Source organism: Furipterus horrens, unplaced genomic scaffold, assembly GCF_987537825.1.
Source record: "Furipterus horrens unplaced genomic scaffold, mFurHor1.1.pri manual_scaffold_9, whole genome shotgun sequence".
Taxonomy (NCBI): domain Eukaryota; kingdom Metazoa; phylum Chordata; class Mammalia; order Chiroptera; family Furipteridae; genus Furipterus; species Furipterus horrens.
In genome coordinates this window covers 20075958-20364315 of record NW_028327179.1, presented here as the reverse complement: position 1 = coordinate 20364315, position 288358 = coordinate 20075958, and the positions used below count along the sequence as shown (strand labels likewise).

Here is a 288358-nt window from a genome sequence, read left to right as displayed (position 1 = left end):
TATTTGAATGTGTATTTGTATGTGACCAAAGAGACCTTTAAGATATACGCCTTTATACCTAATAAATAAACCTGGAGTTAAGGATTAGAGATTCCCCCTCCCGCTAATGTAATAAGAAAGTAGAATAGTAAAAATTTCTTGAAATTTTTATTTAAATTTTTAAAAAATCAAAGCAGCCAAGTTCTTATATTTCTTTTGATACATGAGATATAAAGATATGGTTGGCATTCAATTCAGTTCAAAAATCACTTATGGAGCACAAAAACATTATATTGTGAACACAAAGATAAATGGGACACAGTCTCATACATCAAGTTGGAAAAATAGAAGAGGAGCCAGGAGTTTAATCATGGTTCATATCAATTATAAGAGAAAGCAAATGTATCATTACAAAATATGCAGAATGAGCACCTAACTCAAACCAGATAATCCCTCATGAGGAGAAAAACCTGTTAAAAAAAAAAAGCAAAATTAAAGAAATCAAAAGAAAAAGGCTTCATATACATGGAAACACTTTCTGATATGAACAGAGACATAAGATATGTTGAATTTAGGAGAGTAACAAATAACTTGATACAAAATCAAGGGATGGAGAAATGGAAGGAGACCCGAGGGAGTGGGCTGAGGCTGATGAAGGTTATAGAGTTTGGAATTTATTAGATGGTCAAGATACATTAAAATTTTTGTGATGAGGAATATCATGAGATAAAAGGGGCATATGCTAAGCACTATCTGCTGTGAACAGCAGCAGAAAACAAAAACATATTGAATTTATTCCAGAAATGAAATAAAAAACATTTCGCATGGGGAAGATAGAGAATAAGCTGTGTCTTGAGTAATTAATTGGCTATTGGTTATTAGATTGTATTACTTGAGATAAGGAATATTGAGAAAAAGACAGGTTTCTCAAGGAAGCAATGAGCTCTGTTTTGAATATGTTAGGTACATTATATGCATGGGGTTTGGGGCAAAGAGCATAAAGGTGTGAAAGTAGGTAAGGAAATAATATTGTGATGGCTTCCAGCATTCAATAGTACCCAAATGTTTCTTTTCCCTGTAACACTCCTACATATAATTTTTTCTTTTTAATTATAGTAGACAGTGGACAATGACTAAAAGCAGGCATCTACTAGAGGTGGATCAACAATTGCATACAGAAAACTATACTTGAATAAGTTTCATAGTTTTTACAATTTATAGTGTAAGGCAGAGGTTGGGTCGGAATCTGATCCGTGCCGTGGGTCACGTGGGACCTGGCAAGGCTTCCTCTCGCTTCTCTGGGCCTTCGTTTCTTCACCTCTAAAATGGGGGTAACCATGCTCCTCACCTTCCGCAGTTACTTATGAGGTTCAGTGAGTTAAAGGTAAGGCACCTCCTGTGCAGCGAGAACTGGGGAACGGCAGTCACCGAGACACGCAGACAGTTCGCGGGGTCCTCGGGGGGCCTGAGCCCTGCAGAGAGCCGTTGGCTGCAGGCAGGCCAGCCTCGGGGAAGGCTGCTTAAGGCCACGTGTGACCGAGAAGGACTTAATGCGGACTCGCACCAGCTGTCGTAGAGATGAGCCTGCTGGGACTGCGGTCTGCTGGTAGTGGGGCATTTCCTCGTGTCTGTCTGGTAGGCGCGCTCCAGGAGTGGCAGTTGGGTTCTCTGGTCTCAGAATTCGTACTGGAGGAAGGTGGAATTCCAGGCGTGAGGGGTGAGATAAGAAACTTGTGCAAATATTTGTTTTCACACAACTAAAAGAAGACAAAAGATTAGCAAGCAAGAGCCCGTGGTCGTGTTTGTATTTTGAATTAGTGACAGGGCACTACACTTTCTATGGCTTGATCATAACTTAACCCTAGAAAATTTCAGTCCCCCCTCCAGTTATAAAAGGTGTATTTGTCAGTGCATTATGTATTATTATGAATAACGTGTGTTCGAGGATGAAGTATTTCTCTCCTGTTATCCTGTAATTATTTCTGTGTCCAAATAGTGCCTCATGTTGCCTATTTGAGCCTAGATACACAGTGTCAGGCCAAGGAACTGGATGTGTGAGGTAGCAAAAATTTTGGACAATATTTATTTACTCCGCTACGCTCTTAGTTCTTGAACCTTCTTTCCAGGGCTTACTTGGGGTTTTGTTAGTTCTTTTCATATAATTTCATGAGAAGTCACATCCTTCTATCCCTCTCATCATGTATCTCCTCTACTCCCACTTCCAGCATGCCTTTGGAGTTGTATAATTCAAGACCCAAGTTTATAATCCTTTATGATTTTGTATCTTGCGCAAGGCTTTCGTGCAAAAATGACTTACCGGAAATTGCTGTTCTTTTTTACCCTCTTTCAGTTTGTCTCTTTAAAAAAATTTTTTTGAGGGAGTTAAGGGAATACATAACAATCTATTATGTGCTGTAATCAAAATTACTCTGCTTCCATTCTCCTAAATTGGAATGCTTTTTATAAATTAATTTACTGCTTAGAAGCTTTATTTCATGTTTGGGATGGTTGAGGTAGAAGTGAGAGTTCAGGGTCTAAAATCAGACTTAGACACACCTAGATTCTTGCATCTTTTATAATTTCCTCATAACCATTCCAGTGAACTTCAGTGAAAGGCATTTTGGTGGTGTTCGAAAATAAGAACTTTAGTGTAGGACCAAAGCTCTGAAGGTGAGATCTTAGGCCAGACCGAGGAGTGTCTTACCCTGTTCTCCGCACCGATGAAACGGGAACAGCGCGGCCTACTTGTGTGGGGCAGTTAGGAGGTGACACGCGTCGGGGTCTGTCATGTGTCTCCGCGCGGCGGTGGGTGCATTGCAATTGTTCAGTAAGTGTTCTTTTCCCTCTAGCTTTACCCGTACTTCGGATTTGATACTACATTCTGAAGTCTTGCTTTTTAATTTATTTATTTTTTTTAAAGGCTGTGATGATTTTCCTAGGGGCTGGGTGGGTGAGCCATAAGTATTCTTGGTTGTTAGAATTTCACTTGAAATACCAAGTTAGTGGAACCACTTTTTATCTGTATGCCATTGATGATCTTTTTGGGAATCAGAGTTTCCTTGTGTGTTGGGCATTGAAACCATGACATTTCTCTTATTTTCTTTTTCCTTTTGGCTCCTTTGCCTATTTTAATTCCAGGAAATTTATTTCTAAAATTATTGTATGGAAAAAGATATTTTCTTATGTTAATTTAGTGATCTGTTAGAGTAAAAGGGCAGAAGTTTATAAGGAAAGTTAGTCACTGAATATAATTGTTAGATAGTCACATTGTAATTTTAATTCATGGAATCAAATTTTAGATCTGTCAGCTAAGCTTTCCTTGATTTTACTTTTGTAGCTTTTTTGGGGGAGATAGATTATTAGTTTTTTTAATTTTTAAAGATTTTCTTTCTTTTTTTATTTTATTTTAGAGAGAGGAGAAGGGAGGGAGAAAGAGAAGGAGAGAAACATCAGTGTGTGTTCGCCTCTTGCACACCCCCAACAGGGGACCTGGCCCACAACCCAGGCCTGTGCCCTGACTGGGAATTGAACCGGCGACCCTTTGGTTTGCAGGCGGGTGCTCAATCCACTGAGCTACACCAGCCAGGGCAGATTATTCTTAGTTGGCATCTTCTAAACTATTTAAATCCCATTGTGCATTATATATTTTTTTTCCTGGGATAAAAGATTAAATTGTGAAATAAACATACAAAATATATATCGTGTAAAATTAAATGATAGCAAAAAATAATTGTGTACTTCTAGCTTGAGAAATATTACAAAACAGTACCTACCAGTACTTCTGAAGCTTGTATCATGCAGTTTTTTTCTCCCGCTGCCTGTAATGCTTCTGTGCTACTGTAGTTATTTTGAAACTATATAGGATATTCAGAGAAGGAAAACTCTGATTACAAAAAACCTCCGCTGCCTTGCGGCATACCTCTTCAGGGGAAGGGCTAAGGGAGTAAACCCCGACAGAAAATCCGGAGCCGGAGTCCCTAAGGCGGTTTGACGTTGTAGTCAACACCGGCAACTCCTGCGGCGCACCTGAAGCCAAGCTGTATTGACTCCGTCTTTCCCTTGGATCCTTCAGCTGCGAAGAGAGGGGGGGTCTGCTGCATGGGCAACAGCAGACCCTCCATATCACCCTGCCCAGGCTCTGTAGCTTCATCGCAAGATGTCGATTCAACACGGGAGGAGACAGATACCGTGTCACTCCCGAGTCGGACTGCACAGCCATTCTCGGCGGTGCAGATAGACTCTTAAGAAGCTACACCATCGTCTCTCAAGACGGACGGCTGCCGACGATAGTGTAAAGCAGACTCTAGTCAGCACCATAGAGGTGGATGAAGCAGTTAGATAAAATTTACAGTTGTATTAGTTTGAAGAGCACAGTGTTTAGAGTAACCACAACAACTGGAAAATGAGAAGGAAGGTACCTGAAGGAAAAAAAGAAACAGAAAGAGGAAGGCCCAAATTTTAAAATAAATTGCACTAAAATATGTAGCTCACCTCTGAATCATGCATACACAGAGCAGATTCCAAGTGATTGACTTAGCCCATATGAATGCCACTGTATTAAGATTTCAGCTGTTTCCCACCAGCAAAGAAACAGCTTACAATTTAAGGTCAGCCAAATTACCTACCATATTAAAAAACAAGAACAAAATTCTTCAGGGGAGCATAACTGAATCCAGACTCTTTACAAATTGAAATTCACAATTCCAGGTAAAACCTAAAATTACTCAACCTACAAAAAAAAAGGAAAAGATTACTTATTTGACCTATACTCAAAAAATATAATTAATTGAGATGAAATTCCCAAGATGATCTGTGCATTAGAATTATCTGACAAGGATTTTAAAGCAACTACTAGCTTTAACAATGCTAAAGCTGTAAAAGGAAATACGTGTGCTATGATTGAAAAAGTGAGGAATCTCAGAAAAGAAAAGGAAAATAAAAGAACAAAATAGAAATTCTGGAAATAAACTTGTAATACAGGAAATTTTTAAAAAACACTGGATATATATATATCTAACAATAGATTGGAAGTGCCAGAAAAAGAGTCAGTAGGCTTGAAGATAAATTCAGAGAAACTTATCCAAATTGAATTAATAGAAAGAAAAGTAGATTTGGAATAAAAATAGTCTTAAGGACCCATGAGGCAACAGCAAAAGGTAAAACTGTGTATAATTGGGATCCAGAAGGAGATATAATAGAAGAGGATATTGAATGTTTGGAGAAACACGGGCTGTAATTTACCCAAATTTGATGAAAGTCTTAAGTTTACAGATTCAGATTTTTAGCAAAGCCCAAGCAAAATAAATACAAAGAAGGGACATCATAAACTGCTTAAAATCAAATGGTCAAAGATAATGTTGAAAGTAGATAGAGAAAAATAAGACATTGCATACAAAGAAACAGTAATTAAATTCTGAATTCTCATTGGTGATAATAGAGCCCAAAGGATGGTGGGAAAGCATCTTTAAATGGTTGGCAAAAGAAAAAGAACAACAAAAAGGAAGACTGCAAAATTGCAGGAAGTTTGCAAAATTACATTGCAGGGTGATAAAAACTCAATGGCAAACTTGAAACAAAAAAAAGCAAAGAAAAAGTCGCCATAAAGGAACCTATAAAAGATAGCATCTGAGACATTAAGGGAGGTACGAAAAGTGTGTCTAAGATGATATAGAAATTAAAGAACTTTAATTTAATTTAAGAGATTAAAGTCAAGAGTTTGAATAGCAGAGGGGTCAAGTAAGATAAAGATTGAAAACAACCCATTAAATTTATAAATAGGCAATTAATTGTGACCCCAGCAAGAGCAATGTAAGTGGGATGCAAATAAGCTATAATTACTTGTAAATTTCTATGGGTTAAGAACTATTTAAATGAGAAGAAAAGGTGTAAGAAAAGTAGCTTAAGGGGAGGCAGATGTATAGGCAAGAGAAGTTGCATTTATATGGGAATGACTTTATTATTTTCATATACTGAACAGAAGGAACCACTAAGAAAAGACAAGGAGACAGGAGAGAAATCCAATACAGTAATGGGATCAAGAATATAAGTGGAAGTTTAAGGCTTAAATTGGAGGTAGGGGATCACATACTCAAACTACAGAGGAGATAAGAAAGAATAAAAATATAAATGAGTTTGTCTAGTCCTCAATTTTCTGTGAAACTAGTTAAAGTTTTAGAATCTGTCAGACAATGTCTATCTAAAGAGTTCTTTTTTAAAGATGATACCTAAGACTGAATTTGAAAGTTGGCCCTCCTAACTCAGAAAATAGCCCATATTCTAAAAAAGAATAAGAACAGTATTTCCCAAGAATTCTAACTACATATTTTTTTAGTTTTATAACATTACATTTGCACCATTATCTGAAATAGGTATTTTCATGTAACATATCAGTTTTGCATTTCACTTAAGTGAAAGCGCTATACTATAAATCTCATTTTTACTGGAAAGTAAATATACATTTTGAGATATTACTTAATATTTAATAGATGAGTCAGCTGGAGATACATATGTAATGAAATAAAATATCCATACACATTTAATAAAAATGCAAGTTAAAATAATAATTTTATATCATTGTTCATCATATTGGCAAAGTTGAAGAGATGCTAAGATGACAGAAAAGAAACTTTTAAATAGTGACTGTAGATATAAGATAAATTGAAAATTATATTAAAACCTTTAAATTTTGCATATCCTTTTTTTGAGCACTTTCATAATAAGTTATGAGTCTATTCAAGGATTGAGCTGCAAATGTATGTCCTCTGTTGTTTATATTTTACCCCCCAAAATGGTAGTTTTTATTACTTTTTAGAAATTTTAAAGAAATTGCATCCAATATTCTAAAACACTAAAACAATTAAGTTTTGCTATTTCTTGAAAGAACTTTTGAATAGGTAGTTCTAGTGTTACACACAGCAGTACTTCCAAAAAAAACCTCTTCTCCTATTTATCTTCCCTAAAATTCTACTCATTACAGTACAGTAGCTGCTCCCAACATCTCTGATTCTTTTTTAAAAGTCTCCAAAACATTTTTTCTAAAATTGAGCTCTGGTTGTTTCTTCAAATCTCTTGCCTCTTTTCTCCACTTTTTTCATCTCAGTTTTCTTTTTTCTTTCTTTCTTTTTTTCCCTTGCATGTCTTTTCCTCACATGAATTCGCTTGTTAGACTTATAAAGTCCTTCATCCATTTCCTGGATCAACACAGCAAACACCCATGGCTGGAACCTGTCTGAACAATAAAGTGGTGAGATCCAAGATGGCAGAGGAGTAAATAGAAGCTACACTAACCTCCTCCCAGGACCAGTCTGGAATTACAACTTAATTGTGGAGAAATCATCTGGAATAGCCAACTGAACACCAGCTGGAGAGAAGTCTTATAACCACGGAGAGACAGAAAAGGCCGCTTCATCACAACACGACTGAACACAACAAGGATGCCAGCCTGTTAAACCAAGCACGCTGCTGTCCAGGGACAGCCAACTGACCTGGAGTCTGCACAGTCCTTCCGCGTGTGGGAAGGCAACCCTCCCCTCCACACTCCCACTCTTATTAGGGATTTCTGGACCCAAGGGTAGGTAGGACGATGGCCATGACCAGCTTGAAGCAGCTAGAGGAGCATGAGACCTTCGCCCATTGTTCTTTATACGATTATAAAGGGTCTTAAGTCTGAGAGGGGGAAATTGTTATGGAGCAGGGATCTGCCCCCCCAAAAAATTAATCAATTAATTAATTTTTAAAAAGGGGGGAGGCTCAAACCAGTTGAAAGAAGGTAAAGAGACTAGACAAATAACATACGTACCACCCATGGAGATGGACAACAATGTGGGGATTGACTGTGGGGAAGGGGGAAAAGGGGAAAAAATTGGGACAACTGTAATAGCACAAACAATAAAAAAATTTAAATAAAGAAAACATTAAAGTATGTAGAGAAAACTTCAGGAGAAGAGAAATAGTCAAGAATATTCATATGTTAATTATATATATATTTATATATATATATATGTGAATCAATTTATCATAGAGAATATTTTAATGTCTAATTACTCAACAAAAGTAGATTGGTTAAATTAAGTATGCTAAGTTTATGCAATAGGACTTGATGCCAAAGTTTTTGAAAATTGCAGTGAGCATGTTTGTGTGTGTGTGTACATATGACATTTATTTAATGAATCAGAAATATCCATATACTAAATTTTAAAACCCAAGAAACAAACTAGTGTATAAATTCTTTAAACTTTTTATTACTCTGTTGATATATCAAAGTGTTCTCAGTAATTATTTTTACATAGTAAAATAAATAATGTTTTACTTTTTTTTCTTGTCCTATGTTTTCTAAATATTTTGTAATAAACATTTATAATAAGATTAAAGTTAAAAGTTTTAAAGGTAAAAATATTTACTGCTTAAATACAAAATAACATGTTGAACTCAAAGACAGGGAAATATATTTAATGCCATCCAAACTGAATTTTTTTAAACATATCTAAATGACATTTTTGCAAAATCATGTACACTAGTAGTTTTAAAAACAAATAGATATTAGCTATTTTTAGCACTAAATTCTAAAAGATAGAACTGTTTCCAACTATATTAATTTGCTAGTGTTGCCATAACAAAATAACACAGTCTGGGTGATTTAAACCACATAAATGTATTCTTCCACAGTTCTGGAGGCTGCAAGTCCCAGATCCGGGTGCAGGTGGGTTTGGTTTCTCCTGAGGCCTCTCTCCTTGCTTTGCACATGGCCTTTTCTCTGTTCACGTGCACCCTGCTGTCTCTTCTTCTCATAAGGACACCAGTCCTATTGGAATAGGGGCCCTTGTGATCTCATTTAAACTTACCTACCTCTGTAAAGGCCCTATGTCCAAATATGACCAACGCATAAATTTTAGAGGGGACACAATTCAGTCCTTAACACCAACTACAATAAACTCTATGAATTAAAATAAAATAAAATTCCATAAGATGGATATCATAATAATGATAGAGATACACAGTTTGCATAATAGTGGTACTATATTATTTATAGTATTCTACTATCTATATATTCAATAATAACTTTATTAACTAAGGAGCTTAGTTAAGATAACTTTTTTAAGGAATGCTGAAAAATAGGATCTGATTGTTTTCATTTTTAATGTAATTGTGCTATGTAAGGTGATACATATACAACTGTGCTAACAGACACGTTCATCCAGACCTATAGCTGTGAAAAAAAAGGGTATACTCCAGCAAATGCCTTAAAAACTAGGAGGTCTACATCATTAGTCTGTTGTTTTGTTTCCTACTTTGCATTACATCAAACTGACCAAAACTCATACTATAATTAATATATTAAAACAAAAGCAACGTTTAGACAGAGACCATTAATCAAGTCATATTTCAATAAGTACATAGGCCAATAAATCATATGACCAGCTGTGTCTTTCTTTAAGGCATTGGTAAATAATCAGTTGGACTGAAATTAATTGCATCTTTTATTCCCGCAATCCCCCACATACATAGAGAGCAGCATAAAAGTATCTGGAGGCAAAGAATAAATTGAGATTTGGTCATAAATAAAATAGCCAATTCGGCATATACATGAAGCAGTACATGGAAGGATCATGGCTCTCTCATGTGCAGCGCCAAAGCAAACCAGTGTGCTAATAAAGTAGATCACACATTTTTCCCAGGGATATAATTTTTTTTAAATGTGTGAAAATTTATCCACATACGAGGACTTTTTAAAATTCCATTGTGGCATCTCCATCAGTAATGATGTAATTTCCTCAACTGTGTTTTTTAAACTTTCATCAAAGAATTTAATTCAGTTATTTCTGATTTTAACACTTGGTTTGAAATGTGGGTTTCTAGGATTAGCTATATGAAATAGGAAGTTACCTCATGCCCTGGGGCCTCAGCTTTGTCCACTTTACAGATCAACATGGCAAAAATCCACAGCCAGAAACATCCTAAAAAATAAAGTGTCTTTCCTCTTTAGAATGTAGGTGAGAGGTGACTGAGAACTCTTATGTTAAGTATAAAAAACAATACCTTACTGCCAATTCTTCTTCTTCCTCCAGGGACCTAATGAAGACTAATTCTATCACATCTTACACTTACCTGATGTCTGAAATATCCCAAAGCAGTAGCTCTAGGACTGCTGAGAGGCAGCTTAGCTGGGCAACAGAAACACAGATCTAGAAACAGGTTGCCATTTACTGTGACCTTGGACAAATCACTTCAGTGTCCAGCCTTAAGGTTTCTCATCTGTAAAAAAATGGGGAAGTAAAGCCTACCTCACAGGTCAGGAGAATTAAATGATAATATTGGTTATGCTTTTAGAACAATGCTATCACACAGTAGATCCAAACAAACAAATAAGTACAGTATATTCCATAATCTGATGAAATGCCCTCTCTCCCTCCTATGACTTGATCTTATACCTGGAAAAGACCAGAAAAGGTAAGGCCTGGCTTCATAGCATGCGACCTGTGTAGTCACAAAGGACCCTGCACTTAGAAGAGCCCACGCTTGAAGGAATGTTTATCTATAGTTGTCTTGAAATTCTTTTTCTTTTTTAAATCATCACCCAAGGACATGTTTGTTTATTACAGAAAGAGAGGAAGGGAGAGAGCAAGAGAGAGAGAAACATGGATGTGACAGAAACATCTATTGGTTGCCTCTCATACACACCTGACCAGAGATGAAACCGCAACCTAGACATGTACCCTGACTGGGACTTGAACCCACAACCTTTTGGTGTACTGGATGATGCTCCAACCAACTGAGCCACCTGGTCAGGGCCATCTTGAAATTCTAATTTTTTAACATAACGTCTGCATTTCTGTTTTGCAGTGTGCAATGTGAATTACGTAGCTAATCCTAACAATAAGCCATCATGAGATTCACATCAAACTTTTCTCTGAATATTCTCCTTAATGCCTTGCCTTAAGTCCCGATGACACCGTTTCCCTTGCAACAATCTGAAGCAGAGGATTTTTTTCCCCCATATCAGACCCCACATACCACAGGATCAGGAGGTAAGGAGTCGAATATGTCTCCTTCCCTCCTGTCTGAAGCCTGCACCATCAGTCAAAACCGCCCACTGCATCTCTTCTCACACTTATGCACCGACCCGGTCACTCCCTCAAGCTGGCTCTTAACTCATCTCTTCCTCTGCTCCATCTCCATGTATGCATTCCCCTCGGTGACTTCAGGATTCGTATGGATCAACCGTTTGAAGCCGAGACCTGTCAGACCCTTCCCCTCCTCACTTCCAATCACCTGTTCTCCCACCCACTCCAGGCCAGAGATGCTGTCATTGCCTCAGCACTAACTCACCAAACCTGAATTCTTAACACCCAGTGCCTCCCTTCTCTGGCTGCCATCTGCTGTTCTTTCGGGGTGCATTCTCAAGTACTCATTTTACAAGAATTCTTCAACTTCAACAAAACATCGGAACCATTGATTTCACTTTTTACTTTCTTTCTACTTACTTCCTTTTCCTGTTTCGCCTTTAACTTGGCTTTTAGTCCATGTTTCCTATTTTAAATAATTCCCTTTTAATTACTTTAATTTGCTTGCCTCCATGTTTCATTAGTGCCTTCGCTTTGCCCTAAAAAATCAAAACACTGGTTGAAACCATTTTAAAACTTTTTTCATGCCAGATCCTGAGAGGCCAAATGTGTTTATAGAAAGTCACCAACGAGGAAGAATACAACCACTGAATTTATGCTAAAAGTTTCATATGGATACTGAACACTTCCTAGCAAACCTAGTGCACTTCTGTGGTAGTGCCACCTCCCAAAGCAGAGTCAAATCCTGTGCAGCCCTTTTATACTCCCTCCAGTTTCTCCAAACTAGTGTCCGTGTCTCTGCTCCCCCGCACTCCAAAGCTTCTGGGATGACTTTTTATCACTTGATAATCCTATTTCCTGTCCTTCACTCTTCAGTTTATGACATTAGAGTTTATTTTCTCCCATCACTCCCAAGAATCTTTTCTTGTTCAAGTTACTTGTGACCTTCATATTGCCTAATGTACTTTTCTATTCTTATTGTCTCTTTCCCTGGTTTCCAGATATTAGATACTTTGTCTTCTTCACTGGCCATCCCTTCTAAGATTCTCTTTCTTCTCGGCATTTGCCTAACAATCCTTGTGTATGATCTCATTGGTTGGTCTTATCCAATCTCATGGTGCAAACACCATCTACATAGGGTAAACTACTTTCTTCTTTTGTCAAAGACTAAGAGGGTTCCCAGGACTTGGGGCCTTTGGTGCTAAAACCAGGACAGTCCTGGGTAAGCTAGGATGGTTAGTTACCCTACATCTATATGTTAACAACTCTTAAAACCACACCCCTAGTCCACACCTCTCTGATGATCTTTAGTTCCCACTTTGGTCTGTAATATATATTTCCCACTTAAGTTTGTCCAAGCCAGAACTAGTAATTTTTGCCTGCAAACTCTTCTCTCATTAGCCTCTATCTCTATAGGTGTCATCATAATGCACAAGTTCCCATGGCAAAAAAAAAAAAAAAGAAGAAAAAGAAGACTAAAAATCATTTATGGCATCTCATAACTTCCTTCCCATCTCCCAGTACACATACCACCATCTGGCCCAAGTCATCTTCTACTTTCACCACCTCAAAAGTCTCATACCTACTCTCCTTGAGTGTTTTCCAGTCAATTCGACTCAGTGAAAACTGGGATAACTCTAGGTTTAAAGGAGAGAATTCTTTTGTAAAACATAAAAAGACTCATTTCTTTGTAAAACATTTCAATGACTTCCCACTGTTCTAAGAATAGCAACAAAATAGCTCTCCAAATCTTACAATAGTGCTTCTCTACCAACCTGTGGAGAGGATGAGTTTGTTTTAGTTTTAATGTTTTTGGTTTGTTTGTTTTTCCCAAATCCACCATGGACCGGAAGCAATTTGCAACAGCAGATACAGCATGCAATTTGAAGTGCCTGAGCTAAGATGGGTCCGTGACCAAGTGCTGGAGTCTGAAAAATGTAAGTTGCTATAAATTTTTTACATTAATGTACTTACCTTGTTTGCTTACCCAAACAATTTGAGCAGTGACCTACAAGGCCTGCCTCTGTGACCTTACCTCACACACCCCGACAGCAGGCACCCTGACTGCCTTTCTGCCCTTCAAACAAGCTATCAGTCCTGTGGACTCAGCTTGGAATGTTCTTTGTCTAGTTCGCCACAATAAAGCTTATTACTATCCTTCAAGTCAGCTCAGGTATTCTCCTCAGAGAGGCTAGTCCTAACCACCCCTCTCCCAAGGGATGGTCTCCAATGAAACTCTGAATTATAATACAGTTTATTCCCTTTATAATACCTTCTAGGGTGTTCATATATTTTTATTTTCATTTTAAATGTTTTAAATTTCAAAATTATTTAGGAATCATATAATAAGTGTATAATACTACCCTTTGCCAGAGAAGGAAAACTCTGATTCCAAAAAACCTCCGCTGCCTTGCGGCATACCTCTTCAGGGGAAAGGCTAAGGGAGTAAACCCCGACAGAAAATCCGGAGCCGGAGTCCCTAAGGCGGTTTGACGTTGTAGTCAACACCGGCAACTCCTGCGGCGCACCTGAAGCCAAGCTGTATTGACTCCGTCTTTCCCTTGGACCCTTCAGCTGCGAAGAGAGGGGGGGTCTGCTGCATGGGCAACAGCAGACCCTCCATATCACCCTGCCCAGGCTCTGTAGCTTCATCTTCACTGGAGAGGACACTCCAGCGTCATCACAAGATGTCGATTCAACACGGGAGGAGACAGATACCGTGTCACTCCCGAGTTGGACTGCACAGCCATTCTCGGCGGTGCAGATAGACTCTTAAGAAGCTACACCATCGTCTCTCGAGACGGACGGCTGCCGACGACTACCCTTTGCCTTCCAATTCTACCCTTTCTAAGAAAATCAATATTAATAGACCAGTGTGTATCCTTTCATCTTGCTGATACAAACACACACACACACACACACACACACACTTGTTTGTTTTTAATGGGATCCTTCTCTACATATTACTATGTAAAATAATTGTTCACCTAACAATATATTTTAGACATTTTTAAAATTGAGTGACCTAGATCAAACTTTTTAATAGTTTTTCTTGAAGCAGGTATGCATAATGCATGTAAGTAGTTTTACATAAAGGAGATTTTTGGATATGTTTTGAATTTGCAACTCTTTTTTGTTTTCTGTTTATTTCTCTAATTCTTCATTCCTGTTCTCCACCTACACCAATTTGCCCTCTTCCACATCCAAAGCCCACAGTGGTTTTTATTAAAAACTTGATGTCTTCAGTCTCTTATAGTGTCTTTTGTGCATCATTGTTTGTTCCTCTGCATCTTGCTTTTCTCACTGAGCAATTCATTGTCAAAATCACTGCAAGACAAATGACATAAAGCCTACTCATTGTTTGTAATTGTCTTTTCATAGCCTATAGTGTGAAGGTATCATTTTTTTTTTCAGCTGAAGACCATTCACTCTTTAAGTCTTTTGCCTCTACAAAAAAAAAAAAAAAAAAAAAATACAATGAGCAGCCTGTTATGTATATTTTTATATAGTGATGCTTTTACTTATAAGGCTGTGGTTATTTTAAATTTTATTGAGATTATTAAATTTTATTTTAAAAAGGTGGGAATAATTTGTAATTCTAGTACCCAAGAATATACCATTTGCTTCACAGTCCACCAGCAGGTATATTGAAATTTTAAATTTTCTCAGTCTGCTTTGGTAAAGTGATACCTCTTTATATCAAGTATAGGAAATTTGAGTTTACTTTTCTGTGAATTCCTCATTCACATCCTTGATGTACTTTTCTACTGCTTTTTTCTTTACAATTTGTAAGAACTCTTTCTATATTATAGATATCATAGAAATTAAACATTTATCTTCATCTGGGTTGCAATCTTTTTAATATTTTCCCCATTTCTATTATTTGTAGGCTGACTTTATTTATGTTAGTGTAGTGGACATTTGCCATGCTTGTGACTGTTCCGGGAACTGTTGGACACCTTTTCTAAATTTGCAAAAAGATGAGTCCATAGAAACTTGCTTTCCCAGGCTCCCTTGCAGCTAGGGCACAAGAATAAGCCCTGCCTCTTCCTATTGGATTCACCTGCACATACTTGGAAATGACCAAGGCAGGACAGGTTGCTGTGTTACCAGAGTCCTGCAAAGGTAGCAGTGGTGTTTTCTCAACATAGTTCCTCAACGTGGTTTAGGCATCTTCTCTTCCCCATGACACATAGCAAGAGGCTCTGCTTACTATAGCACATAGCAGGATTCCCACCCCCACCCCCATGTAATAACTTCAAATAGCAAAAGCTGTTTAAAAGGAATACAGTTGTGCCTCATTTGGAGAGGGACAAATGGCAGTATGTGGGCTGGTGAGTGGGAATGTCTATACAATTTTTAAACTTTGATAATGATGCCATGGAGGCTGATGGTTTGCATAACACTTTTTTTAAAAAAAGAATTGATATTTTCATTACTTTCATATCAATGCAGTGGTAATATGATCTAACAATCCACTTACAGGTGCTTTTCAAGTGTAATCTCTTGTTAAAAGTGTGTGCATACAAAAAAAGAAAAGAAATAAAAAACACCTAAAATAGATGTTTTTGTTTTCAGGAATCCTCACTTATACTGGTATCTATAAAATTATATAAGTTATAATTTTTATATTAATTATGTCTGCTTTTATTTTTTCTGGTTTGCTGGTAATGTTATAAAATTCTTACTTCAACCCTTGCATTATAAATATGTGGCATTGATCATTTTTTCTACATGATTTACACTTAAATTTTAAACTAATTGAGAACAATTAAATGTACATATATATTTATATTCATATATTCTTAGATTATATTTATAACACTATTTCTAAATAATATATGTAAATATTATATATAAAGATCCTGTTGATAATAGAATATTCCTTAAAGCTGGAAAACTTCTATAATCTGCACTACCTAATAAACACTAACCACACTTTAAACATAGCTAATGCAGCTAAAAAACATAATTTTAAAATTTATTTTAACTAATTTAAATTTTAATGTTAATAGCACCTGTGGCTAGTGACCACAGTATTGAACAGCACATATAAGAGAATGAACCCAACGTAGTTTCCTTCTGGATGAACAGGTAAATGTCAGCCTCATTTATTAGATAAGTCATTCTTTTCCCACTGAATAGACATACTAACATTGCTATATATAACACTTTTATATATAGATATCTGTCTTCTACGTTCTCTGTTTCTTATGGATTCATATGGCCAATACCATATAGACTTCATTATAGTGACTTTATAGTCTGATAAATCATGTGTAAAGCAATTTTCCCAGCTTCTCACTCTTCTATATCAAACTTTTCTTGGCAGTTTTCAGGCATACATTTTTTCAAGTGAACTCTTATGTAATTGTATCCAATTCAAAAATCAACTTTAATTAAGTTCTATTTAGAAATTCCACAATTTATAGAATAACTTTGCAGAATCAGCATTTTTACTCTATTAATTTTCCCCATCCAAGATCACAGTGTTATTCCATAGTTCAAATATTATTGTATATCCTTCAATAAGATTCATGGACATTTTTACATATATCCTGTGTTTTCTTTTTAAAGTTATTCATAAGAATATACCTACCTTTCCATTTTTGTTGCCATTTGCTTACAGATAACATAGACAAAAGTTGTCGATCTTTACATATTTATTTGTTTATATCTTAACAAATTCTCTTATTCAAGGCTTTAAATAGATTTTAATTTTTAATTAATATCTTTGGTTTTTAGACATATAATATTGTCATTTTTTAAAAAAGCTCTTATTTTCCAATGTTTATATGAACTTCAAGTTTTTTAATTGACTATTCCAAAGTAATGCTAGCTGAAATCTTCATCTCATTTTTTATATTCATTGCAATGAAAGTTTTGTAATTTAGAATAATAATTTGTTTTAGTTTGCAGTAAATTATATTGTTATATTATGTAGATTAATTTTATTTCTATTAAGTTATATAAATTTTTTCAGATTATACTGATATTACCATATGTTTTGGATTTTTTATAGATTGATGTAAATAATTATACTGGTAACTTTCTGGATATTAAAAATATCTTTATTTTACAAAGATCTTTACATCTGCATTTACATATGATGTTGGGCTATACTTTTGTTTTTTTTATGCTAACTTCATATGTTTTTCTATTAAGGAATTTTTTCCAGTGGATTGTAGTAGCTTAAATAATATGAAAATTATCTGTTTTTTTTTTTTAAATTTCATAGAAAATGTGAAAAATCCATGGTCTTAGTGGCTTTTATTAATGGCATATTTTTAACCTTCTCAATCACTTTCATGGTTATTAGCTTAAGTGTTTTTACCTTCCCTTGGGGTAATTTTAGCAGCTAAAATAGTGTTAGAGAAAAAATAATGTGAACTCTGTCTAAGGTTTTCAGATTTGTTGCTATAGAATTGTCTGTAGAAATATTTTATTATTTCATTACTATTTTATCTTTATTTTAAGACTTTATTTTTTACTTTTAGAGACAGGATAAGAGAGGGAGAAAGAAAGGGAGAGAAACATCGATGTGAGAGAGAAACATCAATCAGTTGCCTCTCACACACCCCCAACTGGGGACCTGGCCCGCAATCCGAGTATGTGCCCTGACTGAGAATCAAACCAGTGAACTTTCAGCTTGCAGAATGACACCCAAACCACTGAGCCACACCAGTCAGGCCATATTTTTTTACTATTTTAATTATATCTCTAGTTATGTGTCATATCTTATTCCCACTCTTGTATATTTTCCTCCTTTTTATCCTCTTAATCAGGCTTCTTTTCCTTGCTTCTCAAATCTCACTCAACTCTCAATATAGTTAGTTATAAAGAGATTGATTTCTAAGATCTGAAGTTATAATTTTGAAAAGTTTTTTATATAATATTTGTAATTTAATTGCTATCATACATCTATCATTTATAAATAATAAAAAATCTATTGTTATCTTGAGTCTCCAAATATAGTTCAATCAGATCTGTTCCCATTCAGTGATCAAAACTCAGTCCCCCCGTGAGGGCATACTGTGGGGAAGGGAGGGCTTACAGGACTGAAACTGTATTTGGTGAGAGGGTTATGCCAACTCTTTGTTGTGGATGGTCGGGAGTGGAAGGATGCAAAGAGAATAGAAAAATCCCTGTCTGGCACTGTTATGAGCTGGACTGGTAATCTTTGAGTTCTGCAGATACAAAGCTGACTCTAATTTTAGAGTACGGTACTTCTTAATTCCTCAGAAACCTTCCATCTATAAAGAAGTGGATTCCATTTGGCTGGTTGATTACTCCTTCCCTGTCATTAAGAATCCTTCCGTATCTGGGCCTCTCAGTATCCCTCCTTTGAAATTGCATTGCCTGCCACCCAGGGAGTCCTGATACTGGCAGAAACTGAGATGACCCCAGGCGGGCTTTCTCTCATGCATGGACCCATGCACGGCGTATGTGGAATCACACAGGTGTCCTTTGCTTTAGTAACTTCTGAGGACAAGTGCTAGTCTCAGCCTCTTCTCTCCTTGGCTCATCTACCAGTTGCCGGGCAGTCACTCATTTGTGACCTTAGATTCATCAAGTTGGAGTCAGACACCAGGTTACTCTGCCCTGCTCAATCTGCCACGGACCTAATTACATTCTCAGTGCTCTCATCAAAGCCCTTCTCTTTCAATCTGAAGTAAAGAATGAAGCAATCCCCATCATTTGACTTAATAGTGTGGACTCACAGCACTGTTATATCCAAATAATTCCTTTCTCTACATTATACAATGGTTCAGTCTCAGAAAATTAAACTTAAGCAATTTTAAGCAGAAAGGGATTAATTTATTTAATTGGTGCATATCAAATTTTGGCAAGGCAGTAGAGCAGCTCCATGTGGGCTGGCTGGATGGACTCCCAGAACACCACTGCGGAAATGACCCATCAGGCATTGGCCACTCTGTCACAGTCAGGAAACTTCAACCAACACTATATACCAGGAGTTCCTGAGGATGCAGCGGGGAAGGAATCAGGCAATAAATTCCTGCAGTGATGAAGTCGTACTTTTTGGGCCATGGTGGGAGGAGAGTCAGAGAGTAAACAAGGTTAATATGTAAAATATATATTATGTTAGATGCTGATTATTGCTATGGAGACACGTAAAGCAAAGGATGTTTACAATTTTAAGTCGGTTAAAGGAGGGAAGGGAGCAAGGGACGTTACTACTGGGAATTCCAGAAGGAAAAGGAAGAATATCTGGCATGTTAAGAACCAAGGAGACCAGTGGGGTTAAAGCAGAGTGAGAAAGAGTTGAGTCATAATAAAGTGAGGTCACAAAGCTATGAACAGTAGGAAAGGTGTGAATGGGAAGTAGGGAGCATATGATATAAGGCCCTAAGGGTCATCACCAGGAATTTGGTTCTTACTGTGAGATGGGGAGCTATTGAAGAGTTTATTCACTGGCATGACATGAACTAACTTATTTTAACAGGATTCCTGTGGCTGTTGGGAAGAAGGAAAGGAAGATTTATTGGTCCACCACTGAAATAACGTGAGAGAGATATGACGGCGATTTTGATCAGGATGCCAGCAGTGGTTGTGTTAGACGTGGTCCAGTTCAGCATAACGATAGCTGAAAAAAAAACGTGTTGATAAATCAGCTATGGAGTGTGAAAGAAAGAGAAGGAAAAGACAACTCAAGATTTTTTACTGGAGCCAAATGAAGGATGAAGTTTCCATTAACCAAGACATTGGAAGGCTACAAAAGGAAATTTGGGTGAGGAAAGATCGGAAGTTCAGTTTTAGACATATGCAGTTGAAGTGATTGTTAGGCATTCAAGCTGAGCGCTCAAGTTATTACATATGTGAGTCTGGAATTCCAAGGACGTTTTCTACCGAGATGTGAAAACAAGGTGCCATCTAGTTTTCCTAGGAAGACCCTTTTTCTTGTGTTCCTCTCACTTTTCCTTGTCTTTGTTTCTCTATATTTTTGCTCTGTGCTTTAAAATATTTCTTCCACTTGACCTTCCACATCTTAACATGAATTATTCTCTCTTACTTCATGTGTTGATATATAATTTAATTTAATGTCTGTAATTCAGGGAAAAATATTATAGGTACGCAGACAATGCATGTGAATGTCCTGAAATGTTGTTCTTATCTTTACTGTGTTAATTCAAGCTGTCCCTGCTCCTCCAGAAGCTCTGTCTTATGAGCAGCCTGTTCTGACTCCTTTGTTTAGTGTCCTCTTTGTGTATTGGCCCCCTGAAAAATGGCATTATCCCCTGTGCTAACTGGGACTGAGGGGCAAATTTGGGCTTTACTTTCTATAGTATTGATACCCCTGAATGGTGAAAAGCTTGGTGATTTGGGCTCTTGGACCAGGAGAGAAGCAGCTGGAAGGTGGTCAAGACATTATCAAGGTACCAGCAAAAGACTGACTACTCCCAGGTGTCTGCTGAGGACTCAGTCCATGGGGCTTGTAAAAACTGAGAACCCTCACTAGGGCCTATATAGGCTGTGCCTGAAGAGATGCACAGGAGATAAGGTAATTTGTTCCCTATTTTTGCTCTGGACTTCTGTACATGTATTCCAGACTACATATCAAAGGCAGAAAGCCTCCCTTTGTTCTTTCTTGACATGAAGAATAAAGGAATGAAAGGATTTCCAGAATGGTCCAGACCATGCTTTATCTGCTCTATATTTTATTGTCAACAGAGAACCCAAATAGCTATGGTAGGCCATAGTGTGAGAAATGGAGGGAATATAAGATAGCATTGATTTAGCACCTAGAATGTGCCAGGCACCATACTAGGCAGTTCATATCTTATCTCGTCTTTGGAACTATTCCACAAGGTAGATTAATATTGACTTCATTTAGATATGAAGAACCCAAGAAACCTGTTGCGGGAAGAAGGTAAGAAACTGCTCATGGTCACTCAGTGTCAACCCAAATCTTTCTGGCCCCAAACCCAATGGCTTAGCCACTGAACTCTTTTACTCTTAGAATATGTGTTGTTTCTTAAAACATTGACACATATAAATATGTTTGGACACTTTTTGAACATTTCTTGATATTTTCTGCATGTACTACCTCTGGATAAGCCCCAAGTGTCTCAGCCAGTCTCTGCCAGCAAATGGCAGAGTGGGTGTTGGATCCCAGGATTCGGCGCTGCCTCCAAAGCACATGCTCTTTCCACAACACATCACTTTTTAAAGTAAAATATAAATGATTTCTATATTAGCCACACCTGTTTCATTTCAATAAAGTATATATGCTTCAGGGTTGATACTGTTTAGAGAAATCACTGAACTTCAGTAAATAAATGCAAATTTCTCTGTGTCTTCCTAGCCATAAGGAAATACCTGGCAAGTTCAGACCACCTGCCTTAAGACATTCCACTTATTGCTCAATCTGAGCTGGGCCTTGGAAGGTGCTAAACAAAGTTGGCAGCAGAGTTGGTGAGATGTGTTTGCCATAATTTATACATTGTCCCAGAACTATCTCAGTCCTTTCAATGGATTATATTGATATTCTCAGGAGTAATCATCATTCTTAACAGACTGGATCTTGTCCAAACTGATATTTTGAGACTTCTCTGAATCTCTTATGATGGTCCCAGAACCAAGCTAAGGACCACCCAGGAGTAGCACTTAAACTGGATACAGCCATTGCAAGTTTCCCAGAGCTCCTTGGTCACCCAGGACCACACAGAGAGAGGACAGGAGATCTAGTGACTAAGTTTTGGTTTGAACTCAACTTCCCAAAGTGTGATGTCTTCTCCAGCATTGAGAAACCCAGCCAGAAAGACTAGAGCCTATTCACTCACAGAAATGGCTTGGATGCCATATATCATCCCACCACTTGGCTTCAGTGATGAGTATGAGCATCAGCTGTCTTCATGTGAGGCTCACAGCCTGGGAATCCTAAACTGCATTTTCCAAGAATGTTGCAAAAGCCATCTCTCCAATACAGCCTAGCTAATAGATTAAAGAAAGCCAACTTCCTTTCTTTTGATTTTGATTCTCGGTAAGTTTAGCATATTTTACTATATAGTGCATTGAGCTTTTTAGGTGAAATGTATCATATACATGAAAGATATTGGACATTTTCATCCAGCTTATTTCTTCCTATGAGTTTTGGCAACAACACAATCAGAAATATCTATGATGTAAAGATAATATCAAAGGGAATTCTGTGAATTGTCAGTGGTAGGTAGCTACTTTTTTGTAAGTGTAATTGTGCAGAGCCATAGTTTTGTGTATTTGTATGTCTTTGTTTTACATGAGCAAAAGTGGAATATGATGAATGAGCATTGTGAAATATCCTCTAGCTTAAAATTTTTGACCTTCTGGGTATACATTAGCACTGTAATATTCCAAACCTTTCTATTAAGTCCCTTGAGCAACCCCAAATTGATAATGTTATTTAAAAGAAATTTTTCTTGTGTAAAGAGATACTAGTATAGTTACACAGCAAGTCACCATATAATCTGACCTAAGCATGGACATGCCTTTAAAAAACCCAGGATGCTGCTTTTCCTTCATCCATCCATCAACCTAATGGCTGAGAATATAAGAAAAGTCTATTATTGATATTCCACTTTCCCCTCAAACCAAGAACAGAAGGTTTCATCAGTTTATGAAATATTTAAAATTTCATCTAAGATAGATAACTTGATGCCCCAGTGATAGTTCCACTGAAAAAAGAGAAAAATTCTGCTAGATTTATTTGTCTATTTCTTGAATAAGAGGAGGGGTTAGCCCAAGAGTCATTTGTCAACCACCATGTGGAATCACTTATGCCAGACTGAGCCATCAATTAAATTGGAAAGCATTTCCCTATACTTTCTAGATTATAGAAAGAAGAAAAAAAATGCTTATACAAATTAAAAAGAGGGAGCAGCAAGACTATACCTGGTTGATCCAATTCCCTGAGTTCCTCCAATTCTATTACCATACATTGTCTTTCATCACCTCCTGGATTTTCACCTACAACTGCACTGCAATACCAGCATCCAGTTACACATCCACACCACTGGTTAGCAGACAGGCTAAGAAATCTCTCCAATTTAGTCATTTATGTGTCAGCAAGCAGGGAGCCCTGCTTCCCTCGTTGCCAGAAAACTTACTTCTGCAGCCCTGGAGGGATGGCCAGACATTTCCAAACCATTTTCTTTGGCTGACAATTTTGTTTTTAAACCTTTAATGGAGCATCTGCAACTACTGTTTTATTGAACTAATTTCAAATGCAGTCATGTTTTCAATAATCTATGGCAGTTTTGGAAGTTTGAAGAGACCAGGAGTTGAAGACAAAAGTAGAGTAAGTAGATGTGCTTCATCAGGTTTTGCTCACATCTTACTAAAGTATGGTATAGATATATCTGAGGAGGCAAACAATAGGTCAAGAAATGACCTGTTCCATGTAAAGTGATAAAATGAGAACACACAAGCCAACAAATTCCTAGTTCCATATACAACTATCACAGACATATATAAAACACAAGGCGAATAATTTTAAAAACCCTGAAAATGCCCCAACAGAGTAATTTTAAAGAAAATATACTCCATTAAAATAAAAAGAATTCATCACCTATTATATGCCAGACACTCTCTTAGATTCATGAGAATCATCACTGACTAAGGTGTCTGAGTTCAAGGAGCTTCCATTCTGGATGGGTTGGGAAAGTTGACCAAAACAAAGATAATAAGTAAATTCCAAATCTTATTAGAATGTGATAAATACAATAAAACGGAGTGAGGTAAGGAAGCTCCTAAGTACAGGAACTGGGGAGGGGTGTCAGGTCACAGAATTTGGGTAGTCAGTGTACTAAGTGACAAAGTGATATTTGTTTGTTCAGATATGAAGGATGTGAGTTAAATTGTAATTTATTAATTAAATATGAAGTCTAAAAATTTAATCTGTTTAATTACACAACAATCTGATAAACAGAGAAGATGACTAACATTAGTGGAGTGCAAGAATGATGGTAAAATATGCTCCTTCTCAAATACTTCCCACTTCGCTCCTCCCAACTGCTCCAAACTCGCTTCTTCCTCATTTTCTACTTTGCTCTTCTAGTCTTTCCCTGACAAATTTACATACTTTGTCTTCCTCTGTACATCTATTAAAAATAATAATATGAATAATTAAAAGAGTTTACAACAATACATTACATTACTATTTTTCCAGGAAACCAACACACCCACTTAGCCTTGCTGAAAACCATCAGAATCATAGTAGAGTCGATAGCTCATTAAATGATTTTAATTTTGTTCCTGAAATCCTTGCCCTAACTTGAAAACACAACCTATTAATTTTAAAGAAAAACGATGAGGCATATTACCCCAATTCAAAAACATCAGTTTTCATAGAACAGAATATATATAGAGAGATAAATATTTATCAACTAAACAATGGTGTGAAAGTAAAATACAGTTTGAACATAAATTGTAATGAAATTTATTACATTCATCAAGAAGGAAGATATTAGATAAGTTGGCAGTTGGTGCTTATCTTAAGATAAGCATTTGATACCAAAATTGGATATGCTGATGTGTTTTCTGGGACTGCCTTAACAAATTATCACAAATTGGGTAGCTTGAAATAAAAAAAATGTATTCTCATAGTTCTGATGCCAGAAGTTCAAAATCAAGTACCAAAGCTTTGGCAAGCTGTCTGAGCACTCTGAAGGAGAATCTGTTCTAAACTTTCTCCTAGCTGCTGGTGAGTGCTGGCAATACTTGGCGTTCTTTGACTTACATGCATCATTCCAATCTGTTTTCACATGGTGTTCTTCCTCTATGTCTCTGGGTCCAAATTTCCCTCTTCATATAAAAAGACCTCAGTTACTAGCTGAGAACCCACCCTCCATTAGGAGCTTATTGTAACTTGATAACATCTGCAAAGACCCTATTTCCAAATAAGGTCATGTTCACAGGTACCAGAGTTTAGAATTTGAACTTACCTTTTTGGTTAACACACTCAACCCACTGGATAAGAATTTGCTTTTTCTTGAGACTATGAAAAAATTCGGGCTAAACTTGAGAGTTGTTCAAAACACATGGGAAGTACTTGTACAAAATAGATCATTCAGAAGTTGGTAGCACTTCCTCCTTTTCACCAGGCAGAGCAAAAGTGTTTTATTTCATCCAAACATTATGCTCAGTTTGGATTTGTTCCACATGACCTTCTTCATTAGAAACTATTATATTAATTAAGTAGGTAAGCATGTCTTTCTCTGAAATTGTATTGTTGATTTAATGTATTGTATTCAATGTGTTTGGGGATGGAAAACAGTTGCTATCCCCCCACAAAAGAGAGTTATTTTTGAGAAAAGTGAGGTGTTATGTTTGAAATAGTTAATTAAAGTAATAATATAAAGTCAATATGTACATCAGATTCAAGGGCAATCCAACTATGATCCAGATGCATCATATATTTTATGATAACATATAGCACTAGTTCCAATGTAGAAATATTGAGTAGGCCCTTAAAAATTCTTAAATACCTTTATAGTCTAGAATTTCCCCAATATGGAGGAAAAGGAAAAGGTCGTTGCAGTATGAATGCTACATGATTTTTTCCTGCATGCAAACAGTTTATAGGTTGAATTATGTCCCCTCAGAAAGATATGTTGAAGTCCTAAACCCCAGCAACTCAGAACGTGATCATATTTCTAAATAGAATCTTTGTAGATTTAGTCAAGTTAAAATAAAGTCATCAGGGTTCTAATTCCATATGACAAAAAAGGGGAAATTAGGGCAGAGATGGATACTGTAAAAAGACAAAAGGCAGAACACCATGTAAAGATGAAGACTGAAGTTGAGGTGATGCATCTGCAAACCAAGCAATATCGAAGATTGCTAGGAAACCCCCAGCAGCTAGGAGAGAGGCGTGGAACAGATTCTCTCTCACAAACAACTCCACTGACACCTTGACCTTGGTCTTCTAGTCTCCAGAGCTGTGAGACAATAAATTTGTATTGTATAAGCCACTCAATGTGTGGTAGTTTTTATGGCAGCCTTAGAAAATATACCAGCTGTGGAATAAAAAGGGTTAAAATTGATGTGACATAGAAATTTGAAGTTATTTATTATATGTCATAAACTTTCAATGTTGGTCTTAAGCAATGGAAACCTCAAATGTTGAATGATCAAACTGCAGTTTTTAGAGATTTCCTAGTTAAAAGAAAGAGCTTATTAAAAGCAATTTCTCCCCTAAAAATTGCATTATTTTATTTAAAAAACTTAGTTCAATTCAATTACTTGAATTACTTGGCATTGTTTCATTGAGGGATCATCTTCCATGTAAAACGACAACAACAACAATAAATTGCCTATGATGAGCAAGTACCAGAGATGCTTCAGGTGGTTTGCTTTTTCTTCATGATGACCACAAGGTGGTCTAGGTTAGTCATCATCCAGTAACAAATACCATGGAAAGTCTGTGGCTTGAGTAGATTGATGGGTGTACAAAGTGTGCTGTTCTATTAATTTCTCTTATACTTAAGGAGAAATCAGTCAGTCTTTTTAATAAATGAAACTACACTCTATCAATATTTCTATTTTATACAGCCTGTGCATTTATCTATCATTCTTGCTTTTGTTATGTGTTTATCTTATTTTAGGTTTTATATGTTATTTGGTGTGATTTCATATGTTATTATTTGGATCTAGGAATGCTCAAAAAGTTTCCATATAAGTTCATGGTGATTGCTTCTTCACTTGATGTCACTCTGGCTTACAAAGGCTTGCATAGGAACACCTACTTTCAGACAGTGCAGAAAACCTATGTGATCAGTAAAAGTTTAAGAAGGTATTAAGGTACAGAAAAACTTCCATTTGAAATAAGAAATTTTTGTTATGTTACACTCCACAATTAGGTCACTTACAAAAACTGTAATATTCAATGCCAATCATTCCAAATCTAACACAAAGCCATTCTTAAATGCTGAACAACTCACAAAAGTTTCCAAGGGTCTCCTTTGCCTGAATGATGTGTTCACTTTAGAGAATTTTATGAAGCCAGGTACAGGATGTCATTACAACATATACTTGAACCAGAGGGGTTTTTTGCTTCTAGATTTACAGGACATTTGGCTTGTATTCCTTATTCCTCTATCTCATCAGCTATTTCTAAGGAGACCTATATTGCCCCAGTCTTGGAAAACAGTCTACATGGTTAGCGAAGGATGAAGGTTGGTGGCAAACATCCAGTTCTTCTCTTCTATTCTTTCAATCCCTACTTAATTTTAGCCCCATCTGTAGCCATGAGAATCAGCCTAGTACAACTACAAAAATAAGGTTGAGTAAGCACACCTGAGCCTAAAGAAATAAAAACAAACTTTGAAGGTGAGAGTATAAGTAGCTGAAAGCTTAAAATTCATGTATACCTATGTTTTCTCTTGAATTTTTTTCTGTTTCTCTTAGAAATTTTATGGGAGACAAGTATTCTGAGTTTATACAAATGTTAAACCTTCTCTTAAACTAAGAAGTAAATTGCTAAATCAATTATCCATTCAATAAATGTTCATTGATTGCTTATTCTGAGAGACACTGTGATAAACCAGGCAAGTTTGCTCTTGCATTCTTAAAGCTTACAGTATGATGAAAATAAAAATTAAGTTAAATGTAATAACTGCTACAACAGTGGAAATATAGAACACTATGAGAGAATTTAGAATAAGACATTCCCATGAGCATATCTAAGATTAAACACAATTCACTGTATGTAAATTTTAACTAAACTTCAACTTTCTCCTTCTCTTAAGTATGTAGGGATAAAAATAAATAACAGAGATATTAGTAGAAGGATAACTTTGATCTTGCTATAATATAGAGAAAAAATGCAGATTATTCTTAAACTTAAATCCATTGATAAATTTTCTATTTTATTAATTACAAGCTGATACATTATCACACTTTATGCTGTCATTTTTCTAAATATGAAGATATTACTTTGAACTTTAGCTTAGACTACTCTTTTATAATAACAATCAAAAGACATATCCTTTCATGGTACTACTTTTTTTTTATAGCAGTGGAACTCTACCTTCCTTGTTCCATGTCTTAAATTGGGTGAATGAAGGGCATATTTCCACGAGAAAATAAAGCAAACTGAAATCTATTAGCATGGTTGAAGAGGGACAGCTACAGCTAATGTCCATCTATATTAAAGTAGTAAAGAAATTATATTATCCTTTATGGTAAGAATGGTCATCTAATAGATACCACATTTTCAAATTGTTCACCTAAGTTATTTGTTAAGAAGCTTTACATAATAATAGCCCAATACTGAGTTTAATACTCAAAAGTAATAATGAAATGGAGCACATTACAAATTACTTTCATAACTCACCAAATATATATAGTGTTTATATGCGAAATAACCAAGAACCCTTGGAAAGATTCCATACTGATTTTACAATGTCATTTTAGAAATAGAACTTCTTGTGGCAGAATCCCTAAATCTCCACTGCAAAAACACTTAGCTTTGAGTTTATATCTTGAAAAACAACAACAATCAAATTGAATGGACAAGAACATTTAATTCTGTTTATGATCTGTACTGCTATCAAATGGTTTAGAAAAATTTTCCACAGGAAATTTACTGTAGTCATTAAGATAGCCAAGAACAGGGACAGATGCTAAAAGATGCTCAAAGACTTGCCAGCTGGACTTGCAAGTTTTTCATAATCTGAGATGCCTTTCGATTTCAACAGAGTCAAGTTCATTGAATTTTAGTCTTGTGTCAAAGCAGAGTTATTGTGGTATAAGTTTAATAAAGAGACACTTTTAAAGACTTTGTTCCTGTCTTTCTAACAGGAAAAAAAAATGTCCACTTGATCAATGATGCAAATTTAACTATAGGGGACCCATGGAGCTGAGAGTAATCACAGTCCCGCAAACAATATAATCTGAGCAAACGTTTGCTAAACTTAGGTTTATATCTGTTCAAAATAAACATCTCCTAATTTTTCCATCTAATTTTATCTCCTAAATGGCTACCAATTCTGACAGCTGCGATAGCTACAACTCTAGCCAAGCCCATTCTAGATAATACCAAAAAAATAAAAGATAGTACCAAATAAATAAAATAATTTTTTTTCTGTTTCTCAATTCCCAAGAGAGTAGTTGTCAAGTGGCCAGGGAATGTGTCTATGTGGGCCAAACCACAGAGAAATATTCTTATCTAGTGTATATTTATTTTACTATTTGGCATATCATAAATATGATCCAAATTTCCCCTTCTTCATGAAATGTTAATATATGTGTTCTGATCTAAGGCCAGAAATCTCTGCCATACCAGTGATTTTAAAAGAATAGCAAAATAAAAAGTTTCATATTATATTCAGATATTTGACTTCATGTATTTAAAAAAATCTTGATTTATATAACTAACCTTAATAATATTTAAACTATGCATAATATTCAAAATAGAATATTCTTATTCTTTAAATACATTTCTAAAGAAAATATTCTAATTCTTAAATTAAGTAATGTACATTCTGTGGATATTTTTGTCTGGCATATGGCATTACAGTGCATACTCAAAAAGGATTGTTGAATTTATTGAAAGATCAAGTTAAGTATATAATTATTTTAAGATGCCTAATCACATTAGCATAATGTTAATGGCAGTAGTAAAAACTTCTATGCCTCCTGTCCAATGTAAAACCCCTTTTTACTAATCTGATAAAAAGTCCACTTTCAAAATAAAAAATATTATATTTGTTTTTAAATTTTTTACTCTGTTCTATTTTGAAAATTAACATTTTCAGAGTAATTAAAATGTGGCTGTAACTTGTAGCTTAAGAAATTTGACTGAGCACACATATTTATTTTTCTTGCCTGTGGCAACCCACTTAAAATGACAGTAACAACAACAAAAATAAAGAATACACTCCTAACAGTGAAAGAAATGAAAGGAGGAACAGAGATTTCCAGAACTGCAAAAAGTAGATGAGAATTCTTTTTCTGGTAGCTGGGTAGCCTAAATACCCTAACATAACCTGCCCTAAAAACAATGGCTGGATACAATATACATAACATCAGTTCAATTTGTGGGTATGCTATAAAAAGGTAAGGATTGTTTGAGGCCAAAAATGAAGTGAGAGCCACTAACAAAAATTTCTTTTTACCTTGAAAAGATATTTGCCAAACCCAGGTAATCTCGCTCAAGGTCTAGTTTTCAAGGTTTCACAGATCACAGGAAACACAAAATAAATCCTACAGCCACGCCAATGTGGAAATTCTTACGGGTGATTTTTCTGCATAAACTTCAAAAGACTGGTGCCATGTTCTTGGTTCATGCACAGTTAGTGTAAATGTCTTTCCCACCCTCACTCCACCCCTACACCTTCCACTACCACCATCTACACTTCTGCTGCTCATGTTAAAAGGGAAATTGCCTGTCATGACTCTTGGTGCTGGTAAAGAAAAAAAATTAACTTTCTTAAGAATTTATAAATACAAATAGGTTCCCAATGAGTTTTACCAACCAATGCTACTGCGCCTGGCATACCTGAAGAATTTTAAGCCATGCATTAATTTTGAAGTGGTGCCAGATTAGTAGTAACTATAGATACTGGCAGAAACAACTTTAGACCTTTCTTGAAGGAAACCAATCTTAAGTCAAAGCCTTAAGGAAATACCAAATAAACTTCCAAGAAATATGAACTCATACTCAAAAATCACAAAACATGTAGAAAATCAAGAACCATGAAGGAGAACATTCAGAATTAACAAATAGCAGAATCAGACCCTCAATGGATCAAACAAATTAACACAAAAATATTTTTTTCTAACAGTAAAGGATTGAATGTATGAGTGAAGAGCAAAAGGCTCTAAAAACAATAAAGCAGAGTGGAAAAATAATCAAATTTAACTTCTTTAATAAAAAATGAATATGCTGACTTTTGCTTTTGGTCATATTATAGTATCATGAACCAGTTTTATTATCCCACCTTAAATACACGAAATGCTATTTTTCAAACACTATATACTAAGCAGTGTGGCTCTTTGATCCTAGAAGGGAGGGAAACTACTAAAGAAAGATCTATGACTATCTTGCCTGTAGGTAATTTCTAGCCCACAATATAGGCATTAGAAACCCAAACAGAGCCCAGTGGTGTCACTGAGTTGAAGACAGGGAGGCTAGAATTTGGGGAGGACAAAAGAGCTAACATTTAAGGGAAAAGGTCTAGTCAAGGAACTAGTATGAATGACCCATGAACATGGACAATGGGGTGGGGATTGATTGTGGGAGAAGGGGTGAGTGGGGCAGGGAGGAAACAGTGGGGGACAACTGTAATAGAAAAAACAATAAATAAATTTAAAAAATAAAATAAAAACAGCTAACATTTATGGGAGAAAATCTTGAACAAGTGCTACATAGAGAAAAAACTTCAGAGAGTGAGTACGTGATGCAATACTGACCTGCGTATACCTCCCTTGAAATTACCTGCGACAGCAGACATAAGAACTGGAAACCACTAGGCCAGATAATTACTGGATCTTACACAAGGCTGGGAATACTGTTCCATCTAGCCAGAGAAAAAACACTACATGAAGCATAGGAAGGAAACCCCAAAATGTTATATATAAAGATATTATAATATATTGTTATGTTGCATATTCGTCGTCGGCAGCCGTCCGTCTCGAGAGACGATGGTGTAGCTTCTTAAGAGTCTATCTGCACCGCCGAGAATGGCTGTGCAGTCCGACTCGGGAGTGACACGGTATCTGTCTCCTCCCGTGTTGAATCGACATCTTGCGATGACGCTGGAGTGTCCTCTCCAGTGAAGCTGAAGCTACAGAGCCTGGGCAGGGTGATATGGAGGGTCTGCTGTTGCCCATGCAGCAGACCCCCCCTCTCTTCGCAGCTGAAGGATCCAAGGGAAAGACGGAGTCAATACAGCTTGGCTTCAGGTGCGCCGCAGGAGTTGCCGGTGTTGACTACAGCGTCAAACCGCCTTAGGGACTCCGGCTCCGGATTTTCTGTCGGGGTTTACTCCCTTAGCCTTTCCCCTGAAGAGGTATGCCGCAAGGCAGCGGAGGTTTTTTGGAGTCAGAGTTTTCCTTCTCTGAGTTGCATATTATATTATATTTATTATATAATATTATATTATGAAAAACCTACAGGATTATCTCCATTGATTATTTATCATGATTCAAAGGAATTGACAAATGTAATACCTGTTCATAGTAAAAACTCTCAGCTAAGAATAAAAAGAAATGTGTTTACCCTAAAAAAAGGCATCTATGTCAAATGTCCAAGTAAAATCATATTGATAATTAAAGACTAGTGCCTACACAGTAAGACTAAGGATGTCCTCTCAGAGAAATTTTATTTAATATGGTACTGGAAGTTCTAGCCAGTACAATAAGGCGTGCATACATATGTACATAGAAAAATGCATATTCATTGAAAAGGAGGAAGTAAAGTTGTCTTTATTTGCAGATTATATGGTCAACTATGTAGAAAATCCTAAGGAATCTACCCCTACTAAAAAATAAAAATAAAAAAAACCTACCAGAATCTACCTCTCTAAAAAAAAAAACCTATCAGTTAATCAGAAAAACAGGAAAATTATAGTATATAAGTTTAATATGCAAAAATATATTGTATTTATACATTAACAACAAATAATTAGGTACTGAAACTTAAAAACCAATAGCATTTACAACATATTGAATAAAATGAAATACTTAAGGATAAATGTAGCAAAATATGTGCAAGACCTGTATATTGAAAACTATAAAATGTTGCATGAAAAAATAAAGAGCTAAATACATGAAAAGATACACCATCAGAAGATTCAATATTGTTAATATGTCAGTTCCTCCCAGTTTGATATTTAAATCTAACCAACAAAAGTAAATTGTAGTAGACCTTTTTAAAATAAATATTAGCAAGGTGGTTATAAAATGTAAATGCAAATGCAAAGAAATATAATAATTTCCATAATCTCCTACTGTACTGGTCTACTATTTTAAAATCAAAAACAAAGTTGAATGACTTAGGGTACATTATTTTAAGACATTTTAATGTAATAATAATCAAGACAATGCAGGATTCTTAAAAGATGGATGGAAGAGTCTAAGAATGGATATAAATTATATATATATGTAATATATAATTAATTGATGTTTAGCAAATATATCAAGGCAATTAAATAGAGAAAGTGCAGTCTAACAAAATGTGCTGGAACTACTGAATATATATAGGGAGACTTAATGATTTGTAAGTTAATGTTCATAAAAACTTTATTTACAGTAACCAAAAATGGAAAATAGCCCAAATGTTCACTTAACATTAATTATATAACAAAATTTGATTTATTTATACAATGGAATGCTACTTAGTAACAAGGAAGAAAGAACTACCCGTATATACAAGACTGTGGTTGAATCTCAAAAACTATTATGCTAAATGAAAGAAGCAGACACAAAAGACTTCATGGTTATAGTTGCACTTATTGGACTTTTTAGAAAAGATAAACTGCACTGCCAGCGGAACAGTGTCTTCCCAGGGCATAGACTGTGAAAGGGCTCATGACAAAGGAGCACACAGGGAGGGACTTTATGGAGTGACTGGAAATTATGTTTTGATGTGGTGGTAGTTATATGACTATGCACATGTTTCCAAACTCATCAATTTTGAATGATAACTTCACTCCATGCAATTATATTTCAATAAAACCATTTTTTAACCAATGGAAAAAAATAACCAGGGTCATGAAACCCTCAATGTGAACCCATTCAAATGACAAAAGTTAAGAACTTGATTAGCACCAACCATTGGAGAATATGTAGATGAATACAATCTTTTGTACATTACTGGAGGAAGCATATTTTGGTTCATGAAACTGTAAAACATGTTGGCATTTTTTTGAAATTGAATAATCACATACCTGATAGCCTATCAATCTCACCATGAATACACTCATATATGGACCATAAAACATTCATTTTTGTACTCTTTGCAATTTGAAACAATTAAACTATTAAATATGTATCACCAAGATGATAAATTCCAGTATATTAACACAAAGGAGAATTATATTGTAGTAAAAATAAGTTAACCATATTCACATGTGCCAACACAGAATGAATCTTAGTAACTTAACATGAAGAAAAACAGCCAGTCTCAAAAGATTACATATAACATGATGTCCTGTTTATAAAACTCAAGACCAAATAAAACTTATTATGAGTCACTTAGTTCTTGATTACTGTTGTGAGAGTTCAGTATAATATAAATACATGCATTAATATGTGGGCCAATGATAATAAACTATAAACAAAGAACTATGATTAATTTAGTTTTGTATTCCTAGAGGTTCATTTCAAATAAATTTGTAAATATATGAATGGAAAGAAAAATGAATAAGCAGATGAAAGGTATTAACAATATTCATTAAAATATATTTTGTCTCTCAACAGGAAAAAGAGAAATATTAATGGAATCCTCAGGGGAAATAAAAAACCAATATGGGAAATAAGGAATTAATGAAACTGGAGTGTTGAACTATTCATTGAGCACAGTTCATGAAAGGATTGATAAGCTGGACTTCACTAAAATTAAAATCTTCGGCTCCTCAAAAGACAATACCAAGAGGATAAGAAAATAAGCAAAAGACTGGGAGAACATATTAGCAAATAACACCTCTGATAAGGGCTGTTATACAAAATATACAAAGAACTTTTGAAAGTCAGCAATAAGAAAAACAACCTGATTTTTAAAATGGACCAAACACTTTAAGAGACACTTCAACAAAGAAGGTATACAGATGGCAAATAATTATATGAAGAGATGCTCCATATCATGTGCCATTAGGGAAATGCAAATTAAAACAATGAGACACCACAACAAATTATTAGAATGGCCAGAATGGTCGAAATGCTGGAAAGGAAATGAAGCAACAGAAACTCTCATGCATTGCTGGTGGGAATGCAAAATAGTACAACCACTTTGGAGGGCAGTTTGCCAGTCTCTTAAAAATTAAATGTATTCTAACATATAATATAGTAATCATCCCCCTTGATATTTACCCAAAGAAAATAAAAACATATCCACACAAAAATCTACACAAATATATGTATAGCAACTTAGTCATAGTTGCAAAAACTTGGAACTAACCAAGATGTCCTTCAGGAGCTGAATTGATACATAAATTGTGGAGCTTCCAGACTATGGAATATTATTCAGCACTAAAGATAAATGAGTTATCAAGCCATGAAAAGATTTGAAGGAATCTTCAATGCATATTACTAAGTCAAATAAGCCAATCTGAAGAGGCTACATACTATACAATTCTAACTATATTACATTATGGAAAAGGCAGAATTATGGATACAGTAAAAATATCAGTGGTTGCAATGGGTTGAGGGTGGAAAGAAGTGAAGAGATAGAGCCCAAAGTATTTTTAGGGTGCTGAAAATATTCTGCACGGTAACATAATGATACATTTGTTTGAACCCATGAAATATACAATGCATCACACAACACCAAGAGCGAACTGTAATGTGAACTATATGACGTGTCAATGTAGGTGTGTCATTTGTAACAAGTGCACCACGCTGGTGGGGGATGTTGATAATGGGGGGGGGGTCTATGCAGGAGTATATCAGAAATCTCTATACTTTCCCATCCATTCTGCTGTGAACCTAAAACCTCTCTAAAAAAAGCTTTTTTTTTTTAGATAAGTCTTAGGGAATTAAATGTTTTAGATTAAGAAAAAACAAGTAGCAGACCACAAAATTAAAAATTACAAGTGGCTGCCGCTTTGGAACAGGACTGTAGGTAGAAAGATGGCTGCGTCAGAGAACTGCTGTTTTTCATTAGAAGTCTTCCTGTACTAGGTGAACTGTTTTTCTATTAAAACAAAGCACTTTCATCTAAGTCAATAAATGGATAAATAAATAACACAAAACCAAAACAAAATGACCCTTGCTTGGAATTTTTACCATTCCTATAAATAGTGGCTGCTACAACCTCACTGTTTTTAATCCTGTGTGGAGATACGCTGTTTCATATCATGAAGTATAATGATCTTTATTTAGTAATTTTCATGAAGAGAACCTAAATAAATCCCAAAGCTGACCTGCAGGACGTTTTTGCCATAGCTTCTAAGGTATTTTATAATAATCCCTGTAAGGGAGCTAAGTCATCAATGTCACTCATGGAGACGGAACACCAGGAAGCAACTGAGAGCCCCTGGAATCATGCACTCATTGATAGCCAGGGCACAGCTGGAACTGAGAGATCCTCAGGGCTCTAGGGATAGTGGCTCAGCCCCCCAAACACACTGCCTCCTACGTGGAACAACCCAAAGAGGGACAGAAGTGCTCTAAGGCTGACATTCACTCCGTGACCTAGGACCCAGGGCCAGCTGGCAGAGAATAGCACTCACCCCGAGCCAGTCTTACTCTGCTTCTAGTTAACCTGGCACAAAGCACATGTGGCTTGTCTTTTTTGTTTTTTCTTCCAGGCTTTATAACTGAAGAATATCTTGGAGGACAAAGCATCTTGTATTTCCCTTTCTTCATGTAGGAACAGGGATGACAAGTTACAAACCTACCCTTTAGCGAGGTGACAAATGCCTCCTGGACGGTTTGCTACAGATCTTTAGATGTTCTCAAAGAGAGGATATAATTTCACCAGGGAGCCAAATGTATTCTCTTCCTTCTACATTAAAAGAGAATAAAGAAAAGTTCCAGTCTTTTCTCCCTATTGCTAGCTGAAATTTAGTCTTTCATGCAATTTTCTTATCAAGAGGTTAATCCCAGTACATGGCACCCCAAGAACACGGAAACCCGAAATTCCTCCTTTCTAGAACTATTCCTCATTGGCAAGCAAGCATACAGTGTAGTCAGGAATTGTACCAAACGGATGATTAAGATTCCGCTGTTTTTCCTATACCTTGTTTACTAATTCACCGCATACTTCAATGTCCTACCTTTACTACATTTTCTCCAACGCTTTACTTGTTCAGAACTGAACGCACTTTGTGTTTTATATCATTTTCAAAGCTATTCAAAGAGGGATGAGGAGGTAATTGCACAGACTAGGTTTTCCAAAAAGAAAGGATTAGTAAAAAATCATTGCCAGTCTCATGATGAAATCTGTTTCTAGTTCAGAGCACTTAATATACTGTAAAACATTAGCATAATGTAATTACTCGGATGATGAAATACCCACAAACACATCAGAATCATCTTTCACCTCGCTATAATTTCTGATCCTTTTCATGCTCACGCAGGGAAAATGTCAAAGAACAATTTACCTAAACCTGAATTGTGAGAAGTACACCTTCATGTTCAGCGACAAAACTATGTTATTGAAATGTGAATTTGCTCCAAATCTCTCAAGTACTTTAAAGCATCTGCATGTATGTAGGTCAGGGATACATTTGCACACATGTGCACATGCAATTAATATACCCACAAACATGCACACCATGAACAGTGGCCTTCTTGCTCTTCCTCCAACACACCACATGTCCCCTTGGCCTGAGGTTGTGCATTCACTCTTGGCCTCTGCCTGCGTGCTGTCCTGAAGATAGCAACATGGTTCGCTCCTTCCACAACTTCATGCTTTGTTCCAATGTCGCTTTCTTGGGTGTCATCGAATCACCAAATTTAAATTTACAACTTCCCCATCCCAGCACTCCGTGTCCTTCTTCCCTGTTTCATTTTTCTCCATAGCACCTAATACCTTCTTCTATGTAACTTACTTGTTTTGTTCTCTAACACTAATATGCCTGGCACATCAAAATGCTCAAAAACATAATTTGAATAAACTTAAAGATGACGCAAATAATGGTAGCTTGGTATTCTGATAAACTTTCTAGATCGGTTCCCCACTCGAAACATGCATTTCTTTTATATCTCAGTAAAATAATATGCTCTTTCCAATATCCAAATGTTTTATTTTTTATTCTCAAGAGATTTCTTAGCTTCCCTCATTTCCACTGGCCTTCTAGGATGTCCTTATCCAGTGTTTATTTCATATTTCCTAGTTCACTGAGGACTACCTTACAAAGGGATTTTCCAAGCAAAAAAATCCCACAAAGAAAAACAAAAAAATCAACCCTGCTACAGGAAAGAAGAGATCATCACAAAGGCAAAGTGAAAAGTGGAGTTATAGGCACTGGTCGACCCAGTAGGAGAAAGAAATTGAATTGCCCAAGGAATCCCTTGCTCCCCTTCCCCAAATGAGATGTCTCTGGCAGGGGTCCCAGCAACCCAAACTCAAAGGACAATAATTTTCCAGTAAAGTAATTTAGACATATGGTTTGCTTTCCAATCACTTGAGAAGTTCTCCCGCAAATGTGTCCTCAGAAGATGTCTACAGTGTAGGTATGATTTCAGAAGATGAATCTGCCTGAGTGATTTCTTGCCTGGACTTGGCTGGGACTTTTTCCATCTATTCTAATTTTTTCAGTCTAGAGTTTTATGAGTATTGAATAATAAGAGTATTTCAGATGTCTCTAGTAGCTGAGATCCAGTCTGAGACAAAGGACCTCTGAGGCTGAAGTATAAATAGAGAAGAGTTCAGAATGACATCATGTTGTATGCACACCAGAAGTGACCACAAATAACCTACAATAACCTTTAAAATTAGTTTTTTCCTGACTTCATAAAACAATATTTTATTTGGCAGGCATGTATTGGCAAGCTCTTTCAAAAGCTCTATTTGTTTTCTGTATCCAGGAAGACACAACCAATGTTTTCACATAGGTTTCCTTCTAGGCTGTGGTTTTGCCATTTCTGCTTCTTTATGAGTGGCTGCTGCAGAATATTTTTCTTTGGGACATTTATTAAGAGTAACAAGGATATGAATGAAAAACCATCCTTATAACAATGCAGGGTGGGTTTCTGCTTCCATATGTAATGCAGACAAATCTGAAGGACAGAAGAAGAATGTATCAGCAGTGATATGGTTGTTTAATCTGAGGTTATATAATAACAAGCAGTTGGATAAAAAATATATTATAGCGCATTGAGGGAAATCAGCCTGTGTCCTATAATGCATTAATTAAATCCAAGGTTTGAAAGAGAATGTAAAATCATAACATGGCTTTGAAAAAGTACAGGATTATCCAAGCCAAATTAAGGTGCAGTAGGAAAACATAATCTCGAAGTTACTGTATAGGTTAGCCAATTGTTCTAGTTTTTTTTTTTTTAAGTTCCCATTATTATAAAATAAAAGTAATCATCTTTCTAAATATTTTAACATATTATAAAATCCTTTCTGAATTTGATTAATCACATATCACTCAGGTTTTCAAACTTCTACTTTTCACTAAAAGACAAAGATGACTAAGTAAATCTTTTCAAATTTAATAAAAACAAAATAAATATTTCTCAGGTAAACAGCCCTTCTAGCATAAGTCACTATATTTCATTTTTCTTTTGGTTACTAGTAATCTTTTACTCTCACAGAGGCAAAATAGGAAGGTTCCAATAATTAACCTTGTGCTGTTGACCTAACCAAAATTAACTGGCTATGCAACAATTTAGTTGTCCATATAAAAACAGGAAGAGAGATTTCCCCAAGTAACCCTTATTCACCATGAGAAAAACAGCTGGTGCTCTCTCCTCCCATGTAAGCCTGTGGGGCACGGATGGAAGGATGTATATTTCTGATATCCTCTCTTGTAAATGGTTGGTTTTCTTTTTTTCCAGTGGAAGTGCGCCAGCACTCAGTTCCTGAGAGGTGGGGACCCAAGAAAGTCTGCTCAAAATATTTAGAATTGTATCTTCATAAGATGAGGTCTGTGAAAATGAACAGAGTTCCCTCACCAGTGTTACAGGAATAATCACTGCAGAATCATAGTGGAAACCTATACCTTTTCCTCCTATGAACGGAAAGATTAAAAAGAAACACTGCCGTGCAGTTCCAACAACAAAAATCAAAGTTTCAGTACCAGACTTCTTTGTGTCCTGTTTTCCAGTAGTTCTGCTACATTTCCCACAGTACACTGCTGGGATTTTTTATTTTTTATTTTCGCTACGCATGCTCACACATCTGTTGCACATGTGTGATCAACCGACGAGATTTTTTTGAGCCAAATGTCCTGTTAAATGGACAGAGTGGGCAGAGCATTCCTTTGAGAGTTAGATTTGGCCTCTGGTGGATTGCCTCTAAATGCAACGGTGTAATAAAGAAAAGAAATCTGCTCATTTGAATTGCATTGAAATGAACTGTGTCCTCTCCTAAAATACCATATGGCAGTGATCCCTGGAGGTATGGCCCATAACACCTAGGCCTGGCAGACTCCACTGGAAGCCTGTAAATGTCCCTGTGTAGTGAGACTGTGAAAGGCAAGATAGTTGACAAGAAGTCTGCAGAGTGAAACAAGAATCCTAACTGATGTCCTTCAATCAACTCAAAATGAAAGAAAGTAGAGTGAACAAAGAAATCCTAGCTAGTCGACTTGGAGAAATCCTTCTTCTCCCATTAAAAAGCAGTTCTTGGATCTCACCTCCAGTAAAGTGAAACCGTATGGAAAGAAAGCTGTTTCACCTGAGCAGTAGCCAGAGTTTCTTTGCCGCAAATTATCTCAATAAGACTCAAGTGCATGTCTGCAAAGCAAAATGCAGTCTTCATAATCAAACCTCCACCAGAGCTGAGAGCAGATGGACCCAGTAACCGGAGACGTGAGTGCCCTGCCTCTGCTTTGGCTAGCACTCCCAGTGAACCTGATCCTACCGCAGGTAGTAGCTTGTGACCTGCATGCCATTCTAGGAAGTCTCCCAAGGGAGAGGCGCGCGCCGCGCACACACTTCTTTTTTGGGGACAAATTCAGGTAACAGTGGTGAATTACTGAAATGGCTGTGTGGCGAACAATACAAAAAGAAATAGCCTATTTTATCTCTTACAGCAGTAAGGCACTACTATAGAAGAATTATATTAAACAACAATAAAACCCCATTAGCCAGTAGTCATTATAAAATTTTCACTTACATCAGCAGCTCAATTCTGGTCTTTTCTTTCATCTTTCTTATAAAGGGACAGATTTTCTCCTAATTTAGCCTATAATCAAATATAGCTATAGAAATAATATGGTAAATTACCTCAAGACATGAAGTTATTCCTACCTGACTTGTTTCTATTTTAATAAGTTCATTATAAATGGTGTATGTCTGTTAACAGGTGAAAGAATTCCTAAAACTATAGTTTCTTCTCAATCTTCACTTTCTTTTTTCTAAAAGCTTTGATAACTAAATAAAAGCCCATCCACATACTCAACTTTAAATATTGGATTTATATACTTATTTTTCTTCACTTTCCTGAAATTTTAAATGTTATTTTTCATGGCAAATGTGACTTCATGCTTTAGTTTCTACAATTGTCTTGTGATAATTTTGAGGAAACATTTATAAAACACAGATATTGTGTAAGGAAATAACAGCAGCTCTCACATGTCAGGCAGTTTTATCTTACATTAGTTAATAGTAACTCATTTAATCTTAACCGCTACATAGTAAAATTGTATTATTATTAGCTCTGTATTATACAGGTGAGGAAATTGAAGTTTATCAGGATTTTGTAATATGCCTCCGAATAAAAGTAGGCAATGAAGCTCAGGTGTAATCCCATCTCGTTTCCAGAGCCAGAGTTCTGAAATGTCTATTACGCCATCATGTAAGAAGAGTTTTTGGTTTTGCTTTGCTTTTGAAATCCAGAGTCTTCACATCTTACCTATTTGAAATATATATCTGATTTTTAAAAAATCACCCTGCTGTCTGCATCAATGGCCACAAAAGATTTTTTTTCCTAACCTCTCAGTTCACTGAAAGCTGTTGCTTTCATTTAACTTAATATTTTTTCTTTTCCATTGCAATTTAAAAAAAGAAAAAACTTTGTAAGTGAGGTGTCAGCATAGAAACAGCTATATTATTTGGCTTTTACGTTACCTTTTAAAGAGAGATGTGGGTGGGGGCGACTTTTTCCTCTGCTCTTAGGTTCCTTTCTCACATCTGCTTCTGCTCGTCCCAGTGATGCTGTCACTGGGTCGGGTCCTCCACTGGCCTATTTGTAAATATAAACCAATCTCCCACCTTCCTCAGAAGCCAGGCTTATGTGTGATAGCTTCATTTTATTTATGTTTAGAAAAGTTTAGGATAACATTAATATTCGTGGTAAACAACCAAAACTAGGTAAATGATCGTTGCAAGCCTGTCTCCTCTACGTTCTACCACCAAAGGAGGAAGTTCTCTTTCCCTCAGTAATTTCACTCTACTTTTAAAAACCATTGTGTAACAATATGTTTCCCCTTCAAATCTGAATATTTGCCCTGACTAAAGTATTCATCCATTGTCTCAAAGTCTGCCTCTCTTAATATTATACAGCTTAACTTTTCTTTAACGTTTTCTTTTCTAGGAAAAAAAAAAGTTTTTTTAATCTTACCTCAGAAATCAACATTTTTTTTTTACTTTCGAAAGCAAGATATTTGACCAAAAATACATACCTCTGAGCAAAAGTAAATATTTTGTTTTGAAATATTTTGAAAGCAATGTGTTTTAACTGAAGTCTTAACATTGATGAGGTCTCTTCCTCTCCTTGTTTGGGTCATTTTTACTTGACGACCCCTGTGAATTTTGCGATCAAAAAATGACTCTTGGAAATCTCACAGCAGGCAGCTGACATTCCCAGCGACATCTGCATTTCAGAATGATCCTCACGGTATTAACACAGATCATTCTTTTTTTCATTAACTCTAAGTTCTTCGAATTTGCTACTGAAACACCAAATAATTGCCAGCCCGCCTTTGTCATTGATAAAGAGGACACTGGAAGCAGTACTCAAATCCATATATCATGACCCCACTTATCATCTGAACAGAGGAATCCTGAGTGCAAAATGTGTGGGAAGAATATTTTTCTTATTTTTACAGATCAGAAAGCTGATGCATAGAGATAGAATGATCGTTTGGAGGTCAGTGAAAAGACCAACAACAGAGCTGTGATGAGCCAAATCTGCATTCCACAAACAGTCTAAGAATAAATTGGATTCCCAAGTCATATATTCCTAGCATTTTATAATATCTTATAAAATTAAAAATTCATATATGTATGGCTTTCATTTCAGCTCTAATTTAGGCCATCAATATTTTATCAGATTCACAGGAAATTCCCAGCACAGTGTGCCAACTGATCTAAAAGCATCAAGTCCAACAGAGTCCCATCCATACAGAGATGCATGTTTTTAATTTACAGGATATGTATTTATAAAGTATACTGTGTTGTGTGTGGTAAGTAAACCAAAAGGATTAAGTTTGCTCTCAGATGGGGACAAGACTGCAGAAATACAAATTCTCACACTTCTCACCTTGTTCCTAACAACTATTTTCTGGCCATTGTAACAATGTAACAGTTGTCTTGAATGTAAAGTTGGGTATTTCTTTTTGGTTGTTTGGTGTCTATCATCTAATCATTTAGAATCTTAATGATTCAAATAGAGGCTTGATTTATTCTTTTGAGCACCCATATCACTAATTTCTATCTCTTTCTGAATTTAAATAGAATTGGTTTTTTTTTAAGTTTTAGTGAAAGCGAATCGCATTCTCTACCCATTAGCATCTCCAAGACTTTGAGAAATAAGATAATGATCAGACATTTAAGCATGGTCTAATAAATACTTCCTGAAGTTTCATATTTGAATTAAATTTTAGAAATTAATATTTATAGCCCCCCTGCCACATACAGTGAAAATAAACAAATATATCACAAATAAGGATTTTGCACGCCAGCCTCAGGCGGATGTCTCAGAAACTTTTCAGTTCAACTGTTTGTTCTCCAGGTAGTGTGCAACACGCTGTGTGTGAAAACTCCCCTATATAATCAGGGATTTGAGCTCAGCAACATTTCTGCTCACTTTCCCTTCCTCCCCTCCCTTCCCAATGTCCTTTTACTTCCTAATCTGCCAAATCAAATACTAAATGAGGAGCAATAGCCAACAATTAGTTTTTTCAATTAAAATATGGAGTTCAAAGTTGACTCCAGAAAGAGTAATTACTTTTGCAAACCACAACCAGCAGGCAGCTGCCAGATTATTACAACAGTTTATTTAACCTCAAAACATCTGATCAATTTTATTATCTCAGCAGAAGGGAGATATCCTGGAGAGTAGGGTTTAAAATATACTACTCATCCTAAATGTCTGAGAGGAACTGAAAGTTCTTCAATTCTATAAATATCCTTTTGCTATTACCTTGCTGAGAGAACAAACTCAAATCACACTTTCTTCACTCGAAAGTCAATGGAAATAAAGAAACTGAATGCGAAAGCATCATGACATCAGCTGGGCAGGAGTGTGGGGAAGGGGCCAGGAACAGACAATTTTTTAAATTACAGGGTTTAGGAGCATTCAAACATCCGGCTCGTGATGTTTGGGGTTTTTATTCATCCAGAAAGGAGTAACAGAGAGGGCTGTAAGCCTCACCAAAACAAAAAATATCACGTTTCCAGAATCCTGATTTGGCCATCTCCACAATGCCGAATTTATTATTCTCAGTTGTGGTCTACAAATGGAGGGGACACAGTGGGTTGGAATCTCATTATACAGATGGGCTGAATGACCCTCAGAGCCCCTGCCCCCCAGCAAGGCCAGGGCTCTCCTCCTGGCCGCCACCAAATGACACCTCTGGGGATTTCTCCCGGGTCCTTCTTCCTGACCCTGTTAGCCCCATTCTGCCAGGCCTCCCCTACAGATCTTTGGATTCAGTCTCCCTCAGTGCTTCTGCAGGCCCTTTGCACCCTCCTGCCTCAAACAGGTTGTGCGGATGGGTTAGTTCACCTCCCCTGCCCTCTTCAAACAGGCAATGGTGGATAAGAACTCAGACTCTCCAGTCGGCCTTGCTGGACTCCGATCCCAGTTCCACTACACACGCACAGAAAAATCTTGGGCAAAGTACTCTTTTTTTTCTCCGTAGCTCAGTGTGCTCACCTCATCTCTTTGTTGTCAGAATTTTGTGTCAAGTGCTGAGAACTGGGCCTGGCCCTTTGGAAGGGCTGTGGAAGTTTTCGGAGTTTGTTTTTATCGTTCACTTAGGATGCAGTCTTCGGTTACCTTTGGCTCTGGATCTTGCCTGTTGGCCAGCCCTACCCACTCTCAGGCCGGCTCCCAGCTCTTGGAACATCTCCTCAAATAGTCTGGAAGGAGATTCAAACAGTGAGCTACCTGGGCTCTTCTTGTGTCCTGAAGTTGAGGTCATGTTATTGTATAAGAAAGCTTTAATGTAATCATGCATCTCTCATCTTTCCAGCAATTTAACCACCTTGAACAATGTCCCAGGTAGATCCAGAATACAGGTAACCCCCAACTATAGTCATCGCCAAAATATACCCTCATTCACAGCCACATAAGTATAGCCATCACTGCATTTGAGGAATATCAGTATTGTATCTTTCAGGCCCATTTCAGCAAGTGTATCTTGAAAGAAAGGGGGAAAAAAATCAAAGGCCAAACCAATTTAGAACAAATTGATTTACAAAAGACACATCAGTATCCCTCCCTCCCAAAAACAAAAATCGTGGAAACACTGTTTAAAAACAATTCTTTCTTTGTGTTTTATTTTGCTTTTTTTTAATGTCTATTCCCGAATCCCATTCCACTCTTCTTTCTAGAACTATGCTAATATATTTGATAGCCTTGAATTCTCAAGATTTCTTGTATAATATATATGTTTTATGTATATTTTAATGTAAAGTGCATTGATTTATAACCTAGTAATCAATAAAGGTTATTGATTTGTAAAGGTTTTGAATAAGTTTGTGTTACTTTTAATCTTTCAACAGCGTTCTTACAATAGTCATGTTATTTTGTGTACACGTTTGTAGCTTTTAATTACTGCAGAGTACTCCAGAGTGTGTGCCCATGACATTTTTACCTGTCACTCAATGCATGCTATTTAATTAACAACAGCAGCATAAATATTAACATCCAATAAATAGTCAATCACATACTTGATCAACCTGATCTAAACTCATGGTGGTTCTGGTAATTCACGAGGGAATTTTTTTCTCCCAGTCTTTTGCTTAAGGGTTTATCACCGGAATTATCAAGACACATGATTCTCTCTTTCACTTTCCAGTAAAGATACACTCAGAGACATTAGCATTCTTTTGTTTTGAAATCCAATTGTTGGCCACCAACATGTTTTGTTGGTGAAAGTAAATATCTTTCAGAGACACAGACCAACATAAAACACAGACATGTTAAAAGCTTTGTGGAAATAGGCCATGAATAAAAAGTAAATAATAAGCCAGCCATGTTCTCAGCATCTATAGCATGTTGATTATAAAAATGTAAGACGTACACAAGATCCCAGAAATGTTTATTCTAATTCCTGCCTTGCAGCACTATTTGACATAATGCAATACTGGAAACAATTCAAATGCCTAACAATAAGAGACTAGAGTCAAAATAAAATATGGGATTTTACGCAGCTACAAAATATGACATAATTCTGTAAGTACTGACACAGAAACATCATAAAAATACATTGTGAGTGGAAAAAGCAAGCCACGAAAGAGTATTTTTCAGATGATTCTATTTTTGTAAAAAAAGGAAAGGAAATATACATGTATAATAATGTGAATATATATAAGAATATACAGAAAATATCCCAGAAGATTCTAATTGCACAGAGGAATAGCAAAGCCTACAAGGAGAAAGAAATTTACTTTTTAGTTTTTGTCTTTTAGTACCATTTACCTATTTTGGGTTGTTTACCACGAATATTAACTTTATACTAAACTTTTCTAAACATAAATAAAATGAAGCTATCACACATAAGCCTGGCTTCTGAGGAAGGTGGGAGATTGGTTTATATTTACAAATAGGCCAGTGGAGGACCCGACCCAGTGACAGCATCACTGGGACGAGCAGAAGCAGATGTGAGAAAGGAACCTAAGAGCAGAGGAAAAAGTCGCCCCCACTCACATCTCTCCTTAAAAGGTAACGTAAAAGCCAAATAATATAGCTGTTTCTATGCTGACGCCTCACTTACAAAGTTTTTTCTTTTTTTTTAATTGCAATGGAACAGAAAAACATTAACTTAAATGAAAGTAACAGCTTTCAGTGAACTGAGAGGTTAGGAAAAAACTTTTTAAATCATTGATACTGACAGCAGGGTGATTTTTAAAAAATCAGAAATGTATTTCAAATAGTTAAGATGCTAAGAAATTAATTTTTATTAAAATATATTTGAAATTATCACATACACTTTTCCTTGATGAAAATTACATAGTTTAAAATATATTTTGTCAATAAAAATATATTATCTCAATTTTTATAAATATTTTACTTATGAACTTTAAAAATGGTGTTTTTAATGTTCAGTGTTTCAATATAGATTATAAATAACTTTTAGTTTTTTCTTCAAATATTCAAACATAAAAAGTTCAATGCAAATGGAATTTAGAGATTAACATCAAAATTTGACAGTATTTCTAATTATTTACACAAACTGGGGAAAGCATAAGAAATGTTTAACAGAAATATAAAAATCAAAAAGAGGTAAATGCAGAACCAGGAAATCCTAGATTAAGTAGTGTTTTTATCCCTGAGAAATATTTATTTAAAATTTTTCTAAGACAGGTAAGCAGTCTTTTTTTCTTTAACTTAAGAATTTAAGATTGATTTTGTTACTATATAATCAAACCAGTTCTCTAGTGATGCAGTTATTTTAAATGTCTGGGAAAGCCATAACGGAAAGTGGCAGGCTAGCAGGTAAATACTGGAATTACACCCATGGCAAATAAAACAAAAATGACAACAGATCGAACAAACGTTGGTGAGATACTCAATGCAAAACCAAGATTTTTACACCGAGACCCACAAATAATTAATCTAGATTCTATTTCCACACAATGATTTTAAATTCTGACTTCACATATAGAAATCAAAGTATTAACTTTACATAGTTCATACTACACTCATTTTTAACCAGTTTTTTGCTTACCAGTATATGTCGTATCTTAATGAGAAAAATATTAGAATATGAAATAAACTCTAGCTAGGTATTTGCAGTCGAATCTTGCTTTCTTGCTAGTTGACCAAGAAGCAAAGCAACTGAAAGGAAATATTTATGATGTTATACTCCCTCTAGTGGCCACTGTTAATATGGAACGTTCCGTAATCTCCCTTCACACTTCACTGTATTTTGAGCCTCAAGATTCTTATGATCCTGCAACGGTCTTTGCAGATTGTCTGGTCAACATTCCTGTGATGGAAGAACCCCAGAGAAAGCCGGCTCACGCTCCTATCTAAGTTTCTCTCCTTCAAGAAAGCTACTGTTTCTACTTTGGGATAACTATTGCTAGCAAGTTACATTTATATTGAATCTAAATTCTACTCTGAGACCACTTTTGGATCTCTTGAAGACACTTTTCTCATTTTGCCCATTTTTAAAGTGTATTTAGAAAAATCTCATCATAGACTAGCCACTAAACAAATGAAAAATAGCATTAAGAAGCCATTTAAAATTTGTATTGTTTCAAGTGGGAGTAACAAAATTAGAATGTACCATTAATAATCCATGAACTTACAAACATAAAATGTTTTTGTTCTTATATAATACCATCACCAAGTGTATCCGAAACTGAGTGTTGTACCTAAGAGCAAATAGTTTATGCAAATATGCCCCTCAAAAATGTTTGTTAATTTACATTCAAAGAAATGGTCCTTCATTTTGTATAAGACTGCATATTAATCGCTATTATGAGGAAGATCTAGGTCGACTGATTATTTTTGCTAGCCCACCGCGGTAGAGGAGCTCTGCATGGAATCTGAAAGACTTCCAGGGACTTACAGCCCAAAGGGTAAAGTAAAAACATCAGTACAAAGTACCGGAACTTAGTCATAGTAAAGAGACTCAAAGTGAACCTCCCCTACATAATAACCTGTTAAGCTCCCCAGTTACATGGCTTCACACTGACATTCCCATCACTGTGTTATACCCCCCTTGAACAGGAAACCCATCCTGCCCCTTGGCACCTCTGAGCTAGCGCAGAACCTGCAACTGGGAGATGTGTAACTCATGCTCACTTGAAGCTGATGAAGATGAAGCTGCAGGCTTGATGCTTGGGTTCACCGATATTTATTCATTCCCACTTAATATCATATGACAGATTAACTTGCCTTTCCGATGCTGCAAATAGAAGTGTTTTTGGAAAGGTACGGAGAGCAATGAGACTGCGGACAGGTGTTAGGGTATGTCATGGTGGGGAAGCCATGGCAAACAGGGCACGTCAATGTAGGAAGAGAAGGAGTTAAAGGATGAGGTAGGAACATCAAAGACATACTTGTCCAGGGCAGCCCAGGTCTACTTTCCCACCGAAAATCAAGTTCAGCCTTTTGAAAAGCAAACTGTCACCTACCCCAGAGGAAAATTAAAATATTTTTAAAATAATAATACTAATTTTATCTACCCTAGGTCTCCTGGGAAGCATGATTTTATAAAATCACTACAGTTGCTGGAGTGAGGGGACAGGTATGAGACAGAGAGTTTGGAATAGCTATAACTAAATGGTACATTTCTTCATAGATTAGATTGCTTGGGCATGCATTGATGTTCGTACAACTAAACAATTTATATGGAGTGAGGGAGGTGGAAGAGAGGAGTGGGGGAGGGTAAGCTCTAAAATATCAACCACCATGGGGAAAATCATACATAACTTTTAGAAATCCCTTAGAAACTGTCATTTGGGGACCAACAAGCCCTCAGTTAGATTTCCTTTCTCTGTGGGAAAAGAATTTGTTTGTCCAGCAGTTTGACGCCATATTGAAAAATATTTATCTTTAAATTCTAGAACTACCTTGAGCTTGGAGAAATTACACTCTGAGAAGCCCTGGGTAAAACTGAGACCAGCTGAAGAATCAGAAGCTTTAAATCTTTCTTTAGGCTAAACCAGAGAAAGTACTAATAAACTGAAAAGACAGGTAGATTGATTTATCAGTTAGTTCATTCACTCATATATTGAGAGGTTACTATATATAAGGTGCTGTGTTTAATAACTTGAATATCAAGACAATGTGTGTGATCCTAACAAAGGAGTTTGTTGTATTTCTAGAAATAACATTGTGAAAAATTACAAATTTAATGTGAAAAGCTTTTCAATGGGTATTTTATGTTTACTTTAATACTGTAAACTGTATTAAGGATTCCAGTTAAGTAAAAAAAAAAAAACATAAGGACAACCAGGTGGAGCTAAAGAGATGACTTTTAATTATTCACAGGTGATAACAGAAGGACAGTAAACATATTTTTCTATAGGAATTAGATCTATTTCAATATTCACTTTCAAGTGTCATAGCTTACTGGTCTATTTAGTTGATGTTGTTATTTAAATGTATTACAGTTGATATCCCCAGCCTCCTCCTTATAAACCTAGTATATGATTATGAGTAGTGTACTAAAAGGTCTTAAATAAATTTCTGCTATGCCCCATGAATATGTGTAACCACATCATTGTTCCATATATACCTGACGGCCAATACCACATGTAACACACCAAGTTCTTCCTGTGCCATATCTCATGGAAAAATTTATAAAGCATCATTCTCTTAGTGGATTGCAAAATGTCAGCAGTTCTGGTTCAAAAGCAACAGAAAAAAAGCTCCCTAACACACATCATGCATCTCGAAAGGAACAGCAATAGTAATGACCAAAGTGATCATAATTAGAAACATACTTTATTCCTAAGGTCAACTGCAGGGGTATGAAGGGCTATGTGAATTGATGCTTTTATTTTCAAAGCACTATTTCAATCACAAATCTAGAAGAGGTTCCTTTTTGCTATAATAAGTGCATTTCCAAATTGGAGAGAATATTTATGTAGAAATATTTGATGTGTGCTTAAATCCATTTCTGTTGATAAATTCTCAATATTCTGATGTCTAAGCTTTCACATTTAACTCCTAATTCCCCACTGAAGATAGACTATACTCCCTTCTCAGCCCCTTTCATTTACTTCATTCTCAAAAATCCATATGCTATGAACTTGAACCAGATTCCTTATATATGTAGTTAACACTGACTGTGGTCTTTCTATACATTAGATAAAATGTGGCAAAATCACCTTCGTTACTGTGAGAATTTCTCCATATGTTATGTTTAAATCTAAATAATCTATACAGAGACTAAAGGAATCTTGGGGAAAATAAAAGAAAGCTTATCTTTTGATACCTTCTATCTCCCTTATGTCTCCTATCTGCCAGCTCCTTTCCCCCTGCTGCACTGTAGGAGCACAGTTCTTTAGTCATGGCCTTGTCTCTCTACTATTTAAGGCTAGGAATAAATTAGAACAATGATCTCAAGACAAGGAAAAGAATGAGAATAGAGGTGTAATAATCTTGCCTTGTTCTAAAAATTGTTTTAGTACTACAACTTTCTCTCTTGAAAATATATTATTTTTTATAACAAAAACTTCAGGGAGCAAACTTGAACTAAAATTCCTTTGCTGGTATAATAATTTTTCATTGTTGTTCTAATAAATTACCACAAATGTGGTAGTTTAAAACAACACAAATTTATCATTTTATAGTTCTATTGGACAGAATTCCAACACGGATCTCACCAAGTCAAAACCAAGGTGTCAACAGGGCTGCATTTCCAGCTTCTGAAGGACACCTGCAAGCCTCGGCTTGTGGCCCCCTTTTCTGCTTCCAAAGCCAGTGACATTGCCTCTCTCTGACCATTCTTCCACAGCCATTCCTCCCTCTCTCCTCCTGATGTCTGCTTTCATTTTTAAGGATTCTTGGGACTATGGGGCTCACCACTTAATCCAGGATAACCTAGTTAAGGTCAGCTGATTAACAACCTTAATTTCATCTTCAATCCCAATTCCCCTCTGCCCTGTAAAATAATGTATCTATACGTTATGCAGATCGGGATGCAGACATCTTTGGGGAACCATCTATTCTGTCTCCTCCAACTAGAAATAATAGTCATATAACATAATAATCATTAATTATAGGAAAAGTGCCCCTTTAAAGCAAGATACAACTACAAATCAGAAAAGTGGTGGAGCATGAGATATTTAAGTTCACCGGAAGGGGACCAAGTTGGGAGAGCTGGGCAGTGCTGGCCTAGCCCTAATATTGGCTGATCAGGAGGTGATTTGATCAGGCAGAGAAACCACATTTATTTACGTGGGAGCTGAGATGTGAGCCTTAAATCTTCAGCTGAAGAGTCAGTGCCCTTATCAAAGTCACTCTGTCTCTTGTCCAGTTTCCTCTGTAAAATGAGCAGTTGGCCCCAACAATTCCTCAAACAACTAAAACGATTTCAAAGTGAAAATAAATAATACAGCCTCAGATAGGTCCCAGCATGGGAATTTGCATATGAAAGACAAGGAGGGTTTTAAAATATGTCGCCTGTAGTTAGAATAGGTGTTCCTTTAACTTAGATATTATACCATTTGAAGTATTCCTATTCCATCACTGGTACAATGTGTAAAATTACAGAGAAAGCAATATTTTTGCAGCCTTTGTTTCGGTTGTTTTCTTAATATTTTTGGTGCTTATTGACCTCTCTCTCTTCACGTTCTTCTTTTATTAGACTCTGAATGTCTCAGGTACGCAGCGTGGATAAGCAACAGTGGCCATAAACACTAATGCCTATACGAGCCAGACCAGAAAGTAAACGGAAGCAGAGTGTGGTACAGCAACGAAGAGCGGGACTTACGGACCACTACAGTGAGTGGCCGCCTTCAAAAGGCACCAACTCCTCAGGCTGAGATCACTGCCTTGCAAGAAAAGGGCCCTTCCTTGCTCTATAGCTGCATTTTTAGAATAAAAGTTCCACTTCCCAATTTTCAAACATAGGCAACTATTTCATATTTTAATACACATATTTAAAATATATATATGTGGGGGGGTAAATCCAGCTGGAGGGTTTCTGGTGTGTAAACTCTGGCTGATTTTCTAGTCCTTATAACACTAAATGCTACAGAATGTCACTCACCATAGGGACACACATAATATGCTCTCACACACTTGTGGGAAAGAACACGCTCATATCCTGAGTAAAGGGCTGGACTATCCAGCATTAAGATATGATTTGCATTAATATTTTCCGACATTTCTCCATTTTATTTTTATGATTTTATATGAATCATAAAAGCCTTTAAATTCTTCTTTTACTACCAAACCATCGATCAAGTCCTTTCAAAAAGCAGTTTTGATGTGAGACAGGGGTGGGAGGAAGGATTTTGTTTGTGATAACACGCTAAGATTTTCCTGGTCATTGCTGAGAGCCCAAACATAATGAAACATTGGTAATAAGCACATGTCTAATGCCGTGTTTTAAATGTCAATGTCGGTAAAATAAATAACATGCGTATTTCACAACTTTTTTGACAGAGAAAAGCCTGCGACACACACAGATATGTATATGTGTGTTTTCATAGAGAGAGAGATGTACACCGATTTTCACTGCTAAATTATCTCCTATACACTGAAGTTCAAACAAGAAAAGTGAATTCTACCACCAGGTGGAGCTTAGCTTCCATTTAAGTAGCAAATATATAAAAAAGATTTCAAGGGATTATTTAAATTCTTTGTGTATCTTAGGAAATGATTGAAGTCAAAGGAAAACAGCAAAGGAACTTGAGTGTTTTGAAAGGCCAGTTATGCAGGACTGGAAGCGTTCTTTATGAGAGTGCTCAACGATCCATGCTCAGGGGCTGCTCATAAATGATTTGACAACTGACTTCCTTTCTGTTCTTTTCCATTTCCTTACCCGAGAATGTTGTTAAATTCCTATACATTTAGGCACTTGCCTTTAAAGTAAAACCACAGAGACTGCTAGGAGAGACCCTAAGAACTAAAATTACCAAAAGAAATAGCTTCCATCATGAAAAGATTGCACTGTTTATGTTGCCCATTAGATGAAGTGAAATTCAGTGCATAAAGTGTCTATGGCAGAGCATGATTATTCAGGTGATAATAAAGATTACTTCTGCCATATTCACAAGGAGACAACAATTTCACACGAATCATGATTCATCGCTACCAAATCAATGTTTCAGGTGTCTACAAAATGCTCACTGTGTGTTCAAAGCATTTCCAGGCCTTGTAGAGAAGACAGTTGTAAATTGAGATTCTGTGTTTGTCCTTAAACTGAAGAGAAAAGAAAATGAGCATGTGAACTAAATCTTAAGGTGTGAATTTACACCTCGTGTTAATACTTACTATACAAATAAAGGAAGGTCAGGGAAGGTGTGTAGTCGAGCAGAAACAGGAATGGCTATTGGAGGAATAATGGGGATTGAACCAACAGAGGACACACAACATATCTTGGGGAGAGCAAGAAAATGAGCCCAAGTACAGAGCAGGTGTGCGGTCAGGAGGCCGACAAGGCTGGTTCCGCTTCGGGGGCATTTCAGCCTCAAGTAAAGCAAAACTGTGAATTAAGATGGTGGGCCATAATGTTAAGCAGATGACAAGTGATAGATTTACTTGCTAGAGAAGTAGGTCACAAGTTATTGGAGATTCTTAGCCAGGAATGCAGAATGAGAAAACCAGTATTTATGTGTCCTAGGAAGGGAAAGAAAATTTGGGAGTCTCATTCAGTAATAAGCATGTCTGTCTGCCTGAATTTTTTTATACCTGTTACCAATATTTAATATTATAGATTCAAAGAAAACAGACATATGTGAAACATGCCCTCTACTATTAAGTTGTAAGACATTTCAGGTTACATAATGGTGAGAGAGTACTACAGACATTTAGATATAGAAGAATAAATAACAGAGTATGTCAGGCAACAACAGCTGTCAAAGGCACAAGGGAAAGAGCACAGTGTGATCAGGAAAGGGTAAGTGACTTCCTGGTGTGCCATATAAGGTACTGTGAGTGGCTTAAAGTGATGAGGTCATAAACCCACGTGAGAGCAGGAGAAATAAAGAAGAAAGCCTGGACTTGGTGAATAGTTCAAGGAAGGATGGGCAGTTGCATAGGAAATAACGTTAAACAAAAGGGTCTGAAACTCCGAAAGAGGAAGAGCAGCGAGCAGTGACGACATTGACAAGACATGAATTTGAGGAACAAGTCAAACTTGGGGAGGAAGTACAACCTCCTTTTTTTGTTTGTTTGTTTTTCCACTTTTTAAAAATGACTTTATTTACTCATTTTAGGGAACGGAGAAAGAGGAAGAGAACCACTGATGTGTGAGAGAGACATCCACCTGTTGGCTCCCCTTTGCATCTTGACCAGAGACAGACCCTACAACCCAAGTATGTGCCCCAACCGGGAATCCTTTGCTTTGCCAGAGGACTCCCCCAACCAACTGAGCCACACCAGTCAGGGCTGTTTATTTACTTTTCAGTAAGTTTAAATCCTTGAGGGGTACAGCATTACACGGATTCTGTGTCCAATGGCCTTAGCAGGAAGATTGCTTCGGAATTTAGCACGAACCATGCCACTGTTTCCGTGAGCACGAGTTACCTTTCCCCAGATGACTCCGGTTTTGTTCGGTTTACCACCAGGAGTCACTGCGTTGTTCTTTGCTTTGTATACATAAGCACAAACCCTGGCTGGTTTGGCTCAGTGGATTGAGCGTCGGCCTGCAAGCTAAGTGTCGCTGGTTCGATCTTCCAGTCAGGGCACATCAGAGAAGGAAAACTCTGACTCCAAAAAACCTCCGCTGCCTTGCGGCATACCTCTTCAGGGGGAAAGGCTAAGGGAGTAAACCCCGACAGAAAATCCGGAGCCGGAGTCCCTAAGGCGGTTTGACGTTGTAGTCAACACCGGCAACTCCTGCGGCGCACCTGAAGCCAAGCTGTATCGACTCCGTCTTTCCCTTGGACCCTTCAGCTGCGAAGAGAGGGGGGGTCTGCTGCATGGGCAACAGCAGACCCTCCATATTACCCTGCCCAGGCTCTGTAGCTTCAGCGTCATCGCAAGATGTCGATTCAACACGGGAGGAGACAGATACCGTGTCACTCCCGAGTCGGACTGCACAGCCATTCTCGGCGGTGCAGATAGACTCTTAAGAAGCTACACCATCATCTCTCGAGACGGACGGCTGCCGACGATACATAAGCACATCTCTTGCCTAGATAGAATTCAGTTTCATCTCGAGCATAAACACCTTCAATTTTAAGAAGAGCTGTGTGCTCCCTTTGGTTTCGGAGACCCCGTTTATAGCCAGCAAAAATGGCTTTGGACCACAGCCTCCCAGACATATTTGTCGCTGTAGAAGTCCTGTTCCCGGCAAGCTCCACAGGCGCCAAGATGGCGAAAAAAGGGCCAACCTCCGTTTTTTTATTAAGTTAACTAAGTTGTAAGATACCCAAGTGTACAAATGTTGTTCAGTAGGCAATTAGAGATAAGATTGAAGTACCTGAGATAGTCATTGGGTTGGGGAGGGCCCTGGGAGAGACCAGAAAAGCGCACTGAGTGACATTCATTGTCTGCGTCCCTCATTTAATATTTAATATATGAAGGCCAGGCTTTCTTGCGTAATTTGTGTTTTGCTCTTTGTACTTTTTCTTCTCCATTATATTTAAAGCCAGTAGCCTGGCTTTATGGTTCCTTGCCACAAGGAGTTTGGAAGGGAGAAAGCAGGAAGAATCTCAAGTTACAGGTGCTGGTGGTTCTGATGTAAAAGCCAAAGTCCCTTAGATTTATTAATGACCCCTGGGAAAGGAAGACAAGATAAGCTACTGAGGCAGGAAGAGAAAAACAGAGCGACCTGGAGATCAGAGGACCCAAGAGTCCAGGGAGGCTGGTTGGTTGCTGCTGATTGCTGACTCATAGCAACGGGGGACTGATGCCCGAGGAGTAAGTAGGGGAGAGTTCTGATGTTTCTTGAGACTGTGTATTCCTAATGCAAGAAGAGTCTGAAGAATGCCTGAGGCTGGTGTTATTGCTACCCATGGGACTGGAGCTTGAAATCGTTGATAAGTTGATTTTTTTAAGAAATAGATTATTTTGGACACATGAGTTTATGAATTGAGATTCCAACCCATTACATATGCATCAATTGATTCTTAGGTATCACTTGATTAACAATCAGTCCTCTGCACCCAAGGGTTCTGTACTTGTGGATTCAAACAAGCATAGTTTGAAAATATTGAAGAAAAAAAGTTATGTTACTGTTCTGGTAGTTTTATGAAGTTAGCCCTGTTGTGTAAATAGTTAGGCCTGTGATGGTTGCTTCAGCATTCACCAAATGCAGACTTTTTCTTTTTTTTTTGGTCATTCTCTGAACATTATGTAACTATTTACATAGCACTTATTATAAGTAATCTAGAGATGATTTAGAGTATATGGGAGGATGTGTGTAGGTTAAATGCTAATACTACACCATTTTATGAGACTGGAGCATCATGGATTTTGGTATCCACAGGAGTCCTGGAAGCACTCCACCATGGATACCAAGGGGCAGCTGTGTAGAGGGGTGGGCAAAAAAGTAGGCTTACTTTGTAATACAATTAAATAATGCGATAATTAATAAATAATATAACTGGGTTTTGTATACTCACCACTGCAAATCTACTTTTGCCATCCCCATATATTCTGTCTTCCTTGCTGTGCAAGTCTGTAAATTTCTCAAGAGTTTATATGCCAACCAATAAAGATTTAATTAAAGAATTGTTGATAACGCTTTTAGATTGAAAATAAACTTTATGCCTGAAAGGGACCTTAGCAGATTACTGTTACATTTATTGACAGTTAAAGTTAACCAGATAGGTAAAGCAATGCTTAGCCTCAAGGAGATTATATCTTAAAAGTAGACAGAGATTTTATAAAGAGAACATTTCAGTTTATTATGTAATCAGTAAGTGATGGTATCTCCTGGTGCTATGTGAATATTGGTAAAAAAAAAAAAAGTGTTATCCTATAGGAAAGTTTAGAGAAAAATATTGGTAGAACCAAAGTGAAATCAAAAGGACATAAGGAGAAAGAATATCCTCTGCCTGAACACCTATCAATACTTAATGATGCCATTTATTTCATTTTTACCATATCGCCTTCGATTGTCATAATTTTTATCTGGGTATTGGCAGTGCCATTTACAAGCTGTGTGATCTGAGGATTCTCATGTGGTCTCTGAGCCTCAGACTCTTCTGTAAAATATGGATAACTGAGTTCTCAAGAAAGTTACATCAGATCTGCGGACACTGTTTGGCAAAGAGTAAAACACAACCTAATGATTATGATTAAATAGCTAATTTGTCTCCAAGATACTTCTTCACCGTAGTAAAGATCACAGAGATTTTATGAAGAAAAAACGCAGAGTCTTTTCTTTTACCTACTTTGTCCATACTTGTGTTACTTTTTAAAACTGCCTTCTTTAATTTATTCCAGTCTCATAAAACATTTCTTCCAGTTAGGTACAAGGTATTTTTTAAAAACATAATTTTTTTTTTTAGTGTTACAAGTTGATCACAGTTAAGATTTTTTGAAAAATTGAGATCTTGGGATATGTATCAATAGTCACACTATTTTGTGTTTAACACAGGAGCATTTATCTTGGATATAATAGGTGATAGTATCATCACCCATTCTGGGGAGTGTCTAATCTTAACATCAGAAATAAGAAAAGCCTTTCGGGTAGGGATGTAGTAAAGAGTAGGCACTACTTGCTCTCTGGTCCAGGCACAGATAGTCCCAAAATCCAGGAATCTAAAGTGCTCCTGAGAGTAAATCACGAGGAAACAGGCCTAATGTGAGTGGCAAACCTACCTTTGCTTCTCACTGTAGTGACAGATAGGTGATGGCAGTTTTGGGGAGAGTGCAGGCTCTACCTCCTTGAGCTGTGTGCAGGAAATTGCTGGGGAGGATGCTGTGAGTCAGGTTAGTTTCTGAGTGTAACATTATTTTTGCATCACAGGCTAGTGAAATCACCAATATTAAAGTTATACAATTAATCTGCATTGCCAATGAGCATTGTTATGTATAATTATTATGTATAAATATGCATTTATTATGTATATATGTACAATATATTTTCTCTATTTTCCCAATTTATTTTAAAATGTACTTTAGTAATCATTGAGGCCTAATCTCTATAAGTTCTTGTAGTTGCATACAAAGCACAAGCTTACAATGCGATTGTTTTAGAATAACTCTTTTAAGAAAATGTTGACATGAAAAATATATATATTTCTCTTTCTCTACATTTTATTTTTTTTACAAACAAAAACATCAAGAGGAAATTAATAAAGGAACCATAATGGTGAAATTAAACTTACGGGTAATCTTTCTTAAGAGGAAGTTTTACATTTAAGTTTTAACTCTGGATCAAAGGCAATAAAAAGACCATAATTTTAAATTCATACACTGAGACAGACAGCTGCAAGAAGAGAAGTGTGTGTATCAAAAAAGCTCTAGAGGAAAAATCCTCAGTCTATCAATGTGGAGGACACATTTATGTAAATCTATCACAAATTTATGTAAATATGCAAAGAGAGACATTAATTTGTTATTAATTACAAGAATAAATAATTGACATATAGTTAATGTACTAAGAGAATATTAAACAGTGGCTTCAGAGTTGAAGAGCTCTTTGATATTAAGCAAAAATTAAAAGTTAATAAAATAAAAACAAATTTCCATTTAGGTAACATACAGAGGTTTGGTAAAAAGTAGTGCTATACATAACCCCATAATTAACCCAAATTCTTAAATATCCATTAAGATTCCCAAACCAGGGCAAAGAATGTTGGGTATACAGTTGCTTCTCCCTGCTATCTTATTATAGCATTTTATATTTATCTTAAATTCCTGATTTATGGTAGAATTTATGGGCATTCCCACTGGGATCCTCAAAACTCTTAATTTGTTTACATATTTTGGCTTCTTTCCAGATTTATGAGAACAGTAACTGATCCAAGAAACAAACAGGCGGAAATCTCTTTGAATAGCATTCTTTTACTATCAGGTCATACACATCCCCATTCAGTAAAACAGGCAACTGAATTCCTGAACTGGGCAGTTCAATAATACATTTTTAAAACTCAGGGGCAGATTAAAGAGAATTATTTTCTATTCAAACAAAAAAAGAAAAAGGAACTATGAACTTAATAGGGTCTTAAAAACACACACAGGATGGGAAAGAAATTCCTCCAAACTATTGAAAAAAAAATTACTAACATACAGATTTTATCATCTATTTCCTCCTGCTCCTCAAAGGGTTGTTTTGTTATCCACTTAGACTGAAGAGCTTGCTTTCAACCAAATTAAGGGCTCAGATGTAAAGAATAGGAGAGGGGGAAAAAAAAACAAAAAAAAACCCTGACATACCAACAAACCAACCAATTTCAATAGTCCATTTCATAATGAGGTAGAACAAAGAACAAAATAGATAGCTCCAAAATGGCAGAGTTCCAGAAACCTCATTCAGTTAATCTACTAGATGCTGTGCCAAACCTCATCCAAATAACCCAATTATTACAGTCTACAGACTAGGGGAAATTCTTACAAAATTGGCCTCTGTGTGGAATCTCAAATCATGTCTCCACTCAGGTCAAAAAGATCACTAGGATTGCCGTGTTGAAGCTTTTGCCTGCGGGCTTAACTGCAATTTTGCAAAATGGAAAATGAAGGAATGCATCCAGGTAAAATTCTGGATGTAGATTTCAAATCAGATTTTTTTTAAACCTTAAGTAAAGAATAGTTCCTCCTTATTGTAATCTAATCTCTAAAAAACTGCCCAAAGTAGAGTCAGAGATTCTGGACTCCCAAACTCCCAAGCTTTGAGCGTACTGGGTGATCATGAGCCCTAAACCTCTGCATCTGCCCTTTTTCAATTGTCATATCACAAAGTTGATACAGACCTACCTCAGGGACACGATGCAAGGATTAATTAAGGTTAAATTGGGAGAAAAAACATTGCATTCGACAAGCCAGGCTTTATTCATGCTGCTAAACAGACCCAGATGTCTTAACAACTGTCCAGATTATTTGGTAGCATCCTCACTAAGCAGAGAATAAATTTGCATAATGCATTTCAGCTGTGAAGACATTTTTAAAAAATCAAAGATTCTAATATTTCAGATGGGAAGAGAAAAACAATCTGGCTCCATTCAGGTCGAACTCATACTGAGCACCATTCACCCCACAGTTTTCCCATTGAGTAAACATTGTGAACATATGTGCTTAGGAACATCTCAAGGCAGGGGAAGACTTCATATTTCCTCATGCCTGGATATTCTCTAGATCGTCCTTTCTCTCATAAATACAATGATGGAGTTCAACTTCACTTTTCACGTCTTCCTGCATTGCTGAGGCACGGGTGGCTATAAGCAACTCCAATTCATCTCATCCACTTTTTCATCTTATTCTTCATTATCCAATTGTCTGATGCTTCATTGCCTGAGGAAATCCCAACAGCTATAGAGCTCACAGATAGCATTGATGATAATTGTAGATGAGTATCAGGCTTTGCAGATTTTCCTGGCACATGCAGATCCAAGGATGTTCCAAAACACGTTTGTGTGTTGGGGGTGATGATAGGCAAAGGAAAGGAAGAGAATAGAAACACTGAAAGTATAGAAACTGTTTTCTTTCTCTTGCTATTAAAGAAAAAAAAAAGATACATGAGATCCCCATTTTTGAGGGTCATTCTTTAAGGAATCTTAAAATAGTATATTTTGTAATATTGTATAGCATCATACTTAGGAATATAAGCTCTAAAGTTAGATAACCAAATTTTAATCTCATTTCTCCCAGTTGCTGTTTGACTGACTTTGAATAAGTTATTCAAAATGCATGTGCCTTGGTTTCCTCATCTTTAAATGGAAATTGGTCTGCTACCTAGCAAATAAAGTTATTATGAAGAAAATAAGTTACATACATGTAAATCACTAAGAAGAGTTTCTGGGACATAGTAATCTTTACTAAATGTTAGTTATTTTTATTATCTATTATTTTAAATGCCCATATTTTAACTCAGCATCATTTTGGAATGAAGAAAGTTTCACCTCTTTTGAAAATCTTTCTAAAACATTCAGGTCTATTTTGTCTTTTATTAAACCTTCTAGTACTTTAGGATTATTTCCCTGACCAACATTTCAATCCTTATAAGCATTTTGCTTTAGCAAAATGTGTGTCTCTACATATATCCTGGACTCGTGAGGGCAAATGTACCGAACACTGCCACAGATCTTTTCTTGCTTACCATTGGTGTGCAATAAAAAGATTCAAAACTCATTACTATTAAAAAACAATGAGCATTTATTTGACTCCCTTGTCTGTGGGAGGTCAACTGAACTGGGCTAGGTGGCTCTGCTAATCTCAGCTGGGCTTGTTCCTTCATGTGTTGATCAGAGATCAGCTGATCTGGGCTCTTGTTTCCCTTTTGGAGGAAGCAAGCCAGGCTGGGCATGTTCATCTCCTGGTGGTGGCAGAAGTGGAAGAGAGCAAGAAGTAACCTGAATGGTCTCTTAGGACCTAGTCTCAGTGGTGAACTGCTATTCTGACTCACTCTATTGGTCAAAGTGGGCCACATGATGAATCTCAAAATCAAGAGCTAGAAATAGATCCCTCCTGTGGAAACTAAGTGGAGGGGAAGAACATTTCTGAACAATAATTCAACCCACCACACTCATGCCATCATTGTTAAGTGATCACAGTATTCTTTCCCATTGTGTCTGAGTATAGGTTTTATATCTTTTGCAGCCACCATTATTGCTCAGAAACCTGCTGAGTATCAGGGAAAGAAGAAAAAAATCTGATTGAGACTTCTGGTTTTGCAAACATTTAACATATTTTATAGAATAATATATCTGGATATTAAATTCTATATGATATAAAACATCACATTGTATATTTTCAGAACAAAGGTTATATTTAGTTATTCGGCTGTAACTGAGTTAGTTTGAAAACATATGTATATGTTACCAAACAGCAAGTAGGGTCTTGCTGCCTGCCACCACCCTGTAAGCAAAATTCTGGAGGCAAAGTTTTAGTGATAAAGGAAAGGAGCATTGATTCAAAAGTTACACAATTTTGGATTAACAGCTTTCCATGTGCATTAGTCACTTATGACTATCAATTAAGGCTACTTACTCTTTAACTCTTTAGTTACAGCTTTAATCACTTAAGCCTCTCGATTAACACGAAACTCTTTAACGCCTGAGTTCTCCTATCAATTCCTATTCGTTTTTATCTTATTTCTATAGGATTAGCTTACAAACTAAAACAACATAAGATACAAAAGCTACACAATTTTAGAAGAATGGCAGGCTTCTGACTCGGAGCCTGTCCCTTCTAGAACACTCAAGGAAAAATATTCCTGCCACCCCCTGCCAGGCCAGCCCGATCCTGGGCTGTGCAAGGAGCTTCTCTCATCCAAAACACCATCTTTTGGGAAATGCCGGCAGCTTCAGCATGATCATCCAGGGTATCCTTGAGGAAGAGAGCCCAAGAGCCAGGTTCTGCCGTCCTTTTATTTTAAATCCTCTGGCCCATAATTCCATGCACTCCAGAGGCATTCAGCTTCTCTTCCAGTCCGGTCCTAAACTGTTTACCACTGCCTTGGGCAACCTACTCCTATGCCCCTTTCCTACTCCTCCCCAGTGATCTGATCAGATTTCTCTGTATCATGTTTACAGTAAATACCAATGAAAACTGCCATTTGATTTTAAAATATCGTTATTTATTTATTTGTTACTTTTGTAAAGAGAATATATTGAGAATCTTTAACAGTAGTTTGTTACTGTTCACTTTTAAAATATCCGTACATTTTCACAATTTTGAAACTAGAATTGTATAAGAACATACATGAATGTTACAATGCCATAACCACCTGCAGTGCCACTTCTGGTCCATTTATTTTAAGCCATACTAATAGATTCTAAAATGATATGCATTTTCATTTATTCTATTTATTTTTTAATTAAACTTTTAAAATAACTTCAGTTTTTCTTCTTTCTTTACATTTTTATTAAAATATTATGATTTTGCTTCCTTAATTAAACATTAAAAGAAAGTAAAATTTGCAGATGCAATATAGAAACTATTCTACCACTTGATTTTATTAAAAAGTCGTGTTACTATATACAAAGGAAAACATGATTATAATTATAATAAAGTAGCATGGGAAAAGAATGTTTTCTTGTTAAACTAATGCAAAGTGCTTAAACTAACCACAGTAAGAATGGCTCTGGGTAGAATACACAAGGTCTGAATTTTATCTGTAAATGAGTACACATACAGCCAGTTCTCTCTCAAATTGAGCACTTTAATGAAAAAGCTACTACCTCCTACGAATATGTCATTAATCAAACTATTGATCACACTGTTAAATTTCTAAAAAGGCTAGCTTTAAATTGCATTTGATTAACTAGCATACGTTTAGGAAAAAGACCATCTATTTTACAAAATTGTCCACAAGTAGAAAGCAATTTCAGCGACCTGAGGCATAATTACTATTAGTTTTAAGGGGTTTTGGAAAAGAAAGTGAAAATCGACGATTCTCCTGAAAGTAAGCCTCTGGATCTCTTAATAGAAACAGCTAATTTATCTTTCTCTCCTGGTCAATAATTCTCTCCACTGTCTTCACCCTTTGCTACGGTTTTCGTATGTTGGAAAGGTGGCTAGAAAGCCAAACGCTCCCAGGCTGCTCCAGCTGGTATGGCTCCGTCGGTTAGGCATCATCCCACAAACCGCAAGGTTCCTGACTGGACTCTGGTCAGAGCACAGGCCTGGGTTGCAGGTTGGGTCCCGGGTCAGAGCCCATACGTAAGGCAACCAATCAACGTTTCTCTCCCTTTCTTTCTCATTCCCTTCCCGTCTTCTTAAAATAAAAAATAAAACTTAAAAACAAAAGCAAAAGCTTCAGGACTTTCCTCTGGTAAATGGGTGGATCTGTCCCTTCTCTCCATTTCTCCAGTGCTCATTAGGAGCCTCTGGCTGACTTCCCACAACCTCTCTGCCAGATGTCCTTTGCCAGCAATCACAGTCATACAGTGGTTATACAGTGGTCCTGACTTTAAGCCCTGCCTTTTGTTACTAAGCAGCCCCATAGCTTTGGGCAAGGTAGTTAAGACTCCTGAGCATCACTTCCCATCTAAACAGTAAAAGATGTAGGGGGATTTCATTAAATTGTTTCCAATGCTGTGAATCACTTGTAAACTATAAAGACAAAATAAAATAAAATTTTATGATGATGGTGATGATGATGGTAGTGATTAGTTTAGACACAATTTAATATTTTATTAGCTAAACCTCATTGCGCTAAATGTTTCCAATTGCCTGGGGTACAGTCATACTGATTACTCCCAGATAAATTCTTGTCTGGTATAACATTCCATTAGTAGGCTGAAGCTAAGGTATTCAGCCAGCCCTCAGTTGATACAGTGATTTTATTGTGCCATAGATATGCCCAGTTCCTGCCTTAAAGTTAAAGACATTCACCCGCTCTTTAAAACCTTGATAACGTCTCCCCAATTGCCCCCGTATTTGCCTTTATATGCAATTTCAAATGTTTAAAAACATTTTCACCTGAAGACTTCAACAAGCAGAAGGCATGAACTTTCACAACACAGCTACCCCCCACCTAAACAACATAGGCCTTCTATCCAAAATTCACACATTTTCCATATATATTCACCCTTAGAATTGAAATTAAATGATTTAGTTTATATTTCTTAACATACCCAGAGAGAGAGAGAGAAAAAAAAAAAGTGGCAAGTCCAGAAATTTAGATACAAATTACATTGAAAAATGCATTTCTGTTAGGGAAATGAATTGTAATATTTACTCCATGTACATTATTTTCTACTCACTATTGCTTAAATGTAAAGTATAAACTTCCCTACTAATAGGTATACTTGAGAAATATAGGGAAAATTACCCAAAATGTTAAGAAGAAATTCCACAAGCTAGATATATTATAGAAAATATTTCATGCAACTATCATTGCTTCCATGTGCAGCCTAAACCCTGGAATAATCTGATCTGCGGTGATTTTAGAAAATAAATGTACATAAGGAATAAAAGACATCTCTAGTGACTGGATGTACATAATTATACAATGCATGTAAGATAGGGGAAATGATTAATATTTAAGATGTATATATCAGTGAAAATTTGAAAGAATAAAAACTTGACGGACAAAGAAGTATCTGTATCAAAGGAATAATGAAAATCTTGGACCTGCAATGACTCCCTGCATTTTAAAAGACTAACTTGAGGTTGACTAAGTTAACTTCACTTTTGTGAAGTTTTCCAGGCTTCTTTTACATTCATTCAGAAAAATCAGAGGCCTCTTAAAATAAGTAAATATTATGTTTCATAAATCAAGGAGTGTATAACATCTCGTTTAGAGATCTTGAGTAACGAGAGGACAAATGGTGAAGATATTTGAACCAGAATTCCCTACTATCTCCTGTCTTGTTTTATTTTATTTTTTTTAAGGCATGGAAAATTAGAACATAAGTCAGTATCTCATGGTGAGAGGACAATTTTAGAATTAAGAATAATTCTGAATCTTATCTATCAATTTCATTATAGTGTGATTTACTAATTAACACAGAGATAATAGTTCAAGATTTCTAACTTCTCATTCCTTGGAGGATTAGCTCACTCAACATTATTTCTATTTGCTCTTTCATGCTTTTATTGAAAAGATTATATGAGGGCTATTATTTTCCACTTACCTACTCTTTTCTGGTTCAGGCCATTTATTTTTGACATTCAAACTAAGTAAATTTTAATTTCACAGATATAGACATTGACCCACTTTTATAACGCAAGCATCATATTCTGCAAACTGTGAAACACAAAAGACAACTTAAACATTCTACCACATATAATATGAAGGGAAGCACGGGGGAGATGTAGTACTTAGATAAATGTTTCTATAAACTCAGTTGGTAATTTTCTCTGTGTTCTTCAGGCTACCAGAAGCTGGCCAATGAATCCAGAATTTCTTTCTTTGATGAAGGTGGTAATAATAGTGGCACCTTGCCGTAAACTGTCCTGTAGCTTCTGCTTGTCCTGAAAAAAAAAAAAAGGGTAAAACAATATTTTAGAAAGAAAAGATGTCACACACTATATTTAGTAAATAGTTTTTAAAAAACATTTATTTAAATGTTTCCCCCCAACTTAAGAGATATAATTGACATATAATATTGTGTAAGTTTAAGGGGTACAATGCATATATATATATATATATATATATATATATATATATATATACACCATCTATCTAGAAAGTATTCAGGCATGTAATGTAGAAAATAGAGAAAGATACAAAAAACATTGTACACAGGACAATGATGCTGTTACAGAAACAGGGGAGTCCAAAAACAAACCCCAGAGTTTATGGCTGGGAGATAGGGAGCAGGAAGCAGCTTTCAGGATGCCCTTGCATGCCTGGAGCTAGTGGCTGGAAACATTGTTGCAAAGATCCGCTTTGCTTCCAACTCAGGAAGATGGGAGGGATCTTGGACTGTGGGCTGGTAGGGAAGAAGCAGACAGAGCCTACGGAGGGTTCTGTGAATGGTCAGGACTCTTTGCAACACCCACTGCGTGAGAGGACGCAGGGGGAGAGAGGAGGCAGGGAGGAAGAGAGAAGGAGCTGCGGACGTTTTGGGCTGGCTCTGGCTCTAGGAGGCTCGCTCTCTCTGGCCCTCACGCCCTCACTCTCTGGCTCTTGTGGGCTCCCTCCATCTGGCTTGGAGAAGGGATCTCCAGGCTGCTTTAAGAAGAGGCTCTTGCCAGGCTGCTTTGAGAAGGAGAGGAGATCCATGCGGTTTGCAGGAAGAAGGCAGTTTACAAGGAGGCTGAGAATCCAGGCGGTCCTGCATTGAGAGCTGGAGGGCACCACAGCACAGAAAGGACCTCCCCAATCAGAACTGAGTGATTGGCAGCTACTGGTAAAGCTGAACTGCGCCTAGGAAGTAGGGAAACTGTGTTTCTGACTTTCCTAAGACTGGCCAGGTCTGGGAGGGGGAGGCAGGACTATGTGCAAATAAACAATTCTTTTTCTTTTCACCAAACTCTGGTATTGAGAGTTATAATTCTGGCGGCGGGCAATCGGGCCCCTAACTAAACAGCCTGTCAGTTCTGTTTCAATCGGAGCAGCCCAGGGGTTCTGTTACAATGCCTCTGTCCCCTTTAAAGTAGGCACCTTGGGACCTCACACAGTTCTCCCAACTGCAGCACAATGTTCCTTCTGCTCTGTTAGCAGAAGCCACAGAACAAATTTTGCTACAACACGTTCCATGCCAAGATCCTGCTTCAAAATCTCAGACATGCTAGTTTTTGGAATCCCTAGATCAGCTTCTGGTTCTCGCACTGTCAGTCACTGATCTTTGTTCGTTGCAGCCCGTACACAGGCAACATTCTCAGGTGTTCTGCTTGTTGCAGGCCTTCCAGAACATGGATCACTCTCAACAGATTCTCGGCCATCTTTGAAGCATTTGTACCACACTTATTTGTGCTGCACTCATTGCTTCGTCCCCAAAAGCCTTCTGAATCATCCAAATAGTTTCCGCGGAGGAATGTTCAAGCTTAATGTAAAAATTGATGCAGATTCGTTGCTCTGTTCACTCAGTCATTTTGAATGTGACAGCCACACAGTACACATGCTCACTCAATGGTGTCTACCGCCCTCACTGACTAGTACAGTGAAGTCATCACTGTTCACGCATGCCCAGTCCAGTCTGCTCCCCTTGGCTGCCAGGTTACATCGATGCTGCACAAACCATTCTCATTATATTAACAATGGGTGGACTTTCTGGACAGGCTTTTAAAATATATATACAACATATATTTACATTTATATTTATATACAATGAAATGATTAAGGAAACAGTTATCACATCTATCACTTCTCAGAGTTACCATTTGGTGGGGGTGGGTGTAAGAGAACATTTAGGAGCCATTCTCTCAGCAGCTTTCAAGCATACAACACAATATCGTTAACTGTACAATATCATTAACAATACCATGCTGTACAATTCCCAGACTTATCCACCTTGGAGCTGGAAGTTTGTGGCCTTCGACCAACATCTCCCCATTTCCTCCACCCCACAGCCCCTGGCAAAGACCGTTCTGCTCTGTTTTTATGAGTTCAAGGAGCCACTTTTCAAAATCTGCTGCTCTCCTGCCTCTGCATTCTGTGGAACTCAGAGTACAGCCACAGGCATGAACTTGGTCCCCCAGATAAAGGAGAAATGCTTTTGCTGAAAATGGCAAGAAAAACACTGAAGCGATTTAAAATGTTAACACTATGAAGCGGAAGATTGTTTTCTTTTAATCCAACAGCTGACTGACTTCGGCTCTGCACTGAAGTGTGACTGTTTTATTGATGAGGCATCCCTTTTCTCCATCCTGTTTCTGAGTACACTCCACAGCAGACTGTCATCAATGGTGAGGACTGGCATGGGGGATGGAGGGACACTGCAGAGGAGACCTGCTTGTTTGTGAAGTAAGGATCAGGCAAATTTGTGAAATGAGTTATCTCACAAGTTGCTAAAATGTGGTTTTGCCTTTGAAGTCATTTTGGCTATTAGAATATGTTTATTTTAATCATTGAGGCTTCTCGAAGCTATGCAGAAATGATACTGTGAAAGGAAAGGGAAAGTGGAAACAGCTAATATTTTTAAGGTCTCTGTTAAAAATTGCACTGTGTTCAAAAGGTGCGATCAGGTAACCAATCTCTAAACGTCGCATCACCCTTAATGCCTTATACCAATACTCAATGAGTTCTAGAACCTACTGCTTCTCAATCCTTCATGTTTCTTGAATTCACATGCTCCACTCAACCAGCCACTGCCAGTGTAATAATTCTGTCCTCAATTAGTGAACAATCTCACAAGCAGTCTCTCAAAGTCTTACACTGTTCTACCCTGTTTCCCACACAGCGGTCAGAACACTTACTTTAAAATATAGACTTGATCTCATCGCTATCCTGCCTAAAATCCTCTGAAGGCTACCTTTAGACTTCAAGATCAAGTCTGAACCCTTACCCGGCAAAGACAAGAGTCTTATTTTTCCAGCCTCTCTTTAAAACCCCTCAAACCTCCAGGGCACACAGATCTGTTCAAGATTGCCCAAGCAAGTCGTTTTTCTAAGCTTCGTAACTTTGCACCAGCTAATCCTTTTGCCAGAAAAACCATTCCACTCCCTTCCCAGCTTAGCTGAGACCCTGGTTACTCCTTGTGGTTCCATCCAGATATCAGTGACTCCCAAAATCTATCCTTTTCTCCCGTCCTCCAGCCTGGTTTGGGTAAGGCAAATCTGTCCCCAAAGCTGTGAATTCCTCCAGTGCACTGAATTCTAAATAGTCTTTTCAGTTGACCATTTATTCCATCACATGATGTTTCTTGATGTAAAGAATTTTTCATTTTATCTTTGAATATGAAACACTTAGCTCAATGCCTAACACATGGTAACACTCCATAAATTAAAACAAATGCAAAGCAAAGGAGGCTCTATGATAGAGATATCATCACCCCTTCAGTTTAACTCATTTGTTAACAATGACCACTATTTGGTTCCTTTGTTTACTCCTATTTGCATATTTAGCCAGAAGCCTTGGCAGTGGTACAAAGGATAGTCTCTAAGCTTCACCACTGCCACCGGCCTCCACTAGGCCAGGCCCTGGCTTTCTCAGCTATGAGGATGGTGGTGAGAGACCACCTCTGCTAAGCTGCTCTTTTCATGCATTTCCCTGATCGACTTCTCAAAGGTGAAGCTGGGGAAGATACACAAGGGGCTGACTGGGGTCTCCTTAGGCTTCTTGCATGTGGGTTCTAATGACATTTCAATATTTGAAGTGCTGTACTGGTTTCCAAATATCCCAAGACCTAAATCACATAAAAACAAATAATTCTAAAACTAAATATATTTGGGCTTAAAATGTGATTCACTTACATGCCACATCATTCATAAACAAAGAAATAAGTATTCTAAAACTGAACACAATACAAACCAATTATAGATAATGTATTTGTCACTCTTAACGATTAATTAATCAGTGTTGCAGGGTTTATAATACACATCTACTCTCAAGTCTCATTTATTAAATTGAGACACACAACATATGATGATAATTAAAATTTCCCCTTCAAAAATAAACACACAAAAAGGCTATCTGTGTAGCCTCTTTGAAACCAGTTTGTACTTGTCAAAATGAAAGCAGAACAGTAACAAATGAAGAAGGGGGAAACATCTATTTAAGATTCTAGGGCTAGAAAAATCACATTTCCATATCTTCAAATAAATTCCTATGCTTATTGTGATAGCCTCTATAACTTATGCATCTTTAGCTAATAAAGAATTTAAGTAAGAATGTTCTTTTAAGGATTCATTTACTTGTGCATATTTTATAGTCATCATTTGGAAAGATTAGAATTCAGTGAAAAGAACCTATGTTATTCCACTGAATGTGTTTTCTCTCTCTGCCTCAGCTTAATTGATCATTTTATCCTTGAAAAATATGGAAATTTATAACTGGTTAAATAAAATAATGAGACATACACAAAAGTCTAGTGTGGACAAAGATCAGATAGTCAATTTATTTATGGATTTCAACTCATCTCACAATTCCATATCACTATAAAAGTATTGATAATATACGTAAAAAAAAAATGCAAACTCAAATGGGTCTTCAAAAAGCATTTCTTGATGCCCACAGATACTCAAAACAGTGTGATTAATTCTTGACAAGGATGGGGAGTGAAAGGGCATTATAGGTGGTTATTCAATCATCATTCACAAATATGTATGTATAAGTATGTATATGCATGCATATTCCTTTGTGTTCTAAATATCATGTCATAAAAAATGTTTAATTGTTAACACTAAGTAAGCAAGGTCAACATGAAAATGAAAAATCATGCTGATGGTACGCACTCTTGGCACCTCTGTGGTTTTTCCCCCACAAACCCGTAACCCCAGTCTAAATCATGAGAGAAACATCAGACAAATTCCAACAGAGGAGCCTCTTACAATATATCTGTCCAGTACTCCTCAAAACTGTCAAGTCATCAGAAACAAAGGAAGTCTGAGAAACTGTCACAGCCAAGAGGAACCTAAGAAAATGTGGCAACTAAAAGTCCTATGGCATCCTGGAATTAAAAAAAAAAAAAATAGATAAAACTAAAAAACTCTGAATAAACTATGTACTTCAGTTGTTAATAGGTGAAATTGCGTGCAGGGCATATGACAATGCTGCACGATCATCTCAATATTTTTGTTAATTTAAAAAATAAAGTGTATTGTTATTCAAAAAAAGCTAAGTATGTGTTTAATTGCAGAGTCCAGAAGGGACAAGAAACACTTGGGGAACAAGAAATCATGACTAATTTTCATTGTGACATGTGAATATGATAAGCTAGACCTTGTAAAAATATTGCAGGAAAAATGGGCACTCAAATTCTCACAATAAAAAATATAGAAAAATTACCAAAATTAATCAGCAGCTTATTTACAATCTTTAACACCAGTGATTTCCAGGCTTCATATTTTCCTTGATTTCTATTCACCAGCAATAAAGAACATAATCTATAAACACAGCACACCAATGTTTACACACCCATGCATAAAAATCATAAATTCAACACTTGTTGAATTTAAAGAAAAACAGGAATACCTTTAATGATATGATGTGTTAAAGTCTGCATTATTGTCATAATTACAATTACTGGCTTTATCTTATACTGTTCACTTAACAATGTCAAATTTTTGAGAAAAAATATTAAAAATTATACATTTTATCCTCTTATAAAACAATAAAAACATAACTTCTGGAATATTATTATATCATATTTAGCTATTTCTCCAGTCCTTATAACTTTAAGATGAAGATAAAAATATATTATCGTTAGGTAAAATATACACAAAAGTTCCAATTGCCATTATCTTTTAAACACATAATTCTAAATGTACTCAATAGTAATTAAGTCTTGTCGATGGAATCCTGGACTGTAGACTTCTTGTATATGGGTAGGTTTTTGTGTTTTTTTGTTTTTTTCTTTTTTGTTTGTTTCTTTTGTTAATGGGTAGGTTTCCCTATGGTGGTTATATGTATCTGTCATCTTCAGTGGAGTAGTGAAATCTTGATGTGGGAACTCTCATGGGACCTCCAAGCCTTTGGTAAGATTTGGGAAATCAGGGAAAGTAGGGGATTTTTTTTTTTCCAAGGAAGACTGAGAATGATAGCAGCACCTCCATAATTCAGAGCAGCTGTCTTTTCCCTCCTCCCCACCATCCACCTCACAATTTGGACAAGTCAAGCCTGCAGTTCTGGAAGTCCATGACTAGGAATTTGCACCTTGCAAGGGTGTACAAATGGTCAATTTCCTATAAGGCCCATGTCTTCCAAATTCCTTACTTACTAAGTGTCTCTTTCAATTTTCTCATAAGACATCTTTTGACAAAACTGTTATCAGTGTATATAAATTTTAAAAACTCTAAGGTGTATTTTAAAACATTAAATCCTATCATTGTCTACACAGCTCTCAGTACTTGAATTAAAGAAGTGTAAACAAATTAAGGTACGCTGTATAATCAAATGTATGGGAATTTTGTAGAATCCTGTCTCAAAGAATAGCAGGAAAAGCTATGATGTCATTGCTGCCCAAATCTTTATAGACAACCTGAAAGGAAATCTTTTAGAGAAATTCATCCTCCATGCATCTCATTCCTAAGAACACAATGAACTCTGTTAAAAGGAAAACTATAAAGTTAAAATATATGTATATATATGTAGGCTTAAGATGTCTCAGGAGATTACACAGCCCTTTTTGAAGGGTAAACATTACCATGTCTCAGCAAATTCCATGCCTAAGGCCTAATTCAATTTCTGTGAGTTACAAAGCTGTCCTGAAATTCAGATGCTTATATTTTGATATAAATACTCTTCTTCTGTCCATCCTTGTTTTGGTGAACTCATGCACAACTTACCTAAATGTCACTCTAAACAAATAAAAGTATATTGTCTATATCTATATGCACATATGTATCTAAAAACCTCTATATATACCCATGCAATATACAATTACAGACATCCTAAGTTGTAGACTTGATAAACATTTTAACAGCTTTGTTACATTTATAAGATAATTAATATCAAATCAAAAATCTATATATTTTGCTGATTTAGAAGAAAAAAGAATCTAATGGTGACACACTGTCCCCTAGTGGAGATGGAAGTAAAGGTTTGGTGTTTGCAAATGACCAAAATTGCAGGAAAAATGCAGTCACCTGATGATAAAATTTGAGAAAAACAAAACAGTCTCCTCCAAATGAAAGCATTGTCTTCTTGCTCATCTGAATGAAACAACCATCGTGAAAATGCACCTGGGTTCACTGATTAACATCATCATCGTCCAGCAATTTTCTTCTGAATTCTCTGCCTAGTACAATGCCTTGCCCATGCTGTCAGGGCTCAGTAAGTGTGTGTGGAACGAGGTAATTAAGAAAAAAATAATTGGTCAATAAAACTCTGGGGGGCAGCACTGGCACTTTGCTAAATAGGAAAGACCTGAACTATGTGGTGCGCCGAGCCAAAGTGCAGGGGGCAAAACACGGGCAGCCAAAAGCACCAGACATCTGGCCTGAGAAACAAGCAGTCCATTATTGTGTCAATTATTTCTAGATCTGGGACTTGTCACACTGTCATACTTTATTTTCTTACAACATCATTCATAATGTAAATTCCACAACTTAATGAAGTTGAAAGAGCGATCTCATACACAATGTCCCTTTTAATTAGCAAAACTGCTTTGATCTCCTACAACTCACCCTTCACCCGTCATGCCCTGACCACTCTGAGTCACACCCATGCCACCCTGTAGCTGGGCTCCTTCCAGGAGGCCCTAAATGACTACTTCTCTTTGCCTTTGGCTACTGCTCTAACCTCCCCAGAATAACCATTTTCACTATATCAAACCCACATTACTTTCAGCACGAACTTAATCTTAGCATTTGAGGCCATCCACAAACAGCCTAATCAACTCTTCTAACCAAGGTTCTCACGCCTTTAACTATACAGAATCCACTATTGTGGCCATACTGATATAATCGCTGTTATTCCTTCTCCAGTTAAATGGTTTTCCAAAAATGTTCTTTCTAGTCACATCGATTTTCAAAGACCTAGCTGTGACAACTTATTTGTGTGAAATCGTCTATTTTACTCAACATCATTAATTTACATTGTCATGGGCTCACCATCCCTTACTAATATTTTCCTTAGGTTTACATATAAGCCTTATTTTCTTAGCTAAATTATAGATAGGAAAGACAACTCTTTCAACTTAAATTCTAACTCAAAATAAAGTACTATCCCCATAATAGGTACTCAATAAATATTTACTAACTGGATTAATTTGCTGACCAATTTTGTCAAGATCTGGCTTTATATACAGGCTATGAAGACATATTTGAAGCATTAAAGTTTTTAGATAAAGAATACTGTATGTCATTATGAAAATAACCTCTAAAAATAAAAATAAGAAAAATGTCTACCTGTTCTTGGAGACTAGACTGATGTCAAAAGCTAGAATTCCATGCTACGTGGTTCCCTTCCTATGAAAGAACGCCTGGTCTGCGAGGTAGGCGCGAGGGGCACTGATAAGTTTACACTAACATATCCACGCCTGGGGGATAGAGGCAGATGATGAGATGCTCTCTTAGATGAAGCATCTGCATACACAGAACAGCTACATGCTACAAGTTGGCGGGTAATGGGTGCTGTTTCTGCAATGCACGAGAAATGATAATGAGGGCAGGAAGATTATCCAGAAGAGTGTCTTCTTGGGTGGATAGCCCAGGTGTTAGGAGAAAACCTTGCTAATTTCTTGGAGCAGAAAGACTGGTTATATTTATCCCATAAAACAGTCACAAATTTTGAATTACAAACTTAATGCAAAGAAAGAATTAAAATGAGCAATTCAAACGTATCTTCCTTGTAGCAGTGTGTGTGTGTGTGTGTGTGTGTGTGTGTGTGTGTGTGGATGCGCATGTGCACACGCGCACACGAGAGAGAAACACTATTAGAATATTTTTGAGCAGTGAAAAAATAAAAAAAGGATGTCAGGTTAATGACCAGTAAATTCTCAAATATTGGTTAAATGAGCAAGTAGTTAGTACCAAAGTCTTAATCTCAGAATCCCACAGAAAAGTGTTTACCATTAAATTAAAAGCTCTACTTCCTTCCAAGAAGGAGGCTTTGAATTATAACCTATAAAAAGAAAAAAAAAAGAAGAATTCTATACTGGCCAGACTGGTGCTGGTCAATCTTAACTAGCAAAAGACTGGCCTGGCAAAACATCCCCCCCAGGACTGAGAGCAGAAAGTATTCTTTTTCATGGAGAAGGTCACAGATAATAAAAGATGACCTACAGTGCTTTCTTCCATCAGCATGCGAAACTATGATAACTGGTATATTCACATAGTCTTAAGGTAGCTCCCCACAAGATACTTATTAATTGTAAAGGAAAAAATAATAAATTTTCAGTGAATAAACCTGGCAGTCACCACCTTACCTAAGTGATCATAATTAACATCAGCAGTAGTGAGACACTTGGACATCATGTAACCCCTGATATAATGCACTGAGAAGAATACATTACTTCTTTGTTGTTCTTGCCAGGAACACATAGTCTGGATTTATTCATCAGAAAATATCAAACAAACTTAAATTGAGAGACACCATACAATGTAACAGGCCAATATTTATCAAAAGTGCAAGGTCATCAAGACAAAGACTGATGAAGTGTCCCAGATTAAGTAAGACTAAAAACAGATGACGACAAAATGCAACATGTGTTCCAGGATGGGACCCTGGACCAGAAAAAAGATAATAGTGGGAAAGTTGACAAAATGTAAGAAGATTTGTAGATTAGATAATAGCGTTGCATCAGTGTTAATTTCCTGGGTTTGATACTGTGATGACATCAGATCTAATATTGGAATTTTGGATCAAGGGTATAAAGAAATTATTTGTACTATTTTCAAATTTCACATTTTATACAAAATCAAGGCAATATATATTAAATCATCATTGATTTTAAGTTAATAAGAAAGGAAAAAGTAAATATGCATGTAAAATTCAATAAGCAATCAGCAGTAGTATGAAACAGAATTATACCTTACAAAATCACTAGGAGAAAAAAGTAAAGAAAACATAGCACACACACTGAGGTAAATTCTATTCAGAAACTAAAACCAAGAGAGATCGAATAACCCGTCCAAAGTCACATAGAGAGTGAATGAAAAACGTCAGACTTGAAACCCAAATCTGAATCTACAGAGTCCAAGCACTTAACAACATTAGGGACATTCTTATCTAAGAAAACGTGCTTCTCAATGACTAAAGTTTACATCTAATAATTTTTTGCTTAGTTTAATATCAAATTAAAAAATATAATCCCTCTTGGGATTTTTAAATGACTCGGCAGCAATAAGTTGGCTGTGTGGTTTTAGTCACATCCACACTTCCACAGTGTGCATATGCTTGCCTCCAGAACTGCAAAAAAACTGACCAATTTATGTTTTATGGCATGAATATGAACTGATGAGAGAACTAAATCTCTTGGGCCAATAATAATAAAATCTCTATTTGTAAATAATTGGGACACTGATTCCAGAATTTGTAACATTCAGACAAAAGGTAAAACAAGCATGTTTAAGTGACTGTTGGTGGAAAAATTAAAAACGGAGTTCTGTAAAACAGATGTAGGGAACATAAAGCAAATATTTATTGAGTCAAAATGTCATTCTCTCTTATAGTTTATATGGTCACACATATACACTGCAAAGGTAAGCAGGAAGCCTTGTCAGTTTCAGGAACTGTCACGCCCTAAAATGATAAGTCATAGGGAACAACAAATACCAGAGTCAAGTTGCTAAAGCAAAGGCAAAAATAAAAATTTAAACCAAAACATACATTGATTTGACTGTCATGGTTGGTTGGGTTTGGCATGATCTCTGGCAGGATCTGTTTTATATTGAGAAATGATGAACGTTTGCTTTCTCTACTGACATGTTTTCAGTGAGGTGTAGAACATAGGAAAGGCTAAGCAACATTTTAATTATTGCTTCAGCATTATAATAAACTGAAAAAGATTGGGGAGAACACAAATAAGCAACACATTAGAATCTCCTGTGGCACCCTGGAAAACTTACAAAGGAAACGCTAGCATGTTTTCCATTCACTCAGCCTACAGCATAATTCTCCAGTTTCCTGGATATACTAATTTCATAAAGAATAACTTAAGTGTTATATAGAACACACACAATCAAAAGGAAAAAAGGACTAGAAAATCTTTCTTTGTTTTAATTGTTTATTCATTCTGATTGAGATTGGAACGCTTTTAAAAGACAAATAAGTGCCTGATGGCTATTGAATAATTAAAATACTAGCAAAGAGGAGTAATCATTACAAAAAAATGTGTGTCTTGATTATACACATATCCAATGAATAGTGCTACAGACACTAGAGGATATTGAATACTGAATCATAAAAGCAAAAAAAAATTGATAATTTTATAGGAATTATTAAATACAAGACATTTAAAAGTAAACCTGAGTTCAATGATAGGAAATTCTTACAAGTAATTACATACATCATTCTTATGAAAAAATACAGTCCTCTACAGAATAAAATATTTATTTCCATGACTTGAACAATAAAGGAAAACATGTACTAAGACATCTAGCCTGCTCAGATTTATTTTGTTTGGATTTAAGTTGTTTACCTGGAACTAAGTTCCCATCCTTGTGGGACAAAAACAAAACAAAAACATACACTCACAGAGATTTTCTATACAGACAGAGTTTACAATGGTGTTCTTTTAGATATTATTTTTCTCATTTTTAGAAGTTAGTCTTTTCAGGAAAAGAAAGGTAGGGGAGGTTTGTGTAATCATTACGGAAGAAGCCTTTGGGATTGTTCTTCATGTTCTGGATAATCAATACTGGAGGAACATCCTGATTTACAATAATTATTTTCATTCTGAAGTAACAATGTCTTGTAAATTCCTGTATAGCATGTTATGTTACCTTTCTACCTTTAACTAATTATGTGGTGAATATAAGAAATAAAGTGGTATTTCACAAAGGAAACAAAACAAGTTCATTTAATCAGAAAAAAATGCCTTGTTCTCAATTAGGCACATTTTAGATTTTTAGAGAACACAAGACAGTAAAGTGTTTTTAATATCTTATGACATTAATTTGGTTGCTTATAACAGTCTTGTTAATCCAGAAACTGAAGATATGGGAAGATTGTAATTATAATTGATAAATGCTATATTTTAATATGCTTTTCATTTAAACACTCTAAGGAATGCACCAAGCTTCTAAGTACTTCTTCTTCTCTACATAACAGAATAATTAGTAGTCTTTTCCTGCAGTCCAATATACTACTAATTTCTTGGGCATATGAAACAGTAAAATATCTGCTTAAATTTTAGAAGATGAATACAGTAATGAATACAGATGAACATATGAAACTCAAATTCCAGGTAAGTCCAAAAGCAAACTATCTTAGACTCAGGAAGAGCTATCTTGTTTATCAAGAAACAACATTCAAAACCCCCAGTAACTTAGGGCTAGCAGCATCCACTTTCATACCAACCACAAGAGGTCAAGGATATTTTTTAAAAACAACTCTTATAAGTCTTAGCAGAGGATCGCCCATCATGTTAGGCCACCCAATAAATAGCATGTAATGGTGATCATGAACTCTAAATGAGGGATTGTATGCCAAGTTGTATGGTGCTTAAGGGACATGGGAAGAAGTCACGGTATCACATCAAACTCTGCATAGTCATGGATTGGGGATTTAAAAGAGAGTAAATTTGGGGAATTTTAATTGTTTTATTTACAACTCTTTACAATTTAGAAAAAATAACTTCACAGATTGAGGAACAAATATTTAAGGTTTCTCCTGCACCAAAAAAAAAGACAAAATCAGATTTTAATAAAATAAATATAAACAAAATAAAAAAGTAAATAAACTTGACTTAATAAACATTCATGCTGATTTTAAATTGCTAATCACCTCTTTTCAAGAGCTACTCAGAAAATTAATACCTGAAATAGCATTTAAAATGTAAACTCTTTTTATCCTGCTACTTTAGTACATTCTTTGTAAGTTATATTAGTTTTTTGGTGGATTCTTTAGATTTCACTTCTGGGTCATTATCCAAAGAATACGAAAACAGTAATTCAAAAAGATATGTGCAACCCTATATTCATTGCAGCACCATTTACAATAGCCAAAGTATGGAAACAATCTAGGTATCCATTGATAGATAAATGGATAACAGAAAGATGTAACACACACACACACACATATACACACACAATGGAATATTATGCAGCAATAAAATAGAAAGGAGTTTTGTCATTTGCAACATTGATAGACTTAGAGTTATTATGCTAAATAAAATAAGCCAGACAGAAAACGACAAGCATCATATGGTTTCATGTCTATGTGGAATCTAAAAAACAAAACAAACAAAATAAAATAAAGCAGACACATCAAAACAGACCCCAAAGTTACAGTTGCCAGAGGGGAAGGGGGATAGGGAGATAGGTGATAAAGGTGAAGGGAAATATAGTCAATAATATTGTGATGTTTGCATGGTGCTAGATGATTACTAGAATAAATGGGAAGATCACATTGTAAGGTATAAAATGTGAAATCATTACATTATATACCTGAAACAAATATATTGTATGCCAACTACACTTAAATAAAAATATAATTTCTTATTTTCATTGTGGGATAGGGTGAGAAAGTACAAAGTAATAGTAGTTCTTTTTTGAAATCAAAACTAAAATATGATCTATTAAAACTGTGAACAAATATAAAAGAGTTCTTATCACTTTCAATATAGTACTTATTTAATTTCTTTTTTCCAAGTTATAAAATAGTACCCAAGAACACCCTCCACCACTCTAGGGCAATCTTTGTAATGTACAATTCATCCAAAAATAGTTCACGTCTTTCATACAACCCAGCAGAATAATTTAGGAGCTCATTAAAAATAAACTCAATGAATCAATTAGAGAGTAATATTTGAAAATAATGTAAGGAAGATAATAGCCAAGACAGCACAAGCTTTCAAAGATGGGATTACAAATAGTAAGAATTATAATGGTAAGCTCTTAGGAATGTCCCCACACCCAAATGTTATAAATTCTAAGTACATCTTTAAAGAATAAATAAATCTACTACTTTTTAATTTTATGAATTAGGTTGTCTAATGAATGATAGCTTGAAAATATAGCAGAAGAACAAAACTTTATTTTGAAGGATATCTTATTTTAATAAATCTACACAAATGTGTATTGCTGGTGATGGTGGAACTAAATGCACTCTAGAAGCGCACACATGTACACACAAATACACTAGAAAGGAAAGAGGAATGATCAGACTGGAAATAAAAACCATAGAGCAAAATATGCACAAGGTAGGGCTTTGCAGAAAATAATTCTGGGTTGATTCAAAATGAGGGTGAACAAATTCCAGGAGCAGAAAATGATCCTGGGCCAATCTTAAAGGTAAGTTTTCATTCCCTACCTGCATTAAAGAACTGGCAATAAAGATGTTTACCCACAGTCTAAAGATCATGTGGTTGCTGGGTGCAGAGAAATAACAATGCTTTAGGTTCTTAGGAAACTCCAGAGAGAAAAAGGGTCCTTTATAAGGGAAACAAGCTATCAGAAGTAAATGGCACTATCTGTAGTAATAATAATGTGAACCCTTAATGCTGTGTTAACCGAAAGTTGTAATAATGTGCATATGATGTTCTCTCCCCATTATGTACCGTGAAAAAAAAATACAGTTTATACTAGGATTTCAAGTTAGTTTCAACATATAAAAAACCTATTGTTATTTAACACATTATGAAAGTAAAGAAAAAACAGAATAGGAATGTCTAATTAGATGCCAAAAAGCACTTAGTATACTATTCAGCATCTGTCCCTTATAAGAAAGACAAAAAGAAATAAAGGAAAAGTGGGGAAAAGAATCAGTTTCATTATTTTAAGAAGCTCCCTTAAAGTTGGAGAAAGCACAAAGATAAATAGCATGACTAATATAAGGCATCATTGTAGTGGGTTTCTTAGCCAATGTAACAAGACAAGAAAAATAAATTAGAGGGTTATATATTACAAAAATATAATCTAGTCTCCTTTTTAAATGTAAAAAGCAATCATTTGAAAATATAAAATAACTATTTACAAAGTTGATAAGTGTTTAGGAATAAGGTCAAGGCCATATAATAATGTGATCTTTCTTATGTAATAGTAATAACTAATATAAAATTTTAATATTTCAAAGATTTCACTCACAAAATTTGGTAGCTCTCAAAACACTGGCAACACCAATTATGAAATGTAATGAAAAAGAAAATAATCACAATAGCAAAAACAAACAAATCCATAAAATGGTCATAATTAAGTCTTAAAAATACTGGGTAAATCACTGGCATTTCCAGATTAAAATAGATTAGTCAACAATAAAAACTAGTAATTGCAACTTAAAATAAGTAATTTGACTCCACATTTTAAGGATGTTCAAACATAATAACTCACAAATAACTACTATAATGTTAAATCTTACTCATTCAGTAGTCTCACAGCTCATGTTATTATTAGTAGTCTTAATTTGGATTTATTTTTGTTGACTACTAAAACAATCAAATATCACATTAAAGTTGGCCAAAATTTCAGTTAAAAGAATAATAAATTCATGCAACTTTTTGAGGCTACCATACTTTTTAACTACAGCAACAAATAAGTCAGTTAGGCTGCTCTTAAGTGTTATGTGGGGGGAAAATAGAGAAGCATTCTTATAAGTTTGTAAAAATTCATCTCGGCCTCCCCTAAACAATACAAGTGACCAAGAATGACATTTTCTTTTCTCTTCCCAAAGTGATATACAAAACTTCAAGAAAGTAATTCTATGGTTAGGGGAATTAGAGGTGATTTTAATGAGAAATCTGCTAGTTTGGTTAGAGCTAATCTGTGACTTTCACATAAGTAGTAAATCAGAGAGAAAGAAGAAAAAGAGGGTTTCTAATGTAAGAAAGAGAAACCAGAGGCAAATAAAGCCAAATGAATAACTCAACAAGAAAGCTAGATTTCAGCCAGAACATGACATAGGAGTTCTTTGTAATAGAAAGGGAAAAACTAGTTAAAAAAAAGAAAAGAACAAGAACAAGAATTCATACCAGTTTCCTAATTGTAACACAGAAAAAAAATTGGACCCAAGTAACATACCACCTTAGTAGGGTTTTATAATGGACAGAATTAAGAAAAGGCCAAATATGTTGCATTTATACAGATTATGATAGTCATAGATATAAAGTTAACTAATCAAAAGCAACACAATTCATAACTACAAGGTGCATGAATTTTTTAATTAATTAATTTACTTTTAAATAAACTTGAGAAAAGATCTTGAAATCATGACCAACAGTCAGTTAATAAATCTTACTTTAGTTCTATCTTTTTAACAAGTAAGGGTATTAGAATATGTGTATTTTTTACAGGATTGTTAAGGCTTATCAGTTACTCAGCTGAGAATTTGGAGTGTCTTCGTGATACAGAATATCATAAAGCATTAATTTGTCATGTGACACAACTCGATGTAAAAATGAATTAATGAACACCATTCTATTTCCCCTGACTCTTAATTTTTATTTTACAAAACAACAGTGAATAGCTGAGTAAAACTGGTAGTTTAGAGATATTAGAGTCTGTATAACAGATGAAGATTAACATCTTTTGATCAATAATTGAATAAATGAACCCACAGCTGAATAGCTAAAACTATGTTTATATTCTTTGAATTCTTATTCTTCAGGTTTAGTGGTTAATAAAGATTAGTCAATATATGAAAAAGTTATGACTAGAAATAAGATGAGTAAAATAGAAAAAAGAAGAGTATAGGGATAGTTGTGAGCAATCCATAGACATCAGAAAATAATTATTTTTACTTCCTGATTAAATGCATAATATACAAATTATTTTCAGTCATATAGTACAGTTATAAACAAGAAACACTGGTATACATTGCTTTAATTATTGTAGCTAAGTCATAAGAGTAAAAGCATAAAAGGAAAAGATTCAAAGTTTTAGCAACCCACCCAATTTTAATTAGTACTACAAAACCCATTACTTTTTGGGGAAAAATGACATTGATCCCTCTTGCCATACCATATAACACATCATGCTTCCCTTTAATTATGCGCTTCCTCTCTCTCTCCCATCTAACCCCCTTAGCCTATTTTCAGCCATTTGAATTTGTTCTCCCCTATCACAAGGCCTTCTTATACGTTGCTTCCCTTCTATAGAATGCATTATCTTCTATCTTTAATTTCCTTCAGATATCTGCTTGGTTGAAAGTTTCTTTTCATTTTCATTCCTCTTCCCTAAGAAACTTTCCTAACATCCCTGTCGTGGTCAAATCCATCCATCTTCAGCTCTCATTTGTATCTGTCTCTGTTCCAATTTTCTGTTTGTTGGCGTAATTCTCTCCTGACCTTAAGCTCCATGTTGCAATACCAGATACCACGTTACCTTGTCTGTCTGTTCTCAGCATTGCATCCCAAGTGTCTGTCACGATGCCCAAGCTGTAGTAGGGGCCTGTGCATATGTTTACAGGGAATTATATATTTTAAATGAATAAATGTGTAAGGGATAATTTAGGTTTCTGGCATCATCTGTTGATGAATTTCTGCAAGTTGTTCAGGTTGCTACTCTCTCCCTTTTCCTGTTCTAAGTTTCTGTTTCATCTCTCTCCCAACTTTCCCACTCCTCCCTGATGTCTGATTCCAGTGGCCAGGAAGAACGTGCCCGTTTTAGGGGTCCAATTATTGTGGAATAGCACCATTCTAACGTTTAGGGCCCATTCTTTCCTGGCTGATGACCTAGCTTCACATGCACATTGGGAAAAGAAGGAACTTCACAGATCAGATCAATAACTATTGAACTTTAAAAAAAATGTTTTCCACATTCTATCTCAGATAGACTCAGATTCCACCCATAGCATTCCTACCACACTCCCCAGAAAATCAGTTGTCCTAATCCAACTCTTGATAGGAGTTACATGCAATAAAAATAAAATAGCAAAGTCACTATCATGTTAAAAATAATACATACATTGTGACTTTTTGTTTATTGTAAATAGATGATAATCTATTTTGAAAATGAAAGATTTATTTTTCTTTAATGCTGTATATTATATACTTTCCTGTCAAGAAGAAGCTAGAAAAGGTGAAAGGGGTCCCTTAAAATGAAGATTCCAGGACATTTTCAGTTGCATCATAGAGACCATCCCACACTGCACGGCCAGCTGGGAAGTGACGTTGGTTTCCCAAATAGAATTGGGTTTCTGAAGTGAGTGGGAGGTGGGCAGCTAGCAGACTCAGTCTTGCATATTTTATTTAATCCTTACCAACAGAATTAAACAAGTTGCCATAACTGCAAATGCTTTCTTCTACCCTACACTGCCCGTTCCCAAATGGAGGAATGGATTTCTAAAGGGCAAGTGTCAACTGCCAGGCCCTGACTCCAGCCTTCATTCTGCCAAGTCGCAGTAACTGGGAAGCTCCCTGGAACCTTCTTCTTCCCTTTTGTACACCGCAGAGGAGCACTTCAGTTGGTGAGAGATATGTGATGAACCTCTGTATCTTATTTTTAAAATTAGGTCCAGACAGAACAATATCTGGAAAATATTCTAGAACTCTGAGATTTAAAGATGAGGAGGTTCCCTATTTTCAGGATGACAGATATTTCCTGTTTCTGGATCTTTTCATTCATTTCAGAGAATTTTCAGAGAAAAGACATATGTATTTACCTAGTCAGCCCTCGTACTCTATAAATCTTCTTCCCAGGCTAAGATTCTGCCTTCTGATTAGCTGGTTTCCGGAACAACTTTTGTTGACTTGGCCATTCTACTCCATTCACACTTACTAAATATCCATTGTGTACACACTGCGCTATATAAGGAACTGTCAGGTACACAGAAATGTATTAACATGAAGTTCCTGTCATGAAGAGGTTTATAATCTCTGAAGTTTTTTTATGGTGAAACATATACCAAAAAGTTAAAAAATACCACAAGGGTTAGCAAGTTAATATTCTCTGATAAGGCATCAAAAGCTGCTTAGGAAACCAGCAGAAAATCAAGGAGACTGAAGCCAAAGCATCTCATTCTGCTCTTCAGGTAGGTAAGACTCCAGTTGCATCTGTTTCATATAAAAGGAAACCCACTCCATATTAAATTATTTTTTTCAAAATCGATAATATTGATAGAATTTTAAAAAAGATAATGACAGAAGTGAGGAACTAAATGGTTAATAAGTAATATACAAATAATGACAGTCATTGAAACTATTCTTTCTTACAATGGAGAGCTGAGCCTTCCAAGACTTGAGCTGGAAGTTCAGAAGGACAGAGAACAGGATTCCCTGGCACCTCGGCGGGGGGCGGCTGTAAAGACACTGGAAGCCGGACACACATGATGTCTCTGATGACTGTGAGGACAACACCCTGACTAATAAAAGCAAAAAGGTTCAATACATTAGCTGTACAAGTTTGAAACAAGGGTAGAGAATTTAGATCACATACTTAAGATAATATCCCTGAAGGTTCTTTATCAGGTGATTCATGCATCAAAAGTAGCATATTTTAAAGAACCATCTGAAGGACAAATGATTAAAAGAGGGATTAGAGCAGGAGTTCCCACCCTTAGTATATTATTACTTTGAGTTGGATCATTATAACTGGGGACTGTATTATGCTTCATACAGTGTTTATCATCACCTATAGCTTTTACTCACTAGATGGCCCACAGCATCATAACCTCAGTTGTAACAACTCAAAATATCTTCAGATATTGCCAAATGTCCCCTGGTTTTTACCTCTGGTTGAGAACCACTGAGTAACACACAGGGAAAGTAATTGTTTTTAAGATAGAAAATGAGAGAGACCTTCACTAAAGTAATGAGGACAAAATCTAGATAAGCCTCAAATACATGATGAAGAAAGCATCTACAGAATTTCCTTATTGATTCAAGTTTCTGGTCTTTGTTATATGAAAATAGGACTCAAAAAAAGACACTAGAGAAGGAAGTATAGTTTTAACAAGGTGAGAGAAGGTGTGGAAAACAGATGTTGAGTAGACAATTTCTTCAAATAAAACCTAAGTCTACAGAGAACAATAGTCAATAACTTCAAGACCCTTTTCTTAAGTTTTAACAGACAGGTAAAAGTAAAAATAGAAGTGATACAGAAATGGTCCAAGAATATGGCCAATCTTAATATTTCTAAACTTGTTTTTGTAAATTATGATAATTGCAACCAGACCATACACAAATTTACCTGCAATGTTTCTTAAAAAAAAATATTAGCAATGTTTCTTAAAAAAAAAAGTTGTGCAAAACTAAATCTAATCATAGAGCAAACGTATCGAGAAGTCCCATATTTAAGTGACTACTACATCAAACCTTTCTGAAAAGCAAAAAATAATTTTTTAGTATGATTACTTACTAGTATGATTGCTTTGGAGCCTGGATTTTTATGTTGTATTTCCCTAAAAATGGAACACACTATTAAAACAGTAAATAAGTAACTAAGTGTCCTTGGTCAAGCTCTCAAAACCATTTTATTCCAATATACTTAAGCAAAGATGGAGCATTTTCTGCCTTTTGATGATCATATTTTTATCATTATGGGTGGGTGTTCTTGGAAATGCTCACAACAAAATAGAAAATCTGTAAAAGGATGCTTTAAACAGGCATAATTTCAAATGCACAGACAGAAGGTTTTAATAAATTTAAACAAGTACAGTGTCAAACAAAAGGTTAATATATACCTATGTGAAGACCTCTGTTTGACTGGTCCTTGCATATTTTGTGGTTAGGTAAGACTTTATTACATAAACTATATATTGAGCTTTATGTCTTGTAATTATGTTAAGTGTCATTTGTGGAAGTTCCTTCAACTTATTTGAAATTTCGCTTCCTCAGCTGGCAGCAATTACGGATTCAAAGACCACCAGGAATAACTCCTCAGCCCTGTTCGGGATGCACAGCTTATTACGAACACTTAAGCAAAGGTCCAGGAGCATTACGCTCAGATAACAAACACGGCCAGAGGGAAGGTTATTCTTTTCCATCAAGAAAAAAACCTTGCTCATAAGTGATTCACAAGCCAAAACAGAAATGATAACTCTAGCAGCATAATGCAACTTGATCTGAAATCAGAGCCATCCTATGCAGGACTCTGAACTTTGAAAGTAACAGCTCACACAAATTACTGATCACTTCTTGCCCAGTCAGTACATTCATCCAACGAAGCAATTTCCATATGAGCAACCACAAGCATTTCTGGCTTCAGTTGTTAATCTCCCATGAAACACTCTTTCCATACTATTTTTAACTTATGTATGGTAATGATTATCTGTTTATCTCTGAAGCATGAAAACCCTTGCAGTGCCCTTTATAATGTATTTATACCATTTTCCCCTCCATGTCCTTGGCAGATGGAAGTGTTCACATCTTCCTCCCAGGAAGAAAACTTGAGAAACACATTGCTTTTCTTTCAAAATTGGCTCCTCTTTGTCTACCAAATTCTCACACTATAAGGTCCGCTTCTCAATAGCATTTCAATTTCACCATCTTAGATTTAAAAATGCACTTTGTGATACTTGAAGCCAATTAATATTGAAAAGTAGATTAAATGGCAAGTAAAATTCATAATTCACCTTGACCATATATCTATAAATTTAAGTATTAAATATTTTTTACTATAAATTAGAATTTGAATTTAAAAAACATAGGAATCCTTTTAAGGTGTTTAGAGATATGAATTAAGATTTCTTACACATATTTAACCAAATGTTTTAAATATTCTTAATATCTATATTATATGAATATTCTTTTATCTTCACAAATGAGAAAAATAAACTTTAGAAAAATTAAATATCTCATCCTGATTTACAGACAAAATGGTCATGGGTATTAGATCCAGTTCCATCTAAATTTCAAAAATAAATTTTTCTATGATTCTATGCTCTATCCTTTCTGAAGTTCAAGGAGAGACCAATTACTAATTGGACAGATTTCAAATAAGTAAAACCTGAAACAGAGTTACAAATTCATGCTAACAATTGCTAAACTACACATGGTCTTTCTTCTTAAGGAACTCATAGTTTAGTGTTGGAAACAAACTTTTTTATTTCCATGGTATCTTTTAGAGCTTTGTCTATTGCATCAAGTACATGTAATACTGGCACAATACAGATAAGGTTTCTTGGAAGAAAACAGATAGCCATTGTGTGTTGCAGTGGAGTGAGAGGAAGGTAGTAGGAAGGTATAGAACATATATATAATTATATTAATATTACATATATAAAATAGAAGTATATTATATAACATGATTATATTAACTATATTGTTGTTATAAAATAATATATGGTTATATTAATTAATATTAATCTTAGTATAAAATATTATATGATATATACATGTGTAGGTAGATTTTCCCACTACCTTTCTCTCACTCCACCCCAATAAACAATGGATACCTACTTTTTTTCATGAAACCTTCTCTGTGAAGTACTAATGATCCATGTATTTTATAAGTGCACATAAATATATTTACTCACGTATATATATATCTATGCATTATGTACATTAACATATGTATGTACATATATTATTTTTTTAATTTATGTCTAGGTTGCAATCTCTAAGTGTATTCCTCTGAGAGCTCTGAGTTCTATAATTTGGGCCAAGTTTGAATTCATTAAGGTTATTTCTTGAAACACTCTATTACAGAAAACAAGATTAAAATACACTTCAGAAAGGAGAACTGAAATGTTCAGCTCTAGTGATCTGTACTATAAACTTTTTGATGCGGTTAACCATGGATGAGAAAGGAGTGGAATGGATGGATGAAGAGGGATTTCTGCTCTTTATTAGATATACTTATATATATTTAAAATTTGTTAATAAAAAACATGGGTTGATATATGAATTTTTGTAATGATAACAAAACCAAAGACATATTGGAATTCAAAATTAAATATTCCAAAAAAGTTTAATTTAGACACAGCTATATAAAATATCCTTTTATTGGCATATGATTGAAAACACTATCTAATACTCAAATTTAATTTTCATTCATCTTAATTCATCCGGAGATTAATTTTCCCTTCAACTTTGACTGACACTATACATGAGTTTTTCATTAGAATGTCCAATGCTTTGAAGGTTCTAATTTTTTTTTCATAAGCATTTCATACAGAAAAACGTGAGAATAAACCTAATAAATAATTCTGAACTAGATTTAAAGATAGCTATGACCTTTGCTTTTCCATTACCATATTATCTGCAGTATACAAACAACCCATGATGAATTGTATAGTGCATGCTTACAATTATTATCTCACAAAAATAATCACATTTAGTGCTAATTAAATTATTAATACTTTATTAAATCTTTAGGAAAATATGTTATAGGATAAATATTTTACAATGTAAGCTTTATTTATTTTTGAAGTGACAAAAATAGGTAATGTAAATATTAAAACAACAACAAAAACAACATCCTGTAAAAATAAGCCAAATTAATAGAACTATTCATATATATCTGATATATTTATCTAACTGCATGCTTTACAGCTGAAGATATTTATATGGAAACAAGATCATCATTTCTAGAGAATGTCTGCTGTTTACTTAACAGTGATGGTAATAATTCAGATAGGATAAATCCTTTACAGCTTAAATATCTATAATTTCTCAAGAAAAGGAACAAGCTATTGGAAGACAGAACTGAAAAAGATACTACATCTTGAGGTGATGGGGTATTTAAAAAAACTATTAACCAAGAATGTTTTTGAATCATTCTTCTTTTACAAGAATGTCAGAAGATATCCAAATTATATTGCATGTTCACATTTGCCTGTATTAACCTGTATTTCATGCCTTATCTGACATCAATGAGGCGTGTGAGCTTATTCTACCGGTAATCCTACACACACTGCAAAACATAAACCTGAGGAAAAAATGTAACTTCATAACCCTAATATACTTTTCTAGTTATATGAAAATGTCTGCATATTATAAAACCATTTAAAAAAAAAATAAAGATAGATTCTTCTTTAAAATGGTGTCAGCCTTTGATGAATGGTAGAGTTAGAATCATTCATTAATATATGTACCAAACATATTAAAGGGCCTATCTACTCTCTTTATGAGAGACTCACATCATATGAGAAAGTCGGGAGGCCATTCACTGAAGAAGAGGCAGTGTGGAGTACTAAGAATACAGGGAAAAAAAGGCAGTCTAAATCAAAGATCTACGATGTCAGAACACTGTTACCTTGTGTCCTCACTAAGCTTCTCCGTTTCATTTTCTTTTTCATCTGCAAAACCGAGAGAAGAAAATCTGACGTGTCCATCCCTGAATGTGCCCTATCTGCACCAACATTTTTCTAAGGGTTAAATGTGAGTTTTGATAAAGTCCTGATAAAATATGACATTTAATGAAGTCACCAGAATTTTTATCACTGATTCTCTTTATGCTGAGATACATAAAATAAAATACTTTATATCATTGTTTTTTTTCTGAATAAATATGATTAATATTAAAATAACAGAATAAAAATGTGATGTTTTTTGCTTTCTTTTGCAACTAAACTACACTTGTCTTCAGATCCTTGGTGCCTAGCATATAGTTGACACTTAACAAAAATCTATCCATAAAAGAAATAAAGAATGCAAAATGTATCTCTTGTGTTACCCAGACCGAAATCTGCTATATGACCTAAGTGTCAATATAACGTAAATATTCCAACTTAAATACTTGACATAATTTTCTATTTGGGGATTCCAAGACTAGACCATCTACAGTTACACTGTCTTTACAGAGCAGAGAACTTACTGCAATATATAGGGCAGCGCCATGGTTAACTGACTCAGGCTGGTCAGCCACACTTCCCACAGACATAATTCAATTTAAGATTATTATTATTTTGCCGTCATTAAAATATGTAAAAAGAAAAAACAAAAACCAAGTAGAATTATTGCTCTTGAAACAAGTATGTCCAAACAAATACTATACAAAAGAAAAAAGAAAATATAAGTACTATGTTTATATCGTTCATCAATTTTGTTATATGACTGGTTTTCACATATCTCACTATAGCCATATAAATTACTATGCAGAGACATAGAAAGTCAGCTATGAAGTTGAATCGCCTCAGTTTGAGAAGCAGGGTGGAGGAGCAGCAGATAAACTTTTCTTCCTCACTCCCTCACTCGCCAACCACAGAAACCCCAAAAGGGATCTGTCAAATCTTCCTGTAGAGCACAGTTTGAAAACCACAGTCTCATATAATCACTTTTATTTTGATCTTGTAAGAACACCCGTTCTAATTCACAGGGAAATTTTTTATGAGATTTGACTGTTTCCCAGCATCTTTATATAGAGCACATATTATTTATAATTTTTTGTCATTTTTAACAAATAGAATGCAATTTTTTTTTTCTTTACATTTGGCAGTCAGGAACAGCTCAGTATTCAATTTTTGTAAATAACTATTTCTGAGCACCTAGTATGCCCCAGGCGCTAAAGACACGCATGAGACATTTTACTAGAAAGAGGAACCAGTGCACATTTGGCACGTGAATGCCTAAAACTGGTAATGAACCTGAGGCTAAGACCTTTCCTTAGTCGGCCCTCCCCACTTGTCTGTGTAGTGCCCTATTTCCTGCGCCTTCTCCTCCCACGGCAGTTGGGATCCAACACCAGAGGTCAGAACAAATCAAGGCTGCCTCCTGTTTTGGCAACTAATGTGTCACAGGAACAGAGTCATCCATTCATTTACTATTTGTCTTGACTGCTTTTGCTCTACAGTGGCGGAGCTGCACACCCATAAAGGCCCTATCCCCTTTCATAAGAAAAAGAAAACTATTTTATAACAACTTATGAAAATAAATAATTTTGACCCATGGGCTTAAATTATGCAATTTCTTAAATATTTAATCAACACGTGACATATGAATTTTATGCAAAATACCAAGAACCAACATCTCTATATTTTCTTCTCTAATTTATGTAAATGAATTAAAAAAATAGATCCCAAATGAGCTAACAGCTGTACAGAGCTTTTGATTTAGTTTTCTACAAAGACTAACAAATCTAAAATAGTAAACACAAGAGAATTAAGTGAGCTATGTAAATATAAATCTTAAAACATTTCATTTTAAAGGGCATAATAAAAAGGTGTCATATATATTCTAATGTTCACTATAATTCTTATCCTTCCCGGGCTAGTAATGATCAAAGTGTTAGGAAGATTATTTATTTAACTGCATTTGAAGTTGCATGGTAAGAAAACCCCTGGCGAAGCATTTGTATGAGTAATTTCAGACAAGCCTGTATTTCACTGAGTACAACTATAAAGTTCTATATAATACAGAAATTGTACAGGGAGAAAAAGAATTTACATATTGAGATGCTTGGTAAATTTAAACATAAATGCTGATGAAATTGTTGAATTTTAAGCTAGTCATGGGCAAACAATTGTTTCAAATGATCCCCATTTCCTAAAGAAAAGTTAAATTTGTGAGAAGAGTTTTCCTAGGTTTGTATTCATACACTACTATTTTCAATTTATTTGGCTACCTCTGTAGCCTATTCAAAATACAATGTCTACCTTATATGTATAAATTTGTAATAAATCTCCTCTTGAGAATAATGTATAATTCAAAAATCTATCCTGTGTTAAATTCCAACGAGGTTTGAAGAACTTTTAGATGTTAGCACATTAATGTTTTGTAAAATCACCAGAGCAGAGCAATGAATCTCAACTCTAGTTTACCTAAAACTTAGATGCTTCCTGCTCAGGACTGTAATAAGAGTTCATCAAGAGGATTTAAAGATGGTTAATAAATGCCTGAAATATATCAAGAAAAAAATTGGGAACTCCTGGTTAAAAAATAAAGTTGGGGAAAATAAAATATATTCCTTATCTTGTAAGTGGCTGAGTTGATGAGCGCAAAGCATGAGCAGAGTGCATGGCATACAGCAAGCAGTATACAGAGTCCATATTATGATTATTACCATCACAACCATCAGCATCATCCTGCCTTAGAAATAAAACAACATAAACAAGCAAAAAAAAACAAAACAAAAAACACCCAAGACTCATCTATAAACAATTTTCCTCTTTAGGAGTGCAGCACTTGAAAGTACAAGTGATAGAAATGTATGCTATGGGTGTTGAGAAAGTGAAAATTTCCACTATTCAGGAATGATTTTACCATAAGACATACAGGGAATTAAAATTTTCTCAGCAGTTTTGAGACTAAAGTCAGTTGAAATGCAAGGTCAGAAAAGTAAAACCTACGGACATGTATAAAACCTATTTAAGTCAGGGCTAAGTAGGATAGGAAGTTTGTCCACAGAAACAAGCTCACAAATACCTAAAGAGAAGTACAAATGAAATTACTGCCACTTATCTCCAAAAGGAATCCTGACACTCTAAACTTTTAATTACAATGGAAGTAAGATTAATAAGGTTTATTTCTCTTTGACAGGGAGTGACTAGCTATGGTTTCTAGAGTCATTTGCAAAGTGCTAATGTAGCTATTGTCATTCTCTCTTAATACTAGTGCAAAGCAGTAACAATGGGCAACAGAATTAGATGTGGTCAGATATTTTAGCTGGGGGATGTAGGACAGTCTTCAGAAAAGAAATTACTAAGGGGAACACCTAGGAAACTGCCCCAGCTCCTGCCAAGAGGCAAGCAGCAGCACCTTAATTATAGTGGTGACAGCAGAAATGTAAAAAAAAAAAAAAAAAGGGGGGGGGGGGGGGAGTACCGGAAATATAGTAAGAATTACAATCCAGAAGATTGACCTATTGGTTCTAGGGCACCAAGAAGTAATCAGGGGTGATTCTTGGAGGTATTCAGGTAACTAGAAGAACAGTGGCTCCCCTAAAAAACATGGGAGTCAGGAGAATACAATTGTTAAGATGCCTTGTCTATGAAGTTGGAATGAATACTTCCTCACGGTTACACCATGACAAAAAGGGGAAATATGAAGACTAAGCACTGAACTAGACAAAATCAATCTTTCAACCTGCTGGCCTCTACTGTCTAAGTGGAGCTGATATCCCTTGGGAAACATATTATGATGATTTTTCCAATCAAGGCAAAAATGATTGCATTTATCTGATTATAGTTTCATACAGTAAAACAACATACAATTTGTTCAATAGATAAATGTCACAGAATTAAACTAAATATATATATATATATACATATATAATCTGTCAAGAAGGTATCCAGCCATGTAATGTGAAAAATAGAGATATTTATTGAAGAAGATGCAAGAAACACTGTACATAAGACAATGACCCCTCAGTCCCCTTCAAAGTAGGCACCTTGGGACTTCCCCCAGTTCTCCCAGTCGCCACTAGCTGCGACATCATATTTTCCTGAATCTCATCAATGATCCGAAATCTCTTTCCTTTCAAAGGTGAATTTAGTTTGGGGAAACGCCAGAAGTCACAGGACACCAAACCTGAGCTGTAGGGGGACTGAGTCACCTGAGTGACGTGATGTTTCACAAAAAAACCCGCAGGAGACTCGATGCATGAGCGGGTGTGTTGTTGTGATGAGGCTGCCAATCCCCAGTTTCTCACAGCTGTGGCCTTTGGAATCATCTGAATAGTTTCCACAGAGGAATGTTCAAGCTTAAGGCAAAATTTAATATAGATTTTTTTGCTGTACTCGCTCAGTCATTTTAAATACAATGGCCACTCAGTACACATGTTCAGCCAATGGTGTTACTGCCCCCACTGAGTAGTACAGTAAAGTTGTCATTGTTCACACATGCACACCCGTTCTTGTTATATTAACAATGGTTGGACTTTTTCTTGACAGACCATGTATGTAGCTTTTGAATCTCATCTAAGTTTTCCAAAAAACTATCATGTTATGATTTTGGACTCAAATATAGTTCTGTAAAATTACTAGTATATATTCATAAAATAAATTGTCATACACGATTTTTACTATACTTACCACAAATACTCAAAACAGGCTAGTTAGAATCAAATGCAATATAATAATAACAACAACAATAAGCAAATAAAAAGAAAGTTATGCCATTAAAGATACTAAGAATTATCTCTAAAATCCTTCAGAAATACCACAAAAACCTTAACTGAAACTCCGTGGTTCTGCACCTGTAAAATGTAAAGAAGGAAATCAAGAAACTAATTGAAAATTTCACTGAGTGTAAAGGTGCAGTAACTCCTTCCCCATCTCTAGCCATAAGCCCCTGAACCCTGTTTCCTCCTGTTTCAATTTCTGTGTGAAGGTATTTTCCAGGTGATATTAAATTACATGTATTATATGCTTCATAATGAAGAACTATTATAGTAAACTAAGTGTGGTAAATGCTGGGTTAAACTGGCTCCTTTTATTACCTAACTACCCAGAGTCTTTCATAAGTCAATATCAACCTTGAATCTTATTTTGTAAAATAATTTAACCATGCAGTCATTCACTTCTTGGGGGAGAAAGACAAAGACATGTTGAGAATCGATGCCTTAGGTCATTTCATATGAGTTTCCAATATATGACATCATTTGGGCCTCACAACAACCAGGGAAGAAGGCAGGCCAGATAAAGATCTAATTACTAGTGATGAAGATATTTAAATTCAAAGAGATAATGCAAGCAGCAAATAGATTTATCTTTAGAGGTTCTGAATCTCAATTTACCAATACTGTTTTATTAACTGAGACAAAATTTCTCATCCCAAGGAGAATACCACCTACAAGTGGGAGAACCTCGTGTCTCTTCCAAATGTGACATTCTAGTGTGCTCTATAGCTTACTGGCTGTTTAACTTTGAAAAACTTAAGCTATTTGGGAACATGCCTCATAAATTAATCCTAAATGTGGAGACACTCAATCGTATTAAAGCCTGTGCCAAGTAAAGTTTTTGATATCCCAGTAACGTTCTGTGATTATCTAGATTTCAAGTTCTCTTGGGAAACATTGTATGGTGCCTAGAAAACAGGAAAGGGCAAAGTAAAGCCTTTTCAATATAAAGTAACATTTCTGAAAAAACCATCAGCTCCTAGATCTTCAGTGACAACCTTCATGAGAGGCTCTTTCAAATTCATGAGAACTTAATTAACTGCACATTTGCTCTAAGAGTCAAAATGCATTTGGCACATGCACTCACTTTAAATTGTAAAAATATACGTGTATACAGTCATTTATTCAATATTTTCTATGAGAGGCCTGGCCCCAATACCAAAAAGTCTCCTGAGAAATCTCATTATGGTGTTATTTGCAACTCAGAGAAAATGATTTATATTTTGTTGAAACACAAACTCCCACACACAGACATGCTCATGTAGATACACACAATTCATTATAAATTTTAGGAACTTCATGAATATACAAAAGTTTGGGGAAATCTCTTCACCAAGATCATGGCATACAGAACATGATTCCCTGACTGTGAGGTACTCTAGTCTATTGTTGATATCCAAATAATCCATATGCCAGAATATTCATAACCCTGGTATTATACTTAAAAATAAGTATACTACCCCTTTTTGGAATTCCTAAATGACATCGCTAAACTTCATTTGGGTTTGTTTGGTTAAAATTGTTGTTGCTTAATTTGAAAGGATTTTTTAAAAAATCTATAGTACTCTAAGGCTTTCATTTAAAGTCATATTTACAACTACTCTAAAGAACAACAAGGCCATGATTTAATACTATGAGGTTAAACTCTAGTGATTTTGAAATTCCATTTTACATCTCCTGTTATTAATACAAACCTCTTGAAAATGATCCTTACTAGACTATATTGAATGTTGGTGCACTGATTTTTCTATTTGTTACCACAATCAATTGCCACAAATTGAGTGGCTTAAAACAGTTATAAATTTGTCATCTCACAGTTCTGTAGGAGAGAAAACTGATACAGTCTCACCAGGCTGAAGGCTCTGGGGAAGAATCCACTTCCTTGACGTTTATAGCTTCTTGGTCGCCTTCTTGGGCTCATAACCCACTTCTGTCCTCATTGCCAGCAACAACTGGTCGAATTTCCAACTTCACGGCACTCTGACTGTGCTGCCTCCCTCTTCCACTGTAAGGATCCTCATGATTTCATAGGCCGCATCCAGAGTATTCATGAAAATCTCCCTATTTCAAGGTCTTCTGAGTGGCAACCTTCTTTGCATCTGCCACTGTGATTCTCCTTGCCAGGAGTGTGGGGGAATCACTATTCTGCTTACTACAGTGGTGAGTTAGTTCCTTCCCTCGTCCATAAACCTTGTGGTTTTTCAGATTTTTAAAAACCTTAGTGCATTTATATATTGATATCTATTCCATGAAGCATTTCTCTATCACCTCAAGCAGAAATGAGCTGCCTATTCTACTCCTTAATATTGTCTATTCCACTTACCATTTACATTGCCTTCTAGCAATTATTTATATGTACATCTCATCACCCCTGTGTAATTTCTTATATAGCTCCTTATAAGTTATTTTACTCACATACACACACACACACACACGATACTTTCAGCATAACTGGACATTTCATGTTTTTTTCTTAAAAAAATAGCCTCCACAAAAACTTAGAAAGGATATGTTTTCTACTCTAAAACTCTAATTCTCATTTTCACTGAGTGTAATTCTTTTCTCTTTATCGACTGTGAAATATTTATGAATCTCAGCAAATAGAAAATATTTAGAGTGTGATTATAAACCAAGGTACTATGAGTAAATTTACAGTAATTATTATTCTACAAGTTGATAATATTCCTTTCAATCATCCCTGTATCCTAAAGAAATTACAACACACAATGTTCTCTTCTGGGTATGCCGATAACAATCTGTCCTTCCTAATGATGTCTCAGCAATGACTGGCATTCAGGGCGATCATTAATTAGACTACCAATAGATTAATTCTATGACACTTTCCATCACAAGGGAAGTGAGGCAAAGGCAGTACAAGATAGTAGAAGAAGAGTTCGAAATAGAATTCAAAATAAATTGCATGATATATATCTCATATTCAAATCTGCATGTTTTTCTACAAAGCATATGTTAGTTAAATAATATTTTATGGTGTAATGCCAAAAAAAAAAAAAAAGGCACAAAAATTTGCCTGCGTATGATAGGAGTGGCCCTTTAGAGTATGTTTGAATCTAAAAAACTAAAATTACATGACAATAGATATGTGAGCCAGATTAAGCAGGTCATGCCCAAGAGGATGTGGCTATTTGGCAAGTGAACTAGAACTTGATCTGGAAATCATTGTCAGCTCTTACTTATAACTCTAATATATAACACTGTAGCCTCAGGAGAGGGTACTGACACAGACCTGTGGAGTAGAGACACACTTTTTGTTTTGGGGAGTATTTTTAGCCATCTAATACTTAAAAATGCTCTTCAAGGCCTTCTTAAATAAACAAGCCTGCCAAAAACAATACAAATGAGTTGATATACTACAGTATATCAACTGTAGGTTGTTGCAGATAAGCAACAACCTACACACAAAATGTTTCACTTAATGCACAGAAGAAAACAATTTCAAATGATAAAAATAAAATGTTCTCTATATTTTTAAAACATCTTAATGTACCATTTAGGCTTGAAACAATATGTATCTAGAAAAGTGAATACTGTATGTTAAGGGTCAGTAAAGACTCAAATTTAAAGTTAACTATTTCCAAGATTGAAGACTTCTTCCATTTTATTTCATTTAGAGTTAACCTTCAGGAAAAAAAAGGAAGTTCTTGAACCTCTAAACAACATTTTGTAACAGTCAATGTAGTTGTGATATCATTACTGTAAGCAAAGGAAAACCAATAGCAGACTCAAATCATAATTTCATATATTCACAATGAAAACAGATTTTTAGAAGAACTAACGTAGAATTAAAAACAATTAGGCCCACCAGCGCTGCAAATACAGGGCAAACGTCTTGAGGAGGATTTGGGCGTTAAAAGATGAAGGCCTTGAAGAACAGACTATCATGAGTTTATCTGAGTGCCTGTCTATCCAGTTCCAGACTACGGTTCCAACTGTCCCCTGTGGCTAAATGTGGACATGTGACCAAATTCAGACCAATAAGATGTGAGCAGAAGAGATCAAGGCAGAGAAATTCCTCCACAGACCCCTTGGTCACCGAGGAAGCAGCTTTAGGCCAAGTCCTAGATCTGTCCCTGGGATGCAGGTCAAATCACCGTCCTCTAAGCTGGTATAAAATAAGGATAAGAATGTCAACTTGGAAGTCAGAATGACTGGATTTGAATTATGACCCTGCGTCCTTTAGCCACGTGACTTTGGGCAAGTTATTGAACCACTTTTGCCTCAGTTTCCCCAAGTATAAAATGAAAGTTGTAATAGTATTTAATTAACTTGTAGGATTGCTGTGAGATTTCCGGAGATAATAATCTGTGTATATTGTACTTAATGCCACTCCCAACAGAGAAGTACTCAGAAGTGCTGGCTATTACTTTACCTGCAGTTTCCTGAGCAGGTCACGCATTGCAGCTTACAATGCAGCCTGGAGCAGAGGCACTGCTAGGAGTCCTGCGGGTCTTCAAGATTAGAAAATGGAACTTGTGGAAGAATCATCTTCCCTTTTGTTGAAATCTAGGCCCTACACATGAAACTACAGTGTGGGGATGAGTCAGCACTGGGACCCGGCCGGCCGCTTCCCCAGCTCTCCTCTCAAAGCCACCATGCCAAACTCTCCCCAAGTGTCTCTAGTCCTCTCTGCCTTCCCTTTGCTTGAGCCCAGGGGAGATATCCTAAGATGGAGAAGAACTTAATGTGACCAACGAGCTGAAGAAAATTTCTGTTTATTTTTCTCTTGTTATTCTGTCTTTGGTGGACTCTCGCCCGAGCCTGGAAGAGAGGACTGCGGAGGCGGAGGTGGAAGGAGGAGGGCAGGGGAGGCCCCAAGTACTGGGTGTCCCCGCAGACCGTCAGATGCTGAATCTGTGGGTGCCTTAATCATGGACTTTGCAGCCTCCAGAACCGTTGCCTTAGCCAGTCAAGCTTTCTCCAGCTCCTCCAGCAGAGTCAGAGCTTCCTCTCCCTTCTCTGGTTGGTGCTCTTGGAGCCAGGCCTGTAGCTCCTCCGGCAGGATGGCCAGGAACTGCTCCAGCACCAGCAGCTCCAGGATTCCAAGAGCTCTCAGGTTTATTTACTGACTACTCTACTCCTGGGACCTGTGTTCCACAGCCAGCCCTGTTCTAGACCTACAGCCTCTCTAGACTCTAGACCAGCGATTTTTCCATCAGTGTGCTACTCTACTCCTGTAAAGGAGGAAAGAGGAAGGACATCTCTAAAATCAGAGAAGGAAAACTCTGACTCCGAAAAACCTCCGCTGCCTTGCGGCATACCTCTTCAGGGGAAAGGCTAAGGGAGTAAACCCCGACAGAAAATCCGGAGCCGGAGTCCCTAAGGTGGTTTGACGTTGTAGTCAACACCGGCAACTCCTGCGGCGCACCTGAAGCCAAGCTGTATTGACTCCGTCTTTCCCTTGGACCCTTCAGCTGCGAAGAGAGGGGGGGTCTGCTGCATGGGCAACAGCAGACCCTCCATATCACCCTGCCCAGGCTCTGTAGCTTCAGCTTCACTGGAGAGGACACTCCAGCGTCATCGCAAGATGCCGACTCAACACGGGAGGAGACAGATACCGGTTATAAGCTCATCCGATTGGCGAAGGAAACGAGCGCCAGGGGTCTCCTCTGATGGTGGGAGAGGTCATCGCACCTCACTGGACAGCTACCGTCTCGCCATGGCTCGCCTGCCCCACTGGGTGCGTGGGGATCAGAGAGGCGCCTCTCGAAAAGTGGGCCACAAAACACCCGCACCAGTTAATTCCAAGCAAACAACAAGAAAGAAGCCTCCGGCTCTTCGCCTCGCTAGCTGGAACGTCAGGACCATGTGCCCCGGACTTACTGCAGACCTTCCGTGGATGAATGGTGCCAGGAAAACCGCTGTCATCGATAGGGAACTGGCACGACTAAACATCGACATTGCGGCTCTACAGGAGACCCGGTTGGCTGACAACAGAACTATCAGAGAAACCAACTACACCTTCTACTGGCAAGGGAAGTCTCCGGACCAACCAAGACAGCACGGTGTTGGGTTCGCTGTGAAGAACACGCTTGTTAACTCCATAGAGCCACCCACAGGAGGCACAGAGAGATTACTTACCCTCCGATTGTCAACAACTTTCGGCCCAGTCAGCATTCTTAGCGCGTATGCCCCAACCCTCTGCGCCACCACTGAAGAGAAAGAACAGTTCTACCATGCACTGGACGAAGCGTTATCCAAGATCCCCAGAAGTAACGCTCTTTATCTCCTTGGAGACTTCAACGCAAGAGTAGGAGCCGACCACATGGCCTGGCCCACCTGCCTCGGAAACTTTGGGAGAGGAAAGATCAATGAGAATGGTCAGCGACTGCTTGAGCTTTCGTGTCACCACGGCCTGTGCGTGACAAACACATTCTTCAAGTGCAAAGAGATCCACCAGGTGTCATGGAGGCATCCCCGCTCCCGCCACTGGCACCAGCTTGACCTCGTCATCACCAGAAGAACGGATATTGGCATCACCCTCCTCACCCGCAGCTACCACAGTGCAGACTGCGACACGGACCATGCCCTCGTGGTAAGCAAGGTGCGCATAATGCCGAAGAGGTTGCACCACTCCAAGATGAAGGGTCGCCCACGCATCAACACCAGTTGTGCCAGCAACCCAGTTAAGACCCAGCAATTCATCAACAAGATGGAAGATGCACTCGGCGAGGGAATGGCGGCAGACGACATTATCGAATCCAATTGGCCACGTCTCCGCGACGCCATATACAACTCCGCCATTATTGCTTACGGGAAGAAAGAGCGGAAGAATGCTGACTGGTACGAGGCTCACTGGGAAGAAATGGAACCCGTGATCGAGGCTAAGAGGAAGGCCCTACTGGCTTACAAGGTCACGCCCACTCCCAGTACACTTCAAGCTCTACGGGCTGCCAGGAACAAAGTCCAGAAGACCGCCCGCCACTGTGCCAACACCTATTGGCTAAACCTGTGCAGAAGCATTCAGGAAGCCGCCGATATAGGCAACGCACGAGGAATGTATGAGGGTATCAAGAAGGCAACAGGCCCAATCCCCTCCAAGATCGCCCCCCTTAAGTCCAAGACAGGTGAGGTCATCACTGACCAGGAACAGCAAATGCGGCAGTGGACCGAGCACTACCTCGAGCTGTACGCAACGAAGAACACCGTAACAGACACTGCTCTTAACGCCATCCCAGACCTACCAGTCATGGAGGAGCTAGACACCCCACCTACTGCGGCAGAGCTCAGCAAAGCCATCGACCGCCTCGCTTGTGGGAAAGCAACAGGAAGCGACGGAATCCCTCCAGAAATCCTAAAGAGCGGGAAACCAGTCCTGCTACAGCCGCTCCACCATCTACTCTGTCGCTGCTGGAAGGAGGGTTACATCCCCCAGGATATGAGAGACGCCAACATTATCACCGTGTACAAGAACAAAGGAGACCGCAGCGACTGCAACAACTACCGGGGCATCTCTCTCCTCAGCGTCGTCGGCAAAGTATTCGCCCGGGTCGCCCTTGCCCACCTGCAGACCCTTGCTTCCCGCGTCTACCCAGAGTCCCATGTCCCAGAGTGGACATGATCTTCTCCCTACGCCAGCTGCAGGAGAAGTGTCACGAGCAGCATAAACCACTCTACCTCGCCTTTATCGACCTCACGAAGGCGTTTGATCTGGTCAGTCGAAGCGGACTCTTCAGCTTGCTACGGAAGATTGGCTGTCCACCACATCTGCTTGCTGTGGTCATGTCCTTTCACGACAACATGCACAGCACGGTGTCCTACAACGGCGCAACCTCTGAGGCCTTCCCAGTCAGCAGCGGAGTAAAGCAGGGCTGCGTCCTCGCGCCTACGCTGTTCGGAATCTTCTTCTCCATGCTCCTCCAATACGCCTTTAAGGACTGCAGCGAGGGTGTCTTCATTCACACCAGATCCGATGGCAAGCTCTACAACCTGGCCCGTCTACGAGCCAAGACCAAAGTCAAAGAGGTGCTCATCCGTGAGATGCTCTTCGCCGACGACGCAGCTTTGACATCACACTCCGAAGAGGGACTCCAGCAGCTAGTCACTTGCCTTTCCCACGCATGCAAGGAGTTCGGACTAGCCATCAGCCTGACGAAGACGAATGTTATGGCTCAAGGCATGGGGACTCCCCCATGCATCACCATCGACGGGTACACCCTGGAGGTTGTCAACGACTTCACTTACCTCGGGTCCACCATCTCGAGCTCTCTGTCAGTCGACTTGGAGGTCAACCGGAGAATCGCCAGGGCAGCCACAGTTATGGCCAGACTGAACCGGCGAGCGTGGAACAATTCCAGCCTCACTGAGAAAACCAGACTGCGCATCTACCAAGCCTGCGTACTCAGCACTCTCCTCTATGGCAGCGAGACGTGGACCACCTACGCAAGGCACGAAAGGAAACTCAACAGCTTCCACATGAGGTGCCTGCGACGCGTCCTGCATGTCGCCTGGCAGGATAAGGTTCCCAACACCGAGGTGCTGAAGCGAGCCAATATGAGCAGTTTGCATGCAGTTCTTAGTGAGAGACGCCTCAGGTGGCTCGGCCATGTCAAAAGAATGGATGCAGGCCGTATCCCCAAAGACCTCCTCTACGGCGAGCTAGCAGAAGGCAAGAGGATGACAGGGTGCCCAAAACTGCGGTTCAAAGACATCTGCAAAAAGGACATGACACAATGCTCCATCAATCTCAACACATGGGAAGTTCAAGCAGACGACCGCCTAGCCTGGAGGCTCGCGGTCAGGCAAGGCATGTCACGCGCAGAGGCTGCGCGCAACGAGGAGGCGGTCCAGAAAAGATCGAGGTGGAAGCAGCGTCAACAGCAGCAACAACAGCCATCTGCCTTCACCTGTGACAAGTGCGGCAGGGATTGTCACTCCCGAGTCGGACTGCACAGCCATTCTCGGCGGTGCAGATAGACTCTCAGGAAGCTACGCCATCGTCTCTCGAGACGGACGGCTGCCGACGAGGTCCATCCCTGGTTGGTGAGGATCAGTTAGTGGGAGCATCGTCCTGATCAATCATGAGTTCAATTTCCAGTCAGTGCATACACCTAAGGTGTGGGTTTGGTCCCCAGTTGTGCAGGCAAAAGACAATCGATCGATGGTTCTCACACCGATGTTTCTCTCCCTCCCTTTCTCCTGACCCTTCCCCTCCCTCTAAAATCAATAAGCATGCCCTTGGATGAAGATAAAAACAAAATTAGGTCTACATATATGATTTGTTTCACCAAGTCACGAAGAACCAAGTTATTGACGATTTCAAAGGAACTTAGTTGACTAGGATTCACCTGGAGGGATCCCAGGAGCCCCTATTTTTAAACAAGTGTTTGTAAAGCTAACAGGAAAGCAGACATCCCGACTACAAAAAAACTGAAAATTAAGGACATTGTATAAAATTGGCACCACCATGTATAGCTAAAGAATAACTTAGCTTATCAGCACCAAAAGAAATGCCCTTCTTAGTTTATTAGCCCCAGTGTAAACTCCTTTCTTCTAGTCATGTAATTATTACCTTCCCTTTCTCACAAGACCCTCTTGCCTTCACCCCATAACTGAAACACTCTTCGGATTTCTGCCTGAACCAGTGCTGCCCAAACAGCTATCCTTAATCCCACATAAACACTGGTTTTGTCTCACTTTGCCTATTTTATTTTTAGGTTAACATGATAAACCACTCACCAGGCAGAGCTGAGGAGCAACTGCTGGAATGAAATGTCAAGCAGAAACAATTTCTCCCAGTATTGTATCTGTAGCTTTTATTAAAATAATGCCAATTTCATTTGTGTGGTATTAGCGGAGCATAGATATTTAACCACTCAAACTCAAAATTATAATTATACACTAGCATTTGAAACAATTGCATCCAGAAAGCCTTTCATTGGGTCAATTGCTTGAAATTTAATATGTGGCTCTCGGGTGATTTCGTCTACTATATAACCCAACAAGAAGCAGTGGTAAATAATTTCATAGTGCGTAGTGGCCTGCTTCCGCTACTCGTAAAGGGGTGTGCAAAAATTAAATAAGAACAGAACTCAGGGTTTCTATTTCTAGGAATTTAATATAAACATTTATTGAGTACTGGTTAAGTTTTATAGGTTTGATTCACAACATGAATTATATGTTGAATGTGAAAAGGTGCTTATTAAGAGTATATTATGTCTAGGCGCTGGCTGCTGTGGCTCAGTGGACTTAGTGTTGGCCTGCGAGCCAAGTGTCACTGGTTCGATTCCCAGTGAGGGCACATGACTAGGTTGCACCTCAGGTCCCCAGTTGGGGGTGCGAGTGAGAGGCAACCACACAGTGATGTTTCTCTCCCCCTCTTTCTCCTTTCCCCTCTCTCTAAAAATAAATAAATAAATAAACAAACTAAATAAATAAATAAAAACTATCTTCCTATTTAAAAAAGAAAAAGTATATCATGTCTAAATACTTGCAGTAACAAGATCAAACTTCTGCCATGCAAGTGTAAGTATAAAAATGCATACCAGAGTATTAAATACATAAATAACCACTTACAAATTAATTTCTTTTTGGATTTATTATCTGAGATTTGAACTGGAGGAAAGAATGAGATTTTCTTGTTTTTAAGACTTTATAACAAATCATAAAAGTGTTTTTAGTATAGTTCTCTTGGAATAATTCTTTTATATATTATTATTTTACTAGTAATTCTTATTTTTAAAATTTGAAGATTAATGTGACTGCCCTTGAATTATAAAGTACTGCTGTTTTGTGTGCTTTGCTTTACCGTTTTTACTAAACTATGAGTCAGCTGTCACTGTCATACATTGGTCATTCTCTCTCCCGTCTTAATGGTACAAAAATCCCTGCAGATCATCTCCCTGCAGTATCCAAGGAAGTTATGGGTGGACTCACCTCAGTGAACAGGCTACAGACCAGTTCGGCTGTTATTGAATTTACTGTGGTGAGACACATGCCATGCTGCTTCCTGGGCGTGTACGGGAGAACACAATGATGGACTGAAGGAAATTGCAATTTAATAAAACAAACAAAAATGAGTTCTTTAACCTTGGTTAGTTTGAGAAGCAATGTTCTCCAGGATATAAGGAGAAGTCAAGGCAAGGAAGCAGCATAGATAATGTCAACACTGATAATGTAGACATTTCTTAAAAACTAAACCATATTTATAAATTAACTAAGAAAACACAAACGAAGCTAAACTCTGTATACTCTTACCGAGTTATTGAGAAGCAAAAAAAGGTCACTATCTGAAATTGAAGGAGTTTGTTTGGGTTAGTTTCTTGGAGCGTTAGTCAAGGTTCAGATTTGAAAATAGCTGGAGGGTCAACATTCATTCTTATTGAATCTCACTAGCTTTATCTCAGTAGCTGTCACTTGTCTGTCTGAGTTACACAAGCTTTTGGCCAGCTCTGCCCACACTTGTACTTTGCAGCCAGTTTCTGTGTCGAGGACAGACATTGGCAGCTGTTTAAAAAGGCTGTGCCAAGCGTTTAACATTCTTGCTTGTGGCTTGTATGAAGGAAGGGAAGGAAAGCTAAATATGTGCCTGGTCTGGAGAGTCAGGTGACAGAAGTTCTGACCACACACAGAATTCTCCCTTTTGTGACCTCTTTAACTTCACTTCATTTTCTCTACTCCATCCTCTCCCTCAAGGACCAAGTTGCTCAATTGTACTGATGGCATCTTAGAAGATCAGAGAGGCGCTAAAAGACTTACGAATGAATTCATAAAATGATAGGCCTAGTCTAAGAAAATTCCATACTATATTATGTGGGATATTTTCACTGCCAACAGCAATAACAACAACAACAAAAAATATTGGAAGATTTATGGCAAGAAATCCAGTCCTCATGTCAAAAGATCATAACAGTAGTGTTCTGTTTTTCTTTTAACTTTTTTGGTTGTCCCAGAATCCTAAGAATCCGATGAAAGCTGTGCATCTTGTAGAAAAGTGCTTGCATCATAGATCACCCAAAATGAGGCCAATAACCCCAGTTTAAGAAACCCTGATCTAATCCAATGCTTTAGTTTTACAATTAACAAAATAAAAATAAAGCTCCAAAGAGGTGACATCTTTTGCCTAACACAACGCAGCAAGTTAGCAAAAACATACGTTTTTCACTCCAAATCTAATGCCCTGAAGAGACTCTGAAATTAACTCTTTTGATAACAAAGACTTCAAAGCAAGTTATTTATAGAAAGCTTCCGAGAAAGAGAAGAAATACTTCTAGTGTTTCTCAAGGCATGGGGAATTATTTCAGAGCACAAACATTTCTTTTTTTTCCTAAAGAGACAAGAAGTAAAAATCATAAGCTTATTCTCATTATTCTAATTTTGGAGAGACAGAAGGGAGGAAGATAAGCAACTGGAGTTAAATAAAGTATCTGGAAGGACATCTAAGAGTTGGAAACAACATGATTCTGTAACAAGTCTATAGTCATGAGGATAAAACCAAGTCACCCTGAACATTATTGTAATTATACTAATAAAAAAATATTAATTAAATTTATGAAACAAAACATGTCTCACCCACCCCCTTCTAGCTACTCCCTCTTCTAGCAGTGCCGACTCCAGTGACCATGACCACCATCTACCTTGACTGCAAGCTGGGAACCCACCTCATCCTAGGCTCTGCCCTCTACTTCGTGCCCCTCACTAAGACCTATCAATGCTACTCCCGAGTGGGATACTCCTGAATCCACCTTCTGCTCTCCTCTCCATCATTCTCTCATTTAAGAAGTTTTTGGTTTTGTTGGCATGTCTAACTGTTACACGAACTTCACACATTGTCACTGAATCTACAACGGCACAGAGTAATATGAGTTAACATTAATGTGACAACACAAACTTCTACCTGTCAAGAATCTGGTCCTGAGTGGAATGATGCTCTGAAACCAGTGTGTTTTCCCTTATACATTAAATCGTATCTGTGTCAGATATTGTGAGTTCTCCGCTAAAGATCTTCTCCCTGCTCCTCCGTAATAGTGAAGTGTGGCTGAGACATGGCTGCTGGCTGGGGAGCGCGTTTCTCAGCTCCCTTTGCTACACGCATGGCCACGTGACTGATCCCTCATTGCTAATGGAGTGCACGCAAGAATGACGGGAACAACTTCTACTTGACGCATTCAAGAGGAAACCTTTGGCCCAAGCTTCTGTTCTGTTCCTTCTGTTTCTATTCAGAGTAGTGGCAACTAGTGACTTTAAAATTTATGCATTAAAAATGGCAGAGGTGCCACCTGAATGAAACAGCCAGTAACAGACCTGACCAATCTATGTGGACTGTCACCTGAGAGAAAAATTAATTGTCTTGTTTAAGTCACTGCACTTTGGGATCACTTTTTAGAGCAGGTAGTCCTTCACCCTAACGAATACAGCATCAGGCATTAGAAAACTATAATTCAAATCTTTGTATATTCCTGTACATATTATATTTTATCTAATTTAAACAAATCCTCAAAGTAGACCTTTAAAATTAGCAAATATTAATATTTGCAATGAGAAACTCATCTTCTGAACTATAATGCCTTCAAATAGCATATTTTATAAAACCCGATATAAACGTTAACTTTATACTTAGGTTCATAAGCGCTTTGCTGACAAAGATACACCAAATTTTATGTAGAATGGACATGAAAAAATTCCCTGTTATGAGACATTATAGAAAGAGGAATGCAAAGAGGCTAAAAAAGAACACTCCGCTGCAAATCTCAATAGGCTGATGTCTTCAGAAATGGTTGAGTTACATTAAAAATTTCTGAAGTTTAACTTCTGAATAATTTAACAAAACTAAGAGGACTTCCAGCTTCTATTTTTTTACATGTGGACTATTTGATTATTAATGGGATTCCAGGTCCTCAGAAAACAGAACTGGGAATATAAACACAAGGTCAAATTATCATTGAAACATTTAGTTTCTGCTAATATTCAATTTGACTTGATTCAGAATAGAAGGTTCTGGTTCAGCTTAACCATGCATATTTTATAATTTATTACAGAAAGGAACCTGGTAGTCACATTTCTCCTCTATTTTCGTTGCCAGAAGTCACTCATTTAAAAAGGGTCCATTAGGAAAAACAGATTTTCTATAGGGAATTATTCAAAGAGGGAGTTCTTTGGTATTACAAATAACCAGATAGAGAGATACATAATTTAATACATAATTCAGTACTTTCTGAATACTTTCTTTCCCTAGAATATTACAGTCAATGAAAAAGACATAACCGACAACTCTACAGCATCACTTCTGGCATCGTTTTCATGGTTTTCAGTAACGTGACCTCCTTTTGTACATAAGACTTTTGCCTCCTTGGGAATGCTTATCAATCCCCCCTGACACCAAAGCTACACCGCAGCTGACAAGATTGCATCAGAGTGATGAACCATGAGACCTTGTTGTTTCTTACTTAAATAAGTAACCCCAGTGAATGGGTCCAAGACTAGTTCCGTTTTAATCACTAATCAGTTTTTACTACAAATAACAGGTGACACTTCCTACTTTTTATGTTACTCTTTTTTAAAATGTTACCCTTCTTAAAATGTGCACCTCTTTATTCTAAGAGAAAGTGCTAGCCATCAGATAGGAGCTCCCTCAACTTGTTGCCACCAAGGTTACAAAGTACAATAGCTACAGAGGAACCTCTCCTACCTCCTTGCATTCTGTTACAACCCAACAGGGTCCCTCCTGCTCTCAAAGGCCCACCTCTAAACTATGCTCTGTATCCTACAACTTCGGATGTCCTCCTGCTACTGAGCATCCCCTCTCTCTGCCACATTGCCACCTTCTTAACTTCTCCTTCACATCAGCATGTTTTCCCACCTTAAAACAATATAATTCTGTACCTGCCAGACTCCTTTAGGACCATATGTTCCTCCCCTCATCCCTCTTCATAGGCATTATCACTGTCCTTAAATACCCCAGCTGTCACTTAGATGTCCACTTACTGCCATTTGCTTTCTTTCTAACAATTACACTAACAGCCCTCGTCAAGGTTAACACTTTCCTGCATTTTAAAACAAGTGATTTAAAATACTTAACCTAGTTGGCATCCTTTTAGAATCTAAGAGTATTCTGCACTAACAAATTTTGAGCACACCATTCATTTTGTAGTATATGAACATGGGACAAGGGATTACACTCACTAACAAATTAATGGTTACACTTGGAAGTATGAAAGTAGCAGCTTGCTTTTTCTAGCGATTCTCATGTTCTTGAAATGCCCTTTTAACTTAGTTTCTACATTATCATACTTGCCTGATTTTCTTTCTAACTGCATGGTTACCCATGTCTTAAATGAGACCTTCCTTGGGACTCTGTCTTAGGCTTTCTTCACTGTCTGCTTGGGATATAACCTATTAAATCTGTGGTTTCAATTGACTATACATTGATAACAATTACATCCATATCCTAATAGTAATGATAATAGATATTATTTCTATTACTCTTACTCTTATACTTTGCCATGTATTTTACATGTGTTAATACATTTAATCCTTACAACTCCATGAGGAAAGTATTATTTTTATTCAAATTTCAAAGAAGTAGGAAGTTAAGTTCAGAGAAGTTTAAGCAACCTGTCTATGGCTGCAATGTTAGCTGTGTGGCGGAGCCAATATCTTAACCAGATAATCTGGCCTCCTAGTTTCATTGGGACACTTGCAATATTAGCATGGTGAACCTTTACCATGCTAATATTATCATGCATAGCTCCAAGTCCCTACACTAAGCCTTCTCCACTCTGCCCCCTAGACTCTTCATCTTCATACCTGACCCCTGGATATGTCCACCTGAGTGTAGCTGATTTTTCCATCATGCCAACAGCATGCCTGGCTAGACCTGCATAAGCCTTTGGTCAACAGAGAGCCTCAAGTGAGACCAACTACAGCAGCCCATGGCCAAATATGATCAAGATTAAGGTGAGTATGTTGGTGAAAAATATGTTTCTAGTTCATTCACATAGATATGGTTTAAGTAAAATACATAATTTAAATATAAATGTAATTCCCACACTTCCAAATGAAATATTATATTTGGGAAAACTATAAATTCATGACTCTAAACATCAGCCCATTAATTTAGAGGAAATAAACTACATGAAAATGCAAAAACTGTAACATACTCTAGATTAAGAATGTGACTCACTCAGAGCTGCATGGAGCCTTCAGCCTATACAGCAATTAACCAACGAGAATACAGCAATGTCCAGACCAAAGACTATTCAAAGGGGAGATATGTATTTGCTCCAACTCAGGAAGAAGGGATAGCAATAAAAATGTACATTAGGTACCACAGATAGATGAAAAAGTGATTTAATTATGGTAGCTGGCAAAATGACAATATTCTACCCATAGCAGCTGTACACGTGATACAGGCAGACATTCTTATCACTTCATGTCAAACAAAACCAGTGATAGTTTGTGCCTATGCGTGACATTCGGTTGAGCTCCTCTGCTCTGTAGTTAGTTGCTTCTGTCTCAAGTTCATTAGGCCCAGAATGGAACTCATCACCTGTTCCCAGAAACCTGCTTCTCACCTTGGGTCAGGATTACAGTGAAGGATGCCATCATGAATCAGTGGTCCAGTCAGAAACATAGGTATCATCTTTGATTTCTCTTTTTTAACAATTTCCAAGTGATTTCGTAATATCATCTCATACAGTGTTTTGATTATAGCAGCCTGTGAGGCTGTATTATCCTCATTTCATAAATAAAGACATTTGTGCTCAAAGAAGGTAAGTGCTTTGCCCAAAGGCACAGAACTAGTAGTTATAATGTTTTGTGGTGCCTCAGTTAGTTAGTATATTTATACACATTATCTCATTTAATCATTAGAACATTCCTATAATTAAACCCTTCTGTTCTCAAATAAGGTATCTAAGCACATGCAGAGATTAAACCGGTCAGCTGAGTATTTGGTTCAGAATTTGCACTCATCTGTCAGGCTTAAAAGCTCCTCTTAATTACTCCTGCCCTTAGTAAATTACAGAGTAGGGATCTAAATCCAATTTATTTTCCTAGTAGGCAATCATTCAATTGATGAGATACACAAGATGGGACATTCATGAGTTCATTTGGGGGCTAAAAGCTTCATAAGAAACTTTTACTTTAGACCATTTTCTTGAAAATAATTTTAAAACATTTCTTATGTGCTTAGGTTTGTAGAGTCTCATAAACCTAACTTATTTTAGTGACTGAGAAATTTATAATGCTTTTTAAAGTTTTTAAAAACAATGTTCAAGAGTTGTGCTGGAATTTTTAGTTATAGAAAATATGGCACAACATGTAGAAAACCTAACATAGAGCAGACCCTGGAAGCTACCTTTATTTAGAAGGATTTTATAAGTCTATTTTCTTTCTTACCTAAAATTAAGATGCATAACTCTTCTCTATCCATCTACCCTAACCCTCTCCAAAAGAATCCAATAATTTTGGATATTTTTAATTAATAAAGCCTATAAGTTTTGTTTATAATTACATATGATAGAGGAGAAACACTAAGAGATTAAATGATCTTTTTAAATCATACAAATAAGCCAGCAATAGTACTAGAAACAAATTTAAATTTGTCTTATAAACAAAACCCAAATACTTGATTTTTGACATCTGGAGAAAAGAGCCCAATTTAAAAATGTTCAGCCTTCTTCAGTTCCAGGAATTCGACCAATGCCATAAGCATATTCTTGCCATTGAGGAGCAACATAAAACCATATATGCTATAGCCACAACCTACGTATGGGGCCACCACACACAAAGAAAACTCACCGACTAACTAACTTCCAATGTTCATCTTGTCAGATGGAACCCACATGTGAATGTACAATCAAAAATAATCTCTTCACTAGAAAATACTTCGAATGAGCTTTTGGAAATACCGTAATTGCTTTTCTCTACCTCACTCTCTTCTTCCTTCCCCAACCCCAGTTAGACTGCTATAAAAATCACTGGCACCCCAAAATTATTATATAGCTCATGTTGGTATAGTAGGTCAGGTCCAAATCTATAGAGGTCTTGCCATGTGTCTTTGTAGAGCCTTCTGTAGGCTGAGGGATCAGACTCAGTTTATCTTCATATTATTAAATCTTTGGGGGGAAAAAAAGAAAAAGAATGGATGATATTGAACACCGGGTTGTGATGATCAGGGAAGTATCACTTGGGAAAACATTGCTTTCTCCTATTAACCACTAAACTCACTTTACTTCAGCCTTGAGTTAAAACTGATTGAAGATTCTTAACAACACACACAGACACGGACACAAGGAAACTTCCAGAGGTGACAGATATGTTTAATACCTTGACTGTGGCAATAGCATCAAGGAAGTATACTCATGTCCAGACACATCAGGTATACACTAAGTATGTACAGTGTTTGTGTATCAATTTTACCTCCATAAAGCTGTTCAAAAAAAAACTGAAAAAAAATAATCCTCGGGTTGAACAAAGCCATGAGCTTTAATTACTTTATCCTCACTCTTTCTTCATCGAAAAAGCTCCAAAAGCCCATATTAAATTTCCCTTAATTAAAAGAAGGTGCAAAATTCCCCTGATCACATTTCATCTAAACATGAACATTTTTATGGCTGCCCCTTCATTTACTACCTCTTAAGTGTTACAATATCCTTGTTTGTACACAAAATTAAATCTCTGTTCAACAGGCTTTGTTAATTACAAGGGTTTTGCCTGGTTTCATTTGTAAAGTCTTAGAAGAAAGATATACTAGTAAATAATTCTCTACTTAAATGGTTCTTTTTTAATAACACTGGGGTAGACAGCTGCATGAGTATCTCTAATACTGTTGCTAGGGCCTGAAGGATTTTCTAACAGACCATAGCAAAGGAGATTCTACAACTTTTGTTAGTTATCAATTGGTGGAAAATACATGGGCCTCACCAGAGCCTCCAGTGTCTCCTTACGGTCAACGGTCAAGTTTAACATGTTCAGATTGCTTTATGAGACTCTCATAGCACGGCCTCACTGGATCTCTACTGGTCTTTGATAGCAGCCCCAAATCGCTCTGCTACAGGTGTCCTGCTCCTTCCCATCTTGTCACCGTTGCAGTGCCATTCTAATTGCTGCTTCCAGCATAACAATAAACTCTTAGATTGTTCATATGCCCAACAAGAAAGCTTTCTCCATTTTTCCAACCTTTCATCACCAACTTCTCCAAATCCTCTTTTTCTCTGAATCTTATGCAACAATTATTTTTTTGCATTGACATCTTTTTTTTTTTTAATCAGTTTACATTCAAGACTATTTTGTATTAGTTTCAGGTATACTGCATAGTGGCCAGACAATCAAATACTTTACACAGTAATCCCCTAATACTTCAAGTACCCCCCTGACACCATACATAGTTATTACAGTATTATTGAACATACTCCCACGCTGTACTTCACCTCCTTATGACTATTCTGTGACTTCCAATTAGTACTTCTTAATCTGTTCACATTTTTCACCCAGCCCCCCAAGTCCACTAGCCCTCCAGCAACCATCAGTCTCTTCTCTGTATCTGTGAGTCTGTTTCTATTTTGTTTCCAACTTCTCCAAATTTGTAGACAATTTGTTAGGCCATAACACAGACTGGCATTTATTTATATGCTGCCTCCTAGCTGATTGCATTGAGTCACTGCAATCTTGTCATCTAATTTATAAACTGTGTAAGCACAGGAAATATGTCTTATACTTTGTTTGGGCATTTCCTACCAGATGCTGCCAATACAGAGAGGATCCAAATGTATCAAGAGATCAAAACATCGTCTGCCCCAGGTTTGCCAAGAAGAATAATCCAGTCTGGAACAAACGAACAGAGGCCAAGCTTCCAGGTCCATTTCTTAGCTATGTCTTTCCCTCACCCTGATCAGTGTGGTATTCTTTATACTCCCTAGTCATCTTATTTAGGCTCATCTTTGAGCCTCTGGAGCCTGTGTATAAAATCAAAGATAAGCATACTTATATTTCACTGGCTTTTTTGAGTTCTTTGAATATACTTGCATCGTCTACCTCAGGCCTATTTCCTCTACCCTTTTCTTCTGAGAAAATATTTCTTCCCCATCTATGTACCTATTCAATTCCCATCTACCCTTAGACATGACATTCTTACAGAAGCTTTCCTTCTTACCCCTTCCCTGGGAAACTGTACCTTGATAGAAAGCAGGGACACATGGTGTTATTCAACATGGTGTCTCTGGTGCACTGCATAAGTATGTGAATGTCATTTACTAAATATTTGTTTCCCTTAACACTTATTTCTTATTTCTTTTTTTAGGATTTATTTGTAGTTAAAATCTCATTAGTGACTTTTCTTATTCTTGTATGTGCTTCTTAGCATTTGAGGATGGTCACCAGTCACCATTCAATAAGTTGAGGTGAAAGAACACAAAAATTATGTTTACATGAGGAAAGTGACAACGTCAGGCAAACAATACAAACATGAGCCACATCCCCATTGCATGAACTGGCTAAAGAGAGGATTCGTGGTAAATGTTAAGTCAGCTACTCATTTTAATATTCATAACTACATCTTACAACTTGATCCCCTACAGACAATATGATTCCTTTTTTATTCGACCAGTTAATGCAAAAGTGTTTCAAACTAAGTGAACAGAGAAAGAACTACCAGATGGAACATGAAAAGGTAAATCTGGAAATCTGAACACAAATCATTAGTAATATGTAATTCACTGAAACAGGTTTTGGTGACAAAGAATATGAAAATTTTAAATTGATAGGCATTAATATTTGTAAACCTAGTATCAGTATTTTCAATCTCATTTATACCTGAATAAAAATCCAGACTGAACCAAGTTATTAAAAGTGAAGTAGCCCTGGCTGGTGTGGCTCAAGGGATTGAACGCTGGCCTGTGGACTGAAGGGTTGCCAGTTCGATTCCCAGTCAGGGCAAATGCCTACGTTGTGGGCAAGGTCCCCAGTTGTGAGTGTGAGAGAGGCAGCCAATTGTTGTTTCTCTCTCATACATCATGTTTCTCTCCCTCTTCTTCTCCCTCCCTTCCCCTCTCTCTAAAAATAAATAAAATCTTTTTTAAAAAAAGCAAAGTAAAATACATGCACATACAAAATACTGACATACACTGAATAAAAATTGACATCAACATTCTCATTGAAATGAGAAGACACTTGTTATCATAACACGAGCATTCTAACATCATTTAGTCACAGATAGTAGGGTTCCTATCTAAAAAAAAATTTTTTTAAACTCAGTTTATACAAATGAATTCTCTTGTTTAATTTAGAGTGAAGTTTAAGGTTAACAAGTACTGTATACCCGAAAGAGTAAAAAACAAGAAATCTGTACTATGTGATTTTATTTACACAAGTGTTAATGAAAATAAAGTTTCTCAACAAACAGGTAATGAAAACTACCCAAGCAGTTGCAATGAGATTTGGCTGACAATGTTTGGCAAAGCCATGGTCCCTATGGGGGCTTCTCATATAAAATCACAACCCTACACAGCTAAGGACCTATAGTCAATGCCAACACATACAGCAAATTTTGTTAGAGATGTTTCAGGCATGTAGGATTTAAGAAATTAAGTTCAAACTCCCAGAAAAATCACTTTCTATGTTTCTTACTTGGAAAAACTGCACAATTTATTACCCAAATAAAAAAAAAAAAAAAAGACATCTCCACTTTAATACCTGGTTTATATCTCCCCTAATTTATAAAAGGCAAGACATCATTGAAATGGATAAAAATACCACCAGAAAACATTAAAAAGTACATGTACTATATTAATAAGAAAAGAAATGAAGGACAGGGAATTATAAGGTAGAAAATTCAATCCATTCTTATTTTATAAGAAATAAAAATTTTGTGAAAAGATAAAACATGCTTCCGTGGTACATTTGTCCAACCCTATAATTTTATCTAACATATTTTTATAATTAAACACAGCCAGTCACAATCTAAAACTGAGATCCAGGAAGGTGAATCATACATAAATGGAATACTTCTCTTAAACTGGTAAAACAATTGTCTTTTACAAGGTATTAAACACTCTTAGGCAAGCATGCTTACTAAGACAACAAGAATGTAGACAGTTTAAGGGTGAAATACTGTTTGATATTAAAAAAAAAAAGAATTCAATGACATTTAATTTCATGTCCAGCTGACTAACAGTGTGACTCAGTCGCCTAAGAATAACTGGTCTTAAACCAGACATCTTATTGCATCATCATTTCACTGGGGGATTATATCAGAAAACTATAAAATCCATATGCTGCTTCTGAACAGTTGGCAAAATGAAGCTATTTCCAACAATAGTCCTTTTCTCTACCTAGAAAATGGAAAACAACTCTCTTTAGAAACACTGAAATGAGGAGCACTGTACTTAGGGAAAATGAAGGAAAATACGGGTCCTAACATTAAACTATAAGCAAAGAATTTAAATTTCCTGGTAGACATGATAATATACTGGCTTAAGGAAGCTCTAAATTTCTGTGACCAGCAGCTAGCGTTTCTAATTAGCCTATATATTAAATGGAATTTTTAGGGCCTAAATAAATTAAAGTAGGTTATTAAAAGCAAGTAATGGAAGTATAAATTACAAGCATCCCATTAAGTAAGATGTCATTACTTCTGTTGTCTGATTTCTTTAAGAACACGATTCACCCATATTCTCCTATTTTCTTCACAGGGACAGAAGGCAAACAATTAAAACAATTAAATAACAAACAAATAATAAATGGGTAGGTAGCCAGAAGAGAAACATTGGAACCCAAAGCCTTTAGGAAAAATTTATAGAATATATATTTTAGCTGAAACACATTATTGTTAAATCTCTCACTCTTGCATATTAGGAGGCACCAGCCTAGCATCAGCAAATACTAAAACATTCCTTCACCTTTTATGTAGTAGCACTGACTGCCTGTCCCTTCATGATTAAAAAGCTAATTCATGTTAAAATTTAAGAAATGTATGTTTCATATATTTTATATTACTGGTCCCTTTTACATAGTCTCCATTTGAAGTGTATATTATTAATTTTTAACCTCAAAAAGTACTTTCCAAAAAAGCCTGACTGGAAAACAAAGGATGAATTTTCCCTTAGAAGTAAGTGCTTTCTGCCCATGGTTCTGCACATTCTCCCCTTGCCGAGACACTTGAGATCTACCCCACATTCTTAACAGGTGCATTTGCTCATTGCCATCTTCCTCAGCCAACCCTTCTGAAAACCATGGTACAATTTTTTAAAGAAAGTTATTTAAATAGATAAGGTAAACTATGTTATAAACAGTACTGTTTCCTTCCTTTTCTATTGACAATATATTTTCAACTCCCCAAACTGGCAGAGTGTGACTGCTATTCTACCTCCTAAATGGTCTTAATTTGGTAATTAGAAAGGATTCTTTCCCTATCTAAATAAAGTGGCAGAGACACTGGGGAATTTCCCCTCTGAACGACACATGAGGAGTGGGCAGAGCAGACAAACGGGGGTGGCTGCTCACTGCTCTGTAATTGGGCAGCAGCTAGAGGGGAAGTAGGCAGTCACTCAGGGAGGCTCCATTCTCAGACGGGGGGACAGTCAGAAGTAGCGCGGCACACGACTCCAGGATGGGGTTGTTGGGGGAGAGGAAAGGGGAGAGGACAGGTATGTTCCATAACAGAGGACGTGGGAAAGAATATTTCTTCCTGTAAATGATACTCCTGTTGGCCAAGCACAGGAGTTTGAAATGACATTTGAGTATTAAATTATTAAAAAACATATACTAGGTAGTTTCCCAGATTTACATAAAATAGTAATTACTAAAGCACAAACCCACATTATATCATTTAATTAATATCACTATTTGATTAGTAAAGCAACTCAAACTATAAAAAAAAAACAACTCACATTTTCCCACACACTTAACAATGATTTTCAATCTATTACCAAGCATTATTCATTTTTTCCCAGTAAAATGTTATAGATGACTTGCCAAAACAATATACAACATAAAACCTTTCAATTTTGTAGTAATGTATAAAATGTACACTCTTACACTGTTCCTTTTCCATATTCATTTCGTATTTATTGTGTAGACAATTTTGTTTTTCACTTAACATTTTTTTATCTCCCGCCTTCCTGAGAAATATCACATTTTGTAAAAAGGTAAATGCCTCAGATGAACTAAAAATCTAATATAAATACAACCACCATATTATTCTTAATCAAAAGACATTGTTTGGGAAATAATTTTTTCGTTGCTTCTCAATGGCAAAGACACAATTAAAATAATGATGCTAGTTGTTATTGATTGTTTTTAAAGTAAAGCAAATACAGTTTTAAGAAAAAGATATTAAGTAAAGAAAAAGTCCCCCAACCTTCCTCACCATTATATCATAGTTACCATTAGTAACTGTATTTATTTATTTTTTCTAATGCTTAGGTGGGTTGAGTTGTACTTGTTTTTGTTTTTGTTTTCATTTGCCCATTTCTTTATTGTGGATTGGTTGAGTATTCATAGCCAGAATCATATCTTTTCATACAATTTTGATTGTTAATTACTAGGCATAACAAATATTTTCCATAATTGTTACAATTCTTAATATATCCATAACCTATACTTGATATTATATATCAGTTAATAACCATTTCTATGGAGTCTTTTAAGTAATTTCCAATGTTTGGGAAATTTTTGTGCCTATAATTTTTTATACTTACAATGACTTAAATGGGATAGAATATCAAAAGTAAAATATCCGGGTTAGGTAATATAGACAATTTAAGACATACATAATTCCAAGGCTCATTTTACTGCTCCACACCTTCTCTCATAATTCTCTAGTCATGGCAAAACAAGAGGGGTGTGGGGTGGTAGTAGGAATGGACAGAAAAGCTCAGTGATTTTTATGTGGCTCCTGGGTGGCCCCTCATAATATGGATATGTACAAAACTTACACTCTGGATGATCATTTATTTAGTTTTGTCTCAAGGCCAATTATGATTAGGAGAATAACAATAATTGCAATATGAGAACCTTTTCAAATACATATTTTATGCTCCACAGGGGATTAAAAAACAGGCAAAAGTAAATCCTCCTAGTGTCAAGATATACAGGAAATATCATTTATGGCTAATTGCATGGCCCCAAGGCATTAGAAAAGTGAACATGGGAACGAAGTGGCAGTCACAATAATGAGCTACCTGTGGTAGCAATGACCAAGGAGGTGACTGCAAAAGAATGTATGTGTTATTTAACCTAAGAATTGTACTTCCAAGAATAACTGATTTCTCTTTTACAGAAATAAACACACATGTGCATAACAGCATATAGTCATAACCTTGATCTTCTCCACAGCATCAATAGGTTATGAAATAGTTTGCAGCAATTTAAACAAATGATAGACTTAAATATATTAGCATGGAAAGTCCTCCAGGATATAAAAATCCATGTGTATACATACATACTTAAGTATAACAGATCTGATGATGCATACAAATGTATGAAGGCTGATACCCACTAAAATGTTAGTAGTCATTTTCTTTGGAGAAGGAGTGAGATTTTTAAAAACTTATTGGTTGATGCATGATACATTTATTATTTTTCAAAAAATATAAATATTTAAAACAACAGCCCACCCAATCAAATAAACATAATAATGACTACCTGAGAAGTCTTAGCTTCAGGATATGGTTCCACACAATACATGATTATCAAACATTTTGACTCCTGGTTCCCCAATAATAATAAAGACAAGAACAAATTGTGTCCCTGGGCTTCCCATATATACTTGGAGGGAGGATACTGATGGACACAGCAGAGCCTGTGACAGACTCAGCAGAGGGAAATACCAAAGAGGGGACTTGATCCCATCCATCATCAAGGGTTGCAATGAATTAAGCAATATTTGTTAATATGTATGGAAATTTTGCTTAAGTATCAGAAAAGATCTAAGAAAGAGTTTGTATTTTCTAAGTTTAGCCTATAATTTTATTGTAATTTTTCTTACGTGCAAAAATTTGAATATAAAGTATTTAAATGAAAAAAGTTCCTTGTTCATGTTGTCATAACTTCCACTTTTCAGAAAGGTTGTAAAGTAATAATTTAGAGATACTATATTCAGTCAATAAAGAGGACTCCCCTTTTCAATTTCATAACATAAGAGTTAAAAACAAAATCTCAAATAATTTTAATTTGTATCATGAAACAACATCCAGTGGTTTATAGACCAAATAGTAGAGAGACGATTTTCTTTTCTTAGGTATTATTACCGTCATGCTGCCTGGCTTATAATCATAGACCCATTGAGTGTATGTAGCATGTGGTTTCCTTTCTGTTCTATTTGTATGTGTTTGGTTAGTCATGGTACGGTGAAAACACACAGTCACTAGGCAAATTTCTAGGGGATTTTCTGTTTCTAAAACTTGAACCCCATCATAGCATTTCTGGATTATGGCCCAATAAATGCATTTACAGTTTTCTATTAGTTTAGACAGAAATATTTTTTATCAGCATTTTAATAACCCATGCTAACATAAGCATTGTAACATAAAAAATAACATATGAAATGGGACATTTTCCTGACTCCTTTCTAAATCTAATTTCTACTTATCAATTTTTTAATCCTCACTCTAGGATATATTTACTGATTTTAGAGAAAAAAAGAAAAGGAGGAAAGGAGGGAGGGAGGGAGCAAGAGAGAGAGAAAGAAACATCGATTGGATCCGCAACCTCTTCTGGTGTACAAGAGGATACTCCAGCCAGCTTAGCCACCCAGCCACAGCTCTGCTTTTCGATTTTAAAAATATTCTAGCTGCTTTCTTTTTTTTTTTTTTCTGTTAACTTTAAAAGATTGAAAGCAACTCACTGAAAAAAGAGCAAGTATCTTCAGTATTTAGTACAATCATGGATACCATGAAGGAACTATAGAAACCCAAAACATCAGAAAAACACATAAGGCTCCACATAAAGAGAAATGTGACCACAATTTGATAGATACATACAAATTTCAGTAATTGGGAAGAAATACGGAATGAAGAGAAGTTAAATAATTCCTTAAGTGGGAGCTGATGAAGTACATGGACTTGGGAAGATGGAGAGGCAAACCTCCATAGAACCAAAAGCAGGAGCGGTGCGAAGGAGAACCTGAAGACCCTATGGCTGAGGCAGATAGTTATACTCATCTTCAAGATTGGTAAGACATGTTTAAAGGCTAGAAGTGCAAATACACAGGTTGAGTATTTCAGAGGTGATGTGACCTAGTTTATGGTTTACTGTATAGGTAAGTGAGAAACTGCCTCAGTGCCAGGAGATGTATGGATTTAGATGACATCATTATTTCATTCCACATGTAATCTTTGTTTTGTGCTATCTTACAGCAAGGACAACAAGAACAAATGAGTGGTGGCGGGGCAAAGAATGGCAAGGAGAGGGTGTACTGTCAAATAGATGCTAACCTATTAACAGGCATATTCAATGATAGCAGTATGGTTTCAAAACCATATTCACTGATTAAAATATTATACAAACACACACACACACATACACACATATGTGTTCAAGCAATGTATCATACGGTACTGTAGTTGTTAATATTATGGGCTTAGATATCAGCCTGGCTTGAGATTGTATTTTTCGTCTGTCTCTGCTAGCAACATGACCTTGGGAAGCTTTCTGAGTGAGTTTCTGTACCCATGATGATAATCCCCCTGATAGGGTCATTGCCAGCGTAACATTAGAGAATGAACTTAGAGACATAAATTCAGTGTTAGAACATAGTGGTCTCTCATTAAATTATAATATTTTTCATCATAATCATCATCTGCCTAATTTCTCAAAAACACTATCATCTATGTTAAGTGGGAGGCACTTTTATGCACATTTATTTTTAAAGAAATGCTTGTTTTACAAATGATTGGAAGAGTATTATAGTTCTGTCCCTTATCAATCAGAATTCATTTTATGAATAGTAATTTACTAATATACATCAGGACTTTTAGCTCCTTAACAAGTTCCAGGATATAAAGGACCATCATTTCAGCTCTTCTGGCCATAATAATGGAAAAGAAAAAGGGAAACAGAAAAAAAGCAAAGTTAAATGCAGACAGAATGACTGATTCCAATGCAAACATTTAGTATGTTGCAACATCATTCAGTATCTCCTGGCCCATGGTGCATAGACACACATCACAATTCTATGTAGATTTCAGAGTTTGCATTTCTTTTCTTTGGCTAATATAGGTCATTGGGACTGGGGTGTATCTCAGCAAGAGTGTGGCTGAGACTACCTCACTAAGTCTCAGTAGCAACCAGTATATTAACAGGTGAAGATATCCCCTAATAGTGAATAAAACCACTGCAAATGTAAAAGCTGAGGACTTACAAAACCTGGTTCGGCAAACGAGAACCACTTTGCTGTGACCAGATCTCATTTAATATTCACTGAGATTAAAAGCACACATGAAAAACTCAGAATGTATATTGATTCCTACCCAGGCAACAATACTGTTTGGAAAATTGTGGCTGCATATTTACCATCTGGCAAGTGGGAAGCATTAGCAATTGAGCATCTAGATGTTTGAGCAAGAGCTACCACATACCCACATGCATGGAAAAATCTGAATCAGCAACAAAGCCAGAAGCATGTGTCCTGCCAAAGAATGAATATTCATAGTGTTGCCAGTACCACACAGGTTGAAATAAACATAAATGCAAACAACTGTTACAATTTCAATTCTGCCTGAGAGCAACATCAAAGATCAAAATATACCACAATGTAAGATAATTCATCAAGGATGTGTCTATAGTTAGTGTGAAGAAATGAGCTGGACTCTAGTAGTGATCATAGAGGAACGACTTTCCTGAGTGGGAAAGAATACTACACAGGAATAAAATATAAAACACAAGGAGAATCTCAGGTGAAAATATCCAAGCCAAACAGCAGGCTTTTGGAATCCTTAAAAAAAAAAAAAAAGAATTGTTTTAGGCTCTTCAAACCTGAGTACGTTGATTTCCATCTTTCTCAAAATGTATGTATCAGTACTCAAAACATTCAATATTGAATATCAGTAGAGGGATTTTTACTGAGATTAAATATATATTTTCAAATCTCTCAAACAATAATTATTTGGTTCACCACAGTCTATCAAGACCAGAAAAGTCCAAACACTAAAGGCTAGACTTGCAATCACGAGGCTAAAATGGAAATGCATCCAACCATATAAATGTCATACCAGCTTGCAGACACATAAACCAGATGTCTATCTACTAGCATGTGCAGAGACCCCCAACAAGGGTCTGTTATCACTGTTCCCAAAATTTCTCTTCAAGTTGTCCAGCCAGGACTAAACTATAGAAGACTCCTCTAACATGAAAACACTAATTCACACAAGTTATAATGCAACGATATTGGGATTTGAATCTCCTTTAAGCATTAGGAACAAATAATGAACTGCAGTGCAGTTTGGATCACCGCAATACAAAATGAATCAAGTTAACTATAATTAAACAATATGCATTCCTCAATAGATTTATTCCACTTGGCTTCCTCTGTATAACTGACAATAAAAAGAAATCTTCAAAAAACACACGTCTGATCATGTTATTCCTCCAGTTAAAAACTTTCAAAGGCTTCCCTTGTCTTTAGAAACAGCAAAATTTTAGTGTGGCTTTTGGAGCCAACTTCAACTGGCAATCTCATAGCACAGAGCAAAAGTTTTTCCAACATTTTCAAGAATGAGATCCCTTTTCAACTTCAGAATTGCTTACAGACTGTATACCACCCATCATGATCATAGCAGAACTTTTAGTATTTATCAGTTGGATAATGTGTAAGGATAATTATTAAGTTACCAAAATCATTAAATTAACTTTATCAATAACACCTATATGTATTTGAAAATAATATACATGCATTTATTGCCTATAAAAATTTCTGAGAGCAAGGTAGATTGGAAGACCTTTGTAAAGACTTTGTGGATCATAGCTGAGGACTCCTATGGTGAAAAGAATAAGGAATCAGCAATTTCCTGGGCAGGATAAGTATTTCTATTGTTGAAGCTCTGATGCCTAGAACCACTTTCAGAAAGTGCGTGCTGAACATCTACTTGATGAAAGAATGAACTACTTAAGACCAGGGTTCTAGTCTTAGTGACCAAGCTTTGGGGCTTTGTATTAGGTGCTTCCTCTAGTGGACTGGCTCTCCTCCAGTATCTACAAGGCTCCTTCCTTCAGTTCTTCTTCAAGCCTCTGCTTAAATGCCACCTCCTTAATGAGGCAACCCCAGGTGAGATTCTCGACACCCCCTAACATACTCCATTTTTTTCTCCCAGCACTTATCATTTTCTATTATTCTCTAACTTACTATAGAAGTTTCTACTGTATTCTTCTTACTCTCTCCCACCCACTAGAATGCAAGCTTCACAAGTACAGAGATTGCCTGTGATTTGTTCACTGGTGCCTTGCAAGCAAACTTCTAAAACAATGCCTGGCATAGTAAATTTTTTTAAATGATTAAATCTTCAACAAACTATCTTGTTAATTCTGATCTTTCATCTGTAAAAAAAAAAAAAAAAAGAGAAGGATGAAATCTCTCCTACTCAATTTATAGAGTGATTTGAGGATCAAGTGAAGGTGATCCAATCATTCTTCTAAATTATATGTGATCAGTCCTGACTAGTGTGGTTCAGTGGATTGAGAGTCATCCTGCAAACCAAAAGGTCGCAGGTTCGATTCCGAGTCAGGGCACATGCCTGGGTTGCAGGCCAGGTCCCTGGGTGGGGCCATGCCAGAGGTAATCAATCAATGTTTCTCTCACATATCAATGTTTCGCTCCCTTGCTTTCTCCCTCCTTTCCCCGCTCTCTAAAAATAAATACTCTTTTTTTTAAAAAAAAAAACGCTTTAAAACTTAAGTGATGAAACTTGTAATTCCTCATTGGATGGTGCTGGAGAAGAGGGTGAGGGAAGGGAGGCTTCCCCTCTTGCCTATAGCCCTACAATTTGAAAATGATAACTTACGTCCTTAACCAACTACAGTTCAACTCATGAACCTTTCATAGACATGACTGGCACTTGTGACTATAAAGATAGTCCACATGTCTTAATTACAAATGATAAACCATCCTGCTTCAATCTGGAATTTTTTCCTCTGAAGTGCCTTCAGTTTCCCAATTGAATTGTGCAAAATCCTCCATAATTACAAGGGAGGACCCACGAAGATTGAATAATCTTCTGGAGGGTGGGTTCCTTGTAATACAGGCTTCCCCTGCTAGGTGAGTGTTCCAGGAACCCATCTTATCAGTGCGCCACTGGCATGGTTGGGAGAGGCTGTGTTTGGCTTCAGTGAATTTATTTTTGAAGACTCTTTCAGTGCATTTGTCTATTTCATGATGGGTGATTTACGAACACACCTGCCCACACCATGCTGAGGGTTCAGCAGTTTTTGATCAAAAACAGTATGACCCTTGTACCTCATCCTCCCTATTCACCCAATCTCACCCCGGATGACATTTTTTGTTTCCCCAGATGAAAAAAGTCTTCAAAGGGAAACATTTTGCCGATGTGGACGAGGTGAAATGAAAAACAACAAAAGCACTAAAAGGCATCAAAATCAATTAGTTCGAAACCTGTTTCGAGCTGTGGAAAAAATGTCTCAACAGGTTTATTGCATCAAATGGAGAGTACTTCGAAGGTGACTTAAGTTTAAACATGTAAGAATAAATACACAATGTTTTATAAATAAACTCTGGTTTTTTGAGGTCCTCCCCTCATACAAGTGTGGTGGTTAATTTTAAATGTCTACTTGGCTAGGCTACAGTGCCCAACTGTTTGATCAAACAGTAGTCTAGGTGTGGCTGTGAAGATATTTTTTAGATGTAATTAATATTTACAATCAGCTGACCTTAAGCAAAGAAGATTATCCTCATATTATGGAGGGCCTCGCCTAATCAGTTGAAGGCCTTAAGAGCAATAACTGAGGTTTCACGAGGAAGAAGGAATTCTTTCTCATGATGAAAACATAAGAATCCTGCCTGAATTAACAGCCTGCTAGATGGCCCTACAGATTCAGACTCGTCAGCTCCAATACTTGCGTCAATCTCTCTTTTCACGTATATTCTAGTTGTTTCTTTCTCTGGACAACACTGATACAATAGTGTTCCGAGGCAACCAAACTTTTAGAAACAATGCTAGCGAAATCCCTGTTTAGAGAGGCAAAGGCAACATGCACAATCTGATAAGTTATTCCTTAAAGAAACTAGTTTTCATGAAGACATAATACATGGACAGATTTTAAGTGTAAAGCCTGTGTTTTCAGAAATAAGTATTATTGTATATCTACCATCTCCTCACTGTACTGAACATATTCATGAGCCCTATTGTCTTTTTTCCACTGCTCTAATTTCCGTAACTATATGTTAGTTTTACATGTTATAGGACATCAAAGATTCATACAGTATGTACTCTTGGGTAAATGGTTACTAATGCTTAACATGTTTTTGAGATTCTGCCATGTTGTGTGTACATGAACATTCAGTTTTTAGCTTTTATGTTTAGATTTCTAATCACTTTGAATATATTTTTGTATTAAGTGAAATGTGAAGGGTGAAGTTCAAAGTTTTCTGAGAACTCTTTCCATTTGGTCTAGAACAATTTGTTGAAAAGATTTTTCTTTCTCTGTAAAATCACTTTAATGTCTTTTTAAAAATCAACTGACAATAGATGTGTGGGTCTATTTCTAGATGCTCTATTTTATTCAATTTCTCTACCTATATTACACCAAGTCCACACTGATTTGATTCTGTAGCCTTACAAGTCTTTAAATCAGTTGGTGTCATACAATTTTGTTATACTTTTAAAAAATAATCAAAGCTATCATACACACTTTGCATTTCCATACAAATTTTTAAAATCAGTCTTTCAGTTTCAAAAATGAATGACTGTTGGCATTTTGATTGGGATTGCAGTGAATTATAGCTCAATTGGTAGAAAACTGTCATCTTGTCAGTGCATGAAGTTAATAGGTACCTCTATTTATTTAGGTAATAATTTCTCTCAGTGGTATTTTATAGCTTTAACTATAGAAATCATGAACATCATTCTAAGGCTTTTATCATTTATTATGCTACTGTGATAGTCTATTTTTTAACTTTAGTTTTTAATTGTTGCTAGAATATGAAAATAATTTAAGTTTTCTGTATTGATCTTGTATTTAAGGAAATTCAATATTCCACCAAAGCTGGTTAACTATGGGACTTTTCCATGATATACTTATTAAAAACATACAAAATTAATATCCTATATAGCGTAGTATAAACATTTGCTTTACTTCTAAGATAAATTTACTTCAATAAGAATACTCTACATTTATAATTAGTGATACTCTTAAACTCAGAGTCTGCCATAGATAAAATTATAAACTTTAGATAATAATTCCACTGTCTTTTTTTCATTGGTTCACAAAACGTACAGGTTTCAAGTGTACAACTGAACAAAACATCACCTGCACACTGCATCACACGCCCGTCACCCCAAGCAAAGTCTCTTTCTGTCTCCATTTATCCCCCCCTTTGCCCTCTTCCACCTCCTCCCCCCACCCCCTTTCACTCTGGCTCTCACCACATTGTTGTCTGTTTCTATGTGTTTTATATATTTTTTTTTCTTAATCCTTTCACCTTCTTTCACCCACCTCCCCTGTGACAGCTGTCAGTCTATTACATGTATCCATGCCTCTGTTCCTATTTTGTCAGTTTATTTCATTCATTAGATTCCATATGTAAGTAAGATCATAGGGTATTTGTCTTTCTCTGAATGGCTTATTTCACTTAGCATAATGATTTCCAGGTTCATCCATGCTATCCCAAAAGGTAAGATTTCCTCTTTTTTAATGGTTGAGTAGTATCCCATTGTGTAAATGTACCACAAGTTTTTATCCACGGATGACTGATGAACTTGGGCCATTTCCAGGCTATTGTAAATAACACTGCTATGAACATAGGAGGAGTGCATATATTCTTTCAAACTACTGTTTTGGGTTTCTTCAGGTATATTTCCAGAAGTAGGATTACTAGATCAAAAGACAGTTCCATTTTTAATTTTTCAGGAAACTCCATACTAGTTTCCACAGTGGCTGCACCAGTCTGCATTCTCACCAACATGCAAAAGGGTTTCCTTTTTTCCACATCCCTGTCAACACTTGTTTGTTCATTTATTGATGATAGGCAATCTGACAGGTGTGAGGTAATATCACATTGTGCTTTTAATTTGCATTTCTCTGATGATTAGTGACATAAAGCATTTTTTCATATGTCTATTGGCCATCTGTACGTCCTCTTTGGAGAACTGTCTATTTAGGTCCTTTGCTCATTTCTTAATAGGGTTTTTTGTCATCTTGCTATTGAGTTGTATATATTCTTCACATATTTTGAAAATTAACCCCTTATCAGATGTATCATTGGCAAATATGTTCTCTCACTGAGTTCCCTTTTCATTTTGTTGCTGCGCTTTTAAGTTGCTGCTCATATAAGATTAGGAAGAAACTGAATAAATGATCTAGTGTAAGTGCTATATAAATATGCAAGAGGTTAAATATCAGTCTTTTTAAAAAGACTTTTTAAAAGTCATCATAAATCAAGAAAGTAGCACTGCTTTTTCAGGGACAGGATAAAAATACATCAACTCCTCTGTCCTGGTCCCTTGTGTGAACGGGGCCAGTTCACTGAGCCTCGTTTCCTTCCCTCATGCGGGGTTCTCTACCAGACTCTCCGCAGGAATTTAGAACTCTCCTGACTTCTTCGCCACCAAAACCAAAACCCTTTAATCAAATCACAATGAATCTGACTTTTTATACACTGTGGCTGATGGATTGATTTCACTAAAACTGAAATATTCTATGGTAAAAATTTGCCAGTAGCAGTCAATTTAAGCCTTAAGGATAGAATTAAGTACCTGTTCATTCATGACAAAGAAAAATTATCAAGTGAATGGAGAGCAAGAGTGATAGAGGGAACAAACAGGCCTTGGAGTCACATTGTGATTCCTCTGTTAGCCCTGAAGGAAACCTAAGTGAGGCCTTTTAAACTATGTTGCAAGCAGAAGGGTGTATGAACCCAGGTCTTTATTTTCCACATAGAGCACTCTTGTCCTGAGATGAAAAAAAAAAAAAAAAAAAAAAGAGGGCCTTGCCCAAGTGGAGAGACAGGGTAATTTTATCTCTGGCCCCTTCTAGAAGATGGAGCCTAATCTGTCCAATGAGCCCTCACTGGGGTTCTCTTTATAGACCACGCCTACTCTTTCCCCAAAGAGATCTTCTATACATACTCTTCTGTGAGTACTTATTCTCCAAGTCTCCAGCTCTCTTACTGACGTCTATCCACATTCCTTCGCTTCTCATCCCTCCCCTAAATTTGATTACAAGGCTGTTTAAAAGGTTGCATGTCACGAAGCTACAATCTGTGTTGACACAAATCTAACTAAATATTTCAGAAGAGACAAACATCTATGGAAAACATTTCTCTCCCCAGAACAATCTAAGTGACAAAGAAAACTAATTTTAGATTTACATCATGTTTTCTTTTGTGGTACTATTTCTATGAGTAAGTTGTTTTTTGTTTTTTTTTAATCAGTTGAGTTGCCTGATTATAAGGTATATTTTTTTCTTAATGGTCAAGAGAAAGAGAACTGAAGACGAAGATGACCGGATTGAAGAGTAGGCAATAGTCTGATCTACCTTAATGCTCTGAAACTGGTGCAGACTTTTAAAATTATGCTTTGTGAATTTAAGTGTTTTTGTTTTGTTTCTAGTGTTTTGTTTTGTTTTGTTTGGGGGCGGGGGCGGGGATGTGTCTTAAGAAGCATAAAAGGTATTTTCCAGGAATGTTCTTAGGGAGGTGGCATGTGGCCATAGGTAAAGTGGAGAGTTTGCTGCTTGAAAAACTCCCTGGTCACTCTGATAGGTTCCTGCACCACCACCAATAATATCTCACCCCACAAAGAGTCATAGAGACCAAGTTACAGAAACAAATAGAAAAGGCATGAAAAACACTGCTTAGAGTGTCCTTTTATGATATACAATTAGAAGCCCAACCCAAAGCAAAGTAAGCTACACAATGATCCCTGGAAGAAAAGATAATTAAGCTAAGCAGATAATTAAGGTAAGCACTATGAGAGAAACAGTGTTAGGGCTCCCCAGCAGTCTCTGGCATACCTCCCACCAAGACAATGTTGGCAGTAAAATGGAGCAAGTATCTAAGAACGAGTCCTCCTGGAACCAAATGCTTCCACAGAGATTTTGCTTTTTTAAAAAACCGGGTTACTTTTTAAATTGACTTGAGATTTTACTCTACTTCTCTACAAAATTAAAACTGTTCTTCTAATACAACGCTACCTACAGCTGATGGAGGCAGTACAGTTCAGGAAACAAGCTACCTGGATCTCGCTGATGTCACAGCCACGGTCAGATCCCAGTGCCCTGAGATGGGTGGGCCCTTCCCAGGAGAGCAAAGAAGGGCCTCGGCCCCCCATAGTGAGATGGTGCAGAACAAGCCCTGGGAAGTCCTCAGCTTCCCTCTGGCCAGGAGTAGAGTCTGAGAAGTTATGGTGATGGCTGAAGTGGTCAAGCAATTTTAATCACTCTCTTCTCCTCTTTGGGACCAGGCTATAGGTGCACCATTACAAAAAGCCTCTTCTCCTTGATAGGATTTTTTTCTCCAGGAATGTCTTCGGGATCTGCTCTCTAAGGCCCTTCCCATCCCTGCACATCCATTGTTGCCATTCCATAGGAACAGGCTGCTTGCTTCAGCTCCATTTCTTCTTCTTCATGCCTCTGGAAAAACTGATGACAAAGACTGCTTCTGGGTTTCCAAGCACATCCAGGCTAGGGTTCCATTGGTTGTTCTCTGCTCCACATCCCACAGTTAAAAAATCACCTTCTCAACCTGCATGCCCAGCAGCATCCATCTCCATGCAGCCAAGAAGAGAAGATGGTATCATAAAATAATTGAAAAAGGAAAATGAACTAGTTTGATATCTAGGATAAGTGAAGAGTCCACTGAATGTTAACAATTAACATGGCTTTCTTTGCAGTGTCTGTGTATTTTTTAAAGAAGCCCTTCTAAAGCCTCAGTGAGCACGTGAGCACTGTGGTACATTTGAGGTCCAAATCCAGTGCAGCCACTTATGAGCTATGCATAGGGAGTTATTTAAGTTTCTGGGCCTAAGATCCCTCACGAGGATGTGGCAGAGCTATTAACACCTGTATCACAGGACAATTGTGAAGTTTCAGGGAGTGTATATATGAAAGTGCCTGGTGTACACAGTGCCCGAAAATGTTAGTCTTCTTCCCATACTCTATAAATGGCTAATTTTAACAAATAACCTTTATTTAGCAGCTTCATTCAGCTAGGCATGAGCAGCAAAAGAAAATAAGATATACAATCAGAGCTAGAGGGGTTATCTCAAGCAAAAAGGAAAGAAGAAATGCCCTAGATACTGACACCAAGTGCACTCAAGTGGGGTGTTCAGACTCAACTTCGCAGACATGTGCTAGGCAGTTAGACACAAGCAGAGCGAGGACCAGGTACAGCAGGTCACCAGGGCAAAGGCCCAAGGTGCCCAGCAATGGGCAAAACTGGTAAAACAAGAACCTCACCCCCAGAGTAACCTTTGCTCCCCTAGATATCACTGACCATGCAGTTTAGAACCCCTGACCTTTCCTATCGCTAGTCATGCAGTCCGGACCATCCCCTGATCTTTTGTCCCCTGGCGTGTCAGTATTCATGTGTTAGATGTCATTAGAGGATGAACAAAGGGCCAAAGAGTAGCCTCATGTGACTCCGCATGTTGGCCCCCCCACAACCACTCCCTTAAGCATTAACCCTAGGAATAACATCCAGGCCTCAGTTGTGCTTCAAGTTCCAGGCTAATAAAAGCAGCGAAACTAAACAAGTGATGCCATGGCTGATGTCAGAACCAGCTGCACTGACCAGTGATCCCCTGCCCTGCTGCCAGCCAATCAGTGCAGACCACAACCCTGAAAGGACACACCTGGAAAGCTGATGAATATTCTATTGAGATCCTCCCCTGGGACCTCCCCTAAAATCTCCACCCTTAAAAGCTTTTCGTACAAGAACCCAGCATGCTATTCCTCTCAGAAGCAGACATGTGCCTTTCCAGACCCCTCCTTTACCCCTACCAGGTGTAAATTTACCCTTCTCTCTGCTAAATTCTAGAGGCCCCTATTTTTTGCCTCTGTAACTTGTTCCCTGTGCCCATGCCTTCTACCACCCACTTTTTCTACCTCTGTGACTTTCTAAATAAACTTTCTCTTATAGTTCGAGTCTTGTCTCTGAACTCCTTCTTAGCCAGAACTCAAGAAACAAGGTAACTGAACAAAGTCAAAAAATTGAAAGTTGAACCATGGAAAGTCAGGGACTGTATATGCTCAAGGCATAAATTAATTTTTTTGAACTTCAGTAAAGATTTTTCTTTAAATTGATAAAGTGTTTTTGTATCATTATGGCATTTTTGGGTCCCAGACTTTGTTAATTTCATGGACCCAAGTCAATCAAATATTCCACTCTAATTTATTCCAAAACCATCACTTAGGATCTGTAACCTTTCAGAAGAAATACCTTTCTTGCTATGGATCTTATGACTTTTCTACAAATAAATGAATTTCTACCATGTCACATGAGTTCTTGTGCAAGAAGCAAATTGTCTATGCTTAAATACTAAGTGACATATCCTTCATTATTACAGTAATTTAAATTCATGCTTCAGCACAAGTATAAATTGCTAAATTTCATGGATGTTGAAAAGCATTTTCTCACATTATAAACTGGAACTGTTAATCTAAACACCTCAAATCTACATATTGTAGTATTTAAAAAAATTTTTTTTACGTCAAGAACAGCACTTAATCACCATACCTACATTTACATTGAACATCTAAAAATACTATAAACATGATCTACATTAAATATTTTCTTCAAGGACTTCACATTCCTATAAATTCAAAACACTTGTGAAATTCTAGAAAGTTCTAAATTACTGCCTAATTTGATTTCTAGACACCACATAAGTAAGCTTCAGCAACCTTATGGTCTTTTAAGATGTCTCCTCATAAGTTAAATTTTCTTTTACAAAAAATTTTGCAAAAACTAAAATCACAAGGCTTTTTCCAAAATGAAACATCATCCCCATACACCAAGGTTGCAGGGTCGATCCCTGGGCAGGGCACATACAAGAAGCAACCAATGAATGCACAAGTAAGTGGAACAACAAATCCATGTCTCTTTCTCTCTCATGCTCTCTCTCTCTGCCTTCCTCCCACTCTCTAAAATCAATAAATAAAAGTTTTAAAAAATGTATTATGTACATTTAAATGCCTAATGTTGTGAAAAATAAATTGGCATATTATCAATTTCTTTAAGTAAAAAAGCAAGTACCTAACAATAAATGTTCATACAAAAATGTGGTAAGAAAGCATGCAGAAACCTGAAGCCAAAACTAAATAATTACAGCAACACATAAATACATTAAGAAATCAATTTCACTGCAAGATAAATGAATTAAAATAATTATTATATATCCTTTAAGCTGAAAAAGAGGAGCTCAAGGGAACACACACATACACAAACCCACAACCCATTTCGCATATTTCTATTTTATAAAAGATAGAATTTAAACTTTCTAACAGTGTTTGCTCTTATGTTAAAATAAAATGTTAGTATATTGATTCTATATGCACAACTTTTCTGTTACTAAATTTAAATTTTGGCTATAGGTTCTCAAAGTTTCTGCATAGATAATCATATTCTTTGCAAATAATGATGAGTTTGTTTCATACTTTCCAATCCTTTAACTTTTTAATTTCTCTGCCTTGTCTTACTATTCACTGTACCAGTCACGGCATCTAGTAAAAGGTTGACCAGAAATGCTGATGTGACTATTCTTTTCTTCATCTTTATTTTAAGGCAATGTTCCTAATACATATCAAGTTGATGTTTGCTTTAAATTTTTGGTATATCAGTTAATCAAGTTAAGAAATTTTACTTTGACCCTCAGTATGCTTAGGATTTATCATGACTGGGTAATGAATATTACCACATTTTTGCTTCAACTATTGATATGATATTATGTTTCTTCTTTTGTTTCAACATATGGTATATTACTGTAGTAAACTTTTTAATAATTAATAAACTATCTCTAAAAATAAACCATTTATGAATAATATTAGCCTGCAACTTGGACTTTATTAACCTGTACTTCTATAAATTCAACTTATAGAAAATACTATATGATTTAAACACTTTTGTGTTAATATTTTGTACACTTTCACACATACAACAGGTGCAGCATAAACACAGAAGTGTGGTATGATAAACAAGAAAGGTAAAGATACTACTCAAATCTATGATCACACTTGCATGTATATGTTGATTTTCACATATCACATATTAGTCAATCAACAAAGAGTTAGTAAGGAACTACTTTGTGCCAGGCACCATACTGGGTACTAGAAATAAATCAGTGAAATAAACCAAAACATGGACACACTCACAGAGACAAACACATACCCATAACCCTGCTTCTTAGGGTTCATATTTTAGAATAAGAAGATGGAATAAGCATATTTCACCTAAGTAAAAAACACTGTGCACCAGATCATATTAAATGGTTATGGAGTAAAATTATGAAGGGTTATGAGGATTACTTGAGAGGAGGAAGGGCAGGATCAATATACATTCATATAGTTACATCTGAAAAGAAAAGAGTATGATAGAGGAAACCAAAGCTAAGTATTATGATAAACAGTACAAATATATGAAAACTCTAATTTTGTTTTTCTGGAAAGAGGACAATATTGCAAAGCTGACAGATATGTCAGAATAGTAGTTCTCAATCTATTTCCTTCCACTGTAACAAAAATAAGGAATGATGTTCAAGGTGTGAACTATCCTTTCCTTCTTCTCTCCAGGGAGCATGCTTGCATGAAAATGAGATGAATGGGTATGACTATATTATTGTGGCTGATTATTTTTATTAAAATAAATCTTTTCCAAACTTTGGAACTATTTTTAATAATGTATCACTTACAAGATAATTCAAAAGTGACTAAAAATAACTGTGGTTGACAATATGTCAAGGAGAGTTTGTCTATCTGTGCTGTAAAGTTCCCTTAAAATCTGATACTCTATAATTCTAAGCTAATTAATAAACAAGCACCAAGATTTACATCATGTGGCCACATATATTGAGTTAGTCTATCTCTTACATATTTACTAAGGTGGAAAGTGCCCCAAATAATAAATTGTATTAGTCAATTCAGGATACTATAATAAATCACCACTGATGGGTTAGATGAAACAATTAATATTAATTCTCACCCTTCTGTAGGGTGGGAAGTCCAAGATCAAGGTACAGGCAAATCTGGTGTCTGATACACATTGCTGTCATCTAGTACCCTAACATAACAGAGGGTAAGGGCACTCATCCAATTCATAAGGGCTCCATCCTCATGACCTAATTATCTCCCAAAAGTCTCACTTCCTAATATTATCAGTGTTGGGGATAGGATTTCAACATGGGCATTTTGGGCCAGACATTCATTCAGTCCATCACATAAACAGTCTACTGTTTGGGTCTGTCCAGCATCTGTCCCCTATTCTGTTGAGAAGGGTCCCATAGACTTCTTTTCAGAATGCACCCATTTCTTATACTCATCCATGTACTATGGGTAAGGTCAACTGGTTCCAGAGATGGGCATATTAACTAGCCTGGATAATAGGATGAGCATCCACATCAGACACAGTAATGGAATCAGAAAAGAAACATATGTTTCACAAAGAAGCTTTATGAGAATGAGAACCAAGACTTTGGTGAAAATATTGGGATGGAGACACTCTCATTCCACTGACTTTACTAAACTAATAGAATATAAACATGGAACAGGGAAAGGTTATGTTTAATACTATTTAGAAAACTGCATGAGAACAAAGAAAGGAGTTAATAACTACGCATGGTGCAAAAGGGGGGGTACTTGAAATATGATTGTCTAACCACTATACTGTACACCTGAAACTAATACAAAAAATGTTCAATGTAAATTGTAATTGAAAAATTCACTTAAAAAGAAATAAAACATTAGGTAAAAAGATAAAGAAACAAGTTGTATGTATGTAGGATAGAGAAGAGACAGACAAGGGAGAGAAAAGGGCAATTAACTTTTGAGCACACGGGTTCAGCAAAGCCTAAAGCCATGGATTTTCAATTATATTGTTAAGTCCATTTACATTATGTTTCTGACATTTGCAATTAAAAATTCCTGACTGGTGAACCAATTAGTTCATCAAATTAATTCAACTGGCTTAAAAAATCATTCTGCCTTGATCTTCCTCCTATAAATTTAGCTGGAACTGACAAAAATGCTGCATTTTTATTTATTGATTTTAGAGGGAGAGAGATACATCAGTCTGTTGTTCCACTCATTTATGCATTCATTGGTTGATTCTTATATGAACCATGACCAAGATCAAAGATGCAACCTTGCTGTATCAGGGTGACGCTCTAACCAACTGAGCAATCCAGCCAAGGTCAAAAATGCTGCTTTTTTTTTCAAGTTTTCAAATAATCATAAAATTTTGTTCAGGAAGCATCATACTAAAATCTGTATCCTAACATCAAGCTACATAAATATGTACATATATTTATTAATAGATAATATGTTGAGAAACCAAAAAAACTTGTTTTCAAAATATTCAGGTAACTAGTTGAAAATTTAAAAGTGAATTAAAATTGACAGTCTATGTTATATAACAAACTATGGTAAGTGTATGTTTTTTTCATATCTCACTAAAAATTATACATATTTACCTAAGTTACATTTTGCAATTTTCAAACAATACATAGTCTACATTTTCTTTTTAAAAAATAAAATTTGAATGAATTTGGTATTTTGGCCAAAATCTTTTATGTTTCCCATCTAAAATATCATAAGCATTAAAAAAATACTTGGAATTTAATATTCAAATAATATAAATCAATTAAAACTCTGACTGAGAAGGCTACCAATTGGCAGTAATTTAGTCATGATATCTAAGATGAACTGGATACTTAATGAGACAATTATACAATTTTAAAATTTCCATTTAAGTTTAGTATTTAAAGTTAAATTAAAGGTCATGAAGAGAAAAATTCCCTTCTTTCACAAACCTTGCTCAAGTCAGGGAATCTATAAGAGCAGACAAAAATTTAGTAATTTCTGTAACTTTAAAAAATTTTTTAAAACCATAACTTGGTAAGCTTTTTGGACTTTACTATTTTTCTTTACTATAATTTTTAGTTAGTCAGGAAATTCACTTCTCACCCACACCTACACGAGGCAGCTCTCTGCTATTTTGACTTAGCACATATGCTTTCTTGTTAAATAAGGTCCCAGAGATACACTAGCTGCAAAGATCTGTAATCTCAAGGTAGAGGCTCACACAGAACAAGCCACACTGGGGGCAGAAGGCAAAATAAGTATTTCGCATTATTTATTTTCATGAATTTACCACAAGGATCACGTTTGCTAACCTCTGGGATACCCATATCTGTGGAAATGAAATTCAAAATACAAAAGTTATGCATTTTTAATACCCAACTAATCTGGTACAGTTTCTTCAGTGAAACCTCTCTCCCAAAGGCAAGGGTCAAATCTGAGCCATCACTTGACTGGCTCCTGACGCCTGGCAAAGGTCTTTCTTGTGCATACTTAAAAAATAATAAGAACAAGAACAACAACAAAAACTTTGTTTCTTTCCAAGACGTTAAAACAATCAGCAAAAATTTGAAGAAAGGTAAGAAGCATTCACTTGTCATTTACTTGAGAAAATATATTAGAGTGGAAAACCCATGTTCTGAAGATGTTGCTAGCAAAGCCTCGTGTTCTTTTAGTTTAGGAAAAAAATGGAAACCTTGTGTTCTTTTTAGTTTATGAAAATAGACACCACAGAATAGGAGGCACAACTTTAGAAAATATAAATGAGGCTTTCTGAAATCATATTGGCTGGTTCATTTATTAAAAATTATTAAGTTCCTCCCCAATTGTGTTTATGTAGTTCTTCACTTGGTAGAATTTAGGTTAAATGCCATACCTTCATTACTGAATTGCCATTAAGGTTCAGAGAGATTGGTCATTGCATGCTTCAATCTTTGCACTCTGATTAGCATATTCTGGGAAAATGATGTAACATCTTTATCTAAAAAATTAGATCACGCCTATTCTCTTCATGGGCGGAAACTGATAATTCAGAACCTAAATTTTTACTAGGTTTTTTAGCTTGTTTCTTTTCATGGGGGTCAGGAAGACAATCAATGAGAATGCTGGACTTTCTTTTTTTAAATTATTATTATTTTTTATTATTGACACTAGTAGAGATGTCTCTCATTTCTCCCCCATAACCCCTTCCACCCAGTCGCCCATCCCACCAGCTTTTACCACATTGTTGTCTCTGTCCATGGGCTATGCATATATGCATATACATTCTTTGGCTAATCTCTTCCAGTCTTAAATTAAAAAGAGAAAGAGAGACCACCCTCCCTGAAGAGCCTAAATCCTTTAATTGCATCAAAGCATCTTAAATAATGAAGTCAGAAATTTAATAATGGGATAAGAGGATTATGATGGTGAAGAATATGGCACAATTATGTTAAACTCTAGTATACATATGTAGCAAAACTTATTATTCCTATTAAAAATTCAAAACTAAATAGATCGAGTCAGATTCAAAGACATCTACCTGGCAAATAAGCAAGAAATGATCTGGAAAGGTCATTTTCACTGGAAAGAAATTACAAATATAGAGTATAATGCAGATGCATTAGAATATTATAAATGCACACTTTTGTACACTAAACATTTTTTTTTAATAAAGAAAGGAATGTTTAATCCTTTTTTAAAAGTCTTGGTCAATTTTGAAAGATCAAACTGAATTTTTAAAAAATCAAAAGAAAGGAAAATAAGCCCCCCCGCCCCCCCCCACAAAATACATAAGAACCACTTATTGGCAATTGCGTTTTAAGTGCCTAGCATAAGACAGGCCACATTTTCAAAGGCAGTTTAAAACAGCTGTACAGGACGTGTTTCATTTGATTTGGCACCAAGTAAAGTCAGAGTAAATATGCCACTGGAGACACAGGTTTCTCCACCACTCATATTGCTCCACTCTTTCTACCAGGCCATACTGTACACCTAAGCACGCATCCCTGTTGCTCCACTAGGGAATCAAGTCATTTTGGTTTTAAAATGGCTGCTCAGGTTTCATTCACCAGCTGAGTTCTTTACCCTTAAGAAGATAGCAGTGACTGACTGCGAGCAGATGTCAACTTCTTTGATTAGAAATAAACTTAAGCAAACTCAGTTTCCTGGTCCTTTTTTAACTTGCATGTAAAATCCTTTTCATTGCATAACTGTTTACTAATTATGACTGCTATTTTTGTCAAGAGAATTTTCTCCAGGCAAACCTGATCTATTTTCTTAATGAAAAAGCATGCTTATTTTACCTAGTGCCATGGAATTTTTTTTCTACTTTAATATGTTACTCATCAAAGCACATCATACATTATGATCATAAAGAAAAACCAGCAAGTAGATCCAAAAGCACATCTCTTAACCGGAGTAACCTCTGAAAACATAGGTCTTCACATTTGCCTTTGAAAATCCAACTCCGGTCCTTTCACAAGACTTATAATGTCAATCTCTAATATAAATCATATAGGAAAGTACTTTCTATGCTAAGTGATAAATTGAAAATTCTGAGTAACCTGAAGGTACATTTAACAACAAAATAAATACAACATATATGGCTAGCTTATAAATTTCTTAGTGTAGAGGCAGTAGTGAATTTCCATCCTTCAACTAATCTGTAAATCCAGTTGGTTTTTTTCTGGAATTTTATAGACATACCGTACCACAAAACTGTGTACCACAATGCTAGACATGTATTTTTTTGGCATCAGTCAAAGCAAAACTTCTGATGAGATACTTTGCCCAAATGACACAACATTTCTTTTTTACATTTCCAGAAAAATAGGGGAACTTGATCAACCACTTACTCTTCTGAACAAAAGTTCGATGACTACCAATTGCTTTATAAATTATGCTCTAAACAATTTTTCAAAAGTTTCATTAGACATCACTGATGTTTTCAAATTGTGCATCCAAAGAAGATAACTGGATAAAACATACTTGATGATTTCAAAAGATGAATCAGTATCTGATGCATTTGGCACATCCTTAATTTCCAAATAGAATCAGTAGACATGAAACATAATTTTCAAAGAATTCACACATCAATCTCAGGACAAGGAGCCTCTAAATGCACAAATGAGGAGCTTCTGCTCATCCTATTAGTTACATGCGCTTTCCTCATGGAGTAACTGGTGCTTTCTGGTTTATTTGTGGAACTTTTGTTTGTAGGAAGGCATATACATAGGGCAAGATCTTGTTGCTTTCGGTTCCAGAGAATGTTTCCAATACCCCTTTTTTCCTCTTTAAATTTTTGGTTAAGTCCAGCCCTAGTCCTATGTGCTGGAGTTGGCAGTATTCCAAGACCAGCTGTGTTTGAGCTTCTTAAACCTTCAGTCTCTTGATGACTGTCTCTGGTCTGTCGTCCTCACGCTGAATGAGAGGCTCTCCGAGATCATCAATGCCCACATTTTTGGGAGGGTTGAATTCCATGTTGTAGACTCTGACACTTCCTGGATGAATCCAGCAAGCAGTGAGGCGTTGCTTAATGACCTCAAATGGCACGTTCAGATTAATCACTAGGTCTATCTGATAAACTTTATCCAAGGCTTCTGCCTGAGGAAGAGTCCTTGGAAAACCTTCATACTCAAACTGAAACAGCTCTTCCTGGGTCTCAAGCCTACTGGCCTTCAGGCTGGAAGTATACTATCGTACACTAAACATTTTTTATATGTAGCTTCATGTGTTGTAGTCTGAACCTTTTCACAGCAGCATATCCTCAAAATGCTATCTTAATTTATCTTACTTTATAGTAAGAACAGAGCACAAGGATGGCTCAAACCTACAAACTGAATGTAGGGACATATCAGTAAGTGGCATATAGATTAGTTTAATGGTCCCTATTTTAATGCATTTCACAATATCATAATTTTAGCTTGAAAGCCTATAAACAAAAATTAAACTTTCTGTCTTTGAGTACTTCCACCAAAAAAATCTTTGTGGCAAACAATAAAAGACAAATGTAAAGTGTGTCCTGTAGTAAACAATTTCTTGTGTTCTTAAAACCCTTTTTAAAAAATCTGTCCATAGAGCAGAAGAGCTGCAGCCTAGTTATGAAATTTATTATAATTTAGAAAAATTAAGGACAAAAATATAGATTGAGATTTGTATCTTTTCTAAAAAGAGGAAAAACAAAAAAGATTAAAATATATAAGTTTAGATGAAAAACAGTGGTAAATTATCTGTGGTATTCTTTAAACACTATTTCCTTATATTCTTCCTGATTAGGATTTCAGCATAATTTAGTGATTAAAAATAAGCAAAATATAAACAATGACCAAGGCATAATAATAATTAGTAATTAATAGTGTCTTTGTAAAACATCTGTTTTTTTCTCTCTATTAAGAACCAAATTCTAGAAGAGTTACTGTTGATGTATTTGCTTTTAAACCAACTCATTTCCTAATAGCATTATTATATAATTGTCATTATGCACTCAGTAAGAGGAAGTTGAAGCTTAATTAAAATATATTTCTTTACCAACTGTCAAAAGTAATGAGATGAACTGAAAACTAATAAACCTCACCATTTTCCAAACACAAATGTATATGCCAAACATTACTCATATCTCCCTGATTCTCAGTGGAAATGGTGTCTCTACATTTTCATTGGGATTATAATCAGAAACATTGATAGAATTTTCAGAGACAATAAACACATGTTCTAATTTTACAGACTATTATCTTTTCTAAATATTGACTGATTTGGGCAGAAAATAAGGAAGTTACATATAACAAGCTCTCATTCCTGGAAAACGGTCCTTAGCCAATGACTTTGGAAAAGTTACCCTTAATCTAAATTACATAGAATATCTAACAGTCAATAGGCCATGGATATTTCAAAGTATTTAGACTTATTGCCACTGACATAGTATGTCAAATCTTAAAACAATTATTTTGGCTTTACATTTCTCCTGTCTAGTTTCACTTCTCACTAGACTTGATGTTTTCAAGTCTCTAGCATGCACATCATGTTCTCTAGTTGATTCAGTTAAACACTGAAATTTTAGAGTTCTTTGTACAGCTGCTGCTGCAGTTTGGATAATTAGCGTCCATAAAATGAAAATAAACAGTAAAGGTATCTCCCTCCCTCTAATATTCTTTAAGGAAAGTCTGCATAAAATTGTTGTGAGCAGGATATATACAACACATTTTATTTCAAAGGGCTGAAGTAATGCCATATACATTAGAAAACTCTCCATTTTTCAGGGACTAATTATTCAGTTTGTTCTTTCAGTCTCTTTGTCCTGCCTATTTTTTCTATTTTAGAAAAATCTCAGAAATTAAATTAAATCTTATTTCCAACTTTTCAATGATAATAATACAGCAGGAGTTTTACTGGGGATCACTTTATAGGAAATCTGATAACTCCCAATGAATTTCTCAGTATTTTCTACACGTCCACAAGCATGTCTTCCCTGAAGATTACCAACAGGATTCCAATTATCAGATTCATTGGCTTCCTTTTATTCCCCATCCTCTTGATTTACTGCCACAACTGTTTCCTGGAAACTCTTTTCCAAGTCTCTGAGACAAAACACTTCTAGGTTATAGGCTCTTAACGTAATGGGTCACAACTTTCTCAAAAGCAACACCACTATTTTATAGCAATTATTTTGTAATGCTTGTTTCATTAACTTGAATTGAAATTAATACAGCCTATCTATAAATATATCCCTCCAAAGCATTTGATATGTATCTAACCTGAATCAAGCTCGCTCTTTAAAAACAACTGTATAGATAACATAAAAAAATAAGCTATCATGTCTTCAGCTCTCCACCTCCCTGCTAAACCTGCTTCGGCTGTTATGACTCTAGTAATATGTCAAGAGAAAAAATACATATGTGTATGTGATCATATGTACATATATATGTATACACACACTTATATGTGAGTATATAGCATCTGTATTTATTTTTACCTTTAAACATTTCTGGCCCTATTTCAGTTACAAACCCCTTAATCTGCATGCAGTGCATACAAATAAATATAATTCTTAGCCTGCAATATTAGCACTCTGGAATTGTGGTAGTAGGCAGCATCTAACATGGCTCCCAGTGATCACCACCTCCTGGTATCCATGCCTTGTGTAATCACTTCCCTTGGACAGGGGTGGAACTTAGTTATTTGCTTCGGATAATCAGAATACAATAAAGGTGATGGAATGTCACTTGGTGATTATGTTACAGAAGACTGTGACCTTCACTTAGTTCTCTCTCTTACTGGCACTGACATTGTGAGATGCTCTATGGAAAGGCCCCCATGGCAAGGAGTAGAGGCAAGTCTCCATCCACAAGCTTGTGAAGAACCGAGGCCTCAGTGAAATAGCCCAGAGGAAGTGAGTCCTTCCAATCTGTCCAGGTGAGCTAAGGAAGCACATTATTCCCAGTACAGCCTGGAGATGACTATGCCCTTGAGAAATTCCCAGGGCCAGAGAAACCACAGAGACTGGAAGATCACACGTGTTGTTTTAAGCCAGTAAGTTTTGGGGTAGTTTGTTACACAATAATAGCTAACTAATACATTGTTCAAAGGAATTAGTTCATTAAGAAATTTCCATGGCCATTTAAATTAATAAAGTTGACTCTCATTTTAAAAAATTAAGGAGTGATCTGTAGCACAGGTTTGTATCTAACATTCCATTTGGCTGAGATATGCCTGAGTCTAATAGCTTGCTGCCACTCTCTAATGAGTCTGACGAGTAAGCTAACCAAACCCATAAAAACAGATTTGTTTTTCAATCTCACTCAACTTTGAAGAGACATTGTATGTTATGACCTTCATATTTTCCCAAAGAATGACTAAGTCTAAACAATAAAAGCCAAAACAATATTGAAAGTAAAAAAATATTTAGTCTCATAAACATAACCACATCAGAAAAGGCTGATTACTCTGAACAGGGTATTATGGCTTTCTGTAAACAGATTCGGAGCTGCGTGTTTGGTGTGGATGCCATGTGATTCAGTGCAATGGAAAGTACTGTGTGTTTAGTAAATAATTCCCAGTTAAATTCCAAGTAATTGCTCATTGTAGGAAGGAGAGTTTTAAGTCTAGCTTCCTCCAGGATTATCATTAGAAAAAAAAATCTGTGCTCTGCTACTTGACAACATCTGTCTATTTGTTCTCCAAATGATCGCACATACTTGAAGGATAACTCATGTCTAGAAGACACAAAGCAAATGAAGTGCATGTGAGAGGGAAATAATTGGTGTCAGTTGTATCGTACAAATACAGGCCTTTGGACACAAAGGTATCCTAGAGTAGGGGGACGTGTTCATATATTTCTTAATGTCTCATTATGAATTTACCTGAGGTCATTACAAAGAGATTCACAGTCAAGAATGTTTTCTGAGTGTTCCTGACACACAAAAACTTTGAAACCCAGACAATAGGGAAGGACAATGGTATTTAACTCATCAAAACAGACAGATCTCATTTGTACTTTGTACCATATGAATTCACACAGCTTTATCTAATTTAATATTGTTACCAAAAACTTTCAATCGTTCCATGTCCTGTTTTGGAGTTGTATAGAAGAATTTTAGTAAATATTTTATAAATAATTTTTAATCGCTTTGGCAACACTCTTCCTTTTTTTACATGCCTTCTGGCACTATAGCTGTAGGAACAGAAGACAAAGTGCATTCAGGAGCAGGAAGAGGGTAATAAGACCCTCTGTGTTATCCCCTGACTTCTTCCGGGCTTGTTTTTTGTAGCTCTGCTGATTGGTACAGGATCATCTTCCCACTTCTGGAAGCTTAGTAAAGAGCTGGTTTAGAAGGTCCAACTTGGTTCAAAACAACAAAGGTCAGATACCAAGCAAAAACTCCACTTTCCAAAAGGCCACCTTTCCAATCAGGGAGACTTCACAGGTACAGAATCACTTATACACTGTACTCCATTCCGTAAATGTGTAGAGTGTGCCAGGGATGGAAAAATAATAATCTTATTGTAAATATAAACTACAAATACTAGGGTTAGCAAATAAAAACACAAGATGTTCAGTGATATTTAAATTTCAGAGTAACAACAAAAGAATTTTTAGTGCAAGTGTGTTCCATGTAATATTTGGGATACACTTATACTAAAAATTATTGTGTACCTGAAATTAAAATTTAACCGGGAGTGCTATATTTCATCTGGCCACCATACTCCCCCTGGAGTATGGCCATCTTTGCCTAACTTAAATCATAGAGAGCTCCAGGGATTGTGTGTGCTCTACCATTTCTCAGCTTCTGAGATTTCCCTCAATGAACTCTAGTTTATGTCTGCATAGTGTAGCATTAGTGTGCATCTGTTACCCTTGCATGACACAAAAGAAGGAACTGATTTATTCTCCCCACCATAATAATCTATAGTACAACCAAAGACAATCTAATGAAGAGAAAATATTTCTGACCTCTGCCAGTATATATGTCGTTGGGCAAGTGTTTGTATCTCTTTAGCCTCTGGTTGTTCTGACTCCAATAGATACGACAGCACTAACATTTTTTGATTCCATGATCCTAAATAAACTAAGCTTTGCCTTGTTCTTGATGACTAACTGGAGGTCATGCTTTCATATTTTGGAAGCCAAGGAAACAACCTCAAAAGTTAAAGAAAACTGAGGGACTGTCTAAAAGGTGATCCTTGTACTTAACTAAAATCCATTTGTTTCACAAGAAATGTTCCCTTCAGGCTAAAAAGGCACCTTAAATATTTCAGCAACAATAGCTGTTATTCATCAACCATAACTTTAATAGCTGTCATTTCCTGGACAGTCAGTACCAGGTAACTTTTATTCCAAATCATTAAAAAGGCAGTTGACTATTTCATTTCTTTGAATCCTATATGGTACCGCTAAGAAACTATAAAGCATTCTGTAAATTCCATGAAAGGCATCTATGTACAAAGGGGAAATCCACCTTCTCTAAAGATTCTCCAAATAGTTTGATTTATATAACATTTTTCTGCACAAACTATAATGCTAATTCATTTTACCTTCAACTTAAGTAACTTGCTACTATTAAAAGACAATGATGATATTTTTTTCCAATTAAATTAAATAATGTGGCCTCTTCTAATCTTAATACTAAGCACTGCTTTCAAGTGATTAAAAAGTTGGTCACCAACATTGGTTAGGATTACATAAAAGAAATAAGCGATTCCTAAATATACAAATGGCTAAGAGTTGCAACATTAGGGTTGCCAGTTAAATACAAAAGTCTGGTTAAATATGGATTTCAAATTTCAACTTTCATATTTGGAACATACTTAAAATTATTTATTATGTGAAATTCAGATTTGGGCATGCTATATTTTTATTTGCATATCTGGCAATTCTGTGTGGACTATCTAGTATGAAATATTTGCTAATTTTTATCCTTTTTTCCCTAATCAAAACATTTGTTTTCATTTATAAAAAATATTTTTTACATTTCTTTTTAGAGAGAGGGGAAGGGAAGGAGAAAGAGAGGGACAGAAACATCAGTGTGCAAAAGAAACAATGATCGGTTGCCCTCTGCCGGCCCACAACCGAGGCATGTGCCCCGACCAGGAATCAGACCAGCATCCTTTGGGTTTGCAGAATGAGGCCCAACCTTCTGAGCCACATCAGTCATGGCTTGTTTTGATTTTGATTTCCCCCCTCGAGTCAACACGTTCCATCTACTATAGAACATGAATAGATGAGTATAATTTTGTAGCCAATTTTTTTCTTATTAATATCTCTTTGCTTTTAACAAGGTCAGGTTGACATTACTAAAACTGTAGTCTGTAGAACATACAATCTGAAGAGACCAAAATTTTACCTACCTGTGGGTAATATATGAGAAGGCCACATAGTAAAATATTTCTTTCTTTCACTTCCTTTGCTAGTTCTCTAATCTGCATTAGGTTTTCCATTTTCTGGTCAAAAGATACTGATTTATAATCAAGAAGATGCAGCTGCAAAATAATATAAAAGTTAACAATCAGAATACTGTTCCTTCACTTTTCTTAGAACGTGTAACATTAAAGAATCTACAATTATCATATTGTAATTCTCTTTATCAATTTGTGTTAATTTCTAGTTAATCATTCCAAGTCATAAATATTTAATATGATCAATGAATCATCCTTTATAAATACAGATGCATGGAGAGTAAAACGCTGAAAAACATAAAGTGCTAATATTCTGCTTCAACCTGTGACAGAGTCAAATATATTAAAAATATGACTATCAGTTCATTCAACTTAAAACATAATATGTAATTTGAAACTAGGCTAGAAGAAAATATGTGTGTGTGTGTGTGTGTGTGTGTGTTAAATTAACAATTTCAATAAGATTCAAAAGTGTTTACCTAATTAAGTATACAAAAATTTTTAGAAGGATCCATTTCACAGTAGTTAATTGTTTGTCTTACAAGTAATAATCTATTTCTTAAAGTAAATCTAGAAGAATTTTATACAGAATTATTTTTAGCAGTGTTAAAATGTTTTTATTGAAATTATTCAAACAAATATTTTTTAAACATATTTTTAATTTTAATATTAAGGACTCAGGGTGATATTTCCTAACTTCTCTAAATGACTGAGGTTTTGTGGTACTTTTTTCTTTTATGGAATATAAGTCATATAATCTCAAAATAATTTAAAATGCAAATGCATACATAGCCTGAACATTCAGAAATATGTGTATTCTATCACAATACCAAATTGAAAAAAACTTTCAAAATTATAATTTGCTCAATTATGTGTTTATTAATCAGAAGAATTTTAAAATATATTCAACCCTGTTATTCTTCTACTAATCCCTTCCCTTCCTCTGCTTTTATATGGATATATACTCTACTAGAAAGCAACAACAAAACCTCTTATCCTGTTCATTCTGTAACACACACACACACATTTACTTCTAGCCTAGTTTCAAAAAGATAAGCTTTTTTTACCCATCATATTGCATTTTGCCTTACAGGGATAAAATACTTATTAACATACATTTTTTAAAAGAGAATTATGTGATGGTATGTAATGTAAATTATTTCTTGGAACTTTTCATTAATTAAAGCCATATACATGTAACTTTTTCTTCTGAATATACGGTGACATAAGACATTTTCCTTAAAGAGCCTAAATCCATAAAAAAAAAAAAACAACACACACACACACACACAAAAGAATAGGCAAAGAAGAAAAGCAAGGAAAAAAGGGAAAAGGAAAAGCAGAAAGAAAAGTTTTCAGGTTTTTTCATCTATCGAATAGCTGAAGAAAAGATCATGCGACCCTATGGGCTCACCTTTTCCCTGAAAACTTATAATGGTGAAATTTCAGTCCTTTTTTTTTTTTTTAAACCAAGTAGCATTGCTATAGTAAAAGTAACTCCTGATTGTTGAACCACAGCCAGGCTGGAAGAATTATAAAAGAACTATAAATATTAGTCCTTCTGTGTAATTTAACTTGTAACTAGGTGTTCCCCTAGTTGGGACCTGGAAGCTAATACTATTAACTGATGCAAAAGATGTTCATTCCTATTCGTAGCTTGAGCTTTCTAAAAGGATACACTGCCTTCTGGGGTCCCCTTCCCTCACCATTGAGAAGCCAAGGTGGGGGAAGAAGCTGCAACAAAACAAAACGAAACAAAACAGCCCCATATACTAATGTGAGCTGATGAAACTAAGAGCTAACGCTGAAGAGACATGTCGACCTATGTCCTGTCTTTCTTTTCTGCACTATAGTCTTTTTCAAAGTTGGGCAAACTAGCACCACAAAGGCTTCTTCTTTTGAATTTGAAATATCTAGTTGAACCTAAAATTGCTGCTGTGGCTTGCTAACAAAAAAGCAGGCTAATTCCCCAAACTCAAGGCAGTTTTGGAAATTGTAGTCACGGTATGGATCTGAAGCTGGGGGCCTGGTATAGAAAGCAGAAAAAATAAAATGGTATTGGGCCGATCAAGATAGCATAAAGCATATAAAATAAAGTGGGGTCACTCGTGTGAACCAAGATGGCTGCCAGTCAGCCACAACGCTTTGGTTCAAGAGGGAAACTACCTAAGTCACTCTAGACACATCAGGTAAGGAGACACGCTTAAGATAATGTGCCCACGTGGTCAGAGAAGACACATCTGGCAAGGAGACACATCTAAGATACCTGCACATGTGATCAGAATAGCCACGTCTGCAGAGCGGGACCACCCATAGATAGGCTCCTGGGGAAATTCCACTCTTGCCAGCAGCGGTGACAAACAGAACAGCCATGTACCACCCATAGGCTCCTGGGAAAATTCCCCATTTGGTATCAGGGCTACCAAGACATTCTTCAAAAAATCCAGAAGGGTGGAGTACACCACTTTCAGGGTATAACTGAGGCAGGCTCCAGACCACTGCTGAGACAGTCGAGCGCCACATGCCAGAGTGCTGCTCCATGCCATGCTGGTCTCCCTTGGGATTGGCCGGAGGCTCTGCCCTGCTGGGCTGAGGACTTCACCTGCCCTGCTGCCCACCTGGCTTCAGAGATCCCTCCTTGCCCACTGTGCTGTCTCCCAGACCGGCAGAATGAGACTCAGGTTCATTATCCCCCATTGATTGCTGTGTGTGTGTGTGTGTGTGTTATATTTCTCACATTCTCTTAGAGTGTGAGTAGAATATTAACGCATTCGATGTTCTACTTTGAGTGAACCTGCATCAATAAAAGCTGAGTGAATAGCATAGTCACTGTGTGTGACTCTTGTCTATTCCTTGGTGCTGGGCTGCTCAGCAGGCAGCTGGCCAAGCAGCTGCCCGACTGACTTATAGGAAAGATTATGTCATGAACATACACTCATGATGCCTGGCTGCAGGTAAGATTCTATCCTGAATCCTTCCTGCCAGATGACTACACAGCTCCATACCAGCTGGACTGGGGGGCAACACCACCATCTGAGGACTTGAATACTTTTGACCGTGTGATCATCTGTGCTATTTAGATGCCACAAAACACCAAGGGGACACCATACCCAACATATTTATATGGCTGGAATCCGAGGTGGTTTGCAGTGCACAAGCAGGGTGACCTTATTGCCAGCCTACACAGACAGGCCTTTTTTGTTTAATAGAATATAAGTTTTCCTGACAAATTTTGAGTTCTGAAAAATCTCACACTAAAATAAGGTGGGGGGGGGAGAATTTGTGGAAAAAACAGCACAAGGACAGTAAAGACACCACTCTAATTTGTCCTATAGCCATCACAGAGATTTAAAATGCACAGAAACAGAAGAGAGAAAATAATAGAAACACGTTAAAAGGAGAAGGAATGATGGATATGCATACGATAAAATGGGGAATGTATGTCTTCGCTGCCCAGGAGGAAGTGCAGCCTCTGTCAAGCGCAAGTGGACCTCTGGGAGGTCAGAGCTGGGAGCAGGTGCTCACTTTTCATTTTCCAAAGACTGTCCTAAAAGAGAGCCTGACACTATTTTTTTTAATGTAAGTTAATTACATTAACTATTCATTACAGAAGTAAATAATAACTTTGGGAGCCTAAAAATAGAAGTAAAATTCTAGACAAGAATAAATTATATTAAAATGAGAATGCTCAATGGATAATTAAACTGTGCTTGAATCAGTATTTTGCTTTGGAGAAGGACAGAAATTAGACACTTAAGAACTTATAGCTAATTATACATATTTTAAAATAATGGTGCTTAATTAAAGCCATATACAACTATATTTTATAGTTTCTGAACTTGCAGAGGGGGAAAACCATTATGCATATCAATGGAGCAACACATAAGGGCAAAGTAGCAAACAAAACAATTGGCCAACAGCAACAACAAAATAAAAGACGCTTGTTAGAAAAAATCCCAAATACCAAACTAATAAAAATAAATACATTTAACTCTTTCGTAAGAGACAGATTTATCAGACTGGAGTTTTAAGAAAGATCCAACAATACACTAGTTATAAGATAAATATCTTTAAAAAAACTATCCTGAAAGGTACAAAATAGAAAAATGAAAAAGACTTTCCATGCAATACTACCAAAAATAAATGTTGTAGCAATATCATGATACAATAGAATTTAAGATAAAAACCATTAATACAGATAAAAAGGAATAGTACATAAAAAAAACAAAAATTATAATATCACAATCTTATTACTAAGAACATAGATTTGCATGCATAAAGCAAAACAATTGACTGAATTATAAGAACACAATTTCCAAATTCATAAACATAGAGGATGTGTTACCACAGTACTCTTAGAAACTTATATATCAAGCAAATGAAAAACAAATGATATAAAGGCTTCTGCTTCCAGTGAAGCAACTGAGCTGAGGGTTTTGTTTTTCTTTTTCTTTTTCTTTTTTACCTTTCCTTCCAATGTTCTAATTAAATTCCCGTTTTTCTGTAAGTTCTTATCAAGGAAAAGGTGCATATGAGCTAATGTTACTTCTACATTATATGGACCTAACTCCCTTATTTATCAATCACATAAACTAATTTTTCCTAGAAAGACATGTGCTGTAGCAAAAACATCTAGGTTGAACTGAAGGAGATGGTACCATGGTTTTTAAAAGTTCTCACCAAGTTGATAAGATGTCTAAACAGGGACTGGAAGACTTTTTACTCCATGTATAGATCTATAAGATACAACATACACTAGCTCCTTGGAAAGAAAAAAGTAACAACAACACACACACACACACACACACACACACAGAATCAGTAAGCCAATGCTGTTCACCACAGATTCCATGAATTAAATTAAGGAAATGGTATGTAAAAGTGAGTTCCACACAAGCTTTTTATACATCTACAAACTGCCTATGTTATCCCATCAAAACAAGTACTTAAATTATAAGGATCCCTGGCTGGGTAGCTCATTTAGAGCATTATCTGGATGTGCCAGAGCTGCACATTAGATCTCCAGTCAGGGCCCATACAAGAAGCAACCAATAAATGCATAAAGTGGAACAACAAATCAATCTCTCTCTCTCTCTCTCTCTCTCTCTCTCTCTCTCTCTCTCTCTCTCTCTCTCTCTTTCTCTCTCTCTCTGTTATCAATAAATAAAAAATTAGAAAGAGAAACAAGACATGTAGTAATAGAACATAGGAGATTAATACAGGTTCTCTTCTCGAGGACTTAGTGTATGCTGAACGTTGTGCTAGATGACATAATTAAATTTTAAGGAAACAGATACAGATATTGACCATATGAGATGTATAATCAGGCTGACAAAATCCAAGCATAAGCAAAAAGGATGCACCTCAGAGTTCTCTCACCAGGTGAGGAGGCCTGATGATATATGGAAAGCAGACAACAACCTCCAGCAGATGTTCTTCCAAATACCAATACGACAAACCTTGAGCATGTACTTTTCACTGTGCTGCCAATGTGAACCTCTAAAATACATCAGCTACTTCTAAGTTTCAGGAAGAATTTCAGTGGTTACAAGAACACAATCAATTTTAATGTGCTTTTTTTTTTTTTAATTTGAAAAACTGGGCAGGTTTATATGACTACAGCAGAGGGTTGCAAAATGATCATAAGAACTCAAAAGAAATGTAAATGTTTTTGCTCTAATAAAACAAACTTACAGCCTGTACAGGCTTACATCCATTGAAATAGAGCAAAACATTTCATCTAGGTTGAGTTCTTTGATCTCCATTCACTAATCTGCTACATGTAAATTAGAGAAAAAATGATATTTCCCAATTAGGATGTCATTTCTAACAGTCCTTTTCCATGAATACATAAATAAAGATAAGGATCTCTTCCTAACCCTCCCCCCCAAGTGTGTATTTTTTAAAGGTACCAAATTCACTCCTATAAACTAGTAAATTGCTTAAATATATAAACATGTGGGTAGCTTCATAGCTTTGTGGGTGAGCCACTTATCCGCACACAAAGTTTAGAAAAGGATTCTCTATGCCTCCTATCTTCTATATTCAGTCACGCACATGCTTTGTATTTGTCTAGTAACCATTTAATATGTGCCTGGTCCCACATGAATTCCATTTGATCTTTTATATTTTACAATGTGATTTTTCACTTGTCTCTAAGGGCAGTTACATTAAATAAATACAATAATTAATATCATGTACAATATTCTCTAAACATCAGTTATGTTCCACAATCCATATTTAATCTTTCTTTCAGTCCAGAGTTCATGTTCACAAGAAGGCCTGAGAAAGGAGCCAGAATTCAGAAGTGTATATGACTAAGAAGAAAGTCAATTTGTAAAGTATAAGTATATACCCAAATACTGCACTGCTTAATGCCCACCAAAGTGGAAGGAAGAACGGTCAAAATGAAAGTTCTAGTAATTATCAAATAATTGAATTAGATCAATTTGGTAGAAGGAACAGAGGTTCTCTGAATCCAAACAATAGATACTGCTAAATTATCTACATGTGTGTACGGACAAGTAAATTGTGTGAATTAGGCTCAACATCTTCAAAACAGCACTTTTCAAAAGAAATGTGAGGGAAATCTAATAACTGGTGAGACTGGGCAATACTAAGCAGATCAAAGTAACAGTGCATCTTAAGGATTAAAATACATTAGAAAAACTTTCATCTCACTTCAACTATTTATAAATTACATGGGTTCCATTCATGAAAATTTATTTAATTTAATGAACTGTACAATTAAAAAGAAAAAAGAACACACTTTCAATATTGACTCACTGCATTTTAGAACAAATTTGTATCAGTGCCATCATGACATTCAACTCGTACTTCTGATTAATAGAAACTAATTAAATTATAAACTATCATAAAAACTCAGGACAAATGCTCAAAAACTCATTTGTAAATCTAACAAAGTAAAATACCACCAAAACTAGTAGATGGAAAATAATGGCATCTAACAAAAGGTATGAAATAAAATTAATGTATTTTGCATTAAATTATTAACCACACACAAGTTTTAAATATATCTATTTACCCAAATAATAAAAAAAAATGTGTTTTATAATATCATTACAAATGTTATATTTGTGTACACTTTTTTTCAGATCTTATTTGAAAGATTAAAGAATAAATGAACTCAGACTTCAGTAAATAGAAAAACCTAACATCACTTTAAACACGTTTTAAAAAATCAAAATGAACACTTTTTTCAGTTACTTCACAGAGTAAATTCTCCTAAAGGAACATAACTTTGCCTCTGTTGTATTATAGCACAATTATCTGAAGTATTACATACATTTAAAATTAACATCTGCACCCTCTGCAACAAATTTTAGAATCAAAAGTTAAAAGCAATCCAATGATCGATACGAAACATTGATTTCTTTAGCTAACATTATTTAAAACATATAACTATATTTATTTACTAATTTTTCTCTGAAAAGATTTCCCAGAGAACATAAATCACAAAAGTTACAAAAAGCAGATGTGATTTTTTTTTAGTGAGTTAAGTATGTAATCTTTGTATTTTAGTGACTTGTCAAAATTTCATTTTACAAGATAAAATTTATTACTGCTTAAGCAACAATCTATAATTATTATTGTGGTTGTCCAAAAGCCATTTAGATAAGCCTTATGTGGCATTAAGAATAAATAAATAATGAACATTTTTGCAGTTCTCAAATAGATGCCTTATGCATTTAGGCCAACTATTAAACATTAGTCTTTTAAAAAAATACAATACCCAGTGATTACAGTTAGAGTGCTTCCGATAACTAATTGAAAGAGCACTGAAATTTGCTTTATTGAGCTATATTTTATTACATTAAAGTGCTAACATAACTTTTTTATTTCTAAGAAACATTTTTTCCAAAAATCTACATCATATAAAAGAACTGACTAAATACTAAGGTGGTCAAATGAATCATAGTAAAGAACTGTACTATCTCTACTAGAGTAGCCACTAGCCATATATGGTTATTTACATTAAGTTGAAATTTATTTAAATTAAATAAAATACAGTAGCTACACCTCAAGTGCTCATAGCCATAGGGAGCAGTGGCTACAATACACAAGAGTATAGAAATCAAATATTTCATCATTGCAGAATATGATAACATGCACATACTTGTCTAGCACAAAAGAAGTTTATGTAATGTCATTGCTGGTTATATATCTGATTAATATATTTTCATCATTAACTCATGTGTCTGTATCACAAAAGGAATTTTTATTCCTGCCCACATGTTCTGTTATTACTTAAAATCCTGCTCTTAGAAATTATATCTGGAATAGGCAAAATTATAGAGTATGTGCTAACATAGACTGAGCTTTCCTTATTTATATACAAAAGACATTCCTGAAAATGTGGATGAATGTAAAATAAGTGAAAATAAAACTCTCAAACTGAGATGGGCCCGGCTTCTGTTTTCCCCCAAGTGGGAGTAACAGGTACTAAATTTACTTTTCTACCTGAAGCAAGTAAAAAAAGTATACAAACTACATGAAGGGTGGATTTTTAAGACATAATACACTAAGCAACAAGGGATATCTCTGAGAGATGAGAAAGAAATAAGGTGAGACCTATATCTGCCCCAACTCACTGTCATAAAAACAGTGAGGGAGCCCTCCAGCTCCCTTTCCCATCGGATCTGAACACTGGTCTTGGTGGTCGTAAAAGGAGGAAAAGTAATACTGAAGCTGGCCTAACAGCTCTGTAGCATGTGGGCTAGTTTCAAACAAGGAAAAAAAAAAAAAAAAAAAAAAAAAACAGGGAAGGAGGCTGTGGATACCCAGATTTTAGAGCCTGAGGGGACTGAGGTGGCAGAGCGCTTGCCAGGAGAGAGGTGCACAGAGCAAGAACTCGGGAGGTTATCTGAATAACTTACACACTCAGCTGAGTACTGGGCATGCGTCTAAGACACCGGTCTGAGGTAAGGGAAATCCATCCACAAGGGTTAGACGCAGCAATACCTGATGGCCTCCCAGGGTCAGGAACAGTGGCGGTGGCCATCGGTCAGGCTAGAAAACTTCATAATTGAGAGTGCGTTAGGTACAGGGCTAAGAAGGAAATCATTACCCTCTACCAAAAATACTAGCTAGTCCCACCTAAAAAATCACATAAACAATACTTAAAAGATAGAATTGTTTCTATTTAACTGCATTCTGGAATAAAGCTCAGAAATAGTGGTAGTGGCACAACAATCCAGCACCCACTAAGGTAAACTTCAAAGTATCTAGCAACTAATCAAAAAATATCAAATGTGCAACAAGAAAAAGAGCAGAAAAATATGAGCCATAATTAAAACAAATACCAATAAATCAAAAGTGACACAGATATTAGAATAAAAAAGAATTAAAATTATTTTACAGCTGTGTTGCCTGTGTTCAAAAAGCTACAAGTAAGAATGAGCAGATTAAGTAGAGAAAAGAAAAAATGTAAAATAGACCTACACCTCACTTCTAAGGAGGAAAACGACCCCTGAGATTAAAAAGTAAAAATAACACTGGAGGGATTAAGAGCAGTTTAGACATGGCAGAAAAAAAAAAAGATTAGTGAATGTGAAGATATAGTAATAGAAACTAATTAAAATAGAACTGAGAAAATGAAAATAAAGTCTAAAACTAAAAAAATAAAAGGAAAAACCAACAGAGCATCAATGAGATGTTGCTTAAGTTCCAACAGCCTGATATACAGGTAACTGAAGTCCACAGGTGGAGGGAAAAGCAGAAGAAACAATGAAGGAGTAATGGCTGAAAAATTTCCAAGTTGAATGAAAATTAAAAACCCACATAACACACCTTAAGCACACACAGACACAAAATCCCCAAGCATATAAAGAAGAAGAAAAAGAGGCTCCATAATGAGATTAACACATCATTTACAACGGACTCAAATCTGACAAAGATGTTCAAATTAACAGACAAAGATGTGAAAATTATAACTGTATCCCATGCATTCCAAAGTTGGGTACAGAAATAGAAGACATAAAAAAGGACCCAAATCAAACTTGTAGAGATGAAAACTACAATGCCTAAGATGAAAAATGCACTGTATTTTTTTTTTTAAGTCAGTCTGAGTATGTCTGCAACATAGGATGGATCGATGAGGTGCACTTTCATGGCACATGAGCGCTGAGCTCAACTGACTTGCCAGCAGGGCTAAGAAACATCTGGTTAGCACGTGCGTTAATGATGGTGTAAGAGTAAGCTGAGTAATACAGATCAATGTGTGCAGTATCACATTCTGCTGATATATTGTAATCTTAGCACAAAAGTTTGAAGATGACTTTTGTTCAATATTATATTTATGACAAGGCCACAGTCTACTTACTTTAAGGTTTCTGGACCCATTTATTTGAAGAGGATAGATTACAAGAAAAAAAAAACAGAACTCTTCTTCAACTGTTAGTATTTTAAGTATCTAATAGGTTAATCAATTTATTTCACAAGCCAAATAAAATGCAGAAGTAGTCTAGGAAAAGAAACCTCCAACTATCTTCCATAATCTTTGATTCAAACTTTTGTCTTCATCAAATAACCTAATATTTCTTATTAATTAAATACATAAGTAAATGCTATCCACATTAACTAAAAAAAAAATTTAATGCTCCTAAATGCAAGCTTTTTACCTGCTTAATATATTGTAGTAGTGACCCATTTAAGATTAATTTTGAAATGAAAAATTCCTCCTCCCTAAAATGTTAGAAAATCACCCCCTAAATTCAATTTACAAGAGAAAAATTAAGTCCCACTTAAGAATTAGAAACACTTCAAAGCTTAATTCTATCTTTTAGAGTAAAAACAAAAAATGAATTGAGAGAAGAACACAAGTAGTCATTTATTGACACAATCAGGTATATTTCCTAACATGAAGCATGAAGATAGGATTCACAAAAACTAAAAAACAGAAATCTGTAAATTGGACAATTATCATTGTTGAATGAAATAAAAAAAATTATTTTCTAAAAGGCAAAATGGAAGAGAATTCAACTACCAAAAAGTAAGAAGGATAGCATAAATCAGGATAATAAAATTCATAAAATTTAAATTTATAAACAGTAAATAATGGCCTAAAACCTCAGGTAGGGCTAGCAGTATTATTCTCCTTAATAGAATGTAACTATTGTTTAAGATGTAATTTCTATTTAGTTCCTTATACCCAATCTCTTTCATCTCTGTAAGTCACCGCAAAGCATTTACTTGTGGTAGGCAGCCTTGCAACAGGGGGGGATAGAAGACATCATGACTAGGAATGTCAAGGCAAGTTCAAGTAAGTAAACATTTCTGAATGCCTACCCACACTGTGTCGGGAAAGGGGGAAAGAGTCTGAGCAAATAGGTATTAAGGAAGGACTGCAAGAAGAAATACCGTCACTCAAATCTTAAGGATTTAACAAGAGTCAGCAAACATTTAAAAAATGCTGTTTCAAGTAGAAGAACTCAGCAGAGGAAACAGACATGTTAGGTAACATGAGGCACACAGAAGCTACACCAGTTCAGTGTTACCAGAGGGCAAAGTGCTCAGTGAGAAATGAGAGAAAGGACTATAAAATTTAGAAGGGCCAGCCCAGGCCAAGCCTTTATGATCTGACTGAGCTTTGTCCAGTAGGGATCAGAAACTTCTAGAAGACTTTAATAGGGAGATTGGCTTGGTCAATTTACAATTAGTAAAATTTGTCATGGTGCTACAATGAGGTCAGGATTGAAACAAAAAGAGACTTTTGGGAAGGGACAGTTCCTGGAGGGAAGAAGATGAATTCAAATTTTTTAAACTTCATGACCTTGAACAGTTCTGTCAAAACTTAGGAACTGGTACATGAGCAATACTTTAAATCATGAGAGTTGGTAACTCAGATAGTATATATTTATTAAAGAAATTTCTAATGGATATTTTAAGCAATGGTACCAATTAACTGTGGCAAATAGGTTATACAGAAATGAAAAATCTATACCAAGCTTCCAACTTGGTTTTGTTTGTAAATAAATTTTCACTGGAAAACAGCCACACCAATTTTTAAAAATATTATCTACCTATGGCTGCTTTTACACTGTAACAGCAAAGTAGAATAGTTGCAACAAAGACATTAATGGCCCACAAAGCCTAAAATATTTTCTATCTGGCCCCATCACAAGAGAAATTCACCAACCCCTAATACAAAGACGTGATGTCAGATCCAGGTAAAGAAAAGGGCCTGGGTCACCTCTGGCAGAACGAGAGTATGCTACTAAGTGGTTTTTAAGATCCTTTTCTCCTCTAACAATGTGGTTTGTATTACTTGAAAAGGGCAAGTATTGACATCCCTGATGAACGTCATGTGGTACAGTGAAATGAGGACGAAGCATATTCTTACACTGAGATCATGGCATCTGTGATAACCAACTCTCAGGATTGCTCTGAGGATTAAATGGGATCATGGATTTTAAAGAAAAGAACGATGACTCATTATTTCAAGTATTCAATAATTGTCTGTGATTATTAACACTAATTATACTAAAATATGTACTAGCAGGCCACATTTGTTAGTAAGGAACTGAGAATTATAAATGTATCAGGAGTTCCATCTCCTACAAATTGAGTGCAAAACACAAGATCGTAGTTGGAGTCTTGTTGGTTAAGCAAAAAAAAATCAGAACTCTGTCATTTCCATAAACATATTAAATTTTTAAAAATAGAAATTTACACTTCTCTCTCAAAAGATCTAGAAATGGGTGTAATACTTAAGGTACTCAGAAGAGACATGCAGGTGACTTGCACTGGTCCTATCATTCGCACATAAGAATTTTCCAATGCTGACGCTAAAATTATCTTTGCAACCCTTGCTGCATCCCACCTTAGCAGGTTACCAGTGAATCAAGTACCCCAGCATTTAAGTAGAATAAGTTAAGCTTCAAAAGCCCATAAAATAAAGCCTCACATGCCTGGAAAATTAAATCATACTATACTTTTCAAAAGTATTAAATATCACATATAACTTTATTACAAACAGGGTTCAAGCCAAAGCATGTTTGAATCAAGAAGCTGTTTTTGCACTGATTCCATTACCTTTCTATGCATTCAATAAAATAACAGTTCAGACTTTCCAGAAAACTGTGAAAGCAATATATTTTTAGGTGGCTATTGATTTTTTGCTAAAGGAGTAGAGCTTAGGCCTGGTAAGATTCTTACTACCTTTCTACCCACCAATGTTTTTATTCTTACCATCTTCCTAAATACTAATGTTTTAACTCCTGGACAAGGTGTCTTTCTTTTCATTTTTTTCTAATTTTAGTTTTTTCAGAATATGAAGCATTAATACAGACCATTTTTCATAAAAAAAAATGATCATGAAAACGCCAGGTAAGACTTGGCAGAAGTATTGTAATATGAAAGATTTATATATTTTAAATTGTGCCTATACCCAAAGTTCTACAAAAATTCAAACATTAAGAAGGCCTTGGAAAAGCATAACTTGCCTTTCAAAAAAAGCTTTAGGATAAGCTCATCTATATACACAACAAACACACACATGTACAAAGGAATGGAAAGCTTTTCAATATAAGTGAAATCATTCTAATTATCTGTCAACAAAGTTGGGATAATTATCTGCCTACTCAACCTTTAAAAACAAATTTTAAAAAATCCTCTAAGGTCCCCATCTTACTATCATTTATCCAGTTCCACAAGATATCAAATCAGAAGTTTTCTCTCTCACATTAAATCAAGTGCCTATTCTTAGTGTTTCTTTGCCTTAAATATACCTTGATTTCAGCTATTTCTGCCCATCCACTCTAGAACTGCTGTAGTCTCAGCCACCCCCACTATTTCTTGGACTACTGAAATAGCCTCTTAACTAAACCAAATGCATCAAGGAATCTCTCTGATCTTAATCTTTTCTTTGTGAGGCATCCAGAGGATGCATAAAATGCAAATCTCACCATATCAATTTCTACTGGGCGGTAGAAATTTATACAGTTCAAACTTCAAAGGCCCACCTCGACCCAGTCCTGCCTAGTCCACGCTTCAACTCTCCCCAATGAGTAGTTCATTCTGTTTCTGATCCACTAGCACTTTCCAATTCTCACCATACTCATGTGCTACTCTTTCCATATAGAAATGCTATTCCACCACCACTCACAGAACTGGACCCTGTTCAGTCTTCCAAATTTCAGCTTTCTCTCTTATCATTAACAAGATCTCTCTTGATCTTCTATTGCAAGTAAATGTGCCTCTTTATCGAGCCAACCTCATTAAAGTTATTACCTTGGGGTTGTAGATACAAGGATCAGTGACTAGGATCCTGTGAACTCCCAGCCACTGAATCACTTCCCAGGCTGACTCTGCTCATTTCATGAAGCTCATATTATTAAGAATCTTTATTTGGAAAATAAATAAATAATATTATTTCTTTATTAAGATAAAATAATCTAGAAAAGTAGCTTGTAAAAAATGTGTCATTCTTCTAAAGTATGATGCTTATTTTTTTTAAAAAGGGTTAATTATTAAATAAGCTAAGTGTATGTCAAAATACGTGTCACACAGAAGTTCAAATAAATGTTACATAAATCTATGTTAAACAATCAATTAGGTAACAAAGAGAATAGGATATAGTCTCCCACAAAGTGCTAACTAGATAGCACCTAAAGTGAGATTTAAATGAATTGGCAATGAGAAGCATTGGTGTGAGCTCCAATGATTAAGGAATCATTTTCAGAAGACAGTTGCCTGGACTAGACATGGGAAGACAGATTCTTGGGGAGAGAGGTATGGGTCAAGAGAAAGATCAATCTTGCAACTGTTATTAAACAGAGAGGAAAAAAGAGGAATGACTATAAAAAGAGAAGAGCTAGACTTAACCTAATAAAAACCAGACTATAAAATGAAGATAAATAAGAAAGGCACAAATAAAGACAAACCATAAAAAAATCTCACAAATCTTGTGATCAGGATTAAAGTTAGAAAAGTCTCAATAAAGAAATTCCATAGCACCTGATTATTATTTAACATAATTAATAATATGAATTGTTCTACTATATCTATAAGTAAGAGACATACATAGTACATCATACAAAGGTAAAAAGTCTTTACAACATACTGTAGTATAAGAAATAGTTTTAGAAAGAGAAGCTGCTCAGATGACTTGGAGAGCATCCAAGTCTGTTTCCAGATAAAGATTCTGAACTAAAATTCAGAGACATAAAGTTACTTGGCCAGGTTAATAGATACTTGTTATTTGAAAATGCAGTATCAATAGTTGTACTTTGAACCCCACTTTAGGCTCAGCATCCCTGCCATGACAAAGATCTCCTAAAACTAAAATAATAGTCAATTCTTTCTATACAATGGCTCCTTCACAACAATATAATTTATTTTTCTTCATAAAGTAAAATCCTTTTTAACATTACTAGCAAAGTCAGGCTTAGCATGTTTATATGAATATGCATTACAGTAATGTATTATTATAGAATAACATTTAATTTTTAAATGTTACATGATATGAAATATATGTGGTTCTACTTTGTAAAGAAATAGCATAATATAATTGAGCTAAAGAACATTTTCATTATTTAAAACAAAATTGAGTACAAACACACACACACAAAAGAAGGCTAACAAAACTCCCAGGAATATTTTTTGAAAAACTGAATCACCAAACATATTGTTCAATTTCTTTTCTAGGACTAAAATTAACGTAAGCTGCTTAACGAAGGTGAGTTTCACTTATTTTGCCTCCTGTGCATTGCATGTTAAATTGTATACACTGATTTATTACACTAGAACAGCACTGGCAAATAAATTCACAAACAATTTTGCTTATCTGACTAAGCTCAGTAAACTATTTAAAATGAGAAAATAAATAGTGGTTCCAAACCTGGTGCTTAATCAAGAGACTTAATTATTCATAAAACATAGGAAGAGTCTTCTGGAATTCATTCAATTTGCATATTTCACTAGAACATAATTCTCTCTGAAAATGAATACCCTATATTCATTAACAGAGAGAATACTAGGAACGTGTGTCCCATGAGAGTCATGCCTCCACACATCACCAGTTACATGTGCTTCACAATTAATCTTAGGGAATTTCTATACCCCACAACACAAACTTGCCAGTGACCATTTAGCTACAAGCAAAAATCTCCTAAAACTTAAAATAACAGTTAATTCTTTCTATTCAACACCTTCTACAGTAATTACCTCATCATTCTGCATCTTTGTGTGAGATATGAATCCCTTCATGACTAAAATTGCAAAAAGGTTCTAAAAGTATTCTAAACAAGAATTATTTATATTTTATTATTGATGTAGGCAGGAAATACCTGAGACTTACTATATTAGCAGAAAACAAGTAAAAACATTTGTAGAATTTGTGGAATTGACTGCATATCTGCCACTGAAGCTATGTACAGCCATGAAAGAGAGAGCTTCGATGTATCTTAAGTAAAAATATGCTAAAAATTCAACATATGTTAAAGTTATAATTTTCTGAAGGAAAAACCAAGGAATCGATAAAGGTACAGTAGCAACATGGTGAGACCAAAGTAGAAGAGATATTTGAACCTGCCTCCTAGGTCATTCATTACCTGTTAAACACACATAAAATAACCATTCAAAAACACATACAAATAAACTAGAGATCTGCAATATCTATTTTAAAAGTAAATCCAAAATGGAAGCAGCAAGAATCATAATAGCCATCTCTGTTTTGTAAGAACTTGGGCCTTAAAAACAAATTTTCTAGTGATAATAGGGTTAACAGGAGGAAGCATATAGAATAAATAGTTAAGTAAAAGTTGAAAAAGATACATGTCTGGTATCTGGTATCTGGTAAGAAATTTAACAGAATTATAGTGTTTTTAGAAAAAATTAAATTGAATAAAGGCTCCATACCCTGTGAAGCTAAAGTAAGAACTCATTAGCACTTAAAAGAAGGAATCTATATGTTTTTCCAATTGTCATTTGTTCTTTATTAGGAAGAAATACTAAATGCATAAATGTATGTATATGAATATTTTTAATCTTGTTCCATCTTATTATTTAACACATTCATGAGAGCATAAAAGTAACAAGTGTACTTGATACATTGCATATTGGATTGATTCTATTCCTGGCCTTGACACTGGTGAGCTGTGGAATGTTCTGGAAGCAATTTACATCTCTGTGACAGTTTCCCCAGATGTGAAAGTATCAAGTGTCAATGGAGAGTGGTTTTCTATATTTTTATTTGCTGACATGTTCAAATATTAAACATTTTGAAGTATTTTAAAGATCATATATTCTGATTTGTTGTGGCAATAAACTACTTCCTAGTAACTAGAACTAAATTAAGCTCTTTTGAAGGTTTATTTATGTTTTCCAAGCATTAAAACTCCATACAATAATTTGTTTTGCTAAAGTGAATTCATGAAGAGATTCTTATCTTTCATAAAACACCAATAAAATTGCTAGCAAAGGGAGAACTTACATGTAATTGTGTTACCATCAAATTATTTTCCTGTGCAAAAGTGATAAACTACTTTAAGTAGAATTAAATAGCTTACTTCATCTCTCAATATTAAACTTCTATTTAGATTTGTTGCCAATTACTTTCTGCTTTAAAAATTAATCATTTCTTTGGTGCCTATTATATGAATCAGCTATGCTCATTGAAAAAAATAAGCTTGAAATAAGAATGTTTTGTGAAAATATTGCCAGATCCAAATAAATTAGAATAGTTTACTTTCTTAACATGTGAATGTATTTTTTCAGTTTTACATAATCTTGACGAGAAAACAACTATAGTTAGTTTTGTCTCCTGAAACTCTCTTATTCATCATTATGAAAGCAATAGCTCTCTGATTATTCATTTCTAAACCACGAATTCAGTCTATAATTCACTTTTGGCACTTTTTAGTTCCGTTTAACTTCAGTAAAAAGCTGATGTTCTTTTGGAGTGATTTTATATCAGAAATTTTAAGAAGTTACCTTATACTATTTGAATACATTTAATACATTACTTTTCTAAATATTTGTTCATCATTATTTAAGTAGTGAACAAAAACACATAACAGGAGTAGAAAATAGAAAATGGAGCATGTCCCATGTTGATGGCTATTGTGTCAGGTGATTCCAAAAAGAGCTTCCAGAGAATCCTCTTGAGGGTTGCAATCTGAAAAGGTGCTAGCAACGCTGTATACCACCTGGTAACCACAAAGAAGGGAAGGCCAACAGCAGTAACTTCAGTCATTCAGGATGAAATCTTCGGCTCCATGATAACTTACACAATAGACTAAACAGCATCAGAAATCACATCTGCAAAGAATTCCCAAACATAATTTCTGCCCTATTTAACTTTACAAGAGAAAGTATTGGTTTTTAATGTTTATAAGGTTTTCTTGTTAAAAAAAAAAACAACATAGAAAGGGATGTAAATTTTTTAAATTCAATTATGACAAGCCATCTGGAATAAAAACAATGTTTGTTTGTTTTTCTTTCTTTCAGGTAGTGAATATTCTCCTAGTACAAGGTGTGCTTGTTATCTGAGTATGTGCTTCCAAAGGCTCGCAGTGAAAAGATTGCATATGATACAAAATACACACACAAAGCTTCGCTGAGGAACAGAACACTATAGTGACCCCATCCAACTATCTCTGCCCACTTCATGCTGGCACTGATTTTAGCCCAAGTAGTTAACATTTCAGTTAGTCAGTTTTGAGTTGATTATAGAAATTTGTAAAATTCTGATAATTTAATATAATTACAACGAAATTAAGTTACATCTACCAAAATATAGGATGTCATAAAGTTGATCAGATTAACATCGGTAGATTCCTTAAATCATACTCAACACCATCAACAAATGAGAACTTGGCAAAATTACACAACTTAAAATATATAAAAAGAAAATAAAAATAGAACTCCAAAAGAGCATGTTGAACAGCAAAGTATTAACAAAGGATGTTATTACAAAACTAAAAGTGTACAAAATATTTTGCAGAAATGATCACTTGAAGACATCACAATATTATGAAAAAATAGTTGAGTTTTGCAAACAAAGCCAAATTTTCTTAAATAGAAGATAAAATAAAATTATTTTAATAAATACCTTAGTTCTTTTAAGATAAAATCCCAATTATTTTTCTTCATGTAAAAATTTGTTCCTTTTTTTAAGGGGTTCTTAAAGCCATAGGCTCTACATACGCTAGTTTGCCTTAGAAAACCAAAACCTCTGACATTAAATATTTCATAACCCAGTTCACTTTCATAAAAGCCAAAGAGAAATTGACATTTTAACCATGAAGACTCATGTAGAACCTGATAAAATCTAGCTATACTAAATATCCATTCTTCACTCTACCTCTCCAGTGATTTGCTTCATCCTAATGATATATATTGTACATATGTTCTAGTAACATTTTCCTGTTAATTTTAATAATATCCTTAATATCAGTACAATGAATCTATTTATGCAATAAGAAAATAATGGGTGTACAGATATTAATTATGGAGTGACAATGCTTCATTTCAAAATAAATATTTTACAGTGTATATAGTATGTAGATTTACAGTATACAGACTTGTAATATTATTCTCACACTAGTTCTAAGAGACATTTCCTCCCTAACTAGAGGATTATCCACCTTTTCCCTTAGTTTGATACAGAACACCAGGTAGCCAAACAAAGTCTTGCATTTACTGGGATACATAAAATGGAACTCAACAGAAGTCAACAAAAAATTAAATTCAAATATTTACGGAAGTCATACAAAAGACCAAGGTTGAGATACAACAGTAGTAGTGAAACAAGAACCTCCAGTTTAAAAACTGTGTGTGTGTGTGTGTGTGTGTGTGTGTGTGTGTGTGTTTGACAAAGAGAGGCAGAGGAAAAGGCAGAAGGCAAATTCAAAAGTGACACTGATTCCCAGCTGGGTACCTGCCACAATGGCATTGCCACTAAGAGAAGTCAATTGATGTGGACTGTGCTTTTGTGATAGATCTTTGATAAGCCAGGTATAAGAAGATAGTTAAGTACGTACTCAAAAGGAAGTACCTACCAGAAGGTTGGAAAATGTACCACTGAAGCTCAGGAATCAGATTAAAGCCAAGGAAGTCAATTTTGAGTCATCCCATCCCAACAGAAATAAAAGGAGCTAGACTATTAAAGGAAACTAATACTGTGTTTCTGCCAAGGGCCCAGCACTGTGATGTCAACTACACTTTGCAGTCCTTCATTTTAATCCTTAATGATTTAAGAGGTAGGGCTATTAGCCTCATTTCTAAAACGAAGAAAGCTAGCCTCATAAAGTTAAGAAACTTGATCAAGGAACCAAGGTAGTCTGAGATGAAAGTCCTTGCTCTCATCACATGACTGTACTGCCTCCTCAGAATAATATCTGGGAACATGAACTGAATGAAATTGCTAAGCAAGTTCTAATGTGGAGAGAGAAATAAAGAGCCAAGCACAGAACTCTGAACTTAACACTATCCTACAGAAACTTAGAGCCTTCCAGCATTGGGGATATTTCACAATGTTCCTAAAAAATCTCAATTAAAATATTTATATTTCTGTTAAAATCAGTCACGTGTGGGACTTATCTTTGGGGCACATAACCAAATAAAACAGGACAATGATATAAACCTCCTCCAATTGCTCCTTTGTTTCTACTTGCATTGCTTAGTCTAGAATTACCTATTTGTACTGCAAATTATCTTTATTCCTTATTAATGATCTTACCTAACAAATTAAATTCCACACTGTGGAACAGGCCGAAGCTTTAGGAACTTGGCAATTGCTAAGCGCTTGTTTTCTGAATTTCATGTTTAGAACCCCTTCCCACAGCAAAATACTGCAGACCAGATTTGGCTCCTCAGCTAGTACACGGGCCTGGCCTCTGATTTTCTTTCTTCCTGGTTTTATTCTCTGATATTACCCCAACTACACAATTAAATTCTATACTAAACACTTTTAGTCTTTCACAGAAGTATCTCTCCAAAAATTTTATGGGCTATTCTCCTAGGAATTTTCTTAATCTGTTGTTCACTCTTTTGCTGTCCAAAAAACAGAGAAGATGAAACAACCTAAGAGTAAATTTTCTTCCATCTGATTTTTCCCTTCATTTTTTTTAACTTCAGGAATTCTCTAAGAATTGGCATCCTGGTAACACTCTAAATAAAGCTCTTTCACATTATCCAAACAACTAGTCAACTCAGCAATACACTTTGAGATTTTAATGAAGACAATGAGATGAGATTGGTCACTAGGTTGAATTACATCGTTTTCCGAACCTGTCTGTTCAACCAAATAAGAGCAGGCAGTCAACAGAAATCATAGCAAGAGGATAAGCTCCAGAACCCACAAAGAAGAGTTTCTTCTTTGGGGTTTGGAGGGATTTCCTCAATTTGATAAACTTTTGTTAAATAAAAAGTTGAATTCCCAAAAAGGAAGCATAATGTTTAAAGAGAAAAACCTGCATTAATTCACTTACTGAAATAACAACAACAGGATACAAAATGGAAAGATTACTGTCTTTAAGCATATTCAGTAATTTCTGGGTTTCTTCAAATTCAAAGGTCATAACCTGAAAGACCAGAAAGAAAAAGGAAGTGAAAAGAAATCCTTCAATTATTTAACACTTCAGGGGAAAACATAAGAACTTTTACATAATCTTTCAAAATATTTATAAAGCTCAATTTTTTAAATTTTAATATATTTTAAAGAATATCCATAGTTTATACTTACTAAAATTTGTATTATTTATTAATTCAAACCTGTGTAGCCTTATCTGTTTATAACAAAACAGAAAATTATAAATACTATCTAAAGAAATATTATCACCATCTTCTCATTATGGGAATTAGCTAGTTAGAAATTGTTATTTTCATATTTTAAAAGATAAAAAGTTAAGTTTCCAAGTATATAGTAAAATACACAACTCATCTATCAAAATCTTAAAGCAAATATTTAATAGTCAAGAAACATAAGTTCTCTTCCCCATTACTTTTATAAGATCCTCAAGTGTTTTCAGTCCTTTATATTTACTACTTACATTCATGCACACAAAATTGTAGCATTGCTCTAAGATGATTTGCTGAAGATCTCTGCCAGCATGACACAGAGACCCAGATGTGACTTTTAGATGCTAGGAGAAAAACAAAATAGAGGGGAAAAAAAAAAAAAAAAAAAAAAGGAGTTTACAAATTAGCTAGAAAGACCAAATATGAGCATAAACAACATTGTTACAAATGAGCACAAAATTGCTATAAGCACAGAAAGCCAAGGACCATATGTAAAAACAAAATAATTTAGTTTATGAGGCTACCAAGAAAAAGGAATTTGAACTAGTCCATAAATAATAGTTATTATTTTAGCAAACAAGGATATTGGGAAATTATTTCAGATAAGAAAAAAAATGTAGAAAAGGCACAAGATATATTCCAGCATAGGCAAGTAGCCCATTTTTTTCTTATGCAAAGAATGTTTGCGGAGAATGTTGGAATAAAATTAAAAGGTTGGTTAGACAGGGATTGTTGGAGGATTCTGGAAGTATGTTATATTACTTCAGTCACAAAGAATAGCTTTAACAAAACCTGGAATGACCAAAAGCAGGGAAAGCAAAAAGAAATTATCATAATAATACATGACAGAGAAAAGAGATAAAAGAAGAGACTAAGGGATTATTACCAGTGGTGGTCCCAGACTAGGTTTAAGGGGGAAAAAAAAAAGTACATATATTATTATAAAAACTTACCTAATACGATTTTTATTCCATATAGTTCAACAGTCTAATTAATTTCTATTTTTTCTATTACAACAATATAAACCTCTTAATTACTAAACAAGGGATGTTCTATATTATCTCTGGTATAATAGCTCCATAGGAAGTCACATTTCGGTGGTTAATACTGGCATTACATTTAGAATGTCATAAATTTATATCTAAAATACATTACACATTCCTTAGTAAAGCATAAAACTCTGTAACTCTTAATTTTTTCAACTAAGAATGTATTGTTTACTATACATATACATATATTACATGAATGTGTGTGTAATTCATATTAGATTAAATCTACATTTGTCAATTTGTCATTAAAGCACTCCAAATCTACTTATGTTTTATTCAAATCTTAACCATCCATCTCCACTCTTCAACACAAATATGCTTAAACTCTACAGCCATTTTGCCCTGTTGTCACAAACACTGGGCTCATTCTTGCCTGTGATGGCCATCCCACAGTGACTTCAATGTATACTTGTTTCCTTATTAAAGCTATTATATATATATACATATATATATATATAAATGTGTGTGTATATATATATATGATATATGTATGATATATTAATAGCTAATATGTAATATATATTTCTTCAACTCAATTATTAACAGTTAATAAATATAACATAAGCTCTTAGACAACAGGATATAGAAAGCACAGTGCCCACATAGTATTAGTTATTATTATTATTATTAAAATGTATTTGCTCAATTATTATGTGATAAATTAAAAACTCCAACTAAAAGATAAAGTCATTTATCAACTAATGCCCAGAGATTAATACAGAAATGCACACCATATTTTTACAAAAGTTCCTAAATATTACCATTTTTGTACCCTGTTTGAAAAAAAAAAACACAAAAACAGAATTACAGTTTCCTCCCTTCTTGAAATTGAGACTCTTTTAATAATTGTTTCCAGTTAAGTTTAATTCTTTTATTTGGTCATACTACTTTCCTCCCAACCAGAAACAAACAATATTTTCCATGCTTGAGTAAAGAAATTTAGATTTAACCTAAATAGAGCAAAGGAATCTTTGACACCTTTAATAAACAAAAACTGCATTAGACAATGCTATTAGGTTGTTTATGAAAAAGCTCAGCGGCATCATCTTACGCTGTCATTCTCAATGCTTCCACACTCAAACACAGCCAATGGAACAATCTGCGGGCTAGAAGAACTCCTTGTTCTGTAAATATTTTGGTTCAAAGAACATTTAAACAAAATTTAAAACGACCTTCCAATATGTTCAGTAAAATTAAAGAAATATACAAAAATAAAATAAAATATTTTCTTTATATCAAAACAAATAAAAATTTAGAAAAGCTTTAGCATTAACTAAATGCAAACATCTGCATATGCAGAATACTATTTAAAGCATGAATTTTAGGAAGGAAGATAAGTTGTCAAAAAAATATTTTCCATTTCAAGAAGAGTTAAGGCTTAACTAAAGCTGAAAGACTTTGGTTCAAGTCCCATGAGTCAGAGGTTCAAAAACGTGTTTCACTTTTTACAGACAGAATATGTTGGCTGGATCATCTCTGATTCTGAATCCATCAATTTTTCACCTCCCTCCTGTTCAAACAAATGGCACTAATGTGGGTATAAACAAGAGAACTGGAGAGAGAGGCACTTTCATCTTATGGCTGTCAGGGGCCGGGGTTGGGGGGAAATGGGGAAACACTGATCTAAGTGAACAAAGGTTCAGTCATGCAAGATGAATATATTCTGGAGGTCCAATGTATAGCATAGTGACTATAATTAACAATACTGTATTGTATATCTGAAATTTACTGAGAAGGTAGAGCTTAAGTGCCCTTACATAAAGAAGGGAAGGGAAGGGGAGGGGAGGGAGGAAATGGTAACTATATGAGGTGGCACATAAGTTAATTAACTCAACAGTGACGATCATTTCAAAGTATCTATATATATCAAAATATCAGTGTGTACACCTTAAATATATATAATTTTTATTTGTCAATTATACCTCCATAAAGCGCATTTTGGAAGGGAATATTCTGTAGCTAGGACTGCTGCCAATTGAAGGCTGAGACTAGGCTGCCAGCTCATCAGCCACGGCCTTTATCAGAGTTGTCTCTGGCCTGTGGGTGTTGCATCTGGACCTTCAGCCAGAGGTTAACAGCCAGAGCCTCTCCACCTTTATTTTTAGAACTCTTCACCTGAGATACTCCTTTAAGTAGTAGTCACTATTTTCAAATTTTGAGTTGCCAATTAAAATTTAGTTCATGGTTATTTTTAGACTTGTGTGCAAGTTTTGTCCACCTAGGATTCAGCATTTCCTGTATTATTTTTATTTTCTGTTTTTTTAGAATTAACTTTAAAGCATCTTCTTGAAATCACGAGCATGACCCCTAGAGCCAAGCTCCCTGGATGTGAATAAAACTCTGCAATAAACTTGCTGTGTGACTGTGAGTAAATTACTCAAACCCTGTGGCTTAGTTTATTCATCAGTAAAAAAGAAATACTTTAAAATAGTTAGAAAGATTGATTAAATTAATATGTGAGAATTAAGGATTAATTTTTCTAGGAAGTCATCCTTATAGGTTAACCCCCTGGAAAGCTTCAGAGAAAACAGTCACAGCTTCAAGGCAATGAATCTTGGTAGAGTTTTGAGGTAATAAATGAACTAGGTTCCTATTTTGTCATGTTAAATGGATCTCCAACCATGAACACTTTGCTGCTGGATTACAGTATACCAATGGCCATCACAAGACTCAGACCCGAGTCTGTTCAACATACCAAAGAAAGTCTTGCTCTTCTCCCAATCCTAAATACTGGACAGGCAGAATAGCACTAGAACCAAGGTTCTGCCACGTTGCACTGGTGCTGAATCACAGCGGAAAGAGCTGGTGCTTCCTTAGTAATGTAGCTTAACAGCCACACTGCACCATGATTTTAGTTTCACAAGCAGTCTTGAAGATCTATCTGCAATGCTACATAATGCACTAGGCACTGGCCCTGCTCCTGAGACCATGGACTTTCCCCCAATAATTATTGTTCTAGAAAGTCTGAAGTCTAGTGTGAATGCTGTCATGTCAATTCATCCTGGTTTGCTAATAACCATCCTTGCACATAGATATATTAAATGTTTGCTATTATTATTCTACTCACTTTAATTTCCGCCTCTCAATGACATTTTAACACATCAACATATCTACATTTTCCCTTCATGTTTCATACCTTGCTTTTATTGAGGCTTTATCGTTTGTTTATTAAAGTATTTCTCACAGATTTTGTCAATTATTGTGTGTTTAAAGTATTCAGCACCATAACATGTTATAGATAAAAATGCTGAGACACTGAATTTTAGATAATCTGTTTGAGATCATACAGCCAGTAAGGGGTAGTAGTACTCAGACTAAGGTCTATGGGATCCCCAGGCACACATACTTACCCTCTAAAGTGCACTGGGTGTCAGTTTCCTCCAGGTGACTACTACCCAGTCATGGAAGTCGCAAGACCTTTACTTGGAGAAGAGTGATACTACAGGTCCCAAAGTCAACTGAAGAGAAACACCTCATCTGGAGAAAGGCATTTGAGTACTAAAAAGTTTAATTGCTTCCAAACACAATCCTTTAACTCAGATCATCTTTCTGGGTCCTGGACAGGGAAGAATGAACCTAAGAAAGTCCTCCAATTCAGATTTTCAGATTTGGTCCTGGAAAAGAGTCAAGTGCTCTGAACCACTGCATTCAATACTTGTCGAGCAGCTGGTAGTGGTCACTGGAGTGATCACTGTCGTAATACTCCCTTGGTGCATCCCTCTCTCAGAGTTAAAAGTCCCTTTGAAGGCCAACTATTGTTCTGATGCAAAACTACAGGATTGCAGAATGGAAAACAAAAGCCTTAATCCTAACAAACCTGAGTACTGTCACACAAAACTTCAAGGTTACAGTTTTATCATTCAAATTATTCATCCAAAGCTAGGTAATGTCTAATCAAAAAACAAAGCTACTAAATGCACATCTGCTCAAGCTTATTTTTCCATTGAGTTTTACTACAGAATACTATACTACATATAACTAATGGACGATATTGTAGTAAATGAAAAATGACTGGGGCAGCTCATATAAATCATGTTTGGCAGGCATATTTTATAACTATTATCCATTTTTTAATTCTATAAATGACAGGATGAAATGTTATAAAGGTATATGCAGCAATATAACCTCTTTATGTTTCTTAGTAATACAAAAAAACATTTGCAAATTAAGAACTGGCAAGCTCACATAAACAAATTTTGTCTGTCTTAATTTAACAAAAAAGTCACGAAGAGTCGAGTACCCTATCTACTGACAGATTAGTTCCACTCATTCAACCAATAAATATTTATTGAGGGCTCTGAGCCAGACATTAGATTGTACATTGAGACTATGGCAACAAACTAAACAAAGTTTCTATCATGGAGCTCACGTCATACTGGGAAGAGAAAATAAAGTTTACACCTGAGTTCCTTCAATTTCAATATGCATAAGAATCTCTAGGAATATTATAAAAAATACAAACTTTGATGCCATTAGATGTGGCGTAGAGCCTAAGAATGTGAATTTATGTTGTTATAACTGGTCCAAGGACCACACTTTGAAGCAGCAAGAGGTTAGATAACTTGAAGTCACCTTACAATAAAACTCCTCTTTCATTTTCAGTAGATACACTTACTGACGAGTATGCTTCCATGCAGCAATCAGAAGATAACTTTTCCCTTGGTTCTGCCACAGCTATTGCCTTATGTCGCCTCTAAAATTATTACTTATATCTTTACTAAACCTATCACTATGGCAAACATAAGTGACTAAATTGAAAAATTGCTTCAATAGTTTTTTTTCCTTCAAACTCTTGCCAAATTTACAGCATAATCTAATTCACATTTAGAAAATTTTAACTTTTTCTAAATAACACAGGCACTGCCCAGATGTATATAGAGAAAAATAATGAGAGCCTGTTTTCCACATAAATATGCCCTAATAAAATATGTACAAGTTATATTTTAATCAAAATATTAATTTGAAATTAGTAATTAATAAGTATTGTTTCCAATCAGTTTTATAGATGATTTAAAGTCTACAAAAGACTATGGTTTGTTACATTTAGCTATGTATTCACTTTAAATTACAGATAAGGTTCATATGCTTTAACCCCCAGCCAATGTAAAACCGAGTGTGCATGAAACGAAGCTTGTTATCATAGCAGTTCTTAACTGTGGGCAACTCTGTCCTCAGGGGTAACTAAGCAACGCTGGGAAACATGTTCCGTTGTCACAGTGGGTTGGGAGGTGCTAATGGCCCTAGTGGGTAGAGAAGACAGGGATGCTATTAAATACTCTATAATGCACGCCCAGGGCAGCCTCCAGTGTAAAGAATTAACTGTACCAAATGTCAGTAGCACAGCTATTGCAAAATCCAAGGTGACATGGACATTTCTAATTTTTGGTATTCAGCACTTATATATGAACCAATAACTGACACAAAAAATAGTAACAGTCTAGCAACTTTAAGGCTTTAGTATAGTAATCCTTTTTATGTGGGAAATACTAACATTGCATTTTATCAAATGTTTTAATGTAATTTTTAAATAACATTATTCCACAAATGTGACAAGTGTTCAAAATGGCTCGATGAGGTACATATTAAAAACAGATTTGCTATCTAGTTTCCACGCTGTCTCTAATTTTAAATTATTTTAAACAAAAAAACTAAAATTAGTTATAAACACATATGAGTAGCTTTGTGAAGAATTCTTCCATATGTAATCACAAAGAAACTGTATGCTAGCTTAACTTTTAAGGGATATTTAATACCACCCCCAATAAATATACAATCCAAGTACTACCATTATAAATCTTCAAACCCTACAAAGTAAGCAAACTATTTTTCATTAATGTATATTCCTCCCAAGTGAGAAATTTAATTGATATATTTACATTTAAAATAAAATTTCTATTTCACACATCTTTCTATTACAAGTTACATATTAGTGACCTATTAAATATTATCATGCCATTTAGCCTATAGATTGAGAATATTTTTTAAATAGTAAGAATAAATTACATTTTGAGCAAAACTAACAAAAACATAATTGTGTGACTTATTTCAGAAGTACGTAAGCATGTGTATACATCAGGATACTTTTTAAGTAGTACATTTCTTGATAATATAGCAATGTACATTCATATCTTAATTTAGAATCTTATTACAGATTCTAAGGAATAAATTTTGAAGTGTTGTTTATGGGCCTAGCTCCTCACCCCTCTGTAATAATTCCTGCAGAGTTCATTTCTCCTTCAGTGACTCTCTGTCTCTCCTTCCCTCACAGAAGGCTGCTGGCCACCGGCTTATCACTGTTGCTAACTATGGCTCGTCTAATCTCTGCAACATCTGCTATTTCCCCTTCTCTTCCCTCCTTTTGTGAAAACAGCTTCCTTCTGGTTGGGAAATCAATTAGAACTTCTTGGGTGTACTTTGTGTTCTAAACTTCTCAACTGTTTACATGATTGATGGACGCCCAGCGGCTACCTCTTTATCTCCAGAAACATATTTGGCTGATGTCCAGGTGGAGAGGTATTCCAGAAGCTTTCTTATTCGTCATCCTATCACCATTAACCACAACTATTTACTGGCTCCCACCATCTGTGCAAGAAGTGAGCACTGTGCAAGGGATCAGTGATAAAAGAGATAGTGAAAGAGATGTAACACATAATAACAATGAAAATAACAACAGAAAGCAGGATGTGCAGAAGCTCACCACTGTAGGTGCGTAGTACAGGAAGTCCAAGGACAAGAAAAATGGGGACAACTTCATGAAAAGAGTAATATTAAAGTAAGCCTTGAATAAAATAAATAACTGAGAAGTAGAGACAACGTTCAATCAAGCACAATGTTGGAGCCATTTATTTAGCAAAAGCCACCACAATAATAGAATAGTCTACTTTCTGGTGTTATAGAGTTATACTGCATGCAGATAGGGAAAATGAAATACATTGTTAAACTCAATTTTTAGAGGAAAAATATTAATTAATAAGTATAAAATAATATTTTTAAAAGTTTTCTATATATGTAATAAAAATCTGTAAAATAAAATCCCAGTGAATAAGCTTTAAATTTATATATCTCAATTTCAGTAGCATAAGAAAATTAGTATATGCATATTCATCAAAATCAACTGCTGAAGGTTAAAAACTATAATCTAAATGCCAAAAAGCAGAGTTTTTTCAGGTTTTTATAAGGATTTTCCTTCTAAACATACACTTGCCATGTGTATAAAATCAATTTCCTGAATGAGAAGACCTGATTTTTACAAATATATGTCCAAAGCTAGATGTCAGCTATTCTTTTGGTTTATTTGTTTATTTTTAACTCAGCATAACAGCTGACCTCCGTCCTAAGTGGACAAAGATGTATAATATCATTTTCACAAATTAACCATCTGGTTCCTTTAGGAAGAGTAATATTTCAATATGTCATTGTTTCTCAAAGTTATAGACAGATAAAAAAGGTGAAAATAAGTTAGGTATATAAAGAAAAAATAGATGAAGGGATATTTAGGGAGAATTATCCTTACTCCCTCATTAATAATCACATTGTAAAATCATGACAACACATTAGAATTATAAACTCTTAATTTTATTAAATACAGCGTGAACATAATTAATACCATCCCGAGCAACTAGGTGGTCCAATAATTTTGAACCTTCTTTTACCTCTGGCAAACTGATCAGGAAATCTGGCTAACATCCCAAATAAACTGAATGGATTTAATTGGATGGTCTTCAGCTAGTTTCTGTAGTCTTGTGCATACACCAAAACCACATACCTTAACTGAATTAATTTTGTTGGAATTGTTCAAAGTCAAAGGCCCAATAGAAGTGTTTATAGTGTTATTTTACTGTTATTGCACTGTTTTACAGTGTTCTGCTTCAAAAAATAAAAACTCTTATATCTCTAAACTAAAATATGTTATAATATGTATCAAAATAAGCACACAATAATGCTATTTTGAATGAGCCTTACAATGCTGCAACGGCTTAATTTGTTCTGTTTCTTTTATTTCTGCCTTTTTTCATTTGCTATTTTTGATGTTTTGTTTGATAAATATGTCATACACCGAATTCAGTTAGGTCTATAAGAAAAGGCAGAGATCCATAAACTGGACACAATCTTGAGGGCATTAGGAAAAATAAACTAGGTACCACAGACAACCTCAACAAAACCAAAGCTTGCCTTACACCCAGGAAAACAAATGATTTTCAGGCATATCCTGCTTGTCATTTGTGGTTACACAAAACAATAATTAAATTATGTGCTCCAGGAAATAAGAAGGAGTGGATAAACAAAATACATGAAAAGCCCCTATAGTTCCTATCTGTCCAAAATATAAATCAGCATTCATTTATTTTATTATAGGAATGAAAATTGGGTTGAAGTAACATGATTTTAGGGGTAATGTGATATCTGAAAGCATTTAAATATTACATATCTTCTATACAATTTTACTTTTAAGGAGCAACAGCCAACATAATCTTTTTATAGAAGTAAATTGGATCATATCATTTTCAGCTAAAGTTTTCTATCACATCATGTTGCTCTTAAGACAAAATATAAGCATAGTAGTGGCATTGATGATGGTGGTTGTAGCCATAGTAAGCTAAATATAGCCTGCAAGGCCGCATCGAGGGCTGTCCCCATCTCTCACCTAGCTTCCCATCCCTGTCCCTCCATTCTGATAAGGTTATTCCAATCACAGAAGTCTTATTTCAGTCACCACCAATGAAGGCCTTTTCCTGCCTTTCACACACTGTTCCGCCTTCATTTCTCTTTAAGCAGCTAACTCCTGATTATCCTTTCAGACTTACCTAAACGTTACACCTACCAAAAGAGTCTAGCTCACTACCCTCCACTTCCAATTTAAATCATTTCCAGATCTTTCTTAAATCAGCAGTTTACTTTTTCCTGGGAATAGTTACCACCATTTATAATTAAACATATTTTTGTATTTTACTGTTTTATCCCCAACTTAACAAACAGTATGTTCCTAGAGGACAGAGAACCATATCTGCTTAGTTCAACTGCCAGTATCCAATGACTAAATATTGATAAGCATTTATTATTTGGTAAATAAATTAATGAATTAAGGACCTAATAAAAAACTGGACACCTCTTCCTACTTACGAATTCCTTACTACTCTCAGCACAGTTTATAGTAGAAATTATTCTTCAAAATTGGTCAAGAGTTAGAAAAAAGTGAGAGCCATCTCTTTATGATGTATCTCTAGAGACTTCTATCTGCAAAGGAAGAAGGTTCTGTGGAATACTTCAAACTCCCTAAGAACTCGAAGAATGTATATAACAAGCCTGATAATAAAGCCTTGAAATTTAAGTATGCGTATGAAATTTAAGAAATATGCATGTATATATGAAGGGTGGAAGGCTGTCCCTTACCCAGTTAGTTCCTTATTTTACTTTTTAACAACCTCTTCCATGTATTTGGTGTGTGTCATTGCATTAGGGTTCAGATAGTTCACGTCTAAGGTGTATCTCAATATCAAGGAAAGCATACCTAACCTCTTCCTTTAGTTTCAATGGAAAACATTTTTTCTTTTCATGCCAGTGAAACAATCCTCCCATTGTGTGCTGAGCAGCTCCACACCCACACTGATCTCCCCTACAGGTGCCTGAATTTCAATAGAGGTGACTTCATCCTTTTTCTATTTCTTTTCAAAGTGAGAAAAAAGCTCTGGGAGGTAAAAAATGTTCGAATACACAGCATTAGATGTTTGTAAGTTATAGGCTGAAAATTCCAGAAGTCGTCCTTATAAGGGGAGAGAAAATTTATATAAAACTAGATAATTTCTTTCCTAAGGGGACTTCTTTCTGGCCTTAGGTATAAGATCAGAAAAGAAAACCGTCTGTTTTATTTCTTTTATTTCACCTTTGCACAGAAGATTATTAAGAAGTAGAAATTATAATGAATCAACTAGCATCTACACTCATTAGTTATGTGATTTTAGGCAAATCATTAAAGCACAAGAATTCCCCATTTCTATTTGTAAAATGAGGGGGGAAATCATAAAAAACATCTCAAAGTCTTGTATTTCAATTAAGAGGTACTTGAAAAACAGTGGTATTTCTTTCTTTTAAACATTTGTATATTTCTTGGCTTTGTTTATTATACAAATAAAATCCCTACGTTCAAGTCAACTGTAATTTTTAAAAATTTCCAAGTTGTTATCGGTAGTCATAGATAAATTAGAAACTTGAAATTAACAAAGAGAGAAATTTAAGTGCTTACAAATTAGAAATACTAAGCACAGCATACATATAAAATAAAGGGGAAGAAGGTTTTGGAAATACAGGTTTTAGTCTTCAAATCTTTGTAGATTCCTCCATAAAAATTGTGGAAGAAGGACTTCAAAAATCTATAGATAACATCTCTCACCAAACCAACATTTGTTAGGAATAGACTGCCATGAACTAAAAAGATCCATACAGTTTAAGAAAATGTACAGGAGAAAGGAGGGGAGGAGCCAAAAAAAAACCACACAAATCATCATCAGGTAACTCTCTGAGTAGCTTGGTGGGTCATTCTGAAAATTGAGAAAAGGCTTTTGGAAGCTTCCAGTCAAAACTGAAAACAAAGGAGCTATGTTGTAAAGATTCTCCCTCTCCTGGGACATCTAGAGGTCTGGGCCCAAGGAACATTCAAATCTAATAAAGTGGCAGCACCTTTCGATCAAAGCAGCAGCCTGAGAGGAACAGACTGACAACGAAAGGTGCACTGGGAATGAAGAAAAAGATGGTGAGGTAGAGGAGAAGGGCAGTGGAGGTGGAAGCTGAGCACAAGCACAGCCCTCTCTTCCATCTTTTCCTGAAAGCAGCTGAATAAAAAGCATTATGCTAGTAAGCCAGGAAAATTATGATGACCCACCCCTTCCTCCTAAAAACAGATAAAGCTCTCTTACTTTAAAAGAAGAACTAAAAGAGGACCTAAAGAAATCTCAAATACATTTAATATAAAAAAATAAAATAGCCCTGGCAAGGTGGCTAAGTTGGTTGGAGCATCGTCCCCTATATCAAAACGCTGCTGGTTCGATCTCTGGTCAGGGCACATCCCTGGTTGTAGGTTTGATCCCTGGTCAGGTATGGAAGAAAACCAATCGACGTTTCCCTCTTACAGGGAGTTTCTCTCTCTCTCCCTTTCACTCTCTCTAAAAATCAATGAATATATCCTCAGGTGAGAATAAAACGATAAATAAATGATATTAAAAATAAAATAAAGGGCAAAATAATGTTCCTACAAGCAATACATGCACATGTGTTCACGGAATAAATGAAAATGGAAAAATCAACATTTAATAATAAGATAAAAGATACTAAGAAAATTATAGAACTATAAAAGTCAGAATTGGAATAAATCAAAAATTGATTAAAACAGGAAAATTGAAAAAATAATGTTTCAGAAATGAAGGGTAAATTAGAAAGGATACAAAATTGAGTAAAACAACAGATAATGCCTGAAGAAAAATATAAGATTGAGAGTATGAAAAGTTTAAAATCAAAAACACATTTAAAAAATCCAAAAAAAAGTAATAGTGATAAAAATGGTCAAAGAATATATAAACTTCATGCAATAGAAGTCTTTGGAAATGAAAACTAAAGCAATAAAATACTAAAAGCAATAATGTCATAAAAAGTTTTATGACATAATATGTGAAATTATACAATTAAAAAACACATTGTATAAATAGGCATGTCAACCTAAAATGGCCAAGAATGAGTAAATTCTAGTTAAAATATTGGCCTTTAAGTTTTTAAAAATTCCTTAGGCATTGAGGCAAAGAAGCCAAGTCATTTATAAGACTAAGGAAATCAGATTTTTATCACAGTTGATAAAAATACTTTATGATAAAGATAACGGAGAGGTATATTTAAGATGCTCAAGGAGAATTTTTCAAAGCAAGAATTTTTTTTAATCTAACCAAAATAAATTTGTAGATTTTCAGCTACAAAAAAATTTTATTCATATGCCAGAACTTGGGAATACTGTATCCAGAAACCCTTCCAGGGAAATCTATTGGAGGATTAGTTTCAGAGAACAAAAATGACTGGCAAGATAGCAACATAAGGCTTCGTAGGCTTCGTGGTGAGCATTAAATACATATTTACTTATGGAGCAACGAATAAAGCACCATTTTGAGAGAGGCTATGGTATATAATCACATAAAAATGGGAGAGTATTGTCTTAACAGGCAATAACTAGGAGCTTAAAAATATCAATTCAAATTAGATACTGAAACACAAAAGGTAAGAGAAAGAAGAAACTAACATCAACATTGCCCAGAACAGAGAACCATTAGAAAACAGCCAAAATACTAAGGTTAATAAAAGACACATGTATTTGATAACAATATTAATGTAAAGGTAGTCATCAAGAGAAAGGGAGAAAGAAAACCATGATAAATGCCAGTCATTTTGTCTCTAGCAAATAGGGGGTATGGGAAGCTATTAGCATGGTTTTCTAGGGGGAAAAAAATCCCCATTCAACTAAGTAAAGAAACCTAAAAATTATTAACAGAATCCTGTAAAAGAAACCGAGGAAAGGAAGCCAAGAACACCAAAGGATCAGAAAAATAACATGTTATAAAATCCACAGGATGAGATTCTTTTTCTAGAAGAAAGCATTAGACAAGAGAGTCAAGTCCTGCAATAAATCAGGGTAAAGACTGATAAATGTCTTGTGGATTGTGCACAGGGAGACCACCAAGGACCTCCCTGAGAGCGGCTCCTATGAAAAGGTTACGGTAGAAGTCAGATCACAGTGGATTGAAGAATGAGAAGAAAAGTTATTCTCAAGAAATTTGGCTGCAGGGTAACCTTGGGTTAAGAGAAAATGATTTGTTTGTTTGTTTTGCTTTAATTAATGGAAGGAACTGGAATATGTTGTAATGTTGATGAGAGTGGGGGTAAAAGAGGGAGGGGAACCCGAGCTCAGGAGAGAAAACAGTCTTAATAAGAGGATGACGGAAGATGCAAGATTCTTTGCAGATTTGGTGCCAGGAAGATAGGGACGTCCACACAGGGAAGTGTATGGTTCTGCTCGGTCGTAGAAGGCAAGACCAAATCCAAGAGAGGAGGCAGAGATGGACGGGTATACCAGTGGTTCTTAACTAACGGGTTTTTTTCCCCTATTCGGGCAACACTTAGCAACATCTGGAAACATTTTCAGTTGCCACCACTGGGGCCAGGACTGATACTGGTAGGGTGGGCGGAGGCCAGGGATGCCCTGAAACAGCACACAAAGCACAGGACAGGGCCTCACAACAGCGAATCACCTAACGCAGGCGCCAGTAGTGCCCAGGTTAACAATCTCTGGGTTAGCATTCGAGGAGGTTTAAAGCATTCACTGAGGAGAGTGGGTAGCTGACTATGGAATCATGGTCACACTACAACAGTCAGTGCCCACTAAAGAATGGAGACCAGTGTTTTTTTAATGATAACAATCTGCATTGTTGTATAATTTTCCATAACAGTATTAAGTAAAAGCTTAGAGCACTGAAAAGTTTGACTAACACATGGATGGGATGTTACCAATTGGGTGCATTCTAAAGACAAGAGAATTGAAGATACTGGTAAAATATCCATGATCCACCCTGGCCAGGGAGGCTCAGTTGGTTGGAGCATCGTCCCATAACCAAAAGGTGGCGGGTTCGATCCCCGATCCGGGTGCAGCTGGGTTCTTGTCCAGGCGCATGCAGAAGGCAACCATCGAAGTTTATCTCTAACACTGATGTTGCTCTTTCTCCCTTCCTCTCTCTCTCTAAAAGCAATGAAAAAATGTCCTTGGGTAAGAATAAAAAATAAATAAATAAAACCCACGATCCACTTAAGTGGATCATGGAATCTAAGCTAGCTAAGGAACGGTATAAAACAAAAGGTAGCTGAAAGAAAGAAAAAAGACGGAGGGCCTGGTGTTTTCTATAAATTTGAAACACGTGCAGTAGGAGTAATTTAGTAAAAGATATGAAATGACAAAATATGGTGGTCGAATTTGAAAAATAGCCTTAGTATTTATTTTTCAATACAGTTAAAATGATGACAAATCCAGACTGGTCCCAGTGGGTAGTAGATGAAGTGCACTGAAAATAAAGATCACTGGAATGAGAAAGATAAGGACCTGAGAGGTCAGGATGATGAATGAATCAGAGAAGGCCAGCAAAGTACCAGTGTGCAGCCCTAAATCCCAAGTCATTTTGTCACTAAACTATACAGGAGAAGCAGAAAAAAAAAGTGGGTACTATAATAATTGTAACCAAAGGATTCCTTGCAGGGTCTAATAGTAGAAAGATCAATTAAGGAATTAGTCACACAAATCTACCAGCTAGGGACTCAACATTTATAGAAAAACCCAGCTCTCTAAATTTAGGATTGGTTGATAGCCGGAGTCCCCCCCCAAAAAAAATGTCCTTAGGGCCTCATCTTGCTGGTTTTTGCATTCACTGGATAATGAATGAATGAGATTATTCAAGAATAAAAGACCATTTGTTTGAGGCAAAAGAGTGCTTCAATGGGTCAGGCAGTGGCAAGTCACCTTCAGTTAGACATTCTGCGAGGTAAAATTAGGGCACAGATCTTAGTTACGGATTCTTAGCAGGCAGACTTGACACAGAAAACAGAGAACAAATGTTAAAATCCCCAACAGTGGAGGGGAAATGCCCAGAAAGTAACTAGATAAAAGCAGCACAGAAGATTGTAGTGTAATGACCTTTATGCCTAAAAGACAGCTCAAATGGCTATTACATTCTTTTTGGCTTTGGGTGGGTGCTATAAACGCTAGGTGCTATAAACACTACTGGTAGTATTTGACACTGCTGCCATCAAACCACTTAAGGGAATGTAAAAACTTAAGATTCCAAAACTAATCCCAGACGATGGCTCATTAAGTTTTTACATATTCCAGGAATCTACATTTCTAACAGTTCATGTATCTAATATAGGACTGAAGTTTGGGAACTAATAATATCTACTATTTAATACTGTCATACCTCTGTCTCAACTCATTCTCAAAAGTTTAATTATTATGCTCATATTCATTGGAAACTCACTACAAGCCAGAGACATTTTTGAGCAATTTAAATAATTTATTTTATTCAGCACTTACAACAAATTTACCATGTAGCTGATATAACATTTTCAATTTAGAAAATTAGGCAATAAAGCTGACATCTGAACACAGATGGTCTGATAAGAGAGCCTGTTATCCTTCCAAATGTGCCATTATGATAAAATTGGCTAAATAAAATGAATTTTTTCCTTCTGCTTTTAACTACAATTCTTTCACAAATATTGTTAAAAAGTCATCACATGTTCATCCTAAGCTCTGATTAGTGTTGATACATTTTAACGAAAACAGGGAAATTAAAATTTAATAAAATCAGTTTAGTAAACAAAACATTTCAAACACAATGTTATCATAAAAATATATAATAGAAATCCTTACTGGTAAAAGTTGCAAATAATTCCTATTGGCCCCCTCACACATTACTACCTATTCCATTTCTTTAGTCCGAATATTAAATATGAGTTTGACTAGGAAGTTGATCAGTTCAACAAATAAGAGGGAAAACCAAGAACATACACTCACCTCTTTATTATCATTAAACTCGGTATTTGAATACTTACGTTTAATTCACTTTTTAGCATTTCTCCGAGACGACGACCTACATGTTCTTCATCTTTGGTGTCCATAACTATGCAAATCTGTTGTGAAATTCTTTCTGAGATAAAAAAAAATTTAGAAAAGAAATAAGTTCCAAACATAACACGGAACAAAGCTTTAGTATACTGAAGCCTATGCTTACCTGCTGTTCACAGCTATTGAACAAGAATAGGAAGGTTTTAGCTTTGAGCCAAGTGGACTGACTGGGACTACACACTGAGATGTCCTTCACTCTCTTAACCCCCAAGTCAATAAATCTATTTTACACTTTGTGGGTAGCTAACTACATGTAAAAGCAACAGAAACAAGAGATCATAGAATACACCTGAAAGGGAATAACTGGAGGTGAGAGCCATTTGACTCATCAATTCAATCTTTCCGCATTTAGGAGTCTTAACAGAATCTGATACGACCCATTTCCGGGGCAGATCCCCTCTTTAGGCTCTGTCTCCTGTGTGCAGTTCACTGTGCCACCTGGTGTCCTGATTAAGTATAGCATGGTCCTTGGATTTCCTCTAGGTTTAGTCAATTTAATACAATTAAGTTCCTACCCACTTAACTATTACCACAACGAGTGAAAATGCTAAATGCATTTTCTTCAAATTTGGAATGATTTAAAAACATAAGCTACATGACATAGTGATATTCACTTCTGCAAACCCTGGATGCATTCTCCCAAAAGCTGTGCAGTCCTCTATAGCAGACAGATGTAAAATACTAAGCAATGGCCAAGTGGCTGCCAGTCAGGGAGATGTTGCATGGTATTATGTCGTGGCTAAAGGAAAAAAATCCCAAATGAAAAGCCGCTTCTTACATGGGCAACTCTTACATGGGCATGCCTTAAAAAAACATTGATCTGGCAATAGTTAATGATTCTTCCAAGCAAAGCTGGGGAGAACAGACTATTTAAAATAATAACATCACCAGGCAATAATACTCTTATTACTAACTACCTCCCACCTATCAAGAATATTATACAGCCCTGGCTGGTGTGGCTCAGTGGATTGAGCATCGGCCTGTGAACCAAAGGGTTGCCAGTTCAACTCCCAGTCAGGACACATGTCTGGGTTGCAGGCCAGGTCCCAGTTGGGGGTGTGTGAAAAGGAACCGCACACTGATGTTTCTCTCCCTCTCTTTCTCTCTCCCTTCTCCTCTCTTTGAAAATAAATAAATAAATAAAATATTTTAAAAAAATATTATACAGGGGTGAGCTGAAGTAGGTTAGATAAGACAAATAAATAACACAATAATTAGAAAGTAGTAATGCAAGAATAAACTGTGTTTCGCATACTCACAACTGTGAACCTACTTCTACCTACCTCTGTGTTTCTTCTCTTTTGGACTCTGTTCACTCCTCTGCAAGCTTCCTACCAACTTTTAAATGTCTACAATTCAAAGTTACATGATTCTAATAAAACTAAAACATAATTTTGAACATAAACAAATGGTCCAGATAGTAAGTGCTGTCAAACATCATTTTGTGGGAGAAGTAAACTGATTGATAATATCAGATAAATCTTTATAATAAAAATGACCTAGGAGCTCACTCTTGAAAAGTTAATAGATTTTTCTTAGCAACAGACGCAGGGGCTTTGAAGGTAATTGAGAGGGGAAAGATTAAAAGTGTTTTTAATGTATTGAGATAGGTACAATACAGGCATAAGCTTAATGTGACAAGAGGTGAGATAAGTACTCAAAAGCCATCAGATGAGCCCTGGCTGCTGTGTCTCAGTGGATGGAGCGTTGGCCTGCGAGCGAAATGTCGCTGGTTCAATTCCCAGTCAGGGCACATGACTAGGTTGCACATCAGGTCCCCAGCTGGGAGCATGAGTGAGAGGCAACCACACAGTGATGTTTCTATCCCTCTTTTTCTCCTTTCCCCTCTCTCTAAAAATAAAATAAACAATTTTTTTAAGAAGCCATGGGGTGATTTATTACTATAAAGTGGAACAGTCAGTGAAACCAGATCATGGAGGTAACACACCGTCTTAGATACTATGTTGTCCCCAGAATTTTAGATCAGAAGATAACCATCACATAAGCAATGGCTTGAAAAGAAAGTTTATCCAAACTTATTCACTGTAAAATTACTAAATGTTTATAGAGAAATTTGGACTTTGTCATGTTCTAGTAAAAATTAAGACAGATTTTCACATGCCTCTTATACACACACAAACAAGATTAAGTTTTATTATACAGGAATAGTAAAAAAAAAAAAACCTCTATATTACGGGATTTTATAATTTCACCCATTATATGGGAAGAGTGAAAGACCCTACATTACAAGATTTTAATGAGGAATAAATGAGCTAGAATGTATAGAGTTATGTAGATTGACTGGTCCAAGTAAATCCCAGTAAATCGCTGAATAATCCATGTGTTGTGATGGTTGTATAATTCAACAAGAATATAAAATAAGATTTCTTTTATCTACTCAAAACATAACCAATTTCTAACTTCCAACTGTCCCTTGTGGTCTTAATACTTCAGAGTTAGACAAATAATCTCATTCAGTTTTGTCCCACTAAGGCTTCTTTTCAAATTTCAAAGTTTTGCCAGATATGAAGTAGTTATGTGTAACATTGGAATACAGATCTTGAGTAATAAACAATCCTATGTTTTCATCCCTGAATTCCTTTAAAACTAAAATGGATCCCTTCCACTTAAGACTACCCATATCTTCATTTGTCCATTAGATCTAAGTTGAAGCATCCTATGTGATTTCTGCTAATAATTTCAAAAACAAACACTGACGATCTTAAATGGGAATGTTAATGTACTTAAAATACTCATTAAAAAATTTTTAAAAAGACAAAAGCAGCAATGACTATACTTGTGCCATACATCTGGAAGGCCAAAATGAAAAAGAATGTAGCTATTGGAACAGGGTTCAAATAAACTGAGCCTCTTTAATTCCATAGTTATTCTAGTATCGCCAAACTCATAGAGAAAAAATATATTTAACATTTAAAATTCTTTTTTTCATGAAGCACAAAACTCTTTCCAAACATAATATAATTAATCTTCATTGTTTTTCAAAGCAAAGTCTTCAAAAACTTCCTTGAGGTTAATGATGAAATCAAAACAAAAATAGGAGGCTTTAGAATGCTTAATCTGCTGTTCTATTAATACGGCATGTCTTAGAAATTTTTAGAGGTTAAAATATAACAAAGGCACTGGAAAAATACAAAATCATGTTACTTCCCAGGATCATACAGACTCTAAGAAGAATCTAACTTTTGTTCTCTCCCCTGAAAAGACCTAAGGATAAATTAGAAAAATATTGGAATGAACATTATATCATACCTTACCTGTCAACTTGATGACTAATATTAACCTCTGAGATTTAGTTTGCACACTACCTTCTAGCTTTTAAAACTCTTCCTAAAAGGAAACCTGTGGCACATGATGAAATATTTTGATAACTAAACCATTAAAATATATTTCCCCCAAAATTATTTTTAACATGTACTCTCGGATTTAAACTGAGAAACTCCTCATTTGTATACAGCTTCTGAGTGCCACACAGGTCAGTGTGACTTAACAGAGAAAATTGAAACTGGAACATCACTTGAAGTCTACAGGTTAATATGAAAAGCTGTGTACATGAATTAATAAGCCCAGTTAATACCTTGTCCCCAAGCATGAGAACTGTTAAATGGTGAAGGTATCATGTACAATTGACATTGCTGGGTATATGTTCCAAGACTTCCAGTGGATGCCTTCAACCACAGATACACCAAAGCCTATATATACTGCATCTTCCTGTACACACATATCTATTATAAAGTTTCATTTATAAATTAGGTACAGTAAGAGATTAACAGCAACAACAGTAAAATACAACTATAACAAAGTACTGTAATAAAAGCTACATGAATGTGTTTTCTAGTTCTTCTGTCTCTGATGGGAAATCTACAGTCATTCAAATTATTGTTCCCCTAAAAGAAATGCATAATTTCTGACTCCTTATAACAGTGGTTTTCAACCCTCCTGATACGACGACCCTTTAATACAGTTCCTCATGTTGTGGTGACCCCCAACCATAAAATTATTTTCTTTACTACTTCATAACTGTAATTTTGCTACTGTTATGAATCGCAATGTAAATATCTGATATGCAGGATGTATTTTCATTGTTACAAATTGAACATAATTAAAGCATAATGATTAATTCCAAAAACAATATGTAATTACATATGTGTTTTCTGATGGTCTTAGGCGACCCCTGTAAAAGGGTCATTCAACCCCCAAAGGGGTGCGACCCACAGGTTGAGAACCGCTGCCTTATAAGATTTTTATTTTGTCTTCATTTTTCAACAGTTTGATTATGAGGTGGCTGGTGTGGATTTCTTTGGGGTTATCATGTTGGCGTTACCTGAGCTTCTGGAGTCTGTAGATTTATGTCTTTAAACAAATTTGGGCTTTTTTATCTAGAATTTCTTCAAATATTTTTTCTATACTGCACTTTCTCCTATCCTTCCAGAATTAAGATGAACTGTTGCTTTCCCACATTTGCTGAGTACTCTTCATTTTTTCTCCAATCTCTTTTCATTCTGTAGTTCAGACTGAAAAAATTATGATGATCTAATTAACTTCACTGGTACCTCTCTGTTATCAACACTCTGCTTTTTATGTTGGTTATTGTAACTTTTCAATTATAAATTTCCATTTGGCTGTTCTTTATGTTTTCTATGCCTTTGCTGAGATTTCCTATCTTTCATTTCAAAAGCATGCCCATGGTTGCCTAACCACTATCTTATATACCTGAAACTAGTATTAAAAAATACTGAATGTAAAGTGTATTGAAAAAAACTTTTTAATTTTTAAAAAAGCATTCTCCTTTATTTGTTATAGCATTTTTATAACAAGTGCTTTAAAATATTTGTCAGATAACTCCGACACCTATGTCATCCCAGCATGGGTTGTTTTTTCCCATGTGAGTTTAGGGTTTCCTTGTTCTTTGTATGCCAAGTGATATTGGATTATATCCTATATATTTGGGTAATATCCTCTCTTACCACAATCTGTCCTGTACATTCCATTTCTCTAATGAAGCCTTTCCAGCACTCCACAATGTGTTTTCATGTTTAATTACAGTGCTATTTTAACTAAAGTCCCTCATAAAAGTTTATGAATGAGACCAAAATTTAATTTGTAATATACTCATCTTTCAATAGTTCCCCTTGGTACACACAAAGTACAGTGTCTTCATTCAAAGGTTAGAAAACAGATGCAGTTTGAGGTCTTTTTATTTAACTTCTCAAAACAGTAATATGTCCAATTTCTAATTTGCATGGCTTTTTCTTTACTGTATGACAGATGCGCTGACATAGTAAAGAGAAGGAATATCTAGAGCTATTCCTCCATTAATTAATCATCAGTAGGGACTCATGAGTGCTCAGGATGGTGTTTGTATTTTACAAGAAGTTTTCAAATAGCATGGAGGACAGATAAACTTAAGCACTATATTAGTTCCACAAGCAAAAGAGAAAAAAATCCAGAAGTCAGCCTTCAATTTTCTTGAAAACATTTAACAGCATGACTTCCATAAGGCCTCATGATCCACTATACTAACATCATAAGCCAAAATTTTAGTGTAGAAACGACTATATCAAATCCAACTAGAACCCTTCCCAAAAGATGTTGAAAGCCTTACTCCATTCAAAGTAAGGGCAGTTCTCTTCTCGTCTCCTGTTAAGTTCCTTGAATCAAAAGCCAATACGAAGGGTCCATTTTCTGTCTCGCATGAAAAATTTTAAAGCACTGTTATTAAACAGAACCACCACTGTTGAGCCTGGAAGTCCCTGACTCAGTCCCACCTGTAGAAAGACACCTAAGGTTTCTCTGAACACCTTGATAGAGGAAGCTATTAGAACAAGAAGGGGCACAGCAGGTAATTAAGGAAAAGCAACCGGCAAGCCATTACTACAGGACAAGTGGACAACAGGGACGGCAGACAGACTCACAGGAAAACCACAGCTCCCACATTAAAAGGTCACAGTGGTCCTCGGAGAAGTTAGCTCTATTGTTGACTGTACATGTTTCAACTGCCGGGCAATGATATGTAGGTAGTTTTTTTTTTTTTTTTTAAGATGTTGTATATCAAATCTTAACCACATGCGTAAATGAGTCACAAAATCCAGAATGAAGTTTCCTACCTTACAACTGAAAATAAGGAACAAACCTGTGACATCTTGTCTCCTGCATGCTTTTACTTGTACATATATTGCCATTTTCCAAGTAAACGATGCAGTACATTTTTTCTTTTCAAAGTATATATTCCTTCTCAATTAAAAGAAAAATAAATTTAAAGGAAATGCTAGTGACTCATCAGTGGATTTACAAAATGTATAATGGCTTTGAGCAAAATGTCATGTTTGGAGTTTTTGTTGTTGTTGTTTTTCCTACCTACATCAGAGTAAAATATAACTGTCTGGCTTATGACTGTTATCAAGTCTTATTTAGCTAGTTGCTTAATAGCACACTGTGGCCTTAGAAGTTTTTCAACATGACAAATTTACTTAACTATGTTTGAAATTAAACAAAAAAGTGAACTCTACTTTTCTCTAATCTTGACCCAAATATTTAACTTTCCAATTGAATTTTTTTACAATAATATTCCAAGGAAACCAAAGTGCTATTAAATCATATTGCAGTCTTCCTATTCTTATTAATTAAAGCTTGACGCAAATGTTCTTACAGATTAGCATAGGAGAGTCATAGTACTATTATTTTCAAGAGAGTGAAGAACAAAAACTATATTATGTACAAAGAACTTATGGTATTAATGTGAAAATTTGGAAAATGAAGTATCACAGTCAAAAACCAGACATCAAAAATTAGTTTCCATGTAAATCTTAGCTGTCACTTTGCATTGTCCAAAAAGCATAGTTAATAACATAAATGGTGCCCTCATTGAGTATTTAACAAGAAAAATCTGATTAAGACATAGTGTAGACGCAAAATGCTGTCCAGTTACAGATGTAGAAAACTTGATTTAAAGTGTCTCATTTTTTTCAATTTGATTGAAAAAAATCAAAAATATTTTTCACATAAAATGCCATGATTTTAAGTGAAAATATTAATGGATCACTAAAAGATTAAGGCATTAGTTTCTTCATATGTATAAAATATGCACTGCAGCATAATGAGTCTTCTTGTTCTCAGTAACACTGGATCAATTTTATTCACATGTGATTTTATTTTATATTCTTTCAGACAAAGCCAATTTAAAAGTACATTCAGCTACTTTCAATGTATAATATAGGCACAAAAGGATTCAATTACTTCCCTACTGGTACAATAATTTTAACTGTATAAAATATAAAAAAGCAGGCATTTGGGAATTTATAACTTGACTTTGTAAATACTTAATATTAAAGGAAATCACCTGTATCACTGATGTTGAAAATAAAAAATGTATTTTTGGAATACGTATAGTCTAAATTTCTGAACCAACAGGAGATGTGATATGTCTGAGAAAGCAAATTCAGTTAATTTCCTTTCAAATAAAATACTTTGTTAAATAAAAAAAACATTGCATAATGACTGGGCAAATACATGAATTTTTACATGAACATTAATATTAACCATTTTAACTAATATTAAGTAAAGCTAGTTCAAAATTAGATAACTTTGAATTTTAACTATTTTATTTTTCCATTTTTAAGTAAACCATTGTACGAAAAGAGGCACCATAAGGTTTTTTTATATCATAAGTTTACTTAGGTTTGTACAATCATAACCAGGAGAGGAAAAAATATAGTAAATTTAAAAACACTCCTAAGCAACACAATTAAACATATTAAAAGATTTAAAAAGGAATGATGGTAGAAAATAAATACAATCACTCATTTAAAAGTTTCATAGGGACTTTTCTTCTTAGAAGATCTTAGAATATTGATGGTTTTACCAGGATCTGGTCAGCATGATAAACCAAATGTGCCGTGGGACTGTTTGTCTGGCATAGGAGTCTGAGTAAAGTGTGTTACTGCCGGCATCTGTGAGCACTTTAATGGTCTGGGGAGGTATGAGCATCCAGAGCAGGCTCGGGTGGGCTCAGCCAGCTTGTGTGACAAAAGTACAATACCTTTTTGTTAAGTGGCTGTTTACACAGTTATCAGTCAGCCAGGGTCTTATGCCAGTTAATCACACTACTCCCGAGAAAAGTTTATGTTTAAAATTTCACTCATAGTCAAAGCCCAAAAGGGATAAACATTAAAGAAAACTGACCAAATCCAACTCTCTGCCTCAAAACAGTATTAAGAATGCTTTATTATATAACAGTAAATTTGTGATTTGTACATTTTTCCAGCAGACAACTGTGTGAAGGACAGAGAGGGGAGTGCTGCTTTATGTATGTTTCCTATTACTGAATCATTTATTGTATATAAAAATCTAAGTAAATAGAAAACTAACCTTCAGAATAAAACCTATCTAACAACATAAAATAAAAGTCAGATTTTGAGACTTGTTATAAATCACAATGTGGGGATCTTATTCAAAAGCTTATCTGATTAGTTACATAAAATTTCCATAGTAAACTAAAAGCATAGACTTGAACATAAATTAAGACGGACCAAAACATACTTTCTGTTGCAGTGACAAGTAAATTGGGGATTACTAAATGCTTTTTGCAAGACATGACACTTATCAAATACATGTTTTATACAGTCTGGAAAGAACTATATGAGAAAATAGTTACATCAAATATAATTTTTAACCAGCAATAACTGGTGTTCAAGTAAAAAATAACTCAGAAAGAACAATTTACAGAATACTAAGCTCTCATATCTCAGCATGAAAAAAAAAAAATTTCATCCTAGAATAGAAAAACTGTTGTAGCTAGATATGAATGCTAAACTACCAGAATAGACAAACAAAAAATTAAACAGTAGCCAACCAATCACTTTAAAAGTATTATTCTGATTTTGGATGTTAACCTTTCCTTTTTCTGTTTATATCTAGATCAGCCATTTCATTGTTATAGGTTTTTCTCACACTCTTTAGAAAACCACTGTGTGCTAAGCACAATACTGTCAGAAAACATCTTGAGTACCCATTGTGTGATTATTCTTCATCAGGCCAACTGGAAATATAGTTTTAACCTAAGAGAATCAGAGTTGGGCAGGCTGATTTTTAGTGGGCCCACCAAAAAGAGATATTGAATCCAGTGTCCATTTTAGTGGTCAGCATGAGTAGCTCCATGACTCAGAGGTGCAAAATGGCCAAGTCCCAGAGTGGAGTCAGACTTAAGGAATGGGGAGACCTGAGTTTGAATTGTGGATCATGCTCTTACTGTGTGACCCAGAGGAAAGTACCTAATCCCTCTAAGTCTCACTGATCCCACCTGCAAATGGGAGCAACAATATCTATAGTACATTACTATTGTAAAGAATAAATGAGATAAACCATGTGTTCCAAGTCCTGACTTTACACCTTGACAGAAATATATAATCAGATGTTATATCATCTATATTTTAAAAAAGAAAACTAAAACGTATATGATATTGGAATAGATTCACTAGATACTAATACGCATCTATTGGAAACAGGGAGAGTGGTGAGGTGAAAGGGAATGGCCACCTAGTCTCATAATTTAAGGTCCTTAGATTCAAGGGGGAGAAAGGTGTAGCTGCCCCTTTAACATATCACTCAATTCAACTCAACTCAATGTTAGAGGATACAAGAGAGAAAAAGCCTAGACATTCTTCCCACTTCCATTGATTCACAACCTAAAAGAGGTTCACACCAAATCATGGGCAATGCTGAAGTCCCAAAAGTTCTTAAAATGTATTTTTTAGTGTTGCAATATATAAATTCGGTGACAAAATCAGTCCAGAGATTGAATTAAAGGATTTATAGTTATTACTCTTGCACTGAATGTAAACATTTATGCATTTCAAGTCTCATTATGTGGTGAGGTACCAAATCCCATTGATGATGTGACATAATATATGGCGGAATGCAGTAGCTTTGGAAAATATAAAGTATTCCAAGTTCCAAAACACATGTAGCACAAGGATTTCAGACAAGGCAATCTGAACAATCTCTGCTTAAGGAATAGAAGGGAGACTAGTGGTATAAAGAGGTAAATGCCTAAGGTGGAAACCTATATTGAAGAATGTGTTTTCTCTCCTTCTTAAGTTAGAATTTGCTTAGAACCCTTGCATATGCTAGAATATGGAAACAATAATGCTACCTACATTACTGAGCTCTTGGAAAAACAAAGAAAAATACACACAAAGTGCTTTAAGCAATGCTTGACACAAAGTAAATACCAATAAATGCTATGTAGTGGAAGTACCTAGAAAAATACTTCGAACACATATTAGAAAAATGCAAACAGGTGAATATATAGTTCAAACAGTTAGCTGTTTATATATATATAGCTATATATATATATATATATATATATAGCTATATACTATATTTTGGAATTTTATTTTTGAAAATCCAATAATTTCCTTTTTCCTCTGCCCAGAGGTATTTCTACTGTCAGACCTCCGAGGTAGTATTCGTGCAGGTCCGTGGAGGCAGGTAGCAATCACAGTTGAGCCAACAAGCACCTGGAGCTGACAGAACATACTAAGATGTCAAACTCTTAATGCAAACATATATTATTTTGAAAGAAAGAAACTATGAAGAGCAACCTAGAAGGACGCTTCCAGAATTGCATGTACAAACTAACCAGTCAGAGTTTTTGTTAAAATGCAGATTCTGACTTAATGGGGTGGGGCCAATATTCTGTACACACATACTCAGGTAATGGGAATGCTGCTGGCCCACCCGGAGTGTAGGAAGGCCCCAGACCAGCAGTCATCAGACTGTACAAGCAACAACAGAATCCGCTGGGGAGTTATTAGAAACGCAAACCCTGGTGCATACGGAAACTCTGGGAGATTGTTGATCTAAATCAGACTTCCCTGAGAATAAAAGTAGAATACTTCTAAAATCCTTTAAAAACAAAGGATCATACTAGACCATGTTACCTAATTAGAAATCCAATTTCTCTCTGCAAACAATTTCCAAAATTATAGCCACGGCCATTACACTTAAAATGGAGGTTTTTACATGATAAGAAGCCTGTTCTGATCATGTATAGGCAGAAGTGTGTAAAATTCTCAGTTGAACCATTTACTAACTATTCACAAAATAGATCATTTCCACTTGACCTAGGTAACAGAGATATGACTTTGTAGAAACCAAACTGAGTTTTATATTTTCCTATGTTGATAATATAACCCAACCACATCATGGTTTAGTCAACTTCTCCAGAGTAATGTTTACACATCGCCTGGCTCATATGTAAATATGTCAACATTTTGATTTATAGCTATAGGTGATCTGTTTACACACATGGCTACACAGACACAAATTACAGTACAATAATGGTCTGAAACACAATATTCTTAAAGGACAAAAAAACTTGAGGCTAAACTATAAATACAGAATGTCATGTCCAGAGAAAAATTTCCGTTTTCTGAATGTGAAGCCAACTGATTGTTAAATAGGTGGTTTTCCCAACATTTTATAATAAACTGATGCAATCAGAGTTAAGATTCAGGGTTTTTTTTCCCCAACTTCAAAGTTTGAATTTACAAGTTCATCTCTCAAAGAAGTTTACAAGTTCACCTCCCAAAAAATGAGCACACGGTTCGGTCCTTAACCTATTTTTGAAGGAGTCAGTTAGTAATCTTGTGAAGCATAACACCTGCTTCAGGCCCATATCTTTACAACAGTGCTGCTGTCAGAAGACACCTCTGATGTTCACACCACAGGGAAGGCAGAGAGGGAAGATGTTTCTGAACCTAGTGAGTAGAGGCCAGGCATGTGGCTCAACAACCCAACGCAGAAAACAGTCCGCTTAACGAAGACTGACTTAGCCAAGCTGCCACTAATGCCAAGGCGAAGAAAGCTTGACAGAAGCAATGGAGGCTGCAGAATCACAGAATGTAACGGTGTGCACATCACCGTTACATTCCTAGCACAGTAATAAATATTTGTTGACTAGTACATAAACTACCTCTGTGGAGCTGGTACCTTAGAGTCATAGAGATGAAAAGAATGAGAAAGGGGTTATTACATATGTAATACCTAAAATTACAACAAAATTAGTCACTGTCAAAACCAGAAAAAAGTTTTAAAAAACCAGTCTGTGCAATTTCCACATTTTTGGAAAAAAATGTTCTCATATGAAAGATGCTATCTAGTATACTGATTTTACAGTGATGGGGTATCAGTTCTCTTAATAATACAATATAAAATCTTCATAAATTTTTAAAAATATCAGTTCTTACTTCTAATAGTGCCGATGTCCCATACTTTTTCTTCAAATTAATAAAGCATTTCCTTTATAAAAAGTAAAACCAATATGACATAAATCATACATAATAAGTGATATTCCACAAGCAGGAAACAAAACAAAATGTAATTATTTTTCAAAAAAGCAAATCACAGACTTCCATGGCCTGAAGGCATTTATACTTCTGAGAATTTGGAGATCTAAAATGTCATGAGAAATTCTGAACTGGCTTACGTTTTTGAAACACAGGAACTGAGAGTCACAAGGCCAAACATACCCTTAATAATCGATTCAGCTGCATACAAATCTCGTTTGTAGGTCACCTAAAGGACAGATAAACCTCATTAGACTTAACAGAGCAGGAAGGAATGTGAAAGCAATAAAATTATGCCCCCAAGGAAATTCTTGATTTTGGAGAAACTATAAACACATAATACTGACAATTTCTATATTACGACATCAGCAAATTCAGAATAATGTATTCTGCTTCTATGAATGGTTGAAGAATTTTTTTAATCTTTAAATAAATAGAGATACTATATGGCAATGTTTACCAAAATCCTATTAATGTAACTGAAGTATCAGATCAAAGAATATGTGGTTGTATTTAAAGTTTTAGCATTATTGTTAAATAGTAAGGTTTTATTCTGAAAGGGGGAAAAGGTAAGTATAACAAAAATCATCAAATTGCATTTTTAGTTGAAATGAAGAAATTCTCAAAGATCAATTCACATTAAGAAGGAAGTTCTTTCTAAATTGAGTATAACCGTGAATAGCTGGATAAGGCTCACCTTGTAAGAATTTTGTGACTCTGATACAAAAAGCCTAGAAGGCACCACCATGTACATAGGAACAATCACAATCTTTCCTTAAAAACACACAGCCTCCTTGCAATTATAACCTGTTCTTTGTAATGTAACGGAACACAGTCCTATGGCAGATCCTTCCCAGGCCACATTCAGTGAGCTTAGGAACAGAACATTTCAGGTGCTCTACATTGCAGAATTAGTTCTCCCACATCACAGAACTGAAAATGTAGTAAATAATGAACTACACTAATAAATAGTGCAAGGTCTTAGGAGCTCATCAATCAAGTACCCAGATGATTCTGATGCAAATGGACTAAACGCCCACTTTGAGAAGTACTCACCAAATTAGTACATCGCTATGCCTATAATTCATACTTTTCCTCCAAATTATCTGATATCTAGACATAGAGAAACTTAGTTCATCTCAAGTGGCTCACAGCACTTCTAGCCAAAATAGACTCCTGTGCTTTTCCTTTATCCTAGCAGGTAAATCCTAGTCCAAAACTACAATCCAGAATTAAAGTAGTAGTTAATTTGGAAGACAGATGGCAAGCTGTTCAAGCATTCAACTAATCTATTTAAATGAAATGTGACATGGCTACCTTATCTCTAAAACAAGTACATGCCAACCAAAACTAGTACAATATACAGTAGTTACCGATTCCCAGTATAATTCTATTATCTGGATAAAATATCAATAGAAAACAGGCATTTAAAGGTTCATGGTATGCATTTTACCAAATGAAAGAATGTAGAGATCTCATTCATTCATTCAACAAATATTTATCAAATAACTACTGTGTTCTAAATCCCATTCTAAGTGCTGGGAATAGAGCAATAAAAAGAATGAGGAAAACTTCATCACTTGTAACAACTGCATTTTAATAGAGAAATTTTTCTCATAAGAATTAACTAAGTTTTGATGTTTGCAATTTAAATGAGAAAATGCTTTCCTTCTATAATTGTCTGCTGTGTAGGGTAAACTCAGAAATTAATGGGAGGATAGTTAATTACCATAGTTCATTTTTTATCCCTTTATGCTTTTGTTAAGGGATTAAAACTGCATTCCAATTTAAAATAGAATTGTAAAAGTACCCTTTCTCTTTCAAATAAACCTTAATGTAATGATGGGTTTTTAAATGTAAAGAAAACATGGTTTCAAATACTAATTTTTTATTTATTTATTTATTTATTTTTTTGGTAGTATACTTGCAAGACAACATTTTGCCCTGGAGTCAGTCTTATGAATAAAATACATGTTTTTATTACCCAAAGTTTCTTTCTTAACTGTATAAGCAAGAAAGACTCCTAAAATTCATTTTCTGCCTACTTTTTCCTGTAGGTTGTGGATACCTACTTATATTCTTATTAAAGATTTCGTATTTTTAAATATCTTCAATATAAAGCTTTACTGAATACCTCAACTATGCATCTTAAATACTGAATTAATGAAAGTAAACTATAAAATATTTCTGACAAACTTGTAAAGTACTGTGTTTAAAACAGCCTTCTTTTGTTCAAATAAAATATCTAACATACATCAAAGGGAAAAATACTGAGAAATGTAGTTCTCAACTGACGAGCTTTTCTCTTCCTGCCAAGCTCTTACAGTAATATGGGTTACACTTTCCTTATTTTTAATTTCAAAAACACTTTAATAATCAGTTTTGAAGTTGATTTTCTTCTCTCAGCATGATCTACAGTTTTTCTTTGTCTTTACACAACAGTTACTTAAAAAAAAAAAAAAAAATCAACCCCGTAGTGATGGAACAGAGCCTTAGCCCTCTGATTTAGCTGTTTTCATTCACACTGCACACAGCAGAGCCTCGGGGTTCACCTGCAGGCCAGCGCAGGTGCTCTGTGCAGGCCAGACACTGAGCCCCTCGTCTGCCACTCACGTAGGGAAGCTCAGTTGTTGTGTGTTTGGTTGCACTGGGCTTCTGTGCAATATTTCATCTGAGTCAAATGGTTAGCTAAGTTTTTTTTTTTCAATGAAGAAAAACCTGAAACTGAGAGCCACAGAGGGAGTTTCCTTCCAACTTCTAGGCCAGAGCTACCTCAGCTACCTCACAGTGAACACCAGGAAACACAAACACGGTCACACCTTCTTTGCGGTGCTCCATCTGGGTTGACACTCAGTATCATAAATTAGACTTTTTAGAGCCAAGTCCACTTTGGCTACCATCTTACTTGAGTTAAGTTACACTACATTAAATGTTCTCCCATCTTTCACCTCATGAGAAAATGAATATGTAACGCCAATGACTAGAAGCCAGAAATCTTACATTTTAAATATACGGAATGTTTATTAGATACAAATTTAGATTGGGGAGGCATATTTATTACATTTATTTCCATTTCATCAATTTCATCTGCGTTAAAAATATTCTTACCTCTTGACTGGATAACTAGATGAAAACTTCTAAAGAGAAATAATGCCATCACAGTGTGTTTATGAGGTTAAAAAAAAAGAAAGAAAAGCCAAACGTGAGACTGTTTTGCTTCTTTTGTTCTTAACAAAGATAGTATAACACTTGGATCTTTAAAAAAATGTAGTTTACATCAAAAGGAATCCTCAAACATCAGCCATTCTAGTAATACTATGATGACTCAAACATTTCAGAAACTCCTTTGGCAAGGCACCAGCACTCAGAGAAAGCATGAGATCTAATATCTATTCCTGGGAGTCAGTTCTGGGCTCTTCTGTGGTCGGTCACTCTTTCGGGAGGGAATTGGTCATTCATGGGGATACCCTCTATCCTGCATGGTGATCTGAAAAAAACTGATGTGTCCTCCATGCCTCAAAGTACCTGCTGCAAGAAGATTGTCATCAACTCTGAATGCTTACTTTTTACATATACATCGACAAAAAAAAAAAAAAAAAAAGTATGTAAAATACAAAATAATAACCATCCTGGGATTACCGGTGTCAGTCAGAATAACAGTCCTAGTCATTCCTCACACCATGTGGGGGTGAACACCCTGACTTCTGAGAGGCAGGGGAAGGTGTCCTGGCTCTAGACTTGGGAACCTGCCCTTGCCTTACTGTTTTATGGCAGACATGCCTTTCCCTGTGCCAGACTTCTGAATCATACTCCAGGGACAGTACTTGGCTTTATCACCTGAGCACGGTACCAGCTGTTGAATAATTGTACTAAATTTTTCCTCAAATCCAAGTTTTAGAAAAGTGGTAGCACCTTTGGAATTATTATAGAATTAGAACACAAATGTCAATGTGTGGATGCCATTGCTCTGGTTAAAAGAGACTGAAATAACCTTTATCCACACAAAGTAGTAAGACAACAAAATTCATTAAATTAAAAGCCTATAATAAAGACAACTCATACAATATCATCATAAGAAGTCAAATAGGGTTAAATAAACAGCTAGGAAAATATGAGAAAGATAAAGTTGGAAAACAATGAAAGACAGGAGGCAGAAGAAGGAAATAGGGAAGCGAGGACAACTGCAATATTTGTACTCAAGGTTAATTTCACCTCACTTAACAGAACAAATGTGGTACCTAAAAAAGGCCTCTTAACTGTCATGTGATAGACTTTTTGGCCAGTCCACTGCATTATATGACCCTTCAGAATCCAAGATCCTGTTAAGGTACATCATTATTCAAATGCCATTCATAAGAGTGGGGCTTCCCCTTCTCCCTCCCCATTTGGAAAACGATACTAGAAAAATGACCACTCTGGGCCTAGGAGTGTGTCACCCTTTGGCATGTGCACTAGTTTCCTAGTGCTTTATAACAACCCCAAACTCTGTGGCTTAAAACAACAGAAATGTATTGTCTCACAGCACTGGGTCACAACTGTGAGGATATTCTTTCAACCAAGTTAAGTTGGAGTTCCCACCCTGGGGATATTGTGGAAAGCAGAGTTTCATCCTCAAACCCAGTTGAGTGTAGAGTAAAAGGATACAAACAGAGAACAAGAAAAAAATGTAAATAAAACAATCTTATGGGGTAAAAGGAATTTCTTAGAATAAATTATGTCTGTCAGTTTTCTTATAACCAAGCTATAGAAATGATACTATACTTCGACAGCTCAGAAAACCCAGTGAGACTCTTTTAATTCCCTTAATATATGCAGACACAGACATGCCCACAGAGACACACACACACCCCTTTTCTCCCAGAAGTATTGTTTCAGTAAGAAACTGTGTATTTTTATATACTTCTCCATCTCCTAAAGCCCTAGAAAGTGTTTGCACTTGCAACAGGTGTCTTTAAGAATGATATAAGCATGGACAAGACCCAGAACAAAGTACCAATTCCATTACCTTCCAGAGATCAGGTGATCCTTCCACAAGTTTCGCTTTCACATTACAGTATTTTAGAGCCAATTGCAAACACTCAGTTCCAAATTCCAGGTCGTAGTCACTACACTGAGTAGGAAAAGAAAAAGAGTTAACAAATAAATATATAATTTTAAATAAAATTATGCATAATCAATTGCACAGAGAAAAGGAAGAGCCCAGAGAACTCCCAAGCTCTTTAATGAGCTACTTGTTATTCAAGTTACAGAATAATTCTCCCTAGTTTTGTAAAGGTTTCTCATAGATTTAGTAAAATATAAACAATATTTTAAGCATATTAAGCAGAACCATTAAAATGACCAACAAAATAAAAATCAGCTGAATAATACTGAGAGCCTATTATGCCCAAACTTCGTATTAAGTGACAGCATGTAAATATAAATGAGACGTATATTGTGTCTTCAAGGAACTCAAGTCTAGAAGGGGAGGCTGATTGATAACAAATCTTTTGCAAGAGAATGTGATAAATATAGCACTAGAAGAATATCTAGAAGTAGTCCAGGAGATAAAATACTTAATGCCATGGGAGGACTTCAGGGAAGGCCTAGCAGAGGAAATGGTCTCTGATTTCATTTTAAAGACTGACTAAGACTGGAGGAGAGTGATACCTTTGGGGCAAAAAGCACCATACAAAAGATACAGAAGTTGCAGATTTGCATTTTAGAAAGAGTGTCGTCGTCGGCAGCCGTCCGTCGAGACGATGGTGTAGCTTCTTAAGAGTCTATCTGCACCGCCGAGAATGGCTGTGCAGTCCGACTCGGGAGTGACACGGTATCTGTCTCCTCCCGTGTTGAATCGACATCTTAAGATGATGCTGGAGTGTCCTCTCCAGTGAAGCTGAAGCTACAGAGCCTGGGCAGGGTGATATGGAGGGTCTGCTGTTGCCCATGCAGCAGACCCAAGAAAGAGTGTACCCATGTAAGAAAGACAGCAAGAAGGCAACAAATATTTTTGCCAATGCTGCTTTATCATAAAGGAGGTTACAAATGCTAACTATAATTGTTCATGAAGTTAATGGACATGGAAGTATAACCATCAATTATAGGTAGCCTCCCAACTTGACCAGAACAGTCTCCGTTTAAATGCTCTATTCTGTTATACCACCTAACATGACGTGTTTTTTAGACATTTTCATTTCATTATCAGCAGTAGTTACATTCAAATAAGTTCAGACAAATTTTGGTAAATCTCTACTTTGTACTTCCAGCATCTACAGTCTCATCTAGCAGTATGTGAGCGAGATGTATGTACAATAAGCAGTTTTCTCTTTAACCCTTGGTTAAATACCAAAGATGACCAACAATGATGCTTTTCCTGACTTTGTCCAGAGGCAAGATATTGAACACAGCCTTAAAATGTTCATAAAGTGCATACTGAGAGAAGCCCACAGGAACACGCTACCTCTTTTCCATCCCCGCTGGTGGGGCGACTATTACTGGATGCTATATGCTCCTGCCAGCTGTGTGATGTACCAGCCAAGAAGGCAAATCGCATCAAGTCTAGGATTCCAGTCACCAGGGTCGGTGGGAAGCATGGAAAATTATGGGCCAGGTATATATGAAATACATATTGGAAGTAGAGGCTAAGCTGTCTGGGCAGAAAGAATAGTCCGAACTTGTCATTCATTGTATGGACTAATGTTACAACTATTTATGGAGTTTTTAGTAATGTTTTAGCAATAAAACCTTGCTTCCACGATGAGTTCAAAAGATGCATGCTCACTGACAAATTAATTCTAAACTTCTGTGTCACAAGAACATTGATGTTGATTTCATCATCAATGTTCCATATCATTGTCTAAGATATGTAATGTTGAAAAAAATGACGCCTATTTTTGAACAAAGGAAAAAGCAGATAAACCACACAAGCACAACTTCTTCTTGAAACCAGAACTCAGGCCACAAGATGATCAAGTAGCCTTAAATCTAAAAAAGGCATTCCTCCCCCAAGAAGAGAGAGGCTGCCATCACTGGCTCACAGGTGGCAGAACACAAAAGGAAATGACACTGGGTGCCACACAGGCAGGTAAGAAGAAATCAGCCAAACATGTCTACAAATCGCTAACTACTGAGCTGAGGCAAGTAGGAGGATACAGAACCCCTAGGAGCCATGGTTGCACTGGAGTTTACACCCGCTGGCAGGCTCCTCTTCAGCGTCTCATGACCGGGAGCTCATGAAGTGGCATAACAGTACGTTAAAGGAGACTGTGATCAGATGTATATTCTAAACCCAAGGCAATCACTAAACAGACATTTTTAAGTTAAAAATAAGAAGTCAATGGTGATAAGGTGAAATCATGAAAAATAAGTTAATATAAGGCAGACAGGGAAAAAAAGAGAAAGACAACAGTTGGGACAAAGAAAATAACCAGCAAGATGACAGATTTTAATCAAGAAAGGTACTGGATGTGTCAGGGCACAAAATGTCAACATGGGGGTCACAGTGATACCCCTGATCCCATGAAATACAAACACACACACTCACACAGAGATACTGAGAACACGATGCCTCCCTAAACTTGAAGCCCAAAATAGTGACAAACAATATTCTCCCCATGAAGAAGTACTGAGGACACCGTTGTCAGAGGTCCCCAAGTACACAGCCCATCCTAGTCACATCGTAGTGACGCTCACAGTCAACAAGCCGCATCTTCAAAATCCAGCAAGTCCAACCACTTTCCAACACACAAACAAGAGCAGAAAGCCCGGATTTAACTGAAACCCAAGGAAAAGCTCAGACATAAAAGACAAGTCAAAAAGGCAAAGCATAAATTATTTTGGAGGAATTAAAAATTATGCAGTTAAAAAAAAATACAATAAGCCCAGAATGAAAAAGTATTTAGGCTCATAAAATGAGGCAGGGTAACATTTAAAAGGGTGTGAAGCTGAAAAATAGAAGAGAAAAGAATATCAATGACAACCACGAAGTTCAATATGTTAAGAAATAAGAAGAAGAAAGAAAGAAAACAAAAGGAAAAAACAGAAAAGGGTAGGACACGGAAACAACCAAATAATTTTTTAAAACTGCAGTAATAAAGAACATGAGTTTCCAAATTAAACATTCTTTTGAAATAAAGAAGTTAATAGATGAAAGTACAATTAGAGGAAACAACAAAAAGTCTTATAAAGAAGCAGAAATCCAAATCAGTTGAGACTTCTTAATAGCAACAATAAAAATAAGAAAAACAATGCAACGGTTTCTTTATAATTTTGAAGGTAATTATTGTCAACATAAAACTATACTCCCAGGGCAGCTATAGATCATTTTTGAGGACAGAATGTGGATTTTTACAAACGTTGACGATCTCAACAGAATTTAGATTTCTATAGTCTCATTTTTATTTTGAGTTCTTTAATAGACTTCAGGGAGCAGTTTTAGGTTCACAGCATAACTGGGCAGAAGGTACAGATATTTGCTACACACCCCGTACCTCTACATACTTACAGCCTCCCCTACTATAAAAATCCTACACCAGAGTGGTATATTTATTAAAATTGATTATCATCCAAAGTCCACAGTTTGCATTAGGATTCACTCCTAGTGTTTCACACCCTATGGGTTGTCACAGATGTATAATGCTATCTATCCATCATTATGGCATAATACAGAGCGTTTTCACTGTCTAAAAATCCTCTGTGCTCCTGCTCATCCTCCTCGCTGCCCCCGACCTTCAGCAACCAGTGAACAGTCTCCTATCTCCCTAGTCTTGCCTTTTCCAGAAGTCATATACTTGAAATCATACAATAGCCTGTTCAGATTGGCTTCTTTTACTTAACATAATGCATGTCTTCCATGTCTTGATGGATCATATCTTAGCACTGGACAATACCCATTGTCTGACTGTACCACAGCTCATGTATGCACTCACATACTGAAGGACATTTTGGTTGCTTCCAATTCTAGTTATTGTGAAAAAAAACTGTTATGAACATTTACATGTCAGTTTTTAGATGGATGTAAGTTCTCAACTTATTTGAGCAAATACGAAAGAGTGCAATTGCTGGATCATACAATAAGAGTATGTTTACTTTTGTAAGAAACTGTCAAACTCTCTTCCCAAGTGGATGTGCCATTTTGCTATTCCACCATCAATGAGTGAGAGTTCCTGTTACTTCACATCCTCACCACCATTAGGTGTTGGTGGTCTGGACTCTGGTCATTCTAATAGATGTGTAGGGATGTCTCATTTTTGTTAAAATTTGTATCTTCCTAATGACATATATGATGTGGGACATCTTTTCAAATACTTATTTTTCATCTGTATATCTTATTTAATGCAGTGTCTGCTCAGGTCTTTTATCTTTTTATTAAAATTGAGTTGTTCATTTTCTTGTTGAGTTTAAGAGTTCTTTGTATATTTTAGATAACAATCCTTGATCACATATGTCTTTTGCAAATATATTCAACTTGTGGCTTGTATTCTCATTCTCTTCAGTGATTCTTTTGCAGGGCAGAAGTTTTTCATTTTAATAAAGTCCTGCTTATAAATCCTTTCATAAATCATGCCCTTTGGTGTTGTAGCTAAAAACTTATCACCATACCCAAGGTTGTCAAGGTTTTCTCCTGTGTTATCTTCTACGATTTTTTAGTTTTATGTTTTATAGTTAGGTCTATGATCCATTTTAAATTAATTTTTGTGAAGAGTATAAAGTCTGTATCTAGATTTTTTTGCATGTTTCAACAGCATTTATTAAAAGAACTATCTTTGCACCATTGAAAACTGAAACCACCTTTAGGGAAGACAACTTGGTATTATTTATCTAATTAGAATGCACATACTCCTCTTTCTGGGTAAAGACAACAAACTGAACATATATCTAGTTTTGCCCACTACTCAAACCTTATTAAGGATACTATAATATACCACTGATCCAAGTCTACTTTCAAATAACACTATACTACTTCATAGGTTGTAAAAGTGCCTTATAATAAAATATTCCTAATTCTTCCCTCCCTTGCATCATTGCTGTCATTGATTTTACTTATAGACAAGCAAACATATGTATATATACATATATACACACATAGCATACATTAAATACTGTGTTTTTCTTATTATTTTGAACAAACTGCGACCTGTATCTGTAAAAATAATAAAACTAAAGTTTTTCCTTTTATGTTCACTTCTCCAACTTTCATTTTTTCTTTATGTATAACTGAGTTTCTGATCTGTACCATTTTCCTTCTCTCTGAAGAACTTCTTTTAATATTTTTAGAAGGTAGGTGTACTGGCAACAAATTCCCTCAATGATTATCTGAGAAACTCTTATATTGCTTCTTTATTTTTGGATATTAATTTTAATAAGTAGAGAATTCTAAGTGGGTGTTTTATTCTCTTTCTCTCTCAACACTGAACATTCCACTCCATTCTCTCTTTTTGCTTTCATGGTTTCTTAGGAGAAGCAGGATGTAAATCTTATCTTTTCTCCTCTTTAGGTAAAGTGTTTTCCTCTGGCTTTTTTCAAGATTATGTCTCTTCAAGTTTCTGCAGTTTAAATACCTAGGTATGCGTTATCTGGCATTTATCCTGCTTGCTGTTCACTGAGCTTCCTGGATCTGTGGATTCATGTCCTACATTAATCTGGGAAAATTCTCAGGCCTTATTGCTTCACATGTTCTCTTCCTTTCTCTTTTTCTGCTCCTCATAAGCTGTTCTATACTTTTTGCAGTTGTCTAACAGTTCTTGGGTATTTTCTTCTGTCCCCCTGCCCCCAGGCTTTTTTCTCTTTGCCTTTTAGTTTTGGAAGTTTCTACTGAGACATCCTCAAGCTCCCAGATTCTTTTCTCAGCTGTGTCCAGTCTACTAATAAATCCAAATATAATCTTCGTTTCTGTTACTGTTTTTTATTTTTATCAGTTCTTTTTTATTTCTTCTTAAAATTTCCATCTCTAATTACATTGCCCTATTATTGGCATTATATTGGCTGAATTCAAGGTCCATGTGTAGAGTTTCAAATATTCTAGCAGCTTGCTTCCTTGACCTTTACCTTCACTTGAACAACTAATTTATGCAATCAAACCTGGAAACTTGGTTTCACCTCTATTGGTGGCTCCTCTAAAATTCTTAATTTCTATAACTCAGTCTCTGACCAGAAGCTTTCTCCATCATTTCTTCACTTTCCCCTCACATTAAAGTTGACCTGTTATTCTCATTGAGGCATCCAATCCTGTAAAACCTCCATTTACTCTTGGTTAACCACCCCCCCTTTTTTTAGACTGTCCTTATCAACCAAGAGACTATGGTTGAAGACATGAAAAATTTTATTACAAACACCCAAACTGTCTGATCTCTTGTCTGTCTACCAGATCTCCTTTATAAATTCCAGTTACAAATCAATCATATAATCTGTTTTCTTATTTTATGAATTTTAGTTCACATTTTATCAGTTATAATTTAGTTTCAAGAAGCAAATATCCATACAATATTAGTTATCAAAAAGTTTGCCCTATTACTCCCTTCACCCTACTTTGTCCTCTCAGAGACAATCATTTTCCTTCTAAACACACATACGATATCAGTGGCATGTAGCGGTAAGCTTTTCTCACTCACACAGCTGTGGGATGGCTGAGGTGACCCTGTGTCCAAGCTGCAGGGCTGGGCTGTGGGTTGGCTGTGGCAGCTCTGATCTATGGATTGCACTCTGCAGGCCTAACTGGATGGGTAGCTACTACCCAGTGTATGCCTTCCTTAGGGCAACAGTAGAAGCACAAGAGGGCTCAACAGCACAGGCATATAAGTTTCTGCCTCTATCACTTATATTAAAGTACCAAAGCAAGTAGAAGGCGAAACTTAGCATCAAGGAGCAGGAAAATATACTGCACTTGCCAGGAGGCCATGGCAAGGATGTAAAAGTAGAATACTATGACAGAAGATGAAGAATTGGATCACATACTTTGCCTATCACACCACATCTCTAAATAACATACTTGTCACGCCTGCCTCCTGATTTTCAGAGTTGGCCATCATCTCTGGAAGAAGGATTTGTCTTCTTTCCTCCCAACCTCATCTCAATACCCACTAACATTTCCCATTCCCCACCCTTCTGTATCATAATTTTTGTTGAGTCAATGTTAATAAGTTTTTACATCATTGACTATGTAAACACTACTCACTGCCAGGTTATTTATTATAATTCCTTTCCTACACAAGTCTTTGTTTTCTTAGAATTCAAAGTTATCTTTTGTTTTAAGTATTTAGTTTTCTACATATACATGAATCAGTCAACAGCAAACACTTAGCTCTTTGCCTAGATCTACTCTCAAGATGTTCAGACACATAAGGCATTTTGACAATTTTATATGCCTGAAGAAGTTACCTTTGGAGATTTCTGACCTTTTTCAACATGGACTAGTTTTTCTCTGCCAGACACATAGATATTATCCTAAAAACTCCCTATATCATCACCCTAGAAATAATCTTCATCTCTCACCTGTCATGGATCTCCTATCTCCTGTATCATATATAATCTTTCTTGATTTGACTCTAATTTTTGTAGAACAAATCCTCTCATAGTCTTCTGAGAAAGGGAGCATAAAAGGTAAGTTTTTAAAAATGTTTTTGTTGAATTATTTCTTTGGTATTTCCTTCCCTCTTTTTCTTTTTTATGCTTTTTTTTTTTTTTTTTTTTGAAACTTGTTATAGAGTATTGGCTCTCTTTCCCTGGGCTTCTAATTTTTCTTTCTTTCCTATATATTTTTGTTCTTTGGGGAAGGGTTTCTCAGATTTATTTTTAATCCCAGATCTTTTACTCTGTTTATTTTCTATCATTTTGATCTTGTTTCACATTTTAAAAAACTTTTACCGCTATAATGACACTAACTTTTTAAAAGTTTCCTTTTCTTAGATATTCACTGCTTCTTCCACATTATTTTTTTCTATTCATTTTGGTCTCTCTCTTCCAGTAAGTGCCTTCTTTAGATGGGATCATAATACTTGTCAGCTTATATTTAAGAGTAGGAGATTAAAAAGCTATTAAGCAATGAGTACAGAGGTGGTGTTTCTGCAGAGCAAGTTTTACTGCAGGGTGAAGGGGTTGAGATATTTACTGGGTAACCTCTGAGATTAGTATTTTTAGGTTTTTCTTCATAGACTGAACAGATTCCCCAAACAAAATTCTTCCAATTTTTATCCAGGAGAAAAAGCCAAGCAACCACAACACTGACTGCAGAGTGGAGAAGAGGCCATGGGCTTCCCCGTTCCGCAGGCAGTAGGCACATGGTCTGCTAGTCAGTGTCTGGGCAAGGCACGCATTCCCCTGATTACACTCAATATTCTACTCACACACAGGGAGCACTTCTCGCCCACTTGCCTCTGTAGGTAGAGGGTGGGGTCATAAAGCAGAGAAGGTGATTTAAAGATCTGACCGCTTCTAAACAGTTTTCAGCAAACCCACCTCATTTTGTCCCCTTTCACTCTGTTCTAGAGGTACCTGGTGCTGCAAGGTACTGAACTTTTCGGGAATTCTACTGTAAGCAAATTTAATTTTTAGCTTTCCCTACAACTCTTTTATAATTCAGCCCTCTCAGATCTCATTCACCTGCGTCCCAGCTATGCGTTTGCCATTGCCCTCTTTCTGACTCTCCTTATTCTTATGGGCCTATATCACTTTTTTAAAACCCTTTCTAGTAGCCTTAATAAGGTTTGAGTAGTGGGCAAAACTGGATACATGTTCAGTTTGTTATCTTCATCCAGAATGAGGAGTATGTGCATTCTAATTAGATAAATAATACCAAGTTGTCTTCCCTAAAGGTGGTTTCAATTTATAGTCCCATAAGCAATGTATGAGAATGTAGCACGGCTGTTAACATGAGGTAAATGAATAGGACTCATAGGGACTGTAAAACCTCTGAAAAAAATATTTTTTGTATAATGTGGTTATTTTTCTTGGAAGATATTTCACAAGTTTCAGAGCTTTTATAATACACACAATAAAGTTAGAAACCATTGTTTTATCGTAATTATGCAATGGTCATGCTACAAATAATCCAATTACATATCTATCCTTCCAACTTCAACATCATTCACAGTATTATTTCTGCAAGGCAGCCTGGGAAGTTTGCCCAACAAAGAACAATATATACATTAGAGAAAAACTAAATCAAAGGCATGCATGCACACGTTTCTCACTCTGCATTTATATATCCATGTACAGAATGTTTCAAGTAGAAACAAAATAGGCTATCTTACAATTAGGTAAACAATGAACACCTGCATTCAATTTATCATGTGAAAATCAAACGAAGCATTTTGCATACATTTACATTGTTTGAATTATGCAATGTATTTTAGAATGGCAGGAGAGACAGTTATCCAAGACACTTTGTTCTTACAATATACAGGATCTTTTTATGAGTAAATAAATAATCTCAGCCTAAGTCTATACAAGACTGATAATACAGATTCAGCCCTCACTCTTCAGAAAACAATGTATAAATGATCTGGCTAAAGACAAGTTTTTAGATAAGTTTACAGAGAGTTACATTCATGAGAGACTTTCAAACACCTATCAGATGGGAAAAAAAAAAACTGTCAGTTTTCACATTTTGCCAGCCCTACCCAACCAAAATCCATTATAAGTTTTAGAGGCAAACACCATTTATATCTAGTCATACCAAACGTTATCTTGAAGATGATATTTCTTTTTCTACATTCAGATAATTGTGGGGAGGAGAACATTGGAGGACGAATTTCACCAATAATTCTAAAACCATGTTTCTGTCCATTTCTATTGACTTTCACAATCAAATACTGTCAAGCCCAATTAAAAACTCAGAGCCTCACTGGAATATTTTCTCTCTTATGTATCTTCTTTGAAAAAGTAAACTGATGAAAAGTTAATAAAATTAAAAATAAATTAAGATAGTGCCCAGAAACACACTGAATACACATAATCTTGTCCCCGTGTAAACTACTAAGGTATAATCTGAAACCCTACAGCACTACCCAACCCCAGAGAGAGGGCAGCTTGAAATTCATGCACAAAGAACTGTTATAAGGCTCTTTCCATAAGCTCAAAAGATCATAAGGGTCTGAAATAAACCCAGGAAATATAGAAAAGGGAGGGCCCAGAACCAGAAGTTATTTCAGCAGCAACAGGATTCATGATGGTATTACCCATGTTGGAAGATGTAGACAAAAGAGCAGGTCTAATGATTAGGTTAATGGTACCAGTTAGATTTGTTACCTATAGGATATCTAGTAAAAGTAGTCACAGAAAATTATAAATATGTGCCCAAAATGTATGGGAGGAACGTGAATAAGAATAATCAGAAAAGTTGGAGGACATCTATCTCTTTTCTAAGCAAATATTTAGGGAAAATTTGCCAGGCAACACTCTAAGCACTGACAGGATGGATAAGGCTGGGAGAAACCATACAAGTGATAGTCCCCCTCTCCTACTTGGCTTCAGTTCACTAACAATAGCATCAATAAGTATATCCTTTTTCTATTTCTAATCTAGTACTGATGGGTCTAAGCTATAAAAATAAATAAATAAACTAGGGACTGTGTGTTTCCAGATTTGTTTTTGTTATTGTTGCCTCAGTGTGGGTCAACTTTACCTGGTTGCAAACTGAACAGAGTGCTACCAAACCTAAATACCACTTTAAGTGACATCATTGGTTTATCTTCCAGAAAACAGAGTCAAGGAGCAAGCTGCTACACCAGAAAAAAATACTGTTTATAATTTATTGGCTATAAGAAAAAATTTAAATTAAATTCCATTCTTACAAGACTAACTTACTGAAAATAAAACATTATTTTTAGATGATGTTGTAAGTACATAATTTTATAGTGACAACATACTCTTGGAAAAGAAAATAGAATGACAGAAATGTTCTTTTGTAAATGAAACAGAATTTAATAAGTTCCATCAACTGAATCAATAAAGCCATATGCACAAAAAGTAAAATATATTTAAAATGCAATACTCATTGGAGAGTCGGCTTCTTTTCTCATAATATTATATCACTTTACATACCACTAAGACAAGATATAGCATGACGATTTGTAATATGTTTGAAAATAAAGAGCATTTACGCATTCCACAATCCATAAGAACCAGGTATGCAGTAAGCAGTCTCACCTACTTCTAATGATAGAAAAACAGTCTGTGACCTCTGATATTCAACTTCATTTAATATTTTGTGCAAGAGAACACACAGATGGCACAAAATGATGTAACCTATCTTTATCAGCCTAAGGAGGCTTTGGACACTTACTCTTTTTTTTTTTTCTTTCTTTCTTTCTTTTTTTAATTTACAAGTAACTTGAGATTACTTTAAAGGGAAGGAAAGGAAAAGGGTCTGGCCAAATCATCTTAGAATGTAGTTATTTTTAGAAATGGAGGATATAAAATTTTTCCTTGCAGTTTTGTTATTACCCTAACGACTATTATGGCTAAGAAAAAATGTGCGTTTCCCAAAAAAAAGGAATTTAATGCCATTAAACACATAACTTAATAAGATGTTTCCTGAACCTCCTCACTAAACTATAGCCATCAAAAAATAATGGAGTTAGTCATCCTAGTTATTTCTTCCATTTCAAATACACTTACTCCCCTGAGGCATGTATATCAAAAACATACTTAACAGGAGGACTAAACCACAAAGTTAAACCAAAATGATGAAAACCACACAAATAAAAAGACAGATAATATTCTAATAAAAATGCACTGCTGAATACACTCTAAACTAACCAGCTAAGGAAACAGTCTCTAGTCTTTTCATCATGGGTTACCAAACCTTATTAAAAAGACATTTATGTAAGTAATTTTACTTTTTACAGGCAGGCATCATCAAAACGTATGAGGCTAAAGCATGCCATTGTTGTAGAATCAGTTTCAGGAAATGTCACAGGTATTATACTCAGGCTGTGATTTTAACCTTACTTTTTGGTATTAAATAGATACTGACCCTGTCTTTGACTTCTTAACTACAAAATGGGAATAACACCTACCACTTACTCTGCCTTCCGTGGAGTGGGTACTCAATGAACTGATTTCCCTTTTCCTTTGCATGAGTTGAAAATTCCATGTTAATTTAACAAAGGAAGTACATCCTAGGATGAGGCCAAATAGGATATTTTAATTCACAGTCAAATGACCTAATAGTCTTAAGAAGAAATTAAAACAAAGAACAAAAAACAGGTGTACTCCCCCCCACCATCAATCTGCACTCTATACACACTCCCAGCTCACACAGAAAACTGCCGCTCACAGTGGAAGCTCAGACACAAGAGACACCCAGATGAGAACTGCAATCAAAGCAAAGGACAAGGAGCTCTAAAGCAAGTAAGAGGGATGCGTCTCTCTTGTCCCGTTAGTAGTATAGTATAGTATTTAATTGCCATGCATAAATTTTAAAGTAAGAAATATATGATGGAACAGAAATGGGATATGGCTACTTTATTTTTAATTCTATAGGCTAAAAGGCCAATTTACTAGAACTTTGCATACAAAGGCCAGTATTTTTGTCATTGAAATGAGCCTTCTAGTCCCCCCATCCCAACTCCACTAATTTAAGTTTGAAATCTCTTTCAAAGCAAGTGTTTCTTCTCTAACACAATTTAAAATATACTTTTAGTGATTCATCTGGCAAATGTACTACCCCTATAATGCCTTGTATACTTCAGCTAAATCACTCCATCAGTTCAGTCTGTTTGGCTTCATTGATAGCTCGTGCCTGTTTATGCTCACATAACCAAGCAAATGAATACTGGATGACTTTTCAATCTCTACTCAGTTTTTTTCATTTTCAGATAATCATTGACTTACAGAGTCCTTTGCCTGTTTCTGAATCACAAAATCAGATGTAGGAAGAATTTTAGATCATGTAGTCCAAATCCTTCACCTGCAGGCATATATAATCCCAGAGAAATTAAAGCCTGTGCCCATTATTCTGCAAGGTCACTGAGCAAGATATAAATATAGGGCATTTTGAACTCCCAGGTCATTATTATTTCTGGCCCCTTCAATCATGGGGGACCAGGCTTGAGGAAGAAAGACAGGAATGTTATAATGCTAGAGTGTAAGGCAGGCAAACCCAGCAGAGGAAATACCCACCAGAACAGGGGTTTGAGCAGGCACCTGTTCGGGGTGTCAGTTCCTCCAGCATTATCCTATAAAGATCTGTGTTTGCTATGATGACCTCAAGGCATTACAACCCATTCTGCTTTATATATAATAATGTTTTTTAAATCAAATGATTTGATTACAGTTATAATAGTAACAATACCTTTGTGGTTTGACAACTTTTATACCCTATCTATACTCAGTAACAAAACTACAATTGGAACAAGAGAAAAATTACAAAGAAAAATTTCTAGGGTACTTGCAAATCTCTCTCAAAATTATAAAACGTAAAGAAAAATGTTTATATAATTAGCAAGTATTAACATGTGAAAATTTTTGGGGGGACTGAACAAATTGACCAAAGAACAATAGAATTATTCATAATAGCCAACTTCTATTAATTTTCTACTATTTGTACATATCCCCTTCTCAAAAACCCAGTGAAGGTTATAGTTTTAATCCCTTTTCATGGACAAAAATACCAACATTCAAAGAAGTATATAGCAGGGAACTAATACCTCTATTTTAAGCATAGACTACCTCCTGTGAGATTTATGAAGTTATGGCCATCTTGGCATTCATCATTGCACATAAATTTCACTAACAATCAGTCCTTGTCCAAAATATTCTCAGTGAAAAAAACTGATTTCCATTAGTCCTAAAAAGGTTTAGAAACAAATGAGTCGATTCAAAAGCATATGAAAATTTCTCCTTTCACAGATAATGCTAAACTACATCTCTAGCTTATGTTCTCAAATATCAAACTCTTGCTCAGGATATTAATGCCCACAAATAAAAATGTCCATAAAATAATGACAAACTCTGAAATCACGTGTAGAGAAATGATTAAACTTTTATTTGTTAGAAGTCCATAATATTTAAGCACATGTTGAAGGGCACACAGTTAGAATGGTTGGATCCCAAAGAACTATTTCAGAATGCATTATTCTCTATAAGAAAAGTTGTTCCTAAACATGCCAGCCCTAATATTAGTAGTTAATAACTTCCAAGTCATTATATTTGACTTTAATATTCTAGGCAGCAGGCCAATAAAACGAAACCCTGCCAGAACCACTTAAAAGCAAAACTTTCCTTCTAGTTCTTTTGGCAATACTTTGTGAAACACCAATGAAGAAAGCTATATTACAGACTCAAACAACTTGGGTACCAAACACCACATAAAATATTACTTTTAAAGAGAGAGGCATATCTTCTAAAAGAGTATTATTTTTTCTAATCAAGGTAAAAATATAATTTAGTGATGGTAAAGAATATCAGAGTCGCTTGGACAACATGTAAGTGGACACAACTCCCTCACTGAATTAGATGATGTATCAGTCTGAGTGAGAGCAGGGTCACTGTAAGTGACATGTGATAGAGGTTATAGGAATTAGACCTTACACAGTTGTGTCACTGAGGACACTTCAGACTGTGAGAGTAGGCTGAAGGATTAGAGACACCATTGACTAATCATCTTGCTAGACAAGCACATCCAGCCGTTAAAGGGAGACCTTGCGGGGAAAGACATGCAGAAACAGTTACGTACATGTAGCTGAGCCTCAATGGGTCCTCAGCCAAGCATCCAGTAACAAACCAGAGCTAGTGACAGTCAATAGTTCTAGCACTCAGGAGGACAACGAGATGGCAAGGACAAGCTGGAATGCACCAGGCATCTTAATGTCTGGTGGTCAATGCATCTGACACTAAAAAGATGTTAAGAGAAAATGGTTTCTGCTTTACTTCAGCCTTCTAAATTTCATTCGTATGGACTTCCAGTCAAGATGGTGGCATAAGCAAACACAGCTCACCTCCTGGCACAACCACATTAAAATTACAATTAAATTATAGAACAACTATCACTCAGGACTGTCAGAAATTAAGCTGAATGAAGTCCGACAACTTCAGAATTAAAGAAACCACATCCATCCTGTCTAGTAGGAGAGGCAGAGACATGAAATAGGCTGGTCCCACATCCACGTGTGGGGGATAAAAATTCAGGAGGGATATCTTGGGAGTGAGGAGTTCCAGCCCAACACCAGGACCCACAGCCCAGGGTTACAGTGCCAGGAACATAAGTCCACATAACTTCTGGCTGTAAAAACCAGAAGAAACTTCTGGAGTCCCAAGCAGTTCCTCTTAAAGAACTCACACACGGACTTACTCAGTCTCACTCCCTCTGAGATCCAGCACCAGGGTAGCAGCTTGAAAGGTACCAGAGGCATATAGGGAGGCATGAAGTGTCTAGTAATGAGGCAAGAGCTGGGAGACAGCTTTTTCCCAGACAGAAAGGCAGGCTGAGGCCATTGTCCCTTTTCTGAATCCTCTCCCCAAAGAGCCACCGAGCTGGCAGGTGGGTACCATATCTGAGACTCCATCAACCTGGCCATCACTGTGTGCCCTATCCTAGAGATCACCTGAGGCTTGATCCCACCCAACTTACAGCTTTTATCAGTGGATTTTCCTTATGAATGGCTGGTCTTGGCTCATGCTTCACAACTTCCTAAGTCCTCTCTTAACAAGTAATGCCAGCCTCAGTAAGTCCCCAGCCCCCACTACCCTTGCTAAGTGACTCCAGGCCTGGCACTAGCAGTAGCCAGCCTAAATTCACAGCTTGGTTTTACCTGGGAATCCCCAAACCCAGCACAAGTAGCAGCCCTCTCAGATTGCTTTATAGCTTATGCTGGTGGCCCCAGGCAAAACATAGGTGGAGACTGGCCTTGGCCTCCACCACCTGGGAAACCCCAGGGCCTCCATACCCAGAGGACAGCTACAGACCATATTGAAGCACCACCACCCTGCCTCTGCACAGCTGATCCTCCATGGAAGGTGGCAGTTGGTGGTCAGTGGTCACAGCCAGTTCTTGTACCTGACTGCCCTGGGTAAATCCCTTCCATTGATCTACCAGCAACAACCATGGCTCAACTACAGGAAGAAGGTGTACTCAATCTACACAAAGTGTACACCTCAAGTAATCAGCTAGGGTGATATAGGAGGCTGGGCCACTAGACCCTACAGGACACCTACTACATTAGGCCATGCTGCTAACACAGGAAGTAAAAGCAGCTCTATGTAATACATACAGACACACAGGGATGCTGCCAAAATGAGGAGAGAAAGAAATATGGCCCAGGTGAAAGAACAAATCAAACTCCAGGGGGGGGGGAACTAAACAAAATGGAGATAAGCAATTTGATACAGAGTTCAAAACACTGGTTATCAGGATGCTCAAGGACCTCAGCAGCATGAAAAAGATCCAATCAGAAACAAAGGATACACTAACTCAAATGAAGAACAATTCACAAGGAAACAACAGTAGAGTAAATGAAGCCAAGAATCAAATCAATCATTTGGAACATAAGGAAGCAAAAAACAACCAATCAGAACAACAAGAAAAAAAAATAGTGTAAGCAGCCTCTGGGACAACTTCAAGAGGTCCAACATTTGCATCATAGAGGTATCAGAAGGAGAAGAGAAAGCAAGAAATTATACATCTTTTTATGAAAAATTAAGAAAGAAAACTTCCCTAACTTTGTGAAGGAAATAGGCATGAAAGTCCAGGAAATACAGAGACTCCTAAACAAGATGGATGCAAAGAGGCCCACTCCAAGATACATCATAATTAAAGTGCCAGAGGTTAAAGATAAAGAGAGAATCTTAAAAGCAGAAAGAGAAAATAAGTTAGTTACCTACAGGGGAATTCCCATAATACTGTCAGCTAATTTCTCAAAAGAAACTTTGCAGGCTAAAAGGGTTGGCAAGGAATATTCAAAATCATGAAAAACAGGGACCTACAGCCAAGATTGTTCTACCCAGCAGAGCTATCATTTAGTATCAAAGGGCAGATAAAGAACTTCCCAGACAAGAAAAAAATAAAGGAATTCATCATCACCAAACCATTATTATATGAAATCTTAAAGGGACTTGTTTAAGAAAAAGAAAATCAAAACAATGGACAATAATTGAATCTAAAAAACAAACTAAGCAAAGAAGAACAGAGACATAATCATGGATACAGAGAGCCTTTTGAGGGGGGTGTGGGGGAATGGGTGAAGAGGTGAGGGGGTTAAGAAGTACAAACAGGTAGTTGCAGAATACCTATGGGGATGTAAACTACAGTATAGGAAATGGAGTGGCCAAAGAACGCATGCGCATGACCCATGGACATGAACAATGGTATGGGATTGCTTGAGTGAGTGGGGAGCGCTGGGTGCAGGGGGGACGGGGGGGAAGGTGGAAAAATTGGGACAACAGCAATAGCATAATCAATAAAATATAATTAAAAAATAAATAAATTTTATTTATATAGCTCTTCTGGTCAATCTAATCAAGAGAAATTGTTCCCAATTTGTCTACTGTGGAAACTGGCACAGCAATTTCCACCATAGCTAAATAGCACATAATTCAGATAGACACAGGAAAAAAATTTTATTAATTTATCTGCTTAACATAACAGACACATTATGGACAAAAGGTATGTATAAAGTTATGTAAATTTTAAAATCCATATTCCCTCACAATAAGGTACAATATATCCTCAAAATATCTCACTATACTTTTTTCATCATTCTGCAATTTTTCTAAAGTAAAATGGCCTCAAATAAGAGTTTAAGTTTTCAGATCTGCCTAGGAAATAGATTTTGTTTTAGCCATGAACTGCTAAAGTTACCAGCCAGGCGCTAATACATACAACTGCACAAATTAACATCGAAGGGCAAAGTGAAAGTGAAATCAAAATTTATTTCATCATCTGATCCTGGATGAACCCATACCTCACTTAGCATTCAAGTGAACCAAAAAGTTTTCATTTTGAACCTTATTTCTTCCCTCTAAATAATGGTATTTATTGGCTAGCACACAACAGTTCATGTGATCAGGGAATTGTGTGGTAATCTACAGCTGTCATCCTTGGAGGAGGATGAAGTAGAAGGACCACCTGGATACTAGTGTCTGTCAGCACTTGCCACATACAAAGCTTCAAATTTGATGGTCACTTATTTATAAGTGTTTGGTGTCCATCGTGTAACTGCTCAAACTTCGCTATAACCCCTGCCCTCTCCTGACTGTCCTTCAGAAGTCAGTACCTTCTTTAAGATACAGAATTCTGCAGTTAAAAAAAAAAAAAATCAAGAAGAGACTCATACTATGTCTCTCACTTCATTTCTGTTTATTTTTGAAAAGCAGCTTTTCTTGCCAAATTCTGTAACAAAGAGATCAGGGTTTTTAGAACATAAAACAAAAAGCACTTGACAACTCCAAGAGGCCCTACTGCTCCTGACAGAATAAGTGTTTCCATTGTAGGCCTCTTCCCACACATTCCATTCCCCACCTTTAACTCTCTCACCAGAAAAGCACAAACACAGAAGAGATTTCCAGTAATCTACCAGACTGAATATTTTTTTCCCCATGATCGTGTTTTTCCCATTTAATAACATGAACTCAGGACAAACCACAAGAAGAAATTAATAATGCCATTATTGTTGATATCCTCTCTCCAGTTTGATTCTCTGTTCTCTGTTTGCCTCATCTTTTGTTTTCTGTTGTTCTTACATACACTTAAAACTGAAATGCACCCACACTGCATTTTTTAAAATTGTCTACACAGGTAAAGACATGTTCATATCTTTTTAAAACATGATTCCTAGAGAACAAGTGTGAACTAGGGAAGAGTATGAAAAAATAGGTAGTATTGTTTTCTAAGGTTTCTCCAGTAAGCCCAATTTTCTACTTTATAGTATCTAAGGAAAACATTCATAGCTGTCTGTAAGAGCGTTCCATATTTAATATATAAAAGTCTTTATAGCTTTTTAAGTTCTCACAATAACATGTATTATACATCTACTAGATTTAAGGTTCTATGAGAGACAGTTATGACAGAAGGAAGAATAAGAGAAATATGATTAAGTCTATAACATCAGAGAGTGCTTAATCACCCCAAACAGCCAAAATAATATTTATATCAGTTAGGATGGCTATTACCAAAATAGATAGATGATAGATAGATAGATAGATAGATAGATAGATAGATAGAAATATAAAGTGTTGGCAAAATGTAAAGAAATTGGACATTAAAACCCTTCCACACAATTGGTGGGAATGTAAAATGGTGTAGCCTCTATGGAAAACAAGTGGTTTCCTCAAAAAAATTAAAAATGAAAGGGGAAAAAAGATATTCTTCTAACTCTATCCCCCCTAAAAAGTTTCAAAGCTTAGATAATTTTATTGGGAAATTCTATCCAAATTTAAAGAATAAATACTATATTTCTTAAAGGAATTGTTACATAAAAATTTTAAAAAGGAAAAACAACCCACTGATTCAGTAAGATTAATATAGTCTTGCTAAGAAAACCAAATATGAACAGCACAAGAAAATAAAGACAGTTTTACTATAAACAAAGAGGGAAAATCCCAAATAAAATATTAGGTAGCTAAATCAAATAGCATAAAAAAATTACATCAAGAAGTGTTCATCCCAGAATCAAAGATGATTCAACATCAGTAAGTCTATTAAGTTAACTTATCACTTTATTAGACTAAACATAAAAATCACATGATGATCTCACTACATATAGAAAAATAAGATTTCAAAACGCATAATACTTATTTGTGACTTTTCAAAAAAAACTCTCTGAAAAATAAAGATTAATTTAACTTGTTAAAAGCTTTCTATCAAAAAAAAAAATCCTACTGCAAACATTATATTTAAGAAGTTAAAATTTACACCCTTTAATAACAGAATTCAGAAAGCATATTTTATTTTCTTTCTGTTCTACAACAGATCAGAGGTTCTTGCCAAAAGCAACAATAAAAGAAAAATAAAGGTTCAAAAACACACAGATCATTTATATAAAACAGAGTTCAATGAATTTGAATGTTATATGCTCAATCTTTAAAGAAAGTTCAAGGAAACATAACAGAGCAATAAATACAAGTTAGAAAATATAATACAAAATATTTTATAACAGCTAATATGAATAATCTAAGAAATTACTAATAAATAATATACATATATTAAAAAGTCAAAAATCCTTGAAAGAATGAAAAAATATCTGAGTAATTAAGGCATACTATTATATGTTCATAAATAAGACAATTTACTATTTTTTATTTAATCTTTATTGTATTGTTTTCCATTACCATTTAGTCACCTTTACTGCCCTCCCCCCAGCAATCACCACACTGCTGTCCATGTCCATGAGTCTTTTATCCTCTTTGTTCAATCCCGCCACCTCTCACCTCCCTCCCACTCCATCTGTCATCCTGCTCTCCATTTATAACTCTGTCCCCGTTTTCCTAATTAGTTCACTTTGTTCATTAGACTCCACATGTAAGTGAAATCATATGGTATTTGTCATTCTCTGATGGTCTCCAGGTCCATCCATGCTGTTTCAAAGAGTAAAATTTTCTTCTTTTTTACAGCTGAGTAGTATTCCATTGTGTAAATGTGCCTTAGTTGTTTTATCCACTCATCTACTGATGGACACTTGGGCTGCTTCCATATCTTGACAATTATAAATACTGCTGCAATGAGCATAGAACATAGGGGTGCTTTCAAATTAGTGTTTTGGGTTCCTTTGGGTATATTCCCAGAAGTGTAATAGCTGGGTCAAAAGGCAGATCCATTTTTAATTTTTAAAAATATTTCCATACCGCTTTCCAGACCACCAATCTACATTCCCACCAATAGTGCAAAACGGTTCCGCTTTCTCCACATCCTCGCTAGCACCTGTTGTTTGTTGATTTATTGATAATATCCATTCTGACAGGTATGAGATGATATTGTGGGTTTAATTTGCATTTCTATGATGATTTGTGACATTGGGCATCTTCTCATATGTCTATTGGCTATCTGTATGTCCTCTTTGGATAAGTGTCTATTCAGGCCCTTTGCCTACTTTTTAATTTGATTGTTTGTTTGTTTTTTGGTGTTGAGTTTTGTAAGTTCTTTATAAATTGTGGATAGTAAACCCTTATCAGATGTATTGGTAAATATGTTCTCCCATTCTGTGGGTTGTCATTACATTTTTCTGATGATTTCCTTTGCTGTGGAAAAACTTTTCAGTTTGATGAACTAACAGAAAGGGAAATTAAGGAAATAATCCCATTCACAATTGTTACAAAAAGAATAAAATACCTTGAAATAAACCTAACCAAGGATGCAAAGGACCCATATGCATAAAACTGTGACACTTAAGAAAAAATAGAAGAAGATACAAATAAGTGGAAGTATATACCATGTTCATGGATAGGAAGAATTAACATCATTAAAATGCCCATGTGACCCAAAGCAATCTACAGATTCAATGCAATTCCTATCAAGATTCCAATGTCATATTCCACAGAACTAGAACAAATATTTCATAAATTTACATGGAACCACAAAAAGCTCTAAAAAGCAACAGTGATCCTGAGAAAGAAGAACAAAGTTGGAGAAATCATGCTACTTAATATCAAACTATACTATAAGACCATAATAATCAAAACGGTATAGTACTGTCATAAAAACAGACACACAGATCAATGGAACAGAATAGAGAGTCCAGAAGTAAAACCACACCTTTATAGTCAATTAATATTCAACAGAGGAAGAAAACACATACAATGGGCTAAAGATGGTTTATTCAATAAGTAATGTTGGAAAAATTGGACAGATACATGAAAAAAAAAAATTAACTGGACCATCTTCTTACACCACACAAAAAATAAATTCAAAACGGATTAAATACTTAAATGTTAGACCCGGAACCATAAAAATTGTAGAAGAAAACATAGGCAGCAAAATCTCAGACATTGCTCATGGCACTATGTTATTGGGTATTATCTCCCCAAGCAAGGGAAACAAAAGAAAAAATAAACAAATGGGAGACAACTTATTATTTAAAGATGTCAACTTAATCCCTAAATTAATTTGTAATTTTAAAACATTCTAATAAGAGCTTTCCATTGACAAGAACTGAACAGATTTCAAAATTACATAAAATTAATAAAGGCCAATAAATAATGGATCAGTCACATCTACACCCCACCTCTCATTCTCTTGGTCTCATACTCACTCCCTATGCCACCAAAGTGACTAACCACATGTGGGCTCGCATGAGGCTGTAGGCCACAAGCCAGAGTCTCTGGCTTTTCCCTGGAGCTACTTCTGGACCCGAAACTATGGTACGAGTCATGGGATCGAGCTTCCCTTGGGAATTAATGGGCTGGGTGGTACCAACCAGAGTTCACTCTTTGTGGAAGTAACTTTAACCAAGAGAGATGACAGATGAATCCTGTCTCTTTTAGAAGAGTCTATTGAAAGGAAATAAAGAGTTCTGTGTAAACCTGTTTGGATATGTCCCATGTGATGAAGTGACCAGTTGTGTTTCTTTGTGAAGTGGTAGATTGGCAATACAGCAGGCCCTCTAATAACATAATTTTGTTCAATATTATTTTGTTATAATTTTGATGATTCCTAGCTGGATCTACTGCCAGTGTGGAATTTACACACTCTCTCCATGTCTGCATGTCTGCATGGATTTTTTCTGGTACTCTGGTTTACTCCCACATCCCAAAGATGTGCACGTGAAGTGGATTTTCATGTCTAAATTGCCCCACTCTGAGTGAGTGTGGGTGTGGGCATGAGTGCACCCTGCAGGGTGGGTTCCCACTTGCACCCTGAGCTGCCAGAAAAGGCTCTGGTCAGCTGGGACCCCGAACTGAAATCAGTGAATTGGAAAGGAATTATCTTACTTGATTTTATTAATCTTTCTTAAATGTATTTAAAACTCACATTTACTTTGATGTTTAATATTAGAAGTGCTTTGGGTCTTTATTTAGAAGTTTGGTGATGCATTTGTGACCAGAAATATGCCATATAACTTAACTCTTGTTTGTATTAGTTAACCTACGGTCCAATTGGTTCAGGTATACCCTGTTTCACTTAAAGTTGTAGTTTCCAAGGACCTACAGGCAACATAAGTGAGGACTTACTATGCATCATCTCACATCAGTACAGAAGCCTTGCTTAAGGCTGAATTTGCTAGGGAACCTGTGTTGAAAGGGAGAATTTTGAAATTAACTAAGACTTAAAACAATGTAGGAACAAACTTCTTAAGAATTTAAATGAACATAATGTGGTTGCATCAAAATGAAGAACATTAAAGATAATATTAACACGCAAGTTTTTGACTAAGAGAAAATATTTGTATTGTGTAAAACTAAGAAGGAATAATATCTAGTGTATACAAGAAACTCTATCAATCAACAAGAAATGCAAAAGAAAATTAACAAAAATATTAACAAGCAAAAATGTAAAAAAATGTATGTAAATAGATCATCCTCAGTAGCAATCAAATAAATTCAAATTAAAACACAGATCAGTATACATCTATCAGACTGACAAAAATTAGTTAAGTTACAGCACTTTAAAACTATAGAAGATGTGGCTGACACTAGAACCAATTCCCCCACTTCATTGCTAATGGTATGTCACACTGGTATATAGGCATTTTGGAGAGCAACCTGGTAGTGGTTTAGAGAAATTACGAATCATGTGCTCTATGACCTGGCAATTACAGTCCTTGATATATACCCCCAGAGAAACTCTTGCACACACTTGCACTATGCTTACAGAGTGACATATATGAAGATATTCATTTGTGCATTTGTGGTAACAAGCAATATAGGTGCCTATCAGAAAGAGATAGATATGTAAAATGTAGTCTATGCACATGATTAAAAACTATGAACTAATCAAGAAGCACCGGTGAGCTTTAGATTCATTGACATGGACAGTTTCACAAATAGTGTTAAAGAAAACTCAAAATCTTTTCTGTAAATTTCAAGAATATAACATGATATATTTTAGGAAAATACATATATCTGGATACATATACAATAGGTTAATTAAAAAGATAAGTATTAAATACAACAGAAAAGATTCTTCTGGAAGTAGAAGAAAAAGCTCTTGTATGTGAAAGGAAATATTTATAAATTTTTTTTAAATAAAAAAAGAAATTGCTAGCACACTAAACAACAGTAGCCAGCTATAAAGTGAGAAGGAGAATTATCTCAGTTCTACTCACCTAAGATCCAAACAAAACAGAGGGAACAAAGTGACACATTTGTACTTCAATGTGTCTCAGAATACATGTTGAAATAATTTTTAAGACAGCCAACCAAATGAAAGAAAATATCTACAAATAATACCTCCAATAAGGGGCTAATATACAAAATATATAAAGAAACACAACTCAACAACAACCAAAAAACAATCTGATTTAAAAAATGGGCAGAGGACCTGAATAGATGCTTTTCCAAGGAAGACATACAGATGGACAACCAACATATGAAAAAATGCTCAATGTCACTAATCATAAGAAAATGCCAATCAAAACCATAATAAGATACCACCTCACACCCATCAGAATGTCTATTATCAATAAAACAAGAAATAAATGTTGGAGAGGATGTAGAGAAAAGGAACCCTCATACACTGCTGATGGGAATGTAAATCAGTGCATTCATTATAGAAAACAGTATGGAGTTCCTCAAAACATTAAGAATAGAATTACCATATCAATAACCAATTTCTCTCTGGGTATCTACCTGAAGAATTTGAAAAAAAACTTATTCATAAAGATATATATAACCCTGTGTTCACTGAAGCATTATTTACAGTAGTCAAAGCATGGGAACAATCCAAGTGTGTTTCAACAGATGATTGGATAGAGATGTGGTAAATATGGATGCAATGGAATACTACTCTGCCATTAAAAAAGTAAAGTATTGCTATTTGTGATAATATGGATAGGTCTTGAGAGTATTGTGCTAAGTGCAGTAAGTGAGGTGAAAAAGGACAAAAAGTGCATGATTTCACTCATATGTGGGATATAAAACAAAAAGAAAAAAAAATAAAATGAACTCATAGATGCAGAGGAAAATGGGGGAGAGGAGGATAAAAAGGATAAATGGGGTGAAATACAAGGCAATGAAAGGAGACTAGACTTCAGGTGGTGAGCAAACAATAAAATATACAGATATTGCATTATAAAGTTGTATACCTGAAATCTCTATGATGTTATTAACCAATGTTACCCCAATAAATTTAATTAAAAATAAGTAAAACAAAAATAATTTTCATGTTAAAACATGTGAGGTGCAAGAAGACAGATTTCAAAAGTTTCAATAAATCATCAGGCATTCAGGAGATCACTAAATGACAGTGAGGAGGAGGTAAAGCCCAAAAGAGGGGTGTGTTTCTTGCTCCTTGTTTCTCTGCTTCTTTTTAATGAAAAGTAAAAGAAATCATGTATATCAAAAATAGACACTATACAGCAAAAGGAAGGCATGGTGAGAAAACTAAGTCATGAGCTCCACAGGCCAGAGTTCTGAGTAGTGGAAGATAATCATGTCATGCTAACGTCCTTTAACCTATGGGCCACAGAGGGCCACATAAGGTCCTAAGGCTGTGGACCAATATGGACTGATCTGCAAATCACCTATGGTGATTTTTGATGTGGGACATTGATCAAGATGAACAAGAATGACAGGAAGAAAACTGTCAAAAGATTTATTTTCCTCAAAAGCTATTTAGATAAGATTTGATGGAGCAGTTTTAAAACCATAATCAATTGTAGAAGATTCAGAGAAAGGCAAGTTTGTGAAAATCATTTATAAACCAGTATCATACACATAAAGTAAATAAAGAACAAAAATAATTTATAATTTTAGGTTATTAAGAAATTTCTGGAGTTGAATATATTGCTCTCAAAGGAAGTCCTTGACAGCATCACAAAATATTTTGTTTTTCTCAAAATACTTTTGCATTTCTCCAAAACTGGGATCAGGAGAATGACTTGGCTATATGAGCTTACCTAGAAAAATTGGTAAAAGAAAAAATAATGGCAGGAGAGACAAAGAGGGAATAGGATTACAAAACTGAGAAATATGACAAATAGGAAAAAGCATGACTTTGGAAAGTGTTTAACTCTTCAAAAATACCACAAAGCCTTCACTCAATCTTCCCCCTGATAATCTTTTCATTCCTGTCCAGTCCTCAATTCTCCATTTGTTAAAAAATTATTTGTGCCCTCCTCCTACCCCTTCCTACATTTCCTTTTTAAAATCCCAGGTAACATGATATTTCTTCAGAGACTCTATTCTGAGGCTTTTCCTAATTACCTTCAAATCCACTTGGGTCCAACTATACATTCATCAAAGTCCCCTCCTTTGGGGAACTACACACTGTAAAATGGCAATAAAACCTCTGAAAATCGTACTGCTTATGGATAAAGAAAAGACACTCTTCATATCATTCCATCTTCATGACTGGGTTCCTTGTCAACTCAGCACTTAAAGCTTACTGTGTTAGCACTCATTACAAGGTATGAGTTCTATTTATTCTAATGCACGTGGATAGGGGAGGAATATTAAAAAGGAAATTTCTGTTATATTCATTTAATATTATGATTATGATATTCTTGTACTGGAAGACCAACGTGACAGGAATCTTTTAAAATGGGTTTGTTTTGATTGTGATTCTTAAGGGTGTTTTTACCCTTTCAAGCTAACTGAGCACTTAAAAAAACAAACAAACTTGTATAATGGCAAGTGAGAAGTTGTAATATTTAAATATTTCCACATTAAAGTCTGAAATATCAAAATAAAAGGTACATAATTAACAACCCAGAGAGCTCTTTCACTGGTTGAGTTCTGCTGTGTCTTTCATGAAAACTTAATTAACAAGTTATGTTCTAAAAATCACTTTCTGAGAAGAACCTAAAAACTTGAGTGTTAGAAATGACGCAGGTCTCTAAACAATAAAGTTCAGAATAACATCTGTGACCACCACAGCAATTTTCTCAATAAATGAATTTATGTGATTTGAAAAGTTCCTTTCTACAAAAATTTCTTATTTTTCCTAAAGCTGCATAGAAGAGTTAAATATTTGAATATTTAATAAGAATCTTCTGGAGCAATTTTTGGGGTTTCCTCCATGTTCCTAGAGACTATAATTTTCATTATTGAACTTGATATTATGTAATTTAGCAATATTTCCCTTTATCCAACCCATAATGTGTCAGTAAAAATTTTTAGATGATTTTAAGCAACAAAAGAAAACCAATAAATACCTACTTACACAAAAAAATCCCAAAAAGCAAAAAAAAATTATACTTAAGTATTTATGTATCTTATATATCTACCACACCTTTGGATTTTTAATGACTTTTAAATTAATACCAAACCAGACATAAACATTAATAACATTTCAGTATTCAATTTTGCAATTAATTTTTCTGCACACATACATTTAGACCTATAACGATATAAAACATATTTTATATATAGTTATTAATATAACATTGTAACATTAGGTTATATCATCATTAATATAACATTCTGTCATAAGCATTTTCATGCCCAGAAATTCTACAAAAATACAAACTTCAAGTGACTCTTTAAAATTACCAATAAATATCACTAATTAATCTCTAGAAACATAGGCTGCGTAGAATTTCACACTTACACAAGTGCTGCCATCAAGAACTTTATACACAAATCTTTGTCCATACTTCTAATAGTTGTTCAGATGATTTTCTTAAAGGAAGAATTTATAAATATATACAGATGTGAACATATATTTTCCCCATGCAGAGCTTTTTATATAATTGACATTAGTGTGAACATATAAATATGTATCTATATACACATATGTATGTATAAAATCCATTCATTTTACAATACTAGAACCTCAAATAAGCTATGATCGCTTCCAGATGCTAGAGATAAGAAATGTACCTGCACCTGTGGAATTGACATACTTGTAGTGGAGAGAGACAAATACCTACCAGAAATATAGGTTTGTCAAAAAGGGATATCTGATAAGGAAAACGAAAGCAGAATAAAGAACTATATGATACAGGATGCTATTTTATGTAAGATTGTAAAGGCAGGCTTCTCTGAGGACGTGACATGTGCACAAGGACCTAAGTAAGGAGTGGAAACAACCAGTGTGATTATCCGGAGAAAGTGGCCCAGGGAGAGGGAAGAACAAGTATATGGGTCCTTTTCACTTATTTATACACACACACATCTCGTATGTTTTTTCCACTAAACAAATATGTCCTTGGTACTAACTCTATCAGAAAGGTTGCTGAGAACAAGACATAGAGTCTTGCCTCACAGGGATCAGAGTCTAGCCGGGGAGTCACACATATTTTGTAAATGGCTTCCCAAATCATTAATTATAATTTTGATGCTGGACAAAAAAACAAGACACTGGGAAAATGTACAGTGAGTTGACCTAACGTCTGAGGAGGGGGCAGGAGGGCAGGGAAGTGATAATTTACCTAGTATCTAAGGGATATGTAGCAAAATAAGTAGGTAGTCAAGTTTCAGAAAAGGAGAAACTTGTATTGGAGAACCAGTGCCTCAGTGCATTAGGGCTTAATTCTCTAGCAAAAATCACTGAAAAATGACACTTTAATATGAGGAAGGTGAGATTATATCAAATTTTTGTCTAAAATATAGATATCATATATTTATTCTTCCTAATATATATGTATATATGAATAAACAAATTCATTAATTTCAGGAAAAATGGGAGATGTGGTCTAGCTAAGCAAAATGTAGGCTATAAAATACAATATTTGAATAAAAAGCAAAGAAATTTATAGTAGCATAACATTTATATGAGTGATGACGAAATACAGGCCAATTCCTAGAATTCAAATTCATTATTTTAAGAAAACAATATAAACCATGGCTGACTATTAATATTATTAAAATGAGTTCTAATTTACATAATCTCATTTTTAAACAGTAACTGATAATCAAAATTGAGTCATAATTTAATGTATGTATGTAGTATTTTTCTATTATGTTAAATGTCAATATTCATAGAACCATTATCTCATATTTACTGTTGTCTAACATCACGCGAGCACTGGGTTAGTCTCTAACTTATATTTTCTTGGGAAGTTTCTGATAAGCATAATGCCTGATATTCAATAACTGTTTAACCAATAAATATGCAAATGAATGGCAGTAAAATTTACATAGGTACAAAATGTTTCTAAGACATGTAAAACAAAACAAAAGTAATCCAGTATAATCTAAACATGAATAAACAATTTGATGTTTTGAAAGAGCTTACCGTTAAAGTTTTAATCAACAAAATGTCTATAGGCTGTACAGAAAATTGACCACATCAGGCCTGAGACTGTTCTAACTTAGAAACACCTGTTAACTAGGTGGGCCCTCAGCCAGCAACTGAGAAGTTGGCTCTGGGAGTATTCCCAGTGAACACTTAACTGATAAGGGTAGCTCACTGTGCTCAGACTGTTTGCATAAACAATATGATTTATGTTAAATACCTGCTTTCCTTCTGGGAAACTGGAAATTTTTTATGTGGTTGGCAGGATGTCTATGTGACCAACCCCAGTAAACACCCTGGACACCAAGTCTGTTAATGGGCTTCCCTGGGGAGAAACATTGTACACGTTGCTGCTTTTCTGACCCTCAGGGGAAGGTGGTCTTTGCGTTACCCTTCAGGGAAGGGGGAAAGCAACAGGAAACCTGCACTTGGGTTCCTCCACACTCTGCCTATGGCTCTTTCTCATAGGATCCAGCTGTGTATCCTCACTACTTCACTGTAATCAATTTAAGCCATGAGGACAACTATATACTGAGTCCCAACAGTTCTAGAAAATCTCCAAATACAGGGGTGGCCTTAAGTGACCCCAACACAGCAGCTTTATAAAAGGCCAGAATTTTTGCCCTGACCAGTGTGGCTTAGCTGGTTGAGCGTTGTCCCACAAAAGCGAAAGCTCACTGGTTCAATTCCCAGTCAGGGCACATGCCTGGGTTGCAAGCCACCTCATCCCCAGTTTGGGGCATGGGAGAGGCAGACAGTCAATGTTTTTTGCTCACGTATCAATGTTTCCCTCCCTCTCTCTCTCCCCACCCTTCCCCTCTCTCTAAAAATAAATAAATCTCACCTAATACAGGAACCTAATGAACAAAACAAACAAATGAGCAAAATAGAACCAGAGGCATGGAAAACAAGGAACAGACTAACAGTGACCAGAGGGGAGAGGGAGGGGTGAGAAGGCGGGGGAAAGAAGAGAAAGGGTTTAGTCAAGGAACTAATATGAATGACCCATGGACATGGACAACAGGGTGGGGACTGACTGTGGGAGAGAGGATAGGGTGGGGGAGAACAATGGGGGGAAAATGGGACAACTGTAAGAGAACAAAAAATTTAAATAAATAAATAAATACATAAATAAATAAATAGAAAGAATAGTCCCGTCACCCCAGAATGGAGTCTAGTAGAGATGAGTTTTAGATATTACTGCGAAGAGCTGCCAGTGACATGGCCAGGACTAAAGAGACTAGAGCTGTCTTCTTTCAAAGTTTCTTACGATTTTCCCTTTACAAAAAAAAAAGCCAGAATTCTTACCTGCTGATACGCTGCATAGATCACATCATATAGAAAAGCCTGTGGCATTTCACTTGCTCTGTGTCGGGCACGTTCCAGCGAGCAGTCTAAGCAGCCATCGGCAGATGGACTGATGACGGTGGATACAAGAGGTCTAATTGCTCCTGCTGCCTGAATAACAAACAACAAGACAAGTACCACATTTACTTCACCTGGAAAATATTTTGAAGTAAAATTCTAAACTCTGTATCTTATTTCTGAAAGCAGAGCTTATTCACACCTTCAACAAACCACCTCAAGAGAATATTTGAACAACAGTTAATTTGGTTCATACATCAAATCATGTCACATCACAAACCAATCTCATAATATTACAGTTCCATATGCTAGAAGTAGAAAATTTTCTTCATTATAGATTCAAAACCCTTTTTATATAGACCACTGAAGTCAAATACCAACAAAGGGTGCAAAGATATAATTGGTATTCCCTGAAGATGGGAGAAAGAGAAAGACTACTATGAAAGAACTGAAATGGATTATACATCAATTACTAATTAGTGTGCCTTCAAAAGATCTGATTTACACATTAGATAATTAAGAAAACAGATATATTCCCTAAGATCCCCAATATGAAACTAAACAGCAACCCATGTAGCAATGAATTTATGTCTTGCTCTAATTCCTGTGAAAAACAATTCCTTTCAAACATAGCATCAATGGAATGCTGACTCAGACAAAATATCCATTAATATCAATTGCTCTGATACAAGTTGTCTCATTAACAGACACATCTAACCTTTTAAAAAAAAAACACCTACATATCTGACAATTTTTACCTTTATCTTTAATAGAGTCTCATTATAATATCTCAGAGGTCATTACCAAACAGCTGCCTTCCAGAAGTAGCCATAAAATACAGTTCCTATGGTAGATGGTTAAACCAAACCTCCTTATATTGTATACAGAATATCCTATCTTCCACATAATTGCTACATGAAGCTTGTAGCACATGGAGCTAATACATAAATAAAACAAATTTGGTCTTAAGACCAACATCTGAACAAAATAGTCCATAATCTAGTTTAAAAAAACCAAGAGATTGGCTGAAAATCAAAGCTAATGTATGAGTCATGTAGATAGTTTACAAACTGTGTCACCATTTCCAGTGACTCAAGTAAAAACCTGGACCCTGGGCATAAAAGCAAAAATGAGGAGACAGCCAAGGGTAACAAGGGGGAAAGTTATATCCAAGTAGGTGAAAAGTAGGTAAGGCAGATAAGGAACGAGACCAACTGGTCAAGCCTATCAGTAAGGATCAGAAGACAAAACAGGAATGAAACACAAGCACACACATGTATATGCACACTCTGCTTTTATAGAAAAAAAAAATATTAAATTTCCGTTGCAACTACTTATAATCTTATGCCAGGCCATGAAGTGGAAATTTATTTAAAAGAGAATATGAGACATAAAAATTGTCAACATGAGTAGCTCCACAGGTTCTCTCCCCAGCAAAACAACTAGAACTAGTGAAAATTATTTTTCAAAAAATAACCATTTAGAAGCCTTGAAAACTGTCTTAAGGGTATTCAGCAAATTAGGATACATTTATTCAAGGAAATCTACTAAATCTTACAACAGGGAGAGCCTGTCATACTTGAGTCATGATCACGTTTCTTCCCTCATTCCACACCCAGTTTAGTATGACTGAAGTTCATTTTAGAACAGGTATGGCCAAATAATGGGGCTCTCTCTCCCCCTAGTTCCCAATAGGAGAAGCAGAATGCTAACATGTCCCGTCCCGCTCAGCTCCATGTCACTCACAGAGGCTAAATAACAGGAAAGTGCGGCCAAGAGGTTGGAAACACCCACCTACAGGGTAAGGATCTGCCCTGAAAATGGTGGGCAGAGAATACTGGAGCCTGGCTCTCTCTTGCCCCAGATCGATCATACATAGTGCAAAGCTTCTATATCAGAAGAAGCAAAAAGAAAATATGCAAGTCTTCTAATGCCCCTATGCGGCACCCAGCTCATAAAGAAGGGTTGTTGCTCTGAAAGAAACAAGTCCTCATGCCCACCCACAGCTCCGAAGTAGTGGTACAGTGACTATTCAAAAGGCAAGAGACAGGATCTAAGAACAGTCATCAAACTGTCACAAAAATATGGACAAAGATGTTAGTTGCCTCCAAAATAACAGCAATCTGAGAAGTCTGTTATATGAAGCATGACTTCCAAGTTATCAAATACACTGTCTCCTTGGGAATTAACATAATAAGCCCTGAATGGAAGCTTAACAGCTCAGCACCACAGAGATTACTTGCCTCTCAGACTAATCTGTCAAAGTATCTCTACATGTCAATGCATGGAAATGACCGTAGATATATAAAGTACACAATGTGGAATTATGAACCCCAACTCTACTGTTCACTTTTTAAAGCAAAATTGAACAATACTTATCATTCACTTACACAGCAGGTACTAACAGGCATTCCTCCTCAGGCATCTGCATTCAAGCTAAGTATGACAATGTACAACAGAAATCCTCCAGCCTCATAAGTGCAATTTAAGTTTGCTGAGCTGTCTTTAATTGAAGGACTACTTAATAAGTATTTACAGAATAACATATTCAAAGCTAATCATTATTGATTACAAGATTTTGAATATTTTGCCTTAGCTGGTGTGGCTCAGTGGATTGAGCACAATTGGACGGAAAGGTCACTAGTTCAATTCCCAGTCAGGGCACACGCCTGGGTTGTGGGCCAAGTCACTGGGGGCATGCAAGAGGCAACTGAGCGATGTTTCTCACTCATATTGATGTTCCTCTCCCTCTCTTTCTCCATCCCTTCTCCTCTTTCTAAAAATAAATAAATAAAATTATTTTTAAAGATTCTGAATATTTTATAATAGAATACTTCCAATCTTCTTTTCTGACAAGTTAAAAGAATCTATTATTTATTCAATATAGAAATATAGATACTTTAGAAAAACCTGTCCAGGTTACTATATCACTACAAAACACCCCTAAAAGTGAATCTGCAGCAAAAAAGAATAAGTCCTCATTTTACATATAGGGTGGGGAAAAGTAGGTTTATTGCTGTTTGTATAAAAAATAATACAATAATTAATAAATAATAAAACAAAAATAAACTGTTTTATGTACTCACAGTTGTAAACCCACTTTTGCCCCATCCTACACTGAAATTTAATTCCTGTAAGTTAAACTAGTAACATTTACCTTAAATCTAATATGATCAGGTATATTATTGTACACTTAAATATGTAAATTTCATTTTAATCCCTAGATACACTCATCTTCCCTGATCCCCTTCGCCTACTTCATTTTAAGGTAGTTCATAGAACATATATACAGGTGTTGGTAATTTCAAGTAATGAAGTAAAACAAAAGCTTGTTCACACAGTATCGTCTCTAGCATCAAAAACAGATCAAGCTTCACTTCATCCCATGGCAGTCAAGGAATAGTTCAGCACCTTTCCTAGACATTGAAATCTTTGTCAAAGTAAACCTAAACTTTCCTACTAAATCCTAACTCACTGTTTACTCACAAACAGAACTGCCTCATTAGAGCTAGGATTTAAATCAACACCACAGTGTCTCTCCAATACATAATGACTCAGGATCCAATGACCCAGGATGACTCATTACCTGAACCCCACCCAAGACTAAACTCTGACCTTCAGTGAACTGGCTTGTGATCAAAACTGTCCAACAGAGATCAACTACAAGTGGTTATTAGCCATGGTCACTTCTAACTAATGTCAAATTTCCTAAAACAGTCAAAATCTGCCAAGTGGTTTTCCACCTCTATTTGAGAACATGCCCAGAATATAATGCATGCAGTTGTAAAACTAAATAGTGGGAAAGTACGTTCTTCCTGATGCACACATATTAAAGTAATTGCCAAAGTGCTATCAATCATTGATAAATATAGTCATGCTGCAGAATCCAAAGAGTTCACATAAAAATACACCCACACACCACATGTCACAACTTCTGGTTATTATATAAATTTCAGTTTCTCTTTAAAAGGTGACTCAAAGATTTTCTATGTAAAAACTAGTTTATGTTTAATGAAGAAATGTATATTCTTCCTATATAAAAAGTGACATCTACATAATCCTTTGAAAAATAAATTATAAGATATATTATCTTATATTGACCAGAGAGAAAAGGCAGATTTCTTTCATGGCATAATAATTAGATTGGTTAGCTGACTTCTCAAAAGCTGGATAAAAGCCAGAAAACAATGATCTAGTATATTTTCGAAGTATTGAAAGAAAGAAAAAAAGAGGTAGCCTTAGAATTTTATGCCCAAACTGTCATCAATATTAAGGATAAGTAAACACTAAAAGGATTTCACTGCTGGTCCTGTTGAGATCGTATCAAATCGGTGGCACCCAAGAATGGTGCAGACACACTGAAGAGAACGAAACTGTGTCCTTGAGATACTTTTGAGTTCCTATACACAGGCAACTCTAATGTCAGCCTTCATTTTGGACATCTTAGTCTCTTGAGGCAATATACTTTCACCAACTTGTTTTGTTTTGTTTTATCCAAAATGTCATTTAAGTTAAAATATCACAGTTACCTTTAGCATGTATACCACCTAAAGGGCTGTCACACTGTGTAGCTTACTTAGAAAATGATTTATCTAAATAGGACCTTTTGGTAGAACTTGAAATATGGTCTAAGAAAACAAGAAAATCAATTCTGACTCTATATATGACAATTTAAGAGAATAAAGGAGAAGGAGGTCAAAAGCATCCATGAAAAACAAATTGTGAAGTGGCTTTGACTAAGCAGTCATTACTCTTTCCTTGCCTTGGGATAGCATTTGATTCAAGCCATTCTTTTGCCATTTATTGGCCAGTTGATATAAAAGATGCCAGTAATTTCTATCAATGTAAGAACTTCAACTACTAGTACAAGTCTCCATTAATTGCACTTATATTTTTTATGGTTAGAATAGTATGAAAGGTAGTAGAAAGTAGTGCCTGGATTTTCTGAGGTTATCGAGTGAATATCCTAGCCATTCCCCTTGGCTGGTTTGGCTCAGTGGATTGAGCGTCGGCCTGCGAGCTAAGTGTCGCTGGTTCGATCTTCCAGTCAGGGCACATCAGAGAAGGAAAACTCTGACTCCAAAAAACCTCCGCTGCCTTGCGGCATACCTCTTCAGGGGAAAGGCTAAGGGAGTAAACCCCGACAGAAAATCCAGAGCCAGAGTCCCTAAGGCGGTTTGACGTTGTAGTCAACACCGGCAACTCCTGCGGCGCACCTGAAGCCAAGCTGTATTGACTCCGTCTTTCCCCTTGGATCCCTCAGCTGCGAAGAGAGGGGGGGTCTGCTGCTTGGGCAACAGCAGACCCTCCATATCACCCTGCCCAGGCTCTGTAGCTTCAGCTTCACTGGAGAGGACACTCCAGCGTCATCGCAAGATGTCGATTCAACACGGGAGGAGACAGATACCGTGTCACTCCCGAGTCGGACTGCACAACCATTCTCGGCGGTGCAGATAGACTCTTAAGAAGCTACACCATCGTCTCTCGAGACGGACGGCTGCCGATGACGATCCTAGCCATTGCAAGGAGACTTAGAATAAGCAAAGAAGTATTACTGAATATCTCCAATGAAAAACTACATATTGTTTAGAGCAGACCCTTCTAGATTAGCTCAATCTAGCCTTTCACTGCCTTTGAGCTTTTTTTTTTTTTTGAGCTCTTTTAAACTCTGAAATTATAGCTAACTGATAGCAATGCAAAAATCATTCTTATCTATAAACATGCAAATAACTTCTGTCCAGTGGAGGTCCAATTGTCACCCTTCCTTCCTGGAAAAGCAGTTTTGTCTATTTGTGAATTCATTTCAACATTCCTTTATTTCATATGAATTTGTGCTTCTCAGGAGTTATAACATGTCTTGTTTCCTCTTTAATGAGTTAAGTAAAATCCTTAATGCATGTTCATCTGACATCTATATAAAACTCATCTTCTTCTTAACATATTAATAAGTAAAGCAAGATAAAAGGCCTCTTTTGCCTTTTCAGATACACACCCAAAAGAATCACTTTATATACAGTTTCCTAGAAATAATCTCTCACAAATATCATACTCAACAAAAAAAATTCCAAATATGTGTGAATTTTACAGTGAGAGCAATATTTTTCCCAAAAGTAACATAGGCAAAGAGCCATATTTTTTTAAATATGCTTTATTGATTATGCTGTTACAGTTGTCCCAATTTCTTTTCCCTTTGTTCCCTTCCACCCAGTGAACTCCCTCCCTCCAGTTGTTCCTGCCCCCTTAGTCCATGCCCATTGGTTGTGCATATAGTTCTTCTCAACATCTTCCTATCTATTCTGCTCCCTTCTACTATGCTTCTTAATTCCTGTACCATCTCCCTCCCTTTCCCCTCTTCTGCCTCCCAGCAGACCTCCCCCCAATATAATGTTCCCAATACCTATAATTCTTTTCCCACTCTAATTGCTTACTTAGTTTGCCTTTGTTTCGATCCCCAGCTTCTGTTTTTGGTTGTTGTGATATAGCTTTCATTTTAATGTTCATAGTTTTGATCCTCTTTCTCCTAAACAAGTCCCTTTAACATTTCATATAACAGTGGCTTGGATCTGATGAACTCCTTCAGTTTTACTTTGTCCTGGAAGCACTTTCTCTGCCCTTCTATTCTGAATGACAGCCTTGCTGGATAGAGTATTTGTGACTGTAGGTTTTCACTTTTCATTCCTTTGAATATTTCTTGCCAGTCCCTTCTTGCCTGCAGAGTTTCTTTTGAGAAAGCAGCTGAGAGTCTTACTGGGACCCCTTTGTACATAACTCTCTTCTTCTCTCTTGCTGCTTTTAAGATTCTCTCTTTATCCTTAATTTTTGACATTTTGATTATAATGTGTGTGGGTATGGTTCTCCCTGGGTCCAGTTTATCTGGAACTCTCTGTGCTTCCTGGACCTGTAAGTTTATTTCCTTTCCCAAGTTAGGGAAGTTCTACTTCATTATTTTTTCACATAATTTTTCCATCTCTAGTTCCTCTTCTTCACTTTCTGGCAACCCTATGATTTAGAAGTTGGCCTGCTTATAGCTGTCCTATAAATTTCTGAGCCTCTCCTCATTTTCCTCACTTTTCATTTCCTCTTTCTGCACTGGTTGACTATTTTTTCCCTCTCTATGTTCCAATTTGTTGATTTGATCCGTGGTTTTCTTTCCCTCACCACTTGATTCATATGTGTTTTCATTCATTTCAGCAGGCCTAGCCTTCATTCCTTCCCCGTCTTGTTTAAGATCTGCTGTCAGGTCTGTAAGCATTCTTATAACCAAAGCTCTGAACTGTGCCTCAGAAAGATTTCCTGTCTGCTGGTCAGTTAGATCAGATATTTGCTGTCTGGTCAGCTGCGACACTGGGATCTCTATCATTATCTGTGCCATCCTGACAGTTTTGTGTTTACCTTTGTTTCCTGGGTGGGGCTGTCATACTTCCTACACTATAGGGGGCAGAGCACCATGCACTAGTCACTACTGGGCAACCCTTCTCACCACGCTGTGGTGTTTTGTGTGGGAGCAGGAATCCAAGATGGATTCTTGCTGTTCACTCTCCACTAAGAGACCAGGAGCTTCTTCCTCCATCCCCACTCCCTCCAGCCTTCACAGTCCAAGGCAATGCGGGTCTGCCTTCCCTGGCGCTGGGATCGCGAGCTGACAGTCTGTCTGGTCTGCAGCCAGGGGTGCTCCCCAGGTTTTTCTCGCTTCTTTTTAAATACAGGTGTCTGTGCTTACCGCTGTCCGCCACTGTCACTGAAGCTGCCACTGGCAGCACAGCTTGACCTCCCCCACCCCAGTTTCGCCCCTGCTACCCATCCAGACAAGCACCACTTGTTTATAACTTCATACATTGAACTTCCATGTAGCTTTATTTTCTGGAACTTCTGGTTATTTCCAGTTTTGCGGTAGATGTATTCCTACTTAGTTGTGGAGGGAGATGGAGCATGTCAGTCTAGGCCTCCATCTTGGCCGGAAATCCAAAGAGCCATATTTTTATGTGTATTTAATATGCATTAAAATTTCTAATTATCTGCCCCGAATATGTAGTCTTTCCTAGGAAGTTTTCTAAATTGTAAAATTTTATTCAAATTCTTAAGAGTTATAAATTCTTCACATCATTATTTCTACTCACCCTTCTTATAACTGATTACATTGTCTCTACCACAGCTGAGGAGCTGAAGATGAGGAAAAGGGTCACAGGAGAAGCATAAGAACCCTGAGAAACTTTTGTGGTCACTAATACACTTGGACGAAGTTTTCACTATATCAACTACCATTTAGAAGTCATGTTAAAGAAATCAAAATGTTTCATTGACTCTACAGAAGTCTTATACAGTTCTAAATTTAAATAAATCTCTGTTGTAGGAAAAATAGATGAAATTAGGGAATATGTCCTAACTATATGATCCAAATACATATAGTTAACTTAAGAGAAGTCATAGACTGTCTTCCCAGATGAATATTTTATAACTTTCTGGCCTCCTGGATGACTAGGAAGACTTAGGTAATTCCTTCCATTATTCTACAATCCTTGGAGGAAACTATTACACAGATGTTATAATTCATCTTAAAATAATATCATTTTTAAGTATTTAGAATTTTACTAAATAATTAACCTATAACTTTTCTATCCTAAAACCTTACATATATCTTTACGAGTAAGAAAAATAGGCCCAAAGAGGTTGAGAAAGTCATCTAAAGATGATTCACTTTAAGGGGTACAAAAATCTCCTGTGGCTGCTTTGCTAGAAAATAAACCACTTCTGAAAATGCAAAACATAAAATTTGAACGCAATGAGCCAGGTTTTTGAGTGATTTCTTAGACATTTTCCATATTCTAATGACATTATTACTACATTCTTCTCCAAATAGCTCATATTACATTGTGATGATAAATGACTACAGCAAAGATAAATTCCAGAACAGTCTCACAATTTATAATAATATAAAGTTCCTAAAACAAATTACCCTAATATCTTTAGATCATCATGAGCATTTTAAATAACTTGACATTTAAATGTAATTCCATCAAAATTCAGCAAATGAACCACTCTAGTGTTTGCCTCTTTTACCTCTTCTCATTAAGTGTAAATACTTACCCCATGTTCCTTAGCAGCTGTGGCAACTTTAAAGAGGATGTCTTCCTCAACAAAAGGTCTCACAGCATCGTGGATAATCACTACTTCCGGCTTGGAGAGCTTCGAGTCTGGCTGATCCTGGGCCAGTGCTTTCAGTCCATTTAATATTGACCTGTGGCGGGTCACTCCAGCCTCAACTAGTGAGATGCGTTTATGCTGGTACCTCTGAATAATGCCCTTCATTGCTTCCATGTTCTCTGCAGTTACTGCCACGACAATGTCCCTTATCCAACATACTCTAAAAGGAAAGTATGTACACATTTCATATAGATTCATTCTTATACAACAACCAAAGTTAAGCTAATAGCAGAAAATTGAATTTTTAGTAAGTACTAGTATATCTTCATAGAGATTAAAAAATGAAAGTTAATAATGATCAGTTTTATAAATTTTTATCAAGTCTAGTAAAAAGATTAAAAAATGAAACATCAGTGATTGTCACACTACAGATAGAAACAGGTAGATATAAAACATAGTATTTCACAATATACAGTGTGAAATTATCTATATATAGTGTGAAAAAGATAGATATGGTATGTATAACAGAGATTTCTGACTTAGAAGTTAAATTTGAATAATCACAATATTAATCATTAGATAGAGAAAATAAAATAAGAATATGCTTTTAAGCTGAATTTCTCCAAATAATTTTTCTCATAGAATAGCAACACTTCAAAACACTTTTAAATTCTAAAAGTTCTGTTCTCTACCTTTCAGAAAGTTCATTAAATTGGCTGATAACTAACACAAACTTTGCCTACATCACGATGAAATACTGTAGCTTAAATGGGAAAACTATAATAATTATATTTATATAAATATAAATCAAACTTAAAAATTGGAAAAACTCATAATTTAATAAAATATAAAATTAAAAGAAGGAAATTAATCTGTTGAGTCAGACACAAAATATAAACCTTTTTTTTTTCCATTGTAAAACATTTTCTTAAAGAAAAACCTGCTGACATACATTGAGCAATCACTGCATTAAAGTTTGGCAGGCTTCTTTGGAACACCAGTGTTCAATGTCCTACAACCCACAGGTCTAAACCAGAAAAACTCCCTCTGAACCACGATGTCAACTCCGAATGAAGGTGACTTTAAAATTTAATGGAATCCCTAGCCTATGAGATTCCATATGTTCATACTAGACAGTTAAAAGTCTTAAATATATTTTTAAAGAGTTGAAAAGAGGTCCTTAAAATCACAAAATAATGAAATTAACTCCTTTATTGAAAAATGAATTAAAAACATTGAGTCGCTTTATTCAGTAATTATTAATCTCCTACTTCCAGTTATTAAACAAAATCCTCCCATAACCAAAATCCCATTCTTCTTGTGGCTACAAAAATACTACAGTAATGAACAAAACCAAGAGCTACTTTATAGGCACATTGCCTTTTCATTTTAAGTCCATTCCTTTTACAAATATTTATTGAGCACCAAATAAATGATCAGCATTGTGAGTATGCAAAGGAAATAGTCACCACCTTCACAGAGCTTACGGAGAAAACAAATCAGAACACTAACAACTGCGAGCTGTTATCAAAGGCTATGAAGGAAAAGTCCAGATTCCAGGACTGTGTGCAAGAAGTAGAATATTTGATCAGCAAAGAAAAGTCTAAGATGATGTTCTTTAAGGGAGCCAAGTTTGTTCTACAATCCAAATGGTGAATGGCAGGAAAACAGGCCAAGGGGTTTGGAGGAAGGGACAGAGGGCTGGTGCAAGAGGAAGCCACAGCAAAGTCCTAAGGGGCTGGGAAGAAATAGAGTTCTGGAGCAAGGGGGAGAAGAGCCCATGAAGGGCCAGGAAACCTAGGAAAGCACCAGGTTTGGCTAGGCCACGAGGACCTCCCAGGCCATGTTAGGGACTGAAGTCTTTAATCCTAAAAGTAATAGGAAGCCATGGAAAAGCTCCATGCAGAAGATATTTATGTTTAACTAATTAATTAAGAAACTCACTTCCATCAATGTTCTATACACTGTTCTATGACATGATGGCAGCAGAACAATGCCCCCCCCCCCACAAAATCTCCATCTCCTAGTTCCCAAAACCTGTGAATATGTAACTTACATGCCAAAATCATGTTTCAGATGTGATTAAAGATCTTGAAATGGAAAGATCAGTCTTGTCGGGTCCAATATAATCACAACATTCCTTATAAGTAAAAGAGAGAGGAAGACAAGTCAAAGAAAGAGGTGTGATAACAGAGGCAACAGGAAGAGTGATCCAGGACCACAAGTCCAAGAATCCAGAAAATGGCAAGTAAATACATTATCCCTAGGGCATCCAGAAGGAACATAGCACTGACAGACAGGATCTTTATTTTAGCCCAGTGGGATTGATTACAGGAGTAATAGTAAACTAATTTAACAATATAAATTTTACTCCGGCTGCAAAAGTTAAGATAGATTGGATAGACAGAGAAAAGATGCAAATAGACCAGGTAAGGAGGCTGCTGCTGAAGTCAAGACAATGATGGTAGCCCAGCTACCAAACGGAGCGTCTAGATGGGATTTGAGAGATAAATTAGAGGTAATCTACATTAGTCAGTAAGATTGGCAAAATAACTCAGTTATCCCATAATATAAATAATAGCTAACGTCAATTAAGCACTATGCCTGAAGCATTAGTAATGTTCTCTCGTGTGATCCTCCCAACACTATACTATCTCTTATAATCTAGGAAACAAATCAGAAACATATCTGATATACAGATACATCATACCTTATTTTCCTACATTATCATCTTATGTCAAAAAAATACTTGGAGAAAAATATTTTTACCATTTTTAATCACGATAATACAAGATTCCATCTTCTAGAATGTAGGCTCCATATCAGGGACAATCTGTTTTGCCCATTGCTTTACACCTAACACCTAGTACGTACTCAATTATTTGTTGAATGAATAAATGACTTTGGTCTGTCTCATCTACCAGGACCAATGTAACATCTTACTACACTGAATAGTTTCTAGGATTATGAAGACACGGGAAGCTCCTTTCATTAACTTCGTTAGCTATAAAAATCAAGAATGGAATCGGCATTCTCTATGCAGTGTGGTCTTGTGGATTGTTTTGTTTTGAGGTGTTTTACTTTTTACTATAATTTCTAGATCCTAAGACTCCTAGACGGCCAAGATTACTTACATTATGTGAGCAATTTGGGGAAATTTTGATTGCATATAAACAATGCAGAATACCAAAGATGAAATATGTAGTAATCTGTGCAGGCAATAAAAGGGATTCTGGAATAAATGTAAGTGTGCGTTGCTCTTTGTTTTTAACCCATCCATCCTCCACTCCTTTTACTGCAAATTTAACAATTGCTGGAACAAAGAACATATATGTGTAACTCACAGACACAGACAAAAGTGTGGCAATAGCCACAGGAGTGGAGGAGAGGCTGGGTGGAGGCGGACAGAGGAGGGAAAATGGGGACATCTGTAACAATAAAAATAAAGGGGGGAAAAAAGAACTTACACTGTACCGACATGGTTTAGAGTTTATACTAAACAAAGTCCTTAGCAAATGATACTGACAGTTCTTCAGTGTTCCCCAAACATGGGGTTTCCCAAGATTCTGTCTCCATTGGCACAGCTCTCCCATAATGTATTGCACCAGCCTCTTAGCCGGTCTCCTTCTCATCTTATCTCAACACAATCCATTCTTACCAGGTCTAGATGATTTCCTCAAGCACAAACCTGAGGCCATCCCCCACTGGCTCTTGAGCAGAGTCCTTCAAGACTTGACCTCAGCCTACTTCTCCCTGTACCACTTGGTCCCTCCATGACCCTCTTACTCTACTGACCACATTCTCTCTCACACCCGTGTCTTTGCCTGTGCTGCTTCCTTTGTCTCCTGTAAACACTATCCCCTGACCCTGTCCCTCTCCCATCCCCACCCACTCCAGGCTGAGTCCTACTCTTTTCAGATTTCTGTTCAGATACAGCCTACTCCAGGAAGCTTTCCCTGTCATGCTGGGTGAAGCATCACTTCCAGAGGACTCCTATCACTGGGGAGTCTTATCAAACATCATACTGTATTCTGTTTAATTTTCTATCTCCCTCAGTAGGCTGCTAACTCATAGAAAGCAAAGACTATACCCCAGAGCTTGGCACCTATTAAACTTGCAGTAATATTAATAGTAGAAACAGCAACCAAGATGTACAGACTGTTTGCTAGCTGCCATGTACGCTTTAGAGCATTTGCCCGCCATATCCTATAATATCTCAATACTCTTATCAGCTCTATGAGAGAAGTTATTATTATAATCTCCATTTTACAGTGGACACAGAGGCAGTGATCTATGATCACATAATTAGGAATGAAGGGACCTGGGTTAACCTCAGTTTGACTCTGGAGTTCACATTGTTAGCCTCTGTAAATGCACTAAACTATCTCTGAGAAAAAGGTCACAAAATTCAAGACAGAAAAAATTATTGCTCGATCATTGTGTCTCCAGCACTTCATGTTATTAGTGTTGAACCATGTAATATTGCTACATTTTTTATTTTAAAAATGGTCAAATTTCTTATAATTCAGCAAAAGCAGGTATTCCTTCATCATGTTTTCATTTAGTCACTCAACAAACATCAGGCATCTAGACTTTGCCAGGCACTGCTAGACACTGGTGATATAACAGTGAACAAAGACTGGCAGAATTCCTGACCTTGCAAACCATATGTCAATAAACATCTGTTAAATGAATCAGTGAGTAGAGAAGAGAAAGCTTAAACAATTACAAAGGAATTAAAAGTGCTCTTGGGTTTAATTATAGAAAAGAATTTTTAAAGTAATCAAATATATTTCAGTTGTTGATTAATACAACTGTCACACTAGGCTTTTTTTAAGATAGAGAAATTATAAAAACGTGTCCAACTAAATCAGTGGGCAGGATTGTTCTATAAGCAAGAATTTAACTTGTACCCAAAGTTATTCATCTCTGTTGTTTTCATAGTATATTCTACCAGAAAAAAAAAAAAAAAAACAAGGTTGAAAGCAGCTTTTAAAAGCATAATATTGCTGGGTTTTGATTAAAAATTATGTTGAGCTAAGTGTTAAAATATAGAATAATTAAGAGGGAAAAAGATGATGGGACATTGCTTGACACAGAGTAGTCATTCAAATTAATAAATTAATGAATGAATTCCCAAAGGTAAATCTCAATTTTACTGGACTACCTTAAAATACCTATGTTCCATCAAACAGAAAGCAGACAAAGTAGATGTAAATAATTACTAACAGATAAACTCCTGGCTTCAGGCTATTTCACACAATTGTACAAGGCTCTATATTTAAACAGTGTTTCTCAAACTTCAGACTTCACATCCCATTCGTATGTTACAAAATAAATTAAGTAAGATTAGACTAATATTTTTTGAGTTAATGAAATAGCAGTTAATAGAAAACAGACTACAGAGCAAATAGTAAGGATAAGTTGTTTTCATGAAATTCTTTCAAATGTGTGCATGTGTATATTTAAGTACGTATTTGTCATTGAGTCATGATAAAAAGTGTAATTCTTATAACAGGTCACAGTAAAAAATTAGAAGACACCATTCTAGACCATTCTTAAGAGGTAATGGGCTTATTCTGCTTTTTATTCAGCAACCAAGCATATACCCAACACTTGCAAGCCTCGATGAGCAATGTTTGTATTTCAGAGGATTTATTCTCATTCTTTTCTAGTTATAGAATTAAGAGCCTTTCACAGTATTAAAATTTAATAATGTAGAATCATAAAAACTGAGAAAGACCTTAAGTACCTCACACAGTGCCTACTGAACAAATATTTGCTGAATAAATGGATCTGGTTGACCTCCTTAGCTGAAGGCAAGTCCACACTGAAGCCCCTGTAGCCGGATTTTATCAAGTTCTCCTGAGTATTTCCTTCCTAGCACATTCCACAGGAAAATACAAACCTCACCGCAAGCTCCATTACACCTACAGACATTTTGGGAAAGAAATATAATATCTCAAATGTTATTTTATCCCAGAATAAGATAAATTTTACAGGAGTACTCTGCTCAGATAGTTTAATAAGATCAGTTGAAAATAGAAGATTTAAACAATTTTTTTTTAACAAGGAAAATAGGGCTCTGTCAACACCTGTAAGGTGTTCTCATGAAGCTGCAAAGTTTGGCCCGAAGGGATAGTGGCAGCTGTGGATCATTGCCATGACAGTCTTCATGGAAATTAGGCCTCTGAATTGTAGTGGGGCCCTAATTTGAAGATTTCCATATTTCCATATTCCACCCTGATATTTTAGCAGCAAAATACTCAATTTCTCTGAAAGGGCTGGCTCTTGACTGTCTTTATAAAGTCAAGTCTCTTTATTACCATCCATGAAGACTTCCAGTTGTCAAATCATCTACCAATCCTGGTCTTATCTCATGTGTTGAAGAAGCCCCATGGGAGCCATTGGGAACTTAACACAAAATTCTCATCATCTGATCTGTACAAAATTAAGCCTATTTCTTCCTTTGACTCTGACATGACCCTTTTATTAATGAAGCATTAAGACAATTTTTTTTTAAAGTCAAACTCATGTATCTGAACAATCATTCAACTAAAAGCTTCCTAAACGCCTTTCTGTTTCTGACTCCCTTATCTAATTAATCATTAAGACCTGTCGATTCCTGTCTAAATATTTCTCCTGGCTTCCCTATTCTCTTCCTATGTTCAGCTTAATTCAAGCAATCAACATTGCTCATTTGGATTAACATTTATATATTTACTTCTATTCCATCTTGCTCAAACAGAATTTGCAGTGGTTTCAGAAATACAAGAGAGAACAATTTTTTTTACAGTACACAGAAAACAAAACTGAAAGACATGGAGAAAACAGAAAATCATATAAGCCACAAGTCAATACTTTGAAAGACATACCATGGAATCGAATCTTAAACACTTACTAAAAATGAACTCCCATTAATTTTCCAAGTGATAAGATAGGAAAGCCACCCAACTTCAATCACAAAATACAGTTTCCATAACAAACACAAATAGATGGACAAAACAGATTTTTTTCTTTCAAATTCATCTGGAGTTATCAGACCCAAGAAGACTAACTCATATTAACCAAACTAGTAAGGGGCAGAAACATTCATTAGAATGCCAATATTTTAATATTAAGTGATATGCATTACTATAACTATGCTTTTTTATTAGTTGGACAGCATGTTTTCCTCTTACAGATTTGTATAGGAAGCCAATTTATAAGAATATTTTTGATAAGTTCGGGATCATATCAAGGAACAAGTTATCTTAAGCAATGTCCTTCATCTGGGAGAACTGGAGTGACCTCAGGAGTACAGAGAAGGTTGTGCCAGATATTGTTCAAATCTGTTGTCAGAAGAATTCCCAACCCCACCCAGACCACCATCACCACCAAGAATCTGAATGAGCCAAAATTTCCATCTCTAACTAACTTGCTTTTGCTGTGGTTGTCAATTTAATCTATTTAGCTAGTCCAGGTTGTCTAACCCTCCTTAATGATGCTTCCTTTCCTAGATATTTGAAACCAGAAATTAGATTACTGGCAGGAATTTTTACTTCCTACTTCAGATGTGAAAAGACATTTTTTTACAACAGTAAATTTAGATGTGAATGGATTTTACAATTTAACTGTCAGAGCTTTGTGCTTTTGCCAATAATATTCCTTTCCCATGATTTCTTTTCTTAGAGCAACACTTCCTTTCAAAAACTCAAGTCATAAAGTAATAGTTATGTAAAAGATTAATACCCTTGATTTCAGTTTCTTGTTAGTAAAATGAAAAAATCAAAGTTCTCTTCAACTTATATAATCTGTGGTTCAATAATTTATATTGCAATTCCTTCTAAAAAGCCAAAATAAACTTGCAAACTCCTAGAAACTTTAATCAACTTCTGAAAAGCCCTTATTTCTAGTGTAACTTGAAAATTAGTTGTTAAGCTTGATTAATTATATCCATAATGCATAGATATGAACTACCAGTTGCGGGCACATAAGGGTAATTTTTTCAAAAAGTATCTTTAATTTCTTAGTCAAGAAAGAACTAAGAAATAAAGATTACTCACAAAAACTTCTCAGCCCTCTTGTGATATGGCAAAAGCTTGAGCAAGGAAAATTCTAACTATGAAAGGCAAAGTCAGACTCTGGACCTCACGTACTCACAGATATTAAAGGGAAAGGAGACCTGAAACCCTCTTAATAGCAACTGGATGATTGACAGTTGTGACACCCAATTACATCTCTTCTTAAATAGCCCGATGAGAGCTGTGCTACACCTTTCATAAGTAGTAAGCAGGCGTAATTTCTACAAAGAGTAAAAAATAAGAATTTTACAAGACACTCTATGCTTCCATTTCCTTTCCTTACCTGAACTTGCATAATTTATCTTTCAGGATGAAATAACCTAAGCATTTTGGCACCAGGCTTGTAGGAAAACTACCAGCAGTCTACAGATCCCACCTTTTACCAAAAAAATTAAAATGGATTTGATTTGGCAAATGGCTAAGAAGCACCTATACATACACCCTTGCAATGCAAGATTTTCAAGGATTTCCTGCGACATACCCAAAATATGATATTATATTATATAAGCTCTTCAGGCATTGGAATAGTGACAAAAATGAGCCCTGGTATATTTCAAAATGGAGGTTTTGATTAGTTACTATTAAGATTTTATGGCTGCTGTCATCAATTAAATAAAAATAGAAAACAAATGTTGCCTTATTTTCCATAAACAGGACCTTTCCAGAATATTCTTTCACTTTAAAAGTTCTTTTTTTTATTTTCTTTTTTGGTAGCCATCTATCTCAGGCTGCCTCATAAGATGCAAAACTGCAAATAAATATATAAGTTTTCATACAAAGAAAAGTTAAATGTAAAATGACTATACTCTCCTACATCTAATTACTGGACAAAGACCCTGCTGGCCAAGATCCATGGTCTTCCATAAGATCACCTGCATAAATGAGCTATGTTGTCATAGTGTCCATGACACTAGAACATTGTAGGTGCATGATCTATACATGATTTCAAGGAACCCACCCTCAACTACCCAGAGAAATGGAAGACTACAGAAGGGAGTAACTGTTTCAATGTTTGTATGAATGTCATATGTAACCACAGGACAGATTATATGAATCAGGGGTGACTAGGGCTCTTTACACTCCCATTTTCTTAGTGACAATATTCAAAAAGTAAAATTAACGATACACAAAGCAACTTGGGCCCTCTGGCTTCTGGTGTGTATGAAAGCATGCGAGGGAGGGGAGATCTCTTTTGGATACCATGCTACCATCCTTTGACTTGAACTTCACTAGCTTCCTTTTCCTTAAAAGTCGCCTGCAAAAGCCATGCTAAACGATGCCATCTATCTTTAATTGCAAACGGTTCACATCAAACAAGGTCTGAGCATGCTACCACAGGTCCCCACCCACTAGCTTCAAGTTTAAACGCCTCAGCAACACGAATGTGGACCTTGGCAATCCCCCCGTTTCCCACACATCCAGTCTTACCCCATGCTCCCTCACGTTACTTGGTGCTAAAAACAAGACTAAATAAAATAACATACCCCTCTTTTCATCTTCTTAGCTCCACACTACAGCTCCTCCTTATCCCATTCCCTCTCCCTCCTTCATCTCCCCACCTTCCTAATTAAATAAGGCATGTGTTAGCTTCAACGTAGCAGCCTTAAATCGTTTCCGCCATTAAAAGGTTTCGATTAAATTCTCCTCGGTCCACCTTCAGCACGTAGTATTTAGCAGTGTACCTCATATGAAGTGCTCTGTTACTGTGTGTAAACTAATGGATGAAATGAATTAAAGGCCCACAAACTAAGCTGTGGGAAGTAAAACTCATCACCCAAGTGCATGCTGGGAGTTAGGAACAATGCGCGCATGCGCAAGAGAAAGAAAGACTAAGGACATGCTCAACAGAAAGAAAGAATGTGAAGATGAGGGAAAGTGAGAATGTAAGAGGCTAGGAGAGAGACAGGCAGGGGCAGGGAGACTCCTAGAACAGCTTCTCGTTAGGCCCCACAGGAGCCACCGTTAGAACTAATGTCCTTCCGTCCCAACCCGTGGGCCCGGCAGTCCAGCTTCCCCACCCGTGCACGGCTTGGGCATGGAAAGGGCTCCGTGAGCAGCCCCAGCCCCGGGGCCCATCTGTTAAAGGTCCGGAGCGCCCAACTCTGAAGTGCGAGCGGGAATGGAACGCAAACTCGAGTGGCTGAGGCGGTGGAGTCGGCTCCACAGACTGCCGAGAGAAGGCGCCCGCGCGAGAGCAGCCAAAGGGGAAGGTGTCGCGGACGGCCTAGGTGGGCAGGGCGGAGGGCGGGGAGCCGGAGACTGGGCCGGGGCCTTGGGGCGCGCCTGGCGCCGCATTACCTCTCCAGGGCCTGTAGGGTGTAGCTGATGAGCGGCCTCTCCAGGATGGGGCAGAACTGCTTCGGCGTGGGGACGCCCATCCTCTCTCCGCTGCCCCCCGCCGGCAGCACGGCAGCCACAGCTAGCGCGCCGCGCTGGGGCTCGGGCTCGGCCGCGCTCAGCAAGTAGGCCGAGGCCGCCCGGTCCGCGCCGCACCCGCAGAGCAGGCGAGGCCCCGGCTCCGCAGGCCCGGAGGCGCCAGATGGCCCGGGTTCCATGGCGGCGGGCGGCACGGCGAGCCCCGATCGCTTCGGGCCAAAGCGCCTGCAGCTGCTCCGGCACCCAGGTGGGGTCGCGGGCCGGAAGGCGGACGCGGGCAAGGTTGCAGAGCGCACAGACAGCGCCCACCCAAGCCAAGCGCCCGGGCAGTTGCTGGTCCCCAGGGAACGATCCGGCTGCAGATCTTCCCTCTCCGCAACTCAGCGGCCTCTGCACTGAACCCAGCGCCCCCGGCAGGCCTGAGTTTCCCGGCTCCTTGCTTCTCTGGCAGGCCCAGCAGGCGCCAGCAGGTGCAAGTGCCAGTCCTCATATACCTAAGGTTCCCGCTAAACTTAGAAGTTGTGATAAGGCAGAAGCGGTCTGAACTCCCCCCACCCCATACTTCATCTCTTGAAGAACAGAAAGAATTTGGAATAAAGTCACAGGATGGAACAGAAAAATGTGCACCTTTATTACCTGACTTTCATTAAACTCCCGTAAAGGCAGATAGATGAACAAACACTATTATGAAGCATCAATAACCCAATCTGGAAATTGACGCCCCCTGGGGTATTCCAAAACTGCTGATGCTTATGCCCTAGCTTCAGAGATTGGAGTTTAATTAGTCTGGTGTGTAGCCCGGGTTTTGGGATTCTTTTAAAGATCCATAGATTCCAATGAGCGAGAACGTTTTGGAACCACCGCCAACCAAAGCAGTAATACGAATAACTGGTGAACATTCGAAGCACGTTATCTCATTTAATCTGCAGGAGAACCCAACTATTACTGTATCCCTTTTACAGAAGAGGAAACAAGGTGTAATATTTAAGTAACTTGTGTAAGATTGTACACCTAAGGGCAAAGCGGCCGTAAGGCCCTTGCACAGAAGTACATAGTTGAAAAATACTCGGCCTTGAATCATTCATATCTTGCCCATTTTTAGTTCTGTCCTTGCTGCCTGTGTTTAGCATGAAAATGTAGTAAAGTATGGGGAGTGTCAGAGCATATTTCCTTTAATTTTTTTTTTTTTTAACTTGAGAGACAGAGAGGGAGGGGGAAGAGAGAGAGAGAGAGAGAAACATAGATTTGTTGATTTGTTAGTACGTGCCCTGACCGGGAATCGAACTGCAACATTGGCGTATCAGGAGAGCGTTCTAACCACCTGAGCTGCTAGGCCAGGGCCTGTGTCAGAGCATATTACATTAGTTCCCTGGAATGTAAACTCCGTGAGATCAGGTGCCTTACTTTTTGGATTCTGGTTGTGTATCCAGGTCCTGCAATATAACAGAGGCTTAATAAATACGTATAGAATGAACTGTTGATTAAATAAATTAATGTGAATTGAGGTATATATAATTAAATGTTTGTTAATTAATTCTTATCAATCTTCACCCATCAACAGTTAATATAAAGTTCATAAAAAGGGAATCTTTTAAGCACTGAAAATATTATTGAGGTATAACATTCTAATTTGGGTTTTTTTTTGCTCATTTTTCTCAAGATTAGGCATGCAAAATTAAAGTATAAATAAATGTTCCCTTATTTTTATTTAGTCTTATTGCAAGCACTCTCAGTTTCACTTGTGTTACTATTATCATTATAATTAACATTTAGCTTCGTTCTAATAGGAGACTGTTAGATCACTGACTCAACTCAAAAGTAGGCATCATAATTCACCTGACTTTTTAGCATCACTACTACACCTGTGTCTGGCCGATTCTATGCATTCAGTTAATTTCTGTTGACTAACCAGATGAATAATGAAAAAGTGAGTCTACTAGAGAGACAGAAAAGCAAATGAATTAATTGTTTCTATTAATATTTGTATTGTATCTCTCTTTTTAATCTAACAATGGAGTTAAAGCTAGTGTTCATTTTCTTGGTCTTGAGAAAAAAAGAGCATGATAATAAAGGTCTTATTTGTATATCATAGTATGAGAAACAATATTTTTTCTGTGTCTTTTTATATAGACATAAATAATTAGTTCCTTATTATGAATACTTTGGGTAAAAGATGTAATTTCCACGTTACTTTATACCAAGTTTTAGCAGCCACATTATGAGAATATCTTCTCTGCAACAGGCATTTGAAAGTACATAGTGTGAGAAGGACACCTCGCTGTTGGGCACTGCTCACCCTGAAGCTGCTACGACAGAGAAATCCTGGAAACACTAATATGAGCCAGCCAAAAAGGTAAGAATTCTTGCCAAGTCAGACTCCCAGATTTCTACCTATAGAGTTACTAAATGTAGATTAGCAGGGTAAAATATTTGTGAAACTAGTTTCTTGAACTTAGTTGCTCTTGGTTACTTGGTATGATTGCTCATGGATTTTGTTAATTCTATTTTTTTCTGTGTGTCTGGTGTCTCTCCTTTCATCATGCATTGTGTCCTGAGAGCTTGGCTTTATAACCAGTGAGAATATTTTGTCTCTGGCATCACCCATCCAGAGGGGACACTTGCTAGGGTGCATCTTGCTCTCTGTCCAGGCATTCCAAGCTCTCAAGGGAGTTTTCTATGTCTAACCTTTTCCTCCCAGACATAGCAAAAACAATGCTGCTCATTCTTGTTTTCCACCAGTCAGAGGATGCATATACTAGTACATCTGACAGCCAGCCACGTAAGCTGTGGATCCCAGCTTAGAGAATCTAAGCACCCCATTCAAAAAAAGGGAAGGGCATGTGATCCCCTCTGTTTTGGAATTGCTGTTTCTAAGTCTAGGAGTTAACTTTATCTTGTGAGGGTTGCATCTTTTTGCACTCTCCTTTGGGAATGTCTCTTGCATTAATTAGGTTCATATTGATTTGAGTCACGATTAAGATCCTACTCATCAAGTGCAGACATGGATCTTTTGAGTTAGAAAAAGTTCTGAATTGAAAAGAAAGAAAAAAATTTTTAAAGAACTCTTTTATTGTTCTAATGGCTAGTCATTAAGATATTCTTAACAAGATGGAAGGGCAGAAATGAGAATGAGAATCAAAGTCTACTCAGACCCCTACCTATTTGCTTTCAGACATTTGCAGATATTATAAAAAATCAGAACATTGGAAGTACAATTGTCTGATGCTTAAGGAGATAAAGGGAAAGGAAAGAAAGCAAAATCTTACTAAAGACAACCTTGTAAGGGAAAACTTGGCTTGGTAACTGTCAGGTTGGAATCTCCAAAATATGGCCAGACAGCAGTGTGAGCTAAACTCCATTTACAGTTGGGTCCTACCTAATTGCTGCCAGCCCTCAAGGGTATTGTAATCTAAAATTACAGTCACAATTATGAGAAATATTCCAATTAGTTGAAATCATTTGAAAGTGCACTTAAAAAGAAGGGCTTCCAAATCAAATGTACAGAATAAGATACCTATATTTAATTGGTATGAAAGAGCTTCCATGAGGCTTCAAAAAAATTTTAAATAGCTTCATTGAGAGGTTTGTTGCCAAAGGCTAATGAAGAGATAAAAGTACCTAAAATAAAAGACTATAAGATTGATGTTGTCCCTTGTAAGTGATTGTCCTCCAATATCTTTCACTTCCTGGTCTAAGGATCATAATTAGATAATTTCTTGAATTCCGAGAGGATCCTCAAAAGTTTATTTGTAAATGGATTATCTCCTAAGCCCAGTGAAAGATGAAAATAAAATTTGACATTTTCTCTTTCTTCCCAAATCCAGACCTATTGATTATTGATCCTTTCTTTCCCGGGGATAGGTATTGCCTATGTCCTACAAGTTTGGCTTGGGTTTGTGCCTGCTTGGGACATGTAGGTTGTCAATTCTTTCTTTTGGCTCTCAGAGAGAATGAATGTACAAGTTAATAACCTTTGCACCCTTTGACTCCATTTGAGTCCATGGCATTGTTTAATACTGCCAGAAATATTTACTGGTCCCACCTGAACTTGACAAAATATTTCAAAGGATGTAGAAACACTATGATGAAAAAGTTGGCCAAATTGAAAGCTGAAATTCAGAACCTGCTATGAAATTGATGGGGGAGGGTGCTTCTCCTAAGCTAAAATAAAACTATGGGCCCAGACGGAAAGATGAAATTAGAGACGATGTAGTGGGACAGGTAGAGCAACCTGTGATGTCACTTGTTACAACTGATTCTTTGGGAAATTGAGAGCAATTGTTTTTATCTTATAAATCTTTGCAAAACCAGCAATGCAGTCTAGAAGCAGTTCAGAACCCAACTATCTTTACCATCCCCAGTTCCTAAGGCTGGAGGAAAGAAAAGGAAATGAGGGATTTTTTTCGAAAGCACAACAAACTGCTATTCTGGTTCCAAGGTTGCCTTGATAAGGACAAATACAAATCTTAATCATCTTCATAAATATTATTAAGGAAAAAGCTTAAGCTACTAAATTTATGCTAACCTGTTAAAACAATAGGATACTAATAACAGCTTCATGCTCAGCAAGAGCCTCAAATTTACTATTACACACATATGAGGTCAGTCTGGAAAATGTCCAGCCGTTGTTAATATAAAGAGAAGAGTTTACTCAACATTGACATAACCTGGCAACCAAGGAAAGGAGAATGGACTGGAATGGGCATACGTAAACAGTGATGATTTCACTGTACTAGTCAGTGGGGGTGGTGGACACCATTGAGTGAGCATGTGTACTGTGTGGCCGTCACGTTCAAAATGACTGGGAGAGTAGAGCAAAAACTCTCCGTCAAATTTTTCAGTAAGCTTGAACATTCCTCTGCAGAAACTATTTGGATGATTCAGAAGGTCTCAGCTATGGGCAACTGGTGTTTGGCAGCTTCTTCATGACATTGCACCCTCTCATGTATCACACCTCCTGGATAATTTTTTGGGAAAACATCAAATCACCCAGGTGACTCAGCCCCCCTACAGCCCAGTTTTGGCTTTTCCCAAAACTAAAATCACCTTTGAAAAGGAAGTGATTTCAGACAGTCAGTGAGATTCAGGAAAATAAGATAGGGCAGCTGGTGACAACTGGGAGAACTGTGTGAAGTCCCAAGGTGCCTCCTTTAAAGGGGACTGAAGCGTCATTGTCCTATGTACAATGTTTCTTGTATCTTGTGTCTTCTTTAAAAAATGTCTATTTTTCATATTACATGGCTGGATACCTTCTGGACAGACTATATATATAATCTCCAAATGAAGTTATAAATTGTTACACATACACTGATGTGATCGAAGGAGGAAAACACTGTTCATGCGATCTTGTGTCCCATAACTAAATCTTTAGTGCATTATGATTTTTTAAATAAACCCTTTGATTATCTTGTGAATAACAAAATGTATTCTATTGTACCTGGAATGTTTTGAGCACAGTTTTGTTAAATGTATACCACAACTTAATAACCTACTTTGGCATCTTTACTTTTTAATGCACATAGAAGTGCCCATTAAGTGGAAGTGGCTCTCATCTTTATTATTTGAAAAGTTTAAGACTACCTTTTTTGTCTATTTTTATATGTCAGTACACCTTGGAATATTTCTCTTGAAGATTTTTTTATTATCAGAGAATTTTAGATCAAGTTGGGTCCATTTTTCTACTGTTAATTCAAGTGCAATCCGTACTGTAAGTCCTCTCCAACCTCTCCAATCACACTCACTGTTTTAATAGCATTTCCAGAGGTTAGTTAGGATGTTGCTCACTAATGTTAATGAACAGCTTAATGATCTGCCCTTTAACCCTCTTGAAATTTGAGCCAAATAAAATAAATTATTGTTCTACTGTGGGCCTTCCCAGAATTTCTGTCAGCCTATGAATTCTAATTTCTGCTTTGCCATTATGTATTTTATGTAGATGGTACAGGCTATTAACCTCTGACCTTTAACTCATTTTTATACATAGGGAAGGTGACCCTGCAAATTGATGTCCTTCTATAGATAATTCAAACTAAATAGCACATGAGAATAAGATTATCTTTTATTTTCTCAGTATTTCTTTTGCAATTTATTATCAACTGTCTCGACTGTCCACTTTGTTTTTCCTATATAACTAAAAAGGAAAACAATTGTGAATATTTAGCCTTAGAACCTATTGATAACTGTTACATTATTAATGCCATCAAAGTTTAACTTTTCATAAGAACCATTTGGGTACAATTGTTTATGCATAGTATTTCTTATATGTTTTTATATAAAAACACATGTTAAATATCATATAACAATCTTAGAAAACATAGTACTGTCACCTTGCAAGATAATATTAAGTAAACATAGAATTTAAAAAGAATTACAGCCCAATTCTTTTTATATTCAATGCATTTAATTTCACAACCTAAAGCAAAATGCATTTAATATATTAAATGTGCCATAAAAAATTGCATAAGAAATCCATTAAAAGTCTGTTTTATTTCTTTGTTAATTTATAAGGAGGGAAACACAAGGAGACAATGTTTAAAAACCAGAACAACAACAACAACAAAAGGTGGTAGAGAAATGGAATACTGAATTATCTCCCTGGTATTTCTGCAGACCTGTCTTTTAAAAACACTTCACCACTGAGAGCCACCAATCGCCATATCCTTGACCACAGTTTAAGAGAATTGAAATTTTTGCCTCGATCTGCTCCAAGCATGGAGCTAAAGGGTGAAATCCCATTAAGGGATGCCACATAACTCCAGAAACTAAAAGAGAGGAATGGCCTCTGCGCATTAGGGATGTCAAAGAGGTGAATCTATGAAATACTTTTTTAAAAAACAAATGGCTAGTCTAGAATGGTGGTGGCCAGTTTTCATAATCTGTGGAAGGGAAGAACATATTAATCATCAAAGAAGAACAAATAGAAAGGAAGATTTGCCATTTCTGCAAGGAAAGCTATTGGCAGAACGTATGCCTATACATTTGAACTGCAACTCATTACTAAAACAAGATTTAAAGAAGAAAAAAAAAACTAAGCTTTAAAAAGGAAGTGTCCCCAGAGAATTCAAACACATACCTGTTTTCTGAAGAATGTGGACATTTGAATATGGCATTATGACCACCACCACCCTGCCAAGCATAAGGTAAATAAATACAGGAGGTGAACTCTCCACTAGAGTCTGAATGTGGGTCATCATTGCCTTATCATGTCTTACCCAGGAGGGTGCCAAGCCTCAATTATAAACACATCAAAAGGGGCCATGGTGGGGTAGAGACACAGAGACATGAAGGTAGTATGAATGAAGTGAGAGAGAGAGAGAACTGAGACACTGATAGTACAGTCTCTTAGTGATGGCCAAAGGATCCGAGGATATAAAGAAGCTTTTAATTTGTTTTAAGTACTCCATGCCAGAGAGCTTACTGGGCTAGCCAAAATTTTTTAAAAAAAGGACGAGGATAAGGAGAAGCAGAAGGAGGGGCAGAAGGAGAAGTAATCCATTTTGGCCAGATGCTTTATAATCTAGTTAGGGGAAAAATAAACTAAACTGGTCTGGGCAAGAAGTGGTGCAAAAGACGTTGTTTCATGTAGAAGTAAATTTTGGCAGATTGCAAAGAGAAAGAAAGGAGGTCACTGTGTTGCTTGTGCTCTATGTTAACAGAAATAAGTAAAATAGAAACCAAGTACTCCATTTGAGACCATGGCTACCACTAATTGGCTTAAGGCATAAGTGAAAGAATGAATGACTAAATACACAAATGTTAAACATACCAATGAATAGAAACCTAAATGCATGAAAACCAATTTACACATCATCTTCAGAAAAACTAGAATGCTTAAGACTATTCCTCCATCAAAAAAAGTTGCTTTTTAAATTTTTATTGAATTTATTGGGGTGACATTGGTTAATACAATTATGTAGATGTCTATAACACATCATCTGTGTATTGTATTGTCTGTCCAACACCCAAATTCAAGTCTCCTTCTGTCACCATTTATCTTCCCTTTACCCTGTTCTCCTCCCCCACCCCACTTTCCTTCTGATAATCACCATAGTATTGCCTGTGTCTGTGAGTTTGTTTGTTTTGTTTTGTTTTGTTTTTACTTAATCCATTCACCTTTTTCACCCAGCCTCCCAACCCCCACCCCACTGGCAGCCGTCAGTCTGTTTTCTGTATTGGTAAGTCTGTTTCTACTTTGTTAGTTTATTTTGTTTATTAGAGTTTACATATAAGTGAGATCATATGGTATTTGCCTTTCTCTGACTGGCTTATTTCACTTAGCATAATACTATCCAGGCCCATCTAGGCTGTTGCAAAAGGTAAGATTTTCTTCTTTTTCATGGCTGATTAGTATTCCATTGTGTAAATGTACCAGATTTTTAAATCCACTTATCTACTGATGGGCAATTGGGCTGGTTCCAAATCTTGGCTATTGTAAATAATGCTGCAATGAACATAGGGGTACATTCTTTTGAATTAGTGTTTCTAGTTCCTTTGGATATATTTCCAGAAGTGGAATCACTGGGTTTAAGGCAGTCCCATTTTTTATTTTTGAAGGAAACTCAAAACAAAAAAACAAAAAAAACCACATTGGCTGCACAAATCTGCATTCCCACCAACACTGCACAAGGATTCCTTTTTCTTCACATACTCACCAACACTTGTTTAATTTATTGATTTATTTATTGACAGGTGTGAGGTGATATCTCATTGTGGTTTTAATTTGCATTTCTCTGATGATTAGTGATACTGAACATCTTTTCATATGTCTATTAGTCATCTGTATGGCCTTTTTGGATAAGTGTCTATTCACACCCTTTGCTCATTGTTTAATTTGTTTGTTTCTTTGTTTTGGTATTGAGTTGTATTAGTTCTGTATAAGTTTTGGATGTAAACTCCTTATCAGATATATCATTGATCAATATGTTTTTCCATTCAGTGTGTTGTCTTTCTCATTTTGTTGATGAAAAAACGTTGTTTTGATGTTAAGTTTGCACTGACCTTCCTCACCCAAACTTCATATTTCCTCTACCTCTCCTATTATTTAGTCCTTAAAAGAACTCAAGACCTTGACAAATGATTAAAAATAAAAAACTTTTCTTTTTATAAAATCTTTTCTTATCAATCATTCTATTTTAACTATATAAAAACTTATTATTATTAACTGTTGTAGTACAGTAACAAAAATATGCACAAAACTAACCAACACCAGGTCTGGGTGAATTTTTAGATTTCATTATGTTGTCTTTGGCCCTCCTCGCCTTTTGCTTCCCTGACCCTTTTCTTTTTTCACACTATCTCTTGAATTGGGTGTCTTAGTATCAGCTCTGTTTGCAAGAATTCATCTGTGGCTTTCACTTATAGTCTTAACCCTAACGGTCCTCCCGACTAGGACAAGCTCCCCAATTCTATGAGAAGACTGCATCTTGAGTCTGTCTCCTTGCCTAGAACGGCCTTACCTTCATGCGTGTACCCACCGCCTGGCACCCTGCTTCCTGAACTCCACTCCGATTGATCCACGTCTTATGATTGGCTCCTGCTTGGAATCCCACGTCCCTTTGGCATAAGTGGAACAGAACCCCGTTTGACTGTCTGAGTTTGAGTTACCAGAGGACTGATCTCTGATTAATTGGCTGCATCATATCTCTTAAAGGCTTAATCAGATAAAAACAAATGTAATCACTTGACTGGCTTTGTCAGTCCTGTGAATTCTGATGCCTGAGTCTCACTTCCTGTGCTCACCGGCTGCTGCTGCTGCTGCTAAGATCTGGGACTGTTCAAGTCATGACACTAAGGCCCTACTGCTCCTGCGAACCTGGCTCTCAAAGTGATGCAGATCTAAACCTCTCATTTATCGTGAGGAGTAGCAATTAATAACAGGTTTTTTTAGATATTTCCCTTTTAGTAAATATCAGAATCATAATTTAAAAACATAATATACTAACCCTGGAAATTCCCAAGGCCTGGAAATAAAAGTAGTACCTCAAGAAATACACCTTACACACAAGGCCAATGAGAGTCTAACCTTATAAACAATCGACTTGCTATTGTTTATTTTTGAATGGATGGTCAAAGATAAGTGTGCTGCATGTAATTGCTAAATAATATTAAGATATGGAAAATTAGACTGTATTGTTTTACAACTTTTACAGTTGTCTATTACTGTATAATAAACCATTCCAAAACTTTGTCTTCAAATAATACCATTTTATTGCTCACAATTCTGTGCATCAGGAATATGGGAAGGGCTGAATGAAGCAGAGTTTTCTCTCTTTCATTTGGGGTCAACTACAGTAGTTCAGCTGCAGCTGGAGAGGGATCTAAGATGGACTAATTCATAGGTCTGGAGCCTTGATGCTATCTGTTGGCTGGGATATCAGTTCTCTTCCACATGAGCTTTCTCCAGCAAGACAGCCTGGTCTTTATATAGTGGATGGGTTGTAAAAGAGTAAAAGCATATTCTGTCAGGCTCATAAATTCTATGCCCAGAACACAGCATTACTTCTCTCTCATTGTATTGGTCGAAAGAAGTCACAAGGCCAGCCTGAATTCAAGAGGAGATGTAGCATGCACTTACAGGGAATGGAGGAATTGTTAAGAGCCATTTTTGCAGACGGTCTTCTACCAGTCATCTATTTTGTGGGTTCGCATGTCTACAGATCAGAGCAACAACATCTACTCAAAAGATACAGACTTCATGGATTCGTGGCCACGGCAGCACAGAGGATTCAAAGGGTTATTCCCTGGCCTTCCTCCCATAATAGAAGGAGGACAAAAATGGTAGGGTAATTTGTATGGCCTCACCTGTTCTTGGAATACTTTTGTTTTACTCTAAGCTATTAATAACTATCCCAAACTCTCTTCTTTACCATCATAAAATCCCAAACCGGGACTGAAATATTAGCAGAGTGAGTATATACCTAAGAAATTATTTCTGTTACTGAAGAGCCTATGGTTATCTATTCCAGGTGATAGACCAGAAAATGATTTCCAAGAGGTGAAAAACTTTTGGTCTCACTTGTAAGTGAAACCCTCCTCAGAACCTAGTGTTTGGGCTAGCACTTTATTAGAGAGTGAAATGATGGTGGTGGTTCTTCGTTGTTCATACTTTTCCATTTTTATTGCAATTGTGTTAGATTTAACTTTAATCAGAATTAAAACTATTTCACATGATGGTCTTAATTTAAAATTCAATAAAGCTAAAAATATTTTGCAATAACACAGATGACTAACAGAATTCCTTTGAAAGTCTATGAACAATTTGGAATGTAGCTTCCATTACCCCAAAACTGAACATTGTGAGCTCTGATCATCACAATTTGTTGTGGCCATTTATTCTAAAAAAGTTATGTCTTCAAAATGATATGGGCTTTTTTTTTCTCCACCTACAGTTACAGAGTCACCTAACAAAGAATGTCTTAACATTAAACTTACACTCTCTTGAAAAGGGAGCCATAGGGCCCAATATGTACTAGAGAAGCACAAACTTGTTTCAAACTACTGGGTTATTAGTTTTGATAAACAAGCCTCTGGTGGTACCACTAGGGTAGAAGTAATATCTTTTGCCTAATCTCTTTCCTATGATCATGGGGTCCTGCTTCAACAACCTCGTTTGTCTGTATTAGACCTCTCTTTTGAAATCATGTGTTCTGCAATTGAACTGTGAATTGCTTCTTCATACCTTAGGAGTGGAGCTAGATTGAGCCCTATCTTGTGGGAGCCTTCTTTCTAGTTCCAAGTCCTCTGAACAGCATAAGTAAATATATCAGACCAGAAAAGAGTGGAAGAAACTACCAACAGATGAAGAAAATCAGATGGAGTCAGGAGGGAGGGTGACTGACTTTTGCCATTGCCTTGTATATTCCAGCTCCTGATTCCACTGCAAGTGGAACAGCAGCTAAGGAAAAAAGCTACATAATTGAGTGGGGAAAGGCAAGTCCAGGTCCTTCTTGGCACATAACCTAGTAGTTCCCAGTCAGGCACCACATCAAAATCATCTGTGGGCTTTTTACAAGTGCAAATGCTAAACCAGAATCTGAGGCAAGACCTTGGAAGTGTTAACTCTGATAAGCATCTCTGTTGGCAGTCACTATACTAGATTATAGGCAAAGGTGAAAAACTTGGAGTACTTGTAATTCATCAGGGTGAACAGAGGGGCCTTATAGCGTTAACGGGCTGAGAACTGAATCAAAGAATGCATTCATTTTTACTCTGTGGTAACATGTTTCCAGTTTGTTTACAGCACTCCTCATAGGTTCAGCTCTTTCATGCCAATAATTTTTGACAAAATGTTACAATAAACTATTCTTCAGTGAAGAATGAGCAATGTCTCTCCTACAGCAAAATTTCTCATATAAAATGAGATGAAGTGAAGAAAATATTAAAAATGGTAATATGCCATAGAAATTAAGATTTATTTTTTGTTCTTTTTTATTATATTTTATTGATTATGCTATTCAAAATTAAGACTTATTTTTATCCCGAATGTTGGCGCTTACATAATCATCCTCTAGTATAGATTAAATTTTTTCTCTAAATATTGCTACTCCTTCATTTTATTACCTGAATTCAGCACTTTTATTATTTCAAAATTTTTATTATTCAAAATGTTTTATGAAATTAGCCACCACAATTATTCTTGAATAGAAGTGTAATATAAATAAATAAATTGAAACTGAGCCCTCTACTCATGATGAAATATTCCCAGAAATTACACAGGGATTGAATTTTTAATGGCCTTTTTTGTTGGACCTTGAGAAAGATTTTTAAGTCTTATGTTCAATTGGTTTTTCAAAGATCCCTAGTATAACACAGAGATCTCTTACAAAAATCATATTTTTGTTTCCTCATTAAATTTTTCTAATTTAACACTTAGAGACCAAGACCACTATGTTGCAAAAGTCTTGAAGAACCATGCCTAATAAATATACTGTAAACTTTGCTTCCTCAAGTTAGGTAATACAGTGCTACAGACAAAACTTTCATTTATTATTCCATTGCTTGTTGTTAACTAATTTTAGAAGTATGGGATTTCAGTGTGTGTGTTAGGTTTGGGATTAAAAAAGATAATTGCATATGCTCAAATTACATGTTTAGAGCCTTCAAAGAAAGGGTGAATTAAATTTTGCTTATTTTTTTCTAATAAAAACTATTCATTGAGTTAACATCTTAAAAATTGAATTTCAATATTGCCATAAGTTTTAAGTGGAAAATGTTTTTCCATGAAGGAGGAATTTGTGAAAATTGTTAAAAAGTAGTTAAAATGGTGTTCAAATAAGAGTTTATTGTGGGAAGAAAAGTGATCTCTTCCTCATGAATGGAAACTAAATGTTTTCATAAAAGTGGTGTAGTTATTACGACAGCACAAATTATATTAATATCTAGTTGGGAATTGAATAAAATGTTACTAAGTTTCAAAGGCTTCCTTTTTAATTGAGTTTTGTGTAATTTTCACTTGAAGTAAAATCTAAGTATTTCTCCTTTTTGTGCTTGTGGGACAGACATTCATTTGTTCAAAATTTTCCTGTTTATAATCATTAGCATTCAAACTCTTTGATTATCACATTGTCAAGAACTGAAAAGGGCAAACCAGAAGGGAGTAAAAAAACTTATATCTCTCTAGTGCTTGATAGAGACATTTATTACATTCATGGCTCATTTAAATCCATTGTCTATTATTACAGTGTATGTATACCCTCAAGAGTATTCATGACAATTATGTGGGTACAGAAACTAAATATTAAAGCTTCTATTTGTATTTGCTTTGCTTTTCAACCCATTGTAAAAATTTATTTTTTTGAGTTTTAAAATGTGTTAACATTAGTATAGTAGCATATGTGCACTATTTTTAAAATATATAAATGTATATTGCTACTGCATGCTCAAAATATTTTTAGCAATAAAGATCCATGTCTAACAAAATTTAGAACCAATGTTCTATATTTCTGTACACATTTTAACACTTAAGTAATGACTGAATAATCCTAGGTCTCTACTATCTTTATGATCTTAGGTGAGTTATTAAATTCCTCTATGTGCAAAATAGAACTAATAATGATACATTGCAGAGGATGTAGTGATGCTTGTATCATTTTTGTGAGACAAGTTTTTTAAGAGATGAACTGCTGTTCTGATGTCTGTGTACACCTTGAGATTAGACAATAGTTGATTTTTATATACCCAGGACTTTTCACAGTGGCTGCAAATAGAATATGTTCAATAAATACATGAATGAATGAGTGAATGAATGAATGAATGAATGTCTATATAGCATTAACATTCTTACGGGAAAAAAAGCAAGTTGTGATGGAAAACATAAATAATCAAAAATGAGAAAAACCAAGTTAAGTCTTGCTTCATCCCTATCTCGGTGAGTTTTGAAGAAATCATTCATTTTTGCTGAGCTCAGTTTCTTTCTCTATAAATCAAACATAATTACAACATTTTTCTGTTCTATCTCACAGGGTTGTTTTCAGAATAACAATTATGTGACTGAAATATATGAAAGTTTGTCATGAACTCTAAGGAAACTCCATGCTAATATTGGTGATTATTTCTGTTGGTTCTATCATCTTCTCCTGGTAAACTGTACTTAACTGTAAGGAAAGGCTTCTCCCTGTTTTATACCTTTCTTCATGTCTAATAAAATGCTTTACCCATAATGAATTCTTTTAAAAAAGAAAGAAAAGCTTTTTAAGGAATGGTAGCCTTCTGTTTTCAAAACTGCTCATGCTTTTGAGCAAAAAGGTGGTGGTATTTGAGGGGTTCCTACCAGTACCAACTTGCATCCCCCCAAGCACTTTTTATCAGTAAAAAGGCGAAGACTGTACTGGAGAGAATGCTTGATTTATACCTGTCTAGGCAATCAACCTGCCACCCACAGAAGTGTTGGAAGCTTGGCAGTTAATCAGCAAGGCAATTTTTGAGCTCTATTATCTATTGGTGATCCTTTGAGATTGTTCCATAATGATATTCCTTAGTCATTTTGTCCCATAATGAAAGCTCTGTGGATAGGGACTTACTCTATATTTCCAGAGCATCTCCAGTGCTGGCACAGTGCCTGGTTTATCCCAAGTGTTCAATTAATACTTTGTTGGATTAATGAATTAAACAACTCATGGAAATGAATAATATGTGTACTCAATTAAAATTTTGAATAATTTACACAACCATTGATTTGACTTTAATTCAGTAAAAGTTTTCCCCAGTTTTCGTCTCTATAGAAAAGACTGAAAAAAAAAAACTAGTTTGTACTTAATTCTGTTCCAGTGTTTTTAACTTTCCCCATGTATTCAAATTTCATTGCAATTTCTCTTATGTTTATGTGTATACATATTTTTAAATGTACTTAAATGTACTTAAACTTAGTCTTATCTAAGCTCCTATTTTTCTGAGAACCACAATTTCATGTTTGAGGAAAAGAAAAAACAATCACTCTTGAACATAAATACATCAATGCTCAAGGTTATGCCTTTCTTTGGACTAATTATACATTTTTTTTTCTAAATTTATAACTCAATGAATTATTTTGCACACAAATCCAGAGAGGTTATAGAATGAATTTTAGAATTTAACCATTCAAGATATCATTATAATATCAGAAGTTGAATCATGAATTTGAAGATTAGAAAATAATTAAATTTTTTTGGCATTATTTAAATGTGCTTTCTTCAAGACTCAAAATTTAGATGTAGGCTTTCTCTCTCTCCAAAATAACACTTTTCCTAAAGCCATTGAATATTATCTCAACAAGGTTTAAAGAGTAACGATATAGAGGGGTCCAGAGTTTATATCCAGTTGCTTAATTGACCAATTAAGTTTCTTTCTCTTTTCTCACCCTGCCCACCTCTTGGTGAGTCAAATAATGAGGTGTGAATTGGCCAAAAGGCAAGGAATGATGTATGAGGAAAGGTCAAGTCCTGGATAAGAAGAACTAGATAATTAAATCCTGGCTTGTCAAGGGTTGACTTAAAATTACTCTTTTGAAAGGTGACTTCGAATTGCTGCTTCCTTGCCAGACAGGAGAACTCATTTTGACAAAGATCTCTTGATTCTCATGCAGATGATGTAACCTGACAGAGAGCAATATGTAGGGATCTGGTGACTAAGGAAGACATTTGGTAGCACAGAGTAAGTAGAGGTGAATCGTTTTCTAATCAATCAAGGCTGCATTGCTTAGAGGTTATTTATCCTGTTACACATTAACAGCATGTTTTAAACACATTTTGTGCTTTTTAAAAATTTTCTATAATTATAGAAAATAAATGTCTCTGCTCACAACTTAATTACAGGAAAAAATGATGATGGAAACTTAGTTATTGACTCATGTTCATATGCTAGGATGTCAGGGATATTTCACAGGCAGATTGGCATAATTCCACTTCCTTGAGGGACGACTAAATTGGGCTCAACTAGAATTTAATTTAGAGTTCAGTCTATAAATATTCATTTACTACAATACGATGGGGTTCTTTTTATAAGTGACAGATTCTACTCTCATTATTGAATACATGCAACAAATTTCCCAGATGCCTAAGAATATAGCCAAGAAAAAAAATGCTTTTGAAGATTGAAAAAAGATTTATGTACTATCTGGATCTCAGCTAGCAAAATTAATTAATAAATAGATCTAAATTATGTCTGTCCATGATGTACCAGCTTCCCTGATGCACTTAATGTCACTATCCTATTATAAGTCCTCAAATGCTGATGGCACCTCCTTTGGGGAAGGGAGACGTGAAAGAGAACATATGCTAGCAGAATGGGGGAGTGCAACCATAAGCATGTTAGGCAGAATAATTATAGCTCTTAAAGCAAGAATATGCAAGAAACATTGCATAATCATGGGTTACTGAAAAATCAAATGATCAACTGACCAGTCTACAACAGCCTGCACTAGAGACAGAGCATCTCCTTTCAACAAGTACCCACCGTACTGGAAGACAAATGGCAGTGTGAATTGCCAAATGTTCTGCATATGCTGGCTGTGATTGTCAAACAAAGGATGTTTTTCCATGTGCTTTCTCCATTGTAGGTACTTGATTAATATTTGTTACACTCTCTTCATTTCTATCATTGCACTTACTGCCATTCATCTATTTTCTTATTTGCTTATTTGTCTCCCCCTCTAAACTGTGAATTACCCATGGTTATTTTCATTAATTATGGGGGTAACTTTTTAATCAAATTATATTCATGCAGGAAAGTACACATAATCCTCATGTAGAGGTCAACAAATTTTCACAAACTGATTTCAACCATATAATAAATATCCAAATAAAGAAACAGAAGTCTAGCAGCACCCCAGAGTACTCCTGTGTTCTAAGTTGTTATACTCCAATGGTAAACATTTCCTGACTTCAAAAAGCCAAGATTTCTTTTGCTTGTTCTTGGATTTAATTTAAATAAGCTTATACAATCTTTACTCTTTTGTATCTGGCTTCTTTTGTCCAACATAATGTTTATGAGCTTCATTTTTTGTGTGTGTAGTTATAAATCATTCTATTTCTCTACAGTATTACTTGTGTGAAGATGTGACAGTTTATGCATTCTATTGCTGATTTCTATTTGGGTAGTTTCTAGTTGGAACTATTATAAATAATGCTGTTATAAATATATATGTCCACAAAATGTCTATATTTTTGGTGCACATATATACATACCACTGTGGTGTATATACCTAGCAGTATAATTATTGAGTCACAGGGTATGCAAATATGCGGTTTTGATAGCTATGCCAGAAAGTTTTCCAGTTTCCACTTTACCATCAGTGTGTGAGTGAGGAATCATATATGGTTTGGTCCCCATTGTGTCTCCTGCACATGTCACAGTACTAAAGAAGTCTTGGCTGAATAAATTCAACTGATAAATACTAAAAGTGTCTAAATGAGAATTATAATTTCATTGATTTTTTTTCAGGTTTGTAAGAAGTCAAAACAATTACTAGCTCATTCCACAGTTTTGCCAAGAGCCATTCCTAAATAATCAGCACCTGAAAAAAAAAAATGACCTCTTAATTGAATGCTGTTTTCTAGCACAAAGGGCTAATTCAATGCAATAAACAGTATCAGTTTGACAACAGAACAGAATATGCATATGTTAGCACAGGAAGGCATTTTAGTCCCAACTTTGCGAATTCCTCTTTCTATAATTGAAGACACAAATCGTAAACATATCAAATTAGATTCTGTAAGATCAAAAAAATATTCTTGAGATTCATAACTGAATATTCTTTCTTTTATTCTTTAAAACTAGTTGAATGATTATTTCATTTGTTTAACAAGCTTTGCCAAGAACAGTCTGGAGTTTTTATTTTATTGAAACAACATTCATATTTTTATTTTAACCACCCTCCAAAACACATTTTATTCATTACTTAAATAGGACAAATTATCTTTGTCAGAATGTAAAATAGCTTAGATTTTATCTTTGGAATAAGATTTGCTCTCTTTTTTTCCATGGTATGATCAGAATCAGATCTGAGGATCAGTTTTTGTTTTTGTTTGGTTGGACTTTTTATTTATTCATTTCTTTTTACAAAATACATCTAATGAATTAAACCATGTTGATGAATAATAATGCCCCTAAGTCTTTCATCTAAAAAATAGGTACTTTATAGTGAATACAATAAAAATTGAGAGAAGTTCAATTCAACATTTAATATGCTCCTCAACAACTGCAAATACTCCAGTGACGGCTGAATCATTGCAGTGTTCCAAGGTCTAGGACTGGATTTGGATGAAGACTGGATGTGGATAAAGCTACTTGTAATAGATTCTACTAATGACTTTAAATCTTTACCCCTTCCTCAGTATCACCCTTTGACATGTTACTCTGCAGTTTCTTCCAATAAAGAGATGGCGTACACTCTCCCACCCTTTGACTTTAAGTTTAGTTATGTGACTTTCTTTGAAAAATGGGACATTACGGGGGATGAGTGACCAAAACCTGAAAAGCACTTGTACTATTAAGATCTCTCTTTTCAAAAATCATATGATCATATCAATAGATGCTGAAAAGGCTTTTGATACAGTACAGCACCCATTTATCATAAAAACACTCAACAAAGTGGGAATAGAGGGAGCATATTTCAACATAATAAAGGCCATATACAAGAAACCTACAGCCAACATCATACTCAATGGGCAACAACTAAAAGCTTTCCCCCTAAGATCAGTAACAATACAAGGGTGTCCACTGTCTCCACTTCTATTCGACATAGTTTTGGTAGTTCTAGCCACAGTGATCAGACAAGAAAAGGAAATAAAAGACATCCAAACTGGAAATGAGAAAGTAAAATTGTCATTATTTGCAGATTACATGAGAGTGTACATAGAAAACCCTATAGACTCCACCAAGAAACTACTTGACCTAATAAGTGAATTTGGCAAAATAGCAGGATACGATGTCGATATCCAAAAATTGAAAGCATTTCTGTACAACAACAATGAAATATCATAGATAGAAACTAGAAAAAAATCCAATTTACTATAGCAACAAGAAAAATGAAGTACCTGGGAATAAACTTAACCAAGGAGATAAAATACCTGTATTCAGAAAACTACAGAACGCTAAAGAAAGAAATTAAGAAAGATATTAAAAAATGGAAGCATATATCATGTTCATGGATGGAAACAATTAATATCATTAAAATGTCCCTACTACCCAAAGTATTTATAGATTCAGCACAATTCCTATTTAAATTCCAAGGACATATTTCACAGATCTAGAACAAATATTTCAAAAATTTATATGGGACTAAAAATGATCCCAAATAGCCTCAGCAATCTTGAGAAAGAGGAACAAAGTAGGAGGGATCACAATACCCAATATCAAACTATACTACAAGGAAGGCCACTGTAATCAAAACAGTCTGGTACTGGCATAAGGACAGACATATAGATCAACGGAACATAATAGAGAGCCCAGAAATAAACCCAGGTCTCTATGGTCAATTAATATTTGACAAAGGGGACAGGAGCATAAAATTGAGTAAAAATAGCCTCTTCAACAAATGGTGTTGGGAGAACTGGAAAAGGACATGCAAAAAAAAGTGAAACTAGACCACCAACTTACACCATACACCAGAATAAACTCAAGACAGATGAAAGACTTAAACATAAGCCATGCCACCATAAAAGTCCTAGAGGAAAACGTAGGCAATAAAATTTCAGCTAGCCCATGCAGCAATATTTTCACTGATATATCTCCTAGGACAGGGGAAATAAAGGAAAGAATAAACAAATGGAACTACATCAAACTAAGAAGTTTCTGCCCAGCTAAAGAAAACATCAACAAAATGAAAACGGAACCAACCATATGGGAAATCATATTTGCCAGTGATATCTCAGACAAGGGTTTGATCTCCAAAATATATAAAAGACTTATATAACTCAACACCAGGAAGACAGACAACCCAATTAAAAATGGGCAAAGGACCTGAACAGACACTTCTGTAAGGAGGACATTCAGAGGGTCCATAGGCATATGAAAGGATGCTCAACATCACTAGCCATCAGATTGAATTAAAACCACAATGAGATACCACCTCACACCTGTCAGAATGGCCATCATTAACAAATCAAAAAACAAGTGCTGGTGAGGATGTGGAGAAAGGGAAACCCTAGTGCACTGTTGGTGGGAATGCAGACTGGTGCAGCCACTGTGGAAAACAGTATGGAATTTCCTCAGAAAACTAAAAATGGAACTGCCTTTTGATCCAGCAATTCCACTGCTGGCATTATTATACCCGAAGAATCCTGAAACAACAATTCAAAAGAACCTATCCACCCCTATGTTTGTAGCAGCACTATTTAGAATAGCCAAGTGCTGGAAACAGCCTAAGTGCCCATCATTGGATGAATGGATCAAAAAACTATGGTACATTTACACAATGTAATACTACGCAGCAGAAATAAAGAACGAACTCCTACCTTTTGTGACAGCATTGATGGAACTGGAGAGTATTATGCTTAGTGAAATAAGCCAGGCAGCTAAAGACAAATACCACATGATCTCACCTAATATAGGAACCTAATGAACAAAACAAACTAATGAGCAAAATAGAACCAGAGGCATGGAAACAGGAAACAGACCGATACTGACCAGAGGGGATGGGGGATGGGGAGAAGGAAGGAAAGAAGGGGAGGGGTTTAGTCAAGGAACTAGTATAAATGACACATGGACATGGACAACAGGCTGGGGATTGACCATGGGAGAGGGGATGGGGTAGGTGGGGTGGGGGAGAGAAATGGGGGAAAATGAGACAATTATAATGGAACAGCAATAAATTAATATTTTTAAAAAAGATTTCTCTTTTCAGCATCTCCTATAACCTAGCTAGCAGGCCAATTCCCATAGATAGTTGAATGGAACAGAGTCCTACCGCCCCAGCTGAGCCTAACCCAATTGACCTCCAGATGTATAAACAAGCCAAGCTCAACCAGGCTAATCCAAACTCCATCTAGATCAATTGACACTGCCCCTCAACACACACACACTGAAAATCCTTAAATGTGTGATCTAAATAACTGCTTGTTATTGTATGTGTGGTTGTTGTAATGCAGTGGTACTCAAGACATAGTCAACTAACACAATATCATTAGCCAAGTACAGGTTGATAATGACCATGTTTACCAGAGGATGGTAAAAGGGGCAGGTGCCATAGCAAGGTCAACTTGTCTATAGATAAGAGGCAAATCTAAGTTAGGTATAGAGTGTCTTCAAAACAGGACTACAGTTAGGCATATAAGGATCTTAGAAGTCACACTCTTGTCCTAACAGGAAAAATGGTAATCAAACTGAAGAATCAACAACTCTTCTTAGATCTCCCAGAGAAATGAAATTGCAGGGTAAACCCTGGTTCACAAATGACTTTCATAATGTCTTGTAGTTCAGAGGCGGGATTGGGAATCCACCTTTGGGATCCTTTCCATTCATTTCACCTTATTATTAAACACATTTTATGTGCCATATTTTGTCTTTCCATAAATATGCTAGATTTTGTGTAAAAGTAAACTATTTAACTCACAAGTGTGCCATTGCTAAGGCCTATAAATCTCAGGTCTCATCTGTAGTTGAAAAACAACCTTTTCAAGAAATAAAAAGTTTTAGTAAGTAAGGGCTAAAGTGAAGGGTGGTCTAACTCTCTAGTTTTATCAAGCTAAAAGAATATGTCGATACTGACAACTTTTTGGAAAAGCAATGTTTACTAAGAACATCCTTAAAATGAACTTAGGACCAAGAAAGAAGAAATAAAACTATCATAATATAACTGCCTGACTCAACTAACCCTATTTTGTTGTATAAAACTGTATCAAAGAAAGCATGCATCAATTAGACTTGCACAAAAACCTACTTTGTTTCATCCACATTGTTGAGATTTTTCTGTTTTATTAGACAATGATTCTTTGTGTTAAAGTCAGTGTGTATACATTGTAACTGTCTGAACTTCAAAAACCTGCTTGGGATGTTGATTCCACCTCCATAAGGAACTGAATTACTGAATCAAAAAATATAGTAGAGAACTGGGTGTGATATTGTATTGAAATAACAAGCCCTTTAAAAAAGTAGGGGAAAACAAAGAAATATTAGGGAAAACATCATCCACATGAAATAGACCTTCCATAAATCGCTGACAAATGTTGGACCTAGTCTTAGTATTGAACTGCCTCTCCTGGTAAACCTCAGCAATATGTTTCTTTATTTTTAATTAACTAATTTTAAACTGTCTATTTAGCACTCATTTGCTAGAGGGGGAGGTCCCAGAAAGCTGGAAATCAGGGATTGTACAAGGCCTACAAACAACAGGAAGGCAGAGCTTCAACCATGCCTCAGTGCCTTGGCTCAGGAGACGTTTCCCATGGTGGGAAGAATAAAAGATGGCACTTCTGACCATCTTCCTATCTGAGGGTCTCAATAGCTTCTGCCTGTCTCATAGCAGTAGTCACTCCCAACTCCCTCTAAGAAATTCTCTAGTTTGGAAAAACAAGGGAAATTTTTTCTCATCAAGAGGGTACCAACCTATTACCTCTCCCAGAAATGTCCATGTAATTGAAGAAAAAAAATGAGATACACAAAACTTAGAACAATTAAATGGTCAATTATGTGCTCCAGGTTATAGAGGCAACAGATGAGATAGGCATCCAATAATAATGTTATTTCTATTTCCATTCCAATGAATTTTATTGTTATTCCAAAGTTTATGTGCTGCTGTCGTAATAGAAACAGCTTACTAATCAGAGCTGGTTTAACTTGTGTTGCAGTAGCTGCACCTCTGGAAAGCAAACACAAATCAGGAGACAAAGGGGGGATTAACAGCTAACTGCTAATTTAAATTTATTAAGTCATACCTTATTTCCAGTACAGAATAGTAAAAGAAATGAAGTTTTTTTTCATTTATAGAAATGAGAATTCTAATGTTTCTAGTGTGTCTTCCTTTTCTAATATAAAAAAAGACACAAATGGAGAGTTAATGTCCACACTAAATACAGACATTAATTAGGATTATAATGTTTCTCAAGGGTATGAAACAAATTTTCCAAGCATATTAAAGGTATACTAGTATAAAAAGTTTTATTATTTTTTATGCCAGTAAACTATGTTGAAAGAATCTTTAGCAATAGAGACTCTTGTATACTTTTCATAAATATCTTCTTGCAAGGCCAAGGATAAAATATACTTCAAATACAGCAGGCATTATTTTCCTGGAATTTTGCCATTGCTTTTTAAAATGGTTTTAAATACATTACAGTGGTACCTTGATACTCATTAATTCATTCTGACAAGTGGTGAGCAAGCGACGATTGATGAAGCATTTTCTCTTGCTGGGTGGCGTCATGGCTCATACAAGTTCCAGCAAGTGTGACCAGTGGCAAGCAAGCGCCAAGTGCTAAGACATTTTTTTTTTCATCAAAATACAATGAGTACTGAAGCCAATGAGTACTGAGGAGCCACTGTATTTCCACTAATGTTATTGCCTTCTGGATCCCCCCCACCATGAAAGTATCTTGACATATAGAAGAAAATATATATGACAAAGAACTTAGTAAATGAGGGAAAGATTAATCAGGTTGTGATCTCAAAGGAGACTGTAATTTGTAATGCACAATTACTGATGACACAGAACATTTTAGGGAATAGGAATAGAGGATTCAGAAATGTATGAGAAATGCTTAGAAGTATAGTTTAAATAATCAGTATAAGATCTGGAACAAGTTTTCCAAAATTATATAGAGTATTATTTTCAGAGACTGTAGTTAAGTCCACTTGTTCTTGTTCTTCTTTTGTATTATTATTGTTAAACTTTATTGATCTATTGGAGTACAAGAAAGGAATTTGTATTCAGTTTTGTCATTTTATTCAATTCCTATTTTTAAAATGTGTTTCATAATGTACATGATACATTAGTATAGTTATATATAATTTATAAGTAAATAAATAAATGTGCTTGTGAGAAAGGTGCTCAAAATTCTTTTTTTCTTGTAGAGAACATGTTTGAGAAATTTAGAGAATGACTTTATAGAATTAAAAACCATCAGTTAATAAAACAATAGTTTCAGCATTTAGATATGAATAATATGTTGTATCAGAATTTTGAAAAAGCAGGAATGAAGTAAGTGGAAAACTGCTCTGCTCCTTTTATTGAAAAGATGAATGAGGGAAAGTGAGCTCTGAAGTGACATATGGGCAAAATAAGCAAATAGCAATAGTAGTTAGTGTTAAATACAGGTGCCAAAGGAGAATAAATGTGTGATGATGTTTCCTACATCAATTTTTTGTCAAACAAATACATGAAATAAATGAGAAATGACAACACAGCCAAGAAAAGCAAACTTAGGGTACCTCAAAAAAAGAAATGGAGCCCTGGTTGGTGTGACTTAGTGGTTAGAGCCTCGTCCCATACACCAAAAATGTTGCAGATTCAATTCCTGGTCAGAGCACATACCTAGGTTGTGGGTTCATCCCTGTTCTGAGCACAAGTGCATGTAACACCAGATCCGGACATGTAGATCCTCAGTCCTGGTGCAGATCCCCAGTCTGAGTGCGTAAGGAGGCAACCGATGGATGCTTCTCTTGCATGATGTTTCTCTCTCTCTCTCTAAAAAAGCAAATGAAAATGTCCACCAGTGAAGACTTTTAAAAAGAAAGGAAGAAAGAAATGGATAAAGGCATTGACACAGTAAAAAGAGGGAGAGAGAGAGAAAGAGAGATCCTTCTTTGAAAACTAGCATAATGCCAAAACTTTTTATTTTTATTTAAATTAAATAAGCTCAATCCAGAATATCTTCCAAAGGTGCTTCTCTTCTCCACCTTGCTAACGCTTTCTTCTTTCCTCTGCTTCTCCCTGTCTCACTCCTAGTCTACTTTCTACTATCCAAGTCTACATTCTTTACCACTCAACTGTCTGGTCTCAACATAACAAATATAATAATAACAATATTAATAACAGTAACAACTAATACTATGAGCCCTTTCATTGAGGAACTCTTCTAAAGTAAATATAATTACCCTGTTTTACAGATGAGGAAATTGAGGCAAATATTGCTCAAAGTAGTCAAGTATTAAGGTCAAATCCAGGATTCAAACCCAAGTATTCCAGCTCCAGGACCTGTAATCTTGACTAGTATGCAATACTATCTAACAGTATGTCAGATCAAATACAATGGACTCCCCATTTAATCTTTTCTTTGTATCCCTATTCCTAGGATCCCAATATTCTAGAACTTCTGTTTGGATCAAATAATATTATATTACCATTACTGGATTAAGCCCAACATAGGACCTTTCAAGTATAAAAGAGAGGAATAAGAGGAAAAGGGAACTAGCCAATTACAGATGTTATTTCTATGTATTCAGATGTAGGTGAAGAAGAAATTGCAAAATTGGCAGTGCTTCTTATCCTTTGTACATCTAAAGGCTGTGCTCAGCAGTGTAACCACTGAGCAAAGCCTGGCCCAGCTGTTCATTCTTTCTCATCGTCTTTTATCTATGTAATGCTTTCCCCTTAAAGTGAGTCTTTGAAATTCTGAAAGCCAAGTGCTTCATTTCCCATCATTCCACACCTAAGCCAAGTTTCAAAATTGGCTTTGATGTGTATTTAAAGTGTCTTGGCATTCTGCTGCCATCATTCCCTGGATCCGTCCCACTCCGTGAAACTGTGATATGGTCATCACTGCCCCAAGTGAAGAGACCAGCTGCCTACAGAACCATGTTGATGCCCTCCTTCAACTGTGTGTAGTTCATGGTTTATACTGAGGACTGCTGGAGGGTACAACGTGAATGAGGAAGCATTACATGTTTTGAAATCATGTAGGAGTTATGTAGCTACCCTCCTTTTAATCCATACACCTTGACTCTTAGGGTTTTAGTTCTGAAGTTTCATTCTCACCATAAAATACAATGGCAGCCAAGCTTAAATGTTGCCATATACAAATGCTTTCTTTTCTAAGGTTAAGGAATAAGCTTAAAATATTATACAGTATTTGTATTCTAGCTATGTTCTTTGCTAAGCATGACTATATCTGGGGAATCATTCCCAGTTAATTTGTAATGGATTTATGGAATAGATGAGTTCTTCTTTCAAGCTGCTGGTTCAAAGATTGAATGGCTTTCACGAAACAGACTCCCAATAGAAACTGGTTTGTAGTTAATTCACCTATGACTGCATGTTCTACTGACACAGTTGTTATTTTTGTTATTATTGTAACAACAATAAGAGCAAAAACAAACACCCAATCTTGATCCTCCACTCTATCCATAGAATGTAAATAAGTGGGCATCCCTCTTTATTATAGATTCCATGGGAATCTATAGTAAAAATGTTCCTATTTTTTTATGTGCTACATGAGATATTGCTGAAAAAAGTTATCTCAGTTTTTGTATCTTTTTTGGATTTAATAGGTTGACTTGTTTCCTCTTTATAATCATTCTTATTGTATTTTTATGACCATTTATCCCCCTTCTACCCTCTTTTATCTCCTCCCATCCTCTGCCCCTGCCCCCCCATCACTACACTGTGGTCCATGTCCTGAGTCTTTTCTCTTTTTTTGCTTGATTCCTCCACCCGCTCAACCTTTTTCTTCCCAGATCTGTCAGCCTGCTCTCTATGAATCTGTCTCTATTTTGCTTAATAGTTCAGTTTGTTCATTAGATTCCACATATGAGTGAAATCATATAGTACTTGTCCTTCTCTGACTGGCTTATTTCACTTAGCATAGTGTTCTCCAGGTCCATCCATACTGTCACAGAGGGTAAAAATTTCTTATTTTTTATGGTTGAGCAGTATTCTATTCTATAGCAGTAGATTAAAAAATCCTGAACTTGACAAAGTATACAAAGTAAACTGTCCATTTGCCAAGTCAGTTTAAGTTGGTTTATGGGTCATATGAGGTACTTTAAAGAATCCCTCAGTCAGAAGTTAAGAGACATTAACTCTAATCTCAAGTCTGCTACTTCTAAATAGCCTTGGGAAATTCAGCTAAATTGTAAACCTCCTGAGATCTGAGTCGACATCTGTGTATTACTTAGCATCCAAAAGGAAACAGACAACATGCTCAGAATAAGTTAAGGAGGATTTATTTACTGGTGGACTAATTATGAAAGTCTGGGCAGAGGGTAGGGAAAGCACAAGTCATCATCATATAGGAGCGCAGTGCCGGTAATACCAATACTGTCACAACCACGACTCTCAGAAACTGGGGAAGAGTGAGGTTATCTGAGCCTGGAAGGTGAGGGCACAATGAGAGGAGCAGTGTCTGTGGTCAGTCTGAGGAGTCAGTTAGAGGAACCAGCAAAGCCAGAAAACCAGGGGAATAATATCCTTGTCACTCTCCTCTCGCCTTCCTCCTTCTGATTGATGTCTTGCCAGGTATTCCCATTGGCTAACTCTACTGGAGGCCACGGACTGGGAACTGGTGAATGTGATCCATATTGGTCTGTTTGGGGCAAAGGGCAGGGTGGAGAGTAGAGGCTGGATATGAAGCGCCAAACATAAGCTTCCTGGCATAATCTCCTTTGGCGTGCTTTTCCTTGCAACATTTGGAACAGTGTATTGCATTGAAGAGGCACTGAATTATTCAGTCTCTCTCTCTTCGAGTTTCTAAGGTGTAAATATTCAAGTTACTCTCAAAGGTCCCTTCCCACATTAATTTCCAATCTCATTATTGTACACTTGAGATGAGAATCTGAAAGAAACATTTCGGAGGAGTTCGGAGAGCTTTGGATGTCCTACCTTAAGGTTGCGTATTAATGTACCTCAAGGAACACATCATTGTGTAAACGTACCATAGTTGTGCAATGGAATTTTGCTGTTCTGTGTGAGCATATTTGAAGCTGTCCTCCTATGTGGGGCTTTTACCTGTAGTCTCCTCCCTTTTCCCTTGCCTTTCTCCCAAACTATTGGTCCTAAAAGGCAGGAAGGTTGCAAACTTTATTTTGATGTGTTTTCTCTTCCAGAGGTGTTTACATATGAGAGAAATTTTTTAAATGTTAAATAACGGTGGAGTATTAGGTATGGATAGTTACAAAAAGAGCTGGAGAGGGGATTTTTTTTTTCTTATTTCTTTGTTTGCTGTTTTCACCAAGAAAGGAGGGCAGTAGGGCTTCTCATAGCCTGGAAATTGCACAGAGTGTGAAGGCTCCTATTCTGGGCAGCAGTCCCCAGAGACTGTGGCTTTTCAGAACTCATTCCAGAGCTATGCTATGGTGTTGACAGTGTGTCCTTACAAGCCTTTTCTCCCTGTCATCAGCCTTTTCCAGCTCTTCATTTCAACTCAACATACAGCTGTTCTGGTATTGTGGTCATCTTCCCATTGAACATGCTTATTATTACTACTGGTAATAAAAAGGATAATGAAACACAATAGAAAATCTTTAACCTGGAGTGTCCAGGAACCAAACCTGTTTCAGTTTAATAATATTACAATAATGTTACTGAATCATAAATTTCTTAATTCCAAAAGAACACAATGGTCATAAAAGGGCCTTTTTCCAGCTCCAACAACTCTGGAGGCATTCTCTTGGACTTTTCCCGCATTGTATGGGTTAAGAAGTAGGGCTATAACATATACTTACACAAATGCAATTTAAGTCTTTTAAAAAAATTATTAGCCTCAAACATATCGTAATGACTGGGAGCCAACTGAAGTTATGCAATAACAGCATGGATTGCATGATATCACTGGAATCATCTGGTGTAATCCATAAAATTCTTATATTTGTGGAGAATGCTTTCCTGAAACATTACCCTACATAGCTAGGAGATCACCCAATCACATGCCTATCTCCAGAGCAAGTTCATTGCAATGAGTTTTTCAGAAGTGTATAATTATTTTCAAATATCTATTTAAATACTTGCTACAAGCAATATTTAGTGTCCTAGATGAACAAATCTCTGCATATTTTGTCTGCTGAAGTTGTCTACAGCTATTTCCTTTATTCATGCTATCATCAATAAAATGTTTTTACCTAATGTGTGGAAACTCAGGAAACAGGAATTTTTATGTTAAAATCAATGTTTAGATGAAGATGGACTGCAAATACGACTACTAAGTACAAGAATATTTATATAATGAAACACAAAAGCCTATATAAAATATCTAACAACTTTATGTAAGAAGGTAGGTTCTTTTGAGGAATTTAATGCTAAGACCATACCCTCTGAAAAACAAAGGCTTAAGCGCATTTTGGCAGACCTACCAATCATAAAGAAAGATAATTTTTCCAGTATATTTTTATTTTTTAAAAATTTTAACTTAAGTTAGTTGACATGCAATATCGATTGGCTTTATGTGTACAACATAGAGATTCAATATTCGTATACCTTATGATGTGATGACTATGTTAAGTCTAGTAACTTTCTTTCATCATACAAAGTTATTACGATATTATTGACCCTATTTCCTGTGCTGTACATTATGCCCCTGTGACTTATTTACTTTATAACTGGAAGGTTGTACCTCTTATTTCCCTCTACCTTGTTCACCCATTCCTCCAACCTCTACTCCCTTTCACCACTATCAATTTCTTCTCTGTATCTATGAGTATGTTTTGTTTTGCTTGTTCATTTGTTTTGTTTTGCATTAGATTTCACATTTAAGTGAAATTACAAGGTAGTTGCCTTTCTTTTTCTGACTTATTTCACCTCTAGGTCTATCCATGTTGTTGCAATTAACAAGATTTCATTCTTTTTATTGCTAAGTAATATTCTCTCATGTATCAATAGTACAATTTCTTTATCCATTCACCTATTGTTAGACCCCTAGATAGAACCCATATCTTGGCTGTTGTAAATAATTGTCCAGTGAACATAGAAGTCTATATATCTTTTCAAATTAGTGTTTTGAATTTCTTCATATAAATACCCAGAAGTGGAATTGTTGGATTAAATTGATAGTTTCATTTTTAATTTTTTGAGGAACCTCAATACTGTTTTTCATAGTGGCTGTACCAATTTACAATTCCACCAAAAGTGCTCAAGGGTTCCCTTTCCTTCATATCTTTACCAACACTTATTATTTGTTGGCTTTTTGATAATAGCTATTCAGACATGTGTGAGGGATATTTCATTGTGGTTTTGGTTTGAATTTCCCTGATGATTAGTGATGTTGAGCATCTTTTCTTATGTCTGTTAGCTATCTGTGTGTATTCTTTAGAAAAATGTGTTTTCAGATCCTCTGCCCATTTTTTGAGTAGATTTATTTATTTATTTATTTATTTATTTATTTATTACTGAGTTGTATGATTTATTTATATATTTTGGATACCAACCCTTTATTGGATGTATCATTTGTGAATATCTCTCATTCAGTAGGTCATCTTTTAATTTTGTTGATGGGTTCCTTTGCTGTGCAAAAGCGTTTTCATTTGATATACACCCATTTATTTATTTTTGTTTTTGTTACTGTTGCCTGGGGAGACATATCCAAAAAATATTGCTAAGATTAATGTTAAAAAAGTTTACTGCCTATGTTTTTTTCCAGGAGTTTAATGGTTTTAGGTCTTACACTTAAGTCTTCAATACATTTTAAATCTATTTTTGTATATTTTGTTAAAAAGTGGTCTAGTTCTATTTTTCGCATGTATCTCTGTTCAGTTTTTGGTATGCTTTTGTTGTGTGTAATAGCCTACTTCAAATTTTTAGGTCAGTATTAGCATGCCCTTCTGAAATATATTTTTCTTGTGTTATGGCCGTATAGTACAATTTAGGTAATGTATCATAGCAATGATGTTCTTGCTCAAAAGTGAGATTATGTGTAATTTCTTTTACGTTTAGCAGTAGGGCATTTATCTTCTTAATTGGATTGCCATTTGTTCATGATATACTCTTAAAATCTATCAGACACAGGCTAGATTTTCAACATTACTAAACAAATGAATAAATTAATGAGTGAATTTTAAATATAAAATATTTTGACTAGAAACATCACTATCCCACTTATATGACAGTATGTATGATTATAATTTTCAAAATGGAAACTTTCAACAAAAACATTTCATCATTACACTAAAACCCAATTCTTATTATGGACCACAGCTGGTTTTTCTCATTATTTTCTGTAGAAACAAGTAGGCAATAGAGTAGCAACGGTGTTTTTTTAATGGAGAAAAATTTTAATGCCTTAACCCTGGTCCTTAACATTTTCCTGATGTTTGCTCAAGTTTGGACAAAATGTGGGAAATGCCCCCAAACAAGCTACTGTCTCAGTTCCCTTGGAGCTGGATTTCTAATTTCATCTTATATCATTTGCTTTAACCAGATGTTTGTTATGATGAAATATGTCTATTCCATAATACATCTGACCAAAATCTCACTCTGAAGTTTCATGACTGAGAGAACTGGAACAACATCAGGAATAGAAAGTAGCAGTAGTCAAATCTGCCTCTGGGAATGTCAGTGTGACTGAAAATATGGCCATATTGCTTCGGTTAACAGAACATGAGTATTTTAGTCTGGAAGATACCTTAAACACTATCTAGTTTAACTCCCTTATTTTTGGATAAAGTAATTGAGCCTTAGGAAGCTTAAGACATAAGTATAAGTTCACCCAAATAATCAGTAACAGCATAGTCTAAACCATATCTCAGTTCTCATTTTCAAGTTCACATATTTTGAAGTCACTTTTATAAAACTACTACATAAAAAAACTGCACATGAGTCCTGGCTGGACTGTCATCCTGTACACCAAAGGTTGTGGGTTCGATTCCCTCTCAGGGTACATACCTATGTTGCAGGTTTGATCCCTGGTCAGGACACATACCTGAGTTGTGACTTTGGTCATGGATCCAGCACTTTCAGGAGGCAATTAATCGATGTTTCTCTGTCACATTGATGTTTTGCTGTCCCTTCCTCTCTAAAATCAATAAACATATTCTGAAGTGATGATTTTTTTTAAATTGCAGAGTCAAATTGAAAACTTTATTATTCTTTTAAAGTGTCAAACTAAGTCACAAGTTAAATGTAAAATGTTTATTAATTGTTATTCAAAGTGGCCAAAATAAATCAACTTTTAGGAAAGATAATGTCAGCAAATAGGCACATTATTAAAAGCATTTGGCAATTTTTGTCTTTGGGTTGCAACAAGGAAACTTGTGGCAAGAAAAAGTTGGGTTTTTTGTTGTTGTTGTTAAATATTTAGGTTCTCTAAGCTTGAGGAATTTTAAAAAATACCACAAACACGCAAAGGAAATATTTTATCAACGACCTATGAAAAGTAAGAAAGCAAACAAATACACAGAAAGCTCCACTTAGGATAATTTTTCAACTATTTAATACAGAGTATAGTGTTGATTAAAGATTGTAAAGGATTGTTAAAAAGTCCTGTTTACTGGGCTGCTGGGTTCAGTGTTTTAGGCTGTCTTTGAATACCCAATTTAAGTTAACACCTCAATGAATAACGGGACTGAAATGATGATTCTCTGAAAATTTGCCAATATTATAATGTAAAAGATTTTTAAATTTGTGTGAATTTAAGGACAAATTTCAAAAAAGGAATTTATTGCCACTAAAAAAAAATGATGCTTGTATTTTAATAATAAGTTATGGTTAAGCCTACCGAACTCTTGTTTGGCTTTATTAATACTGGACTTTG

At 36.0% G+C, this 288358-nt stretch overlaps 1 protein-coding gene, 1 long non-coding RNA gene, 1 other non-coding gene and 1 pseudogene across 3 annotated transcripts; 2 read left to right on the top strand and 2 right to left on the bottom strand.

Annotated features, from left to right (window-relative positions):
- Positions 1–65934: 65934 nt before the first annotated feature.
- On the bottom strand, positions 65935–255679 carry CRPPA (CDP-L-ribitol pyrophosphorylase A). The gene is made up of 10 exons (XM_090287818.1): positions 255198–255679; positions 244780–245056; positions 235639–235788; positions 205090–205194; positions 200268–200313; positions 187647–187741; positions 171222–171314; positions 170661–170753; positions 149161–149292; positions 65935–66984 (listed from the first exon to the last, which is right to left on the bottom strand). Exons 1-10 carry the CDS (start codon positions 255452–255454, stop codon positions 66880–66882), a joined length of 1353 nt encoding a protein of 450 aa, XP_090143944.1. The 5' UTR covers positions 255455–255679; the 3' UTR covers positions 65935–66879.
- LOC150001389 (GTP:AMP phosphotransferase AK3, mitochondrial pseudogene) lies at positions 142489–148967 on the bottom strand (annotated as a pseudogene).
- LOC150001388 (small nucleolar RNA SNORA61) lies at positions 157842–157961 on the top strand. The gene has a single exon (XR_016513225.1). It is a non-coding gene; the product is annotated as a small nucleolar RNA SNORA61 (small nucleolar RNA).
- On the top strand, positions 254757–262302 carry LOC150001386 (uncharacterized). The gene is made up of 3 exons (XR_016513186.1): positions 254757–255127; positions 257518–257628; positions 261783–262302. It is a non-coding gene; the product is annotated as an uncharacterized LOC150001386 (long non-coding RNA).
- Positions 262303–288358: the final 26056 nt, after the last annotated feature.

Bases quoted from the DNA above. Each gene is read 5' to 3' on its own strand.
- CRPPA (XM_090287818.1), bottom strand. From the start codon at position 255,454: ATGGAACCCGGGCCATCTGGCGCCTCCGGGCCTGCGGAGCCGGGGCCT. The intron at 235,789-244,779 runs GTAAGTATTTAC...TTTGTTATTCAG, and splicing joins CAGCTGCTAAGGAACATGGG to GCAGCAGGAGCAATTAGACC. The intron at 66,985-149,160 runs GTAGGTAAAATT...TTTTTTTTTCAG, and splicing joins TTCTCATATATTACCCACAG to GACAAGCAGAAGCTACAGGA.